At 40.6% G+C, this 255,886-nt stretch overlaps 8 protein-coding genes across 13 annotated transcripts; 4 read left to right on the top strand and 4 right to left on the bottom strand.

Moving 5' to 3' along the window:
* The first annotated feature begins 42,385 nt into the window (after positions 1-42,385).
* On the top strand, positions 42,386-118,370 carry phf14 (PHD finger protein 14). Of its 3 annotated transcripts, none has more exons than XM_028399193.1 (18): positions 42,386-42,483; positions 43,447-43,557; positions 43,661-44,418; positions 45,260-45,392; positions 55,275-55,434; positions 56,195-56,306; positions 56,436-56,573; positions 60,525-60,671; positions 60,797-61,067; positions 62,898-63,004; positions 65,799-65,894; positions 71,708-71,814; positions 72,015-72,146; positions 73,828-73,978; positions 86,651-86,716; positions 87,468-87,589; positions 100,690-100,807; positions 117,641-118,370. In XM_028399193.1, coding segments are annotated over exons 1-18 (2,805 nt in total). In that variant the 5' UTR covers positions 42,386-42,482; the 3' UTR covers positions 117,716-118,370. The 3 variants fall into 3 exon arrangements, with proteins under 3 accessions (XP_028254994.1, XP_028254993.1, XP_028254995.1); XM_028399192.1 differs by having other exon boundaries at positions 73,828-73,990; XM_028399194.1 differs by lacking the exons at positions 100,690-100,807; positions 117,641-118,370 and adding an exon at positions 88,702-90,487 and having other exon boundaries at positions 73,828-73,990.
* Positions 118,371-134,877: 16,507 nt separating this feature from the next.
* On the bottom strand, positions 134,878-149,703 carry glcci1a (glucocorticoid induced 1a). 2 transcript variants are annotated; one of them, XM_028399948.1, is made up of 8 exons: positions 149,037-149,703; positions 143,903-144,054; positions 142,089-142,178; positions 139,821-139,976; positions 139,558-139,710; positions 139,268-139,478; positions 137,796-137,916; positions 134,878-137,708 (listed from the first exon to the last, which is right to left on the bottom strand). In XM_028399948.1, exons 1-8 carry the CDS (start codon positions 149,410-149,412, stop codon positions 137,411-137,413), a joined length of 1,557 nt encoding a protein of 518 aa, XP_028255749.1. In that variant the 5' UTR covers positions 149,413-149,703; the 3' UTR covers positions 134,878-137,410. The 2 variants fall into 2 exon arrangements, with proteins under 2 accessions (XP_028255749.1, XP_028255750.1); XM_028399949.1 differs by having other exon boundaries at positions 139,558-139,707.
* Positions 149,704-150,677: 974 nt separating this feature from the next.
* Positions 150,678-160,104, bottom strand: umad1 (UBAP1-MVB12-associated (UMA) domain containing 1). Of its 2 annotated transcripts, none has more exons than XM_028399562.1 (4): positions 159,929-160,104; positions 159,451-159,539; positions 154,703-154,788; positions 150,678-151,469 (listed from the first exon to the last, which is right to left on the bottom strand). In XM_028399562.1, exons 2-4 carry the CDS (start codon positions 159,530-159,532, stop codon positions 151,200-151,202), a joined length of 438 nt encoding a protein of 145 aa, XP_028255363.1. In that variant the 5' UTR covers positions 159,533-159,539; positions 159,929-160,104; the 3' UTR covers positions 150,678-151,199. The 2 variants fall into 2 exon arrangements, with proteins under 2 accessions (XP_028255363.1, XP_028255362.1); XM_028399561.1 differs by having other exon boundaries at positions 159,822-160,088.
* Positions 160,105-160,296: 192 nt separating this feature from the next.
* rpa3 (replication protein A3) lies at positions 160,297-162,250 on the top strand. The gene is made up of 4 exons (XM_028399563.1): positions 160,297-160,469; positions 160,589-160,663; positions 161,864-161,975; positions 162,067-162,250. Exons 1-4 carry the CDS (start codon positions 160,371-160,373, stop codon positions 162,147-162,149), a joined length of 369 nt encoding a protein of 122 aa, XP_028255364.1. The 5' UTR covers positions 160,297-160,370; the 3' UTR covers positions 162,150-162,250.
* Positions 162,251-171,193: 8,943 nt separating this feature from the next.
* Positions 171,194-194,802, top strand: col28a1a (collagen, type XXVIII, alpha 1a). The gene is made up of 35 exons (XM_028400440.1): positions 171,194-171,214; positions 173,146-173,293; positions 173,779-174,344; positions 174,535-174,555; positions 174,651-174,710; positions 175,873-175,926; positions 176,024-176,068; positions 176,628-176,654; positions 176,942-176,986; positions 177,084-177,128; positions 180,069-180,122; positions 181,640-181,708; positions 181,817-181,885; positions 182,435-182,503; positions 182,627-182,695; positions 182,771-182,839; positions 182,924-182,992; positions 183,100-183,168; positions 183,866-183,937; positions 184,456-184,524; positions 184,802-184,873; positions 185,375-185,443; positions 186,157-186,225; positions 186,334-186,402; positions 186,474-186,542; positions 186,639-186,707; positions 186,810-186,878; positions 187,058-187,126; positions 187,213-187,293; positions 188,946-188,981; positions 189,066-189,102; positions 189,186-189,740; positions 190,622-190,764; positions 191,280-191,565; positions 194,339-194,802. The coding sequence occupies exons 1-35, from the start codon at positions 171,194-171,196 to the stop codon at positions 194,509-194,511; spliced, it is 3,576 nt and encodes a 1,191-aa protein (XP_028256241.1). The 3' UTR covers positions 194,512-194,802.
* Positions 194,803-194,881: 79 nt separating this feature from the next.
* Positions 194,882-201,414, bottom strand: c1galt1a (core 1 synthase, glycoprotein-N-acetylgalactosamine 3-beta-galactosyltransferase 1a). Its single transcript, XM_028396361.1, has 3 exons — positions 200,960-201,414; positions 196,666-197,324; positions 194,882-196,100 (listed from the first exon to the last, which is right to left on the bottom strand). Exons 1-3 carry the CDS (start codon positions 201,111-201,113, stop codon positions 195,906-195,908), a joined length of 1,008 nt encoding a protein of 335 aa, XP_028252162.1. The 5' UTR covers positions 201,114-201,414; the 3' UTR covers positions 194,882-195,905.
* Positions 197,526-200,953, bottom strand: LOC114428051 (piggyBac transposable element-derived protein 2-like). 2 transcript variants are annotated; one of them, XM_028396373.1, is made up of 3 exons: positions 199,225-200,953; positions 198,764-199,016; positions 197,526-198,681 (listed from the first exon to the last, which is right to left on the bottom strand). In XM_028396373.1, the coding sequence occupies exons 1-3, from the start codon at positions 199,265-199,267 to the stop codon at positions 198,087-198,089; spliced, it is 891 nt and encodes a 296-aa protein (XP_028252174.1). In that variant the 5' UTR covers positions 199,268-200,953; the 3' UTR covers positions 197,526-198,086. The 2 variants fall into 2 exon arrangements, with proteins under 2 accessions (XP_028252174.1, XP_028252182.1); XM_028396381.1 differs by having other exon boundaries at positions 198,779-199,016.
* A 1,778-nt stretch (positions 201,415-203,192) lies between the features above and the next one.
* Positions 203,193-212,558, top strand: sdhaf3 (succinate dehydrogenase complex assembly factor 3). Its single transcript, XM_028400926.1, has 2 exons — positions 203,193-203,544; positions 212,216-212,558. Exons 1-2 carry the CDS (start codon positions 203,368-203,370, stop codon positions 212,408-212,410), a joined length of 372 nt encoding a protein of 123 aa, XP_028256727.1. The 5' UTR covers positions 203,193-203,367; the 3' UTR covers positions 212,411-212,558.
* The last annotated feature ends 43,328 nt before the right edge of the window (positions 212,559-255,886 follow it).

Raw genomic sequence — 255,886 nt, 5'->3', positions numbered from 1 at the left:
CCCTGATACTTGCGACCAAGCATGCTTGATGACGACGGCGTCTCTTTTGTGTAGTGCAGAGGAAAGTAATTCGGGTGTTTTATTGATTAGCATTGCAACTGTATGGAAGCTAAGGAACCAGACCCTCATTTTCAGTGCTGCTTATATGCATATTTCTGCATAAATATGACCTAAAATGGCTAACTTAATTTTAATTTACTAAATAAAAGTATGTGGCAACAACTAATAATATTATTATGATATGACATGATAGTCTCAGTCAGCCCAATGAATGATGGTACATATTGCTATCGTAGTGACCATTGGTTATACGATGCATTGTGGGATACAGTGAATGCACTATATAGGGTCTAAAAAAATCTCATTACACATCCGGACAGCACTACAAAATGGTGAAGACATCATAGGCCTATAGGACCATCTATAGTAAGTAGGGGGCATACGCAGAGGGAACCTACAGGAACACATACCAAGAAACATGGCTGCCTTTAGTAGGGAAACTGAAGTAAAACAGACCACTATCTGTTTAAATGAAAGGCAGTTGGACTCAACAGTGATCCTCAAACATACCAAAGAAGCAGTAGTCCATGAACACAACTGACATGTGGCTGGAATTTGTGTTATATGTACCTGAAGGCCAAAAAAGCCTTGAAACTAAATCACTGGAATGAAGAGCGGATAAAATAAAGAGGGGAGCCATAACATGATAGAAATTTAAGCCTGAACCCATCAGCTCTACTATATGGATCGACTCACTTTTGGAGCCATGGCCAAGAGGCCATGGGTAGAACTGCAATTTTTGTCATCTAGCATTGGCTTTATTTGTCAGCTTCAGAGATTGCTGCTACGTTAGCACCACATCTTGTCAAATTGCCAGAAAGAAACAAAGAAAGAAAGCATGCACAAACCAAACTTTGTGGATGTGATGTGACTGGAGTTCCTTACAGATCTTGGAGACTGCTTTGACCTCATTAGAAGAAGGACTTGCTGTGTGATTTTTTTTTTACCTCATGTCTGTGTGCTGCTGATTTTTCCTTTGAAGTCGAATTAGTGAAGTGTCTGATTATGTCTCAATCAAACGCATCCATTGTCCTGCAATCAATGCCCTGATTGCGGCAGAGACTGAAAATGTGCTTGGTAGTTTTAATAATGGAGTACTATTCATCAGACGTGAAAGTTGGCAAACCCTGCAATCCCTCCACGCCACAATCTCACACTGATCACAACTGCAGTGTTTGGACTGCCAGTGTCAGCGGCTGCTGTTGTTTTATTTGGCAAAAAATAAAAACAGATGAAATAAGCACAAGGAGGAGGTTTATCAGAGAAAGGGCATGATTCTGTCAGACCTATCTGGATTATATATATATACAGTATATATATATATATATATATATATATATATATATATATATATATATATATATATATATATTAAATAAAAAAACAAGAATAGGAATAAGACATCCAACTTATCCATATGCATTTGAAATCATCTGTTGCTCTCAGACCTCTGTGCAATGTGTTCCTGTAGTATATGTACTGCCATATTCTCTGAAACGCCTTTGGAGACGGCTTATGGTGGAGAAATGAACATTCAATGCACGAGCAACAGATCTGGTTGACATTCCTGCTGTCAGCATGCCAATTGCACGCTCCCTCAATGCTTGTGGCATCTGTGGCATTTTGCTGTGAGACAAAACTGCACATTTCAGGGTGGCCTTTTATTGTGGGCAGTTTGAGGTACACCTGTGCACTAATCATGATGTCAGATCAGCATCTTGATGTGGCACACCTGTGAGGTGGGATGATTATCTCAGCAAAGCAGAAGTGCTCACTATCACACATTTAGACAGATTTGTGAACAATGTTTGAGAGGAATGGTAATATTGTGTATCTGGAATGAAGTTTAGATCTTCAAGTCCATCTCATGAAACATGGGAGCAAAAACAAAAGTGTTGCGTTTATATTTTTGTTGAGTGTAGTTACTGTGGTTTAGTGTACAAATTATGATAAGAAATTACGATTATGATATTGGAAGGCTTGCAAAAATGGTACATGATGTATGCGGTTTGCATCCATCTTATATTCTTATGCTTTCCTTATACAATAAGTTGGACCATGTTATAGCAGTATGCATGGTGGGAGAAAGTACTGCATCTTTAATATTCTGAGATGAGGCTTAACTAACTTAATAATAATAATGGTGAAGTTTAAAATTATTTAAGTATTTGTAGACCCATCACATCCCATCACCCATCACATCACCACAACTCAACACAAGGCTCTTCTCCTCCAACAAATACATCCATCTTATCAAGTGGATCCTTTGAGGCCTAACATATCCCATGATTCACTGAATGCTTGCAATGACTGGATTATCCTTATGGGCAATAAGCAGGAAGTCTTTCACAAACTAGATCTTCCCCTTCAACAACCTTTGTTGTGACCCTTTAAAGGTAACACTTGTGGTCTTTGTGAAGCAACAACCTCTGTAGGCCAGGTGTGTTATTTGCCATCAACCATAATGTCATAAGTCTTACAGTGAATAAAATATATTATATCCATCCATCCATCCATCCATTATCTGAACCTGCTTCGTCCTGCAGTGCAGGGTCACAAGGGGGCTGGAGCCTATCCCAGCTATTGATGGGTGAGAGACGGGGTAAAACCTGGACAGGTCATTTCATCGCAGGGCTAAAATACATTATATCTCCTTTGATATTCCTCTATACGTTTTCCATACAGTCTGACTGTGATGTAAGCAGGCAAAAAGTGGGGCATAAACCCAGATTGATAATTAATTCACTGGGTGTTCGGGGTGATTATTCTGGCCTGGATAGCATAAATGAAATCTGAGGTTTTTTTTCTTCTGTTTATCAGGAGCCTGATGATAAAATAATCCGGATTGTAGAAAATTGCTGGATTACACGTCAAACCGTGACAATGGCGAATGAGTAGGACTTTGCAAAACGTCGCTCTGTCGGGCAGAAAGTTGACGCAAATACAGATCATCACATGAGATATCCATGTGAGGAGAGGAGGAAAAGAAAAAAAGTAATTTAGGCTTTTGTGAGTTTTAACAGTTATTCCATGCTAAGGGCTGTAACAAAGGTTTGGTAATCCCTCCCCCCTTCCTCATTCAACATACATGATTGAAAAGATTATGGTTGGAAGTTATTTGATGAAAACTGCTGGCATATGTCTAGCAAGTTGCAGCAGAGTGGGATGCTCTTTTTTTATTTCCTGGAACTTTGAATGATGAACAGAAATCATCTCCATTATCAGCACTCCTTTTATCTGTCCGCACCAACAGAATCCATTCCATCTCATGCTCATCAACTCATTTGTGAAACGCTGGAAATTAATTTCAGTCTGGTCCTGCTGACAGCACATTCGCTAATTATATTGTTACCATAGTGACAGAATGAGACAAAGAAGAGTGCCGTGCTTTTTTTTCATTATTATTTCTAAAGAACCATTTTTACTTTTCAATAAAATCGTTAATATCTGATTCATCCAACATGTAAAAGTATTGACTTCGATCAGCTTCCACATCCAGGTTCTAGCATTGTTCTGAATGCATGACATCTTTCTTTGTGCATTAAAAAAACATGAAAGTGAATTTTCCCAACCTAACTTTATTTCTTCGTGCATCCTGAGTCAGCACCACGCCACTTTCCAGAGTTCATGTTAAGTTTCCAGAGTGAGTAGTAACAGCCATTGTTGTGTGATAAGCCTTTAAACAAATTAATCATTGTTAACATATAATAATTGTAAACAATACACTCCTACTAACACAGCCCCCCACCCCTGGTGCTGTTTTATCACAGGGCTGTTTTCAGCCTTAATCCCTCCTCTGCTAAGAGTCTACAAGGTTGTTCAAGGTGAATGTGAATATCACAATGTAAACATGCTGACAATGAAATAGCATGTGGGTGTTTGGGAACAGTAAGGGAACAGTTAATGCTTCTGATGCACTATAGTTTGTTGTTCCAACATCGCTACTTAGATACCAATAGAACCAGAGCCAGAAACTCATCTGGTCCCATTGTGGAACAAATAAAGCTTTTCTGAATCTTAATCCTAATTTGATGACTTTCTAGTAGATGTTAGCATAGCTATACTAAACTAACTCATACTCTGATATTATACAGGCCAAGTTATCATCTTAAACTCATTGTTGCTTATTATATTTCACTGTGTCAGGTACTTTGGTGATCAGTGTTGTTCACTTCACCTGTTACTGCTCGTGGTGCCATGGATGATTGGTGTTATCTGCCTATACAACAAAGATCCAAAACACCTAGATTGACCTCCAAGTGTTCCTTTTTGTGTCTTATTTCTTTTCCCCCGTCCGCCTTGGTTTCTCCGTCTGTCTCCTCTGTGTGTGTGTGTGTGTGTGTTGTCAGCGGTGTAGCATTGCTACCATGACACCTGAGGCTCATCATTAATTAACACCTAGAGAACTGATATACAGGAGTGCTGAGTTCTTTGCCAGATCAGGAGACACACAGAAGATACTGTGAGATTAGCCAGCACATAATAAAACAGTCCCAAAGACAATATAATTACTTCACATATAATCTGAACCCAAATGTTTTAACATAATGCTTTTATTTTTCATAGAGATTTTAAACTATACATTTACATTTGAAATGGCAAATGGCACTTTGAGACCTCTGGTCTACCCATCCATTTTCTAAACCTGCTTTGTCTTGTACTACAGGGTCATGTGGGGGGCTGGAGCCTATCAATTATCAGTAGGCAAGTACCACCTGGACAGGTTTGCCAGTCCATTGCAGGGCTAACACAGACCGACAAACAACCAGTAAAACTTACAATGACCAATTCAGAGCTCCCAGGTGATAAGGTACACTTAGCCCCTTTTCACACTGGGGAAATCTATCGGGCTAGAGCAGGATTCGGGCCGTATCTGGAGATATCCGGACAGTTTTCAATCCACCTCTCGGAGGTGGTAGTTAGCCAGATTGGCTTACATCTGGCTCAGGTCTGAATGCAAATGCGGCTACCAAATCCTGCTATCAATGTCATACTTCCGGGTTCACACGGACGATGTCTATCAGGGTTTAATGCTACTCTACCTGGATTGACTTTGTCCAGTGTGAACAGGCCCTTTGAGGTATAATGTAGTGGGAGCATAGTCAAGAATACTTGTGCTGAGTTTAAAAGTCCCGAAACCCCAGTGTAACACCCATGGGAATCTGTGAAACTGATGTAAAACTCCCCCCAAAAATCTAGGGGGTATGGAGGAATTGTGAAGTCCACATAGGGCCCCAGTAATTACAGGCGTATCAGGGCTGTCCCAACGGATTCTAGTTACACCTTTCTGAGGTCTCTGAGGTCTCTGTCTACACTAAATGAGAAGGAGAGGGGAAAAAGCTGCACTATGACCCCACACGTGGATGAGAGGGATATATCTTATTACATAGATTCATGAATACGACACAGAGGGTGTAGTAGGAGTGAAAACATTAATTGAAAGTGGGTTTTAGGGCTTACTGTTGAGGAGGTAGCCTTCTTGGATGGCGTGTGTATGTGTTGGATGGTGGAGGGGTGGTGGTGGTGGTGGTGGGGGCAGATAAACAGAGCAGCCCAGGGCATGTTGGGAAAGAAGAAGAAGAAGAAAAAAAAAGCTTTGTAATAGCAGAGCATATCCTCCTGTCCTCAAGTGCAGCTTACCATATTTGCATCTCAGCTGCATGTGCTTTGAAGAGTCAAGGATTTCTGTGGGGCTGGACATGTAGCAGGATCTCCGTTTCCTCACTGTCAAGACAGTCTATAGCGTGAACATATTTACCTGTTCTCTGTGTTTTGCATAATCATCTTTTTTAGCTCATGTGTTACTGTACACACATTCGTACCGCATGCTTACTTAATAATAATAATAGCCGCACTGTGGCTGTTTATTTGCTGTATCTGTGCATGGGATTGAGCCATTGAGTAATTAGAATGATTAAGTGCTGAAAGGCTCATCGTGTTGCCATTACAATGACAAATCTCTAAACTTGAGGAAAAAGCAAAAGAACATTTTTTAAGTACCTTCATGAATAGTGTGTATAAAAAAAAATCAAAGCAGTAAAATGAGGAATGTTACCACCATGCAGAAAATGTGCACATTTCATGTGCGCAAGTTAATTATGCCACTTCAGAGGAGCTTGTGAAAGGATAAGGAAAGCTGCATAAATTTAGCTGTAATCCAGGCAGGCAGAACTCATTTGCAGGGATGGTCTTATCTGGGCACTGCAGCTTTCTCACAAAATTAACCTTGGATATTTGGGCCCAATTCAGCCAGCGTTTGATTCTCTCTCTCTCTTTTTCTCTCTCTTTCTCTCCCCTTCACTCACATCCTCTGCATACAGCCCCTCCCCCTTTAAACCACTACACCCCCCACCCCTTCAATCTCCCTCTGTTTGTCTATCTCTGAGTATTACAATGTGGTGAGTGGTGAGTTTATCATTGCAGTGGATGCACGGATGGAACAAATACAACAGGATAGATAGATAGATAGATAGATAGATAGATAGATAGATAGATAGATAGATAGATAGATAGATAGATAGATAGATAGATAGATAGATAGATAGACAGACAGACAGACAGACAGACAGACAGACAGATAGTGTATGACCAGGTCTGTCGTCTGTCAGGTCTGTCACCTTTGCCTTGTGTGGATTACCTTTCTGATCTTTTTGGTCTAGCCTAGCCATTCTGGAACTGTTGCCTATTGGACTGACTACCTGTTACCGACCACTTTTCTGTATTAACCCCTTTCTGACCTTTTCTACTCTAAATCTGTGTCGTGCGTTTGAGTCCACACACCCAAGTCACATTCTGACAGCAATGGTCCCTTGTTGTAGTCCCCTCAGGGAAAAAAAGTCACAGTAAGATAATTTATACAATAAAATAGTGCAATGATCCCCAGTTTGTTTAGCTCCATGATTTTCTTAGTATAAGATCTCTGGTCTTTTTAGAATGGTTTTGTATTTCCTGTTTTACTTTGAAAATACTGTTTCCTTGTGTCTCTCTGTGTGTTTCCCTCCTTGTTGATTCGATGCCCCATCCTGATTGTGTCTTGTTAACTCTTCTTTGCGTAATTAAGTCCTGTGCTCCACTTCATCTATCTCTGTCCACAGTATATATATAGTATATTAGTATATATATATATATATATATATATATATATATATATATATATATATATATATATATATATATACACACACACACACTACTGTTCAAAAGTGTGGGGTCACCAGGCCAGTTCTATAGCTTCTCTGATCAGCATAATATATATATACATATATATAGCATATATATACTAATAAAGGCTACAAAATTACACAAGAGCATCTGGCCCTCATAGTGTCTTGGCCCTTGGATGTAGTTGATGACCTCTGCTCTACAGCTCTACACCTCCCAACTTTTAGCAGTTCACATCTCTTCAACTTGGCTGAGCAGTGCTGCTTGGATGTCTCATTTCTTTGTTTTATGGTTTTACTTGTGCTTACATATCCATGTTCCTGAAGTGTTTAAACCTGAAGGGACAGGCAGAGCTCCAAGAGGTCTTTCTGTGTCTTTTTTTTAGTGATTTGTGAATCATTTGTTACATCCTCTTGCTGACAGGAATAGTTTCCCCTTTGGAATATATCTGCCTTGATCTTTCAAATCTGTCCTTTCACACAGTACTGTGCTGTATGGTGTCAACTGTATTTAGTGCCAAAGTGATAGCAATCATAAAGTATAATAGGCCATGAATAAGTCATAAGCTCCCATGATGCAATAAATCTTGTCAGCATCTGGGCATGTACCCAGTGAACTTATATTAGTTGCCTTTATCACTGTAATTGAGTTCTGCAAGAGAGAGACACTTTCAAGGCATTCAAAATTATTGAATTGTCATTTGTCTTACTGCAGAAGTGTTTTCTTCCTCTGATGCTGACAAGTTAATCTTCCACTAGGTGCTTCGAATGCGAGCGGCGAGGTTGCACAAGGTGTTTTTTTTAAACTCTGACGTTACCCATAATCCTCGCTGCCTGGTCCTCCTTTCACATCATTTTGGCAGTGCGTCAACTGGAGACTGATGGTCCTGACAACGTCACCTGTCCCCATCTGTAACGCTAATGTCCCTGTCAGGTGATGCCAAGAGAAAACATAAATCAGCCCCTTCTGCCTGGGTTGCTAATGGGACAACTCCTAATGTATGTATACCCCCCAAAGTTCATTCTATATGCTGGAAACATATGCTAATCATGCTTCTGTGTCTGTGAGGCATGAGTCTTCAAAGTCAGCCAGAAATCTAAAATTACTTAAAACTCTTCTCATTTCATCTACAATTTTTTTAATGTATCTACAGTATCCATGGAGCTAACTATGACAATATGACCTAGCTACCTTCAGCCGGGATGGAGAGGAGCGAAAATATTTTTTGACAAGATGTAAGATGTATTTCTTTTGAAATTTTAGAAATGTCACACATCATTTTTTTCCCCAAACAAGCCAGGATTACTGAGGCCCAAAAAGTAAACTTGCTTTGATGACATAATGATTCACCAGATCTGTACAGTATGAAAATAGTCACAGTTATTGTCAACATCATTGGGAACAGTATTCCAATGAAAGTGTCTTCACGTCCAAAGGATTTTTGGCACAGTCTAAATATGAATAGTCCAATGTGATCTGACATCTGAGGTCACATCAAATGTGTTCATTATATTAAGTAATTGTACTTTATTCATGCATTGTGTATTTTTACTATATATTTTAACAAAGCTGCTAAAAATATATCAAAATCTGAACTTTTTTTTTTCTACACCCATACCGTAATACCTTGTATAGACGTGCATGCGAAATCCTTGCGTCAGCTGGTTTGACTGAACTTTCACAGATGACGGCTCACTTTAGTGCACTGATTGAGTTAACCCTTTACACCCCAAGCCTATTTTTTAAGGTCCTCAGCTAGCTTGAGGTAGCCAGCTTAGCTCAGTTATTATTACTACCAAGTGGTTGAAAGACAGTTCAAAAGGAGTTCAATAAACCCCTATAATAATAATATTGAACCCTTATCATGGGATGGACATGGGTGGAATTGAAATAAATGAGCAGGCACTCTGGCAGCGCAGTGCAGTCTGGGGTTTCTTGACTTTTTCTTATTGTTTTTGCTCAGGTTATTTTTTCCCTTTTTGGTCTGATCAGCCAGTATTAGCCATAGCCCTGATGACTCAGCTGACCAATGAGCAGGGGGGTTCTGTTCAAGGTTTCTTCCTGTTAAGGGGGATTTTTTCTCGCAACTGTCATTTCTGTAATTATTTTGCTTGTAGATTGATCTGGGTCCTTTGAGTCAATGTTTGACACAGACAGCCAAAAACCTGGGGGTAAGACTGGACAGTGATCCTAACCTTGAAGTGCAGATTGAATCAGTGTTTAAGTCTAGCTTTTATCAGTTAAGACAACTAAGCCAAAGTCAAGCCATTGCTTTCTAGACTTTGAGATTTTAATCCAAGCTTTTATCACATCTCGACTAGACTATTGCACTGCACATGATGAGCTGAGCTTTACAAGTTCGGATCGACCTTTATATAGTTTAGCCTCAAATCATTGGCTCCCGGTGCATTTTTGCATTGATTTTAAATGTCTCCATGGCCTCGCTCCACAGTGTCTGTTCGATGCTATTATATTATATTACTGATTTGCGTCATATTTGAATTATAATTATTTCATGCATATTTATAGAAAATCTCAATACCTCTTCACCAAAGAGTATCAGTGTGTATGCGTAGTAATAAACTCTTCAGACAATCAGACTTACTTGACCCTTTGGTGACCCTTAATCAGCTTTCAAGTCCATTGTTCATCACCAAGAAGTAATTTTAGGCACAATACGTCTTTGATTTTTACTTAAAAACTACCGGTAAACAGAAGTAGGTTCTAATTTTAAGACAAGACCTTTGATTTCAACTCATGGATACATTTGGGTGGAAAGTAAATAACCTTAATCTTCCCCTGTATCAGCATTAATATTTTTTTTATTTTTACTTAAATTTAAATAACATGGCATTTTACAGGAAAACAGCATGCCAATCTTTAGTTACATACATATACAACACCAGTCTTGATTGACATCTGTTCCCCCAGAGGGACTTCCTTCTGTTATTACAGCCCAGCCATATCATCATCTCTTCAGTCTAACTCGCCACAGCTATTCCTCGCTTCAGGCCAGGAGGTTGGTCCGGTGAGATACAGCAGCTATGTATCAGAGAAGCAGGGATACGTTCTCTGTCACTCTATGGAATATAGCAGTGATTCTCAACCAGTCGCCACCCAAAGTTTGTGTTGATAAACAGAAAATGTCAAAGTACCATATGAAGTTATGTATAGTGATGATAGAAATGCAGAGCATACCACAAAAACAGAAGTCAAACATGCTACTATAGCAAGTCCAGCGAATCCAAAGTTAGTTTTTTTCTATATATACACTGAACGTGCGTTTCCCCGTCAGTTACAAACAATTTGAATCTCATGCAGCACTTCTCATTGTCACAGCTTCAACAAATTGACACTGTTGAGTGATGTGAATTCCGCTAACAAGACAGAGCCACCACATCCAGCCAGATAAAGCGGGATTTTTAAGAGACTGATGGTCAGGTATGTTGTGAAAAACATGCTGCCGTTATCAAAAGTTCTAAAACATCTTCTTGTATTTGAGTGTAGTGAGGCTTGTCATGGTCTTCTTTAATAATGCACTCTGAAATCCACTTTGTACATAAAAATTTGAATTTTTTGGCATCTTCAAAATAAGAGATGATGTATGTTTTTAATGTCTGTTTTTGATGATGTTATCATGGGATGGACCCAATGCATTGTGGGCCTCTTAGCTATAGATGTTGTTTTTGGCACCTTAATGAAAAGTCCATTTATGTTTATTTAAACATTAGCATCCTTATCTTTATGTAACCACACGTCATTCGTCATTTTGTTACTGATCTGTAACCATAACATCAGATAATTATTCATGACTATATGAGCTCACATTAAACATATTTGATGACATGTTTTTTTAATTAGTTCTGTCGCTTGCCGCTGTATACTATATATTTTTTTTGATTTGATGATTAGAATTTGTATTTTTATTTAATTTTATTTTTCATGCAGTACCTTTTTCCTTACAATAAAAAATAAAAATACCATGTATTTATATTCACAGCGTTAAAAATATAATTTGCTTACAATCCATGCAGAACACTCACAGGTCAGTTGTTCACCTCTAAGTGCTTTGACATTTCAATTTTACCTGTTACCTGAAAATGGGGGTCTCTCCTTCTGATCCTCACCCACCACCACCACCACCATGTGCTCATTTATTATTAGTCAGCAAGTGAGCTGTGAACTTCATCTGGACCATGAGAAACTCAAAGGAAACCAGAGAAACATCACTGCCGAGCATGACAAAATGAGAGCCTGTCTAAAGAAAGATCCACCCATTAAAGTTATTTTCTGTATTTCGGTATTGTGGCAATGAAAGGAAGAAGACAGTTCCTCTTTTTTTTTACTCTAATTGGACTGAAATTAAGTGGAAGAAATTGCAAGACAATTAACTGCTCTTTTTTTTTTTTTTAATCAGGGTTGCACAGTCTGAAGGAGGTTCAGTGGTGGCCCGCTAACGCTGCCAGCCACAATCTTTTCCTCTGCTTTTTCACACACACAGCCTTTGTTTATCTCATTTTTCAATTAACCTCCACGATTTAACTCCCTTCATAAAGCCGGGTGCATGTTTGCTCCAAAGAACAAATAAAATGGTCCCTTTCTCTCTGCCTTCTCTCTCAAGCACAGGCGCTATCTTTTCTTTCTTTTCCTCTGTTTCTCCGTCTCTCTCTCTCTCTCTCTCTCTCTTTCTCCATCTCTCTCTCTCTCTCTCTCTCTCTCACTCTCTCTCTCTTGGCTGCGGTGTTCTTTCAGCCCAGGATGCTGAGCTTCACAGCGCCTTGCAGGGGTTTTAGCAGGCATGAGGCTGTATGTGTCAGATTAAAGAGGGGGGAATCTGTGGCGTGCAGGGAGAGCTTTGTAGATATGGCAATTTGGTGATAACTTCCTCTTCTCTGCACCGTCCCCCTCCCCTCCCTTACCCCTACCCCCTTGCCTTCCATTTGGAAGAGACCACTGGAAGGAAAGGAGGAGGAGGAGGAGGATGGGGAGGAAGAGAGCTGCTGCTGAAAAAGTCTGGACAATCTTTTTCCTAGATCTGGTCCGCCTTGGTAGTTATCAGAGGAATTGGAGTGCATGTTTATTTTATGACTTCTTGTCTGTTCTTTTTTATTATTTTAAATTAAAATTCCCAGGTAAATTAGAATATTCACACCTGAGGACTTTGTCAATGTCTTTAATCTCACACAGCTAAAAACCGCCTTTAATCCAGAAGAGAGAGAGCAAAAGAGTGGAGAGTGAAGCTGGTTAAAAAGAAAGAGCTCCGAACCCCAAGACGCAGGAAGGTTACTCCGTGATTAATCATTACTAATGAGGAAGGAGGCTGAGGAAATACACAGCAAATCAAAATGAATTAACTGCCTGAAGAAAGTGAAGTAATTGCATTACTTGTTTTCAGTGTCACATGGGTGCCATTCATTTTTTTCTTTCCCCTATCAAAGGCCAGTTTGAAAAGTACAAATACAAAAAAGTATCTTGAGGAGCACCTCCGCTTCTGACAAGGCTTATTGAATAAATGTATTACCCAGTGCCCAAAGAAATACACATCGTTTGCCAAAGCGACCTCCTTCTCTTCCTCCTCCTCCACCACTGTAGAGAGAAGGGAGAATGTTTATCAGTGCTGCAGTTCCATGGTTATGGATGATCCAGGCACAACGCAGTGAAGGTTGTCCCACCCCGAAGGAGCCAGAGCAGCTGCTTATATCAGCAGAAAGCTTCAGGGAAGAGCGGGCGTTTAGCAAGCATAAGCACATGGACATGGTGGATGCGGTGTCAACAGAGGGCCCCTAATAGATCAATCTGACCCGAGCAGATAAATCTGGGGTTTTATGATCTTGAACAGGGCACAGAGGGTCCCCTCCACCACTCAGCAAATTCTCAGATCCTAATGGGAATTACTTCAAGAGTTAAATAAGAAGCGACTCCCAGTGCTGTTATATGAAGCATTATTCAGTCTCTTACAACCCTTTAACCATTAGATTTCCTTGTTATACATAATGTCACATTATATATATTTTATGATTGAGCTTGTGGTCTGTATTACCAACAGCTATAAAGCATCAATGGTTACAAATTTCATTTTCATATGGAAACAGCGTGGCTGAAAATGTGCAGCTTACTATTTTGATATAATGAATGCCAACATGAGCAATCCAAAATGGAAGGAATTAATCCTCTGATGGGCACGAGTGTCGACAGGGATTAAAACGTGCTGGATAGTGCTGGAACATGTTTCAGCACCTTACACAGGAACCTCTTTAATTCACTCGACCCACCAAAAAAAAATATGTAAATAAATGTATATCTGATAAATTAAGATCTAGGTCTAATATTTCTATAAAATTTAGTCCTAAATCCCAATGTCAATAATTGCAATAATGACTAAACTATTCCCACCAATTATTATGAGCAGTAGTGTCCAAAAGTACATAGTCTAGTGGAAGTATAGATAGCTACAGGAGTTTAACAGTAGTCTGGTAAAAGTTGACACAAAATTTTACTAATTTACTAAAATGAAGTACAGTATGTATGTAAGTATAAAATACTTACATACTAATAACGTATAAAAGTACAAAGTAACTACATAAAAGTAGTTAGGGCAAAACTAAGTGAAAGTCACATCACTATAGCGACTGTCTGTGAGTGTTTTACTTCCTCCTGTGTTTCCCTCCTTGTTGATTACCTATGTCTTGTTAACGATGCATATTTAAAGACCTTGTTTACACATACAAGGGTATTTTTTAAAACTGAGAGTTTTCCCTTCGTTTGTGCCTTTCATTTACACGTAAACGTTTTTTGATGGTGGTGCATGAGTTTTCGCCTCTGACAACGAATCTTTCTAAAAACGTTTTGAAAAAAGTGTTCGCGTTTGAATGTGAACTGACAACAACGGAGAAAAACAGAGTTTGCGGGAGTCTGTGCTTCAGTTCGTTCGACCTTCGTGCGTGGCTGCCAGAGCAGGCTGTAGTCTAGTAATGGAAGTATTCCAGGTAGCGTTTGCATTTCTGTTGGTGTAAGCACTTTTTACATTTGCATTTGATACAGCTCCTCTTACTATGTAGAGGAGCAGAGACATGTTAGGTCTCCAGGTTCAGCAATTTTGGAACAACTTCTGACACAACGAGCCAGACTGCGATGAGGCTTCTGATTGGCTTGCACCGTTTTCTCCTTCTTCCTACACTGCCACCCACAGTCCTGGCCTAGTTATGACGGTACTTGGGAACATATTTATGCGGGTTAATGTAAACGGAAACTTTTCTGAAAACAAGGATGTGTGCTCGATGTTATTTTGGAAAACGGAGGGAAGGAAATATTTGTTTTTTCCCAGATATGTGTAAACGGGGTCTTAGCCTTGTGTCTGTTTTGATACCGGTGATGTCTCTGTGTTGTCATGTTCTCTTATCACAATGCTTCCCTGTCTTTTGTTTGATATTGGTTCCTCTCTACTTAAATCAGAATGTACAAAATATCTTAGCTGTCCCATTTAAGCAATTATTCAATCACAACAAAGTGTGCATCCTGACTGATCAGAGCGCAGATAATGAAGTTCAAAACATATACACCAACATGGGTATACATGCTACCTTGGTTTGAGGGAGGTGAAGGTTTTACACTTTAGGCCACAACAGACTCTGATTATATTAGGATTATACACAAGCCTATGTAGGAGCACTAGGTGATGACATTCATGAGATCCTAGAAGGCCATCTGCTTACTTCATCCAGTGATTTTCCTGGTGATGATAGAATGTAGCTACCACACTCATCTAGCATGGCTTCAGGCTGTGTGAGAGCACCTGTTAGACATTTATGAGGATAAACTAAACAGTACTAATTATTTTGTCTGTAAATACTACAAATAACACACTGCAATTTAAAAATTGATGAGAGAGAGAGAAAGAGAGAGAGGGGAAAAAAGATGGACACAGAGAAAGGAATTATTCAAATAAAGCAGCTCAGTGGAAGCCTGTTTTGTATCTGCAGGCGTTTGGAGGGATGCAGGGAGATAAATTAGAAGAAAAGTAGTGAAATGTCCTCCAAGGTTTCTTTCCCTGATATTTTCCCCATTGCTTCCTTCTTTTCCTCCTATAGCCTTTCAGTCGTCTGACAACTTGGCTACTTGGCTCATATCCTAGCTAAGCCTGATAATTGACTCCGGGCTGTTTTTGGGCTGATCTCTTATAAATCAGAGACCTTCAGCCTCCTGAGCTCACACCGCAGTTTTGAAGTAATAACTGGTAGGTGGCTGATAGTCAGTCAGCGAGGTTAGCATTCATTTGTAGGAGCATCACACCAACATCAACATGGTTCAGGACTCAGGCTTGTCAACAAAGATAAGAAGCTGCTGATAAATATGCAGGTATGTGTATTGTACACATACAATACTGCCCAGGAGGGGACAGCAGATAGAACCCTGATCCACACTTCCTGGGCTCCAGTATTACTGTAAACTTGCATACATAATTTAGTTCAATCTTTTAAAAGCATGTGGGAAATGTATACTACATGCAAAAGATTTGCCCACCCTCTACTATTTCTGAACATTTCAGGACTTGGTATAAGCCCATGATCAGACTTTATTTGTCCACTGAGGTCTTTAAAAGAAATTAGGTGCATCATTAACATAATTAACTGAAAAATGAAAAAATTAATTTTTTTTTTTATTTCATTAAAATTCCAGGTTTTATATTTTTTATTTGATTTTCTCGTTTTTGGTTCTGCTTCCTGTTTTATTTTGAAAGTCTTGTTTTCCTTGTCTGTTTTACTAGTGTTTTACCTCCTTTTGTGACAAGACACATGGCTGAAGACATTAGGGCGAGGAAGGCAATCACAGGCCAATCCAGGTTTTATATTATTTATTTTATTTTGTTTTGTTTTGGTTCTGCGTCCTGTTTTATTTTGAAAGTCTTGTTTTTTTCCTTGCGTATCCTTGTCTGTTTTACGTCCTAGTGTTTTTCCTCCTTTTGTGATTGCCTTCCCCCACCCTAATGTGTTCAGCCTGTGTCTCATTAACCCGTCCTTGTGTGTTTAACTCTTTCCACCCCAAGCCTGTTTTCTATAGGTATGAACAAATGCAGATAATATGTAGGATCTAAACAAAAACAAGAGAAAAAAAATATTATGGTTGTATAATATTATGGTAACCCTTCTAGGGACCCAATGCTCTTAATGGTTTTAGGAAACCTGCCATGCTGCTACTTGAGTAATGGTATGAGCAGACAGGTACAGTGATTGTACAACAGGAGGGTTCTGTCCTGTGTAATCCCCCCGTGTGTAAAGCCTCGCCGCCAGCAACTCATTTTGAATCTGTTGGTATCAGTTTGTGCTCCAACCTCCTTCTGCAAATCACAAACTGTCCCCTCCAAAGCTGTTTATGAAGCCAGCGACAACACAACCAAGGAGCTTCTGGATTAATGCAATTTAGCTGACAGCAAAAAATATGGTATGACATATGAACTGATTGTGTTTTGTGATGTGTAACCAGAGACTGGTAACTTTTGTCAGAAGTTTGAAAAAATTCTTTACATCATAAACAACCTATAATCTTCTATGCTATAATGTCAGACACCTCTTCCTGTTTTATTTTGTAGTACCCACTTGGTTTCAGACACCCCCTGCCCCCCTGTGTCTCCACCTGCTGTTGATTACCTGCACCACCCTATGTGCTGCACCTGTGTCTCATTGTCTCTCCCTCCACCTCATGTATTCAGATTCAATTTCCCTCTGTTTTCCAAAATACCTTCGTGCACACATCATTGTTTTCAAAAAACGTAGTCATGACTATGTCACGCCTGGCTCGCAGAAGGCGGACAAACAAAACACCGGGAGGGATGCCAATCAAAGTGCAATTTATTAACATAAAATAAAGTATAACAAAATGAAACAACCCAAACAAGTGCCTAAACAAAAGAAAAGGTGGCCGCTGGCGAGCAGGCCAACACAACCAATGCAGAGCAGGGCTGGCCAAGCTGAGCAGAGAGAGCCATCAGTGCTGGAAACTGGCTTTTAAACCTAGCCGGCCACGCCCCCGCCAGGTGGCACCGTAATCAGGAACACCTGAGAATAGGGAGAGAAACAAGGGGAGAGGAGGAGGCAGAGCTGGGAGCAAAGTTAAAGGCCCCAGACACAGACGAGATCCAGCCCACTCAGGGGCCGTCACACCCCTCCCCTTAAGCTGTGGACCACTAAGGTTCACAGTAAATGACCAGCGGTTACATCTAGAGTCACCCACCAACTTCTGCCCAGTACTCACCTCTCCGCCACCAGGTACCTTGGAGCATATTTAAGAGAGACTGAGAAACAGAGATTAAGTCAGCAGAGACAACAGCAAACAACCACAGACCAGGACAATAAACCCTATTCACTCAGTGTCCATGTTAACGAACCCTAATCAAGGGAGGCCAATGGGGCCCGGGACAGAGCATCTGCCAAGATATTATCATGCCCTTTAATATGTCGAATGTCCAAATCGTAGCCCTGTAAGAATAGGGACCACCTAATCAACCTCTGATTAGGAGATTTTAAACTCTTCAGAAAAGTCAGGGGGTTGTGATCGGTGTAGACCACTAGAGGCGCCACACTGCCCACATAGACTTCAAAGTGCTGCAGCGCCCAGACTAATGCGAGCGCCTCCTTTTCAATAACAGAGTAATTGCCCTGGTAGCGATTAAACTTTTTAGAGAAGAAGCATACTGGTCTCATTACCCCACCAGCCCCAACCTGGCTGGCGTCCACCTGGAGCTCAAAAGGCCTGTCACACCGAGGGGCCGCTAGAACAGGGCGAGAGCACAGAAGTGTTCTAACATTTTCAAAGGCTTGTTGGCAATCTGACGACCAGATAAATTTTACTCGAGCTTTTAACAGCTCTGTCAGAGGGAATACTACCGTCGAGAAATTTCTGCAGAAGCTCCTATAATAACCCACAAGAACTAGAAACCGTTGAAGTTCTTTTTTAGTGGTGGGCTGGGGAAATTCAGCCACTGCCGCTACCTTGGCATCAACAGGCGCAACCTTACCTTGGCCAACCACGTGTCCAAGGAATGTCACAGTCGCTTGGGCAAATTCACACTTTGCCAAATTTACTGTTAACTGTGCCTCCGACAGCCGCTCAAACAACGCTTTAATCCTCTGCAGATGAGAATGCCACGTGTCACTAAACACCACCACGTCATCCAGGTAGACCGAACATCCATCCAACCCTGCTGTAACTCGATTCATCAGACGCTGAAACGTCGCTGGAGCATTTTTTAAGCCAAAAGGCATCACAGTATATGAATACAGGCCAGAGGGAGTGACAAAAGAAGCGATCTCCTGGGCCCGTGGCGACAGCGCCACCTGCCAATAACCTTTAAGCAAATCAAACTTTGAGACAAATTTAGCTGAGCCAACCCGATCTATACAATCATCCATCCTAGGCAAAGGGAATGAGTCAGTTTTTGTGACTGAATTAACCCTCCTCATATCTGTACAAAAACGAAGTGTCTTATCAGCCTTTGGCACCAGAATGCAAGGGGAAGCCCAACTAGAGAAGGATGGAACTGCAACATTATTTTGCAACATATACTCAATCTCCGTATCCAAACACTCCAGCTTCGCTGGTGGCATGCGGTAAAACCTCTGTTTAATGGGCTGCGCCTCTCCCACATCAATGTCATGCACAATCCAACTGGTGCGGGACGGCACGTTGCCAAAAAGCCCTGGAAACTTTTTAATAATCTCAGTCAATTTGGCACGTTGTGACATGGACAAATGGGATAACAGCAAATCAAGATTTTTAAGTGACTCAGAATTTTTCAACCGGCCACACAACACACCATCATCAGGGTCCGAAACCCCGTCTCCCTCCTGTGCAATAATGCACGTATCAACCGCGAGGGCTGGACAGACTGTGTCCTCTACGCTGCTGCCCTCTGCGGAGCGTTGATAGTAAGGCTTTAAGAGGTTGACGTGACAGAGTTGTGTTCTCTTTCTAAGACCAGGAGTAGTTATTAGATAATTTAAATCTGTCACTTTCTCCTTCACAGTGAAAGGACCTGAATATTTTGCCTGAAAGGGGGAACAAACCAGAGGAGTCAGCACAAGGACCTGGTCCCCAGGACTAAATTCTTGACGCTTTGCATGGCGATCATATTTCACTTTCATCTTCCTCTGGGCTAACTGCAGTTTCTCTTTAGCCAGACACCCTGCTGTATACAAGCGGTGACGAAAACCATTTACAAAGTCAATCAAATTCTTTGGCGCTTCAGTAGAAACTAAATTATCTTTCAAAGTCGCCAAAGGGCCACGCACTGTGTGTCCAAAAACGAGCTCGTTCGGGCTGAAACCCACACTATCCTGCACAGCCTCACAAGCCGCCAACATCAACCATGGAATCCCCTCTTCCCAGTCTCTATCCAGCTCAGTACAATACGCGCGTAAAAGCGATTTCAAAGTCTGGTGGAAGCGCTCCAGTGCTCCCTGGCTCTGTGCATGATACGCTGTAGACTGATTGTGCTTAACACCAAGAATTTTCAAAACGTGAGCAAACATGTGTGAAGAAAAATTTGACCCACGGTCACTTTGTACAATCTTAGGAATACCAAATACCGAAATAAACTGAGAGTGCTTTGACAACAGCCTTTGTGGTGATTGAACGCAGAGGATAAGCGGCAGGATACCGCGTACTTTGGCACATCACTGTCAATAAATATTTACAACCTGATTTTGATGCAGGCAATGGCCCCACGCAGTCAATAACAAGATATTCAAGATAACGGCTCATTCACTTCTGGGACTGGCTGTAACGGTGCTGGTTTAATGCTCTGGTTCAGTTTGCCGGTCAGCTGGCACACGTGACAAGATTTAATATAGGACGCCACATCTTTCTTGACACAAGGCCAGAAAAAGTGCTTTAGAATGTGCATGTATGTTTTACGCACCCCAAAATGACCATTTTGATCATGTGCAGCTTTCAATACATCCGTCCTAAACACTTCAGGTACCACAACCTGAAACACAGGGTCGCCTACCATTTCACTGCCAACCGGAACCCATTTACGCATTAACAAATCATCCTGTGCAAAGTAACCCTGTGCAGCATCCACAATTTGATCAGCTGACAACATCTGATCCCACAACGATGACAAGGTATGATCCGCTTTCTGCGCTTTAACCCACTCATCCCGGGACATGGCCACAGGCAGACTAGACCACAACGCAGGCCCAACTGCAGGTTTAACAGAGGGTGACTCCACCAAATCGCCCTTCTTTTTACTCTGTGCGCGTGTCACAGCACAAACCGGAAAAATCTGGCTGTCACAAGACTCTTCAGGTAGCAAAGGCTCCGAGGAAACCACGGGAGGCGGAGGACCACTCGCCCACACGGCACTCCCACAGATGTCATTACCCAAAATCATAGCCACATCTCCTAAGGGCAAGGCAGGACGCACACCCACAGGAAACACACCTTTGACTAAATCACAGTCCAAAACAACATGATGTCGAGGGACTGGGACAAAACCAAGCTCCATGCCATGCATCACAATGGAATCACCAGTTAGTGTGTCATTGGAGAACGGCAACACAGAGTCAACGATAAATGAGTGCTTGGCTCCTGTGTCACGAAGCACTTTAATGTTTACGCCCTCATCACTACCGGTTAGAGACACCCTTGCACTTGTAATAAACGGATCAAAGCCTGAGCTATCACTGGACTCTGGCATTACTGTCTCTTCACTGCACGGCACAGGGCACAGCATAGCTGGTGCCAGGGAAGGCGCACCACCTCTTTTTAACAGAGGGCATCGATCTTTCCAATGGCCTTCTCCGCGACAGTAATTGCACACATTTGCATTACCAGATCTCACAGGACGCCCCATTTGAACAGACCTGCGAGAGGAGCCCCGTTTAACAGACGCAACGTGCGCATCAACAAAATCATCGGATTTATTCGCAGACCCTGAACGCAATCCAGCAAAATTGGTGCCACCTTGGTGCGTCAAGACAAAATCATCAGCCAACTGAGCAGCTTTGAACACACCGTCTGGCTCACGCTCGTTCAAATAATTAACAACACGACCTGGTAAGGTATTCTTAAATTGCTCCGAAACAATAAGCTCACTAAGCCCGTCAAAGGTATTAACCCCCACAGCCGAACACCAGCGCTGAAAATGGGACTTTAATTCCCCCACAAACTCCACATGTGTTTGTTTCTCCCGTTTAACCCACTGCCTAAACCTCTGCCTATAAGCCTCTGCAGTCAGCTGATATGCTTTTAACACCGTAGTCTTTACCGTTTCATACGTCAAACCCTCCTGCGCGCACACAGCAGAGTACGCCTCCTGCGCCTTACCCGTAAGCACGCATTGAAGCAGAAGAATTTTTTCAACGTCTGGCCACTGTCTGGCCTCAGACACACGTTCAAACAGAGCGAAAAACGTGTCAGGATCTCGCTCATTAAACTTAGGAACAAGACGGAGATTAGCAGTCATATCCCCGCCTTCATGAGTACGCACAGACCCAGACCTGTCTGCCGCCCCTGCGGTGGACAACCTAGACTGACCGTCCAAAATTCTGAGCTTAGTCTGCTCCAATTCCAGCTGCATCTGACACAGCCGCTGCTGGTGCTCAAGGAGCCGCTCCTGCTGCTCAAATGTGAGCGCCTCCATGCGCATCACTGATGCCCCTGGCGGCACCGGCTTCACAGCCGCTGCACCTCCCGGCTCTTTCTGCAGCACACCTCTTTCAAATAATGACAACAAAATAAATGTTTTGATTTCATCCTTAAGCATCCCATCCCTCAGATCAATATTATAATGCCCTGCTACCTCTAATAATTGATCCTTTTTACAAGTTTCTAAAAACGCAGCGCTAGGCGCTTCACAAAAATCAGCCAAGTCCATGTTAAACACGCCAATTCACCTCAGAGTAAACTTCGTACTGGACAGACATCCAGGCAAACATGGAAACAGGAAAATTCCCTCTAACTGCCTAACCACCAGTCTAGCTACAGCTGGACCCTAGTCTTCATGCAGTTCTGTGGCGGGTTGATTAAGCACAAACCCAGCGGGAGGTACGGCACTCTCCAATAGACCACCGCACACAAACCCCCTGGACTGCCCCCGAGATGGTTGCCGAAACAACCAACACTAACCACTCCCCGCAACACTAACAAACAAACAAAACAAAATGACACACCCCCAAAGGAGAATGTGTCCTGTGCCTAACAGGGAACTCCCGACCCATGCATGTCTGACCAGTACTTACCCTAACTCTGTCTGGTGACCACAAACTGCAACAATCAGAGACTCAAACAGGCAATCAGAGAATCGGATGAGCCCCCATTTGTCACGCCTGGCTCGCAGAAGGCGGACAAACAAAACACCAAACGGGAGGGATGCCAATCAAAGTGCAATTTATTAACATAAAATAAAGTATAACAAAATGAAACAACCCAAACAAGTGCCTAAACAAAAGAAAAGGTGGCCGCTGGCGAGCAGGCCAACACAACCAATGCAGAGCAGGGCTGGCAAAGCTGAGCAGAGAGAGCCATCAGTGCTGGAAACTGGCTTTTAAACCTAGCCGGCCACGCCCCCGTCAGGTGGCACCGTAATCAGGAACACCTGAGAATAGGGAGAGAAACAAGGGGAGAGGAGGAGGCAGAGCTGGGAGCAAAGTTAAAGGCCCCAGACACAGACTAGATCCAGCCCACTCAGGGGCCGTCACAACTACGCCGGTGGGTGGCAGTGTAGGAAGAAGGAGAAAGCCGAGGAAGCCAATCAGAAGCCTCATCGATGCAGTCTGGCTCTCTGTGTCAGAAGTTGTTCCAAAATTGCTGAACCTGGAGACCTAACGTGTCTCTGCTCCTCTACATAGTAAGAGGAGCTGTATCAAATGAAATCACATAAAAAGTGCTTACACCAACAGAAATGCAAATGCTACCCGGAATGCTTCCATTATTAGACTACAGCCGCAAACTCTTTTTTTCTCCGTCTTTGTCAGTTCATATTCAAACGTGAATACGGCGTTTTCTTTTTAGAAAGATTAGTTTTCAGAGGCGAAAAATATGTGTAAATGAAAGGCACAAACGAAGGGAAAAGTCTCAGATTTTCAAAATACCCGTGTATGTGTAAATGGGGTCTAAGTCTTTGTCTTTCCTGTCACTACTTGTTGTCTATTGTGCTTTAGGGGAGACTGGGCTTGTTGTCACACTTTTTACACTCTGTTATATATCTTAAAATTAGTTCAACAAAGTCTTGGGCACAAACTTTGTATTCATTTCATTTTGATATTTCTGCTCTGTGCAGACTTATCAGCATTTAAATAGGGGGTGCACACATGTGACATGCTGCCCCATTAGCGGGTAAGTTGTCACACCATGTGAAGTAATAGTTGGCATAAATAAAACAAGAACACTTCAGTTTAATTAATATTCCAAAAATAAATTTAGCTAGAAAAAGTTCGATTAATCAATGAACTTGAATAAAAATGAACCAACTTCACCTCCCTCAAACACGTCAGGTGCTGTGCTGCCATTTCTTGTTTTTCTTTTGTAATTCCTGACAATTTCTTCTCCTGTCAGTTTTTTCTTTGTTCTTTCAAAAAACAATCACAAATTGAACAACCATTAACCAGCAGATTTTCTGTGTCTATTATTGCATATACTCACAGTGTGACAAGTTGCCCCAAATTGGCTGAGACAATTTGCCCCAAACAGCCATATTTGCTAATATTAGCCATATTTTAAAGTTAGTTTGAAGCAGCACTGTAACTAAAGTCTGGCAAAACACTTCTAACCTCTCTTTTAACAGGTTCAAATGTTAAATAATTGACATTTGTGTCTCTAAACAGACAATTCCAACAAATATTTAGTCGGTGCTTGGCTTTTCCCAGACAGTATGTGACATCACATTATTTTAAAGCACAAAACTGGTATTCCACTTGAGTTCATGATTGTTTTTTTTTTCCATCTTTCTTTCATGTTTGACCCATGTTTGCTTTGACCTAGAGTATTGCCTAATCCCGTCTGGTTTGTGTTTTGATTAAAGACTCTTGAACTTTGCCATTGACTAAGTTGCGCATTAGGGGTCAGCCTGTTGTGCTTATGATTTCTATGATTAAATAAATATATATATATAACTTTAAATTGTCAAACAGGAAAAGTATGTGCACCTAACAAATGTAATGTTTCATTATTGTGCATTTGTCCAATTTATACAATGGTATAGTCTGTCATAATAAGTTGATATTACTATCCTTGATTTCACTTGCTTGAGATTTGATTTCAAATGCAATTTTTACACCAGCTTTTCTATCAAACTACCGTATCTCAACCCCAGATAACTGCTCATTCAGCAAGCTAATTACACTGGTTATTAATAACACTGCCAGGCAGTATCTGGAGCTGTGTTGTGAGTGGCAGATGTTCCCATCTCTACCTTTCATCCCATCTGACACACATAAAGCACAATGTTACCTTAACATTTTTTGTTTCACCTGGAGGAGGGCTGCTCAGATCCCATAACAAAAAAAATGGCTTCAACTTGTAGATTTTTATTTATTTTTCTTTATATATTTCATCCATGTTCATCATGTCAAAGTGAACTAAGAAGCATGGATGGTGGCTTCCTGGGCATTACGCCTGATGTAATGCCAGGGCTAAGAACGCAACTTCCTTTTGGACAAGCTGTCTAGCAGACAACAACAAATAAAGAGAGAATACAAAGCTGAGGCTGGACCTGCTCCCAGCCCCCAGCTTTACTCAACCTGCCAATTAACTGATTGTGGGCATTAAGCAGCGGCTGGCAACAGGATCACTTTCCACCTCTTCCATCCACTTCAATCTGTTGTTTTCTCTGAAAATGCATAAAACAATGAATTTCAAAGAGACCTTAAAAGAGTCAAACTTGTAATTGTGGCATTATTTTAAGACACACGCTTTACTGGAGGAACCAGAAGTGGGAAAAAAACTTTATGGGTGGATGAGATCAAAATGTGTTAAATTGGATCCTTGTATTAAAAATATGCTCAAATCAACCACTTTATTGGGTCCACCTGTTCAACTGCTAGTTAGTCTAATTAGCCAATCAGATGGCAGCAGCTCAGTGCGTATATTCCTCTAAGTCTAATCTCAGTGATTTTGAATGTGGATTTTCACACACAACCATCTCTAGTGTTTACAGAGAATGGTCCCAAAAACAGAGAATATCCAGTGAGCAGCAGCTCTCTGTTGAGGTCAGAGGTCAGAATGATCAGACTGGTTGGAGCTGATAGCAAGACAACGGGAACTCTAATAATCACTGGTTCCAACCAAGGTCTGCAGAACAACATCTCTGAACACACAACAAGCCTTGAAGCAGATGGACTACAGCAGAAGAAGAAGAAGAAGAAGAGCACACCGGGTGTCACTTTGTCAGCTAAGGACAGCAAACCGAGGCTACAATTCACACAGACTCACCAACATCGGACAAAGACTTTAAAAACTCCACATTCCTGCTGACACATTCAGATAGTCGGCTCAGATTCTTAAAAGCATTCATCCTGATTTGTATCAGCGGTTCAGGCTGCTGCTGTAATAGTGTGGGGGGAGATTTTCTTAGCACACTTTGGGCCTCTTGGTTACTAACTGAGCCTGCTTTAAAGACCACAGCCTACCTGAGTATTGTTACTGACCATGTCCATCCCTGAGCACAGTGTACCATCTTTATGATGGATACGTCCAGCAACACGTTACAAAGAACAGGCAAGGCATCTGTATTTGTGTAGCGCCATCCATACTCTGGGCATTTTAAAGTGCCTTACATAATCAAAATACATCATTTAAAAAGACAGAACACAAAGGTGCTAAATTAAACCCCAAAAAATCTGAGGCAATATGCCATTAGCGTTAGCAGTGGTGCGCCGGTAAGGAAACGGTGTCACAAGAGGTGTTAAATATATGGAGCGACAGAACTGCATGCTGCATTTTGTTTGTGCTTGTCGGACTTCATGCTTCTTTGATGTGATTGTCCCCATTCTTACTCCAGCCATCATTTCAACCAATCAGCAGCAACCCCATTATTTTTGAATCTTCCAAGTCTATGCAATGGTTTAATTCCCATAATCCTTTACTCTGTGTACACGAAGAATAACACGTACACACACACCAACACAAATCAGGCTTACTTTCAACCACATCCTAAGTCAAATATTGCAAACTCCTGATTGGTCCATGGGTTTACCTGAGCCCCGCCTCCTTAAAAACCAAAGAAAAATGTCAATAAAGTATTTAAATATGCTAATAAGAGAATCCCAACACTTCCAGTTCCAGTAAACTAAGTTTTTTGAAGCTTTTAAGTATGTGTGTGTGTGGGCCAAATGAACACTGTTTAGAACACAGAAGCATGAACACTGTGTTTTGTATATATATATATATATATATGAGAGGGGGGAAAAGCAATTTGGACCACAGATCACAGAGAGAGAGAATAACACAGTGTGTGTACTTTATGAGATTACATGCTCTGTTTGCATGTTTTTACATGTGTTAAAATATGAGTTGCTTTTTGTTTGCTCTGCCTTACATCAGCTTGTGTGTTGTTACTGTTTTACTGCCCTCTGCAGGGCACATACACACACACACACACACACACACACACACACACACACACACACATCTCTGCTGGAAGCTGTACATTAGATGCACATCCATCTAATGATGGATTAAATACAATGAAAACACCTGCTATGTAACATCTGATGGATTAAAAATAAATATATAATAATAATGCATATTACTCATCACACACACATGCAATATATTCACCCCTCTCTCTTATTTAGGTTTCATTTAGAGCTCTGCACAGAGCCATGACAATTAATCACACAATGAATCATAACACACCCGGCGTGCCATTCCTTTTGGACCTCTAAATGGGGTAAATAACCCCAGCGCCTCACTATGCAGGAAGACATTTCGTGAAAACAAATATGATCAAAACAAAAACTAATGACGTGTAAATTGTTTATGATGTATTCCGAAAATGAACGAGGCCCCAGCTTCCCTGTCTGGGAGTAATCACAGACACGAGAAAGACATAATCAGTAGGAAATGAATATGAACATAGCCGGAGCCACTTTGACACTCACTGTGCCAAAGTGTGTTTGAAGGTGTGTGTCGAGTCTGACAGCAGTGGGGGTATAAAAAAAATGTGGTCCCTGCCATTTGTGCTTGCTGAGAGATAGGCTGTTTGAAGAGTAAAATGACTGACACTGATATGAAAAGTGTACCGCTATTTCATAAAAAGAGCAATCACAATACTGAGTGAAGCGTTATTTGTAAGAGAGAGGGGAGCTGTATTGAATTTCCCTGAACCGACTGCTATTGTGCAGTGATTCAATAAATGAACTCCAAGGGCATCATTACAATATACTTTAATTAACCAACAGACAAAAAAATGGTACCATGTATGAACTGTACGGTCAGAAACAACTCATATTGTATACATCAAATCAAATGTGCCATATCATTTGAAAGAGAGAGAGCGCGTATACCTCTGGAAACGATCCAACAGCAAGTGGTTGTAAACAAACCAACCACACAAAGCTGCGTTTTACGTTCATGCTAAATGAGCTGGTTGAGACGAACGGCAGCATCTGTTACCCTGTTGCTAAGCCACGTCTCTGTAAATATACACAAACCTTCTGTGACATCAGCTTTAAACGTCTAAAGAGAGATTAGTGTATGAGAGCTCCAGCTGTTCCTGCCAAAGGTCCCATCCACCCATCACCCGCCACCTCTAACTATAGTGCTCTTGCTTATGTGGTCTTAGTATAAGTTTGCCATTTTAACCCTGATATCTATTGCCTCAAGTGGCTGCATAAGGAACTGCAGATTAGTTTGGATTAATTGGAGCATAGGCGGATTCAGGTGATGACAAGATGAGCTTCAAAATCACATGCTGCACACACACGCACACACACACACCTCTCACTCTCAATCCATGTATCTGTTTCTTCCTGTTTTCAAATTTGTTCATATTTCACATTTTCTGTTGTGTTTTCTTTTGTTGTTGAAGGTTTCAAAGTTGTTACATTTTTGAAAATTAAATGTTCGCTGATTTTAAAATTATGTAAATATAAACACAGACAAACAAATTACTCTTGGGCCCCCTGACGATCACACAGAGCCATAATATAACTGGCAATACAAACATTTCAACGACCTACATTAGAAAAACAGTTGAATCTCTTAAAAAATAAAAAAATGTTAATATTACAGATTGTCTGGTTTTATAGTGTTATGGCAGTAGGATTCAAAAATGTGGTTTTAATGGAAGTCAATGGGGCATTTTTGGCTACTAAGGTGTCCATAGGGACTAAATAAACAAATACAATTAAATCAATATTGTTGCTAATCTTTGACATATCATATACCCTAATTACCATGAAAGACCCCTAAACCTACTATGTATTATATATAAAATAAAAATGTTTTGTGTTGTTTTTTATGTAATAAAAAAAATCATCATTGAAGGAATCCAACTGGCATTAAAGTGGATTAATGTTTAGTAGTTTTGAGAAAGGTTGAAGTTGTTTAAGTGATTTATGAGGAAAAAATGCAGTAAAAAGTTTTGATGTATGATAATTTTTAATGTGTGTATAGGCTATTTTTGGCCACAAAGGTGTCCAGAGAGGAGTAAAATGGACGAGGGCACAAGGGTTAAGTGACACAAGTGCTCAGATTGTGAGCTTTTATCTTCCCTGAATTTAGATGCTGTCAACACGGCAATGGTCAGAGGTCATAGAGGGTTCCTCCATATGTTACATTGCTACATGCTGCTAGACTGTTGTGCCATTAAGACATATACATAGACATTAGATCACCCTAATCTAACACTGTTGTGGTAATAAATAGCAGCTATAATAAAATGTCAATTCAAAATATTTTTGGATTGAAATGGAATTAGGATTAGGATTAAAACAATCCTCATTGTTTGTCATAGTGTGTACATTCCATATCAGGTCAATTAAAATCTCTGAAACATTACAGCCATGTCCCTGACAGCCACTGTAGTTTTTGTTTTGTTTTGTTTCTAAATGGCGGTGTGATCGCCAAAAAAACCTGTCCAGCCTTCACCTCCACCACAGGCCCCTTGCCACAACCAATGCAGTGTAGCCCATGTAAAGCTAGCTGCCAAGACAGTGAATTATCAGTGCTAATCCCACAGGCTGAGACTGAGGATCTTACATTGTTGAACAAAAGCTCTATTTCCACAGTCTGATGGAGGAGCAGACGCAGCACAGGTTCAGAACGGTCTTCTGGGTTTTAGAACTGGATCAAGGTCCAGGCTGGCAGTGTTTTTTGGGAGTGATAATAAGAAAAAAAGGAAAAAGAGAAAAAGAATTTAGAGATGAAATGTGTGAAAAAAAATCCAGCTTGGAAACAAATATATCATTTTATATGTATAATTTTGCATAATTAACAGTGTGAGCACTTTGAGTGACAGGTGGGTGTTGGCACAGACTCCAATCTTTGTGCAATCTTTAACTGATGACTAACTTTAGCTTGACGACTGGGATATAGGCTCCAGTCACCAGGGTTAAAGGTAGGGTAGGAGATTTCATTCTGATGCACTTTTTTTTAATTAGTGTAACTTCTCTTTACAATCCGATAGCATAATAATAATAATGCATTGGTCTTATATTGCGCTTTTCTGCTCTGTTGAACGCCAAGTTAAACACCGGATCGGCGCATGATGGCAGATGGCAGAGTGGGAAAAGAAACACTGTTTTTGGAAACGCCACCACCAGAAAACGGCTTGATGCAGAAAGATGTGAGACAAGAGTGGTTATCGACACGACTTTGCAGCGCTGGCTACGACTGAGAGAGCAGAAGCACTACAGAGTGCTGCTGGGCACGGTTCTTCTGTAGAGGTAGGCAGCTTTCACAAGGCTACGTTTGCTAACCTGATGCTAACATCATGCTAACAGGCTCTGATCGGCAGATTTCTGCGTTTCAAAGCAGGCTTTATTCCATTTACCGGTTTTTCTGAGCTTCTCTCTGATGATCAGACAAACTTGATGTGGATACAAAGACTTTGTTCTTTTCGATGGTCATTATCATGGTCACGTCAGGGCTGCTAATCTTGCTACGTTGTCTCTGTGTTGTTGTAGCTGCTCTGTAGAGCAGAGCAGCGTCTTCTGTCATAGACCTGCTGCTGTTATCATTGTTCAGTTTACTGCTGCACTCTTTATGTCTTGCTGTAATTACTGTACATTGTGTAATTGTGATATTCTCTCCACAGCTCTGTGGCTTTTCTGTAATAGACAACAACACAGTTACAGTTTTTCAGTGAACAGATATTTCTTCTCATGTATGATCAACAAAAAAAGAACAGAAGCACCAAACATGTTAGAACCTGAAAAAATAACAGGCACCTCCCTGCTATACAAGCCTGTGTGTGTCAGCATGGCACCAGTCACCAGGTTTTCCACAGCATTATCTGAGCCTGCAGCTCCCTCAGAAACAACAGCTGGCTACACCTGCTGCAGGAGGATCATGTTGAGGAGGTCAGATGTCAGACTTGGTTCAGACGGAGCTCCAGCAGCTGATGGGACTGCTCCAGGCTCAGGATTTGAATTCTGACCTGTCAATCGGTAAACAATAAACATTTATATATTGTCAATAAACAGACTTTTACTGTCCTTGAACAGGTCTTGCATATCATTGGTGTTCAGACTAAGGTAGAGCAGGTAGGTGTCTGGTGATGTGAGCTAGCTGAATATCTGTAGGAAGCAGACTGCTCTGTAAACAACATAAACACCAGAGGAAATGCACTGAAGATTCATACATCCAATGCTAACTGGCTGTGTAGCATCACCACCCTTGTTGATTAGCTTTACAGGAGTTCATCCATAACATAAAATGACTGCGTAGGAACACACTGTGCTGAGCATTCAAAGCAAAGGCGGTGTAGCATCATAGCTAACATGGTGACTAGCTTTACATGACTGCTGTGGCTGCAACACCGCGCTCATTATTATATAAATAGTATTACGCACTGTTTTCATACACTAAAATTTTCGCTTGGCAGATCTAGCTTGCAATAACTGCCACATATGTTGTTTATATTTGTTATGATGATGTTACATGTTTTTTACCTGTGAATGAGATCTGGCTGATGCAGGTTGCGGTGCTCGACCACAGTCGTCTTCTGTGAACACATACTGCGCGTCCCTGTGATTAGGAGGCGTGGCTTCAGGTTGGGCTCAGAGAGAAGGAGGCGGGAGTGTATTTTCAAAATCTGGCTGTTACTCACTGAGTTTTCAAGATCTCCTACACTATCTTTAAGAGGATGGGTGGATAGATGAATGGATGGATGGATGGATCGATCGATCGAGGGACGGGTGGGTGGATGGATGGATGGATGGATAGAGGGATGGGTCGGTGGATGGATCAAGAGACGGATGGATGGATGGATGGATGGATGGATTGGTGGGTGGGTGGATGGATGGATGGATGGAACAATCTTTCACACAAACATTGCTGCTGTGACCACTTCCTTTGCTTGCATGATGGCACAACAACAATAAGACATAGAATAAAGGTCTTGTGTACAGTGTCTGCTATCTGTATCGATTCTCAGAAAATCACAACAATTTTTGGAGGCATTTTTTTTTCTTAGAAAGCTTAGTCTTCCTAACTCCGAGAAAAACTCAACATGTTTCTATTAGACTATATTTGTAGGAAGAGTTCAATGTTTCCTTTTTTCATAACAGAACATCCCCCTTACTGTATTTCACAGTAAATGTATCACATGCCACACTGCCAGGAGTTAATTTACCGTAGCGCAGATATCCTGCACTGCTGTACCTGTTTTGATATCGATGTTAAAATGGTTGTGTTTGAGAGGCTGGAGGAAACATGATTTCTCCATACAATCTCTGGGTGCAACAGATGGATTTTCCCCTCCAGGAGCTGAATAAAGCAAGAGAACATTCAATATGTAATTACCTTCCTCAGACATCGTCACGGTGTTGTCGGGAAATTCAATATGCACCCATGACACGGGAGCCGTAGCGCAAAAGGAAATAAATGTTTGTTTGGCTTTTGTGGATGAGGGCGAGAACCACCTCGGCTGTTCATCACTAGAAGCTGTTGGAACTCCCGCCTGATACCGGGAGATGTCTCCTCGCCACGACGACGAGTTCCTGCCCACACACTGCCCCCACCAGTCTCTCTTTTTTTATTATTATTAAATATGTGTTATTTGTAATGGCTGTGTGAGACTTTGTCGCAATATATTTTTTTTTTATTCTTATTAACTGCATGGGTGCAATTTATTTTCCTCTCAGGCGATGGAGGTGGTTGTGAGTGAGGGCAACTCTGGCTGGAGCTGATAAGCTGCTGCTCACACGCAGGTCTGCTGGAGGGACCAGATTTACCAGGAAGACAATGTCCACTAGGTCAGACGCGAGCGCAGACACACACACTTATGAGTATATCTAGACTTGTGAGGACGACAGGTTTCCAGCCGCTGTTTTAAAGGAACATTTCTTTGTTTCTTTAACTGCTGCGGGACAGAGATTTTGAACTTTTGACAGCTTGTCTCCTTTAAGAAGAAAACTAAGGAAAAAAGACAAACAGCAAAGGTATATCTTTCTGAAGATTAAGTGGCCCTAATAAAACATTTTAGTTAGGCTGATAGGCTTATGGTTATAAAGTGCTAAAAGTACTGTACTTATATTCCATCCATCCATCCATCAATCTTCTAAACCCGCTTCGTCCTGCAGTGCAGGGTCATGGGGAGCTGAAGCCTTTCCCAGCTATCCACGGGTGAGAGGCAGGGTACACCCTGGACAGGTCACCAGTCCATCGCAAGGCAACATACACAGACAAACCATACACACTCACACCTACAGGCAATTTAGAGTGACCAATTAAACTAACAAGCACGTCTTTAGAATGTGGGAGGAAGAAACCCAGACCCAGAGCCTGAACCACAGAGCAAGCAGACAATGGCAAGAAAAACTCGACCAGGACCCGGCTCATAAGGAGAACCTTCCTGCTGACGGTTGGCTGGGTAGAGAAGGAGAAGAAGAGGTAGACAGGACAGAGAGGATGAACTTAATTATACTAGTACATGAAAAATGATATAGGCAGGTGTTGACACTAGAAATTGGATTTGGCAGAAGGCCAGATGCAGTTCAGCATGCTAGAGGGAGAGAGACCTGCAGAAAGATACGTGTGTGTGTGTGTGTCTATGGAAAAGCTGCAGTTTCTCTAATGGCCACTTGATGGCGGCTCCAAAAGTCAGTCAAAAACCTGAAACCTACTAAGTTATTTTAATACCTAAACATTACTAGCTAATTTAAATGATCTATCCAAATAGTTAATAAGTCCTATGTTGCAGTGACAGATGTAGTTGCCTAAACCCAACTAAATATATTAAATGATCAAACCAACTAGTTAAATAAAAGATTTAACATGACCACCTAAGACTAAACTGACTAGTATTAATAACTAAACCCAGCCGAGTAGATTTAAATATACATGTGTATATTGTAGGGTGAAAGAATTTATTCTGCATGTGTTAACATGCAGTGTGTTCAGATATATACGTATTCATGTTTATATATGTTTATCGCTTAATAATGTGATTTTCATAAGTGTGTTAGGAAGTTTTATAGAAAATCAAAGTAATTTGAGGAATGTATTAAGAAGTAATTTCATAGTGTGTCATATAACTTTGTTTTCTGCAGTTCAGGCTGTGGCAGATGAGATCAGTTGTTTTTCTGCTCTCTGGAGAGCTCCGGTTGGTACAAGATGGTCATAAATTCAGACTAAGGACAGCAGCACCTCTGACCTGATAAAAGTCAGATTCTAAAGGAATGTGTTTTTGCCCCATGTTATGGTCATCCCTAGATCGGACTCACAACCTATGAGATTTAAGGAATTGGAGCTTTACCTTATTAGGGAATAAACACTAATATTCTATTCGCTGTATGACCCAGGGTCTGCAGGGGCGACAGTAGATGCCCCTGTGGGCCGGCAGGCAGGAACGCCCATGTGGTATATCAATGTGTGAATTCCATGTCCAGGGGTTGTTGCGTTGTTGCTGTGTGGTTGTTTGTTTTTGTTGGTTGTTCTGTTCTTGTGTTGTTCTTGTTTGGTTCTTTGTGTGCAACAACCCAGAGCTCACTCAGACTCAGAATTTGCCTCATTGTTTAATAAATTATAATTTTGAGACCAGAATTTATCCGCTCCTTCCTTACAAACTAATTCAGGGGGTGATCAGAAGGAAACAAGGGGATTTTCACCCCGACAATATATAATTATTATTTTATTTTTTAATAGTTCTTTTTTTGATTACAGTGTGAACATGTTCTGCTAATAACTACTGAAGTAAAGCATATATTTTCTGTGGATAATTGCTCATAAACATACAGCCTACAGTATGTGGGCATGCACTGTGGGAGCAGTATGAACATGGAGCTAATTAACATTTTTTGACAAGGTTAATGAGTAATGTTGATTAACCTACGCGGATTGCAATGCACCATCGACCAGTGTAAATCCTCTCAGAGTCACGATTATTCGGTCGCCCCAGCATGTTTGTTTATACGAGTATAGGCCGGAAGCCGCAGTGTTAACGACAAAGGAGAGAAAAAAAAGTCTAGAGCTCTTTCGTGGTTGCACAGGCAGGAGCACGGAGAGGTGTCTGTAAAGTGAAAGAAGCACTGCACTGTCGGTATATGACAGCCAATCCATCAGAGAAATGGAGGAATGTGTCTAAAGCGCCAAGGAGAAAAGTGGCCTGGAAGTTTTATAAATAGTTGCGCCTTTTAAAAGGAAATTGGAAGTTGTCAGACACATGCCATCTGCATTTTTTTTGCAAGCGTATCTCCGACAGAGGCGGTCTTTGAACATGACTGAAACATCATAATATACAAAGTGGCAGAGCTGAGAGACTATCTGGGAACGATTGGATTTCCTGCCGCTGCACTTTTCCACCCCAGTCACAGTGTCAAGGTGTCAGCACTAATGAATAGAGCTTCTGTGACATCTATTAACCTTGCTTATACTTATGCTGTTTATTTGTGTCTGTGTGTGAATAAATGAGTGTGTGTCACTGTGCTTTGTGCAACATCTGTCTTTGTGAGGACATGTTTAACCATAAATTCTCCTAAATTTACCATTTAATGCTGTCTGACTATTCTTAAGTTTTTGCTTGTATATATTTTATTTATTGTTCTTTGATATGCTGCTACTACAATGCAATTTCCCCGTGGGGATTAATAAATTAAATCTTACTCTTAATCTTAGATGTCTTTGTCAATCTGTCAAATGTGATAATCTGTTTGGTTATCACCTTTTTTATAGTTTTTTATAGTTGCACAATGAGATTGAATATTATAAAAGTTTATTAATACATATACAGTTTTCGGAGACATCACCTGATCTCCTCCTATTTTACCATCAGGCTGATAAAGATGATAAGATGATAAATAATGGTGCCCCCGTCAGGTCAGCAACTCTGTTCTAGCACAATGTGCTATGGACAGATGGGACCAAAGTAGAGTTGTTTGGTCTTAAAGCTACAAAAAAAATCCACATCCTTAAAAGGTAAAAGTGCATGAATCACTCAGGAGGCATCAGATGTGATGTAGCAGATTGGTAAATTCATATTAATAAATTACAGTAATTTACCTGGGTTTAACCCTGCAGTAATTTGTAGGAAGCAGGACAGTCAAACCTGTTGAGTCTGAGAGTGGTGCTATTTAGCATTAGCATCCTCTATGTTAATCTACATTAAAGCACATGCAAATGACATCAGGCGGATGTAAGCGAAGCCCAGTCAACAGTGTGTACATTATACTAATCTGTTGTTGATGTATATAATTTGAAAATGTCTTGCATTAATCATTCTTTTATTTTGTGATTAACATTATAATTATCTCCTTTCTGTCTGGGTTTGCGCAGGCTGTTCACCGACTGCATTCAAACTTATATGACAGCCAATATTGTTGTGTGTGTTCATTATGCCTCCAGCAGTGAGTGCAACCGGCACAGATTTATTCTATCAATTTCATTGTCTTGAACGTGTCGGCAACACTTCAAGGAAATTTCTTCCGATTTAGCACAAATGTTGATTCAGATTCCAGGGTGGCTTGATTACATTTGTAAGGTCAAAGGTCACCAATAGGGTAAAATGTTGACACTTTATATTGTGCTTACAATGTGTATCTTGTATAGAAGGTGGCCCGTGGATAAAAAAAGTTGTCAAATCAAACTTCCCAAGTTCAAGTTTTTTTCTTTTTATGACTCAATTTTGGTCTTTATTTACGGTCTACTAAGTTAACTGCGGTATAAAATTAGAATCAACAGGACTCATATTTTGATAGAAAGTAGGAGGCACTCTCCTTCCGGTGTGGCAGGGTGTGACTGGCGATTGGTACACCTGGGTCTAATCTCCTATCGGCTGCCTTTATATTCCCTCTACATATCATAACAACTTAACTTGCCGACACGTTTTACAACCAGTGGTGGTATTTGTACTCCATTTTTGTACTTAAGTAATTCTTATGTATTTCTGCTTTACTTAAGTAAAAATAACATTACATTTTGCAGCTGTTATCTGTACTTTCTACTCCACTACATTTCTACAATGTTTGTAGTTACTTTTATGACATTTTATGAACACAGTGCTGGACTGATGTGAGGTCAGACTCTGCATGGAGGTGGTGTCACGCTGCCAGCTGTGTTTCTGTAATGAGCCTCAGTCATGATGCCGGTGCTCTGGCTCAGTTAGCTAACTAGTTAACTACTGACTGCTAACATAAATCCATCCATTAATGTCTGATTAACATTAATCATAACATTAATCTACAGCAGGAATACTTACACAGTAAAAATGGTGAATGCTTATTTTTTATCACCAGCCTCTCGGTTCACTTGATGCCCACAGACGGCCTCATGACACACAGACCTGTCCATAGCTGCTTCTGGGTACATTTCAAAGATGCCTGTACTGAAAATCTAAATTAACTACACATTGTCAATAGAAATCAATAATATATATTCGGTGCTTGAGTACTTTTACTTTTAATACTTTAAGTACATTTAAAAGTACCTAAGACTTTTACTTAAGTAGGATTGTTGATGTAGCACTTCTACTTTAACTTGAGTATATATTTTGCTGGGCAATTGTACTTTTACTTAAGTACCAAACTTCAGTACTTCCTCCACCACTGCAAACAACAACAATTTACCTTGAGGACATCATCAGCTGTGATACATGTGGTTCTCAAACTGTATGCCTGTAGCATCTTTTCCTGCTAGGCTGATATTGGCTTATAAATATCAGCCCACAGGCTCTAATTTACTTTTACCCACCTGTTTCTGTCAATGCTGATTTTTATGATTTTCCTTCTGGATGAATATAATTATAATAAATAATAAACTGTAATACATGAACTTTAACCAATTTTAAAATATAAAATAAATCTACAATAATAATAGTGATAATTTAAATAAAGCATCTGTCTGTGACACAAGCAGCAAAAGCATTTGATGTTCATAAAACTACATTATCAGATTTATTTAAGTGGGAGATGAAATGACATTTCCTTAAATACAATTTGTTCTGCATGTCTGTGAAGTAATTGGTTACCGCTGAACATTTTTATTGCATTAAGTCATAGTCAAGACACCGCGGGTGGGGTAGTAACACAATCCACTTTCTCCTCCAGATCTAAAATGAAATGTAAACGCAACCTCGTGGAAGATAAATGCAGAACACAGTGTCACATGATTTACACCATAGGAATGGATAAATATTCCAATTTAAATGCAAAATCCTGAGGTGGAAGGAGGCTGTAGATCATGCCGACATTTTTTTTCTATGTTTTACCTCCAGATTCATAAATAAATAATATCCAACGCAATTACTCCTCTTCAAATGAGGTTTTAAACCTCACTTGTCGTATAGTGCATCCTTACAGTAATGTTTTTATTTCCTAAAACACTGTGTTATTCTTGCTCTCCGTGTAATTGCTTCTGTCCTCCGGCTCATCAAGCTGACTGATATCTGTGGTAGGACGCTTTCTCAAGATCCCAGCTCTCTGCTGTATAGGGCCCGAATAACCCTCTATACTTACACTCCTCCTTAAATCAAACTTAAGTCTGTCTACCATCTACCTTTTTATCATCAGCCGCAATTCATTCATTCTGCCCGCCCCGCAGAGCGATGTTGCTGGGCTGTAATTGTCGCTGCATGCAGAATGTTTGTGAACCCTGTTAAATAACTCAAGCACTTTCCCAAGTGTTCACCTGTTCACCAAGCTGATGAGAGGAAGTGTAATATTCGACAAGAAGATCAATGTCACAGATATGACTTGGAGGCTGTTCAGTAGTAGTAGTGTGACCCTTAGAAACCATGAGCCCTATGTTCTATTCCAATGTCTTAGGTTTGTGCTACAATTCTTACATAAAGGGTTAAGATTAGCAAGACACATCATTGTTAGGGTCATGGTTACCATGGTTACTCAGCTCAAGCTCATTTTACAATATGACTCACACAGTCTGCATCCTAGGACACAGACCTACCTTTAGGAAAGCAAAGGCCGGTGAAATGAGGCAGAGACATAATGAGCCTCAGTATGAACCTTTAATAAAAGGAAATCCAACCATCACTGGTACATATTGGATTTTGGCATAAGGGTTGGGTCATAAGGGTTTATTTATTTTATTTTATTTTATTTATTTTAGTTTATTGCTACGAGGGAAAGAAGATCACATTTCTGTACTATGTTTGAAGGACAATTTGAATAGGACAAACACTCAACCCCAATGTGATTCTGCTGAAAACCCTTGCCCTATTTTAAGTTGAACTGTAATTAAATTAAGTCACAAAGACACCTCAAGTTGAAAATGAGCTGTGACAGGGACAAACTGCAGATTTTATTTACACACACAAAAAAAAATTATTAAAGAGATGAAGTGCCATGAGCAGGTGTACCAAATTCAAACCCGACAGTGATGTAGCGCTGCAGTATAACATCTATTGCATCATATGTCATGATTCCCAGTTTTGCTTTGTTATATGACTTGGGTTTCCTGTGTCAGTTCACTTTCTGCTTTACTTCGAAATTCTACTTTCCTTGTGTGTCCTCCGTCCGTTTCCCTCTGTGACAGCCCTGGGTCCAGATTGGCTCCTCCTACCTCATTGAGGGATTGATGTCACCTGGTTGAAGTCTTTATAAGCAGGTCTCTCTCAGGATGGCTCTCTCTCTCTCTGGCCTGCTGCTGGTGTGACCTGGTGTAACACTGATCTGGAGGGCTCCTGCCTTCCAGACACCCACAGTTTTTTGGGTTGAATATTTCGTTTAAGCCTACCTGGGTTTCTTAGTTTGTATGAGTTATATGTTGTTGAAAATTCTCAGTCATCCAGGTTATATTTGTTTAGAAGATTGAACCAAGGTGTCTTGTAAAGGTTTCTTGAAGATGTTTCTATGCTCCTCCAAACAGCTTCATCGGTTCTAACTGTTTGGTGGGGAAACATGGTTTATATGTGGTGGAGGACCTCAGTGCATGGATCTGGGTGAAACTCGCAAACAATAACTCTAAATGTCTCCATACTTACCTGTGTTGGTCTGACTGGGCCTTCCTGATATGGTCCTTCTTCTTCCCCTCTGAGCTGGTGGGTACAGTTTGTGCTCTGTGCTGCAGGGTCCTGATGACTCCCAGCTCATGTTCCAGAGGGTTGTGTGAATCAAACAGCAGGTACTGGAGTTATTTGCATGAGTTATTGTGTCCTTGTGGCCATGTCTTGCTTCTCTGTGTTTTTTTTTTTGTTTTGTTTTTCTGCATCCATGATCTGGTTTGTATCGGTTTATTTTCCTCTATTCCTCATTTCGGTTGGTTTTAGTTCAGTTTTTGGATCTTTTGTTGTATTTGTCAATTTTGCTTTTGTTTTTTTTGTTTTATTTTTAATTTGACATTTTATTTCTAATAAAGTTGCCTTTCTGTTAAGCAAGATTGTTTTGTGTCTGAATTTGGGTCCTGCTTCCATGGCAATAATTTATTACATAAATAGTGCACGGCAAGAGCGATCAGTTGCGTAATACTAATTAAATAATAAAAAATAATAATGGAACAGAGGAAATGCATACAAAATATTGGCAGTAGAGCCATTGCATGTTTATACGAGGAACCTTAATTTACAGACAGATTCTCTTGTGTGAAACAGACTATTGCAAATCACACTTGCTTTACATAATCGTTCTTGAATTTCTTCCAGGCCCGAAACACATTGCTAGCAAATCAATTGTGTGCAGCCTTCTCATGATTCCTCCTTATCCATTTGTACTTCTTGTTCAGCTTGGTATCTGAACTTGTATTTACACCAAGTCTGACTGTCATTATCTTATCTCATCCGACGTCAGACCCTACTACTCATCATCATATTCCCCCCCACACATACACACTATCTGGCTGCTGCGTTGATCAAAGCAGGGCAGGAAGGGAAAATGATGAAAAATGCTGATAGTGATGATGACAATGATGGCTACTGTGATATCCCTAAAGTGTTTTGATGCAGGCTGATTTAAAAAAAAACTACCTCTTCACAGCACAATGCAGGGCCATTTGTCATCAAGTATAAGGACAGTTGTAATCATCCCTTTTGCTTGCCTGCCCCATCAGTCTTCCCCCCTCACCATGTATCACGATCAATCTAGGCTCATTTGTTTTAATCATCTCTTATTTGCTAAACTGGCAAAGTCAAAGGAGGACGATACAAAACAACGCTTGTTTTTTTTTTTTCAAATTAATGCAACTACTTCAAGGAGTTTTACCATCTCTTGAACCTTGAATGTGGCAAAAATGACATTTTTACATTTAAAAAGAACAGTTTCTATTCATATTTGAACAACACTGTTTCTGTCAATAGCTTACAAGTGATAACAGTTGTTTCACTTCAGGTTCTGTTGTGTTGTTACACTCCCTGTCATCTTAGCATGTTGTGATGAATGTTGTGTATCAAACATAGACTGTGTTTATCTCACGATGTTGGCTGCCTAAACTCCAAATACAGGCAAAGAGGTGCTATATTGGAGGGAGGAAGTGCCTGTCACACTGCCGTGAATGTTGACCATTTTAACATGGAGGTCAATAGGGACTGACCACTGACAGTAAAAACTATGGATAGAGCTTCCGTGACGTCACCGTTTGTTTCTGGAGGGCCGTTTTGAGGCTCGGTGGGAGGCTCTGTGACGCTTCGACTGCCGCCATGTTGGCAGCGTCACAGTCTGCCAAAACTCCAAATACAGACAAAGAGGGGGAGCACGAGCGGAGTTTGGGGGGGCGGGTGATTGTGGAAGCAGGAAACGTGCTGTGATACGGCAACCGTCTGTCACTCAAAGCGGCAACACCCATAATAATTAACTGTGTATAATTTTAATTCTGAACATAATTAAAACAAGTGTGGTATAAAAAACATTCACCCACAGTACAATTGACACTAGAAGAGAACTTATCATTTGAGTGGTGTTTTGTACCAGGCTGTAAACATGTTAATTTCTGCCTAGTTGGCCATTCAAACATGGGAGTCTATGGGAAATGACTCGCTTCTGGAGCCAGCTCCCAGTGGGGTTGGGGCCCCCAGAAAATGAGGGGGTGACAATGTTGCAAGGATCACTCTGATGTCTTAAAGCGTCTAAGCAGCAGGAATAGACAGCATGAGTTGACAGTTGTTCTTTTAGGGTTCTATGCCTAAAACCTAACTTTTATATAGCAATATTAAAGCAAACATAGGTGCCTGTTCTGCTACCACCTAAACACTGACTTAGTACAGTACCAGAGTCAAAGACATATGTAAAGCTGACCATGTGTGCAATAGGTAATGAGATTGGTGTGAAAGTGTCTCAGCATCTAGACATTCTAAAATAACTTGAAAAAAAATTTGAATTTATAAATGAAATATCTATATAGTACAAATATGAAATATACATCCTGTAATATACTGTGTAGCTGGCATGAAGGATCAGGGAGCAGCTGTCAGTATACAGTATATGTATGAGTGGTAAAGTGTACAACTATTAATCAACATATTAATGCAGTGATGTGTATTCAGAAATCAATAATATTTTGAACATTACATCCAAATAAGACCATCAAGTACCGTCCGTCCCCATGGCAACAACATCCAGTCGTTACTACGTCACCACCGTGTTCTCCATTGTCTACACACAGTAGCATGCTGCTGCAAGGAGACCTGCCTTGATCCATGTAGTACATACAAACGAAAAAGTGAGTTTTCTGTTTTCTTTATAGGCTATAGCAGAATATTGCTTCGTTGTATTTACCGCCACGTCTGTTTATCTACGATAGAAACAAGCTAGACTGCAGCTAGTTAGCAGCCAAGCGGCTAAGCTATCCCTGCTATGCTTTGTGGCTAGCACTAATAATGCTAATGTTCATCTGTTTTAGGCAGCGTGTTGCGTTTACAGCTTTATCTTGGTGTCCCTAGAACCGACACACTGCCCTTGGGTGAACGCTTGTATCCACGTAAGGCGGATTTGAAGATTAATATGAAAATGGCGTAATTTGGCGTGGGTGATTAGCTAATGCTAACCCCAATTAGCTACCTTGTTTTGCAGACGAGGGTACAAGGTATCGACACACAACTGCTGTAAATGGGTTACTGGATTTGTCAACGCTAAGTCCTGCTTGGTGAAAGCAAATTATAGCAATTATAGGTTTGGTAAGTGAGCAACATGTGTAGTTTTTGACAGCTGCAACAGCGCAGCGGGGCTCTTTGTTTGCTAACAGTTAGCTAGCCAAGCAAGCGGCAGCTTGTATTTTAGCGGCGTTACAGGTCCGAATTCCAGCTTCATACAAGCTCTTTTGGTTAACTAATGACACGTGTGTTGCACCTGTCTGCACAAGTTAGCCACAATCCAATATGTAAGGAGTCTTTAGTGTGTTGGGGCCTTTTATCCATAAGCAAACCACTCATTATTTTGAAACTAGGACTAATGGATGGGCAGCAGCTATTAAACGTTTTGCTCCTCAGAGCTCTTCTGCTACTTGAAGTTTACGTTTGTAATCTATTTAACCCCAGAGTTTAAAGTCAAGACTGTTCAGAAGTTGGATGGTGGTTGACAGTTGATATGGATGGATTAGTAGCTGTAATTGCAGTGTATCTGTAGAGTACAGTGCACCTATGCAGCTTTTATGACTGATATGATTTCTGCAACTTTTTTTTGTTAGTGGACCGGAGTTTAAAGCGACGGCAAGTGAAGCCACTTGCTGCATCTCTCTTAGATGCCTTGGATTATGACAGTTCAGATGACAGTGACTTCGAAGTGGGAGATGCCACAGGTAAGCATGGCACAAAAGATGATTTTTGTTGTTGTTGTTTTCAATTTTTGAGGCCATACAGGTTATGTATTAAGTGTTTACTCTTTGCTCTGTGTTTTGCTAGGGTCTGATGGCACAGGGAATGGCAGTGATGAAGAAGAGTCTAAAGCCAGCGCTGCAGGCTCTGAAAGTGACTCGGACAACGCTGCTTCGGCAGACGATGCCGTAGATGATGAGGAGGCCAAAGACTTGGCAGTTGAGGATAACTTAACTGAGGATGAGGAGAAGAGCAAACAGCAGCCATCCTCAGATAGCTCCACCAAAGATGCCCCTGCCACCACCCCACCGAAAGGCAAACGCAAGAGCAAAAAGACGTCGGAATTGGAGCCTGCCGCAGGCACTACGACAGGATCTATCTCCACGTCTGGGTCAGGGTCTGGGTCTGGATCTGGGTCTGGCAACGCAAATGCTGAAGAGTCCCATGCCGAGCCCAAGAAATGGAATTTTCGTAGGAACCGCCCCCTGCTGGACTTCACCACCATGGAGGAGCTGAATGAAATGGATGACTACGACAGTGAGGATGATAACGACTGGAGGCCTACTGCAGGAAAGAAGAAGGGCAAAGCAGCCTCTCAGAAAGGAGGCACGGAGGGAGAGGAGGGCGGCAGTGCCAGTGATGACGATGACGACGATGACGATAACGACGACGATGATGACGATGACGACGACGAAGAGGATGATGACAACGAAGATGGCGATGACAACAACAGCAGCAGTGAAAGTGACAAAGAGGTGAAGAAACCCAAGAAGAAGGCGAAGAGCAGCAGTGCTTTTGATGAAGAGCTGACCAATGACAGCATGTCCCAGGGAAAGGGCAATGAGGTGAGTGCAGCATACTTCCCTTTTGTGTAGTAAAACCCACATCAAACCACATTGGTACTGAATATTTAAATACTTATTCTATTCTATATTTATTCTAGTTGGATAACAGTACATAATTAGAACATTTAGTGCATTAATTCCTTGTTTTGCAACATTAAAGTCACCACAACTGGTGCTGAATCCTAGTGAGGGTGAAATTTATGCGCATTCACATGATTCTACTAAAGTGATGTCACAAATTTTTAAACAGGAAGTAGCCCTTGTAACACCCACAAAAGCAACGTTAACATTACATGAGTTGTTTTTACCTTGCAAACATGTTTCGTAATAATGATTTAATCACGTTTGTGACGTATTTGTGTTTCAAATGTTGCCATAATGGTAACTATCCATCCAACCATTATGAAGTAACCCACTTATATAAGTGTTACATGTGTATTTAGTCAGTGTTTTTCTGGGTCAGATTTTATAATTCTAGAACTTTCACTTCAATCGGTTACTGATCACTGCAGTAAAGTTTTCTCCAGCATCTAGTTATCTAAAACACTGCACTGATAAACGAGGCAACAGCTGTCCACATTGGCCGTGTTGTATGGTAGCTCTATAATACCAAAACACAATGTGAGTCACAAAGTCAACATACAGTATAATCCAATGAGAGGTTTAGATGTTATCGAAACGATTCCAGGAGAATGCTTCTGCATCTGCTGTAATCGACTTAGCACAGTATCTGTGGGCATTGAATGCAGTATTCAGTGCCAGTTACCAGATCTGTGGTCAGAACAGAGGAATGATGCGTTGATAAGTGGCTTTATTGTGACTCTGCTCCCTGATTCCCCAGGATGCTTTGCTGGATCGGTCCCAAACCTGGAGCACACAGCACATCCTCATTTGCTGCGTGTGTCTCGGAGACAACAGCGAGGATGCAGATGAGATCATCCAGTGCGACAACTGCGGGGTGACTGTGCACGAAGGTAAGCTGTGGACTGGTGGTGGAGAAGTATATGCAGAGCAAGATTCTGCATCAGTCAGGCAGCAGTCACCTAAAAAAACTGTACTATTCACAGTTACAGCTGGTGCCTATACTTCACTAGTTATATGCACAAATATTGCAATCAGCATCTTAAAGTCCCTGTTTCAGTGACTAAGTAAACACAAACAAATGCTGTGTTAATGAGTGATTTTTACTCACACATTACCAAAAAAAGGGGATAAACAGATAAGTAAAATATTCACATCCCTTTAATGGACGTTCGGATCCCTGCATTCTTCATGGATTTTCTAATTTGACTTTTTTTTTGCAGTCATATCCCCCTCAGCCTTCTCTGACTTGTCATGTTTGATGTTTTATTAAAAAAACTCTTTGTCTGTTAAGATAAGTCAGGAGTTTGGGTTTAAATTAAAAGTTGAGCACATTCATACTGACATTTTAAAAATGTCAGTGTGGATTTATGTTAACTATAAATAAGCAAATAAATAAATGACATCCCACTAGGGGAATTTTGTGTGTATGAGCATACTGGAATCGGGAGACCTAATTGGACTCCCTTGCTTTTTCATGTCTGCTTAAATTATCCCACAATAGAAAATTATTAGGCATCTTTACATGGTGCACTTTCATTCAACTACTCATTTTTATGGTTAGTGGCAGAGATGTTCAGTGGACAACAGGCAGAAAGAACTAAGATTAAGATTAACTAACTAGCCAGCCTTACATCATAGAATTATCAAATGCAAAATTACTCTGGTGTTACCTCCACTGAGGTAATTTCTGGAGGGACATTGAGCTCAGTGCACCCATCGAAATCCCTTTATGTTGACACTGTGTTGCCATGACAATGCACTGGATTTGCCATAAGCTTGTAGAGCCCTCCAAAGAAACACTGAACAGTAGTGACTTGGAAAAAAGTTATTTTAGAGAGTCATATCAAATTATAGTTGTTATCATATGACTCATGAGAACGATGTAAGTCTTCACTCTTACTGCAGTGTCAAAAAGTATGATTAAAAATAACATACAGTAGGGTATTTGATGGTGGTTTGGCTAAAGACAGTTATTTATGTTGCTTTGAAAATTGTCGGAAAATTTCTCATGGTTTGTTTGAGCGACAGCAAGAAGGAAATTAATAATGTATATTTGATTACATAAAAAGACAAATTGATTTCTTTTTCCTTTATAATCTCGTGTTGTTGCATTATTGAAACTGTCCAACAGAGGTGGAGGAGGGAGTGGACTTCCTGTTTATCAGCTGAGCGAGTCTGACTGCTTAGAAGCAAAATCAATGACATTGCGAGTCATCTTTTTTTTTTTTTGGTTGGAGCGCTCCTCAGGCATCCATAGTTAAGGCTGACCATGCACGGTGGATCAATGTGACACAACCAATTTTCACTCACTTTATCTGTGCTGTGATTTCTCCTCTCGTACTAATTTAAAGGCAGCAAACAGAGGAGAGGCTTCTTTTAAAGGAGTTTCGAACCTGTAATGATGCTGTGGACCAGTTTGTTTGTGCATTTGCTTAAAAAAAAAAAAAAAAGGTAATCCAGCTAAAGTATCTCATTTTTAAATGCAGAACGTGAATCTAGCAACACTGGTGAGAATGATACATGTGGTGCAGATGGTGGAGCTAGTCTAGCTGATAACATTATGGCTGCACCAGAGGACAAGCTTTGACCTGTCTTGGCTTTCAGAGAGGTCAGAGAGGAAATACTACTGCTGGCTGTAAAAGATAAATATTAAAGTTAGATGAAAAACTGAATGACAGTATCAAACTTGTAGCCCACTCATATCACACTTCTTACAAATAGGGTAAGGCAGTTAATATGCAGCCTCATGGTTTTGCAGATTTTTTTTTGGTGTAATTTTTGTGTAATTGTGTTCTGTGTCCCGATTGGCTGTAGACAATTGTCAATCAATCTCCGTGCTGTGTCTTCTGTACAGTACAGAATGTGTACTGAAAACAGGTTTTGATCTTTGGATAGTGGAGAGTGTTTAACCCCCTTCACTACTTTATAACAGTATAATATATATATTACACATATATATAACAGTTCGCCTTCTTTTTTTAATGATTCTGTCAGAAAATGTTCTTTGTATTAATTATTTTACCTGTTTTTCTTGACAGATGAAATATAACTTTCAAAAGCTGGCACATATTTGTTATTGTGTTATAAATGCTCAGAACAGTGTGTAATAACAAGAAAAGTAAAAAACGGATTTGAATTTTCATCAAATTTCTACTAAACTTAACTATAAATGTACAGCGACAAGACAACAAGAGATTACAAAATTAAACTATTTTGCATCAACTCTCCTATGCTTAACAAATCTCCCACCCCTGGCAAACACACAATGTGGTTGTTACCACAATGAATGTAATAGCGAATGAAAGAGCTGTTTCTCAGCTTTTTTCAATAGTGCAAACACAACCAGAGCTACGTTTGTCAATTTCTGTCGCCGGCAACAGCTCCGTGTAAAAAGTGTGTAGTGAGGGGGTTTGCAGCCTTAAAACATCTATAATAATTGTAAAAAATAAAAAAATAAAACCGACTTCTTAGAATGTAACTCCAGAAATAAAGTGAGTGATATTAAATAAGACCTTCATTAGTTTAGAAGAGAACTTCTTACTGTTAATATGGGCAATAAGGAGTATATATAGTACACACAGACTAATTGCACAAAAAACAAAGCGCTGATTTCCAGGTTTACTAAGTGCCTACTACCTTAATATTGGTATTATAATATTAAGCAGCAAAAGTTACTCTCAACACAACCAAATATCAAACTGAAAGCACTAACAACAGCAGACATGTTTCCAGGGGAGCCCCAAAAGTGATGGACTTACCTGTGACTTTTGATGTTACAGAAGTCTGCTACTCATCAGTTTTTTTTTGTCACATTAAAAGCTTGCATTTGCTAATTATTAGCCTGCCATTTAAAAAAGAAAATCCCAACAGAAAAATTTTCTGGGATACATTTTAATGTTGTTGAAGTTCAGTGTAATTTTCCTAATTTCTTTGTAAATGGAATGAGCCACTGGATTTTAGCCACTGTACCAAGCAGCAAAGGGCCGTCACTTTTTGTGAAATATCAAGAGTTTGGTGCTACTATTCCAGTTAGCAGATTACAGGCCATAATCATTCTAGCCAAAGAAAATCAAAATACAGTATGCAAATAAAACTGAGATAAATACATTTAAATGTATTTAATGATTACACCATGCCACCTAGTGTTAGTTAACTAAAATATGTGCAGTCAAATTTTATGGCATTAATCAATTAGAATCATTTAAAAAATTTCAACAATGACATAATTTGCGTTTCTTTTTGCATAAATTAGAGTCAGTCATTTAAATTGTATGATGAAATTATTATCATCACACTTGTGACATGTAGAAAACATGATTTGATAGCCTAAAATGTAAAGTAAAGGTGGGACCCCACCAGTTCTCTATAGGCCAATGCAAAGATATTGGAAGCTAAAGTTAAATTTATCTTGTTCATTTGGTTAGTTGATATTTTCTTCCTCTGAGACACATTTAATCTCCCTGAAAAGACGCAGATGGGAGACCAAGTGGTTTGCAGTGGAGACGAGAGCGAGAGAGCAACGACGGCGCTTGCGGCCAGTTCTTATCTTTACCTTGGCTTTTAGTTAATTAAGTTATATTCATAACTTTTCTTTTTTTTCTTCCTTTCTTTTATACTAAGTGTTAGTATTGTCATTTTAACTAAATATTCACATGTCCTTTAACTTCTTTTTTTTTAACTTCTGGAAAGCACTTTGTGTTTGTCACAAAAAGTGATCATAAACTATGATTGATCGATTGATTGATTACCATCCTCTCCAACGACATGAATGGTGTAAAATATTGAACTTAATTCTAGCAATAAGTTTGGTACTTCTATGTATTTGTGCTCACAATGGAGGGATGTACTGTACTCTTAGGGTTAATACAATTGCCAGATCGCAGCATAGCGCTTGGATGTATGTCTCAGGTCACTTTCCTCAGTTTAGACATGAACTGAATGGGTGATCTACCATCTAGCATACTGACCACATACCTCTGTTTTCTACATTTCTTTCCCAACAGTGAGTGATATTGTTTGAGGGAGTTTTTTAAGTGCTGCACTGTGATGTTGATCGTTCAGGCCTTTCCTGCATTTATACTGAGCATAGCCGAGCTGGAATCCTGCCACCTTGAGATCTAGCCGGTTGATTATGGAAAAACTGCTATGCTGAGGCAGGCTATTCTGACCTGAAAGTTGGCACTGGGAATGCGTCCTTTTCTCCAGTAAGCACAATTGTTGAGGATTTGTACGAAATTAATGTCATTTTGTAGTTTTTGCAGCATGCATTTCATTCTGTATAATCACAGCTGAAGTACTGGGGTAAAGAGATACATAGAGGATGCGTGCTGGTAGTGGTAAAATGAATAGGTTTGTTTGATTCACAAATTAGGGCTGACTCGTCAGTTCATTAATGGAGGAATATTTTTGTGAAAGTCTGGCCAGTGGGATTTGTAGGGGGCTGTACGATTGGATGCAGAATAAGCTCCCAATGGAAGCGTTTGGATAGACGCCCTCAACCAATCACCTTCTAGACTAGACATATTTTCTTGAATGAGGCAAAGAGTAAGTCGTTGTGTAACAAATGCTATTTATTAGTTATTTGAGAATGCCTGAGCCAGTCTGATTACAACTACCTGCCCCTTTTGTAGGACACATAACATGCAAGCTCATTCTAGGATCACAGACGGCTTCGTCTGAGGTGAAAGCTAGGTGAAATAAGCAAGGACTTCATGCCAGCAATGAGAGATGAGCTGTCAGTTTCTGGAGCTCATACTAGTCAGTCTTGCTCCACAACTTCAGCACATCCCTTTGTTCTTGTGTTCTGGTGTACTGTCCGGACACCATTACTCCCTCTCAGACGAGAAGAGAGACTGACATGAAAGGTGGTCGAACAAGACCTGGGTGAGAGATCAAAAGCTGGAATGAGCAAAGCGTCTACACAGAGCCATGCAGAAGAGTCCTTGTTCTTACCAGCCCGCTTTTTGATTATCTGACTCTCAACAGTCGTACAGGCAGACATCATTAGCATAGCACAGGTTCTTCACAGGTTGCATTTGTCTGTGAATGCCAAATGTTTCTTTTTGTCACACATTCGTGTGTTGATAAAGTTACCTTGTGCTGTGTTCAGCCTTACTTACACAAGCAGTAGACTTTAATATTTCAGGCAGCACTTGTACATGGGATGGACTTTCTTCTTCCTCTAGGTAGACATTTTATGAATGAGTTGTCTCTCTATGTATGTGTATTGCAAAACTGTGTTTCCACAGTGACCTTTTCATCTATTGTATCTTTACTGTGCTATAAAATGGAAGCTGACACATGTTTTTTTCAGGGTTTTTGCCTATTTAAAAGAAAATAAGCAAACATGTAGCAAGGCACTTCTAATAAACAGTTAAGGTGAAAAAAGTGGGTTTGATCTTAAAACTCTATTTAAGGTTGGAGAAAATACACTAAGGCAAACTAGTCAGGAGTTATCAATAATGAATTATCTGCTTTGTCTAGAGACCTGTGATAACCTCCTGTTATGCTAATAACTTGGGCAAATGTGTTTCCTACTGCTTCACGACTGCTTGTGCCTATTCGCACAGTGTAAGTTTGGAAAAAAATCATGTCACGATCATTTTCTTTATAGTAGTCAATATTGAAATATCAATAAAAATCTGAATTGATTCCAGGGGTTACTGCATTGACTTTTTCATTGTGTCATTTGCAGTCATTTATTGTCACTTCTCTGTCCCATCTTCTCCCCTCGTGTGTGTTTGCCTCCCTATTGTATATTAGCCACATACAGCCTTAGGCACTATGTCTAGAAATCGGCTCTGCTATCAAGTTTTTCAAAGTCTTCTTTTCAGCAGCCCGTTTTGTCTTTTAAACCTTTGGTTATGTCTGTTGGATTGTCTCTTTTGCTTTAGTTTTTAACATATGCTGTCATCATTTTTTTCTTTTATCTCTTCTTTGCTTCTGACAAAATTGTGCGCATGGCTGCAGCAGGCCAAACATTAGCACAAATGCTGCTGCTGGCTGAACTATATTTTATGGTTCTATCAAGGAAAAGTTATTTCTTTATCTTTTTATCACCTAGGGAGTTTAGATACAATTCTAACTACAGTATAGCCATGTCCCTGATGACTACATGGCAAGTTTGTTATCCAGATATACTGTCACTATATTTTACATATATTCATGATACCAGCCTTTTTTCTACCAAAACATTGGTGTTGATTCCAAAACTCTGATGTTATTTGGGCTATAATGTTTTCTTTGTTGAGCTTTTCACTGTTGTTTTCATTGTACACTGTATCAACATTAGGGTGACACTGCGCATCATACCAGGGGTCTTCCTGTCAACTGGACACGATCCTCTCTAGTGATTAGAATAGGGTCTGTACCCTATGCTCAATTTTGGCTAGCAGCAGTCTGTTCTTTAGAAATCAATGACTGCCAAATATAACGATTAACCAAATATTTAACAGGGTTGTGTAATAAAGAGCAGTAGTTGCTTTAAAAAACATATTGGCATTGTCTTGAAATTACCTTTGATTGACATATACTGTGACATTGACTGCTAGTATCTGACAGCAGAGCCGCTTTTTGCAGAGATTGTCCAGAGATGTCAACACTGCAAATTAATTACACATATTAATACAGTAATGCCACTTCAAGAAAGACTTGATATGAAGAAATTGAAAATATTCACTGTTGACAAAAATGTGGATATTTGATATTGCAATAAAAAAATTATCATTAAAATAGATGGAAATATGGCATAAGTCTTTATATTTATTGCATAAAAATGCTAAAAAAATGGCTACAGAGCTATGTACCATAGCTTAAACATGTTTATTTGTTGATAATAATGTAAATTTATTTTAAATTAGTAACAGCCTATCACACAGGAAAGCAGCAACTGATAAGGTTTTGAAGCACTACGATTTTTTGTATTTTATTTTTTAAAGCACTTGGAACAATCAGTCAACAGAATTGTTGCTGATAACCTACATAGACATTCACAAGGTCACTACTGACTAAAATCTCATTATTTGCATCCCAGTCTTACTACTTAAATCTTGCTGCTTGTAGGCCCGTATGGAAACATTTGCGTTAAATGCGAGTCTCCGCTCTGCTTTCATATTTGTGTGATTGGTGTGCACTGTGCATAGCTACAAGTTGATGATTTGTAGGCAATTATGAGGTATCAATATGCTGTTTGAGTAACAGTTGGTGGGTTTGTGTGAGGTTTTCAACTCCCTTACATCATTTTATATTCTCACTTTTTTATTCTTTTTTCGAAGGGAAGCAAACATTTTTTTTTATTATTCAATCTCAATACAGTTAAAAGTACTTCTCTTGGTTCAGTCAACTCTACCTTCTTTTTTTTCCTGCCAAGCTCGTCATTTCTGACAAGGATAATCTTTTCCTTCAGGGATTATGAAGCTATCCTGTAGTCATCACTTTTTTGTCAGCTTAGCTCATATTAGCCAGCAACCCGTGGCTTAACGGTCTGAGCTTTGTATCTCAGTTCAAAAGGAACACCGAAGATTTGTGCCACGGTTTAGCCGTAAGTCGGTTAAACCAGCAAGGTGGTCATTCACAACCCCCCAGTTCCTCAGTTCAAAGCCCAATCAGTGAAGATGAAGCGGCCCAACTGTTGCCAGAGGTTTTTCAGTAATACCTTTCTTTAAGAAAATAAATGTTGAGTGGTGCTAGCAGGAGTTAGCCTCCTGCCCTTCCCACATACAGTAGGTGGAAGAAATTGAGGGGTGGTTGCGTTCAAGTCTTAGATTCTAAATACATCTTCCATTTTGAAGGTCAGGACAGGCGTCAGCTGTCACTTAATTGCCCCTAAAAAACCTGAAACCTATAAAAAAGTAAAGATTCAGCACCCACAGGCTGCGAAGAGCAGGGTTCAAAATTAAGGATTCACCATAACACACCAGCAAATGGTCTCTCAATCAAAAAAAAGGACATGCAGCCACCAAACAAAAGTGTAGAGCTGAATAAACAAACTCTGTCTACTGCAGTGTTTGCTTTTGATGGGCTGCTCGACTCCCCAGCGTGGCGCGGCATCCTGTGACAGGCCTGCAGAACATTGAGCTTTTTGATTTGCGAGTCTTTCCCATTGCTAAAAAAAAAAAAAAAAGCCTGAAGGCTGCTTGACTGAATTAGAAGTTGGGAGTGTTATCTCCCCCCAACGAAAGGCAGAGTGCTGATTGCTGCCCTCATTGGTAGTGAAGAGCACGTTTGCCTAGTGTAATAGCTGCCATAGAAACCGCATCAGCCAAGTAATTGTTTAGGCAACCTCAGAAAATTAAGAAGGACAACATTAAAATGCATTTCCTGGAATTCTTCTTGCTTATCTGGGCTGCATATATATATATATATATATATATATATAAATATATATATATATATATATATATATATATATATATATATATATATATATATATATATATATATATTTATATATATATATATATATATTTATATATATATATATATTTATATATATATATATATATATATATATATATATATATTTATATATATATATATATATATATATATATATATATATATATATATAAATAAATGTACAATTTGTGGTGCTGCAGTGCCAAAACAGATTGACAGCTTGGAGGGAGTACTTGGCTATGTTTTCTACTTTCTTTTCTGTTTTTGTTCATGGTTCAGATTTTACTCTTTGTTACAAATCAGTGACTGCAGGTAAATGTGTGCTGGTCTCCTTCCATTGCTTTTATTAGTACCGTAAATATTATCTGCTACTATCTGTACTTTAAAGAAATACACATTAGAAGTAAAAAAAAATTTGTTCATGCAAATGAATCAGGTAGTTCTGGCTTCATACTATTGTATTATAGAAATTCCTTTGCCTTCAAGATCTGCGGCTAACCCACAGGTTGTGCTCTAGCTAACTTAAAAAGGTAATTATACCTCAGACTCATTCTTCTTTATTATAATCTGGGTAATTTCTTACAATGTATTGTATTTGCAGCCTTTTAATTGGAAATAGAGTGTGTATTTATAACTACAGCATAAAAATCCTCTTTAAAATGAAACCTGGCTAATGTCAAACAGTCAGACAGAATGTTTTTTTAGTGTGGGAAGCTCCAACAGTCCCTGTGCTAGTCTGCCCCTAACTCCCAAGGTAGTCCAACTACAGGTAAAGGAGGTGGAGAGCAGGTGAAACTAAGGTGCCAGAAGTAGGAAGTGTGTAGTTTGAGTTGGCACCCGTCTACCACTCTTCTAAGTGGCTACACCCTTAATCATCATCAATGACATTAAGGCCATAATTCAAATAAAAACGTAACAAATATTCACACCTCTTACAGTTGTCATAAATAAGTTCACTATCAATAGAGACCAAAAGGCTTTAAACCCGTTTATTTCTGCTGTAAAGCTGGACATTTCACATGGAGGTCTAATGGGAGCTTTTGACACTTAGTGCTGGCTTCATTTCACAGCCTGTAGTTTGACGTTTACAGGAACCCTGCAACTGTGCACTCAAAACATGTTGTTTCATGTTTGTGTTTTTGGAACTCAAAACTGACACACACACACACACACACACACACACACACACCTGAGTACACTATCCTCATGGGAGCAGCTTTGATAGCATGCCACTTAGTCTTCTGAGGGTAGTGACATTCCTTGATGTTCGTGTTATTGCCCTTTTATGAAGGCAGTGACACGGAAAACAGGATGACTGATGTTATCTTTAATGAACACTGTAATTCATATCTCCCCGCCGGTCTGCGTTTTTTCAGGGTGTTACGGCGTGGATGGCGAGAGCGACTCCATTATGAGCTCAGCCTCGGAGAATTCGACAGAGCCTTGGTTCTGCGACGCCTGCAAGAACGGCGTGACTCCCAGCTGCGAGCTTTGCCCCAACCAGGATGGCATCTTCAAAGAGACAGACGCCGGGAGGTGGGATACACTAGCGCAGTTGACCCCGGCGGTCAGTCATCATTTAAGAGAGGCAGCGAGTGGAACGTGTTCAGAAACAAATAATGCCTAATGACCTGAGCTGGTCAAAAAAATGCTGCTCTAAATTGCACGTATATTCAGTGCCGGGCTAGAGAAGAGGGAAGTTGGATTAAGGAGAAGAGAGAGAGAGAGAGAGAAGTGGTGGAGGAAAGGGGGTTGGAGGGAAGAGAAGAGATAGAGGAAGAAAAGGAGTGAGAGAAAAGAGTGTGTTATGTGAAGCGTGGAGACTTCAGCCACGTTATCGCTGATAGTGCTCCTCAGCCAGCCTGCACCCGAATTTACTACTTCACTAGAGCATGAAAAACACAGCAAATTAAACTGTGAAGCGGTTGCTTGCTAGAGATGGATATCTTTATATTGGACTTCGGATTCTCTTTCCCTAAAGTCCGCATTTGAAATTGTCTCACACCAAACTGTAGGCAGAGTGTGGGGCTACATAAATCTATGAGTCCCATTTTTATAGTATCTGCAGCCAATTTCAAGATATTAAGTTTCTCATTGTCTGCAGTAACTCTGCACTAAATGCAAAAAATAAACTACAGCCATAGATTTTAATCAGTTTTTATGCCATTAGAATCGATACGTTTTTTTTTAAATGCCACCTTTTCTTCATGTAACATTTTCAGCTCAGGATTTTTTATACTAATGTCTTGTTGTACTGCAGTTTCTCTTTAACAGACCTATTTCATTGGATTTTCAGATGGGTGCACGTGGTGTGTGCACTTTACGTTCCTGGAGTAGCGTTTGGAGACATCGATAAACTGCGACCGGTGACGCTCACAGAGATGAATTATTCAAAATATGGGGCCAAGGTAAGTTCTTTCATCTTGATGCAAAGATGGGACGGATTATGATTTACTGACGTCCTGCTAGGGTTTAGATTTTAGAATGCGGTTGGAGCTGGTGGCGACTTGAACCTTTGACGCTGTTTGACTCCGTAGGAGTGCAGTTTCTGCGAGGACGCTCGATTCGCAAGGACCGGCGTGTGTATCAGCTGTGACGCAGGAATGTGTCGATCCTACTTTCACGTCACCTGTGCACAGAGGGAGGGGCTCCTGTCTGAGGCTGCAGCAGAGGAGGTAAGGGGGGTTTAAGGGCACATTATTAGACAGTGGTTTGATGCTGCTAACCCTCTGGGCTACGAGCACTTACTGTTTTCACTGTAACATTTAGGTCAGTTTGAATTCAGTTTTCATTGCAGCATAGGGCACAATTGGCAGCACAATACACTACCATTCAAAAGGCTGATATAATATACAAAGAATATGAATATATACAAAGGTATACAGACGCACTTTTTCAGCAACCATCACTCCTATGTTCTAATGGTACATTGTGTTAGCTAATCGTGGTAAAAAGGCTAATTGATGATTAGAAAACTCCTGTGACATTATGTTAGCACAGCTGAACTGTTCTGCTGATCAGAGAAGCTATAGAACTGGCCTGGTGACTAGGGTTGGGCGGTATTAAGGTATACCGGCGGGGCACACAGGCAGTGACGGTATCATTTTTAATACCGTCAATAAAAAAAATGCAATGTACTTATATAGAAGATAAGGATCAAATATTAAACATATTTTATTTGATGTCTTGTGTGGTTGAATCTTCAGTTTCACTTCAGTAGTATAATATATTTTACTTTTGGAGACCTTTGGGTGCACGGCACGGTATTCACGTACACCGGGGTAAAATGTGGAGGCTGTTTGACGGTGTCAAAATTTGGATACCACCCAACCCTACTTGTGACCCCAAACTTTGGAACGGTAGTGTAACTACACACAGTGCACAGTAATAAAGACAAAAATTACATTAAATTGAAAAGTGTCATGAAAAATGTGAGCTCCACATGCTTAGATATTTTTTTAGAAACTATTTGCATTTTGACACTGACACCCGTTTTTGTACTTTACTGTGCACACTAACTATTATTATAATTATGGCTCCCTAGTTCCGCCAGGAAAGTTTTCCCCTTTTTTAGAATCTTGTGAAAATGGTTTATGTAGTGACACTCCTGTGCAAATTCTTCTGTACCACTTTTGCCAAAAAAAAGACAGAATAAAAAAAATAGTTTACTGAAAAAACACAAAAAATACAGTACATTACACTCGGTTTAGCTCGGTCAAAAACTGTGTTGCTTTCTACATCTCTAGTTGCAATCTGACTGTAACGTACAAACTTTGTAAGTTCTTTTAAAATATTTTCATTACTAAATTATGCATTCTAGCAATACCATCTTTATGAATTCTTGATAAATTATTTCCACCATGTTAACTAAATTATTATTACAAATGAATTAACCCATAACTGGCTCTTACTTATATTTTTGAATAATGTATTATTAAAAATGGGATAAAGTCATAAAATGTCACAATACTAACCTTAGATATGGTCTTGTTCTCTTCACAAAACTGCATCTTACATGTGGTGCATTCAAGTACCTTTTTTTTTTTTTTTTTTTTTTAAATAGTGAGATTTAAATGACACAACCCCCACTCAAGATACCACACATTCTGGGTTGTCAGGCTTTGCAGCAACATTATGAAACATTTTGTGATTGGATTTACTGTTTAAGGACTGTCAGAAAGATATTTTTGTATCATGACTCAGATAAATGTTCACAGATGTATAAATTACTCTGATAACTAAATTCACTGAATAAGAATGAGTTTCTGAATAAATGGGATTTCTTTTTTTTATTTCTTCTATAAAAAGCTTTAATTACCTGCTTTGAAAGTGTTAAAATGACATGTGCGTCTCCTCCCTCAATGTACAAAATCCAGAAACCGTGAATATGCAAATATTTTCAATTTCAAAAGTTACTGCAGGATACAAGATACCAAGTTTTCACATCACTCTTGCAGGGTTTCACCCAGAAAAGTCAAGCCTATGCTTGGGTCCTTTTCACTCACCACACAATTTTTTTTTGACTGCTGTGCCACAGGGGGATTCCTAGTGACCACCACCCCTATCCACTGCAGGCATGTACTGTCTGTTGTGCTTGAGCTGGCTAGTGCAGCATGTGGAAAGGGTCCAAAATAGGCTAATAGGCTGATTTTGAATTTGGATACAACTCACATGATTACTAACAAACCTAATAAACATTATAACAATACCAGATTTTTTAATTGCAGATAGCAATTAAAAAGATATATTAACAGTAGTATAATGCCATCAGATGCTAGCTTTACAACTTCAGATTATCAGGATCTGTTGATCTTCTGATGTCTAAACCTTTGAACCTCTCCAAGTGTATTTAAAGTAAAGGCTTCATTGCCTTCTATTACATGACCATCAGAATAAACCGCAGGGGGAGGGCCTCATGAGTAATGTTGCAAGAAATGGATCAAAGAAGGCAATGAAATGCTTGTTAAAACAACCAAGCATTTCTGCCTTATCAGTGATTTTGTGTAACAATGAATCAAGGAAGCTCTATGATGTTTTATCTCTAGCTATGGACTTATTAGTCCTCCAAAATTTCAGGCGATCCTTTTGTTTGAAGTGTTTTTTTATGTAGGAAGTGATCGGCTTGTGCGTTTTTGATCATACTGTATTGCACAGAGGTTTCAAATGCTCACACTACCTATATGTACAAGGTAGTATAAGTTGTATAATTCCTTAGTAATAACACGTTGTTAACATGATTTCCAGGCATTTCCAGCAGCATTAGTTTTTATCCTGTAAGCTAGGCAGCATGATACAAACAGACACTACTGTGCCCTCTATGTCGTATTTTGTACTTTATATTAAGTATCAATTTTTTTCAAATTTATTTATTTTTTAAGAACTGATAATAGTTAAACTGGTGTGCCAGTGGTCACATTTATATTTATAGTGTTCATTTTCATTTTGTTGGCTGCTATATTTCAGTACAAAACTCTATATCAGCTCACAGTTTCGCAAGACAACAATTCAGCAAAATATTTGGAAGATCTACAGAATGAACACAACACAACTCTGTGTTATCTGATTACAATTTTTAAAGCTACAAGAAGCATTTTCTATGGATTCAATGGTTCAGTCTTAATTCTTTCAGTTATTTCTGAGTGATAAGACAAATTCATTTTTTACTGGAGCCCTGCCTGGGTCTTCCCCCACCTCAACTCCATACATTACAGGCCAGTAGAATTAGTTTACTCATACAAATACCTGCACTTTATATTGGAGGACGACGTATCTTTTAAATACTCAAATTCAAATTAAAGTTGAATTTGGGCTTACTTTAGTTCTAATCTTTAGATTCTGTCATTCAAGGAATGGATTACAAAAACAGCTGAAGCCGAAGGTTTTTATTTTACACTATGAACTCAACACTGGCCTCAGTCAAGGCAACTAACTCGAATAAGAAAACAGCTGTTAGTGTTATTATTCTATAGGCATGTACCGTAGTTGATCTCAACTGTAACCGCGCTTCACCTTAAATCGCCTAATGGTTTTCTGTGTTACCAGCTCTGCCTACACTGAATCAGGCTGCGTGACGTTCCAATATCAATACCGCTGACCGTCTTCTCTGTGCAAATATCTGCTGATTCGGGTTTTCCTTCAATAGTCTATAGGTGTCAGACATTGCGCATGGAGAGGAGGAGCGGACGAATCAGCTGTCAGTGTGTGTGCAGGCATGTATGCTTGTGTGTGTGCGTGAATAAAGAGGGAGAGAGAGAGTCGAGCGGAGTTGAATGAACAGTAGGATAGCTATATTTTAAAATCACATGAAATCAATTTGTGGCAGCGGGTGTTGATTGTGTAACGGCCCACCACGATTTGGTCTATGTATGGGAAACCCTGATGTGCTAATGCTAATAAGTTTCATCATTCATTCATTAAAGTATGGTGGAGCTATTTATCAATCTACCATATAGGTTTCAGCTTGTATTAATAAAAGTGCCTGCCCACTGCAGTAGTTAACACTTAAATAACTCTAGTACAAACCTCTAAATGAAGTTCAATTTCCTGCTGTGACGGAAGGTCAGCATTGTAAGCGCTGGTTGAAATAATGTTTCTTCCTATACTAATTACTGTCTTTATCCCCTTAGGATATTGCAGATCCTTTTTTCGCATACTGCAAGCAGCACGCAGACCGCTTCGACAGGAAGTGGAAAAGGAAGAATTACCTTGCCTTACAGTCTTATTGTAAGGTCTCTCTGCAGGAGAGAGAAAAACAGCTTACTCCTGAGGCGCAGGTAAGTTCAACTCATCGCACATCTGTCTGCGTTTGCCCCGTATGACTTCACACACACACACACACACACACACACACACACACACACACGAGATAAGCTACAAATTCATGTGTCAAAACACGTAGGCTCGAATCACCACCCGCCTGCAGCAGTACAGGGCGAAAGCGGAACTGTCCAGAAACACGCGGCCACAGGCGTGGGTGCCGCGGGAGAAGCTGCCGCGACCTCTGACCTCCAGTGCCTCAGCCATCAGAAAACTCATGAGGAAGGCAGAACTGATGGGCATCAGCACCGACATCTTTCCCGTTGACACATCCGACACCAACGCAAGCATGGACGGACGCAGGAAACACAAGCAGCCTGCTCTTACAGCAGACTTCGTCAACTACTACCTGGGTGAGGAAAATCATAGTCATCTTAGAGTCATCTGTGTTTTGTGTTGTGTTGCACTGAGTCACTGTGGGAAGAAAAATAAACTTAGAAACTACAGACAGAAATTCAGCTGAGAACCTGACAATTATTGTCATTGGCGAGAAGTTGTTTTTTTTCCCCCCACACTGTAAAGTGATGTTTTAGATGTCTGTAGATAAAGAAAGGATTAAGAACTGAAGCCTTTAAAGCCTTCCACTGGTACTGGTACTTTAGGGTCAATTTTGAAGATTCATGATATTAATCTGGCATTTAGAATAAAAAATGGTTCCAATAGTTTCCAAGTAAAATAATCCAGGTTTTAAATGTCATCACAGCTTAATCAAAATACAGTATAATAACTGGTGTCAGACTGTAGGACCAGTTTCACTGTGACATCATAATGATGTTAGTGGATACCAAGAGACATACGACCTACTCTGCTGCTGCAAGTTTGCTTATCGGGCAGCTGATTAGCACAGGTGCATTTTTTTAAGATAAGTAAAAGTATTATGCTGTGTGACTATTATTGAGAAACGGCAGGGTTTTAGTTACTACTGTTGGCAAAGTCTTCTTTTGGTTAACCCTTTCACTACTAAAATTATAACAGCTTGCCTTCTTTTTTTTTAATGATTCTGTCAGAAAATGTTCTTTGTATTATTTTACCTGTTTTTCTTGACAGATAAAATATAACTTTAAAAATCTGGCACATATGTTATAAATGCTCAGAACAGTGTGTATTACCATGAAAAGTAAAAAAAAAAATTTTTCATCAAATTTCTCTTTATAAACAACTATAAATGTACAGCAACAAGACTAGACAAGACAACAAGAGATTACAAAAAATGTAACTATTTTACATCAACTCTCCTCCCACCCCTGGAACACAAGCAATTTGGTCATTACTGTAATGAATGTATTTTTTAATAACCTATTAAATAACCTATTTAATACCTATATACTAATGTAAAATTAGTATATTATATATAGTATTAAATAGGTTTTATACATAATTGAGAGTTTATGTTGTGACTGCCACTAAGTTTGGTTATATTATACTTGCCTGTGATTGGCTTATGTTGGCTGATATATCATATAATCCCTGTAGGATTAAGTAGCTGATTTGTTTCGTTTGTTTGTTCGATTCGCTGCGAAGGTCAGAAGATTAGTTTTGTCCAACCAATGACACAATTTTTACAAGTAATATTAAGGATTATGAACTGATTTTGACCCTCAAAAACTACAAAATGTCTATGTAGTGATTTAAATAGGAAACCCGTTTGTCGCATGCGATGTAGTGGCTTCCCTTTGACTGTTTTAGATTGGCCTATAATTAAAAATGAAGCCACAACAAGGAAGACGCTTTTGTTCTCCTTCCAGAGCTGCCTAAAGAAGAGCTTTCACTGAGCTACATTTGCTCACAGCATCGCAAATGGTTGCCTTCTGCTTCTTGCACTTACTGATTGATAAGCACCTAAAGCATCAGTGAATGTTTTTCTACTAATAAGCTTACATTTTTATTTGTTAGATCCAAAGTCCAGGGGTTATACTGGGAAACATAATGATAAGTTTGTGAGGAAGCTAAACAGCATGCAAACATGTATTTCTGTTCTGCTCAGTGGTTATTTTGTAAATGCAAAGGCAGTTTCCCCTCAAATAAATGGCACCATGTCAATAACCTTGAGAGCATACTCCATTAGCCTGCAGCACATCGCCTATCTGCCATCAGTACACTCTCTCATGTGCTTTTTTTTTTTTTTTTTTTAAATGTATATAGATTGTGATCGTGCTATTGATTTTTGTCCCATTGATATTCAGAGCGGAACATGCGAATGATCCAGATCCAGGACAACATCTCTGAGCAGAAGAACTTAAAAGACAAGATGGAGAGCGAGCAAGAAAAACTGCATGTTGAGTACAACAAGGTGAGCCACACAGTCCAAACACACAGATCATCATTATTTCAGAGGGCAGGCTGATTGTAGTGAAAGTCAAGTGCTCAAACAGAACAAAGCAGGTGATCAATCTAATATTTTTTTGTGCTAATATAATTGTTAGGATTAGTTGCGCCAGCGTTAATCACTACGTTTTTAGCGCAACGTTGCCTCTTGAATTCCTCTTAACTTAAATGGTGCGGCTGCAGGGCATTGAGAGTGAGACACGCATTTCAACAAGTTCTCACGTGGAGAAATGATTAGCTTCACCGCACAGAAATACCTATAAACATCCCGTAAATGAGTAAAAGGCAGACTATTGTGCGTTCATATACCTGTTTTGAATTAGCGACCTATCGGCCAATCAGAAAATAGAATTCCTTGTTGCCAGGTGAGGTCTGAGGCTCAGCTGCAAGCACACGTTCCATGAACGTGCGCGTCACCTATGCTTCAAATGCAAAGGGTGGACAAGCTGGAGGTGGAAGAGAACCATCAAGAGAGGGACAGAACAGCTGCCATTATATTTGTAATGAGACGTCAGGACACAAGGCTAACGAATTATATATTTAATATATAAGTCTCACCTGAGTATAAGTTGCATACCCAGCCAAAAAGGGTGACAAAAAGTGTGACTTATAGTCCAGAAAATACAGTAATCATCATAATGAAAAATGAGTATCTCTCTCCCCGTGACCCTGCACTGCAGGATGAAGCGGGTTCAGATATTGGATGGATGGATGGAGTATCTCTCTCCCCCACTAGCACAGGCTAGTGATAATCCTATTGTGGTGAGCATGGACCACAATAGCCACATAGACGTGAGAGGAAGTGGCATTTCTCTTTGTGGGTTAATCTAATCCATGTCCTTCTCTTCCCAATCTCTGTCCAATGTCTGCTTTTAAATATTACCTTGAGCTACAAGTAGGGGTGGGCGATATGGCAAAAATTTTATATCACGATTCTTTAATGATAAAATCACGATCTCGATTTTATCACGATTTGTTTTTACATTGACACTAATTTGCATGTTTCTGTGTAAATGACTTCAGGTAGCCTACTGTCACCTCTATCTATCAGTAGATTTTAAAGGCAAACGACAACTCGTGCACTCAGTATTAGTTTTCAATACACATGAAAATAACAATTACAGAACAGGTTTTATTTCAAATAGGTTAAAAGAAGACTAATGTAGTTCTGTAAAGTATTATTCAACAGTCATTTAAACAGACTGAAGTGTGCCTCCTAAGGTTAAACAATAAATACAGTATTGAGACTTAAGTAACTCCTAAAGTTCAATGTGATTTAGAACACATGATCAAACTTTAATGGGAATCATATCTAAGGACAAACGGAGCTGCTGCTGTCAGCTCTGTCCACCGTTTACTAGAGTCCTCATATGGAGCCTCTTCATCAAATGCCTGTGTTATTGTTTCGGTGACGTCATTAGCTGTTGCCTCTGTCTGCATCTGATGTACACACACACACACACACACACAGAAACACACACACACAGGTTTAGAAGAGCTGCTGAGGACAGAAACAGCAGCGAACCTGAATATAACGAGCTGCTAATGTTCAGAGAGGTGGGCTACGTGCTCGTAGCATTTAATACATTCATACACGTGGCCCTTCCACTGCGACACATGTCGCGCGCACACACCCACACGGGCTTAGAAGAAACAGAACCAGTACCGAACATAAAGGTGGAGTTCGTTTTAGGGACCAGTTGCTCCGTTCTCTTTTCGTTTTCAGCCGTAGCTTCCGAACAGGGAGGCTGTCATTGGTTGGTCGTGTTCACATTAAGCGCACTGAGAGTTGGCCGAGGGAAAAAACTCATGCGTCTGCGCGAACATAGAACTACAATTAATAGAACGTGCTCTATGGACGATAAAACGATCTGTCCGTTCTGGTAGATCGCTGATACGTTCAAATCCTTCACGATCATTTATCGTCAAATCACACAGCCCTAGCTACAAGGCTTCACGACACACAACCTCTGTAACATTACCTACATTATGAAGGGTGGATTGTGTTTTATGGCATCGTTCAAAATAATCCCTTATGTGCAATCTGAATTTCAGCTGAGATTTGGGGATATTGAGTGACAATATGTTCATTGCCATATTAAGATATAATGTTAACCGTTTCACCACATTAGATGAATTTGCTATGCTTTACGGTTGAATTGGCTTCAGGAATCCTGCGCGTGCCTTCCTCTCTTCCAACATGCGACCTCTGCGAAGAGGCTGCCGCTCCATCTGTCAACATGAGGAACGGAATACAACGGCAGAGTAAAAGTCACAAGAGTTAATGTTGCGTTCAGTCTGCTGCCGCGCATGTTAAGCATTATTAATGGAGTGTGTGTTGCTAATTGTGCTGCCCGAGTTGCTCCTACATGTCTTTGGCCTTGGAGGAAATGCTGGCGGAGGAGTCATTACAGGTCTTACTGTGACTGATATGTAGTCGTAGAGACCAGTGCAAGGTTTCAGCCATGACACAAAGCTCATCACAACACTGACTACCAAAATGATTGAAGGGGTTAACCTTCTACATTAGCACTGCAACTTTCTATCACTTATAAAGCTATGTTTTATAGTCAGTTTCAGTCCACCTGTGATGTGACGCCTGTGCTGCAATTTGGCACCTGCCTTTCTCTCAAAGCGGCATCATTTTCTTTTTTTGGTATTATAAGTGTAAATGGAGTACACCGGAAGGGACTAGACTTAGACCTGGTGTGCTAACAGGTGGTGTCCTTGTGTCATGTTGTCTTTTCTCACTCCTGTAGCTCTGCGAGTGCCTGGAGGAGTTGCTGAATATGAACGGAGAGCTTCGGAGTGAAGGCCAGGCCATGTGGACTCTGCTGGGGAGCATCCTCGGTCAGGTACCATCACTGCTTCATCGAAATAATCTCTTCCATCCCTCCCTCCACACAGAAGCTCCTTTCACACATAAATGACACTGCAAATGTTCAACAAAGAATGGTTATGGTGGGAAAAAAAGGTGCATCAATCCCACATTGTAAGGCAGCGTGAAAACCCTGCTGTTTATAAAATCCTTTCATTTTCCACTAACTGATTGACCTGTCATTTGCCATGAAGTCAGAGCTGACTGTGGAGGTACAAGCTGTCTCCTGCTTCTTGTTTCTATGGCAATCACCTGCCAACATGTTCCATTGTGGCTGATTGGTTATTTAATGAAGGTGGATTGCAATGTACAACACATTAGATTCTATTGTTGTTGTGGATCAAATAATAAACCTGAATATACACAGTAGAAACATGCTGGCATGTACTGTATGTGTGTATGGTGATACAACCACAGGAAGCGCTACTTCCTTAAACCTGAAACACAAAAAAGAGAAAGAGAGAGATGGGTTAAATATGGTTTAGAGCTACTTTTTTGGATTTGGACCTTTGGAATTTTCTTTCTGGAAATTGTCCTTTCTCAGAAATGTTATTTTTTTATTCATTCCTTAATTTTTAGACCTTTTCTTAGAATTTGTTTATTAGCATAATTATTTTTCAAAAATTTAGACTTTTTTAGTTTTTAGTTTAGTTTTAGTATTTAGTTTTTTCTTAGAATTCTGATTTTGTTTTCTCAATTTTTATTTTTTCTCATAACCTGGCCTATATTGAGGGGGAAAAATTAAATAACCTCAGAATTCTGACCTTAATGTTAGAACTTTTTCACACATTTTTACAGTGGTTCTTTTCAGTCAGTATTTTAATTGTATTTAATAGAACAGTACAGTAATAATTATTATATTCCAAAATGGACAAAGGTACACTAGTCCCTTGTTTATTGCGGAAAATACGTTCTAAAAATAACCCGCAATAGGCGAAATTCGCAAACTAGTCAGTTTTATTTTTTGCAATTAATATAGATGATATAATGCTGTAAAACCCCTCACTACACACTTAAAGGTAGGGTAGGAGATTTCATTCTGATGCACTTTTTGTTAAATTAGTGTAACTTCTCTTTACAATCTGATAGCAACCAATTAGTTCGGCAGTTTCACATTAAAAAGAAGAATATTAATCATCTGTGGAAGCTATAAAACGCTAAAAACATCAGCCAATCCTACGAGGTGCCCCTGTGTGGAGTATTGGCTGGTTGTCACTTTCTTCCTGCTCTGCGCACACCAGAGAGGTACGAGCATGATGGCCAAAGTCACAGACCGCAGCTCGTCTTCAGGTAATTCGCGTCCATGTGATTGGGAGGCGTAGCTTCGGGGTGAGTTCGGGGTGAATTTTCAAAATCTCCTAGCCTACCTTTAAGACACTTTTCTCAGACAGGCAGGAACATTCTCACACTTTTCTCTCTTGTTTAAACACTCTCAAAGTTTAAACCTTCGTAGAAAAATAAGTCCAGTATTATAGAATTAAACCTAAGATCAACCAAGATTCAGTACGCATTCTGCACTGTACAGGAGAGTCGGCAAGGAAGAGATTGATTGACAATTGTCTATAGCCAATCAGGAGGCAGAACACAATGCACTAAAAAAAAAAAAAAAACATGAAAAATTGCACAAAAAAAATCTGCGAGGTCACGAAAGGTGAACCTCATTATAGTGAGGGACCAGTGTATATTAATCACTTCATCACTTCACTTGTATTGTACACATATTACCAATCTACTTTTACATAAGAATGCTGACATAAATGAGTAAAACACCCACTGCGGTAGCTGCTACAGTGCAAGCACTCAGTTTTATGTATCCAGTATAAGTGGCAGATAAATCCACCAAACACTCTCCTGTAGGTGTGGTCGTTGAGAGATAAATGGTCAGATGATATTGTGGCGAGGTAGCAGAATGGACAGGAACTTGGAGGACTGTCAGTGAATCTGCAATGACCACCATAAATCACCTAATTATGAACGTGCACGGCTTAAATAGCAACATCAGTCACAGCACCGCATGCTTTGTGTGTCATCTATCTAGCACATTTTCATCTCCTATTTGTCATCCTGCCTGTGCATTTGCAAAAAAAAAATTATTGATGTCCCCAACTGGGACTCTCATCATTCTTCCAGTATATACAGACTGTGCTTTTGTTCCTGTTGCAGTGAAAGTTTTAACACTCCTGGCAACTTTACAAGAAAACACTCAAGAAGATATTTTCACACCTGCTGCTGTAAAACACTGTGTTGGCTACTAGCTACCAGGCTGTAGATATTAGGGATAAGTGTTACAGTGTAATCCTCCCTGAACTAAAAGCATTGTGAGGACAAGGTGCCAGTCTCTGTTGCCTTGGATACAGTCCAAACATGAGGAATGCAGCACTCACAGGCAAAGAAGGTCTGTCTCTGTAATTGTTTTATACAAGAGTCATATTGGTACTAAAGTCTTTTTGGGACAGACAGTTACCGTATTTTCTGGACTAAAAAGTAGGTTGCACCAGCCAAAAAAGGACACAAGCTCCCCTCACTTTGAGACCTTTAGGGGGAGCTCTGAAATATTGTCAGTTTTGGTTCACAGGTTACAGACTTTGGATTTTCTGTACAGTCAGGTTCCTGAAATAAATATAGTAACATGCCTGTGCGTGTTTATTCGTACCAGTGGCCAGTACCACACGTGCCAGTGTGTATTTGTTCGCTGTCGGTAATAAACACAATGCGCTGTCTATTCTGTTGTGGACCATGAGAGGCGGGCCTACGTAAATCACTACTCTTTCTCTTAAGTAGTGTGGCTGCAGGTCTCTCAAGTCTCATGCATTGAAAGTGAGACACACGCATTTAACAAGTCCTCACGCAGAGACATGATTAGCTTCACCACACAGAAATTCCTATAAATATTCTGTAAATGAGTAAAAGGCAGACTACGGCGCTGTCATATAGCTGTCTGGAATTAGCAACCTAGCACCATTTGTTAGTCTAAAAATAAAATGTTGGTGTCAGAATGTGTGAGGATGTGTGCCTTGTGGCAAATGGGTCCAATATTTGGTGGTTACTGGTGGACAGAATTGTCTTTAGTTCAGGACACGCTGCTAGTCTGCTAATGGAAAAAGACCAGGAATTTTTAAACCATCTTTTAGCTTACAGTTATTGAATACACACATAATAAACAAATTTGTTGTTCATTTTAAGTCTTTTCAAAATAAAAGCTTAGCAAGAAAAAAGGAAAAATCACACTTCACTACAGTCCTGTAGTCGATCATCAGCATACAGATTTTGTTGAGACTCTTGCTGCCAGACATATATGTCCTCAGAAAGCCAGAGAGAGATTTTTGTATCTGGTATTAGATCAGAGTGCTTCAGATAACAGAGGCTTTAGAGCCCCTGGATGGCAGCATCGCTGGATTAGTCTTAAAGCGCACAAACTGTAGAGATAGTTCTAAATGAGTCTGACTTCTGCCACTTGTTGTACAATATCTTGTTTTTTTCTGTGTAGAATGTGATGCAATTTGCTGCCACAGGAAATGTCCACTTTGCTCCTACACTGTAACGTCAGTTAAAAGCCCATCTGTTTACCCAACTGTTCCAACTCACTATTTATAATCTGAACCTTTAAACTTTTTCATCTGTCTGATAAAGCATGTTAACAATGTTGAACTGTTCCGTATCAGCAGTGGAGGCACTTTTTCTCCTGGTCGGACTGCAAGTCCAGCTTGAGAAGATAGCCTCAGCAGGCCCTTTTTGCTTTGGTCACCTGTCTCCCTTCCCCATCTATCAGGCCTCCTTGGGGGGGGATGCCACAGGCGGTGTGAACGTGCTCAGATTAGAGCTTCCTCAGGGAGAACCTTGTCTGTTTAGTGACAGACTCAGTCCCCTACGAGATAAGTTTTCTAATTAACCCGCGTGGCAGCGCTGCACCTAAGATGCAGGCAAGAATAAACTGGCTATCTGCCGCTGCTGCTTTTCACCTGCCACATAACAACAGGTTCCCTTCCTACCTTTTCCTCACAACTCTGTGCTGTGAGGGAACTTTTATATAGTTGTGCTTTATTTAGACGGACCAAACTTTCAGACAACACAAAGCAGGCATTCAGTAAACTGTCACTTGACTCTTTGTTGATTTCTTAATCCTACCTTAAGTCAGTACCTGTCTCTTTCTCACCTTTCTTTCAGCTACAATCCAATCCCTCATAAATTTAAGTGCACCTTATGATGCATTTAAAACCGCAGAGTAGACTGTTTATGCTACTTTACTCATAGGAATTTGCAATAATTAAAACACTAGTTTCAGTGTGCTTCTCTGAACAGTTTGTTTCTCACTTCTGTCACTAAGGTGGGGAATCATGCACTGTTATTGAAACAGAACTCAAACATAACTTTGTGCACTACATTTTTGCACTTCTTTTTCACTACTATATTTCGCACCTACATTGTTGAATATTTTGATAAATCTGTCGATTATTAACAATTAGGGATGTCCCGATCAGGTTTTTTTGGGGTTAGGGTTAGTCATTTGATTTTTAGTATCTGCCGATACCGAGTCCCGATCCGATACTTTCCGGACTCTCTATAAAGGCACTCATTGCAGCAAAACCTGTCTGTGTGTCGCGCTACCGCCACACTGGGAGATTTCACACACGCATCGAAGTCTTGAACCTAGGACCTCTCGCGCCAAAAGCAGCTGTCATACCCCTACACTACAAGACACAGAGCTACCCTGCATAGAAGGCATTAACTTTGACAGCCCTGATAAATATATATCCGAGTCCTGATCGGGAGGTAATGTCCGATTCCGATCGAGTCTGAAATCACGTAATCAGGCCCGATTTCCGATCACGTGATCGGATCGTGACATCCCCATTAACAATCAATCAGCTTGTTGGGATATAGGTCACGCTTAATCAATGGCTCGTATTAAGATATCAGCCTTTTTTAGCTTCAGTACGTTTTAGACATGCTCTAACTAAAAACAGAGATGAATATTTGGACTGTTATTAACAGTTAAATATAATTGTGTACATGGCATTCTAATGGTTAAGTCTAACTTTCTCAGGTGTGATTGTGTTGTTGTGTTGAAATGTTTTGTTGTTACTACCTGATCGCTTTGCTAGATGGTTTACTTCTTAGCTACTTCCAATGCTAAGTCAGTGTGAAAAATACACATGACGATGTAACCGAATTATCATACACAATTACATTTATTGGCAGCTATTTTTTGTGCACATCAGCCTGCAGTTCAGCCAAATATTTGCACATTGTTTTTTTTTGTCACATGACTGCTGGCTATCATTCATAGTGCATACCTAAGTGCAGAAATCTTGAAATGGAAAAATTAAGGTAAGGCCCTTAATTTTTCCATTCGTGAATATAATTTTCGGGATTTTTAGTGGCGCCCTGATGCCCAGATAGCTCACCTCATTGAACGGGCATTCCCTTATCTGACACTATAGTTCTCATCTGCAACCTCTCTCTCCACTCTCTGCTATATTAATGGCAAAAATGACTGTGAATTTGAGGCTTTTGAGGATCACATTGATACATTCCTTAATGCTTAAACAATAAGTCTTCTAGCATCCATTTCTGCAGCTTTCCACGTGAACCGGATTGACCACATATTGTCTGGCTTTAATTCAATTGTGTGGTGCCATATTAGGAAATGACATTTAGAGCATCTTGTACTTATTACTCGTCTACCATAGAGCTGCTTCAATAAGAGAAATTGTTGTAGTAAACAACAGACTGTGATGTCTACATTAGCAACAGTAACATTTTCCATTTGTTTTTTAACATTTTCTTTAGAAATTAAACACCCCAGCCATTCTGAAAGCGCCAAAAGAAAGAAAGCCCAGTAAGAAGGAGGGAGGATCCCCTGGGAAGTCTACCAACCTGCCAGCTATCCTCTACAGGTGAACACACACTGTGTCTTCAGAGATATGCTTGGACATGAAATGATAATGTAATGATAACAAAGTGTGCTTGCTTCAAATATCATCAATTGCCAGAGGCAGAAACAGCATGACCCACTGCACACATCCATCACCTTTTTTTAGACCAATTTGAAATGATTCACTGTTTCCTCACTTGATTTCCTAATGTGAATCTGCAGCTGTGGGATCTGTAAGAAAAACCAGGACCAACATCTACTAGTGCTCTGTGACACATGCAAGCTCTACTATCACCTGGGCTGCCTGGAGCCACCACTGACAAGGATGCCCAAGAAGACCAAGAACAGCTACTGGTAAGTCAACAGGCAGGATGGGCTTGTGTATAAGGAAGCTGTTAGTTTTATTATTCCTTTAGGGAGGAAAACGTTAGAACCCGGAGTTTGTTTATTCATATTAGTCCTGACATTTGAGGCCAGTTGGTGGCAGCAGGATTATCAGATGATGGATGTAGAGATGGTGTAAATGTCACAGTCTCTTCTCTCAACTTCTGCGGTTCCTTATATAGAGAGGGGATTTTAATGCATCTGTTTTCCTCACATATGATAGTTCCAATATAATCTTTGGTTAGTGAAGGGGGAAAAGAGAGAAGTGCTTTCTCCACTACATTAAAGAAATAAAGGATGCAGCTGGTGTTACAATACAGGAGGTGTTTTTGTTTGTGTAGTGCAATCTGTTCAGTGTAATTCATTTAAAGTCTGAATACAGTGAGCATGGAGCTCTTGTGGTGTATTGGCTTAAAATTAGAAGCCATTTGAATGTGGATGCAGAGACTTTTAACAGTGGAGGCTGAAGCTTGTCACAGCACCATACACTCCCTCTGCTAACTTTGATGTTATGTAATATATGTGCGCATTATGTAATAAAGTCGAGGTACAAACTTTTAAAATAACTTTTTAGTAGCTTTGTAAATGGATGTGCTTCTTACATATGAACCTGAGTGAGTGCTGTTTTTTTTATTTAGATAAGTGGCCATGTATGACATCAGTTTTATGATTTGTATGTTTGTCTAATAGACTAAGAGTTTAAAATCATGGCAACTGGACAGTTCGTCCATTATTTCTGTCTGTACAGTTCATTCTAGCCACAATGATATAGTGTGTCTAAATGTATAAATACATATACTAATACTACATTATGATAGATGTGTCTATCAGAATGTGTTTTACAGTCAAAACAGAACCGGCAGAATGATACTTGAATGCACCATTTGACCAAAACATCCTTTAACATAGCCCTGCTACATATGGAGACCATCACATTTAAAGAAACAGTTGAAAAATGTATGTATGTACGTGAAAAAAAGCAGTACTTCTCAACATATGTAGAAATCCACAAATGATATATCCTTTAAGCTGGATACGTTCAGACCTATTTTCAAATCTGACTATCACATACGCATGTCCACACTCAATTCTGCCTAACCCGACTTTTTTGTTGTCCTCGAAACCGCTAGGTGGCGCCTCGTAATGTACAGAGTCCGTTCAGGCCGCGGTGGGACTGGGGTCTAAGTGAAACTGCTGAGAGACTATTGACTTTCCACTATTTGTTACAACCTGTGGGCTCTTGAAAAAGTGCTGTACATACATACTGTTTTTATACTGTTGAAAAAAATTACATTTGTACATTTGTAATTTTAAAAAAATGAATTAATATAAAATAAAATGACAGAAATATTAAAAGACCTACTTGGTGTTTCGATGCCAGATGCGAAAGAATTAAGAGCTGAGTATTTCATGTTTGTGTCTGAAGGCACTGAATTAGCCTTGCTTAGCATAAACCCTGAAGCAGTGACAAAATTGGAAACATGGCTAAGTCAAAATCTTGTTCAGACTATAGTAAACGTATCAGTATATAGACTTTACCATTTTGATCAGAACACGGTGTGAAAGCCAGTTTTTTTGTTTTTTACAGTAAAGTGTGATAATAAAATCAATACAGTTCAGTGAAAGGAACTCTCTTTCCTTCTCCTCAAAGGCAATGCTCCGAGTGCGACCAGGCCAGCAGTGATGAAGCTGATATCGCCATGGAGACGTTACCCGACGGCACCAAGAGGTCTAGGAGGCAGATCAAAGGACCAATCAAATTCATCCCTCAGGAGATGTCGCCGGAGCCCAAGAAACATCAAGTGAGAGGCACGGTGTGTAGTGACACACTGGAAACGTAGAATGTAGAACGTGATCACGTTTAACAGTTAAAACGAATGAAAGCCTCCACTCTAATTAGAGTGGGAGTGATGTCACTGCTGGCTAATTGATAGATCTTCATCATTGATTACAAATAATTAACTTGGGTTCCCATTAGTCTCACACTCTTCTTAAGGTTATCACAAAGTTGCACAAGGTGATAGCGTTTCCCCTTGAGCGACAAAATCAACATGGAAATGCAGTGTGACTGCATGCCAAAGGAAATCGCAAATTAGCTGTCGGTGAATTGGAAGTATGAAGCAGAGAGGCAAACTGAGACAAAAAAATGTTAATTAAGGAAAAAAAATCATCCATTGTTTATCACCGTATTTGTGTCTAATGGTAAAGGAAAAGGCTTCCTGCAGGAATGTGGAAATCAGTGTGTCACACACTTCCAAGAGCAGTGCAAGAGTTCTAAAGTGATTAAAAAAATGGGTCACACTAAAAAATTTGAGTCCCAGTCAGGAAAATCCACAGGTTTGATCAGTGTAGATTGCCTAAGACTAATTTAAGACCTGTTTAATTAAAATAAGAATGAAGTGAGAAACAGGCAAAAAAAACAAAGTAGGGAAAAATCCACACAGATGGCCAATTATCGCATGAATTGGTTGTGAATGTTAGGTTGACAGTTTTTTTTAATCAGCACCCTGGCAGCCAAAACACTTGAACTGAATTTAACCAATCACCAAAATTAATGGTTTTATTAAGTGAAGTACGACAGGAAGTGTCCATGCAAACTCGTACAGATTTGTGTAGATGATATACAGGACTATAAATAAAATGCTATTATTGTTATGTCATGCCCTAAATTTAGAATTAGAAATAGATGGCATTTCTTTCCAAATGTTGACTAGAACTCATGTCTGTTTGCTTAACCCTTTCACTACTATAATTCGACTTCACAGAACAGTTCCACTTCTTTTTTTTAATGATTCTGTCAGAAAATGTTATTTGTATGAATTATTTTACCTGTTTTTCTTGACAGATGAAATTATGAAAAGATGGGAGACTGCATAATTTATTCACCAACATGCTAACAGAGATGCTAACCTTTAACCTTTTCTGCACTTCCTTGATGTGATTGGTTGCCAAGGTTCCACTGCCCAGTTTCTGTGTAAATATTGTGTTGCTGATACCACTCTTGTGACTACTTTACTGTAACTCAGGGGTCTCAAACTCAACTGGGGTAGAGGGGGCGCTGGGGGTAGAGTCTGGGTGAGGCTGGGCCGCATTAAGGCCGCATTAAAAAAAAGGGTTTCAAATATTCCAAAAAGGTACAACTGGTCCAATCGTCTCAATCTTTATTAATCACAGGTCAGAATAGGGATGCAAATTATTGATTAATTCAATAATCGTTAGTTGAATGACCTTAGCGATCGATTAACGATTAATTGATAAGTGGCGATTTTCCTGGGCCTGAATTTCCCTCAGTTTCACTAAGACTAAAATCTAAACATTGTCATATTCCTTAATGAGTGATTTGCTTTACCTTTGGAGATACAGTACAGACAATGACATTTATGTAAGCTAGTATAACAAAATCTATTGTGAATAGAAATTAAATAAAATATGTCCTGCTGCTTTAACATGAAAAAAGGTTGTTCACTGGCTCCTCACACAGACACATGTCAGGAGTCAGGCGTGTGCGCAGCTTGTTTACAGTGAGGGCAGCTACTGAGAACATGTGTTCTATTCAACTAGCATCCTGATTAAAAAGAAAGAAAGAAATTCCAAGTACTTCATGTGACCTGCGTATTCACAGTGAGCACAAATGGAAATGCTGATTAACATGCAGCAGTCTCCTAGTTTGATCCATTCTGGGACTATATTCTGACGGAGCACTGCTACATGCGAACAGAGATTACGCCGCACCTAAAAACAAACACAGTCAACATACCAGCATGGCTAGGCTGCTGAGAACTTTCCAACAGACAGCGCGTCGCTTGACACAGTTTTCAATGCACGCTCTCATTCCGCTGGTGGAGTACGCTCACATGTGTGTGCGCGTGTGTGTGTGTCAAAAAAATATTCAAACTAAATATCAGAGAAATACTGACGGGGCAATTAATAATAAAAATAAAATGCACAGGGCAAGCCTCAGCAAATAAGTGTGTGTGAGAAAAATGTGCGGGCCGCACTAACACTAAACTTTGATGTCAAGTGGGGGGGCCACAAAATATCGGCTCGCGGGCCGCTACTTTGAGACCCCTGCTGTAACTAGTCAGAGGTGGTGGTGTAACATTTTGTGTCAGCTGAGAGCTGGAGCTGAACCGTCTCTTCTCCCCTTGCTGGGACCAACTTATCTGAGCCGGCCATGCTCTGATCCTGCGATACAGAGCTGCCTCTCCTTTTCTTGAAGAATCACTCTAGATTGATATCTGACAGCTCAGTGTTGGCTGAGGAGGCGGCACAGTGTGCCTTTCACTTCCCTTTTGTTTTTCTGTTGTCAATATGTGACCCAGTGGCTCCCACCTGGGACTCCAGGGAGTTTTCCTCTGCTCACAGCAGAGCGAGTACCACCAACTGCAGCGTCTGTTACAAACAAAGATAGGAAGAGCCACTTCTACGCATTCTGTCTGTCTGGGAAATAGCAGAATATTGGAGCACAGTGGCAGCCTGGGTTAATGTGTTTTTCTGTAGAGGTTTGGAAACCCTGGGCCCAGACATGTGCCGAGGACCCTGCTGGAGCTCTCGGGGATTAAGCAGCCTTCTGATTTTTCTCACAGCCACAGCCACTCGGGCGAAGCACTTCAGTGCAGCATTTATCTTCAAATGCAAGGCGTGCAATGGCAGCCGCTAAAAGGGCCCTGCTTTGCATTTTTAATGCTTTTACCAGGGCACCCAAGCGCTGGCACTTCTCTAAAGCCATGTTTCAATTTATCAAGACTGGCTAATCGACCTCCTGCTGGCCTCAGAGGCTGCAAGCACGTGTATGTGTCTGGGAGTTCGTATGTCAGGAAGAAATGTGTGTGTGCATGTGCGTACCACGTGTACTTTTGGCCAAAAGGCCTAAGACAGCCCTGTGTTACCTTGATGAAGGCGTGACTCTCATGGCTGTTATTCATGGTTTGTGGAGGTTAGTGTCTACTGGAGGGAAACCTTTTAAAGTCAACTTGGTTTTATTTAGCATGTGCGTAATGTCGCAGCTGTAAAATTAATGCTCCATAGCACAGTTTGTCTGATTTAACACAGCCCTGCCACAGATGGAGACCATCTCAAACAATTCGTGAACGCACACTGACTGTTCAGTGGACGGGGACGGGGAGTGTTAATGGAACAATCAGAATGTTAAATACATTCTGATTAGTCATTGGTCACCTAGTTAAAATGAGTGCCATTACTGTTTGCATGGTCTATGGTCAGTGAATGTAGGTCAAAGCTATATAGTCTAGATGGAAATAGGGGTCCACGCACACCCCCGGCTTTTTTTATGCCACCTGATGCCAACTATCTTTCTATTTTCTCAAGCGTTGGTTGCTTTTTCCAACCACCTGTTATTTCTTTATCATTTAAGTGTCTATTTTAAGATCATATTGGGTACCAAGCTGAAATAATGTCTAAAATGCTTTATTTTTAACCCTTTACTGCACCAAACCCGAAATACAAAAATTGAAAAATGATAAAAAGTGTTAATCACACGTTATGCCACTTTCTGTATCATTTTCCATTTTTTTTGGCTTGGGTGCAGTAAAGGGTTGAAAATGAAGTCATTGGGACATTATTTCAGCTTGGTACTTGAAAATAGACACTTTAAGGATTACAAAAAAATCAGGTGGCATAAAAAAAACAGGGGGGGGGATCTTCCCCACATAGACCCCTACGTGGACCCCTATTTCCGTCTAGACTAATAAGTACAAAAATTGTTGACGGCACTCTTTGCCACCTTCAAACATTGCCTTCACCTTATCAAAGACACAACTGGACTCATAGCAGTTTCCCTTACCATTATGTTAGAGCATCAAGTATTTTGTATTTTTCATATAGCAACAGAAGTCATTTAAGGTTACCTTTCCTATAGAACAGGTCTATACCTTGTTCTTTTATTAAAGAAACTGAATAGCCCCATGTTATTGATCTTATTCACACATGTCTTTTTAGTTACACCCTGATCCTCACACACAGGTCAGCTTCTGAGGGGTCAACCTTGGATGTGCTAATGTAATAATATACTCATATTAGATATGGGCATTGTTACTAACATATCTGGAAATAAGTCTTTCTTCAGATTAGGATTATATCAGATAATCCTGTTTAGGCTATTTAAGTCTAACATTGAAAATTACTACCTGTGTTTAACCCTCGGAACCTCAGTGCATGCTGGTTTTTAAATCGACAAAATTACACCACATGCAGGTCGGAGAATAAACATTGTCTGACGGCCATGACTGTGCATTTCCAGGGTTTTATATTTCAGTGAACATTGCTTAAATAGAGTGCACAACACCCTGACACTGCTGTTCTGCTGTATACAACCCACCACTTGCTAATTATCACTGTAATTTCAACATACTACCACCTTAATTGGTAAGAACATTGACATTCTGCCAATGTTGCATCTTCCTTATTGTGCCTGTTTAACAGTGCCTGTAGTTACAAGTCCATTTGGAAGCTGATTATAATAATTAATTCTGTTTAATGCTGTAACCCTAACCCAAAGGAAAGCTAACTGTTGTTGGTGATAAATTATTCCTCACCAACTCAACGCAGTGCTAACATTAAAACCTCCTACATAAACATATGCCATTAAGCGGCCGAAAATTATGAGAAGTTAATATATCTAGTTAGTGGCAGTTCCTATGCTCTGTTAATCTCTCTAATCCGGTGTGAAATAATTCATGCTTGTTAAAGATGCACTGATGTACTTAATTAAAAGATTGATTTTGCCTAGGACTTATAAACTGCCTGCAGTTTTTTAATTTCCTCACCTGAGCAGAGCCTGAGATATTAGCAGCGCTGAGCGTTTTTTTTTTTTTTTTTTTTTTTTTCAGCTGATTCAGCTGCGGAGTCGCACTCTGTTCTCCTTATAGATTACTTTTAACAGACACTACTTTAATGCGGAAATGATTAAATAATGTCAGGCCTTTTGTTTTGGTGCTGCAGTCACGGGAGTAACGGAGGAGGCCTGAAGGAGCCAATTGGCAGCGTTCTTGCAGTTAGCATTCTTAATGATAAGTGCTCCATCTGGTGAATGGTGGCGAGCCAAAGGCGACAGATGGAATTGTTTTCACAATCTGTTTAAATATGTTGTTGATTTTTCTTCTCCTTTTTAAAGCATCCCCAGCAGCTCTGTCTCCACACTCGCTAGCAACAAGGAAGTGATGTTTGATTTGCATTTCCCCTTATGCTGTGTTCAGGCTGTGTGTATAAACAGTGAGAGAAGAAGGCCTGCCTCTGTGTGTGGATCATGTCGTATTTAGTATGACGAGGATACGTTGTTAGGCAATATCATGGCACTGTTGTAGTTTTGCTGTTTTTAAATCACTTTCTAAAAGTTCTCTGAGATACTCCGCAGCTCAGCTGTACCCATAAACCTCACGTGTTTTCCGCCTCGTCATGTACTGTAATCCCAGACTTACTCCATGACATTGAGATCTAACCCTAACCCTAACACTGGCCATATTTGTAGTTTGTTTGATTCTCTTTGTTACAGCATGGCTTCAAAACTGTGAATATACATTATTTCAAGTTAAAAAAAAAAAAAAGTGTTCAATTAAAAGCTCCAGTTCATATGTTGCAGTAGGGCTGCTCGATTATGACAAAAATCATAATCACGATTATTACGATTCAAATTGAAATGAATTATTCAAACGATTATTCATGGATTTCAAAATCGGCTTTTATTGAACTTGAAACAAGTTTTTCTTTTTCACACATCGACTAATGTTTAATTGCAGCTAAACTGACAAAAATAAATTACAACAAAGTGAAACATGTAAATAACGGAGGGTTACTTGCGCAATCCCTGGTTCTTTGATAACAGAGTGAGGTGTTTCACTATGGGAAAACGCCTTGGGCGTGATCAACTACGGAAGCTCCAATGACATCACGTCTGTCTGTGACAGACCGGTCGAGCCGTACTCGGGGCCCCGCCCCCCTCTATTAACACGGCCGACCAACCCCTCCTACTCATTCTAAGCAGATTTCTTCCCGTGTCCTGCAAGGAGGGAAGTGTTGGTGTTGGTTCTTTTTCTAACTTCGTTCGGTGTTTCACTATGGGAGATATAGCCCACTCCCGAATTGCATCTGCTCCCTGACGCCGTGACCCTTGACGACTAAAGAGAGACCTTCACTGCAGATCAGTAACACCTGCCTCCAGCACAGCCTGAGACAGTGACTGATGCACAACATTAAGCCTATAAAACCGCACAAACGTGTGAGGCGTTGCCCAACTTACCACTGTGCAAATATCCTGAACCGACACTCCCCTGAATAGGGCCCATGATGAGGCCATGCTTCTGGTAGAGTGGGCTCGCACTCCCAGAGGCTGAGAGCCCTTACACCTGTAAGCAACCGAAATGGCCTCTACAATCCAGTGTGACAGCCTTTGACGGGACAATGGCTTACCCTTATGAGGAGTGGCCCAGGAAACAAACAACTGATTGGTTCTCCTAAACCCAGCTGTTCTGTCAACATACACCCCCAGAGCCCGTACGGGGCACAGGGTGTGAAGTCGCTTGTCCTCCTCGGAAGAGAATGGAGGAGGATGAAAAGCCAATAATTCCAAAGTTGGACATCTGTAAGAAGACTCCATTACTTTAGGCACAAAAGCCGGGTTAGGCCGTAGGCAAGCCTTAGCCCGCCCCGGGGCCAATTGCAGACAAGAGGGATGGACTGACAAAGCCTGTAAGTCACTCACTCTCTTTGCAGTGGTCAGTGCCAGAAGCAACGCAGTTTTAATTGAAAGAAATTTCAATCCCACCACCTCAATAGGCTCAAAAGGGTGGTTTGAAAGGGCATCCAGTACCAGCAACAAATCCCATAAAGCAGCGGTCCCCAACCTTTTTTGCACCACGGACCGGTATCATGTAAAACAATACTTTCACGGACCGGCACAGAAAAAAAAAAACAAAAAAACAAAGTGCATAAACAGACAACTTACTCTTATGCTTAATTAGTGGGAGCCTTTGAGCTTTCTCAGCAATGAGGCGGTCCCATCTAGGGATAATGGGAGACATGACACCCGAAGTGTGTTTCTTATGTCCAGTCCACTCCGTAATTCTGTTTTGGCCGTCATTAATTGCTTCAGTCGTTCTTGTTCATGTTTTCTTCCATGGCTCGTCTTTTAATGCAGGGTGCTCGGTCTCGCAGTTTTGAAGGCTTCGTTGCCTCATTTGCGAGTCTGTCGCCACACATCACTCAGAGCGGACTTGGTGTGTGAGAATCACCTGTTCCAATAAATCCGTATTTTAAATAGGACTCCTGATATAGTCTTTTAAATGCGGGTTTCTTTTTCTTTGAAGGGGTAGGCTCCTCTTCTTCTGTCTCCTCGTTAGGCCTTTTCCCCTTTCCGAAGAAGCTCTCCAAAGACGTTTGTTTTTTATTTATTTTTGCTGCTTGTGGGCTTAATTTTGGGGCCGTATCCCGTGACCGAGACAAGCGTCTGGGCAGGTGCTTAAAGGCACAGGCGGATGAATCTGATCGATTTATAAATGAAACAGCTTTCAGACTCAGATAATGAATAATATATGTTTTGCTCAGTCTTTCTGTGCGGCCCGGTACCAAATGACCCACGGACCGGTACCGGTCCCCGGCCCGGTGGTTGGGGACCACTGCCATAAAGGCACCAGTGGCCTGGACACTGGGAGTTTGCGGCGGGCCCCCTTCATAAACCGACACACCAAAGGGTGTTGCCCTGCTGACTTATCACCAAACCCCACATGACAAGCTGAAATACCTGCCAAATAAACCTTAATTGTGGAGAAAGCTTTTCCTTTATCCAACAATTCCTGCCCCTATCCTGGCACCATTTTTCAAAAATCTGCCACTTGCCACTGTAAAGTGCGCGGGCGGAGGAGGCTCTAGCATTCTGAATAGTGTCAATGACCTCAGGAGGCAGACCTGCCGCATTCAAGTTCCACCTCTCACTGGCCAGGCCCACAGAGACACATGTTCTGGATTTTTTTTTTTTTATTTTAGAGGGAAATTCTTTACCAATTCTCTGCCAAGCAGTGTCATACAATGACTAGCAAGGCGCGCCACAGGCTAGGGTGAAGTGTCTTGCCCAAGAACACACAACAGTGACTAGGGAGGAGTTGGGATCGAACCACCAACCTTCCGGTTACTAGACAACCCTGCTATACCACTGCGCTTGCGTCTGACAGGGAGAAGAACAGCCGGCACTGAGTGTTTTCCTGAGAGGTGAATATTGGGAATAAAAACCCTGATGCATTTCCTCGTTTGGAACTCGTGCGATTGCGTGTTTGTTTAACAAAGACACAATCTCTCCTTCCAGGACCTGAGCTGACGCTCCGCCCGCCCCAGGCTAACACGCCGTTGAATTTGGGTGGTTTCACAGCAAACTGTAGCCTGTAACCCCTGGCAACTGTTGACAACACCCAAGGGTGAACTGCGCATGCACGCCACCGGTCCACCCGCCATGCCAGTGGACCCTGTTGTCGTCCCTTGGATGACGTCATCTCTCCGTGTCGGAGAGCGCTGCTCCCAGCCAGAGGAGTTTGAGCTCCCCCTACTGGGAACGGCGGGCCAAGGCAACGTTCCATTTTGATTATTTTTGTGTTTTTTATTTTGTGGGGGCATTCTGTCCTCGGCACCTTGCCTGGATACAGAAATGCATTCTTTATTTTTTCTTTTCCCCTTAAAAAAGAAACAAGGTGCTGAGAAGTGTTTGGTGGCACTACCAGAGACCTTGGAAACATGCAGCCTTGTGTGAGTGCTTGGTGACACTGTGCAGGCTGCGCCCAAGTCTTCTCTCCCTGGAACTGTGAGGAGAGAGACTGAGGGAGGGCTCCTGGAGAACAGGGAACCGGAGCCTCCAAACTTGGAACCAAAGGGCTGCCTCCCTCCCTGCGAGTGCTCGTCTCTCTCATCTTCTCCAGAGCTGGGCCAAAGAAACCCTTGGTGGGGTCGTATGCTGCATCCATGATCTCAGCTTTCTGAGAATCACTCAAGCCAGACAAATTCAGCCACAGGGCTCTCTCACCTGTGACTGCTAGCCCCATGACACGGCCACATCCCTGCACGTAGGGAGCGTAGGAGAAGATCATTCACCACACATATCTCATCCCAGAGGAGAGGGTTGGGAGCCTGTGAATCCAGCTGACGGCCCATCTCCTCCAGTATCTCAGCCTGATAAGCTGACAGCAGTGTGACAGCGTTGAGGGAGCACACTGACTGAGCTGCATATTTGTACATCCTCTGGTAAATAGATGCGGTTAGGCGATCTGATTTACTAGGCAGAGAGATACTGGAAGAAGCTGAGACTGATCGGCGATTGGGATGCAGCCCCAGCTCACCCATCCCATGGATCTCCAGCTTAGAACAACCCCTGGTTGGGAGTTTGCTCCTGAAGGGACTGGGCCAGTAACGCTTCATCCCCTTCATACAGGCAGGCACTGCTGGTGAGAGCTGTTTGGGTGAGGGCTGGGCTGGCGGGAGCCTCTTACCATCGTACAGGTCCCGCTCCGTTCCCTCAGCACCCTGGGCTGCAGGCCATGGAATTCCCAGCTTGGCTGCAGCTCGTTTGCAAAAGAAGAGTCCTCCTCCTCTTCTTCCTCCATGTCCCACATGTCGAGGAGGTCAGAGTTAGCGTCACACTCTGCGTCCTCATCTCCCAGCTCCCCGTGATCAAAATCCTCGAACAGCGGGGGCATAACTGGGGATTCGGTGTCCATCAAGTCCGCCCAGATCTTAGAAGCTCGCGCCTGATGGACGTTGGGCGTGGGAGTGGCTGCTGCCAGGCAGGGATCCTGACTGTTAGCTACAGCTACTCTTAATCTCCTTTCCAAAATTTTCTCCGGCAATGAAGCACAATGGGAGCAAGATTGCGGGTCACCTAGCGCAGCCTGGGCGTGTTTAGGGCCCATGCATGCTATGCACATCGGGTGAGGGTCCCTGCCCGAGATGGTTGCACCGCATGATGCGGGACACGGGCGGGATGCAGCCTCTTTAGCCTTCAGCTCCGACCCTTTGGCGGGGGTGATGGCCGTAGACATTCTAGTGGAAAGGGAGATAGGCGACGACAAGTTATCGGACTAGACTCGTCACAACACGTTAGTCTTGAACCACACCAATGCTAGCAGCAAGGCTAAACCCTGCTATTAGCAGATGTAAGAGCTAGCTCGTCGTGACACGTTAGCTTCACTCGGGTAACCAGTACAGGTAACAACCTAATGCTACCCAACTAGCATCAATTAAGCTCGCCTTGACGCGTTAGCTTTAGCTACACAGAACAAGCTAGAACAACCTAGCAATTACACTGGTCAACCACGGGAACAGCTCACCCTGACGCGGACACTGTTCCTACTGTGCAGCTATCCGAAATACTTCTCACGAAGTACTTACTCAGCACAATCCGGACTAGGTTGGAAACTGCGTTCGGCAACGTACTCCTTGACGGGACGCCTGTGAACTGTTAAGCAGCTAGCCCCTAGCCTGGAACGCGCTGAGGGAGCAAGTAGTTTCTCACGTGGAAGAAAGCGAGAATGAGTAGGAGGGGTTGGTCGGCCGTGTTAATAGAGGGGGGCGGGGCCCCGAGTACGGCTCAACCGGTCTGTCACAGACAGACGTGATGTCATTGGAGCTTCCGTAGTTGATCACGCCCAAGGCGTTTTCCCATAGTGAAACACCGAACGAAGTTAGAAAAAGAACTGCAAATATATGCAAATAATACATAAAAATAAATATCAAAAACTATGTGGTAGAGTACTCAATGCCACAATGAACTCCAGAGCAATTTAAACAAACATATAGTACGGTTAGTATATTAACATTCAACTTAAATATGTTTGAATATTATTGTTTTGTTGTTAAGGAGTAACACACTTTGTAACAAAAGCTGGATTAATGAAAACAGCATGCAATAACCTTTCCCCTTTCAACTACAAAACTTTTTAAAATACTAAATGTAGGGTGAAGTCCATGTTGATATAATGTAGCATGAGTCTTATATACGCCTCCATGGTGCGGCTTGACCATAGGTTCTGCTGTATGAACATCTTGTGCAACTTTCTCACAGCATTCATCAAAAACGGTGCTGATTGGGCACATCTTTGCTAGCATGAATGTGACGGCCTCTGTGATTTCTTGGTGTCTCCGGTAGGGTTGGGCGGTATAAAGGTATTAAGGTATACCCGCGGGGCACAGAGGTAGCGATGGTATCATTTATAATACCGTCAATGCAATGTACTTATATAAGAAATAAGGATCAAATATATTTTATTTGATGCCTTGTGTGGTTGAATCTTCAGTTTCACGTCAGTAGTATAATATATTTTACTTTTGGAGACCTTTGATAAAGTTTATGAACATGACGTGACAGCGCGGAGGAGAGAGAGAGAGAGAGAGAGAGAGAGAGCGCGCGCTATAGTCGCACCTGTGACCGGGTCCCTTAGAAGAACACTGCTGAGATGGTATTTAGTTTTTGAACAGTGTAGGCACAAGCCAACAGTTTGGTGCCGCTGTCTGAGCCTACATTTATCATTTTAATTGTTTCCATTATAAAAACTTGGCAGCGGAAAACGTGACCGGCAGGTTTTCAGTTTACCGGACACGGCACGGTATTCACGTACACCGGGGTAAAATGTGGAGGCAGTTTGACGGTGTCAAAATTTGGATACCGCCCAACACTAGTCTCCGGGTGGATAGTCTGTTGCATTATAAAGAGTGCGCTCGATGGATGCCTGACTCCTTTATCGCTTGGTCATAAACAACTTCCCCCAGGTAGCTTAAGTAGCTGCTATAAAACAAAAAACACAATTGACACTAAGAGAACCTATCATTTGAGACCAGAATGGTTTTTTGTACCAGGCTGGCTGTAAACATGTTAATTTTTGCTGTGAAGTTGGACCTTTTAACATGGGAGTATATGGGAAATGACTAATTTCTGGAGCCAGCCCCCAGTAGTTGCAGCATGAACTACAAGTTCTGACACTTTCGCATGGGCTTCAAGTTTGAGCCCCGGTTGCTGCTTGGTTGAAGCTATACTACAAAACCCATCAGCTCTTGTGAAACACATGCTTTAAAAAAGAATGCCATATTAACACTATTCATCATTTAAAGAAACGGGTTGGACTGAAGTTTAGACTTTGTGATGGTTTCATACAAACATAAAACTGTTCTTTGACCTAACAAGCAATATTAAAATTGCTTTTAACAGTCATTGATGCTGTGTCCTGAGGTGTAATTGTAGAGAGGAACTAGAAAAACTTCATATATATTTGTTATTATATCAAGCAAAAATGGAAATCATTTGACTGTCTTAAAAACTTGGAGTGCTGATAAAAAAAGCGCTGATGTAAGACAGTGGCAACAAGCTGTAAGAAAAGCTCGTTTTTAGTCACTGTTTTCAGGAGTCCTGTTGAGATAAGATTTAGAGCCAGTCAGAAAGTATAAAAGAGTGTGCTGCTACTTTAAAGTGAAATGTTTGTGTTCCACAGAGAACCAGAGGGCAGAAAAGGAAGAGAGTGCCCATCTGTGAAGACAGAGGAGAAGAGAAGATGGAGGTTTGTCACTTTACTTACTGTCACTGTTGCTGTGTAGCTGTGTTGCAAAATGGCAGCCATCCTGTTGGGTTTGGAGGGAAGGATCCAAGAGACTTTTTTTTTGCAACATGCTTGTTAGGTCAATTGGTCACTCTAAATTGCCTGTTTGTGTGTGAGTGTGAATGGTTGTCTGTCTGTATGTTGCCCTGTGATGGACTGGTGGCCTGTCCAGGGTATACCCTGCCTCTCACCTGTAGATAGCTGGGATATAGGCTCCAGCCACCTGTGACCCTGCACTGCAGGACTGCAGATGATGAATGGACGGATAATAAATGGTACAGAACAAGCTCACATCATGTTTTTAATATTAAAAAATACTAATTCAGTATAATCATTTTACTAATAATTTTTTTTATGTTTTTTCAAAAGCTGATAAATAAATACAGAAATTTACAAATGTGCAGCAAAAATCCCTGTGGTCCAAACCTTAGGGTAATCAATGGTGGCCATGGACTTACTTCTCATGCATGCATATGTAAATACACTGCACATTTATGTACAGTGTATATACATATTATACAGAGGTCAATGTATTGACAACTCAATACCCCCCAAAAAGAAATAAATAAATACAATATGTGTGTAATAGTAGTTGGGCTATAGATCAACTAGCAACACCACTCTAATACTCATTCTCACTCCATAATATGCATTCTACTGCAGTCTCCATCAGCCATACAGCCCTCAGTTCTAATCAGCTGTGTTTCCATAGGAACCACTGCCACGGGAACGCCGACAACGCCAGTCTGCAATGCAGAAAAAACCCAAAACCGACGACACAAGAACTGAGTGTACAACCTGCAAAGGGCCGGGCGACAATGAAAACCTCGTGAGGTGAGTGCAGCATGACTGTGTGTGTGTCTCAGAGAAGGGAGCATGGGGTCATTACACATGCTTCGTGTGCATGTGTATGTGTGTCACGAGGCAGCCATATCCTCCTGATGATTAAAGTTCAGTCTTCATTAGGGCTCCGGCCGCCTGGGCTCTGCAGAATGAGGGGACTGAGGGTATCTCCTCCATAGGCCCTCTATATTGACCTGCCACATACATTTGCACAGTTCATTAAGGCATAATGAATAGCACAATTTATTCTACTCCTTTCTTGGGAATTCAGGTGTCAGGCATCTAATAAACAGGATTCTTCTTTGGCATTGGAATTCTATGGAAAAAAAAGTCTAGATTACAGCAGCCACCTCTTCAGCACATTGTCATGTGATGAACCCCTTACAGGGAAAAAATGTCAATTTTAATCAGGCTTCTAACTGAACTCCATACACTATATCAACTCATGGTTATAAGCTGATATTTCAAAAAGGTTTGTTTAAAAGGAGCAGTAATTAGTCCCTGCTACTACACTTTAGTTGCAGGTCTGTTTCTCTCTGGTAAAAATACATTCTGATCTCTTTTACTTAGTTATTTTTAAATCTTCTTGCAACAAGACTCAACACTTCCTGTAGAGATGTTTTACATCCCAGGATTTCAAAATCAGTAGATGATCACGTCATAAAGAATTGAAGCACAGTTTTTAATCATAGTGCGACTTAATGAAGTCATTTGCAAGCGTAACTGCAGAATATTTAATGGTATCAGCTTCTTTACTGTGAAGATTTTATGTTATTTTGTGTGGAATTATTATTAATATAATATTTCCATAGAGCAGTGAACATAGCCCACTCTGAGAGTGGAGAGAACAACTATCACCAAGGATTAACAAAAGGCATACCATCAAGATGAGTTGTGCAGATTGGAGTATCCAAACTTGACTTCATCCCAAAGTGGTTTCACTTTAAAAAAAAAATTACTTTTTGAACTCATTTAGAGGTCATGCATCAGTAAGATTTATCCACAAAAATAACATGTTACATGGGCACAAAGTGTCAGTGACGGGTGGCTGGTCGGGGTGTGAGGTGTGCTGCCCTGACTCTTTCTATCTTTGCATTGCACAGGTTGTGAGAGCCGGGGCAGCCACCTCACCTCCCCCCCATAAAAACTCGGGACAGACGACCATTGGCTTAGAGACAGAGAGAGAGGCTAATTGAGGCGTTTGAGGAACGAGACCGTCTCACCGATCCCCCCCCTTCCCCCCCGTCCCATGAAACCACCTCTGATTCAGACTGGACCAGGAATGAAAATTGAATCTTTAAAAAAAAAGACAAAAAAAACATGGAACTCTAAATGCTGAAGTGTGTTTGGAGCCAGTGTTTTTATTTAATTTTTAATTTTTTTTAGGGGGTTAATGTTGGACTTTTAATTTCTTATGTACATCAGCTGAACACCACACAACACCTATCTTGGGCTAAATAGGAACAAAAAAAAAAAAAGTCATATGAGTAGGGAATAGATCCCAAAAGTTTAACCCTTGGAACCCCAAGCTGTATGAGTTTCACTCATTTTTAGTGACTTTTTAGGCTCTTTTTTTCACTGCAGTATTATGAAGTCCTACACCTCAATGGGAACAGCACAAGTATTGTTAGCATAGAGAAAACCTTTAAGATGTCTTGATGTTTGTTGTAAGGAGTTCAGATGTTTTTGTCTCAACCAAATGTTAAGTTTTTCTTATTCTTTGAGGCATGCATGCGTTTCAAACTTTCTTGTTTTGTTTTTTGTTTTGCATTCAACTCTTCCTAACAGTGCAATAATTTCCTCCGGAATGACCACATGGCATCTGAGTATGCTTAAGAAAGCAAAAAATAAAATAAATAAGCTGGATTTTTAAACTGTTGCCCTTTTTTGTAACAGTTTTAGCATCTTCTCACCCAGATCAATCCTCTCTATGCCTCTAGGTGCTTACCTGCCACCCCCTATAAACTGTATGTGAACCTGTATGGACTTTCTTATGGTTTGATTCTTATCTGGTTCATTGGACTCATTTTTTTAAGTATGTGGAGGAAATGTCATTGGTGTGCATGGAAAAGCAGTAAAAGTACCATACAGCATCTGTAGTATAAACAACTAGTATAGTTAGCGCTTCAATTTTTTAGTCTAAACGTCTTTAGTGTCCAATAGGCATTTAGAAGTCTTCCTCCATTCTCATATTTGGAAGTGACAGTTAAACTGACAGAAAGACAACCCAGCTTTGTCTCTTGGGTGACCTTTAGTGCTGTCAAAACAGCAGCTGCTTGCAGTATCCGTCAGGGCTCATGTGACACGTGTCACATCCTGCCCTTATATGTCACTCTCTCTCCCATCCCGGGCCCTGCATGCATGCATCTGGGAGCAGTCAAATCCATGCAGCTCAATGCTCTCTGCCTCTGTAGAGGGAGTCCAAAAACTGCACCGCCGCTGGGGTTCGTCTTCAGAGATCAGTTCTTTGTAGAGACTGACTCGCTGACTTCTGACCGGTCTTTTTTTTCCATCACTCAGTCTCAGTCAGTTTTACTGTGCATGGCTAAATCCCCCCCCCCCACCCCCCATCTGTACAGTACTTACAAACTGATGTACGTGATGTGGTTGTGTAGAATGTTGAATGCAAGGTAGCTCTGTAGTGTATAGTATTTATTGAAGAGGCCAAACGTGTTTTATTTTGTGCCTATACATACTTGATCATATCATACGCTTGTGTAGTGAACAGAGTTGAACTCTGACTTTTTTTTGTATTTGCCAACATTTGTTTACAGACTTGCTTTTAAGGGAACAGTTCTGGTAATTGTGTACTGTATTACTGTGATTCTCTGTGAAGTAAGAATGTGGATTTTTTTTGCTGCTGTTGTGTATGTGAAGTGTCTCAGCCTCTGGAACCTACAGCTCCTGAAAAATTAAGCGGAGCTTTAATAAACTCTTGACTTTTTCACCTTATTGCCGCAGTGATAAATGAGTGTCAGACAGCTAATTAATTGTTCTAAAGGTGCGGCATCGGCGGTCCGTTTGTGCGTGTAATGCCCTCTGTCATCTGTGATTTATCACCTGGGAAGTGGCCTTCTTGTTGCAGGAGGGGAGGGTGGATCAGACGAAATGTTGCTTCTTAAGCCCTCATAGCCTCAAAACACGTTGGCTGCAATCCTGCTGCAATATAGTAAACACAATATCTTATTTCTTTTAATATTTCATGTAACAATGTTTGTGTTAACAACAGAATCAAATGGTTTTCAGGATAATCATTCAGAGCACACTGACAAAAACATACAATAAGAAATGGCAGATCCATCATTATTTGTCATGCTGGATACACAGGATGTAGATACACAGCCAATAGAAACAAGGTAACATGTTTCTATAGACTCAGCAGGCCGATTTTACAGCCAATAAGATTTTTTTTCAATAGCTTTCGTTAAACCTATGAAACCCACTTTTATGATGTTTAAAGTAAAAATGACAACAATTACAATAACAAGTGACATGGTCACATGACTGCATTGTCACCACCACTTTACACAGCTTAGTTTTAAACCTATTGGTATAATGACATCCAATTTGTAGCTTCCTTTAGTTATGTGTTAGATACCGCCATATTTAAGACTCATAAAGCATCAATATTTGTTAACCACAGACCTTATGTGACATTTTCATCATTGCCATAGTATCCCTATAAAGAGCATCACAGTAAAGTCAATACATTAGCAATGTGAGGTAGCCAGGGTGTAACATGATGTAAACACATATTAATGTACTTGGTATCCAAATCCTCACATTTTATAGCAATTGTAGAACCAAAAACTATAGAACAGTAAACAAACAAGTAAATGGGTTAGTGTTGGCCAGCCACAAACTAACTTAAATTGCATTTAATTGCAAATGAGACAATATCAATAAAAATACAAAACAAAAAATGTGACTATTTTAATTTAATTTATTTATTTTTTTATTTTATATATAAAGTAAGGTGTAGCTGTTGGTAGATTTGCCTTTTTAACAAATTTCAAGGAAGTTCCCCAGATTCTATATAGCTGCACAGAGAACGGCAAGACCAAAGTGTATGGATAAGGTTTGCTATTCGACACATTCGATTGCTGTTTTATTATTTGTTGTGTCTAAGGTGTGTTTAGGGATTTAAATTACTCCATTAAATTTAGTAAAATATTCTGTGTAGAGTCTTCATCGCCGCAGTTAACGATTCCTGACTGAAAGGAAGCACCCATCAACTTATCATGCTGTCTGTGTATGCAGCTTGTAGTCTATGGGATGACCATATTTGTCCAACCATTGCAAGCATCCAATGGATCGTGGGATAGGTTGGGTCATGGAGGAGCCACCCTGTAAAAGGTCACTTAAGAGCATTATTCACAACAAAGGTTTAGTATTGACCTCATAAATGGGAAAAATATTCTTAACATAAGCTGGGCTTGTTGGAAATGTTGCTGAACTCTGGCAGCAATTGTGACCTTCAGGTAATGAATTTATTGACAGATAAAATCTATGATTATCAAAACATATTGTAACAACTGACACCGTGTCATCAGGTGGATTGGTTTTGTGTGGTGAACTGCTGCTGCCCCAGCCCTTCATTTTCAACCGCAGGGTCTTTGAGGGCATAAAGAACAGCTTACGTTACCACAGATCAGCTTCGTTACAGCTGCTTTTGGCGATGAAACTGAGACTCCGAGAGTAAGGTGGCCGCTGAGGGATGAATGAAGAGAGAGAAAAGCTAGCCTGGGAGGTTCTGGAAAGCAGTAACCTTTCGGATGATGAGTGCATTTCCCATTACTGCTCTGACACCAGATCCGGGGAAGATGATTTAATGGCGGCATTTTGTTTTTGCTGACTTCACCCTTTTTTTTCCTCCCCCCTATTAAAACAGAAAACACAAGAGCTGGAACTGGGTGGGGGGGGGGGCTGTGTGTGTGGGAAGTGTGGCCAAGCAGCTAAAATCTATTACTCCCTATACCTTCTTCTTCTTCTCCTCCTGTCTCTTTATCCTACCGATTCAGCCACTGTGGGTGTGTGTGTGTGTGTCCGCTCCAGTGTCTTCCTCTGAGGTACAGGCTCTCCTGTAGCCGGACTGTTTCCTCTTACACCTAAAACACCAAAAGTCCTGTGACATCTTAATTGATAACCTCATCTTAGACTTGTTTGAAAAGAAGTTGCAATGTTTAGGGTGGTTTGTATTCCTGTATTCCTAGTCAGATGCTAAGAGTTTACTCTGCCAAGGTTAGAGTGCAGTATGAGTTCTTTCCCACTTTGCTACCCTAGTTTACTGAGGCCCCCTGCTGGAAAACATGAGATATGTCACTTTCATTCCTCCACTCACTGTGAATGAGTTGTGTCCAGATAAGCTAATAAAGGCAGCAGCTCTGACTTGGCTCTTTCCATAGGTGCGACTTCAGCAGTCCATTCATTTACTCCCCCCACTCTCACCCCTCCCCCACCCCATCTTGTAAAACAATGGCTCTTTTATAATGTTTCAGCGACCCAACAGTAGATCAAAAAGTAGGCTCACAAAGTCCAATAATCCACTCTTTTCTATGGGGGAAGACAGCGGCACACTTTGTCATGGATGAGAGTCAATGGCTGGAGTGCTTTGTGTCATATTGATTTCTGTCATGTGGCCACTCCCAAGGTAATTGCATTGGCCCACTTGTGATAAATTCACTGCCTTGTTTCAACTACTTGGGCTCTCAGACACCAGGGCAAGAGAAAAGAAGTTTTTTTTAGGCTAAAAAATACCGACAAAAATCAGGTGGGGTACAGCGATACCACTATGGGATTGTAGGTCAGTACGCTCAATCCGTCATCCTTGAAGTCATTTTGACTTTTGTCGTTTTTGTTCGGTCATCTATCTGGAGTTTAGCCACAATGAAGCAGAAGGCAGAAGTGATCTCCCACAAAGTAGACTAATCCATAGAGATGCAATTAAACCTGGCCACATAAGAGGAGGGGGGGCAATTCATCACTCTCCGTTTTATATATATTTATATTTATATAAAAAATATAGATAATAGCTGCCAGATAGATAGATAGATAGATAGATAGATAGATAGATAGATAGATAGATAGATAGATAGATAGATAGATAGATAGATAGATAGATAGATAGATAGATAGATGTGCATTCAGTCACTGAGTATTTAATGTAATGTAAATTAAGCTGAATGATTTTTAGCAGTGCCTACCCGCTTACTATTAATGCCACAATTGGCTGCAATATATAGACCTATAGAGGGCATTCATATGTTAGTCTTCAATAAATTATAGTAAATTGAGCTAAACCACTTAATGTCTGTTATAATGACGATCATGTATCACAACTAATTTCAATTATATGCTTTGGTTTTTCTTAAAAGGAAGATGATTTTATTTTCCTACAAGCTAATGGAAGCTACAAAATCTGTTGCAGAATTGCTTTGTAGGAATGAATAAGTCACATCTTGTTGAAGGCTGAAAGGAGGCTGTGTTAACACATTTAAAGCTGCAGAGAGCTTAACATCTTTAAACAACAGAGCCCAGAAGAAGCACCTAGTTATTAGTTCCTACAAGTCATTTTTAATATCCACCTTTGCTGATATATTTAACTAAAATTGTGTTGTTCGTTTATAAGTCTGAGGAGCTCATATTTTATACACATAATGTAATTTCTGTCCAACTCATTCACTCTGGTATTATCATCTCTGTCTCATCGGTGTGATTTAATTCCGTCCTGGTGATACATCAGTGAATGTTTCTGCAGGCTGTGTGAATGAATGGAATTACGGCAATGTGGATTCCTCTTTATGACAACAATTTTAAAGAAGGGATCAGACGAAGACCGCTTCGCCACTAGCACAGCCCACAATGACCCAGTCCCTGGGTGACAGACAGCAGAGGGAGTGGATGTTAGAACTTCACAGAGAGATTAAACACCAGATGAAAGTAGGCCCAAAACGCCAAGCGAGCACCAACACATGTAGCAGACAAAAGCAATCAATCGCGCCCCCTCCCCCCCCCCCCCCTCCGCCACCACCACCTCACCCTCCAATAAGATTACATCAATCAATAACCTCTCTTATGAGTGATTGGATTTTGTCTGCTTCCAAAGTACAAGGGAGAGGAGGGGCTGCTCAATTTTCCCAATGATTAAAGCAAGGCCAAATTGCTTTGATAAGATCAAGGACCTTGCTGTGGCTGGGTGTGTAAGGGCAGTGTTGGGAGCAGATAAAGGCGCCCGGTTAGCAGGCGACTGTGACAGCGTGGAGACTGGCTACATTACGTAGATCGGACAGGAAGGGTGCCAACTGACCATCCCCCCGTCCTGACACCACATTGTGTAAAAAACATAGATGCCGTGTCTGTGTTATCGCACTTACATTTGAAGATCACAGCTGCCTGTGTTAGGATTAGGTGCTTTTCTGCTAAAGGAACTCTGGCGTCATGTCCAAGAACTGCCCCCTGCTTAGCTAGTTGACCTCATAACGTACCCAGAAAAGAGATGTGACACTCATCACACTCAGTTACTATCAAGCCCCACGTTGCTTGGGTTTCAGTGTAGTTTCAGTGTATGGTTCCTACATAGGAGGTCTAAAAGTTAGTAAATCCCCTCATCTACAGCCTATTGAGACAGCTGTTCATTGGGTGCATTGGGTTCAACCTGCTGGCTCTCCTGTCTGGGTGATATACAAAATATAAGTCCAGTGTATTCACAGGGAGTAGCTGTGACCTTAATTAGAATGAAATGAAACTTGGCAGAGATAACGTCCACAGGCTTAGCTACAGCTTGATATAACTTGGGTGCTTCAACTGCATCATTTTATGAAGATATTCATATATACATTCTTGGGGCGGGCCGTGGAAGGGGTTATGTTAAGCGGTTTTGTTCATTCTCTGCTGGCCTCTATTTTGCGCTCCACTTTTTAAAAATGTTTTTGATAATATTGCTGATACATTCAATTTCCTGTCAATATCAACTGAAAAAAACATCTTTATGGTTGTTTTAAGTCCTCTTGCTGGAGGCTCTACTGATGTGCCTCTTGGAGAGACGCAGTCATGCTCTCTGCACTGTGCGACTACTCTGAAATGTACTGTAAAGCGAGCGGAAACTCTGCGATGCATTCAGATGTTACAGCGGTGCTGCAGTTGTCATCTCTCTTAAAAAAAGCAGTTCTTGCCCGACTTTCAGAACTTTGGGATTTGATACTTTTAAAAAATTAGTTTTAATCCTCTGTGCTGCTGTGCACTGAGTGTGTGGGGTATAGGCAGAGGAGAGGACAGAGGAGTAACCAGTAAATGACAGCAAAGGACTCTTACAATGATAAAAATGTAACAAGAGTATATTTATAAAGGTAGATACTGTACTGATGGGTATTATTATTTATGGAAAAAAAAATGTGTCCCTTTGCATTTCTTATGGAAATGTGTCTGCATCAGCAAGCGGTGCTTTAATTCAAAGATGTCACATACCAAACATTGCAAATAGTTCACATTAGGGTACAAGTATTAGAGAAGCTTGTTTACAGCTGTCACAGTCAATCAAAATAGCATAAAAAGAGCCGTCCTGTGAATTTGAAAGGTCTTCAAATGTCTCCAGCATTGAAACGGCAGACTTTGCTGCTTCCTTTTTTTTTGCCTTAGTTTTTGAGATTCATGTGAAATCAATTGGCAGTTTGTGAGCAACAATAGGAGCGTGCTCATTAGCCGAGAGCGCACATTTCGGTCATTTGTCTTCTATTCACTAGGTGGCCGGAGGGAACTTCTAAATTCTCATCGTTTTTCCAAGATATGCCTGCTCAGCCCTGTGTGTGTGTGTGTGTGTGTGTGTGTGTGTGTGCGAGAGAGAGAGAGAGAGAGAGAGAGAGAGAGCTCCACCTGCCTCAACATATTTGTGCTAATTTGCAGCAGCTGTTAGCGTATGCCCCTACAACTCATAAGATGCCAATTATCCATGCCAATTAAATTTCTACTCTGCTTTTTTTTTTAACTAAATCTGCACGGCTTAATGTGTAAACACAACACTGTATTATTGCACCTTTTTCACAGGTTTCCTCAGTGCCAGAAGGGCAGCATTCCATAACTTATTATTAAGAGTTTGGCTCACCTCTAGTTTTAAACAGATGCCCCCTGCTGTGTGCTATTGTTTAGCTTACTCTGGTTTATTGCAACTTGGAGCATCATTTCAAGTAATGCTATGGCCACCAAGTTAATCGGTGAGGTCTGGGATTGTAATCGCCTACTTCTCACTATTTAGCGAATTCAGTGTGTACATCACAGTGTAGTGTAGTGGACCGCCAATGACCTGGCATAGTCTCTGTGGGTTTGAGTTCCAATGGGGCTGTACTATTGAACGTTTGGACCATTGTCGAGTTTGGCCAAGTCATGGTGTGTAGAACCTTGCATCGTCTTCGCTTTTCCCTGTAGGCTGCTGCTTAATGCTCAAAAATCCTGTGACTTCTTCTCCTGATGTTCAAGAATCATTCAATGTGGAACAGTGTTTCTAATTCCCAACTTTCTTTTCCAGTGTTTTAATCATTTGTGGGTTAGGGTTTGGATGAATTTGGGACAAGATCATGGTTCTGGTGTTTGATACGGCGGTAATAGTTTTCACCCCATTGTGAAGTAGGAGTCGCTGCCTGACAAGGATTGATGGTGATGATACAGTAGAGTTTTGTTATGGCCTCATGGTGATACTTAAGCTGGGGACAGTCGCCATGTGTCATGTCGGCACCAAATTCTGTTAGTGTGTGAGGGGAACAGATCCGACCCGACCTCAGTTGTAGTGTTTTAAACATGTTTGATTTTCTCGGGGCGAGTCTGAACTGAACTGATCACCGACCCAACTGCAGACACGTGTTGTCAACAGCCAAAATGAGAAAGAGATGGGACACAGGAGACATTGTCAGAAGACGCCGGGAAGTAGCAGGACTAAAAAAAACGTTTCTTTTTCTCTGAGCAGATACCACAGACAACAGCAGCAGCAAGTCGACTGTCATCAGTGTTTCTCTTCCTTCTTCTTCTTCTTTGAATTTGTTGGTGGTTAGCAAACAGCAAATTGATGCATTACCGCCACCAGCTGGTATGTTGGTTTGTAAACTGTCACCATTGTGACAGTTTGCTGTGTTCAGTTGGCTTTAGTTGGTTTTGGGAATCCTGTAGTCTGTGATCCCTTATCAGGAGCAGCTGTTAAGTGTGTGACCTCCATCGTCATACAAAAATCTACTGAAACCAGTCTGTTAGTGTGTCCTCCTAGTCTAAATATGTTAAGAATGGGAAAGTCATGTAGTGTGTCCACATCTTTAGGGACTGTTGAAGTGTGTTGGACTACACTGGCTGTGGTAAAAAGGGATGCTTGAGGAACCTGAAGGTGACACCGACGTGAGAATTGAGGAGATAGTGGACATTTGAATTGTCTATTTTTTTGTTGTCATATTGTCTAGTATTTGACTTTGAATAGAGGAACAAACGGATGATCTCTGTTTCTGTATTCATCGTGTTTCTATCAAAGCTTGAGGCACCATCACCATATGTATGTTTTTGTGTGTGTGTGTCTGTGTGTGTGTGTGTGTGTGTGGAGCCATCATATCTGATACCAACCTGCCTAATTCCACTCAGTGCACACATCCAAACACAAAACTGGCTCCACCACAGAACACCAGTAATTGCTATCCGGCTACTATAAATCATGGACAGACAGCTTCTTGGATAAAGCATTATAATGTGATTTCATAGTATTTGTATGGAATCCACAAAACCGAGCAACATTATGAAACAGACTCAGTGAGAAGGACTATTCTCTATAAAAGTCTTTTCTTTTTATTGACTGAGGTGAGGAGAGAGGCTCAGCAGCTCCCTGTACAAATGACATTGTCTGCTAAAGAGAACACATAATCTGTGTGATATTAAAGGCACACTGTAGTCCTTGCAATAACTATATATATATATATATATATGTGTGTGTGTGTGTGTGTGTGTGTATGTACATATATAAATGTATGTTTTAAAAACATGCATTTTTACTATCATTTCAATTCCAAGATGGGGTACTCACAGTAAAGCCGGGCATACACTGTGCGGTTTTGGGTCCAATTTTGAGTCGTACGATTCTTTCGGGTTGGGCCGAATTTTAGCTTCGTCTTGCTTCTTTGATCGCGCAGTGTACACAGGCTCATGAGAGGCGATTAACATAATGATCCTCATGAGAGTATCGCACAGTTTAAGCAGAGATACGGCCCAAACGGCACATTATCCATTACTACACTACGCAGTTTGGCCAATGCTGATATCTTCACATATTTTATTCTACCAAAATTGTACCAAAAGTTCATTAAATAAATTGTCTAACCAAACTTACAGTGTTAATGCTAATGCAGTGCTATTTGATACTTGTCCCTTTTACAAGCTAAAAGGCTTATTGTGATGACATTTGTGATGTGTCCAATGGGGAAGCAGTATTGATTTTAAGCATATCTGCTTATATATTACTATCTTATTGGCCTTTGATATTTCATTTTAAAGGCCAGTATCAGACAGAATGAATGTCATGCATTGTGCATCCCTGTTTAAAATGAAATAAATGTAACATCTTCAGCAGTTTGGGCGGGGTCAGTGGTCAAACTTGCATCCATAGAAACAGTCTGTTCCACTACTAGCCTATTGAAGACATCAGTAGAATCACACTAACAGCAACAGGAAGTGGCAAAGGATGCCAATATTTTATTGACAGACAATAAAACACATTAAAAGAGAGCTGAGACTTTTCTTTTAATCATTTACAAGGCTGACCGCCCTTCAACAGGCTGCTGGTAAACACACACACACACACATTCCACAATTAGAGCCAATTATGTCCTAATCAATGAAGGAGATTCACATTCTCCAATGAAAATCTGATAACAGCGGTAACAGCCGGGGAGGTCAACCTGAACACGCTCTATTCATCTCCATTAACTGAGGAAGGAAGGACAGCAGAGAGGGATTTGAAGGCAGTGGGTGAAACACGAGACGACACGAGACGACACGAGATGACACGGTCTGCATGGTTCACTGACTTTTTATTTTAAGCCTGAGGTAATCTGTAGCAGTAGTACAGTTTAGGATCCATTTCAGGAAGAAGAAATCTTACCTTATGCTAAATTAGGCTAATCCTAGCCACGGTGTGAGGGAAAGAGTGTTGATTGGTTCTGCAGGGGTTTTTCGAAGTAGCATGCTAGTCATGCAAGTTAATTCAGTGTTATTATATAATAGCAATAACTTTTTTAGTATAGCACAGGGGTCAGCAACCTGTGGCTTCGGAGCCGCATGAGGCTCTTTCATCCCTCTGTTGTGGCTCCCAGGCAGTGAGCTCATTTTTAGAAAAAATTAATAATAATGTGAATAAATAATGGCCATTTAATTTAAATGAAAATAGGTGTAGATTAATAGTTAGGGGTTTGTGGCTCCGAGTGTGCTCTATTCAGTGGGAAACCGAATGCTCAAGGTTGCTGACCCCTGGTATAGCACAAAGTTTCACAAAGTGCTTTACAATTAAAAAATGTGCAAACTGAAATTATATCAAATACAGTAAAATTTGTTCACAGCTTTAAAACCAACAGTAAAATTCTAAAACTCACAGGAAGTGAGCCAGTGAAGGACAGCTGTTGCTGCTGTAATGTGGTCACTTCTCCTGGATCGGCTGTAATCTGTGCTTACTGATACCTGAGTAATGGGCGTTGCAGTAGTCAAAGTCTGGAGGAAATGAGGGCATGTATAAGAGAGGATGACATGACCTTTTTGGTATTTTTTTCCACCTCCTAGCCTTAGAAGGCCTGACAGACATCTATCTGACACTAACAAGGCCTGTATTTATCTGGACACTGATACGACCCATTGGACAGTCAATTACTGTGTAAGGTCAGGGGAGTTAAAGAGATTAAGACGGGCCCCGGGGGAATACATTAACAAAGTTCCCATCACTTGACAGCTATAGCTGCCTTTTGTCATCATCCATCATCGGCCCTGCGCTGGCCTCATCGTCATGATCGCAGGGAAGACGGCGGCTTTATTTATGCGAGACATATATAACACATGCCCTTTTTCCTTGTCTGTCTGTGACTCAGGTGCGACGAGTGCCGGCTCTGCTATCACTTCGGGTGTCTGGACCCCCCGCTGAAGAAATCTCCCAAGCAGACAGGTTACGGCTGGATCTGCCAGGAGTGTGACACATCCTCATCCAAGGTGAGCATGTACAGTTTGGATTAGAAAAGCAGCAGTAGAGGGGAGAGGGATAAGAGCTCACATACACACACACTCTGTGCTATTAAATTTCTTTTAATTGCTGATTTTACAAAAAAAAGTAAATAAATGTGTTGTGCTCACAGGTGTTAGCGATCTACCGCCATGTGTTTTAGATATTTAATTATTAAAAAGTTACACAGGCTACAGATCGGCCTTTTTTTCACTTGTGCTGGTCACGGATGAGTTGATCATTGTTGCCCCCGTCAGCTGAGATGTGCAGAATTTTTTTATTTATTCAAAAATCTTACTAGTGCATATGTTTTATTTTTAGAGATTTTTTTTCTTTTTTATTCTTTTCACCTAAAACGTGTTAGAAGTTCTACGTCTAATGTTCTCAACTGACTTAATTTAATTATGTTTTACTACATACTGACATACTTATTTCACAACTAAAGCAGTATTCATGGAAGGAAAAAAAATGTCAAAAAATCTATATAAAATGATGTACTAACGGCACTATTAAGATTGATCTTATTATCCTTTGACAAGGTTAAAGTTAGCTTGACCATCAGTTTTAACAGTAAAATTCAGATTTCTTCATATATAGGCTACACAGAGCTTAGCTTTACAAGTGGCCTATGCCGTTGTGAGCATTCACACAGATCTACTGGTGCTACAATTTGTTCTAATAGTGTAGCATATTCAGTAAGGGCTGACATGTACACAACATGTTTTAGCAGTTGATCATTGCTTATGTAAGGGACACCTGTTGGAGGGGTCCCAACTGACTCTAAGAGACGCCTCAGTAAACACACCAAAATGACTGCATTACTGCATTCCGTTTTTGTTTAGTTGTTTATTGTGTTTTATTTCAATAAATGTAATTGACATATGCGTCCTTATTTCCTACTAGCAAAATATAAAGGTTGTAGCTCCCCCTAAATGTTAAGTTGTCTTCATTTAAAGATCTATCCAAGTCAAATAGAAATGTATTCACATCCACTTTATGCCATTCAGTACTGTACTACAGCTACCCACAATACAGAAATATTTGGTGATAATAAGCACGATACGATACAATAAGATATGATACAATATGATAAAATAAGATACGATATAATATATGATACAATGTAATATGATACAATACGATATAATACAATGTGATACAATACGATATGATTCACTACAATATGATATGATACATATAATGCAATGCGATACAATACAATATGATATAATACAATATGATATGATACAATGCAAAGCGATACAATGCGATTCAATACAATACAATATGATATGATACAATGCGATACGATACAATATGATGAGATACTATAAGACAATCCTTTATTAGACCCCAACAGAGAAATTCAGTGTTACAGCAGCCAGGAAAGGTAGAAACTATACATATACATAGAGAAAAAAAAATGAATATAAAAGAATGAATGTTTGTGATGATAAGAGTCTGCTAAGCTGATGCTGTTTGGTTAGCATGTTCCTTTATCTATAATGTCTACTTAGAGCACTATAGCAAATGCTAATGCTAGTTATTTTATTGCACATCAACAGCTGAGCTTAGCCAAGATATTTTACTACCTTAAGGATGATTTATACTTCTGCGTCGAATTGACGGACCCTCCGCCTAGCCCAGCATTAACGGACTTCCATCATAACCATTTAAGGAGTTCATGTTCGAGGGGTTAACAACGGCGTTGATATTTGATATTTGTTGTTGAAACATACCACTCAGCAAAATATCAGTATGTCGTTTTATGTCGTTTTTCATACAGTGCTAAGTATATATGTATATATATATATATATATATATATATATATATATATATATATATATATATATATATATATATAGTTGTTGTGCTAGTGAAAGTTGTGCTGTAGAAATGGTAAAATAAAGGCAGCTATAACAGAAGAACAAAAAGCTTTTTTACAGCAGTAGCTGAAGGAGGAGGGATTAAACAAGATGGTCTGTAAATGTGCTTTACTGGCAGCCTGCAGACTGTAGAGACTCCCAGAGGGCCATTAAGAGTCAGCCCTGGACGGAACATGCTCAAACGTGATGAATGTTTGCATTTTTAAACAGAACATAAAATACACAGATGAGCAAAAATATAACGACAAGCTTCGCCTAACACTGCTGCTACCCACTGAGGCACGGACTCTGCCAGACTTCTATGCCCGCTGCCCTGTGGAGTCAGAGAACACATCTTTAAAGTCCTGACTGGCAGATGTTGGTCACACTGTTTCTGAGATTTAAACAGACTTTATCAGGGTAAATGATGGTTGTCAATATAAAACTCAGAATCATTTTTGAATTAAATACTGGCTCCTCAACTTAAACTAGTAGCACCCCTGGTTCAAAATACCTACCCTCATTAGAAAGCTAAGATAATTAGCTATACTGCTAAATCAGTGGCTTATACATAGCCAATAGCCACTAGTTTTACTCGGCTGGAAATCTCACGAGAGAAGCTGGTAATTCTCGTCCGGATTGGGATTGCTTGTTGGGTTTCAGGGGGTGTCCTGAAGTCAAATCTGAACAGAAAACATTGCAAACACTTTTGTTGTGGAGGTAACAAAGTAGAGAAAACGAGCACGCCCAACACCGACTAAAACATACACAGGAAATGACCGCTACATGCTTTTTTTCTCAAGCCTCCAAAAGTCCTGGCCGATCATCAACTATCTGTAACAGTGATGGAACAAGCCACAAAATCATCTTTCAGGACCAGCCGGATGACCTCGGTCACTTAGGTTGTAGATCCCATGTTGTAGCTAGCAGCCACGCTGCTCTGAGCTGCTCCCAGGTGCTAATATTCAGTGTGACCAGCTAATATCTCCTGGATAGAGATCGGCATACTGTGTTTGTGGGTGCATGCTGAATGAACAGTGTGATCCTACGGACAAGGTCGTCAAAACTACAGAGCGACGTCCTTAAAATAACTGGCGTGCCTCTCATTGTCCATCTGAACTATGACATGTACTCACCCCCTGCTGAACTCTTTACTCTTTACTCTTTTTTTTCTTCCATCTCCAGGAATAGTAACAACAAATCTTCTTCCTCCTCCGTTATAAACTTAAAAACTACTATTCAGAAAAATAAAAACAAGGATGAGAGAATGTCTGCGTGAATGGCTGTGTTGTTGTTGTTTGCTCCTGCTTTTGCCACCCCGAGAAGACCAACAAATCTCTCTCTTCTCATTAGAGAACAAAGAACTTTCTTCGCTTGTTCTTGTGACAAGAACAAGAACATCGTTTCGGCACAGAGTTTTCACACTCCATGAGAAGCATGCGTGCATACGGCCCTCGCACTGCAGTGCACGTTGCACACAACAACGCACACAGCCCACTCGCTTTTGTGACAGACACTCTCCTCGATGCACAATGTTGTTGTGATCTCCTTCCAGGAGTTGTTTGCCATCTGCGTGTCCTTTTAGGTCCTCATGGACGTGTTGTAGAGATGTCCGTACCTCCTCACTGCCAAAGATGTCCATCGTTGTAGAATCAAGTCCAATACCGTTGCGTCTACAGTGTCGCACCTGAAGAAGCCCTTGCGCTTCACCACATTCATCACGCCCACTAAAGTCCGACCAATCAACACAATTGTTTTCGCACACCACCAAGAAAAAAGTTCTTGTGGCATATGGAACATCATTTAATGATATGTATTGTGTATGACCAAGCTGTAAATGTCTTTATTTCTGCTGTAAAGTTTGAACATGGAGATTCTATGAGGATTGACTATAAAACCAGCCCCACCTAGAGGCTGTGGGAGGAACTGCGCTTCCATTATCTTCGTTTCTCAGCCCTCAGAGGTCGCCACTGTAGTGCTATATTACACCGCATAAAGTATAAACTTGTATATAGATATATATAGATATATATAGATACATATATACACCGCTAAGCCGCTTTCCTCTTTGTTCAGCTTTCCTCTTTGTTCCTCACCTCCCTCCTCTTCCTCCTCATGTTTACATCAAACGGTAGAACCTCCAAAGCTTCAGTGTCAGTCTGCCCCTAGAGCACAGCGACATTTCAGTGCTGGCAGGAGAAAACCGTTAGACAAATTAACCCCCCCCCCCAACACCACCACCACCGAGCAGGCAAAGGATGCTGGTGTTCTTTGTGTTTAATTATGAAAATCCCTTTATTTTTTACTTCGGAAAGTAGCTCGTAAAGGAGCCATTATCAAGGACTTTTTTTTTTACAATTGACTGTGAGTTCATCCGGCACCTTGAAGAGAGGCATGTTTAAGCAACAAACGGATGAAAGAAGGCAACACGTGCGTGCGCGTCATTTTCTTAAACATTGCGGGGGTCTACATTTTTGTCGAAAGGCGGTTAAGACATGTGACATTTTTTGAGAAAGCGGCGGCGCAGACCTTTTTAAAGACGCGAGGTGCTCAAGAGTGTCTCGGTAATAGCAAGTGTGGGGAGATAATTGACTCCACTAAGGGCATCTTAAAAAGCACTCTGAGATGAGAGCTGTATTTAAGGAAAGTTTTATTATCTGCTTTTAAATGCCAAGACCATGCACCGGTTTCTTTGCCTGTGGGGGGGTGGGGGGACTGTTTCTTAAATGCCAGCATTAAGTGCAGAATATTACCTGATCGGAGCGTTTTGTGATTTGTCAGAGCTCCCTGCAGTCACTGCACTTATCTAAAGAGGAAGATATACGCCAAAGGGGGGGCAGGAGTCTTATACAGTATGTGATGCTGACCGCTTGTCTGCTTTGAAAGCCAACCGTTTGTATGTTAACTGAAGGTGAGGAAGGCTGTTTCCAAGTGTAGCGGTTTCAAACATTAAAGGTGCAGGTGTTCATATAGTATCTCACTGATGCTGATACTCACGTAAAGTGGGGGGGGGTATAATAGATATAATCCCTGGTATTTTACAGTAATCTGTGAAATGGAGTTCATTTCATGGATTATAGGAATTCACCATGTCGATAGTCTAAGGCCCCGTTCACACTGGAGACAGTTATTCTAGCTACAGTAGGATTGTATCTGAATAGCCTCTAAGTTGGATACGTTGAGACCTATTTTTAAATCTGGCTGTCACATGCATGTCCACGCTTAATCCAGTTTAATCCAGCTTGTTGTCCTCCAAACCGCTAGATGGTGCCTCATAAAATTTAGAGTCTGTTCAGGCCGTGGTAGGACGGTGTGCACATGTGTTGTGCTTTTTTTTGTCCCATGTCGAGTTGTTTACATACGGTTTTTGTACGCGACCCGGACACTGTCCCTGTGAACCCGGAAGTATGACATTGCTAGCCGGATTCACTAGCCGCATTTGTGTTCAGACCTGAGCCAGACTTAAGCCAATCCAGCTAGATCCACCTCCGAGAGGTGGATTGAAATCAATCCAGATATCTGAATTTACGTTGTTCAGACTCAGAAAAAAAACTATCTGGATACATCCAGATACGACTGAATCCCCAGTGTGATCGGGGTCTTATACTTGTTTGATCATTTGCTTTAAAGGGTTTACAAAGTTGTGCAAAAAAAGCAGAGAAAATGTGATTTTAGGATTAGTAGATTGTGTGAAATGTGTTAGCCTCTGACAGATTTTTTTTAAAATGAGAATCAGCACCTCCAAGTCTGAGGCCATGGTTCTCGACTGGAAAAAGAGGGAGGAGAGCTCCTGCCCCAAGTTGGAGGATTTTCTGTATCTCGGGGTCTCGGTGCAGCTTCTGCAGTAATGCGGTCACTGTACCAGTCTGTCGTGGTCTCGATTTACGGGTCAATCTACGTTCCAAGCCTCACCTATGGTCATGAGCTCTTGGTAGTGGATGAGATCGCAAATACAAGCAGCCGAAATGAGTTTCCTTCGAAGGGTGGCTGGGCGCTCCTTTAGAGATAGGGTGGGGAGCTCGGTCACCTGAGAGGAGCTTGCTGCTCCACATCGAGAAGAGCCAGCTGAGATGGCTCAGGCATCTGTTTCAGATTCCTCCTGGACGCCTCCCTGGGGAAGTGTTCTATAAAAAAATGGGTTTATTATAAACATCTTGGATCCAAAGCTTTTCTTTGCTACATGAGTTTTCTTATATAACAACATTTCAACAACAAAACAAGCATGACAATGTGAGCTAAAGAAAACCAACCCTCTGATGAGTCTTTGTGTCACTGTGGGTGCTTCCTCCTCCTAAAGGTCACAGTGAACGGTTTCTCCTGTCTGTGGAGCCCTGATGAATAACTGAATATCTTTTTGATGACGACGACATCTGTTTACATTGTTTCATGTTATTTTACTGCAAGTTAGCTTGTCCTGTTCCTGTTGTGCAAAGAAAAGTGTGGCAGGGGGGTAAGAAGCTTTATCAGACACCCCTCCAGTTCATTATGGAAGCTGTGTTTTCCCCTCTCTGCCCTGCGTGGCTAAGATAAACCACGATCTGACCAAGGCCACACATACCCACCCCCCTCCCCTCCCCTTCACCAAATTGATTTCAGTCATAAAGTGACATGTCTTGCCATAATATATGGATGGCCTTTAATTCAGGACTGTTACTGTGCCAAGAGGGGGGAGGAGGATAGGGAGGGGGGGCGCTTGTTTAAGGCTTTATTTACACACACCCTCTCTGGCGCCCCCGGCTCGGCTTCCCGTGGTCAAATCAGAAGCCCCGAAGATTTGGATAAAAGGTGTGAAATGGTGAAAAGCTCTTAAAGTCCGTCTTAAAGTGCTCAGCTGTTGGAGCGTTGGTGTGGGATGTGCTGCACTCAGGCTTGTTGTCATCAAAAGGATTGCTGCTGCTGTTTTGAAATGACTGTCCGTAAAAGCTTCACTTCCTCCCCCCGAGCCACAGGGCCTAACTGCCTAACTGCCTACTCCTACTCAGCAAAACAATCTGTTTGAAGTTCTGGTATTACCTGAGTGCAGCAGCTCCTGCTGTACTCTACGGAAGCTGCTGGAGGATTTTACTTTGTGATGCAGCTAGTTAGGGCTGAGCAATTAACTGAAAGTATATATCGAAACTGACATGTAGACCCTCTAACCGACGTAATCTTACTTGTTATCATCCCACGTCCTCTCTCCCCTCTGGTACCAGCATGAGCTGTGGTCTGCAGGGCAGAGGAGAACACCAAAACACACATATACAAAAGACAGGTCCTCCAGCCAGTAGGTGGCGCAGTGACTGTAGCTTATGAGCATGTCAAGAGTCAGATGCTCAGCATGACTGTAAAGTTTCATTCACATAGGATGAAGTATGTGGGAGATACAGCCACAAAAACTATTTCCTGTGCATTGGCGAAGGGTCAACTTCTTCCAGACCATATGACAAAGTGCTGCATTTTTGATAACTTTTGGTCCCTAATGCTTCCTCTAGGAGGAGTTCGTAAAAGTGCGGAGAGTGAAAAATGCAAAATGGTGCATTTTTTTCAAAATGGCAGACTTCCTGTACGTTTTAGAGGATACCTTCCAGAGACTTTTTTCTCAGCAAGAGGTGATACATGTGTGTACCGAGATTCATGTCTGTAGGTCAAACGGTGACTCAGATCTTATTCCAGGGGGCGCTGCTGAGCCAACTGGGCGAAAAGGGTGACCTGTAGTCCGGAATATACGGTAATATCACCCCAGCCCTAGCAGCTAGTGTGTATCTGATTATTTATTTATGTTTTTATTTTTTTATTTATTTGGGAGGGGGTAAAATTACCTTCACAAGCCGTGCCATCAATCTAGAAGCGCAGCGCTTGACCTGTGAAAGACTGTAATGAAGTTAGTCTAATTACCCTAATGAAGCGTCACACTCTGCTGCTTTCACCGTACACGCTGAACTGAAAGGAAAGCAGGCGCCATCACTCATCAGCTGCAGGGAGAGAGAGGGGGAGAGAGAGGAGGAGAGAGACAGAGAGAGAGAAGAGGGAAGCTAACCTTTAGCCTGTTTTTTAGCCTTTTTTCATTAGCGGTCTTTTTGATTGGCAAATATTGCTGCATACACATAAATTCTATTGGCCTCTTATCTCTGTTCTTAATGCAGAGAGGGGGAGAGTGTAATCGATAACCCCCCTGCCCCCCCACCACCACATGATAACCTCATCGATGCTGGTCGTCTGGTCGCAGACGTGGCCTAAGTTTAACCACAGTTTAATGTGATTTAAAAGCCTAACTAGCCTGCAGGGAAGTGGGGGTGGGGGGCAGCGTGGTCAACAAGGGTGGCCCCAAGATGAAGTGTATGTGTGTGTGTGTGTGTGGTAGTAGGTGGATCAATGGTTCAGGAGTCACCTCAATCACTTTAACTAGGTGCTTACAGACACCAAGTGTCCCTCTCAGGGGCCAATTTGTGGAGTAAACATAAGAGTGTCTATGTCTGTGTGTGTGTGTGTGTGTGTGTGTGAGTGTGAGATCCCCCCCAGTGGGGCCCGGGTAGTCCATTTTTACAGGACCTGGCTGCGTTCTAATAACCGCAGAGTGTACACTGAGGCAACTTTTCAGAGCCCTCAGTGGTTTTATGACACTGAGCATCCTTCGTTAGGATCCCCGGCCTCTGTTCTAATGGCTGTCTAAACAACACTTTCCCCCCATAAATATACATAATAAACTTTAGCCAACGTTTGATTTTTTTGCTAGTCTGTCACTGTAATTGTATTTTATTATTGGTTTCTTCATAGCAGAGCTAAAAAAGAATCAAATTATTGGCTGCACAATTTAGCTAGCTCACTTTGCTACATCAACTTTAGCAGTAGAGCTAATTTTTTTATTTTTTATTTTAGATACTTTAGTAATCCCAGAGGGAAATTGTTTTAGGCTGCTGCCAAGCAGTGTCATACAATGACTAGCAAGGTGCGCCACACAGGCAAAAGGACAACACAACAATGACTTAGGGACTTAGGGAACCACCAACCTTCCGGTTATTGGACAGCCCTGCTATACCACTGCACCACTGCTGCCCCTAATGCTAACAGAGCTAATCGTTCAAGTTAAAATTAGTGAAGTCGTGAAGGGAAACTAGCCCGCTAGTTAGCGTGCTAACTATAGCTACAGAAACAGTTTCGGTGTGTATTACTCCAAGTATCACGCTAATAAGTCGTTACTTTACGTTACATACTCATAGGAGTGCACTTTAAGTTGTCTTATCTCTAAAAAAAACTTGGATAAAAGTAAGATGCTAACAGTGCTAGCGTCCCTTTGAGTTTTTCTAGTGTAAATTAACATCATGCTAATTGCTAGCTGTTTACGTATTTTATTCTGTTGTAGATTAGCTCAAATGGATACATTTGCATATATTCCACTATATGTGATGCGTGTTAATAGGGGTTACAACTTTGATTGTAATATGAATTTATTTTTGTTATGTTATAGTTTTACAAGATGCTTCCTGGTGTTTATTGGAGCAACTGTTAGTTAGCTGTTAAGCTAATTTCATGTGTGTGTCGCTGTAGCTCTATGGCACGGCCACTGCTGTGTTGATGTTGCGTGATGGTTTAGGGCAATAGCAACATTTAGCTTGTGCTTGTTATGAATTATGCACAAGCAAGATGTGTCAGTGTGTATTTGTGGAAGAATACACAAGTTTGTGTATAGAGGTTTAGTCTATAGCCTCTATGCTAACATAGAAGTAAAGCAGAGCCTGAGCACTCAGACTCCTAACTGTATATCCTCTGCTAGCATTAGCGATATCTAGCAAGGCCATAAAAAGAAAAAAGAAAAAACCTGCTTGTGCATTTTTACCTCTAATTAAATTAGCCGTCTCCTGGTTAAGTTTATCTCAGTATCAGTCACGCCTCACTAAAATGGAAAATTCACTTCTTGGATGAAGGAGAGGGAAAGAAACATTAAACAATGCCCTTTGTAATAAATGAAATGGGAATTGCAAATATGCGCAGTCATGAAATTAATTGTGCTCTCTGGTGACTGTTTTTTTTTTTTTGTGGGTGATGAGGAGCCAGAGTTGCAGGAGAAGCGTGAGGGGGCCAGAGGTGGTTAAATGTAGCGAGTAACGCACTGCCTGAACAGACTAATGAAGCTGCTGTTTATGACCCGCTGCAATTGTGTCATCTCTTGAATGGCAACAAGATGCCAGTACACACACACACACACACACACACACACACACATAGAGAGAGATGCAATGGGGAAGAGGCACATAAAGCTAAACACACACACTCTGTCTCTCTCCGTGGTGCTAAATTTAATCCTATATTTGCAAAAGTAAATTTTCAAATGAGACAAGCAGGAGGGCTGAATTATTAAAAAGGCTGGAAGAGGCCGCATGTCTGCAGCAGGATGCAATATAACACAATTTGTATTACAAAAGCACACTTACAATTTGGCATTAAAAGGGTTGGTTAAATAGAATTTAAATTAATGTATCAATTTTTTATTGCCAGTGTGTAAACAGACTGTAGCCTAATGTTATATTCACCCAAGTTGTCTAAGTGGTGCTAGTGTGAATGATTTGGCTAGCATTTTGTTGCAAATTACTAATTACAGTGTTTGCTATGAAGTCTTCAGCATTAGATAACTGTAGTGTAGTTAATTTGTTGTGTTCCTATGTGTAGCATAGCTTAGCTTGCCTGTCATCAGTAGTAAAATGCTATAAAGTGAGGTTGGTGGCAAGCTAGCTAGCATTTTGTTGCAAATTAGTAACTACAATGTTTGCTATGAGGTCTTCAACAATAGGTAACTGTAGTGTAGTTAAATTGATGTGTTGCTATGTGTAGCATAGCTTAGCTTGCCTGTCATCGCTACACAAATGCTAGAAAGTGGATATGATGGCTAGCTAGATAGCATTTTTTACAGTGTTTGCTATGAAGTACGTGTTACATAGTGCAAACTCTTGAAAATTTGATTCACACAGTGTGGCTATTAAAAAAAACATGTTAGGCGCACATGTTGTAGCATAGCTTAGCTTCCTTGTCATCACAAGAAAACAAATTGATAGAAGATGGATATGATAGCTAGCATGTTAAATTATTTCACCAGTTCACCTGAGCAACAGTGCAGACGTACAGTATGCATTACTGTTTGTCCAACAGTGTGGGATTTATTTAGTCTACTAAGTAACTTACTAGCTAGCTAGCTAGCTAGCTGTAAATTTCAAGGAAATTGTTGCAATTGCTTTCAAAAGCATAGAGAGATAAAACAAATTGTAGTCAGTAAAAACACTTTAAAACTCAGTTAACTTAACAATAAATAATGTATACTGTAAACATATGGTTCATTAGTGATCTGAGAAAAATATGTATTACAATATAAAAATGTAGACCTCCATCTAATAGATACAGAAGTCCATAGAAGGCATACGTTAATTTCCCATTGAAGGTGAGAGGCTACAGTAAAGTGTAGCTAGCCTCTTCTGCGTGCACGCATTGTGCAGTGTCAGACACTCTCATAGCTAAATACAGCGAAAGCACAAAGCACGATAAGAAAATCAATCACGCTAATTAACTGCTAATTCTTTTGAGGACTGTGTAGGCTTGATAAAAGACCGCAGAGCTTAGTGCACGGTGTGTTGCACGGTGTGTTGTACATTGTGATTTCTTTTTACAGTGCAATTTTTTAATCCAAGTTTATGAGGTTGATGTTTGCGGCATGCCTTGATCTCTTTGTGGGACGGGAGGCCCGTAGGAGCGTAAGGAGCTGGATGGATCGGTCTTTGTTGCCACCTAGGGCTCAGTCTGAGCGTCGGCGACGGGTCCGCTCCTGCCCTTTAAAAAACGCAGACCTCCTCTCAGACATGGCATTTCATTATCATATATGTACACGTTGGTGCCAGAGGGGCTAGCCAGGCCTATAGGAAAAGCGAGCCGAGCTCCACAAACAACCCCCTGTCCCTCCTTCCTTTTTTTTTTTTCTTTGTCTCCCCCGGGGGAGAAGCAGATATATCCCACAAGAGCCAGAGCCCCATCAGCTCCTGCAGGCCTGTTTCAAAAGGGGTGGGATGTGTGTGTGTGTGTGGGCCGTAGCTCGGCTAGAGAGAGAGAACCCCCTCTGTCCTGTTTCTTAGGATCAGCGGCTGTAAATGTGCAACAAATTATAACACATCAAGAAGAAGAACACACACACAGATAATATCAGGTTTAGACCAGTAATTATGCTAACAGCATCTTGGATATGTTCCTCACAGCTGATGGGATGACAGTCTGACTGATTACAAATTACAAGGAAGGAGACTGTAAACAATGCTATGGCTAATTCCTCCAGGTTCTTATATAATAATTCTAATTGTACATCCATTCCATTACCGAATCGTCATGTCACTTTATTTTTTTAGGAAGGTACCTTCCTTTTAGGAAGCTAATGTACAGTAGCTGATTGCTAGCTGTGCTACAGCCAGCTGGCTAACCTTGGCTAGCATAAAGTTTAGAAACCCATCCAAACCCCGGGGTTCGCAGATCAGGTAGTCTGCTTTTAGACCTATCAGTCATATTAGCACAAAGTATCAAGCTAGCCAACTATCATAACCACTCATAGAGTACTTACTAGTAATAGATTTAGTAAGCTAGCTAGCTGTAATGTAGAGTCACAGCAGCGGTTTGGTCATTGTTTTTGCAGACTATAACTGTACAACAAGTGCTTAGATAACATTTTGCTACCAAGCAAATCAGTAGCTTATCTTGCTAACTGTATGAAAGCCATTTTTAGTAATGCTGAGCATGTAGCAAAGTCATTTGACAAGCTAGCCAACCTAGCAGCCTGTTTGCCTTACTGTTTCCATTCTAACACTGAGGAATCAAGGTTAGCTTAGCAAGTGTGCTATTATCTGCTCAGTGTTTTTGCTTGAGCGGGTGATGGTTTGCATTAGCTGTTAGCTTGCAACAGAGATGTGGCTCCTATGGCCACCATACGCATTCATACACCAGCACGTAGGCTTGTGCAAAATCGTATCGTGTGCAATTAATCGTCAGAAAAACTGTCACCGATTAATATTCTCCACTTATCGATTACGGCGATTAGTCGCGTTTCGTCATGATCACGCATTTTTGTGTGAGACGTACACTCACCATCACCGTCAAGCGCGCACATGTGAGCCCACAATAACAATAATGGCGGAAGACAGCGGTGAGTTAAATCATGCGGAGCAGCACGTTCCTAACAGAGGTTCAACGTCTGTCACCATAAGCCGGAGCACGAAGAAAGCCGAAGAAAGCACAACGAGGACACAACGCCGGCTACAGCTGTATATAGTGTCGCCACACGCATTAGGTGAAGCGTGGAGCGTTGGGTGTTGTCATAGTAACTGGACTTTTGCTCGGATCAAAGGAATGAACTCCGATCTTTATTTACGGAATCCACAGCAAGATAGGAAACATTACAACAGCGAAGTCTTCTCCAGCAGATATTGAAAGAATTCCACTCAGCCGAGAATCCGCAATACGTTAGTCATCGTGCTCCCTACAACCAAACTAAGCGCTGAAAGAACATAAGGCAGCTTGATTTGCACAGACACACATTTAAATGTGGAATTGTCCGGTTTGTTTGTCATGTTTTTTCTGCTGCTATTCTACAGTCTGACTGAAAACATGCACTAGTGTGGGACATATTCAGTCACAGGTTAATTTGCACAGACACATTTTTTAACTTTAATAATCTGATGATGTGACTTTTCTGAACTTATTTGTCCGGTTTACTTTTAATGCTGACATGCACTGCTCTGTGACCTGAAGATAAGAACATTTGAAGGACAAAGTTACTTTAAACATTTGCTTCATTATTACTTTGAAGCAGTTTGTGCATCTGTTATCAACACATATTTCCATGGCTGGTTTGTGCCTAATCACTACTCACCAGCTTAATGAAGTAGTTCACTTGACCTAATGATTTGTCAGTATCAATTCAGAACAATGTGGCGATTTAGAGTCAAAAACATGTAAGTGCAATTGTCATCAATTAATTGTCAAATTAATCATTATCGGCTAAATGCCACAATTAATCGTGATTAATTTTTTTGCCAATATCGCCCAACCCTACCAGCACGGCAATGCGACTAGGGAGGAGTTGGGGTCAAACCGCCGACCTTCCGGTTATTGGACCACTTAGCCACTGCTGCCCGTGTGCTGTCATAGGCAACTGAAGAAGTGCTAGTTAGCTATGTGAAAAAGGGTGTTTGTGTGTCAACTTTGAAAAGACTCTTGAGACTATGAGCCATTCATACGTTCATACATTTCTCTCTCAAAACTTTAAATTGTACACCGCGCAGGCAGTTTCTGTAGACTCACCCCATAAGTGCAAATAAATGCTCCATTCAAAGGTGATCTTCAGATGTAGTGTCACTTCTACTTTAAAATGCGAAGGATTTCCATGAAGGATTCGGGTGCCGATGCCCTTTTTTTGTGTAGACCAGAGTGGGTCTGCAGACAGACAGCCTGCTTTACCTCCACCCTCAGGACAGGAGACAGGAGGACTGATAGGCGGCGGAGAGGTTGAGATATGAAATCCTTCATGAGCCCCCATCCACCCACCCACCCCACCCTACCACTGAGGGACCCAAGTGTCGCTCCCTCCCTCCAGGGACACGCACTAAATCAGTCCACATCTCTGGCTTTATAAGATAGTTAGCATGCGCTCGTGGCCCGCTCCCTCTTCCTCCTCTTGTTTCCACCATTTAAAGAGCTGACCGGCCCCCCCTCCGATAACAGATGGTGCCACAGGTAATTGGAAAATTGGCAGGCTTGTCAGGGAGATTTGGTGGATGGCACCTACACCATGGTGGAGTTCATGAAGTGTCATCCTACAGCTGTAGATTTATACACAAAGGATCCAGAGTTCAGGAAAAAAAGGGGGGGGGGCTGCATATCAAGACACCCCCTCCACACACACACACACACACACACGTACACACACAGAGGCAGCGACAAGGTTCCTGTTAGTAAAGAGATGATTTATGGGCTATATACTCTTTGCATTAACCCTTACCTTTAATTTACTGTTACTACTACACAATGGCTGCAAATAGCCCGGCACCTCCATCACCGAGGAAACAAGAGAATACACCAAGTTCAGCTTATCACTGTCCAAGGCTGTGTTACTGTTAGAGGTCAGTCTTATTATGCTGCTGTGTGGATATGATGAAGTTGTATCTTTACAAATATATTTCTATTAATATAATACATATGTTGTTCCTGTGATGAACTGGTGACCTGTCCAGGGTGCTGAACTTAAATGGGGCAGGGTCATGTGATGACTTGCCTAGCCTGGTTGTTGGTCTGCCTGTGTTTACATGCTTCGATTGTCTGTTCGGATTTATGTCTATCCAGATGCATTAAGAGGCAGTTTATTCTGCATCCTAAGTTCTGCGTCACACTGGAGAAAGTCAATCCAGCTAGAGTAGGATTGTGTCTGGATAGCCTTTAAGCTGGATACGTTCAAATCTGGCTATCACTCACACGTGTCTGCGCTCAATCCAGCTTCTTTGTTGTCCTCCAAACCGCTAGGTGGCGCCTTGTAATATACAGAGTCCGCAGTCCAGGCTGCGGTAGGACCACGTGTGCGCATGTGTTGTGGGTTTTTTGTTTATTTGTCCCATGTTGCTCATTCCTTTCGGTTTAAAAAGCAGTTTATTCCTTTGTAGCCCTGTCTAAAATAAACTCGGGGCAAAGCTGTCGTAGTTTGATGGTTGTTTACATATGGCTTTTGTATGCGACCTTCAGTCTGATGAAACTCCTGGAACATCTTGAAACGTGTGTGCTTTTCTACACATAACTAAGGCTAACAAAGAAGAAGAGTTAGCCTTTGTCTTAAAAAAGGAAAGTGTGAGCAGCCATGTGCCCATGAGCTCTAATATTAAATGAGTCTGCCGGTCAAATTCCCCCATCACAATGTATTGTTAGAAGATGAATCTGCTCTTTTTAAAAAACTCAATTTTTAATTAGTGAGCGCACAGTGGAAACACTCTGCTGTATTATAAAAGAAACAACACTTCCCCACTGATGGGCTTTATTCCACACAGTGTGTGTAAGTTTCTCTCTGTGGTGGGGAGGGGGGGTCCCATCATGAGAAAGTTTACAGTATTTAAGAAATGTTAATATGTATAATATGTGTTGGATGGGACGACATACCCTTTCCTGACCGGATCTGTTGTCTGCTGCTCAGCTTGCTGGAGGCATCCATGAGGTGCTGTGGGGCTGCACATCCTAACCTGCTGTAGATGTGTTTATTAACCTCTGGAGGAGGTGGGGGAAAGGGGGGGTAATTGTATGTGTCAGAGCTGTTTAATCACCGCTGTAGCTCTCACCACTGTCACTTTCACTTTGTCTGCTTTGCTAAATCGGTCACCTGTGTGTGTGTGAGTGTGTGTTACTGAATTGAACTATTACCTAACTGACAACAGCCAGCTAACACCATGTTGGCCTCCATGTTGCTATAAGTGTTAGCTTGTTTAGTCATTTCATGGCCACAAATTAGTATTATTTTGAGTATTATTAGTAGTATTTTTATTAGTAGTAGTATAATTAGTAGTGTTAGTAGCATTAACTATCAGTATTACTATCAGTAGCAGTATTATTATCAGTAGTATTGTTAGTAGTAGTAGTAGTAGTATTAGGAGTATTATTATTATTATTATTATTAGTAGTAGTAGTAGTAGTAGTAGTAGTAGTAGTATTATTAGTAGTATTATTACACTAGTATTATTGCACTGGGAAACTGCAGGGGTGGCCCTGGGGGGCGCACAGGAGCAGGCTTCCCAGCCTCGGGGCATCCTCCCTGTGCAGCAGAGAGCAACGAGCGCCCCTCTCCCTGTCCATTGTGTCGCTATATCTGAAAATGTTTCTTCTGACTTTGGGGGCTCCTTTAAAGTTCCCTGTGCTTACTCAGTATATCCACATGTTTGCCTGTGTAAACTCTCACAGTGTGATGTGTGTTGTCTTGGCAGGAGGAAGAGGAGGAGCAGGCGTCACAGGATGACTCCATCAAAGAGGAAACAGCTGAGCAGGAGATTCCACACTGAAACAAACATGGCTGCTCCGTGGCTTCACCTCCACATCTTAGCATTTTCCTTTCACACTATGTGTATATATATATATATATATATATATATATATATATATATATATATACACATACACACACACACACAAGTGACTTTTTTACTAGCCTCCCAAAGTTTATTGACCTCCAGCTTCAACCTCCAGATTTCCAGATTAGCTTTAGCAACCAGAGGTGTATTTTAGAAAACAGTATTAAAATGAAGAAACCTTTAGTTTGAGGGGGATGGGGGTAGAGTTTGTACTTTTTAATGAATGGACAAGCAGCACACACACACAGCAGAGACACGTCCGTCACCTGATGACGACGCTCACTGTACAAAGGTATTTTCACACACACACACACTAAAGATGATGGGATGGAGCGTCCTCACAAAGATCATCCTCAGTGTCCTGTTTACAAGCCGGGGTTCAAAGGTCACCGGCCTTCAGCCTTCAGCCGCTGGAGGATTTTTATTTTTATATATTCTGCATATCTTCTTACTTCCTGCATTGGAAATATATATATGGACTTATTTTCTCACTTTGAAGTATGGATGTTTGATTTGAAGTGCTACATACCTATATCTATTTTGTCATTGGATGATTTGTAATAAATAAAGAAATCAATAAAAAGCCTCCATGTTGTAACTGTTGTATTTACATACATACTCAGTAGTAGTTTGGAACCTTTTTTTCTCATTTTTTTATTCTTTTTTCTCTTTTTTTCCTTTTTCTCAGTTTGTTTTTTGTTTTTTTTGTCTTTTTTTTCTTTCTTTTTTCTTTTTTTTTTCTCTTTTCTCTTTTTTCTTTTTTCGTATTTTTCTTTTTTTCTCTTTTTTTCTGGGGTCTTTCTTTCTATCCCAATGGTTATTTGACCTGCCTGAAGTCTCTTCAGGTCAGACTAAGCTCTCTGGGAATCATCACTCGCTTCTTAGAAAACTTTAAAATATTTTTTTAAATATTATAACTTGAAGCCAAAGAGGCAGCAAAAAAATCCATCATCTAATTAGAAATGAAAGTGCTCTGACCACAGCCTTCTGTCAGGCTAAAGAACTGTCAGTACTTTCACAGTAAATGATTGCTATCCCTTAAAGTGCCAAAATAATAATTATAATAAAAAATAAATAGCTTCTTGTTACCGTGCACATTTAAATGTCTCTTGGTTGGTTTGGTTTTTGACACAAAAGGCTTTAAGGTCCATGCTACTTTACTTTTATCAGTGATGCCAACCATTTATTATTGTATTATTTATTATAACATTAATGCAATTGATACCTAGGCTCAGTCACTGTTCACCAGACAGTTACAGTGGTTCCTAAACGCCATAATTTGACCATATTTTTGCATAAATATAACCTCCCTAATTGGGGTTATTGTAATGCTGCACTTTCTTGTCAGATACACACATATGAATCAAAGATGGCAGCCATACATCTGGCACAGATACACCATGATACCACCGCCTTTGTGCTTCATAGAGGGAAAGCTGAAATTGTTTTTCTTTCACCAAAAGCAGCGTGTTTTGTTTTGGTTTTTTGTTTTTGTCATTCATTTTTTTCCCAGCAGCCCTTTGTCCACAGGTTTTCAACTGAAGATTGGATGTTAGTCTTCTCTCAGAGGAGCTTTTCTTCTCTGAGCTGACATTGGATTCATGAAGGTTAGCATTGTGAGAGGTACCTTTAGCTGCTACCACACTTGTTTTATTATTTTACACTAGGAGGTGACACTTTAGAATAATAATAATAATCAGTCATAAGGCATTTATAATCTGATGATGCTTTGTTATTAGATATTTCTTAATGATAAATATGGTTCAGCTTAGATTAAGGGTCATAACATCTGCAAATGATTCAAATATGGTTCATGAATGTCTTGTAACTTAAGTAATAAATGACTTCATAATCTTTTATAAGTACTTTGTTCATGATTAGTTCACTATTACCTAACAAATACTTACAGCTTATAAATGCCTTATAATGGATCATTATTCCAAAGTGTTACCCACCAGGAAGTAGTTCATGTAGCACTTGTGCTAAAAGTGTGAAGTCAGCTATCTCCCCCTTATGATATCATGTTTTTTTCCTAAATCTTCAAAAAACACAAATGCATTATGGGTATATTGTGATATTTTTTTAAGCCTATGTATGTCTAATAGGCATAAAACGAATTTAAAGATTACATTCCATCGAGGGAATTGTCAGCATACTCTATTATACTATACTATATAATCTCTTCATTTTGGGCATGAAGGGGTTTAATGATGTTCATCAAAAGAGCGTGTTTGTCGGCATGTAAACAGCTGCGTGTCTCACTCTTTGCCCCCACAGGGACAGGGAGGATTTCCCTCTTAGTGCTGAAGATGAAACACTTCCAGCCTTTCAACCCATGACTGTACTGGTCCATGCTGAGCAGTCAGGGAGGGGTGTGTGTGTGTGTCGCATCACACCATCCCCTGCACTTCTATTGTGCTCCTTTCGATCTTCATATTCCATCAGCGTTCAGACCTGGGACGTCAAAAACGCGACTCTGGCGTCCTGACATTAAGGCATCGAGGGGTGTAATTCCAATTTGTTTCAAAAGGAACTATTAATTTGCCCATTTCAAGGCCAGGCAGGAGGGAAAACCCCCCCGTAAGACCGCTGAACCGTGAAAGACATTATCTGGAGGCTTCAGATTTTTGCTTTGGAGAGAGAGAGAGACGTGTGGAATTGATGACAGGAAGGCGTTCGTCGCCTGCAGACTGTTTTTGAGCCGGGCTCCCCTGCGGTCCAATCTCCCAGCATGCCGTCTGAGAGCGATGTCATTAGGCGTATGATAACAGCGCCGGGCACATTAATGACAGAGTGGCCCGCTCTGCCACCCAGTGCCCCCGCCAATCTCCCCCCATTTCTTTTACACCCGCAGAATACTAAACAGCTCCTGATGATGGGAATGATGCTCAGTGCTTAATGACCAGAGACAAAGGAAACCAGAGATTTATAAGAATAAAACCATTAAAATAAGTTATATCTCATTATTCACATAAATATATCTGTTGTCGTTTGTGTTCCACATTGTGTCTCATATAATCCAGGGACCATAGACTGTAAATAAGTATGGATGACACTTCTATGACATCACCCGTAGGCTTCTAGAGAGCCTCTCTAAGGCCCTGTTCACACTGGAGAAAGTCAATCCAACTAGAGTGGGGTTGAATCCGGATAGCCTTTAAGCTGGATATGTTCAGACCTATCTTCAAATCTGGCATCACACACACTTGTGTGTGCTCAATCTGGCTCCTTTGTTGTCCTCCAAAATGCTAGGCGGTGCCTTGTAATATATAGAATCTGTGCAGGCCGCGGTATGACCGCGTGTGTGCATGCTTCGTGTCACTTGTTCCTTCGTTTGTTCCTTTGTAGCCCTGTGGAAAATAAACTCGGGGCAAAGCTGTCGTAGTTCGATGGTTGTTTACATACGGCTTTTGTACGTGACCTGGACACTGTCCCCGTGAACCTGGAAGTATGATGTTGCTAGCCACATTTGCGTTCAGACCTCATATTTGAGCCAATCCAGCTAGATCCACCTACAGATTGAAATCAATCCGGATATATCCAGATACAGGCCGAATCCCGCTCTAGCCGGATTGATTTCCCCAGTGTAAACAGGGCCTTATAAGAGGCACAGACCATCGTTACGTTGGCAGCATCTGAGTCCACCTGAACACTCTGTTAATCCAAATACAATCCAAATACATGTGGTTACTTTTATTAAACTTTATTACCGTTTTGTTGTTGTTCCTACATGTAGCACAGTCCCACCCATAGGGGGCACTTTTGTCATAGTCCAGACAACATCCTATAACAAGTCAGAAAATGTAAAGTTAATGGAGTTATTGACAGTAATTTTCATCATTTTTTGTCTTTGTTAAATGTTAAATATGACTATAACTATAGTAACATCATGCACCATATAGTGGCATCATGCACCATGAGGCACCATGTTGCATCCACTGATAGGACCGCCCCACCACCACAGTCAGTCAGTCCCAATCTGAACTAACCAATCAGCATTAGCAGAATGAGCTAGTGTGATATGATCACAGTTACCTTTATTATTAATACTATATTAGCCAAAAATGACCTTCTAGGCTCCTTTCGGTACTCTGACATGAAAAAGAGGTAGCATGACTCTTCCAAAAACAAACAGGTCCTCGACTGTGTCCAAAGTCACCCCCCCATTCACTATATAGGGCCCTATAGAGTCTTCACCATTTTGTAGTCATATCCAAATATGTAGTGAGTGAGTGAGTGATTATGAAACAGCCTGTGTGTGTGTCATTCTCCCTCCTCTGTGATTGGCTGCTCTGGCCTCATTGATTTCACCTGTGTCGTTAGACTCACGTGTTTTCTTTGTATGTGGTATAGGACTGTTTAGGTTAGTGTTCAGTATGTTTATGCTGCATTTGGATCCTACATCGCACATTATCAACAGATTTTGTAGTTGAAATACCTTTTCTGTCAACACCCTAAAGCTGCCACATAAGTTTTATCCATTTTCATTAACAGTCTATACATCTTTGACTACCTGTTTGTCACTGCATAATCATCATCATCTTGTGAGTGGAGTTGTTATGGCCCTCAGTCATATTTTGTTGTGTATTTGTTTATGTATTTGCATTATAGTGGTGTGTGTGTGTATGAGAGAGTGTGAGTAACGAGGAACAGGTGCTGCTCAATGATTGGTCCAATCCTCTGATTTGGTGCCACAGGATTGGATCCCAGGAGAAGTGGCGCTTTTTTAAACAGCAGACGAAGCCCCGCCTCCCCTCTCTGCATTTGTTTGAACCACGTTGTTTGTTTCCTTCGCGTTAGCTTGTGGCCTTTTGTATAGTTGGGATGGTTCTTTTATTTTAAGTAACTTAGAAGTGTTATGTTTTGGGGGTTTTTAAGATATTTTTTCTCTTCTCTCTTCTTTCTTCTTCCACACACTGGGTTTTTTCTTTCTTTTTTTCTTGAGTGGAGACAAGTAGAGTGCACCACATGTTGTGTCCAGGGTCCTTGCTAAACTTTGGGAGATGAGGCTGAATGGAACTTGGAGTGTTTTTTGCCTGATAGATGAAAAGCAAAGCAAAGCAGCAAAACATTTCACCTATAAAGACCTAGAACTATATATATATATATATAAACATGAACCTTAAATTGAAGCCTTGTTGCACCTGACACAGTGTTTTCTTCATCATGCGTAACCCTGAGTGACCCGCACCTTTTGTGTGTTTGTACTGTAAGAGCAGCAACACAATGGGAAAGACATCTGCTTGAGAGAGAGAGAGGCTTGTCCTTGGCACATGTCAAATTTACACCCACATAAAAAGGTAAATACCCTGCAAGGCTGCACAGATACAAGCTGCTGATTGTCCTTCCTATTACAGCTTTTTATGGAAGGCGTAATTCATACAGACATCACCCGGCACTGAGCCCTTAACCGAGGAATCGTCCTCCCCTTCTGTAAATGATCCGCTCAAATACCTCAGCCGGTAACGAAGCAGTGTAAAGGATGATGGAGAGTCATAGGCTGCTGTGTTATCTGCAGCTTTCTTCTTTTTCTGGTTACAAAAACATTCTATGGTCTCATAACACCTTTAAATTCTATCTATAATTTCTGATAGCGTAACACACTGTTAGTGTGGGGGGGGGGTCACATAAAACATCCGCCCTGAGCACAGCTGATTCTTCTCAATCCTCCAAGGACACGCACATCACTCAGTGATGCGTGTGTGCATGATATACTGCTGTGGAATAAACCTATATATCAGTGAGGCCCAATGAGCCCACCATTTAAATTAATTAATAATGTTCTTCTACAGAAATTATGATATTATATTATGATTTTTTTAACATAAATAAATGTAAAAACGTATAAAAGACATGCATACAATTTCATTTAAAGACAAGATTTCTACGAAAATAAGGACACGTTAGGTAAGGTTAAAATAATCACATGTCACAGGGTTGCTTCGAGTCCAACGATTATTGGCTATTAGCATTAGCTAATATTAGCAATTAGCCTAACCAGCAGCAACAGCTTTGACACTGCTTACTGAGCTCAAAGGGAATACAAGGGGGGAGGTCATGCTGGCACTGACACTAAATGTAGCTGTTAGCATTTAGCAGAGGGGGTAAGTAGGCAGGCAATGGGTAAACTATTATTTATTTATTTTTATTTATATATTTGACCCATAACAATACTATATATATTTATATTTTCATGTTGTGACATTTATTCTGCGATTTACACATTGTAAATTTAGTATTTATTTATTTATAAACAATAAAAGATGGTACTTTAAAGTACCATAAGTATCCCACCTGCAATATCTGCAGTGCTTATAGGAAGCCATCTTTGAGACTTTTATTTCCCTATTGTGGCACAAATAAAGGTTTTCTTAATCTTAATTTTTGAAAAAACTTAAATGTTGCTTAGAGATATTTTTTTTTATTTTAAATTTACTGTTTAAAATTTGTATTTTAATTAGGACAATTAATTAACTTAATTAACTTACTACAGCTGAACAATTATATTTTAAAAGAAACATATACTTGTTTACACCTAGAGGAGCTTTTTTTTTTATTATTATTTTATTTTTTGCTTTGTGTGTAGCCTCTAAAGGCTGCAATAGTTAAACTACACTGAAGTCCTGTACAGGGATTTCTTTTATTCCAAACAAGTAAATGTCCCGTCCATACATCAGCTTTCCATTCCCTGACATCTCTGCCCTTTGAAAAATACAACAGGCTGTAGTGCTTTTCCAAAGTGAATCAAAAAGCTGCAGATTTCCCAGAGTAAACAAGCCCGGTGGCTCCTGTGAGTCATGCTGAGGTTACTCTGTCTCACTTAAGTCTCTTCCTGCCAGAGTTAGTTTGAGCACTCTTATTAAATTGCCGTACTCTTGTAGCTCTCGCCATGACCTGCCAAGGATAAAAAATCTGTTTACTGTAAATTGCACTCCACTCCTTCTCAAATACCATCTGCTGCCCAGAACCGCGCCGCACTTGCAGCGGCTAAAAATAGACCTGCTGATTGGCTCCTGTGAGGAGACGGGGGGTCCACATCAGCTCTAACCCCCCTTCCCCCCTCCCCTCAACACTTGTTCATGAGTTTGATTTTGACTTATGGCTGTTTTCATCTCTGCTAGCCCCCAGCACAGTGCAACACAGGGCACTTGAGCAGCCTGCTTAATAGGCCGTGGAGCAGCCATGTTTGCACCCTGTGCTGTGATGGGTCTATCCTGCTTCTCTCATATTGGATTACATACATGTATGACGAAGCAAATATATGCTCATCAGTCATGCAGATTCTCACCATATGAACCATATTGTCAGGATTATAGAAGGCTAACACCTATACCCATTCAGCCTTATGGTGATGGTACGTAACCATGGTTACTTTCAAACTGTCTTTAAGCTCATGACCTATGTTAGAGTCATTAAGGATTCGTTAAGGCAGAACAATAGTTGAGTTCATTCATTGCTGTAACTTTTATATCACTGTGCCTGCACTATAACTAGTAGACTGTCTAAAAGTGAGGACGCAGGTAGGGCCCGGATGATAAAGTCCATGACCCTGACCAAGATTGTGACCTGTAAGGCTTGCATTGTCTAGTAATGCCTGTTGTCTGGAGCTATATACTTCTAATAGGATCTCCCAAGACCACACAAAGAAGCACCAAATATAATAATACCAGTTATTTTTGTGTAAATAAAGTCTCAATTTTTTATGCCAAAATCCCAAAATCTAAAATTGAGGAAGAGAATTCCATGCCTACTGGACAGACCATAGATAAACAAACCTCAAGTCCCTCACCCAGGATAGGGCACCCATGGCCCTACCTTGGAGCCACGGGAGGGGCTCACCAGTGGCCAAGCCTTGCTTCATGTGAACCCACACCACCCACAGTGGGAGTCTTAGGGGCCAGGTACAGTGTGATTTGTATGGTTGCCAAAGCTCTCACAACATGGAATTGACTTTAGAGTGTTAAATAATAAAAGGACTCAGTATGGGGGGAGGGGACCGTTCTCAGGTGTGGGTTACGTCGATATGGTTGAGTTTTCTCTTTTAATAAATATTTTTTTCCATCATAACTTCTTTCATTCTCAGCAGCATCAAGCCTCCATCCCATCATCTGATAAGTGGATTTGTTTATGTGACTGGCCTTAACCTCCTCTCTGTTCACAGTGTAGGTAGGTGCAGTGTTAAAAAACGGCACTACACTACAAAATGGCCTCTTAAGTGCACACAACTTTTCCAGCTCTGCAGATAAAGCAGCTCATATAGTATAAAGCAGAGGAATCTATAATAACCGTGCCGAGGCAGAGCTCCGTATCTCCAGCTCTGCACATATTTAAAGGTCACCGGTGGTTTTACAAGATGGAGGTAATGACATTCCTACATTTCCATGAATTGGCTGATCTGTCACTGAAGGCTTGTTTATGAGCCGTTTGTTCCTCTCCCCGCGCTCTCCTCTTCAACCGCGCTGCCCGTTTCCGCTGCCATAAAAATACACAATTGCTTCGATTCATCGCTGAATTAGTGCAGGGACGCTAACGGCGTCCTCCGAGCTGCTGCCTGATCCAGGAGCTGCCACCAGCTATCATTGTATTATTACATGATTAGCAGACATGGCTATATATATATTTAGTTAATTGTTTAAAAGATGTAGGTTATTTAAAAAATCCTCATGTTTATATTTTAGTTAGTATGGGGCTATTTTTATTATTATTACATAAAATAATAGATTTTAGAAAATGGTATAGACAGTATTTAACTATTATTGAAGCTTCTGTGATGTCACTTGTTTCCAAAGAGCTCATTTTGTGTCAGGGTTTGTGTAAGGAGGTGAGGACACAGTTGCAGGACGCAGAGCGGTTAAAATCCAAAAGAGTCTTTTATTTAAAGGCCAGGAGGGCAAAACAATACAAAACTAAAAATCACACTAGCGTGGTCAAAAAGGAGAGTCCAAAGTAACTAACCAAAAATCACACTTAGCGTGGCAAAACTAGATTCAGAAAAAAAGGCACATGGCATAAAAGGCAAGAGCAAAAACAAGGCATGAACGAGGCTTCTACCTGGAGCCTGGTGGGGTCAGGCAGAAGTACATGGAGTAGGCGAGGATCTAGGCATGGCATGGCATGGACGAAACATGGAACAAAACAAACCCTACACCAGACGAGACGAACTAGCAAGGACAAAGGGGAAGACACAGACTATATACAAAGGGACCAGGGAAGACAACGAGGCACAGGTGACACACATGAGGGCAGGGCTGGTAATCAACAAGGAGGGAAAACACAGGAAGCAAAACTCAAGACAATACACAGGGAGGACAGGACTACCAAAGTAAAACAGGAAACACAAGACAAGACTAGACAACTAAACACAAACCCAGGAAAACAAAACACCAGAACTACAGGAAAATAACAATAACTAAGCACAGATTAAACTAAAAACCCAAAACAAGGACATCAAAAACCATAAATAACACCAAGTCGTGACATTTTGGCACCCACCTGTCACTCAAAGTGGTCACATCCATAATTATGTGTAATTGTAAGTCTTCATATAATGAAAATATATAATAATAATAATAATAAATCCGGCTGTAAACATGTTTATTTCCACTGTAAACTTGGGCATTGTAACATGGGAGTCTATTGGGATTTACTCAGTTTTGGAAGCAGCCCCTAGTGGCTGCAGGGTGCACTGCATCAGGGGTGTTTTTGTTTTCTTTTAATATATATATTATAATTTCTGCTATCTTGTTTCACCAGACTAATAATAAGACTGGACTATGTGAAAAATAAACAATTCATAACGTTATTATGAGTTTTTATTATGAGTTTTCAGGCAACATTTCGAGCCCTTCCTGTTTTGAGTGAATAGAGTGTGTGTTCAATAACGCTATATATACACAGTGACAAAAGAAAATGTATTATTACCATTATTACATGCTTTCAGGAGGTTGGACAGTACAATACTGTTACAGTCCACACAGACAGGATAAAGATGTACAAGTGATTCTTAGCAGCTCTGTAATCCACAGTAGCTGCTGAAGGTCACATGTACTCTGCTGAGGCTCTTTACAGCCATATCTGCTCCATCAGACTCTAATGTGAGTGACGCCACGCTCGCTTCGACAACTGCAAAGACACCGTCAAACACATGTTACACACAAATGTGTCATTCTGATTAAAGGTCTGTGTTTCTACTGTAAATCAACAGGTGTGACAGGTACCACACACCGCCTCTCTGCTAATAACTCATGGAACAGAAGGGTTGACAAAACAGCAACACAACAATCTGTGTTTTCAATAGTAAAATTTGTTTTTTATGTGAAGGTTAATGGACTAAACGGCAGATGACTGATACAAGAGTGAGAAAGGAAAAATATAACATTTTTAAAAATAATTTCACGTATATGTGAAGTAATATAAACAAAATAAAATGGGAATAAAAACATAAAATAATAAGATATTTACTTATAAAATTTAAAAAACTTATAAAATACTTATTTACTTCTACGAATTTTCTTATAAATAAAAATAAATACATACAATTCGATTTATTTTTACTTTTTTATCAGCATTAAATAAGAACTGAACATGAAAGTCTGTTTTTCTGATTTTTGGCCACTAGAGGTCAGAACTACCAAAAATAAAATAAATTATATTGCTAACATGTTAGCATTAGCTTTTAGCCTTTGCGAGCTCTAGCTTGATTTTGTTTTTTTAAAAAGAACAATAGACAAGCATTACTCACACCTTGAGGCAGCCTCAAGTGGTCACTTGGGGAACTGCAGTTTTTGGTGCATCCAACTTCGCTTCACCTCATCCTACTTAAGTCATATTTATCTCTGTCTTTCATAAATGTCAAGTATTTACTTTTCTTAAAGGCCCTATTATATACTGAAAATGTGATGTGTGGGATTATTGAAATTAGGTTAATAACATGGAAGTGAGCATGCTCAATTGCTCTCTATTGAGCATTGTTTTGGTCTCTATTAACATCCAAATAGATCCAAGATATGAAAATATACATTTGACGATGACCCTATGTCATTTAGACTTCTTACGTTTGCTGCAAATATATATGTATTATATCATTAAAAGCGTTAACTGGTAACACATCTGTACACCAGCAGTAAATCTTATTTTTACCACAAATATTGTGCATCGTGTCATTTAAAGGAGTTGTGGGCTGTACCATCTTGTAATATTAGCCAAATTTACAACAACTTAAAACAGATTAGTTAGTAAAATAGTTGTGAAATTGCTTGGAAAAAGTCATTTTTCTCTCCATTCAATTCAATTTTACAGTGAGAATGTTTGGATCATACCACTTTTTGTGAATTTTCTCCCACAGTGGATTGGTTTGTAATAAAAAAGAGAGATGTTTAATGCTGTTCATGCTGTGTTGCGCTCCCTCAGGGCCATAGGAGAAAGCAGAAATCTCCATCTCCACTATACATGACATGTTTTAATAATATTCAAGGTAAAGCAAAGCTGAAGCAGATTTCTGTTTCCATGGTGTCGTTACAAAGTGAGACTCGGCGAGCTGACACTGAAGAAAAACAGCCATTTAAAAGCTGAGTGCGGTGCAGAGGACAGATACTGATGCTCAGGCTGCTGCCTTGTGTATAATGTTGTGAAAGGTCGTTCTTCTTATTTTTTATTTTTTTTTCTTCAGTACAGTTCTATCGCTCACCTCCAGCTCTGTGGAGGGGTGATAGCGGCAAAAAGGTGCTGCTGTAATTTTCCAACGTTTTCTCATCTTTATCTTCCGGGTTGCTTGTTTGGCTATCATTTGAGCAGAGCGTGTCCACACACACACAGCCTGTGGTGTAATCTCACATTGTGTTACCAGCTTCATTTAAATAAGGCCTTTTTCTCAGAGGTTGTCACCTTGCTCTCTCTCTATGTTCAGGATTGACTCGGGGGTTCAACTGACCATTACGCCTGCTAGCACACGGGTAGATGAGGGAGAATAAGAAGTGAGTTCGGATTTAAACGTGTCATCCTGTGGCATTTGATAAAGATGATGCACGGGTTCAAACACTTACCGAGGCTTCTTTCATTTACTTCCTGTCACAGACTGAAGTGGGACACGTGTTTCAAGTGTTTTATTTTACAATATTTTTACACTTAAAAAAAAAATTAAAATAATAGTTGGCGCAGAACATTGTTGGTACTTTTCATGGTGTCGGTGTTTCCTGCAGTCTTTTGTTTTTTTTATTATTTTGGCTAACTTCCTGTTTCCTGTCACATGGGCTTCCGCCACTCAGGTAGGGGTGTGGCTTAGTTTTTTGTTTTTGTTTTTTGCGGGGTAATTTTGATTTTTGATTTGATTTTTAATTACATTTTTATTTCTGTTTTTCAACTCAGCAGGTTTTTCATACCTTTCATTATTTTCACTGTTCCTGTTTTATTTTGAAATTTAGCCTCTTGCTATGTCGGTATAGCATCTTCCTCCCTTTGTTTAGTTTCCCGCCATGTTCAATCAGCCAATCACTGACTCCTGCCTGTTTCCTGACCCTGAGCTGTAGGCTGTCTCTTTATGTTTTGACCTTTGGGCTGACATCTTGCAGGCTATATATGTGCTTGTGCTTGTTATAATAAAACCTTTGGACTTTGGAATTATAATTTTACATCATACATCCTGGTATTTTTGGATACTGTCCAGATCATTATGTACTGCTAGTGGTGTATTAGCTGGTTTCACATAAAGCCTGTGTTGACTTATGCAGTTACTCATTTTGTACTTTTTTAGTGTTTTATTGTGAAAAGATCACATCCTGTCTCCTGGGTCGTTCTTCTTTTACTTCCTGTGTGTGTGTGTGTGTGTTTCTCATCTGTTTTCTGTGTCACCATCAGTTCATTAGTCATCTGTGTATGTATAGCTGTTGACTTTGCTCACATGCTAATTGACAACAGGACTTATTTTATTTATTTTTATGTTATTTTTTGTTTTATTTTCCTGTTTTATTTTGTAGTATAGCACTTCCTTGTGTGTCTCATCTCTTTGATGATGATCAAAACTAAAGGCAGGCCATTACCATTCATCTGTATGTGATGCAATGGGAGCAAGAAAGCAGTGCATGTGTGACTTGGACTTCCTGTTTCTGGACTTGAGTTTACTTTCACTTTTACAATGTAATACTGTACTGTATGTATTATTGCTGGTTATTAGCGGTAGGGAGGAGTTGTGTGGGGGGGGGGCATTAGAATGTGCTGGAGCCCCGTCAGCTGGCTGCAAGCCTCAGCTCGCAACAGCAGGGGGCAGGGAGGAGGGGAGTGGGTGGGGGGTGGTCCTCGGCTGGACGGCTCCACGCCACTGGAAGGCAAATCACATCACACACACCCCCGGGCATCTGAACAGCACACGATAAGGCCTTATTACCATAAGTTTATTTTTTCTCCTGTTTGAAACGGCTGCTAAAACAAAAGGGCAGTTGATTATTTTTCCTTGATCAGTGTAGCATTCAAGGCGTCTGATTTGAAAAGGGGGGGAAGAGGAGGAGGAGGAGGAAGAGGAGGACAGGACAATGAAATCCCTCACAGAGACAGGAGGAGGGGGATGGAGGATTGGGGGGAGGCTGACATGCATACAAGGCAGGGAGGACAGGCTGGATTCCCGAGGTGGGATCAGCCTGTCCAGCCTCCACAATGGACCCGTGAGGACAAGACGGACACACAAAAGAGCTGAATCTGACAGTCCGTCCACTCGGCCGCGGCCACCGCCGTCTCCTGAGATGAGGAGTTTGGCTGGCGGCCTCCTCCACCTTCACAAAAGGCCTCCTTCAGCATTGTGCTGAATATTTGACAGATTTGACACATTAGACTCAGTTCACAGAGCTATATGGCCACGCTGGGAATAAACTCATTTTAATAGGAACTCTGCTGTATGTTGCTGTCTGTCTGTATGCTCTCATTAGCTTCTACAAGTATTGAGTTCCCACAATGCATCTCACTTTTTCATCAGGTGATGATGTAATGCAGCCCTCATCACACCATCTCACTAGAATAAAAAATGCTGTATTCTGTGTCTAAGTATTATAATAATAGTAATTCAACAGCGACACCTGTGGCCATCACATGAACTGCAACTCTGTGCATCACACTCCATATGCAGTGATTGTTAGCAGCAGGAGCTAAAAGGCTAACTACCTCACTCGTACACTACAAAGTGACTACAACAATACATAACCGTGGCTCATGTGAGCTAGCATAGACTAGCACTGTGCTAAAGTTGGCATTAAAGGCTAAAGTTAGCCAGCTAGCAAAATGCACAACTAAGGCAATGCAAAGATTGCATGTGCAAAGACACAGCTTACACCCTCTGATGTCACACACTAACATTATGATTTTGTATATTGTAAAATAGCATTTTTTATATACTGAAGATGAGTCAAGAAGGTTTATATATTTAATTAGTATTATTATTATTAGTGTTGTATTATTTGGGGGCAACAGTGGTCGTTCGATCCCAACTCCTCCCTAGTCACTGTTGTGTGTTCTTGGGCAAGACACTTCACCCTAGCCTGTGGCGCGCCTTGCTAGTCATTGTATGACACTGCTTGTGCAGCAGCCGTAACAAATTTCCCTCTGGGATTAATACAGTATATAAAATAAAAAAAAATTAAAAAAAATTTACTGTTTTCCTATATTAAATTCTAACCATACGTGTACATGGGTAATTATTTCATAATTACAGGTGCTGTTGTTTATTTTTTGATAATTGTTTATTCACTTTTCCATTCTTGTAAACACAGAAATATTAAATCCATTATAAATAAAATGATTATTGTTAAGTCAGTCACATTCTGATTTGGGGCCCATTTTTGTGGCCCCTGCAACATATTCATGTACATGAAGTATGTCACAATAACTAATAATAAACAAATGTTTTAAAGTGTAATTTTTTTGTATGAAAATAACAGACTGTCTGTGCTGTGGTGTGTGTGTGTGTTGGGTTTAGAATTTTGTGGAAGTGCGAGTTTAACCTCTGAGCTCTGCCTCGGTGTCGGCTGGGACTGATTGGCTCGGATGAGAGGGCTCTGATTGGGGACAACTCTCTGCTAACTAGCTGCTAATTTAAAGCCCTGATTGATCAGAGTGTGAATTGAGAGTGAAGGGCAAACCAACCTGCAGCAGCAGCAGCAGCGTGTGTGTGTGTGTGTGTGTCCATTTGATGTATTTCATTATCTTTCCTCTTTGATAAACAGGGATTAGCATTTTTGGAGAAACAGCAGCGTTGCTAAGAAGGCTAGGAAACAGAGGATTACAAGAGGCTTTTTTTTTTGTTGTTGTGTTTTTTACATCGTAATTTGATTTTAAAAGAGTCTTACCTTTTGTTCTATGTGCCCAGTTAGGATGGTGCTGGGAGGTTGAGATTAGCACAGAGAATTGAGTTTGTGACAAAGCCGATTAGCAGTTGAAATTGTTCCAATAATGCTTTTTTTTTCCTTCTGAGACAATCTGAAAATATTTTTTCCATTTCCTGTTCCATCATCATCATCATCATCAGCATGGCACGGTGTGAATTTTAAAGGTGCTGCACCTGTAATGTGTGACAGGTAGTGCTCTGAACTATGACATAAACACACCTGTTTTATCCATTTATACATTCTTTCTTCTTTTTATTATTTAACAAAAACTGTGAGGACATCTTACTTTGATCAGGAGCCCAGCTTCAGCATACAGATGTATTGTGGTGTTCTATTGCCATCTGCTGGATGAAAACCTGCATGACAATTTTTTTTACCTTCACTGGAGGTTATTGTCACTATTTTTTGTAATATAAAATAAAAAGCTAATGTTGGCACTAACTCAGCAGTTTTTGTGCTTTTTACAAGCTTCTTACCCATGATGCTTTGCACAGAGCTTGCCAAATATTTTACTGACTGTGCAATTTATTCACTGTATTTAAATGATGTGTTTATAGGAAGCTCTGTTGAATATTAGTGCATGTACAAGTGTGGACATTGTAACACAGTATGTACCACTGTACCAGGACGTAACTACTACAGCCACTTTCACTTTGCCGTATGCAAACACAATGTTTTGCCTACTTTACACCCACAACCACCACACAACAGAGAAAGCTGTGCCACATGACTGAGCTGCAGTCAGGTCTGGTCTCTGGTCTCATTGGTGTTCATGTAAATTGCATCCTTACCTATTAAAACAGATGCTGTGTGAGAAGCTTCCTCCTGATTAGCTTCGTGTCCCCTCCCTGCAAAGTGTCTGATTATAAGCGGAGGGGAACTCAGGTTTGACTTCATGGCAGTGGTATCATGTGGGATCTAGCATTTAGCTCAACACTTAGCATACACTACAAAGTCTATACATTCCTGGTAGGGTGAGGATTGAAGGTAGCAACATAACCCACAATACCTAATTTTGGCATAGTCCAAATAAATAATACAAAAAACAAATAAATAATGTTTTTTTTTAATTTATTAAAAAAATAAATAGTTATTTAAAAAAAAAAATAATAATAGTAAATAATAATAATCATATTAAATAAAGATTAAAGTTTTTATTAAATAAAAAAATGAAAAACACTAAAATGAATTGGACTTATGCATCACAACAAAATATTTATTATTATATTATTATTATTTATTATATTTGTAAAATAAAGAATAAATAGAACGATTTATTAAAAATAAAATCTATTTTGTTTTAAAATATGTTTAAAAAATGAAATATTTAATTTTTGAATAAATTAAAAAAATGAAAAACACTATATTTGTTTATTATTTGTAAAATAAAGAATAGAAATATTTTTCCTATTTTTAAATTTAGTTGAATGTGTTTGTATTTTTGTTGTAACTTGCAATTTGTAGATGAGTTCTAGTGTGTTTGCAATAGATATAATAATATAATATATATATTATATAATATAATAATATATAATAATATATAATTTGTTTAGCACAGCATAAAAAATATAAAAACTAAAATAAAATAAAATATTAAAATATTATTTTAAGTAAATTATTATTATTACAGTGTTTATTGCCACAGACAAGGACTCGGTTAGAACCTGCTGTGGGATCAGTAGTAGTAGTAGTAGTAGAGGCGCTCACTCATGTACATACACTAAAAAGTGGACAAAACAACCAAGATTTGTTTTTATTGCCATTGTGCATGAACTTTGACACTGCAGGTTTACACGGGGAGTTTCATGTGTGTGTGTGAGTTGACGAACACTCTGACCTGCCAGTGATGTGCTCTGGTCACTCTCAGTGCTGGTTTTGTTATCGGTTGATGGCTTTAGCAACAACAAACTACTTTTGCTGATCCAGCCTCCATGCTCAAAACCAAAGGAATGCAAGATGAGATGCTCGTGTCAAAGAACGGGGCAACATCTGGGAGGACAACACCTTTTTTTTTTTTCTTAGTTTTTTTTTGTTTTTCCTATTATTGCACACATCTAGTTTACCAATGCCAAGTATATGCGGGACATTGGGAAAGCTATAACTCTTGGTAAGGTGCTTGAAACGTCTTTAGAAACCACAACATTGCAATTGAGCCTCATTTAAAAGCCACATATATACAAAATTCTGAATCAATGCAGGGATCTCACAAGCACACCAGATATCAAAATAAAAGTGGATTATGTTTCACTCTTCCCGATGAAAATGCATTTACACTTGGGTACATGTTTGATGCGGGTAACGAGCCTGTAAGAGGGTAATACATGTAATACATGAGATGTTGGGAATGTTTAGCGGTATTAGCCTACCACAGAGGAGTGAGAGGGAGGCGGGCCAGCATGATCCTTTTTAAATAACAAAAAATAAAAAATCTGCAGCCATAAATCTCTCAGCACTGACGAATCAAAAGGCTTGAGAGACATTTCAGGAATGATTCATCAGGGGGGCCCTCGCGTATGTCACGATGCTAACATCTCATGGAATGCTTTAATGGAATAAGATCTGGAATATCAGGACAGGTCTGAAGCTGGATAATCCACCGGATGCAGACTGGAGATGAAGACTGTACAAACATTAATCATGTTTATATTTCTGATACGATTTAAAGCAGCTTTTGCTAATTTATGGTGGCTAATTAGTAAGATGTTTTCATTCTTAAAATATCAAACTTTTCCTTGACCTATAATTATGACTTCTTTAACCCTTCACAGTATTATTACATAAAATGTTAGCAATATACCAAAATTACAGAGCAAATCAAGCCTTTAATACAGTGAAATTAAACGAAAGAGTTGGCTGATTGAACTTGTAGTGTTGAAGGAATGCTAATGCAGAGCTGTTTATCTATTTGATACTGGTTCATTTCTCATATTATAATTATTATTTATGCAAAATATACAATCTCTTACTGTGAGACTGCATTCCAGTTATGAACAATTGGTGTCCGTCAGCACAAATTGTACAACTTTTTGATAGCTTGGCCCATACAGACATAGAATAATGTCACGCGGCCCATGATTTGTTGTGAAAATATACATTATAAATAGATGTATGGCTGCCCTGAACAGACGTGGACATGTAAATCGTGGAGATTAGGAGATCATTCCAGTATGATGTCAGGATTCAAACATTTGTACAACTACACCTCCAGTCTGCCTCTGTGAAACAACCCCCCCACCCCCAAAAAAAGCCTGATTGCACTGCACTCAACCACTTCTGGTTCTGCTGACCATTATCACAGGAGCTTAAACAACAAGAAAACCACTGTACGCCATCATCAGATTACACACGGACGCCATCAGTCACAGTGTGCATGTGGTCTTTCACCCCCCCCCCCCCGACCCTTTTACCCTCTGCGACCACTATCACAGGTCTAGTCTCAGTGATGAGGTAAAAAAAACAAAAAACCTAGGAATAATAAATGACAAGTGAATCTGTATCTGCAGATATTTTTGTATATGGACATACATTCCAAATTACCTGAGAATATAGACTCTTGATTGTGAAGTACCTGAAGTAAGGCCATATTCTTTTACCTCCTTTTTCTTTGCCCAAATTTTTGCAGGGTTTTTTTTTTAACTGTAAATGTGACCTGGATAGTGTAAACATAATCCTGAATAAGTACAGCTGTTCCTCCTCTTTTGGTACATTAACACAGCAATACACAGTTTTGGATTTGTTTTTTTTTTTGTTTTTTAAAATGAGCATTTTCTTTCTTTTTCATATAGAGCTATATGTGTATATGTATTTTTATATATATATATATATATTTATATGTATGTTTAGAGAGCTTATTCATACTGTGAATGTTGAAACAGAACACAACACATAATTTAATCAAATATACTACCAGTTTAAAATGCATGCCCCCCCCCCCTTCCATTCATCCCCTGTGATGCCTGCATATGATACCTTTAACCATCAGGGTCTTTCCCTTGCCAACAACAGGACAGAACGTTAAGGTGGCGAGTCTTTTGTGGCGGCGGCGGTGGTGGATATTTGGGACATTGTTGCTACGTCATGCAAAGATAGAAGGTGGAGGGGTGGGTCGAAGGGTTCAGCACAGAGAGACGGAGGCTCCCGCCCTGGCAGAGCAGAGAGGAGGTGTCGGTAGGGCAAGTCAGTGGTGGTGGGGCGGCGGTGGTGGTGGTTGGTGGTGGTCGCTAGCGTGGATCCCGGAGCCAGAGGCCAGCTCTGCTCAGGTCTAGCTGGTGGCCAGGCTGTCTGTCTGAGGCTCTGCAGTCTCTGAGGTTGAGCCGGGTTCCTCTGGAGGGTCGTCTGTGCTGGTGCTCGTGGAGACCTGAGTGGGGGCGCCGTAGAATGCTGCGGCCCCCTGGGGCTCCGCGCCGTCCTCGTCCTCTTCGGGCTCCGACGCCGGGGTGAGGTGAAGCGAGCCGGGGAGTTTGACGGGACAGAATGCCGAGCCTGTCGGGATGAAGTTGACCTTGTTTTTGTCGGGGCAGGAGAAGAGGGGGACGGACGCGGACGTGGACTGCCTGGAGCTGCGGAGAAACAGTGAGAGGCAAAGTGAGGGGTGCACATTCCAGAGGCGGCAGACAGGTGTGGAAATAGTACCAAACGGTCTATACCTCATCTCCTCGAAGGCTTTTATCTTCTCACAGCCCTCTGGCGGCTCGCGCTTGAACATGTAGCTGTTGTTGGGTTTGGGCGAGGAGGCGAACTTCGGCAGTGGTGAGCTGCTTCCACTGTCTGAACACAGAGATACAGACACACATTACACCTTATGTTGTGGTGCAGAGTCCATTTTTCTCTTTAGCACTTACTGAAATACTGTTTCCAGAAGCAGCTTTATAATTTTTTCAATAATTGAACACACTTGGTGTGCAGATCTGTGGGTGGTCGAATGAATTACTTACTAATCAGAGACATTGCTGATTAAATGAAAGACTATTTGTCCTCTAGCTATTCTGACAAAGAAAGTGTCACAGAGGTCAGAATGGAGTGGCAGCTAATAACATCTTAGATTTCATAAACAATCTTGAAACTGAAAATGTCTAATTTTAAATAATATTATCCACAGCATCAACAGCTATGACATTTTCATATATGATGAATTTAACATGCTAACCGGCTAGGTGTGCATAGGACAAGATGGTCTGGTGAACTAATGTGCTATCTAATCTAACAAGAGAAGAAAGTATCCAACAACAACTACATGATCTGCTGTTAGAGACAAATCTACTAAAGTTAGCATGCTAACAACATGTATTGTGTATTTCTTCTTCTGTGACTTCTGTGTTGTCAGTCTGTGTTTGAGGTCTTTGTTTCTCTTCTATTTTTGGATCTTTTTGTTTAAACTTTGATCTTTTTGTTTTTGGATTGCATTTTCATAAAGCTCCCCCTTTTGTTTCATATATCTTAGTCTGTCTTAACTACTTTAAGTTTTTTTTATCTACTAGAAGAGATTTATGTTCTAGATAGGAGTTTCTCCTTCGTGTGTTCATGCACCTAGTAGTCAAGATGCAGTTTACATGATTGTCTGTCATGATTGTGGTAACACTCTCTGTATGTGGTTATCTTCAGTCATGCTGACAGAGATAAGTGTGAAATGTTGACACAATTCCAGTAGGAGTTCTTTCATTAGAGCTACAAGTGACCATCATATTTTAATCAAGTGAACTTTTATTTATCTATTTATTTGTTTGTTTGTTTTTTCCACAAAGTGAAGGAAATGAATAGGACTGATGGACACATAAAGTAGCTGGTCACCACCTACAAACTAGGATTTATGTGGTCTGTCTACGGATTTGGTGCACTCTTGGTGCCACATTGCTTCTTGTAATAGCAAGGCACAGCCCATGGAAGCATGCTGGTTCAATGCAGTCACAAGCTCACATTCTTCTTCAGGGTTGAAACATAGCTAACCTCCTTTATAGAGTGAAGGCTATAAAATGAACTCTGTTGTGGGATTTTAAATTTCATTTGTGGCATTCCTTTCTAAAACTGCAGTCTTTTCCATGATTCACCAGAATTCTGCGGTCAGGATTGGACTTGAACCCTGTGACCTCCTAGCGACTAGCAAGAATTTGACATTCCTTACCTTTATCTCGGTCGTACAGTAGATCCTCTGTGGAGTAAGGGCTGCCGTCATGTGACCCTGGCGGGCAGGCTGGCGAGGGGCACGGCGACAGGCTGGAACAGCTGCTGGACCGGCCGGGGGCCGATGGAGTCTGGGTGTCCACGCTGCGGGTGCTGCTGCTACGCTGCTGTGGAGGGAAGGGTGCCCGTCGTCCATCTGGAACCTCCAGGGACTGCAAATAGGACAGGATACAATCAAAGCTGAGACATACAGAGCTGAGACACACACACACACAGGTGTGACTTGCAGACCTTCAGCTCCTCCTTCTCTCCATTGTCTTTGATGAAGACCTTCTCCAGCTCGTGGTTGATGCCTTCCATGCTGCTGGGCACCCTGGAGATGGAGGGCTTTGGCACTGTGATGTTGGACAGCGGCATCTGAGCCGACTTCGACATGGAAAACTGCTGCGGTACACACACACATACCAAAAGGTGTCAAACACATGATTATTGTTTATATCTTTTGGGTGCATTTAAAACGTGCATGCAGGTTTTCAGGGTGTTGAAAAGGATACCTGAACGTGGCTGGCCGCAGTGGAAGTGTGGTTGGTGCTGCTGGTTGGGGCTGTGCAGGTGATGCTGTTGTACTGAAGGGGAGAGAGTCCTTCTTTGTCCTTATTGTGGCGTCCTCCCTGTTTGCCACGCACGAGCTGCTGCCGGAGCTTCGTTATCTGATGGGGTCAAACAAAAAAAAGTCTTTTAAACTATCAGAAAGTTATAAAGTTATATAAAAGTATTACATTATATTTATTTAAATAATTGAATAAATCTTCCTCCACTGTCTCTGCAGTGCCAACAAAAGCCCACTAGATGTCAGTGTTCCTGGTAGAGCTGCCAGCTCTGGGGAATAACGCCAGCGTCACCTCCTGTATAAGCGAATGCTATTTATACTGTGATGCTGCCAATTCTAGTGGGGGGAAACACAAACAATGGAGGTGCTGCTTTTGTTTAACTGTGTATCCGTATGAACCTTGCTGGCGTCTGTGTATCTGGCAGAGAGGTGAAGGAATTTATATCGCCCCAGAACATGTCCATACATGTTCCCCTGACACTGGCTTGGCCTGGTCTTTGCTATAGAAACACAACAATCAATGTTTATCAATGCAGGCTCTGTGTGAGAAGGCTATTATGTGATCCCTCATATTTGGGCCACACTGCTGGTGTTGTCATCCCTCATAAGAAATACTGCAGTGTTCATCTTTCTTGAAACTATCTGTATTACTTTAATTATTTTTTATTTTGTTATTTAATATTCTCCTCTTTTATTGTGCTTATAAATACTGTGCCAAGGGACACAAGTGTGTGTGTATGTGTGTGTGTGTGGACCTCAGTCCAACAGGTCCAGCCAATTGCTGCTAGTAGTCTGTTAATTAGTAAAAGGAGGAACAGCTGAGTGCAGTGACTGTCTCGGTGATAGTAGCATAAATACAGCTGTGTCTCTGAAGGTTCAGTCACTTGCTATGATCTTTCATGCTCACAGTTACTCCATAAGGATAGAACAAAAATGTTTTTTAAGAACTCAGTTAAGTCCAGTATGAAGCTTTATTGGAGAACAGCAAATGAGCTTTCTTAGCTCATACTGAATCAAAGGCATGTGTGCTCTCAGCAGCACAAAGTAGACAGTGTCACACAAGTTGCTGTGATTTTTTTAAACAAATAAAATCCTCATTGTTTCTTCACTGTGTTTAGTACTTCTTAATTGGGATAGCCTATGAAGTACCTCTACTGAATCAATGTTTTTTAATGCAGACTCTGTGTAAAAAGGCTATATTTGGGCCATTTCAGAGCTACAAGGAAGTGCAGTATTTCAGATTTTTTTATTTTTTTCATTGACAACATATTGATTTAGACAGCAGTCTATTTTTAAACCCACTTGTTTTGCTGAGATTTTAGCCCCATCTGTAGGTGTGTAGCTCAGTTTTTCCTCTCATCACGCTGCCACTTGAACACATTCTCTGTGCTTTGTTTACTAATGGTGCTTGGTTTAAGATGATGACTTTTTCTTTGCCCATCAGGCAGGTAGCACTTCCACTGAAACACTAGTAGCAGTGTCCATCTTTCTTGATATTGTCTGTGTTCACAGCAGCTAGAGGCCATATTGTGCACGTTGCAGTAATTTCATTCACCAAAAAGAAAAGCCCAAGCAAAGAAATGTGCAATTTATCACCCCATCTTATGCAGACTTGAAAATAAAAATATTGTTTTTTATGTTATTCAATATTCTTTCCTTGTGTTTGTAAATAGTGTGCATGCCAAAATAATTTGGATTTGATGGGTTTTTTTTATGACTCAAACACTTAAATTAACAAGTGTGTGTGTGTGTTGACCTCAGTCCAACAGAGGTCCAGCCAATTGCTGCTAGTAGTCTGACAATTAGTGAAAGGAGGAACAGCTGAGTGAAGTGACTGTGTCTCAGTGATAGTAGCATAAAGAAAGCTGTGTCTTAAAAGGTTCAGTCACTTGCTTTTACACCGTAAGGATAAAGCTGAGCATAAATACAAAAACATTTCCCAGACGTTAGAGTTCAGTTAAATCCATTATTAAGCTTTATGGGAGAATTAGCTTTCTGAGCTAAACTCATACTGAATCAAAGGCATGTGGTAGACTGTGAGCAACACAAAATAGACAAGTGTAGGCTCATTAACTAAGTTAATTTAATTCTATGAAACAAGTAAATTCCTTATTATCTCTTCACTGTGTTTACTATTTCTGATTAGCATAGCCTATGAAGCATCTGTGCATTTATATGCTGAGTGTGTTTGTGTGGGATGTTGCTGTCATGCCTCTTTGAGCTGGTCGGCGCCGCCCCAGGACACAGAGCGCTGGTGGGTGCTCCCCTTTTCTCCTGTTTCGTCACTCCAACATCCAGGAGTCTGAAAAGACACATTACTGTCAGCGCACCTACTATGCTCACATATTATTTTCTTCACTTTGGCCTTGTTTATAATGTCAAAGAAAAAAAAAGGTCCCACAATAGGACCCTAAGGAACACCTTAGCTGGGTACATGTGATTCAGCATCACCGAAAACATTGAGTCATTGATCAAAAAAATATGTATCTTTAAAGAAATCTCTTTCTCTCTTTCTTCCTCTTCTCTCACTAGTTTGCACCTGTTTCTCTTCCTGTTGTGTGTCAGTCGTGTTCTGTTTGACTCTCTTTGAACTTCTTCATAAAAATCTCTTTGAAGCTCTTTCATAAACTTGTATGAACTTATTTCTTTCACTTTTGCCATGATGCTTTCACAAGTGTTAAAACAAAATATTACTTGTTATACTGGGTACTTGTGCTGTAAGATACCAATCCTCACTTTTCAGTGCAAATCAGATGCCTACACAGTCACTAAGTTAAAGCTTGAACTACATAATATCATTGATAACATTGATTTGTACTATGGCTAAACAGAGGAAAGATCTTAAAGGGGATAAAAATATTGATCCTGGTAGTATTTGGTGTTAGTGGGGGAATAAAAAAAATTAAAAGAAAGAAAGCCCTAAAATGTTCATAGTCTCTTAACTGTCTATGAAAAATGTTGAACTCTATATCAGTCCAGAAAAATCTGTCAGGTACTGTGCCACCAGACTTCCACAATCACACCTTTATGCACACCCCATCAGTTTAATAATCAACTGTACACTAAGAGCAAAGAGGTCATCTGGCTTTTGAAGCTCTGTAGATGTGTAGGTGGTAAATGTCACACAGGCTGAGAAAAAAAAATGAATGAATGTATGGAGCGTGATTTGCGGGGGTGGGTATGTGTGATTGAACAGCATGACGACAATATCACAGGACAGGAAAATGTGGGCACAACATAAGGTCAATGATACCACAAAATTGTGTGCATATATTTCATAGAATTCAATGTTGCTGCCCTACTCGGATATATTTAGCTTCAAAAACATTCATAGATATGTGACCCATAAAGATGAAATCAAAAAATTTGAGATCAGAGTCTCGTCAACTGTGAATTAAACATCAGAGACTGCACTCCTCTGTCATGAGGTATGGCCACCGAAGTCATAACAACAGCAAAGAAAGTTCTTCTATTTTTTTCTATCTTCCATTTCCTCAGTCATTTTAAGCAGTCATCTTTCTTATATTTATTATTATTATTACTATTAGTTCCAACATGCCTAAAACAAGCTAGATAAAGTGAATAGCTGATAGCTAAATTAGAGCCATTGATTAACTGTGATTTATATGCCAATTAGTCAATTAAATTGTTTCTTAAAATTACAGAATTACCATCAATAACAATGGCGGTTAACTGCAGTCCTAATTCCAATTTACTGCACTGTTTCATTGTAGCCATTCACTGTGTTGACGGACACAACAACTCTTACAGTTAAAATACTCAATAAGCAAAAGTCCTAATTTACAAAAAGGTTTTACTGTTTATTTGTATTCTGTTCCACCCTATTAGTAACAATGGAGCCATTGTTAGCGCAGCCCTAAATCCTCCTTTTGTTTAGTACATACGGTTATCCCACCAACATCCCACCCTAAAACCTGCCTTCTCTTCCCAATGTCAACAAAATGCCACATGGTTTTATCCCTGCAGGGGACTGGACAAAAAAAGGCGTGTGTGGGCTTTGCTCACCTGTGTAGACTTATCTTTCATACAAGATGAGTGGTGCACATTGAGGTCACGAGGCCAATGCCCACTGAGGTAGGGCCCGGTGATTGTGCCCAGGGAGGAAGTCCGCCGAATGAACCCTGAGCCCTGCACCTGCTGTGACTTTGTCCTTTCAACTGCACAGATTAAAGACAAGAAAGAGAGCAGCATTAAGTCAGTGGACTATCACCTAAATGTGCAATTCTTTTGTTTTTGTCATATGTTTTACTTAAACAAATCATCGGCTGGTGAGGCGCTTCTCTGTTAGCCTTGGCCTGATTGCAGCTCATATAAATATCTCCCTTAACACACCGACCTCGGGAAGACACTGAGGAACTGGGACACAGCACGTGTTACGCCTGACAGTACATCTTTCTGATCAGACCAGTAGTGTGTTGTCACATCAGACACACTTGTGTTTACACCCAGCTTGCCTTCAAGCCTTACAAAGACTGTGTTCAACTTTATTAAGCCCACATCTCTGTCTAGAGTACACATCAGGAAATGAAAAACAGAAACACGGGAAGACAAATGGGCTCTATGAAGATGACCTGACAGACGGGTTTAAGAAATGCATTCCATAATTTATCTAGTGAGATATCAGATTCTCTGTAACTGTCTAATTGAGGTTAATGTATCCTCTGTGTGTGTGTGTGTGTGTGTGTGTGTGTGTGTGTGTGCACGTTAGAGGTAGTCAGTCCAAATTCCTTTGCAAACTAATACATGAACTTCACTTTAACCGATGACAGCTTAACCTTGACCTACAGTGGTAACATATTGACCAACCCTATGCGTGTTCATATGTGATGCTTTTCGCTCACTGTTCCTGTTTTAATCGGATTTTTTGGCCTCTGCTCCAACAATAGCAAATCCTATTAAAAAAGGAAGAGAGCCCGGCCACTTTCAATAAATCCACGGGATTACAGGTACACTCAAAGGACCAGATTAAGACTTGGCTGTGTTCTTGCAACTATGTTAAGTAGCTCAGCAACGTGGTAGAAAGAAGGGAATCAAAATGTACAGTGTACACAGGATTTGACACAGTGAACCAAGAGAGATCAATGGAGTTGGATCTAGCAGGGGGCTCGGTATCTTTCAGAGTTGCTGCTACTATGCTGTAATATGGTCATCAAACAAAGCATTTCTGTACAGATGGGTTTTCAAATTATTTGAAACGATAGTCTGTGAAAATGAAAATGAAATGAAATAAAAATCTTTACCTAGAAGGAGCAAAATAGCAGTGACATTTCGGCAACATCCACAATAATCAATGCTCTGTCTGTTGGGGATTTTTATTATTATTATTATTAAAGCCGGACATGTATGCGTTCCAACAAAACATATTGAACAATATTGAACCAAGATAATGGACTAAGAGTCATTGACAGAAGAGATAGAACAGATTGCCACAGTCACAGAAGTGCCACAGTCTGCCTAAAATCTCAGTTAATCCACATATAGGCAAAGAGGTGGAGCATGAATGGAGCTGAGGCTTAAGTGACACTTGGACCAAAACTGCTTTTTGTACCAAGCAGGTTGTAAACCTGTGTATTTGTCTGGTTCAGTTGGATATTTTAGATTGTCTATACAGTTTGACATTCTGATGCAGTGAGTATTATTTAATCTAAATGTTAAAAAGACAGACACCGATAGCTTTGGCTTGACATTACTCATAATTGATAAACCGACTCTCACAGTCAACCTCATTGTTTTCAAGTTTACTGGCATATAGAGCTTGAGCAAGAAGTTCAACCGTTCATAAACCCATTTGGGTTACAGCTCAACCTACAATAGGCCTACTACTTCCTGTTGATGTGAGCTTACATGACACAGAGAGAGTGCAATATGGAGCTATTGCCACACTGCTTTAAAAGCTAACAAATAAAGTTTGGATTATTGTGCAGGGTGTTGGTTAGCATGCTTCCAAGATATGTGTGGGATTTTACCCTGAAGGGCAACAGGTCTCCACTATAACATCTGCTTGCCTATAACAAACATTAGAACAAAGTGGGCCATTCTGTGCAGACCGCTTTCCATGAATAAAGCTGTGAGCAACCACAGTGTGTGTGTGTGTGTGTGTGTGTATGTATTGCCGTGTAAGTTACAGTTGTGTTCGGTTAATTCTTACATTTGGTTAAAAGCCTCTGCAGGATAACAAGGTCATCCAGCAAGTGTTTGAATCATGTGACCGCCTCAAACCGCAGGGAAAACTCTCTCTCCGGAGGCTCATGCATTATTCAGAAGGATCAATTTAAAATTTTTTTCAGGTTTTACATCTCATTTCTTTTTGACACCTATGTAGTGATTGCTGAGAAACAAAGTACTGTTAGGTACAGTCAATTAGATTGAGGTTTACACATCTGCAGCATGCACAAAATGGGTCATGACAGACATACTTCTGTATCTAATGCACTGGGAAATCACCATAAAACTATGGAACTACAGGCATGCCATTGGTAAACTCCCAACAAGCCAACCAATCACAACATGCTAAAATTATTTCCTAAAGCTATACACGCTACTGAAAAGAAGGCATAGTTATTGCATCTGATGACCTAGGCTCTTCTACTTCTAGAAGCTTGAAGTGGGGAGAATGTGTTCCACTTTCAGTTTGCATTGCATCCACTGGATTCTGTTTTTCTACGCATTTTCCTCCTTTTCAGAGTTAATACTCCTGTGTTTGTATAGTGGTTAATATCTATGTAGCAGAAGAACCCAACGTATTGATAAATATGTCAGTATTCTAAATTACTAGCATGCTAGGCAGCTGTCAGGGACAGATTTATGATAAAGTTATACTGAAAAGGGACTAATCTCTAGAAATGTACTTCATAATCTACTACAACCAACTTCCCATGAAGACATTGTTTGACTCACTGCACCACCATCTGCTCAGCTGTGATGCTAACACTGTGCTGCAGACACTGATGAGATTATTGTGAATGATGAAGCAGGTCAAACTATGTCATATAGCATCTTTTTCTGAATTATATTTAATAAAACTATACATTGATATGTATAAAAGGCCAATACAATACAAACACATATATCTATATATTAGGCTTTGCCCTGTAGAGTACAGTAGCTTTACCTTAAAAATAATTATCATTTGTAGGACAGAAATCCAAAATAATGAGTAAAATAGGCTAAAAGGCGGATTAAAGTTGGGGGAAAGACTTGTTATAATAACCTGCATTGCTGTTGTGACACAGTGTTAAGCTTGTGTTAGCGCCGATTACCTTTTCTTGTGTAGTTTTTCGGTTAGGCTGTTCTACATGGTCGGGATGTGAAGCCTATAGGAACATAGCTGCTGTTTTTTTTCTGAAGGGAAATGTTTGGAACTGTTTATATATCAACTATTAATTTAATGTAAAAACCGAGTAAGGTTGTAAACATAAAGCGCGAGAAGCATGATGGTTGTCAAGGACAAAGTTATGTATGCAAATGATACTCTGAGCATGTCACCTAAGTGAAGACTTTCTGCAAAAATAGATATCCCGATATATATCTGTAATAAGCAAATATAAATATATATAATATTGGTATACTGATACCAGTCGGGCTCTTAAAGGCTGGCCTCCTGGCTAATTCACTGTCATTGGTTAGCAAAGATCATCAATAAAAGAGCCCAAGCTATGTTTGTGTTAGTTAGTTAGTTGCTGCCAGGGCACCAAAATGCCATGCTAATTGCCACTTAGGCTGCACAATGGATGCATACATCCCACCCCCACCACCCCTTCATTGGCATCATTTTCCAAATGTCCTGAACACACCCCTGCTACCAGCAATGATATCTCAGGGAAAAAAAAGATGCTAATAGCCTGTAATATACTGACCCAGAGCAGAGCAGTAATGGCTCCTCACATGAATACCATGACACATGCTGTACAGTATACTGGCTGGACTGCAATAACAAATAGTCATCAATAATAATAAAGGCCTTCATATTATTCAATGCACATCAAGACAGTATTTTTCTTTCTTTTTTCTGTGTGTGCATGTAGTTTCAGAGGTTGGCCTGCTTACCTAGAGGGCTCTGTTTATGTCTCAGTGTCTGCTAGGCCCAAATGTTGCTATAGGAGCCACAGACCTACCAGCTGACGACGTGTTTTTTTCCACCTCCCCCAGTCACAATTGAGCATAAATGTAGCAAATTAATAATAACGTGTCTAGTGTTCATAGCAGCTAACGAAAAATCTGGCTAATCATCCGTATCATGTAGATCAGTGAGTCATGTTTATCTTCGACAAGAGTAGCTGCATCATCACTAAACAGACATCCACAGACTGGCATGTTTACCTCATCACAGCACGGGTAATGCCCGTAATAACAAGTGCATTAGCTTAATAGTCATATTGTTCCGTTTAAATAGCCGTCGTAACAAGCTCGAATATAGCATTATTAAGCTGTGGTGTGCTAATATATTTATGATTTGGTGGTTGAAGTTAGAACGTGGTTACGGAAAATATGGCGATTGTTGGTATATCCTCTCGATGTTTTTAGCATCAAGCATCAGATGTATTATGACCCAAATAGAACGCTAGCTAACTAGCCTGGTACAGCTCTCTACACTCGCTAAAGACAGGATTGATTCTAGCAGCCGTTCTGCAATTTTACATTTTATGTGTTACTGAGGGTGTTACATAGGCGTTAAGCCATTTTTATAGCCTTTTTATAAATGACGACTGTCCCTGTTACAATTCGGCGCCACTGTTATTAATATAACTATTACCATTTGAATAAAAATGTTATATTTTGAGCTGCTTCGCTTGTTATTTTCATTCGCTTGGCTCTCCAAAACACTACGTGGCGCTTGATGGCGAACTGAGGCACACGTCGATAAAGTTAAAAATGTATCTATGTTTAATATTTGACGGCGGAATATACCTACGCCGAATATAAGGTTCGCATTTGACTATTTGGACACACAATAATTTTTGTTGTTTAATTTAAAAATTGCCCTAATTGCTCATTGAAACCTTTAAATTGCCGGATTTGTTAAGCTAGCTTGGTGCGGCGGTCGCTTTAAAGGAAACAGGTCTACACTTAGCATATAGCATCAAGCTATCTGATACGTTCATTTAAGACGAACTTAATTTATATTATGTAACGAAGTTACCTATAGAAGCAGGCTGATGGGGAGAGTGTTCCGGTGAGTTCTTGTCGTCCGGCGGTGAAAGCCTCTGCCTGGGGACCAGCCTGCCGTCCAAGCCGCTTCCACCCGGGTTGGCGGGACTGGAGCAACGGGACGACGTCGGTCCTGTGTTGCTCCCGGCTACTGAGGAAAAGAAGGAGGAGGAGGAGAAGGAGGAGGAAGCGGAGCGGGTTGGGCTGTACCGATTTCCACGCAAAAGCTGGTACGGCACCGTGGCGAGGATAGGGTGCAACCGGACCGTGGTGGCGTTGCTGCTACAGGAAGAGCATGAAGCTGGAGGGGAGCCGCTGCGTTGAACCCGCTGCTGGGATGAGTTGGCTGCCGCCGTGGATGCTGACATGACAGCCACGATCAGTCATAAAGTATAATGTGTGGTAAAAGTACAAAGTCCTGTTAAATAGCCCACAATCTAACTTGATAGTTTACTTTGCTTACGACCTTTATGCTATCCATGATAACAAACTAAGTTGCCAAAGTTTCCCAATTTCCCGGCGTCCGGTACAGTGTTCACCTTTCCACAACACCTACACGTTTAAACAGAGGACTACACAAATAGAACACTTGCACTGTTAGGTAACTTAGTCTTAAATCGTAGTGAACGCGTTGCTAAGCCAATCTTATCCTTGTCTTTCTCGCAACTCCCAACAACACAGTTACAACTATTTACATTAGGGGCTGGGGCATGGGTGGAGCCAAATCACTACAACTTCTTTTCTCATTGGTGGCGGAATACTTCCTGGATATGTCAAGTTTTGTTTAAGTTTGGATCTATTGAAACTGTAACCTAAACTAAAAACATCTAAACAATCAAAGACAATAATGCGCGTGCCACAGAGACAGGTGCGCGCATTTACGCACATGGCACAGAGACAGGTGCGCTCATTTACGCACATGGCACAATGACAGATGCGCGCATTTACGTACCTGGCACAACAGCATTAACAAGATTAATCAGATGACTGTTGACTACATCGACCATAATCAGATTTAATCCGACTATTGAATCTAAAGGTAATATGTAAACTCTCCTCATTACCTTAATAACAAGAAGTCATTTGTAGACTGTTACAAGTTAATTGCTTTTTTACATTTCACTTCTATACAATAATCAGTTACATGTTGATGTCATAATCAAAATTTTGTTTAGATCAAAACGTCACATTAACTGATTATTATTATGCCCATGTTATTGATAACAGCTCTCCCATGATTAGCCAATTTACTAAAATAAAGCTATCTTGCCAAATTATTACTTCTACATTAATCCAATAAATACATGTATGGCACAAAAGCATGATACGTGTCGTCCTCTAAACCTGTTGGGGCAGACTTGTCGGATAGAAGTGTGAAAGGTCGCCCAAGGTGAGGCTCTTTAATTAACTCATGCCAAACAGCAAATCCAATACCCAGTGAGGATCTTTAAAAGCTGGCAAGAAACAGTAAGCATGTTGGTAGAGTGAAGCATGGCATGGTGACATGTCTGAGTGCTTGATCTCATGAAGCCTAAACCTTGTTTACATGGTACGATATGATGATATTTTGACATCTTACTACCACAGAACCAAAATGATTTTAAATGACTGTAAGTGAGGATTGAACATTTCCTTTACGGTTAAACAGCACTCTTCAAATTTATTTGTAAAGTAAGTTGTCGTCCACAGTCCAACTAAAACACACACTTAACATCAGCACATAACTCAGGCAGTAGGATCTGTTGGAGATAAGGTTTTAGTGGGAGCTAATATATAAAAGGCACAGCAGGTTAAGGTTTCCAAATGACATGATGTCATGTACAAACATCAATAATACAAATACAGTTTCTTATAATATTCTGGGCAAAATTAATGACTAGGTACAAATGTAATTCTTTTTTATGAGCAAAACCTTTAAAGTCTGTATTTACAAAATAACTAAGAGATTACAGGAACATTGAACACACCACCAGTCAAGAAGAAGTCGATGAATAGGAAAGAAAAACCTTCATATTATTACAGTGTTTATCAGCAATAAATCATACACGCATAGAGTCAGGTAACATGAAAGATTTGATTAGTCCATATTGTGAGTTACTCCTGTACCCCAGAACCAGTTGAAGTCAGGTTCCCCCACTCGTGATAGTATTCAAATTTAAACAGATGATGCATTATGAAGCACAGACTTCTCTAAAGTAAAGTCATACTGAAAATTGGCTAAGTTATAGTTTATGTCCCGGGACAGCAGGACATCAGGGATGAGAGTAAATCCAGTCTGCATGGCTAGGACATGAGGAGCCAAAGTGAAGGGGATGTCGCCGAGGAGATCCGGAAGGGTCGAAGCAGATTCCGCTGCTGGTGGGCCCACTACCGGCTCCAAGTTAGGTGAAGCTGAAGCAACAGGCTGAGCTGGATAGGAGCACGACTGTAAGGAAAACAAGAGTATTACTTGTATATACATACACAGATTTAAATGCATAAATAAGAATTTAATCTAATAAATAATGGACTGGTGACCTCTCCAGGTTGTACCCCGCCCCTCACCCATAGTTAGCTAGGATAGTCTCCAGCCCCCTGTGACCCTGCACTGCAGGACGAGTGCAGGGACTGCAGGTTAATAGATAATAGATAGATGGATGGATGTTAGCCTATATTGATTCTTGAAAAACTCACCTAAACTCAATGGGCTGATCTTTCCACAAAACAAAATGGCTAAGTTGCAGCTAGCTGGTTAAGCTTGATTTTAGTATTCTCTTATTCTAGTAAGAAGCTTTAATTTGTCTGATATTTTCCCTTCAATCCACACTTGTTATGCGAAAGTGAAATCCCAATGTTAAAAATATCTGTAACAGTTGAAGCCTGTTTGGCAGGTATTTTCTTTCTGTTTCCTCTCTACAGGCTTGGCACACCTGGATTAGGCCAGTTTATCATGTTTATTTTGACATTGTGCAACATGTGACCTGTTGATTTAACAAACAGCTAACAGTACATGCTGCATTCTGTGAGGCCAAATTAATTTTTGTACCTGAATTAGCTGAAAGTTGCAATTGCTATTGGCCCATTTTGCAGACAAGCATTATCATCTTTATCACGGTTATTTTAGATTCAATACAGTGAGAGCAGTGCTTGGGGAAAAAACAAAATACCAAGTAGTGAAAACGTCAATGTTGCAAAAACCAAAAATACTTTTGGTATCTTGTTTTTTTGAGGAGAATGAACACACAAATGTAAGCCCATGTGCCTTTTTGATGTAACAAAGAGAACAACAATGCAAAAAGTGATTAGTTATTTTCTGTGTCCCTTCATGGGCCCACTAATACTTGAGTTAACTGTAGGTTAACCGGAGTAAACAGTAAGCAAGAGAGATATGATCTTCATAATGGTTTTCACTGAGTGCATCTGAGCCTTTAATTACATGCTAAAGCACAAAACACAGACAATGTGAAGCTAAATGCAGAGCTGTAACTGGTTAGTCCTCTGCAATTGGGACAGAGGTTTTCTTTGAGATCAGCAAGCAGGAAGAATGTTCTAACAATATCTTATTTACTGTTGTGCTTCTCTGGCAAAACCAAAAAGATCCCACACCTGGAACTGACTCCCACATATAGCAAAATCATAATACGATATTTTAGAAGAAAAAAAATAAAGCTTTCAGTAATTTTCAAACTGTATTCAGCTTACAATGTAAGCCACCAAGGAAAGCAGAAGGTGTGAAACATAACAGGTGTGAAGCTGTTCATTCCTGTTGTGCTTGTAGTGAAAATGGGAGACTTTGGAGTACAGTTTCCATGTTGCTGTTCGCTGCTTCTTGTTGCATCATGTGAATAAAACTGGAGGGATGAGGCTTACAACTGTTTGTGACATGTGGTCACTCTAGGATGCTTCATATGGACCAAATGTGTACGCCAACACAGACACAGTAGAGTATTTGTGCAACGAAAAAAAAAAATCGGAAGTTGCTTGGAATAATTTACTGACTACTCTAGCCAAGAAAACTGTGAGTAAGGGAAGATGGGAACGTGAAGGCTGGGTGCAGTCTGTAACCAAAATATATTGTCATGATATCTTATGACCAGGCAGGGTGGCAGGGTTCTGTTTTGCTGGAGGTAGACCAATTAAACAGGTAGATTTCTGGCCAGTATTTAATAATGGGTATTAGCAAACACCTGTGCATACACTGGTTGACATAAGGCTTGTCCCCAATGTGCATTCTGTTGTGGTTTGGTGTGTGGAAACCATGATTTTCCCTCCCCCAAACTTGACTGTCTTCTGCAATATTTGCAGCAATTGGGATGCTGTTCAATTGATGATTCATCAGAAAATTAAACTTTTCCACTGTCCATCCTTTATGCAAGCTGTGGGCTGTGGCAAATACAACACGCCTTTTTTGTTGTCTCATCTGTCATGCTGGTTTTCTAGCAGTAATTCTTCTATGGAGACCACTGTGTGAAAGAATTCGACTAAATGTTCTTGTGTATATGTGATTTTCTGGTGTCCCGGCCTTATATAGCTCTACTGCAGTTAAAAAAGGATTGGCCTTGGAGAGTCGAACCAACAAGCGGTGATCTCAAGCAGCTGTCTTACAGGGTCTTCCTGACCTGGGCTTGTCATCAACATCACCAGTTTCTTCAAATTTTTTTCGTATCCTTTTCACTTGCTTAGATACATTAAAGATTTCTGCCTTCTCAGCAGCAGACTTGGTCTTCAGGCTCTTGATGATCAGCAATTTATTCTGTGATTGAATCTTTGGCATGTTGTCAGATGTCTTTTGCACTTCATATGAAGGTCTAGTATTCTAGTGGTCCTTTTAAACACACCTGAGAATGTGTTCATTACATCATTTGTCACAGGTGAAGCTCTAACATGTGATTCAAGACTTTTGTCCATGCAAAAACACAGGTCATGGGCTTTACTAAGCTTCTAACATCATGGCACTTTTTGATGGTTTCATTTTGCACCCTGTTATTAATGTGAAGTCTATTGGCATTAAAATGAACCATTAATTATAACAAATAAGTGGTTAGAAATAATTAACAGATGAAGTTACTATGTGTGTATGGGACAAGACTTATGTCAGCCAGTGTATTAAGCCAATTAACAGGCGGGCGGATCTGCAGGCAGCCAATTGCTGTTGCCATGATGGCCCTATACTCTGGTTTCTTAGTTAAAAATATATTGCACTGCAGGGCCAATCAATGTTTTTTGTTATTTCTAAATTTCTAAAGATCTGTCATAGAAAACTGGTTTTGGTCCCTTGAAGGTTCAGCAGGCACAAATGAAGGCCTTGAGGAGGAAGAGGAGGAGGAACTTGCTGGAAAGACCAAATCTCCTAGCCTAGGTGTACTTGGGGATCTCACATGTTGAGGGAGGGATGTAAACTTTGCAGCAACAATTGCAGTAACCCACTTTGGGTCAGCTAGCAGCCACTCTCAGTATGCTTAGTCGAAGGGAGTGGTGTGTTTATTTGGCCATTGGATACAAATATCATCGCTATTTCTCTAACATGTCTTATGGTACTTCTAATTAGACACAAAATAATTAGCACTACCGTAGTATTGATCATAAAGCAAATGCACTGACATCAGATGGCCAGCAGTGCTAACGTGGACCTTATTATCCCCTGGTGAATGTACATAATGAAATGTCATCAAAGCTCACATTTGATGGCTGCACAATGACATTTGTTGAGGGCTGCGTGATGTTCATAGTCTGCATCTTCTTCCTCTGTTCTTCAAACGTCTCCCCTGCGAAGACAACCAGCAAAGAAATGAAGCTGTATCGATTAGCACTTACTGTAACAAGGTGTATATTGTGCTTAAAATCGATTTACAGTATTTTTCCCTTAGCGCAAACAAGGTCAGTGAGAGGGATTATCTGATCACATTCATGGATTACACAGCATTAGGACTAATGGGAATGAGCAAACACAATTTCACTGTATTAAGTATCCAGTGCTGAGCCTTATGCCTCCAAATCTGAGCAGCTCTATTTTGTTGTTGGTGATAAAGTCCAGTTGTTGTTGTTAAATTGCAGCCCTGCTAAATTCAAAATGTATATAACAAAACCATAGCTGCTGATTGGGCATATTGTTCATGCTGGTTTTATACAATAAACAATAAACTGTAAGGTGGAAATAAAATCTTCTGGAATGTCATTCATTCTCTGTCCCGACCTATTTTAAGGTGAAGCTGGGTGCCTGGCAGCAGACTGCTGCTGAGCCAATTAATTCGATCTCCCTCGTCAAGTGGCTGCCGCACTGAGCGAGAGGAGTCACTGGTGGGAGGGGGAGTGGAATGAAAAGGTAATGCTGTTATCTTTCTCTTCCTCTCCAGGGCCAAACTGACTTCAGAATGAAATCGTTCACACTGACGTCACACTGACTCTGATCTCAGCTCCATCTGTCTCCAAAGCAGCTCTCCTCCCAGTGGAGGAGGAGGAGGAGGTCCGGTCCCCCCTCTGGGAGTCAACAAGGCCCAAAACTCTGCTTGTGCGCGTCTTGATCGTATCTACAATCATATGATCCACAATCAGCTTTAATGATGTTTTTCACTATTTGCCTGCCATGTTTACTTTTGGTGATGTTATATAAGGTTTTTTTTTGCCTTAACAACTATTTACTTGCAGCAGGTGTACAGACCTCTATAAAGGCAGGCGTGCAATGAGGAATACATAAATAAATCTGAGCAGATCATGTTGGCGTAATAATAAATGCTAAACAGCAGTTACTTTTACTGAACTTATTGCAGCACAGGTTAGAGAGACATTGGAGGAGATGTGAAGGATCATTTTTAAGCAAGAAACACAGATGATGAAATCCTAAGATGACAGCAATGTGTCAATTTTTCTCCTCCGTCTGCGTCACAAGCAGTGTTTCATAGGTGATGGCAATATATTGCCAATTATTTCATATACGTCCACTCGGGAGTTGGTTAGTTTGCTTGATCCTGTTCTTTGTTGCAGATACCCAATCATCAAGGACCTTCACCTGATCAGTTGCACCTGATCATCTGATTAGGCTATAAGGAAGCCCTTCCTCCACTGTTCACTCTCTCTCTCTCAGCCAGCAGGAGCAGAGCCACATCACACCATATTGCTTAATTCCTTTAGTTCTGTTGTAGATTAATTTGTAAAAAATGTTTTTCCCCCACTTGCTGTTTGTCATGTTGCTACCCCCCTTGAAGCCAGGAGTAACAGTGTAGCATAGATTTGACACAGAAGCATTGCAGAGTGTTCCTGACTAATGACTAGTCCAATTGTATTGTGGGACCTAAATCACAAGTGTGTGTCTTTTAAAACTTTTGTCTAAAAATAGTGTGCCACCAAGGGGCTCAAGTTTTTTAGCCACATGAGACACTTGTATATCTTTCAGGTGAAGGGATTATGTTATGTTATTTTAATGAAATATATGTCATTGTGAAGGTTTGTAGATTGATAGGGAAGAGGTCACTTTTGTTTGTTTTTCAACTGATAACAGAGTGGGCAAATACAACAGTATAGCTTTACTTTTTCTAACACGTCACAAAGAGCCAAGACAGAACACAAAGGGCTTCTGGTGTCACGACAGAGACTGTCATCAGACGTCTGCCTTTGTCCTTATTTATGTCACCACATAACAATAACCTGAGACCAGAGATGCCTCCCTTTCATTGGGTTTTGTAAGATCCTCAAAAATGCTTTCAATACCTGTCCTGACACCATAGAGTTACTGTAACCATGACTAACTGAACCCAATGCCCTTTGTATCCTTTACTGTACGTGACGTGCATTTTAAGTCACTCAAACTACACAAGCATTTGGATTTAGAATTTCAAAATAAAAGCTCTCTGAAGTGTCATATTTTAACTTTTTTTCTATATTTTTTAGGAATCCCAAGAAAATGTCTGTTTTTTCTGCCACTTATTTTACTGTAGATTAATTACAACCCAACACTTAATATTACTTAATATTACTTAAAAATTTGACAGTACAAGGGGTCATTGCCATGGTTGAACTGACCAGCAGCTGCACCCGGCCAGGGCTTCCCACAGCCTCAGCCTGGTCTGGCCAGTTTGACACAATGAAGAGCCCTACATCTATTATTTATCCATAGCTAGTGACTACCAGCTAAGATTTGGCATCAGCTACCCAAAGCTACAGAAGTGAGGAAGAGAAAACTCCAGTTTAGTTATATATATATATATGGCCGATATTGGCAAAACGATTAATCGTGGCATTTAGCTGATAACGATTAATTGATGACTATTGTTTACATGTTTTTGACTCTAAATCGCCACATTGTTCTAAAATTATACTGACAAATCATCAGTCAAGTTACCTACTTCATTCTAACAGGTTAAGCTGGTAAGTAGTGATTAGGCACAAACCAGCCATGTTTGAAATACTTATTGATAACAGATGCACAAACTGCTTCAAAATAATAAAGAAGCAAACATTTAAAGTAACTTTGTCCTTCAAATGTTCACATCTTAAGGTCACAAAGCAGTGCATATCAACATTAAAATTAAACATGACAAATAAGTTCAGAAAAGTCACATCAGTGATTATTCAAGTTAAAAAAATGTGTCTGTGCAAATTAAACTATGACTGGAATATGTCTCACACTAGTGCATGTTTTCACTCATACTGTAGAACAGCAGCAGAAAAAACAAACAACCAAACTGGACAATTACACATTTAAATGTATGTCTGTGCAAATCAACCTGTTACATTCTTCCAGCACTTAGTTTGGTTGTAAGGAGCACAATGACTAAACGTATCGCGGATTCTCGGCTGAGTGGAATTCTTTCCAATATCTGCTGGAGGAGACTTCGTTGTTGTAATGTTTTCTTGCTGTGGAGTCTATAAATAAAGATCAGGGGGCAGCTTCTCCAGTTGGAGTTTATGCACGGCACTATATACTACAGCTGTAGCCGGCGTTGTGTCCTCATTGTGCTTTCTTCGGCTTTCTTCATAAACCGGCTTATGGTGACAGACGTTGAACCTCTGTTAGGAACATGCTGCTCCGCATCATTTAACTGAATACCACTGCCTTCCACCATTATTGTTATTTTGGGCTCACATGTGAGCGCTTGCGGGTGATGGTGAGAGGATGTCGCACACAAAAATGCGTCATCATGACGAGGAACTAATCGCCGTAATCGATAAGGCAAATATTAATCGGTGACAGTTTTTCTGATGATAAATTGCACACATACGATTTTGCACAAGCCTATAAGAGAACATGTCTGGAAAAGAAAGCGGAGAGTTTACACTGAACGTCTGTGGGCTCAGTTAGTTGCCTAATTCTGAAAGAAAAAAAGCCTGGCACTGACACTTGTCTTGCTCTGCCAAAAATAACATGCAGCTCCAGACCATCTGTGTCTGAGCTCCTCCAGCTCCTCCAATTAAATCCACTACAAGGATTAATAACAAACAATTCTGTTCAAAATAAAGTTTGATTGAAAATGAACTCTGATCCATGAGGATTTTATAGTTTGAGCAAAAGCAAATAAAGTGGCTGAGTCACAGCAATGTGGGAGGATGTACCGTACATTAGTGACACCAATAATGCAAACTTGTGAGGAAATAAACTCATCATGCTGTTACCACAGGGTTATTTGGGGTTATTCGACAGAGCCATAGGAAATTTGGATCATTTTTATCAACAGGGTTTTCATTTACACACAATATACATTTGTATTTATAAAAGTAAATAAATGCACAGATTTTAACACAGACCTATTTTCTTTTCTATATATGAAGATAATATGTCAGAAAACATAATATGTTTTTATGTTCAACAGCATAGCCTGACTGCCAAAGTGTGCCTGTAATAGTAGAGTCTTGGCATTATTATAAGAGAGATATCACATGACCAGAATATGGCCCTTGATGGCAGGTGTTATGTAGGTACCCTTAAGATCTCCCTTGAGAAGCATGGCATAATAAAAATACAAAGTAGGATCACAAGGTCAACAAAGAACTGGATTCACTCAGTAGATACACAGCTGTCACACACTGAGGAAATTGTGAAATGTTAGATGATCATGAGATTAGGAGCCAGGCTTCCTGTTCTAGGATTTCCTTTTGTGTTGAATAGAATAGAATAGAATAGAAGTGTTCACAAGTTATTATAATACTATTATTATTATTATTATTATTATAACTTGTGTATTATAAATGCACTCTTTTTCCCAAAGTCACTAGGCTACACTAGGCTTCAATTAATGTGTTGTATGCATCACTATTAAAAGTGACTTCCTAATGGAGTATGTGTTAGATACTGCAAAGAAGAATCAAGGGGAAATCCCACAAAGTTTTAACTTTCCATCCGTTTACTTTGCCCTTACTTTCATTAACAAGTATGTACAAACCATTTATGACGGAAACTTTTATATTTTCGCAAATCAAACAACTTAAATTCTTACCAATTATAACAAAGCCTCCATCCGCTTCCTTCTCTGATGTTGACTTCTTTGAGTCTTTACGGAGTCCAAGGAAACTAAACATGATTATTCTGTGTCAAAACAAAAACAAATAGTCTGGCTGTAATGAGTTTTAGAACAAGTTCGTTACTATTCAAAGTCAGCAGTATTGTCCTCAAATGGCGTGAGGCTTGCTGTCAAAGCTAACAACAAATTTAGCAGCTGTTGCTAGACGTGGAAAGAACAGCTGCGATAACCTGTTCCTATTTTATCCTAAGAAGACACTATTCATCTCTGGCCTTTGGTTGTCGCTTCAAGCGTCTTTCACTATCGATTCAACAGCATTTATTATTACGTGATAATAGCGTTCTTACTGTTGTGTCTTCTCACGTTCGGAATGCGGTCATAAATCAATTCATTGCTCCTCCTTGTTTTTTGTTTGTTGCAGTTCGCTTGTTTTAGGTCGGTGTGTAAATATTACCTTCGCTCGCCAACTGTACAACACTGAATTTAACCTAATTATTCTTCCGTCAGCGCCATATCCCTGTGCAATATCATCCGTGTTATTCTGTTGTGTTATGACGGGACGTCACTTGTCCCACCTCAGTGCGTGTCCGTGTACAAAACTAGTTATAACGCATATAGTTCTGTTTTCCGTTATCGTAGACGTCTGCCGGAACCCTTTATACGTTTTCCGGGGAAGAAGATGTTGTAGCACAGCGGATATGTCGTACTAAGCGTTGGAGCGTTCGTTTTGTTTAAAGCTTTTTGCCGCACAAACAAAACCTCGTGCTTTTCAATGACAGTGCAGTTACCCCGCCCGCGCGGACGAGCATGTGAACAGGAAACAAAAAACCCAAACATTTCCCGCGCTCTGTTGCATTGTACCCTGTTTAGTAACGCCATATCAGCAAACTATCAAGATGGCAGGTATTTTGGATGTCCCGAAACCAAGAATAAACTGCTCTATGCTGTCTCAGTATCTCAACAAAGCGGTCTGCTTTGTTGGGTGCGTTGAAAAGGTAAGCGTCGTGTGCAGTTAGCATGTATTACACTGTCGCTTTAGCAGTGTAAACATGGCCAATTATCATACACAGTGGATGTCAGTAACATGAAGCGTTGTCTTTGTGCTTTTTTACAGGTTCATCCGACTGGGAAAACGTTCAGTGTTTCAGACGGAGAAGGAAAAAGTGCGACAGTGGAGCTAAACGAACCTGTAAGTACAAACAGTGCATAGATTTAGCTTAGTTGAGCCTGTCTTAACAGATTTTCCAATCAGTAAAGCATTAATCATACGCATTTATGTGGCTGTTAAATTATTATGTGACTCCACTAAGATTGTAGTCAAACTAACTTAATGGGTGTTGATGCACTCTTTTGTACAAATGTCAACATTGTGCTTATATATACAAAATGTTTATATTTTCCACGACCCTCCATGTTTTGTATTCACTCAGCCATAAACATGACTGTTTATGTACAGTCTGATAGTAGTGATTATGAAGAGTTTACTCAGTGTCTTATGCCACTTTGACATCAGCCCTGCTTTATTTCCACCTATATCTAGTGCTCATAATCCTGTCCTCAGCTGCTACAGCATTGCAAAAGACAAGACAAACCTACATCAATATGATTTTACTCATTTTGCCACCATGTTGTTCCAAATGTCGAACATGTGCAACACTCAGTCCTCACACAAGATGGCAGTGCTGCAGTGGAAACAAAATCAGGGCTGACTTTAACAGCCCTGGCAGTGTTAGTGAACCCTGATCTTAGATTCACTCTGGCAGTCAAATTGCAAGACACACGACGTAGCTGCCTATTCTAGTGGCCTACTGTCCTTTTTCCACAGTTGTCCTTTTTCCAATATTCATCAGCGCTTTGGGCGCACTGCGGCGGTCCAAAGCAGGTATTCACCTGCTGCTAGAGGCAGCCATATCTACGGAAAAACTACTTACGCGTGATCTGAGTACTCGAGTAATCGCAAAAATAATCGGCGAGTATCAAAATACTTGTTTGTTGCAGCTCTAGTCTAATTTCATACCTGTGGCATTACTAGATATCATCATTAGTATAGCTCATCTCTTTGGCTGACATATAGGCTATTTCCCTGCCCATTATATGGAATCAAATGGTCTTACAGGCTATTCTAAGACACTAAGCATGCATATGTCCGTCTGCTTGTATATATACAATCACACTGCGATATGATTTGTTGTTCAACTAATTTACCATTTTTTTTGAACAGACAGTGAGAGCTGCTTCAATGCAAAATGAATTCATACTGCAGTCTATTTAATGTGCATGTGTGTTTAGGTTCTGATTTAACTCTGTCAAACTAGAAAAACCTCATCTTTTACTCATTACACATCATATTGCGTGTTTGTTGCACAAGATGATCCATTTGTTTTCCCAGCTTGAAGAAGAACTGAGTGGCATCGTGGAGGTCATCGGCATGGTGTCCAATAGAGGAGCGATAATGGCCACAACCTACAACATGCTACGAGATGAAAAGGGCATCCCCTTTGGTACGTCTCATTTTATTAAGAAATAAAACAGCTGTGTTTTATTCCTGCTTCCTCTGTGACTTACAGTCTGCTCTGTTTATCTGACCAATAGATATGGAACTGTACAACGAAGCCCTGAAGGTCATCCATGATTTCCCCCAGCACTACCCTTTTGAGGTCGCCGCAAGTGGATAAAGGTCACGTTCAAATTGATTGTGTCGATTGTGTTCAGTGTTTGTTTGCGTGTACTACAAGTTTGTACAAAGGTTTTGCAATAAAATAAGCGTTTCAATAAATGCATGTAGTAGAAGTGATTTTTAGACATGACAGGTCCTGTAGTGTAAAATTATGGCAACATGGATAGATATGGATGTCAAAACAGCAAATTTGTTGTTTTAACACAGGATTTGAAAAAAAAAAAACAATGCCAGTAAGTACTAGTGAATGTTTCGTGACTGTTTGTGAACCAGAATGGACAGCAGAGGGCAGTATAACCAGAGAAACAGCCCTAAAGCCTGCAGAGAAATGGGAGAAAAATGTCCTGCCCTTTAAATCAATGTAATGCTTTAATTAAATTATATATTGATTTACAACCTATTGCTGTACGGTATCAAGAAAAAACACGTTTTACATACCGAGAGTAATAAATGATGACTAGAACGTGCACTGATGGTTTATAGGAAACATGTCTGAGGTATTTTTATTGCAAATATTTGGACACACGGTTGAAATCATAGCTTAATAATTGCAATGTATTTTTTTAATGTTCTGTCTTTCATAATTCATAGCATGATTCCCAAAATGACGAGTATGATGTACAATTAGTAAGCACATTTATTGCAACTTTGAAGAAATGTACAACACACGTGTATGCATATAGCTCAGTCACTCTCGCTTCCATTACCAGCTTTGATTTTATTGATTGTCTTGAACAAATAAGCAGTGAACTAATCAGCTAGATTAAAATATAGATGAATAAAAAATTGCGCTCAGATGCTAAATATCAAAAAAGGGAGCATTTGAAAAACTCAGTGCAACACATTTACAATCTCCTCAGACTTGACCTTGTGTGTGTCCCTCTGTAGGTCAAAATCCAAAGATGTTTCATTTACTATCACATAAAAGATGATAGACCTTGGAGTTACACATTTTATGGCATTTTTTGTTTAGCCAAAAACAAACAACTGATTGGTGGTTGATTTGATTAAATTTTAAAGACTGTTATTTAAGAATTTGGGTGTATCCAGAGGTCTTTGCAAACAGAGGCTGAAAACTATTCAGGCCCTACATTTTGAAAAAGTATTAATATTACACTGTTAAAATAAACAGACCTCTCTTGACATCACAGTTTCACTGGTTGCCGCCATCTTGTCTTCCTAGCCAGCCACTGAGAGGATTTTTGGATACCCCAGCTTTCTTGATTTTTGACAGCAGCGCAAAATCTTCCTGGCCCATATGATTGGACGAATAAGAGCTATTAATTTAATAAATTTAATTATTGCATTTTTTCAGTTTTAAGAGACATGCTGGAAGTCTTTTTACATGAATTAAAAAAAGCAATGCTATGCTCCCAAAATGCTATGCACTACTCTTACACATTAACAATGTGCAAGGAATGTGTAAATAATGGATCTTTTGGTCCTCCTAATTCCTGGTGAATCCAAATACGGGCATGTAAACAGGAACCTTGTGATCTGAAAAAGCATTTTGGACATTTTAACATGGAGGTATATGGGGATCACTTTTTGAGACCCCGTCAAGTGGCCATTAGAATTAATTCACCACTTTCTCCTTGCTAACTGCTTTATCCTTAGGTATATACATTGATCTCTTGTGTGTTTTATTGCCTTTACAGGCACTCACAGATCCGTTTTCATAGCTTCATGTAAGGAATCGGTGTGTATGGTTTTCCCAGAGCCCCTGAGGCTGTCAACACACAGTCAGTGTGTTGACAGGGTTTTAAATTTGTAAGTCTCATCCTTCAGAAGAGTGATAAATGCCAGCCGTGGTGACATAAAATGTGATCAAGGTGGAAAACGATGGCTGTAAAATACAGCTTTATGACAAAACAATATATGTGGATGGCTTATATATCATTAGCACAGAAGGAGGGGTGATAATGTCAACTGCCGTAAAAGTATGTCCCTGCTGCTCTCTCTCTCTGCAATGGGAGGGAGAGGACTAGCCTGGAGGAAAGCAGCTGCCGTGTTCTGGCAAGTCTAGGCACATTGCCGTTTGTATTGCAGCATCTGCTCCATCTGCTTCCATCCACAGACGCTATCGCTGCCATCTCCCACACTCTGTCACAGATACATCTTCATTCATTCTTTTTGCTGTTTACTTTGGCTCAAAAAAGTATCCATCATTTCAGTCACACAGAGTTTGAACTCATTTCCTTAGACAGTTGTTGAAATATTTATTTGTTTTGATGTGCCATTTACAAAAGTGACTGACAAATTAGGACACCGCTTTAAATCATATGTCAAGAAAATGACGAAGGTCTGTTTTGTGCTGCAGCCACTTAATAATATTATATATATATTACAGCGTGTATAAATGTATTAATTTTTTATCTTTTATTGTTTTTATTATTACTTAGAAAATATATAAAAGTGATTTAAATTGTCTTTTGTGTGGCTGACCGTGCCTCCAATTGTTTTAACAAATAAAAGGCTCATTATCATGTGTTTTTTTTTAATTGAATTAAATTCATATTCATATGATAGACGCTAAATATGAAGCTTTTTGCCACACTGTGGGTGTAACTGCAGTGACTTCCTGACAGACCCTCTAGATTCAAAGCATTTATTGTCATTTTATGGTAAATATATATATATAGAGAATATATATATATATACTTTTCACTTATATATATATATATATATATATATATATATATATAGCCAAAGTGTAAATACATATATAATCCCTTTTCAATTATCAATTACATTTTAAATTTATGATGGGTGAGGCCATTATTGCTGTAGGCCATCCCCAAGGCTAGCCCTATTGAGCATTATTAAAGCCAAAAAGCCAGCTTATTATCTCCATGACTACCAGTGAAAACTACACTAGGAGTAGGTCATCTTGCCTTTTTCACTAAAAACTGTTATCTGTCACTTCTCTTAGTGCTTAGATATAAGGACAAAAATCTACTGGATCTAACAGGTGGAGACTGCATACTGTGGAGGGGCTGTGGCTGAAAGGGAAGTATACACTGGATATCAATATTGTATATATTGTTCCTTTAATGCTATTAAAACATTTACATTGCTATTTTTTTAATAGTATTTTTGTGTTATTTTAAACACTAAATATTATATTACATTACACAAAAACAGAATTTAAGTTCAGGCTGATTACTGATTGGAACAGGTGGACCTCACGCAGCAGCCCCTTTATTAGGTCCACCTATTGACTGCTCATTCAGCTAATTAGCCAATCAGATGGCAGCATGCTCTGCATGAAGACATGGTGAAGATGGCCTGCGGAAGTTCAAAGCAGTATCAGAATGGGGAAAGAAAGGTGATCTCAGTGACTTTAAAACATGGCATGGTTGTTGGTTTGAAAAACTACTGCTACTCTGCATGGAATTTCACCCACATCCATCTCTAGTATTTACAGAGTGGTTCCAAAAAGAGAGAATATCCAGTGAGCAGCAGTTGGAGCTGATAGAAAGACAACAGGAACTCTAATAATCACTGGTTCCAACCAAGGTCTGCAGAAGAACATCTCTGAACACACATCAGCCTTGAAGCAGATGGATTACAGCAAAAGAAAATGAAGAAGAAGAAGGGCACACCGGGTGTCAGTGAGTGCCTACTGTGTCTCTATAGGGTTATTGTCAAATACATCTACTTGGCAAGTTTGTCAATATTACCAGAACGATTAGCCAAAAGCACCTACACGTGCCTGTATGTGACACATTTATTGCTATATATGATCACTACCCACTTAATACAAAAATATATATTTTGAAAAATGAGATATCGTTTCAGGTTGTAATTCTTATCCGTAGGTCTTAATGTGAAACAAAATTTATTAGGGTAAAATTCTTTAAGCGAGTTAATAGCTCTGTGGGCAGAATGAGGCATGTTTCACTGCAGGTTTTACAGACTGAGAGCCTTGAAACTGTCAAACATAATGATCCTCTTCATCTATCCGGTGGGTCCAAACTGACCGGCATTTTATTTTGAAAAGCAATTATCTACCCACTGATAATCATGCATTAGTTTACGCCAGTGTCTGTTGGCCCTTTTGTAAAGTGGTTTTTCTTTTTTTAAAATGTTTATGATGTCAGTCTGCTTTCCTTGTTAACCCCAAAATGACCACAGTAACTACCAGCTGAGCTGTGGATCTCTCCAATTATCATACCTCCGAAGGTTATTAGTTCATATTCTACATACCAAGGTGGACACTCAGGGCCCGGCTGTGAATAAGCAGTTCTTCATGATGTAATAGGAACCAACATGTCCTCTGCATATTTATCACATGCCTATCAGGGCTCCCCTGAGCAGAGCGCTTAGTATGTGAAGCTGTCAGGTCTGAAGTGCCACGGGGAGCTTTAACAAATGATCTAAAGTGTGGCAAGTTCAAAACACCTCATACCTGCAAGCGCCTCATGTAAGCATCCACAGGCTCTAAAACTGTCTCTCCGGCCTGGTACTGCAGTAGAGATAGCGGCATGTTGCACTTTGAAGTTACATTTGAACAATGCTGCTTTTTTTTCTTTTCTTTTTTTTATGTGAACCTTGAGTTCAGGCTACTTGATTTAATGGCTTCAGAAAGGAACAAATAGTTTTGACATGCAAAATGACCACTAGCTCCTCCATCCATTCACATTCTCCCAAATGTTGCTACATTTCCACGGGTTTATAGCTCCATCTGAGTTCCAGGTAAAGTTTTTTTTATTAACCTAACTTCATGGAAGTCATGGAAAACCCAGGGATGTCTCACTCCTAACTTGTTATATTTGGAGGTTTTTCTGAGGTTTCCTGTCTCAGTTCCAGCCATCAACATAAGCTGAAACAATGTGTTAATGTTAATGTACTATTTACCCCGTTTTAATACATAACTCAAAAAAACCTTTCACAATTTATTTATGTGCCATCTTTGGTCATGACTTGTCATGGAAGAATGGACTAAAAAAAAGGCAAAAGCAAAACGGTTAGCTTAACCCTCAGGCGTCATTTTGGACTTTTCTGTCCATTTGGGTAATTTTTGCCTCTCTAAATGGCACAAAACAAAGACTCTTTATAGACAAATTTATTTATAGTTTATAGTTTATACTGGATTAATATATTTTTTCTGCTTTTTTTCTTCATAAATATGTTAAACAACTTCAGCTGTGCTCAAAACTACCAAACATTAAATCATTTTGAGGACTTTAACCTTTTAAGTTCCAGTTAGATTGCGTGATGCAAAAATTTCTTTTGCAATTTTTAAAAATTAAATTTTAGCTGTTTAACTTTTATGAAGAAAAAAAGCAGAAAAAAATATTAATCGGTTAGGTTTTTATAGCAGTTTTTTGGAAGCGGACATTTTTGTCCCTAATGACACAAAAGGGTAGTAATTTAAAGTGACGGCTAAAAAGCTTCTTATAGCTGATGGTAGAGGTTACATTGATAATATGGTTGGATGGGTACAACAGGGATATTGTCATAGTGGTTCCCTTGACAAAAATACATTAGATTATAGCAAAAATTAGGTTTGTGACCTAAAAAATAAATTAAAAAATGCTTACTTACGGCCTAAACACATTAGCCAAAAGTGTAAAGTAGCTGATTTTTCTCATTCATATCAGGCTTGCCCGTCCACATGGCCTTGCTTGTGTCCAGAGAGTGTCTTTGCGTGCAGCCGTGTGCTGTTGGCCTTATCAAAATATGTTGAACTGCGGCAGGAAGCGCCCTCTAAACTCCCAGTCTGGTATTGGTGTTGTTGCCGCCCGGCTTTGTTGTCTTAACACAGAGCTGTCTGCAGACAGTGCCACCGGCAGCTTTACCACCAGTCTCTTCCCATACACCCAGCAGAGCCAGGTCTGGTCCCCCCTACCCCACCAACCCTCAACACACACATACTGACCACTGCCTCTCAGCTGAATCTTTTACACACATATAGAGTGTATATGGTTACACATATGGTTAATAAAATTATATAAAAAAGTTTAGATATGTAGGAATCTGAATGACTAAATGTATTTCTTTTTATACTGATGTCTGAATTGTCTTTTCCTAATTGTAGAAGGAATTGTATCGACTTCCTTAGTGCCCTGAGTACTGTTAGCTTTTTGGCTAAGTGAGCGGATTTCTGAAATGAAATAGAGACATTTCCAGTTTGGCTTACATATGTCTTTCAAATAATAAGACTAAGGAGCTGCTAACCCCATCTGTTGGCTAAAACATAATATTGTTAATTAGGATTTCAATTAGCTCTTCTGACCACACTATTACTTCCTCTATTTATGGCCAACAATAACTTATCATCATGTTTTTTGACACCATCAGGCCGGCTCCGTTGGCTGAGAAGCTGACAGCAATGCAGGTGGATGCCCCACTGGTGTCCTGGATCTGACTGGCAGACAACAGTATGTACGCCTACAGAGCTGTATGTCAGACAGACTGATCAGCACCACCGGGGCTCCACAGGGGACCGTCCTCTCTCCCTTCCTCTTCACTCTCTACACCACAGATTTTACTGCACAGAGACCTACCACCTCCAGAAATTCTCTGATGACTCTGCAGTGGTCGGATGTATTACTGGTGGTGATGAGAGGGAGCACAGGTCCGTGGTTGATAACTTTGTCACCTGGAGCGAGAGCAACCACCTACTGCTCAATGTGACGAAGACAAAGGAACAAGTGGTGGATCTGAGGAGGACAAAGGCTCCAGTGACCCCTACCAGCATCAAAGGGGTCAGTGTGGAGGTGGTGGAGGAGTACAAATACCTGGGAATGTACGTACGTAATGAACGTAGACACTGTTTACAGGAAGGGCCAGAGTCCCCTCTACTTTTTGAGGCATCTGAGGTCCTTCAACATCTGCAGGACGATACTGAGGATGGTTTATAAGTCTGTGGTGGCCAGTGCCATCATGTATGCTGTTGTCTGCTGGGGCAGCAGTCTGAGGGTGAGGGACATCAACAGACTCAACAGACTCAACGGACTATAAGGAAGGCTGGCCATGTTGTGGTAGAGAAACTGGACTCTCTGACAGAGGTGTGTCAGAGGAGGATGTTGTCCAAAATAAAAACCATACTGGACTTTCCCTCTCCCCCTATCTGCACTGTGCTGACCAGGAGACAGGAGCTTGTTCAGCAACAGACTCCGACTCCCACAATGCACCGCTGAGAGACACAGGAAGTCATTCCTGCCTGTCTCAATCAAACTACTGAACTCTGAACTGTAACAGTCCCTCAGACACTGTACATTGTAGTCAATACATGGTTGCACAAATAACCAATAATTTCTAATATTCCTTAGTGTTTGGAACTTTATAAGACATGTCCATGTTTACATGTTTGTTTTGCTAAGACCTAGTAATTAATGTTAAGGCACTAAAAAAACTTTGTGAGCATATACACTCAACAAAAATATAAACGCAACACTTTTGTTTTTGCTCCCATGTTTCATGAGATGGACTTGAAGATCTAAACTTCATTCCAGATACACAATATTACCATTCCTCTCAAACATTGTTCACAAATCTGTCTAAATGTGTGATAGTGAGCACTTCTGCTTTGCCGAGATAATCCATCCCACCTCACAGGTGTGCCACATCAAGATGCTGATCTGACATCATGATTAGTGCACAGGTGTACCTCAAACTGCCCACAATAAAAGGCCACCCTGAAATGTGCAGTTTTGTCTCACAGCAAAATGCCACAGATGCCACAAGCATTGAGGGAGCGTGCAATTGGCATGCTGACAGCAGGAATGTCAACCAGATCTGTTGCTCGTGCATTGAATGTTCATTTCTCCACCATAAGCCGTCTCCAAAGGCGTTTCAGAGAATATGGCAGTACATCCAACCGGCCTCACAACCGCAGACCACGAGTAACCACACCAGCCCAGGACCTCCACATCCAGCAGGTTCACCTCCGAGATCGTCTGAGACCAGCCACTCAGACAGCTGCTGAAACAATTGGTTTGCATAACCAAACAATTTCTGCACAAACTGTCAGAAACCGTCTCAGGGAAGCTCAACTGCATGCTCATCGTCCTCATCAGGGTCTTAACCTGACTCCAGATCGTCGCCGTAACAGACTTGAGTGGGCAAATGCTCACATTCGATGGCGTCTAGCACGTTGGAGAGGTGTTCTCTTCACGGATGAATCTCGGTTTACATTGTTCAGGGCAGATGGCAGACAGCGTGTGTGGCATCGTGTGGGTGAGCGCTTTGCTGATGTCAATGTTGTGGATCGAGTGGCCCATGGTGGTGGTGGGGTCATGGTATGGGCAGGCATCTGTTATGGACGAAGAACACAGGTGCATTTTATTGATGGCATTTTGAATGCACAGAGATACCGTGATGAGATCCTGAGGCCCATTGTTGTGCCATACATCCATGAACATCACCTCATGTTTCAGCAAGATAATGCACGGCCCCATGTTGCAAGGATCTGTACACAATTCTTGGAAGCTGAAAATGTCCCAGTTCTTGCATGGCCAGCATACTCACCGGACATGTCACCCATTGAACATGTTTGGGATGTGCTTGACCGGCGTATACGACAGCGTGCACCAGTTCCCACTAATATCCAGCAACTTCGCACAGCCATTGAAGAGGAGTGGACCAACATTCCACAGGCCACAATAGACAATCTGATAAACTCTATGCGAAGAAGATGTGTTGCACTGCATGAGGCAAATGGTGGTCACACCAGATACTGACTGGTTCTGAGTCCCCAGACCGCCAATAAAGCAGAAACAAAATGCACATTTCAGGGTGGCCTTTTATTGTGGGCAGTTTGAGGTACACCTGTGCACTAATCATGATGTCAGATCAGCATCTTGATGTGGCACACCTGTGAGGTGGGATGGATTATCTCAGCAAAGCAGAAGTGCTCACTATCACACATTTAGACAGATTTGTGAACAATGTTTGAGAGGAATGGTAATATTGTATATCTGGAATGAAGTTTAGATCTTCAAGTCCATCTCATGAAACATGGGAGCAAAAACAAAAGTGTTGCGTTTATATTTTTGTTGAGTGTATATTTATAAAGGTGAGGTCTTTGAAAGAATGTCTCCTCCAGTCTTCCAGGTAATACTTATTGAATGATTGCTAACTTTTTGCAGTGGCAGCTTTTAGACATATTAATGATTTATGTCAGGAATCAGGCATGAGACCTTATCTGTGCCTGTCTGTGTGAATTATGGGAGCAGCTAATAGAAGTTTTTCATACCAACATCCTCCAGGTACAGTTTCTCACAGCCGCTCAACATTCTAAGGTTGCCACTCAAGAGCAGGTCTCCATAAAGATTAGGTGTGAAACATCCCAAAGAGACCCTGAATTAACCATATTTCAGTCCGGACACTATACCCTACTTTTACCTCCGTGTTCTGTCTTCCCTTTTACCTATAAGTCATTGTAATTGAAGGTTTAGTTTGGACTGAATGGCTCTTAAGGTCACTGGGGGGGGGGGCTGCAAGAAGCATTTACATTTATCATGTTTTACAGTGGGATGGTGAAGGCATTTTTGCAGTACTTGTCCATGTTTTCAGATAATCAACTAATTGTTGGTTCATAATTATATTAATTATCCGATCACAAAACCTACATATGATGCATATATAAAATAACCAATCCAATAAGAGACAATTTGAAATGACACGGTATTCCCAGTATCATGTTGATGTGAATAGATTGGAATATATATATATATGTGTATTTATAGGTGTATGTGTGTGTCTATATATATCGTTTTAATATTTTGACAGTTCCTTGTAGCTCCACTAAGGTCCTGCTTGAAGTTGAAAACATCCTGCCTAGTTACAATTGTTTATATAAAATAAATACATTTAAATAAAATGATTACATCTAAATGAATTAAATAAAATATGTAACACTATAATAACATACTACTTTTTGACTTCGGGAATTGGTGGCAACTGGCAGCAACTTCGACAGCTTAACAAATGATTTTTCTACCAAAATAAAAGCAGAGATTTGTATAGTATAAATATAGTATAGTTTTGTAGAATTTCGACATGTTTAAAGATAGACATAATAACAGCAGGAGGTTAAATATGAACTGCAATTTTATTTGTGAAATGCATGGACAAGCTATCAAATGTTACACTTTGTGCTTTTTGTAAGGTTTTATTGTGTAAATGGGAACAGGAAGTCGCCTCAGTGCTTTTGGCTTATCGCCTGTGAGCAGCTGCTGCTGCTGCAGAGCTTCTTTTCTCTCAGGCTCTACAGTGGGAACACTGCAACCAGAGGTGCATGTTGATCTGACTTGATGGATTAACCTGGAACTGTTATTTTATTCATTTTTTCAGGTATGTAACTTAACAATTTACATCTCATCTATCAAAATAAATTCAAATGCAAATTGCATATCACTGTTTTTAATATACTATAGTCTATAAATGCAATTATATTTCATTGGGCACCACTTTTACGATTGCATTAGTAGTAGTTTGTAAAAAGTGACTTTGTTTATATAGCACATCATAAAAACCATGCAGGGGTATTAGAGATATAATTATATGCAAGTATGAATATATTGCATATATGTAGATATAGTTGCAATAGTAGAAGTAGGACCAGTGTTAAGTTTAGTATGTTATTTTACATTATATCAGTATATAGCACTATATATATATATATATATATATATATACACAATCAGAAATAATATGTAAGTGTATACTAAGGCTATATTTTGTATTCCTAATATCAACAGCTGCGATCAGAAGCACCTTCGGGTGGTGTTGATGTTGTAGTAAATTAATAAGAATCATACATAATGACAGCAGCAGCACAGCAGTAGTATTGGTGGTAGGTGTTGTTCCATCATCACAAGGCACTGATAGAATTCAGCTCTGTCTCAGTTATGTCTCCCTCTAGTGTTGATGTGAAATTACTACACTCATTTTGGCTACTCGCTGAGCATACCTGAAGTGGTGATTTAATACTGACAGAGGTGCAACTGGTGCTGCTCTACTATCCTCTTCTGTTTTTCCAGGCTGAGAAGCTGACCTCAACAATGACTCTGCTGTGGTTCGTGAAGGTCTTGATTCTCACTCTGGTGCTCTCAGGCCCGGCAACATGCCAAAAGAGAAGGAGGAAGGGACAAAGGGAAGCTAACCAGATCATCATTAATGATGGTAAAAGTAAGTGTTGTATAATAATAATATCAATGAGTTAACAAATAGGTGAAGCTTTTGTCGTATGGTGTAGCCACTGTACTGGGGCATGGTGGTAAACAGAAGTTAGAGTTGAGGGGGCCAAGGCATGACCATGAGGCCATGAACCCAGAACCCACTGGAAAGACAATGTCTCCCAGGGAGTGAGCACTCAGGAGGAGCTGGAATAAGTTGTTAGGAGACTGGTACATCTTTACTCCACCTGTAGCCATGTCAACCTTAATGGATGTAGTGATGTGAAGTAGGTTTCTCCAGAATGGGGATCACTATTGTTCTGTTAAAACCTCTGCCATATCCGCTTCCCCAAACCGCTCTATTTGTTATGTGCTTTATGGTAAACTGGTCAGGAGTTGCCAGGGTGTTCCATTCTGGACCAGAGTGGACTTCCTGGAGAAACAATCAAGCCAACTGTCTCCATCCTGTCTAATATCAGCCGGTTTCTCCCCGTCTAGCCCTGATCTGCCCGGTGGAGATCATGTTCATCGTGGACAGTTCGGAGAATGCCAAACCTCTGCTGTTCGAACAACAGAAGCGTTTCATCCTGCGCTTCAGCACCAAGCTAATGCAGCTCCACTCTGCAGGCTGGCGTCTACGCCTCCGTCTGGCTGCCATGCAGTACAGCAGCAAAGTGTTGCTGGAGCACAACTTCAAAGACTGGCAAGACCTGGACGTCTTCCAGAGCAGGGTGTCCTCCATGACCTTCATTGGCCATGGCACCTACTCAGCCTACGCCATCACCAACGCCACCAAGGTGTTTGACCGCGAGACTTCCCCTAGCAGCCTGAGGGTGGTGCTGTTGATGACGGACGGGGCGGACCACCCTCGCAGCCCGAGTGCTGTGACGGCTGCCGCTGAGGCCAAGCAGCACAATATTAGGGTTTTCACCATTAGGCTGTCCGGCCTGCCCAGAGAGGGCGCCTTGGGTACGAAGCTGCGATCTATTGCCAGTGCGCCCCCGCAGCAGCATGTCCTCAGCCTCACAGACAGCCAACTGGATGACAGGCTCTTTAATGAACTGGTCAGTGATGTTATATGACAAACATACACCCAATGAAGAAACAAAATTATTGAAGGAGAAGGTTATTAGCTTATTAGCCACTCTTAAAAATCTAATATTTCTAATAAAATATTTCTGTTAGAAATTCTACTAATTCTATTATATTAAAAGGTAATAATAATATATTTTTTCTTTGTTTTTATTCTTCCAGAACACAGTTGTTAAAACTGGGGTAAGAAAATGATCTATTCTCTTTTAAGGATTGTGTTATCATGTTCATAGTTGAATATGTATATATGTATTATCCCTCCTATGCTTCTATTTTAGTGCCCACAGCCGAAATCCTGTCTGTGTGAGAGGGGAGAGAGGGGTTACCCTGGAGGCCCGGTAAGTCTTATCATCGTAAAGTTTTATAATTTATATCAATGTTGCTAAACCAGACATTTATAATCTGTGTTGCCTGTATGAATCCTATCCTCCCTATACACAGATGATTGTATTTTCTACATTTAACAATTAGAGACATTGCCAGATTGTCTGTGATGCACAATCCACACACTGTACAATGTCAACCCAAACTGTTGTCATTTCCACCCCAAGCACTGCATCTTAAAGGGTCTGGATGAAAAGAAACCATAAATGTACAATTTGCTCATCTGCCAATGCCTCAAAATGATCCCAAATTTAATCCACCATGCTGTCATTTTGCAGCAAAAGATGAGGCAACACCAAATTATGGTCTGCCAACTAGCTTTTTTCTTGAGATGTCAATGGTATATCATCAGGAACTGTGTGTGTGTGTAATGCATTGCTAATCCCTGCCCATCCTCAACAAGAGAATAGAATAAAATAGACCAGTTAGGTTTGTAAATTCGGCCTTTTTATGTGTATAAATCAGTCCCATGGCCAGATTATGTCATCCGTGTGGATTTGGATCTGTATGGTATAATTTTAGATTCTCTTCACCACTGGTTGAGTTGACCAACAAGGGGTAAGCTAAAAGTATCACTATCTATGTAGCAGCATCCTGCCCAGCTACTGGCTTCAGGTTGGTCTGGTCACTTCCTCAACCACACAGACCCCAGTAAGCCTCACACAGTGGCTTGTTATCCCAGGAATTCTCTCAGCCTCAGCACCCAGCACTGCCAGCGGGCCTCTACCAGCAGGTGCACCTGGCCTGTTTCCAAAGCAGCAGACAGGGGGAAAGATTTGAAAGGAAAGAGGAAATGGGGTTGATGTGAAAGAGGAAATGTTTCTCACAATGCAAGTGTAGCAGGTGGCGAGAGGGCTGTTTTCACTAGCTAGCTAGACAGAAGAGAGGCCCTCGGACAAAGGCAAAGGTCAAGGATGAAGGATTAGACAAGAGCAAACACACAGGCTGTGATGATCTGAGAAACTGCTGCACTTTGTGTTGGACAGGGGTTACAGACAGGTCGCACTAAAAAAAATGCCCTAACTCACTTTTGGACTATACATACATCAGTCCAAACTCAAAAAGGGGGCCCCAATATTCTCGTTCTGCACAATCTATCCTTTTACTTTCATCTAGGGGAAATCAGGCGAGCCAGGTTCTGATGGAGCTCCAGGTCCAAAGGGATCCCGCGTAAGTCCGTATTGTTTCTATAATCCATCTGTGGTAACAGAAAGAATTGATGAAGTGGTGTTTAATGTGCTCTTTTGTCTGGGTTTGGTCACTGTAGGGGGAGCCTGGAATTAATGGACGTCCCGGAATGGAGGGCCTCGAGGTAATCGTCAAATATTTTGGAATTTTTTTGCTGGCTTGTGCAAGTTCAGAAAATGAATAGCAACAAACATCAACAATTTAATAGGCTGCAGCAGAAATTTAAATAGGTCAGCTTTAAAAGGCAAAGTAAACACAGAATAAGCATAGCTTAGCCCTATGACCTAAAGCTGCCAGAAAAGGCTACAACTATTTCATAGCCATTAGTTTAAACAACTTTTAAACTACTTACCATCTTTAAATACAAAGTTAAGGTAAGGCAAAATTAGCATAGCATAGTTTAATTGGTCAAAGCACACAACAACTAAAACTAATTAACGACTTCTAATACAGAGTTGAGACCAAATTAACATAGCTTAACATACTAGCTGAAAATTCAGTATAGGTTAGCCTGCTGACTAGCTATGGTTGCTCACCACTCACTGTTAGCCTAACAGTTAGCTGAAATGGTGGCTAAATAACAAATGTGGCACTTTCATGGGGCTCGCTGAGAAAATAACTCTATTCATACAAATTGTATGTATATGTAGTCTATTTTTAAACAAATGCATATCTTTCTACAGGGGCGGCCTGGCAGCAAAGGGGAAAAGGTATGTTTTTGTTGTTAATTATTTAAACTGCAGTGAAATATTTACTTAATATGAAAATGTGAGTATACTCTGCTTTTCTGACGCTTCTGTCATTTGGACATGTACAATCATGTACCTACACAACCCACAACAACCAACCACACATTGCCTGTTGTCATAGTTTTAGCACAGCAAAGTCAGCAGAGCTTCAGTGTCAGACAGTTTGACTTGGCCCGGTGCCCAGATCACAAAGATGTTTGCTCTGAACTTCTCTTACCTGTATCCTCACTGCTCATATTTTCCTATAGGGAGAGCAAGGTGAATGCGGCGCTGCTGGTAAAAAGGGAGAGCAAGTAGGTTTTCTTCATCTTTTGCTGTCTTTATTTATGTAATTTCACAATTAGGATGTGCTTTGTATAAATGTGTTGACACTATATTGATGATCCACAGGGTGCAGAGGGTCCTAGTGGTCCCAGAGGCACCAGAGGAGAGAAGGTTTGTAGTCTTTTCACAACAACTGTTTTATCTCAGTTAATATAGTAAATGAACTAAAATAAGCAGACTGGCACCTCCAGAAAGAACTGGTCTGGATACAAATTATCTGCCCAAACTCTGGGTTGGTTCTCTCGGTAAGAGAGCATACCAAACTAGCCTGGCCAGCCATTGCTATTCATTTTTTCTATTCTATGCAAGAATTTGTTCGGTTCTTGAGGATTTGAGTTTCACTGTAAATTCACAGAATAAATAGGTTTGACTGGCCGGGCTTAATACTGAACCAAACCAGGACCAAAACCTATGAATTGGTTGGTAGCCTATAGTGCAGAGGCCCTCTAATTCGTGGTCACATATAGTATAGCTACTATTAGTTGCAGTAATAGTACAGTATTATGGATAGAGGTGCACAGGAGTGGGTTGCCCGGCCAGGGAGCACCCTTCCCGGGCAGCAGGTACAATGAGCGTCCCTTTCTGGGGAAATGTACTGGAGCACTGGGGAGCTTTAATTCCTCTAATGGCTCTCGATTATTGCTCCCTGCTGCCCGGGGAGGGTGTGTCCTGTCTGGGCACCCCGCTCCTATGTGCTCTTGGAGCTCCCACATACTCCAGCCCATTCCCCAGAGAGGGACGCTTTACCTGCGGGGCGCAGGGGAGCGGGCTCCCCCGCCAGGAAGCACCCTTCCCAGGCAGCCCTCCTATGCGCCCCACCAATGATTTCTAATACTACTACTCCTACAACTAATAATAACAATATTAATTAATGGCCACAAATTTATACATATATTGTGGCCACGATTTATTTATTTTTTTGACCATGTCATCAAAAGGGGCTCTGTCGTATAGAGTGGGTGTCCACCAACTGGAAGGTCAGTGGTTCGATCCCCCGCCCTAATTGCAGGCCAATGTGTCCTTGGGTGCAAGCATTGATAGTAAAAACTATGGACAGAGCTTCCGTGACGTCACCCGTTTGTTTCTGAAGAGCCGTTCTGAGGCTCGGTGGGAGGTTCCAGGACGTTTATGACTGCCACCATGTTGGCAGCATCACGTCCGCCAAAACTTCAAATATGGACAAAAAGGGGGGACACGAGCGGGGTTTAGGGGGGCGGGCGATCGTGGAAGCAGGAAACTCACGTTGTGATACGTCAACTGTCTGTCACTCAAGTGGCAACGCCCATAATTATGCGTAATTTTAAGTCAGAATACCATTGAAACGAGTGAGTTGTAAAAAAATTCACCCCCCCACTACAATTGACACTAGAAGAGAACCTATCATCTGAGTTTTTTGTACCAGGCTGTAAACATGTTTTTTTCTGCTGTGAAGCATGCGGAAGTGCTGACACTTCCGCAGTATTTCGTGTGAACGTTATACCTAATTGCGGAAGTGCTGACACTTCCGCATGGGCTTCAACTTTGAGCCCCGAAGGTTGCCGCTTGGGTGCAAGACACTAGACCCTAACCGTAAGCTAAGTGGTTGCACCACTGATGTGTTCTCCCACCACACAACTCCACATCCCCAAACCATGATTTGGATGGAGGTCACACAAATAAAAAAAACACATAATATGCACCATATGATGATTTTAAATACCAAAAAAAACAACTAATGGTTATTTAAGAATTAAGATAAAATGACATTTAAAAGCCTGATACCACCATCATTTAGTACACCTATGAAACAGGCACGTTTTGGGTGTGTGGTCAAATTGAAAGATTCCTCTGTTCCCCCCACATCCGCACTAAAACAATCAGCGCTGCCAGCGAAAGCCACACACTCCGAGTCCATCTTCTGCTCTGCACTTGTGGAATGTGAGCTGTGGATTAGGTCTTATCCCTCCCCTAATGTAGCATTTCTAAAGCAGGGGAATCCAAGCTTGCAGTGTTTGGTTGTAGTCTTTGAGCAGACGTTGTCCCAAAGGATTAGGATTTGGGCACATATTATCCATTCCCTCACTCCTTAAATGCTTGATGCCCCCTTCAGCATCAGTAGAACAACAGCAGCCACCGTCAAAGTGCCATTAGGTTTCTCTCTATAGCAAAACCTCCAGTTCCCATGAAGTCTATCACCAAATGTTTAGACATGTAGGCTACCTGCAATGTAGATAAACAGATTATTTCACCACAGATTACTGAATACATATTCCTAAATGTAATTTCTAATCCGTTGTATTATTAAAGTGACTAGCAAGTTGTATTTGAACTAAAAATGCTGAAAATAGCAGTGCTCGTGCAAAGTGTTTGCAAGAAAATAATTACAGAAAGTATAATAAACATTATAACACATTGCTCCATTCAGTGATCTGTTTGTTAGCTACACTTGTTTAGCATGCTATACTGACAATGCTAACAAATCTGCAGACCCTGTCTTTTGCTAGATATTTAAACATACAACAGCTGTTTACTTCAACCTTATTAACATACATAAATTATTAAATAAAATAGGGGTACTAACAGTTACAATACACACTTTACTGTCAGAAACTTACTTGTCAGAAAATAAAGTGGCAGAAGAAACGTTCATTTACATCCTCTGTTTTCCTATAAATAGAAGAAAAGGGTGATCAAAATGTTTGTACTCATACATGTTATGGGGAATTTGGGGAAAAATAACACATTGAGCTTGACCATTGGCTGCATTCAGTGGCTGATTTTTTTAACTACATCTGCTTAGCAGGGACAATAACAGGGAGATCTGCCCTATGCATTGTTTGTGTATGTGTTGACTTATCTTCTTTGGCTAGATATTTATCTAACATCTAGCATTAGTATTTAAAAATGAATATTGTCTATACATGTCTTGTAAATCTGTTCTTGGAGCCCACTTACCAGGATTCCAGCAGAGGGCAGTCACAGCTCTGTAGTTAACCAGCTTTTTACACTTTGCTGCTTTTTTATTACTATGATTAAAATCAAGTGTGTTCCTCTTCTGCCTTACTGTGTCAGGGAGCCAAAGGTGGACAAGGAGACCAGGGTCCAGAGGGGTCATCTGGAGTAAAAGTAAGAACTCAAGTGTTAATATTAAAGCTCTGAGCTTGTTTGTAAGTTTCTGTTATTAGGGCCCGAGCACCAAATGGTGCAAGAGCCCTTGAAACCTTAGGAATTATTATTTTTCATTTCCACCCCCTAAGATCGCATTTTTGGGGGCCTTAACATGCCCCAAAACTCACCAAACTTGGTGGAAAAATTCTGTTGCCCGACAAATTTTGAAATTCGCTGACTTTTTAAACGCACTTGGAAAAATGGCTCTGTAGCGCCCCCTAAAGTGTAGCCCCTCTGGCCGGTTTGACACAGGATCACGACATTTGGCACACATATGTATCACCCCAAGACGCACAAAAAAGCCTCTTGGACCCCCCCCCCCCACTCCAAACCCAAAAGGAAGTCTGCCATTTTGACTTTTACAGCCATTTTTGGCGATTTGTGACCCCGCTTTTCACGCCTCACATACTTCATCCAATTAAGCTGAAATTCACTGTGTTCACTCAGGACACATAGGGAATAGACACATTCCAAAACTCTTTCAAAAGTCTTACAGTGTGGCCGGGGTGTGGCCTCAAAATTTGGTGATTTTACAGGAAACAGGAAGTCGCTATAACTTCTGTGTTTACTGTCCGATCTGTACCAAATGTTACATGTATGATCAGAGTCTGACCCTAAACGCATCTATAAAACAATATTGAGGTTTTGACAGAGCACCACCTACTGGCTACACAAAATGTTGTATTTTCATAGGTTTTTCTGCCTGCCCCTCTAGCCTGTTTTGAGTAGGATCATGAAAATTGGCACACATATATATCACCATAAGACGCACAAAAAAGTCCCTTGGACCCCCTCTCACAAAAGTCTTACGGTGTGGTGGGGGCGTGGCCTCAAAGTTGACCATTCGCCATTACAAAGGAACTCCCTGTATGTTTTGCCCTAACGCGTAGCCCCTCTGGCCAGTTTGACACAGGATCATATAAATTGGCACACATATGTATCACCTCCAGACGCACAAAAAGTCTCTTGGACCCCCCCCCCCCCCCAAACCCAACAGGAAGTCCACCATTTTGACTTTTGCTGCCATTTTTTGGTAGTTTGTGACTGTGTCCACTCAGGACACCGTAGGGAAAAGACGCATTCCAAAACTCTTTCAACGGTGTTATGGTGTGGCGGTGGCCTCAAAGTTGACCATTTGCCATTACAAAGGGAACTCACTCTATTTTCTGCAGTACTACCCAAATACTTTATGCAATGTGGACAAAATCTTACAGTATTGCTATGGACCCGAGTCTGAACAGTCTGAACAGTATATGCTAATAAGATTATACGGTCATAGCGCCACCTACTGGTAGCAGGAAAGTTCTGTTGTAAACATGTGTTTGTTGTACGTCTCTGTAAATGAGAGGAAAGGAGAGTATAGGAGACAAGAGAATAGAATAGGAGAGGAGACAGCGATGGCCCCGCGGATCGCAAGGCGTGTGAGGGCCCCCAATGCTGCTTACAGCTTTAATTATTTTATTTTTTTCTAAAAGGGTGAGCGTGGACCGAGGGGAGCATCTGGGCCTCCTGGAGATAATGGCATTGGGTTCCCGGGTCCTAAGGTGAATTTAAATTTGTTTTGGTACTTGATTAAACAAGGAACTTTGTTTTCATTATGACTCATATCTTGTGTATTCCTCTGTTTATCTCCAATCTGTCAACTTTTTTAGGGTGACAAGGGGAACCAGGGGAGACCAGGTCCACCAGGACCCATGGGTATAGGCGAACCAGGGATGCCGGTCAGTTAACACAGTGTAACAATAAAAAAGCTTCTCTCGTTGTATGGGTTTGTAACTTACCGTGTCGTGTTTGTCATCATGTCATGGTGATGGTATGTCTGCGGGCAAGATGAGATGCATTTCATAAGCAGCCTGAGGTGACCAATTACATAGCTGTACAAAGCTTTGGCCTGGCACAAACACAAACAGCCACCCTGCAGCCTAAATTACTGCTTGTGAACCAGGTTGTTTATGTGTGTGAAGCAGCAGATAGCTTTGAAGTTAGTGTGCTAGCAACTCAAGGTTTATAGCAAATGAGATCTATTTCTGTTCCAGAAATTTAGCCCTCATGCACAGTTGTCATTCAATTTTACATAAATAGAGGTGGAGACTGCAAGGATAGCATGAACCAATGAGCCACACTAGGCTACACTTACTAGGACACTATAAATATATGATATTGAGATATTGCTGAAATTCAATGTCCAAATACCTTTTAGGTTCAGTGCCCATACTGATATATATATATACATATATATTTAAGCTTAAACCTTGTGGTAATGTATTCAGGGTCCAGCAGGACCTTCAGGGGTTCAAGGGTCTCCGGGGTTACCAGGTGAGGGCCTTCCAGGACCCAAGGTAAGTTCCGCCCCACACAGTTTCAATATTATTGACTATAATAACTCTGATTTAATAAAGAGTAAGAGTATCATTAATATTATGGTTGATGGTTATTGATCCTTACCTGTGTGTGTCTTACAGGGTGAAAGGGGGTACGAGGGACCCAAGGGTAGTCGTGGGCCCCCCGGACTTGGATACAAAGGTGAAAAGGTATGGGTAGTGGTTATAATTGCAGACACATGTAGTCTTGTAAAAGTCTGACTTCTCGCCTGTCTGACCCCTCAGGGAGACCCAGGAGCCCCTGGGATGCCCGGATTGGTAGGGTTTCCAGGGGCAGGCATACAAGGAGAAAAGGCAAGGCCAATGAAAATGTCAGAAATGTTCTTTTTCTGCATTTATATAACTAAAGTTTACAGTCTGATTTCTCACTGACCTTAGGGGGACCAAGGACCTGCTGGACCCTCTGGTCCTAGAGGACCTCCAGGCCTTGGCATAGTTGGTCCAAAGGTTAGTAGCAGAGTGTCTACAGGGAAGTTTCTCTTATGCTATCAAAAGATAATTTTTTTGCAACTGTTGTTTATTTGGTGTGACTGTTAGTCTTTACTGCTTCCCAGGGTGACCAGGGGTTCCCTGGAGAGCCTGGCCCTCAAGGAGAGAGGGGTGCTGGTGAGCCAGGACCAAAGGTAAGAAGAACGTACAGTAGCTTCTTTGGAAATTCAAATTTAAACCTGACCAAATAATTAAGTTGTTCAATGGTTTCCAAACTATACATGCTTTTACCTATACCACCCAAAATTAGTTGTGATAATGAAAGCTAAGCAGGATTGGGTATGGTAAGTACCTGGATGCAAGACCACCTACTGATACCAGGTGCTGACAGCTTGCTTCCTGTAAAAAATGGTATACAGAAGTGGTTGGGATAAGAATAAAAAAATAAGGCTGTGGTTCTCAACCTAAAAAATGAGCTGCACCAAGTGTAGGAGTACCTCAAGGGTCTTGATCTCAAGAGAGGGAAGAATGCAGCGGGAGACGGATAGGTGGATTCATCTATTGCCACGAGCTGTGGGTAGTGAAAGTTTTCATTGCGGAGTGGCCGGACTCTCCCTGTGAGATAGGATCAGGAGCTCAGTCATCCTGTAAGAGCTTGGAGTATAGCTGCTGCTCCTCCATAGTGAGAGGAGGAGCTTGAGGAGGTTTGGGTTTCTGGTCTCCCCAGTAAGGTGTTCCAGGACAGGCCTGACAGACATACCACAGGGATTATACATCTCACCCAACCTGGGAACACCTCAATGTATTCATTCATTCTTAAATGTTTTAAACTTTTATCTCTTTGATGCTCAAACCAAACCAAGTAATTTTATTATTTTTTTTTTTTTTTAGGGGGAGCAAGGACCTGATGGGGCTGCTGGGATACCTGGCATTCCTGGTGAAGATGGCGCCGTTGGGGCTAAGGTGAGTTTGGACATCTACAGGTGGGACAGTGGTGGTCAAAAGTCAGAGTTTACAAACACAGCAATTTGGATTCAGTTAATCATAAAAAGTTGGAATGACATCATGAAACAACACTTTATGGAAAAGAGGAAATGGACATTCAATATACGCATGCTCCAACTAATTGTTTGTCTTATATAGTATATCTCAACTGACCATGTTTTTATTATTATTATTTTATTATTTTCTTCCTTTTGCTATTGTTGTTTGGAGCCAGTCTCAAGTGGGCACTTCCACATTGGTTTCCTTAGCAAAAAGGCCAATTGATTTGTGTCTGAGCTGCTTGTACATGTTGCTTCCTGTTGTGTAAATTTAACAAAATCTGACCTAGTTGATTTGTAGATGGTTCTAACCTACGCTTGTCATATACTGTAAACTTACCCCACTATAAATTAAGAAACTTGAACCAGCATCATTCATTCTTGTAATTCCTTTATGTTTAATACTGCTGATAAAATCCAATCTGTTATTTCATTCAGGGAGAAATGGGGTTGCCAGGTCAGCGAGGCCTAGAAGGAGCACCGGGCAAAGGCATAGCTGGCGAAAAGGTAATATTTAATCTCACTTGATGCAGCTGCTGCCAGAGTAATATGTTAACATTCCTCTGGAGAACATTCTGAATGCTAGACAATATTATCAAACATGGCTTTGTTTTAAAGGGGCCATTTAGATTAGGTACATATTAACTAACCTGTGCTGACAATGATGTCACTAACCTGCAAATGACTCACTGAATTACACAAGGAAGTGGTACTTACTTTTGTAAAGCCTCTCATGTCACCAGCAGAGGTACCAACTGGTGTGATGTCATATGTTCCTTGGCAGGGAGATCGAGGTGACCGAGGTCCAAGGGGACTTCCAGGGTCTCCAGGTCCAGTGGGACCATCTGGAGCTAAGGTAATTTTTGATAAATGAGTAAATAGTTTATATTCTGTAGGGTCTTGGTTGAAGTAATTATAGGGCAAAAGAATAAGCTGAAAAGGGCTAAAATGGTTCTTTGTATATATATATGACTGAAAAAAGAACACTCAGAACACTCCAGAAAGAGACTTGTTTAAACAAGATACCCAAGTCATGTTAAACTTGGGTATCTTGAGCATACAATCCTGGCACATTCAAACATGGTTGCATACAAGCAAACATCAAAATGTTTGCACAGCCAAGACAAACACAATTTATCACAAAGGCAGTGGCACATTTAACCCCAGTTTGCATAGCTGACAAACGTATGCCTGTACCCGCATTTCCTTAATGTAGCTGCTATGTAGACATAGTTTCTGGTGTCTTTCTGCGACATCTCTAAATGTTGGCCTGACCGCCAATCATAAAACAATAATGATTATTATTAATATTGCATCATTTTAGATGTGCTGTTGTCTAATGAGGATTTTTTTTCAGGGAGAGCCTGGCAGCCCTGGGATGCCAGGCCTACCAGGACCTGTTGGGCGTGGCTTACCAGGAACAAAGGTGAAGTAATGCACACTAACACATACACACATGCCTTCGGTGTGGTCCAACTTCCTCATTGTGGAACAAATAAAGGTTTTCCTAATCTTATTTTTTCTTGGGAGTGATGTCCTATAAATTGGCCCCTGTTGACAGCTTTTTCACTCTGATGGGGGCATACTACCAAAAGTCATCAGCCCATTTTTACACATATACACACATACATACAAGGTATGTGTTACTTATAATTTATTTTATGCCTGAGCATGTGACATTTTAACTTCCTAAAATTAAATAAACCTCACAACCTAAGTCATTATTTACATTGTTAAGATACAAGTTGTCATTACAAATTGGTGTGTAAATTCCTCTGTCAAATCTATTCTGCTTCATGCCCCCTTCCAAGTATATACAGATATATACAGTTGGTTGACTGACGAGGATGGACAAGGTCTGGAATGAGTTCATATTGTGTTTTGGGGACTGATATGGTTTGCACATGTGCAGAGGAGGGATAGTGGTTATATTGGATGAAGGATGTTGCAAATAGAGCTGCCAGGCAAGAAGTCAAGAGGAAAGTCAAAGAGGAGATAAAGAGAAAAAAGAGGGTGTCGAGGATAGAGTTAGGTGGAAACAGATGATTCGCTGTGGCAACCCCTGACAGGAACAGCCAAGAGTAGATGATCTCTGGTCAATGTCAGTAAATTTCTATTGTTAATTTTCCAAAATCACAGGGAGATCCTGGACCTATGGGACCAGTTGGCCCTGTTGGAGAACCTGGAATAGGAATCGTCGGGCCAAAGGTAACATATTAATACATCCCACATAGGCACCCTTTTCGAGTCAAGTTCGTCATGTCTGTGTTGCCATCACACTGACAAATAACAAAATCTCCTTCCTTTCGTCTTCAGGGAAACAAAGGCAATATTGGACCTATAGGTCCACCGGGGATCAAAGGGGATGGATTACCTGGACCACAGGTGTGAGGAGTATTAATGTGTGTTTAGAGCAACAACAAAAGAATAATTTATAAATAAGCATTTTTGTCTAGGGTTTGCCTGGTTTACCAGGAGTACAAGGAGAGATGGGACTTGAAGGAAAGGGACTGCCAGGACCTAAGGTGTGTGTTATTTTCTGAATCCATTGGTAAAGCTAAAGGTGAAAGATGGAAATGAGTGACATTACATTTTTGTGTTTCGTGTGTTGCATATGTTAGGGTGATAGAGGCTTGCCAGGTGTCCCAGGACCCTCAGGTCCACCTGGAATTGGGCTTTATGGGCCAAAGGTCAGTCTGAATTCATACACAATGAGGACAATTCATGATTTCACTATAATCCATTTCCTCTAGGTGTTAATTGTGACAGTACATAATGTATTTCGCTCCCAGGGCTCAGCAGGACAACCAGGTCCATCCGGCCTGCCAGGGGTTCCAGGAGAGGGTGTCCCTGGGCCAAAGGTAGGCAATATCAAAGATCCACATTTTCCAGCCCCTGTATATTTGTGTAGTCTCCTTGTTGAGGCATTGTCCCATCTGTCAGTCTGTGGTGTTTAGCTCCATGTGCAGCCCTTAAAGATTACTGTATATGCTGATGACACCCTTGTTACTCTCACCAATATATTAACTTTTATTACCAGGGAGAGCCTGGGTTTCAAGGACCTATGGGCCCAAGAGGGGCAACAGGGGATGGTCTTCCAGGAGAAAAGGTACAAACATTTATGTGAAAAATTATGCATAAGCTGTCACATTTTGCATTTAGTCATAAAGAGTACAAATGTTCACACATGCACAGGGTGACCGAGGTATTACTGGAGAAAGGGGAAAGAAAGGAGACAAAGGAGACTATGGAGAGCCTGGATCTGTTGGACCAATGGTAATGTAGTGTGTTCTCTAATCATACTGTAGCCTATATAACATTTGATTTTCAGCTATGATTTGTCACACATTAACAAGAGTATTGATTCAGGCTACAAAAAGGACATAAGTTGAGGGTAATATTTTGAGAAAACGGAGGGTTACTTGCACAATCCCTGGTTCTTTGATAGTTTTGCTTGGTCTTTCACTATGGGAGATATAGCCCACTCCCGAATTGCATCAGCTCCATGACACCGTGAACCTTGACGACTAACAAGAGCTTTACCTCAGAACAGTAACAACTGCCTCCAGCACAGCATGAGACAGAGACGTGTAAGGCGTTGCCCAACTTGCCACTGTGCAAATGTCCTGAACCGACATTTCCTTGAATTACTTTAGGCACAAATGCAGGGTTAGGCCGTAAGCAAACTATAGTCCGCCCAGGGGCCAACTGTACACAAAAAGGTTGGCCTGACAAAGCCTGTAAATCCCTCACTCGCTTTTTAGTGGTCAGCACCAGAAGCAGTCTTAATTAAAAGAAATTTCAACCCCACCACCTCAATAGACGGTGTAGCCGGGAGCTATATCAGCATTCTTTATCAAAATGGCTCTACCTAAATATTGTAAGACAACTCCCTGTATATACTTTTACTTTTGTTATTAATAAATTTAAATGTACTTACACTTGCATAAGATTGTTGATGTAGCACTTATGTACTTAAGTACGAAGCTTCAGCACTTCCTCCACCACTACCTGTTTTCTTACTGTGCTTATGAAAATCACTGTGTCTGTTATGACAGACACCTCAACTGGTCTGCCAAAGACAGATGTCATGTCATTGGAGCTTCCGTAGTTGGTTATGCCCTCTGTTGTGGCTCCCAGGCAGCGAGCTCATTTTTTGGAAAAAAAAAATAATAATGTGAATAAATTATGACTGATGATTTAATTTAAATGTATTTTATTTTATTCATTTAGTTTTTTCACAGTAATAGTTATTTCTTTGGAGATTGAGATGCTCTTGTGATATTAAAATAAAACTTTTAATGTTTTGTCAAAATATATACAACACTTAAACAAGCTATTATTTTGAAAACATATATATCAGACCCTGAACTAATGTGTTTCATATTCAGGTTGACTACTGTAGCCTATGACATGAAGGAAATGTTTCTATATTATATATATATATATAGATTAATATTACATTCAATTTAGTGGTCAAATAGGTGTAGATTAGTAGTTAGGGGTTGGTGGCTTCAAGTGTGTTGTATTCAGTGGAAAACCGGCCCAAATGGCTCTTTTAATGCTGAAGGTTGCCGACCCCTGGCCCAGATGGATGTGGATGACTAATTAAAACTAGACTTGGCCTAGAATCACCATATAATCAACATATTATCATAAACATCTGTAGTGTTGCAGCTCCTTATTAATACATGCAAAACATCTAAAGCAGTTTTCCATGGGTTGCCAACCCCTGCTCCAACTGTATGACCCTTATAATCTCAGAAAAAATCTTTACAAAAGTTTGTTTTAGTATTATAGTACATATGACCCTTATTAGTCATGATAGAGAACTATACCTTTAAGGGTCTACAAGTGAGGTCTAGAAGGTACAATGGTAAGGTAATCTCACAAAGATGAGATTGATTCAAAACTATTTGTTCTTACAGGGAAGACCTGGAGAAAAGGGGGAACCAGGACTGACAGTAAGTATCTGACTGACACAAATAAATCCATAACAATAAAACTATAGATCTATTTTGAGCTTGTCTTTTTTTCCCCATACACAGAGAGATGAGGTCATCAGGATAATAAGAGAAATCTGTGGTAAATAGCATATTTGACTATGATTTGAAACAGTTTCTTTTTTTTTATTTCCTAATGTGTTCTATTTATTGCCTGTATTATAGGCTGTGGTTTAAAGTGCAGAGAGAGCCCTCTGGAGCTGGTGTTTGTGATAGACAGCTCAGAGAGCGTGGGGCCAGAAAACTTTGAGCTGGTTAAGGACTTTGTAAACGCTCTTATTGACCGGGTGACGGTGAGCAGAGAGGCCAGCCGGATCGGTGTGGTGCTCTACAGCCACGTAGACATGGTGGTGGTTAGTCTGCAGCAGCAGTCCAGCCAGGAAGACATTAAGGCCGCCATCAGGAAGATGCCCTACCTGGGCGAGGGCACCTTCACGGGCAGTGCCATCCATCGAGCCAACTTGCTGTTTCAGGCCTCTCGCCCCAGTGTGAGGAAGGTGGCGGTGGTTTTAACGGACGGACAGGCCGACCCACGTGACGTCATGCAGTTTGAAGAAACGGCCACCGAGGCTCATGCAGAGGGAATTGAAATGTTTGTCATAGGAGTGGTAAACAAAACCGACCTCCTGTATGACAAGTTCCTGGCAGAGATGAATGTTATTGCCTCTGATCCTGATGAAGAGCACGTCTATCTCATAGATGACTTCAGGACACTTCCCAGTAAGCAAAAAAGGGATCAGTATTACAAGATGCTGTGCACCCTTCAAACTGAAGTATTTCATTTTTAGTTTTAAATGACTGTTTCGAAGAGGTAAGAGCAAGAAATTAGCCCATCCTGCTTCCATAGAATTTAATTAGGTGAGCTGCAGCAGATGCTGCTGATCATCAGTCCTTGATGAATTGATTAGCAGCAGGTGTACAGACCTCTATAAAAACAGACATTTTGACAGTTTGCTGCTCTGGAACATCCAGGTGTGTGTTAACACAATGACAAGAGGGAAAGACATAAACAATGGTGTTAGAGAAGCAACTGTTGCTGCATGCTGTCTTTCCCAAGAGCTACATGTCAGAGCTTACAGACCTCACTGAGCATGCTCAGTGGTAATGTGACAGCACAATTAGAAGACGACTAAACAAGGACAGTTTGTTTGAAGGGTTACCAGGAGAAAGACTCTTCTGAACAAAGCACAACACTTGTGGGTTCAGGGTTTTTGAAATAGAAGAAAGTCCAGATATTAGATATTTACTCAGATAAAACATTTTTCTACCCAAGATGACAAAAGTTTGTGTTGGACATAAATGGTATTACTACCCCACAGTGTTGTGTTGAACAATCTGCTGTGAGTGTGAGGGAAGTTACATCCAAGGTTATGCTATTTATATATTTTGTAAGCCACTTTAACAAACAGCAAGCACAAAAGAAACTAAATATTTAAGTTCACCTTAAATTTGATCAGAATTTCATTAGCTTGACTGCTAATGCTTAGCATTTCTAGCACAGACATGGTTTTTCATATAACCATCAAGCTGTTTCAAGACAGTTTTGTTTTTTTCTTTAACTAGTATGACTCAATGCTACCTTTTTGTTTGCTTGGGTACAGCACTGGAAGGCAACATCCTGAGTCGCATTTGTGAGCCAATAGCATTTCTGCCCACTGCTGTCTTTGCACCTGAAGAACTCTACCCAGAGGCTCCAGATGACGGACGTTTCGAACTTCCTGACATCACAGATAAGGAAAACATTGTAAGACATTTCTTTTTTACCACCAATTGATTTTATCATCAATTTTTAATTTGTCCAGTTCTTGGTTTTTCATAAGGGGTTAGTGCTAAGGTAGTCTTGTGGCTGGATGTTAAATTCCAAATGTTCTTCAATCATATGGAACCAAAGTAAAATAGGGTTTTGGATGATCCTTCAAGATACATTGGATGTGCAGTAAATATAAGTCGAGTCACCAACCATATGTTTACTAAGAGCGGCGGCCATCTTGACAATCAGCCTTAATCCAGACTAATCCAGATATGGGCAAAGAAGTGGAACACAAGTAGAGCTGAGGTGGGTGGGCACATAAACAGGCTTATCAAGATACGGCACAATTGTAGAACTAAGTTATCACTTTCACTATCTAAGTAGTCTAAATTAGTTCTTGCATACCTAGTTATGTCAATCATCTTTTATATATTTAGTGGCTCTACAATGAAAAGCATGCATTAAACCTTTGAAGGTGGCCGCTAATCTGAGCACAACCTCCTTTTCAGCTTGATCTCCCCTTGGAGACGGTGACAACCCTGCCACCAAAGACTCCCCAGTCAGCACAACTCAGTGAAAACCGTGTGGATTCCGAATTGCTGGAACAATTGGACCCTGGAAAGGACCTGTCAGACATCATGTCTCCTGGCAGCAGGGGGAATCATGGCCCGGGGGTGACGTCGGTGGTGGGCCCTCAGAGTCCAACCAATTGGCTCTACGAGGCAGAGACCACACAGGCTCCCTCCAGTCCACCTTCTCCTCCTCCACCACCTCCAACAGACTCACAACCATCAGGTAACCCAACACAACATATGACTGACTCACCCATCCTTTGGCACTATTATAATTTGGTTTGAAAATAAGTGATAAGAATTCAGTAATACAAAACCAAAAGAGAGACAAACATTTTCCAGGAAGGGCTACGTGAATGTTTGAATATGAGTGGAACGAGTAATGCAAAAAGTCTGGGCTGTAGGCCAGCATCTGGGAGCATGTAAGTCCCTTCTGAGTCCATGATGACATGTAGCCTTACATATTACCAATCACCTTGCTCTGCTACCTTGGCCATAGCTGTACTGCTCTTTACTCACCATTATTGGCTGTGGTTCAGGTGGTAGAGCGGTTGGCCACTGACCATGAGGTTGGTGGTTTGATCCCCTGCCCTGTCTGCATGCCGATGTATCCTTGGGCAATACGCCTAACCCCAGATTGCTCCAAGTGGTTGCACCATTAGTGTGCACACAAGGGTAAATAGGAGGTAGTGTAAAGCACTTTAAGTACACTTGAGTATAGAAATACAGACCATTAGGGATGTCCCGATCAGGTTTTTTTGCCTTTGAGTCCGAGTCAGTCATTTGATTTTGAGTATCTGCCGATACCGAGTCCCGATCCGATACTTTCTATAAAGGCACTCATTGCGGCAAAACCTGTGTGTGTGTGTGTGTGTAGGCCTGTCACAATAACGATTGGCGATTAATTGCCAAGAGAAATTATTGCGATAAGCGATAATATTGTCAACTAACATAATGATAACGACATATAATGCAAGTACACCCTTTAAAGATCAATAAACTTCAATTTCTAAAGAACATTTAACACTGGAAAGGCCCCCAATTATCAACACTATTATTATTATTATTGTTATTATTAATGATATTAATATTATTATTATGAGTAGTGGTAGGCCTATTACCATGGCTTATCTGAGCATAGTCAATGGAGTTAAGTCAAACCAACTAGCACGTCATGAGCAACAGAGAGTCGAACAACACGCACTCTACCTGCTGCTGGGAGTGGGCTCACCTGTGCGCACATGTGTTTGTGTGCGCACGCGTTTGCGTGTGTCTGCGCATCAGTGAATTTTAAAAACGCCACCATGTAGACAGAAACACATAAAATAGCAGAGATGGCACAAGAGGACTGGGCAAGAGAACTAGACTGGGTGGCGCTGCAGCGAGTGCCGCCAGTGAGAAGGCAGAGAACTTCACTCGTACAACGCGGACTCTCTCTGATGGCACGTTGTATTCATAAGCATGTTTAAGCTGGATCCATACTCCGCGAGACAAAGAGCGGAGAACGCGCTCCACGGGTGGTAAGAGATACAAAAAAAAGGTCTTTTCCGCACTGAGGTACCATACTCCGCGAGACGCGTGTGTGCAGAACTCCTCATACGGCCCGCCCACTAAACTATAAGGAAAGACTGTACTGAGTGTTTTTACACACCACAAGGACATGTGCCATGGCAAGAGGGCATTATACAGAGAGGGTGCCTGCAACAGCATGAGATGTCCGGCGATGAGTTGTGAAAATGCGACATTAAAAGTAACAATAGCAAAGATTCAGTGTTTGTGCCTTTATGACCACATTTGCACATCTACTGTGTTCCAATGTGCCTGCGATACTTCAAACTGTCCGGTGATGAGCTGTGAAGATGCGACATTAAAAGTAACAATAGCAAAGATATACAGACATTGTTAACGAGCCTATTATGCCCGGGTATGTAGGAGTATATAGAATGGTAATAACAGTCACCATCTGGTATGTGTGAATGGCTGTCTGGAGTTATTGGTGACAAATCACCCTGACTTGCCTTTCTTTCTTTCTTTCTTTTATTGCTCATCATGCAAAACCAGTATGGTCTTATCTAAATCTGTTGAATCAGTGCTGTTTATACACCTACCTATATACCTGGAGAGGCTCTTGCGCTTCTCCACTTTCATCACGCCCACAATAAATTCCGACCAATCACAGCATGGTTGCCGCACAGCCTTGAAAGACAAAGTTCGGCCCGGACCCTGTGCACAGGAGTGCGGATCAGCGGGCGGTCAGAGACAAAAAATGACGTCATTTTGTGGGCGTAACGTCTGCAGGGGGGGAAAAATGTCTTTGTCTCGCGGAGTATGGATCCAGCTTTAGTCTTGTGGTGAATTGTGTCGAAGTGTTGAACCAGTGTTGTGCAGCTTCACAGCTCTCTGTGTTGCTGTAACGTCCAAGCCCTGCAGCACTGTGACGCACCGTGGCGACGCAGACAGCGAACATCACGTAAACGTCACACAATGAGTTCAAAAAATAAGAACTACCTGTTGGTTTGACACATTTTAAGACAGAAGCCGCGGGCCATATTAAATCTGACGGCCGGACTTTGCACACTTTATACGCTACGACGCACCGGAGTGACGCCTTTTGTCATCCAGCCTCTTTGGCAGCAAGAGGGAGAGAGAGAGAGAAAGAGAGGAAAACAAACCAGCATGCAAATGTAATTTAACGTGGCCGAAAAACTTATTGAGCCCATTTAAAGTTATCGTGCAATTAATTGATTTATTGTTTATCGCGACAGGCCTGTGTGTGTGTGTGCCGTGGCGGCGTTAACTTTGAGAGCCCTAGTATATATCCGAGTCCTGATCGGGAGGTAATGTCCGATTCCGATCGAGTCTGAAATCACGTAATCGGGCCCGATTTCCGATCATGTGATCGGATCGGGACATCCCTACAGACCATAGTTACTGTCACTGCCTAATCCATTATTAAACAAAGCCAAGTCACACAGTACATCCCAATTTCCTTTCAGGCAAGGCGTGCATCCAGCCTCTGGACCCCGGGCCTTGTCGGCAGTATGTGGTCAGGTGGTACTACGACCCAGAAGCCAACGCCTGTGCCCAGTTCTGGTACGGAGGATGCGAGGGCAATGCAAACAACTTTGAGATCGAAGCCATCTGCAGGAATATATGCGTCTACACGTAACAGATCATGTTCAGAGAAAAGGGTGCGTGTGTGCTAAGCTAACATGCTCCATCAGCGTCAGCGAGGATCAGAGTGGACCGGTTGGCACAGGCTTTAACTGTTTAACCAGAGCTCAAGCCAGCAGCTGATGCTACTGCTGCTGGTATGCTCTGTGGACTGTTGAAAGTGTATAGAGCAGAAATGGACCTCTACGCTAACGTTCACACTGCAGGTGCTCCTGCTCAATTCTGACCTGCGGCACAAAAACACAAGATATATATAATTTTCATTTTAAGTTAAAGTTCTCTCTGTTGTTGGCATACCAGTACTAATTGTACTTTCACCTTGTATAGCACAAACCCCAAGATTTATGCTAGTGTCTGACTTTTACTTATATTTACGTATTTTTATTTTCTGCAAAGCCCACACAAAAATATTACACACATACTGTCTGTGTTTTTACTCAGTTACTGATAATCACAGGGGATTTTTTTGTGAAAACTAGCTATACAAAAAAAAATAAGACTGAACTGATTTTAGACATTCTCTATTTCCTTTCATTTGCCTGACACAAACACACCCTGATACTGTATGGTGCCATTGGGTAAGCACAAACCTGTTGTGCCTCTCCCAACACATACAGCATTTATTGGGTTGGATGAGTGTGCTCGTGTCTAAATCTTTAAAGCAATCTCAACTTCCTGGTGTCAGAATTGAGGTGCTTCCACTTGCAATGTGAATGTAGTCCTATATGTATATATACGGTTATGACAGATGTAGAACCAACAGTGTATATTTTATTTTAGGTACCCTGGGATATGTCATATGTTATATATTTGTAGCCGTCTCTGTAATAGGTGTACAGAATAGACTGAACTTTCTTATTATGTTATGCAACTATGTTTAGCTTGGTTCATCATCACTAATCCTACTACAATGAATGTTGTATAAAAAGAGGCACACTTGAAAAATATATATTGTTTAACATTGTACCAGAAGGAGTAGTAAGTAGATAAAATAAACTTTTTTTTCACTAAATACATTTGAACATTTTTACATGTTTTTAGACAGCTGCATTTCAATAGCCCTTAGCCTTGGCACTATATAGCGAAATCTTGTACAAAGAACATGCCACTGTACCTTTTATTAGAACATATGTGGGGGGAAAACAGTTTAGTGCATCTTGGTGTTCTGTAAACAAACTGCAGCACAGCATTTTATTATTATTATTATTATGGTATTAGTATTAAAACATCCCTCTTCCTTTATCCTTAATTTTTTTTCAACATTTCACTAGCCTAGCCAGTGTGTGTGTGTGTGTGTGTATTTATAGAGAGAGAGAGAGAGAGAGAGACCAGTTTTGGTTTCAAGGAACACTGTGCAGAAAAGGTTTGTACACAAACAGTAAAGGTGAACTAGGTTCTGGGAAGCTTGGCATCTCCTCTAGCAGCACGTACCGACGTTGTGTTCAGTTCAATGCTCTTATGGGGACTAAACCTGTATTTGTATCCGTAAGCCCGCAGGTGATATGTCAAGTACTCCAACACGTAGAGCTGGTCGCCATAAATGTAGTGAAAAGACACAGAAAAATCAGAGCAGCAGTTTGGTCCCTGGAGAGAAAAAAAAAGATGGAGAGGATACACAAACGTCAGCACAGTAAGAACCAAGAATCTAGTCCCATCGTGACCTTCCGGTTTAATCCTTTCCTGACGTTTAGTCTTTTATTTTTGACTAATGCATGTTTGGTTTGTGCAACAGGTGTGGGTACCTTCTGTTTGTAGTGTTGAATGAATGAAACTGTTGTAACATTTCTATCAAAATGAAAGTTAAGATTGAAGGCGTGGAACCGAGTCGCCCACTATTCAAACTGTAGTTTAGTATCACTGTCAACTGTCAAGACCAGTTTAACAGACAGAACATAGCATAGGTAATAATCCCCTGAGCCAACCACGTCACATCGCATCACTTGTTGCACAATAATCACATCATATACACAGTGTATGATGCATAGTCAGGGTCTGAATGAAACACATATAAGGCTAAATGTGGCTTCCTCAAAGTTGTAACCTTGGTAACCATCCATTCTAGAGGATGCAACTTAACAAAAAAGTGACTATTTCATTGGTTATCCTCAGGCTAAGGTATCTCAGACTTAGATTGTGTGTGTGTGCTTACCAGAAATGGAGTGTAGTACTCGTACAGCATATACCAAGGTAGTGGTCCTGGGGGCTGTCTAACCAGGTAATAATCTGGACTGTAAGGGTGAAATGTTTGCCTTCCCTTCATGTCTCTTGAGTCTGCTGGTTCCACCTTCATTGTCTCCATGCATTTCCCCATAGCCATATCTTCTATGGAGGATATGTGCGTACATTCCCCTGTATCAAAACCTTTGATGAACCTCCTCAGTGCCTCCTTGCTGAGGACGTAACCCGCCCCTCCGCTCATGTAGCCCTGGCTGATGAAAGGGGTAAACCTGCGACCCATGTACACCGGCTCCTCCGGATCATACCGTGACAAGGTGTAACGTAGGTTCTCTACAACCATGAATGTGTCGTCGTCCGCTTTCAGAAACCATTCGGCTTCATCCAGGTAGTTTTGGTAGATGTACTGGAAGGCTCGGATGGTCTTCCAGTACAGGTTGTCCCTGCCCTCGCTCACATTTAACCCCACTGTGGGGAAGCCCGTCTTCTCAGAGCTCATGTACAGCATTTTGTCACAGCGCTTGGCCCACGTATTCCTGATGTGCCTTGCCCGGGATTCAAGATTCTTGGGTCCAGTCATGATCCAGCACAGGATTCGTGATCTGTGAGCCACTAGGGAACTGTTGCTCTCGCCTGGTGGTACAAAAACAAAACATCAGAACCTCACCGCACATACTATCCTCCTGACTACCAGGGGAAAAAAAATTGTCTGATTACTTTTTTTTAAAATCTGGAGTCTTTGTAAGGTAATTAAAATACTGAAAACATTTTTTTGTTTTTATAAGTTTTTATTTTTAAGATATCATGTGTCCACTACAGCGGACATCGGAACGCTGTATATTTGAAACAGAGCCTTGATGGCAACTTGTCAGTCTCAATGAAAATAGCAAAAAGTCAACATGAGATAGAGTTTAACATCCATATAACTGTCCATTGTCACTTTTGTTTTGTTTTGTTTTGTTTTGTTGTGCTCATTTGGCGTGATATTTCAAAAAGCAATTCCCCTTCTTGGAAACACAAAGGAAAACCTTGCACTGTGTGCACATCACATATGTTTTGCTCGTGCAGCCGGATCTGCGACACCTTGATGCATGTGTTTCATCCATCATCTCTGGAAGGTGGATGGCACCGTAGTGTCTCAGAGATGCATTTGGCTGTGGTTTCCACTTTTGACGTGGGGGAGTGTAGTCATCTTCGCTGTCACTTTTGACTCCTGATTGGGCCCGAGTTATCAAGTCTTCACCGAGGTACAGTTTGAAGTCAAGGAACTTCAGTGGTTTCTTCCCCAGAGACTCACAGTCATTCTTGTACTGAAGCCATGAGTTGCCAGGTCAAAAAAGTGGAAAACTGCACGCACTGTCCATTTCCGAGTGCGCGAGGCCATCCTGTAAAAACTCAACATTCGTCAACCAAGTCCACACCACCCATGTTGGTGTTGTACTCAGCAACTGCCTGTGGCCTTGACACCTGGACAAACCTTTTGTCCTTCTTTGACCATCTTCTATGTGTGTCCTGAGGTTCAATGCCATAGGCAGAGGATGCCAAGGCAACTGGCTTGTTGTCCAACCACTTTATGACAGCAAGTTCAGGAGGTTTCCGTCTGACAACCATCTCTGATGCCCCTCTTTCTTTCTTTTTGAAGGGTTTGTCCCCTATGATCTTGCACTCCTTTGGAATTCTGTTTTTCATGAGGGTTCCAGTCCCTGTCATCCCTTTTGCCATCAGGGTGTCGAGAAGGTTGATTGTTGTAAAGAACCTGTCAAAGAACAGGTGGGCTCCTTGGGGAACAGATTCTGTCAAATGAAGAACAGCTTGCTCTCCAATGCCCTTTCCTTCTGTAACTCTGAAGGTAGTCTTGCCTTGGTAGACCACAAAGTCTAAGACCAGACCAGTGGGTGAGGCTAAGACAAACACCTTCAATCCAGTTGAGTTTTGGCGTGTCATGGCATCATTGCTCTGAATAATGGGAGGATTGTGTTGGAATTCAAATCTAAAGAAAACCAATAAAGGGGGGAAACAGAATTAAAATGAGTCTTAATTGTTAGAGAAAATAAGTCATTCTTTTTTAATACAATGTCAAGGTGTACTTGGAATTCTTGCTCCACAGTGGACGCCGATTAGACATAGATGTAGACTGTTCTGCCTCATCTGACTCCTCTGCATCTGCTTGCCCTGCTTGAGATTCATCCTCAGAGTTCTCTAAATCATCTTCCTCTGCTTCTGGCTCAAACACTGCATCTTGATCTTCATCAGACAACTCAATATCTGAGTTTCCAGCAACAATTTGCAGTAAAATTCTCTCCGCTTCTGAGAATGACTCCCTCTCTTTCATTTGGAAAAAAACATATCAAAATGGAAGAAATAACTACAAATGTCCACTATGGAGGACAATTCTTAAACACTTAAATACTATAGTTAAATAGACCTAAAATAATTCAGAAAATGCTTTAGTATGTTCTTAAGAGACTTATCTAAAATATGCCTACAACATTTTAAGCTAAAATTTGCTCAATAAATAGTATTATGCACTTACTTTTCAACTGCCCGTAAAATCTGCTTGCAGGGATGGATGCCATTTTCCTGAATGAGGAAGTAAAGGGTACCAAAGCCCCACCCCTTTACATTTGGTATCATTGAAAAGCCCTAAATGTCCTCTGTAGATTACAAAAGGAGCTAATGCAGTAGTATGCAGTGGGTGAGAGATATTGAGGTTTAAAAATGTCCTCCACAGAGGACAAATTTGAACTACTGGTAGTCAGGAGGCTATGCAAATACACATAAGCAAATATAGAAACACAATACAGCAGTGTGCAACAGAGTTGCAACTTGTTATACAATACAGACACTGAAATGATTCAGAAAGGGATGGTGTTGAATTTTGGACAGGATGTGTGGGAAAGATGTTTGCCTAATCTCTAGTTTCAATGCGATAAAATAAAAAAAAACTTCCTTCCTGCACCATGACCGCCTTGAGTCTGTGAGCAATGAATGACATTCTTGCCAGTTTTAATTATCCACTGATGCTCTTTGTAACCTCGGTTATCACACCTGATGTTAGTGTTATAAAAGTGAATCTGTTATGTCAATGTCACTTCTTTGAAGTGTTTGGCAACAGGTGTTGTGATTCCCTGGAAGTGCCTTGCAAATTTTTAAAAGGCACTTGATAAGGCTGATAAGTAGCATTCCATTGAAGTGAGTGCCACAAAATAAACCTTTTGTTGTTGTGTGATCAGTCTGGTTCAAGTTACCGTACAACATTCCAGAAGCTATCACTATTATCTGTGTTGCCATCTTAAACTAAAACTGTAAAAGAATTGAGGTCTAGATGCTCAGACGTGCAGCTATGTCGGGTATGGTTGTGTAATGACTTTGCGATTTGATAAACATTTTTTGCATAAATCACAAAATTAAATTGCTGAAGCGACTTAGAAAAGTTTGTTCTCCTTCTTCCGGACAAACTTTCAATGTGTAACTTGTCCAGCAGCTTTAACGTGAGCGACCAGACGTGCGACTGTTTCGGGAATGGTAACCGAATAAAAAACGATGGCTGAACGACTTGAATATAAAGGAGAGAGAAAAAAAAACTAAAAAAGCATGAACACCCTGTAGCTTCACCACCCTATCCCCTACAGACTTAATTAAAAGTTCAAACGGGTCTGCAGGGATAGCCCTAAATACATTTGAGTTTCAATTTTGAAATTGAGCTAGAGCAGGTTAGGTTTTAGAGTGCGGTGATGTCACCCATTGTCTTCGCTCTCTCTCTCTCTCTCTCTCTCATGGATTTTCATAATAAAATGTGGCAAAATCCAGCTAACTTGTTTTTTTTTTTGTGGCATCCAAACAAGATGGCGGTCATCATTTTTTCTTGTGTTAGTATATACTTGTGTCTGAAATAAACAAAAAAAAAAAAATTGGCACAGTGGGCATTACGCGCGATCATTACGCACGGTTTATGCCATTTAAAATTCAAAGAAGTATTTATATAGAGACATTTTTAATGCGTCCTCTACACATATTTACACAATAGAAGTTAAAGAAGAGGAAAACAAAGTAAAGAATGTACAGCTTCTTTCTGAAACGCATACCCAATCGTATCCACAACAATAACGCAACAAACTGGATAACTCTCTGGCTTCCATTAGAAGAAAATGTGTATAAGATTAAAGAGTATTTATTTGTAAAGTAGGATCACTATCTAAGCATATTATTTTATAAACAGTTTAAAGTGCTGCGTTTTAACGCATAACCAAGCGCACATCCGTCCTTACCTGAGTCTTTTCTCTCTTCATTTTTCACAGCTCTCATTAAATATGTGACCTGTGCTGTAAATGCTTTCGCATCCAGCATAAAGCGAATGGACAGAAATCCCACCATCAGTCCGGTGGCGAAGATTAAATTAGACTTAGTCTCCCTCACCCTCATCCTTTACCCGCAAAGCACACGCGTGGTCAGACCGTAAAGTTGGCACATTAATTCCGTTTGCATATGAAGATATTTCAGCAGTCACGTGGACAGTGACTGGGCAAAATAATAATAATAACAATAACATACAATTATCTATTAAAGAATGCGCCTGTAAATAAATGCGCACTGTGCGCACTGGATTTTATTTCTCCAAGCATATGCGTGGTTTTCCCTAAGGCGGAGTTAAAGTCAAATCCTAACGTCACTAAAGTTAAGGCTGTTCCATACTCCGCGAGACAAAGAGCGGAGAACGCACTCCACGGGTGGTAAGAGATACAAAAAAAGGTCTTTTCCGCACTGAGGTACCATACTCCGCGAGACGCGTGTGTGCAGAACTCCTCATACGGCCCGCCCACTAAACTATAAGGAAAGACTTTACTGAGTTTTTTAACACACCACAAGGACTTGTGCCATGGCAAGAGGGCATTATACAGAGAGGGTGCCTGCAACAGCATGAGATGTCCGGCGATGAGTTGTGAAAATGCGACATTAAAAGTAACAATAGCAAAGATTCAGTGTTTGTGCCTTTATGACCACATTTGCACATCTACTGTGTTCCAATGTGCCTGCGATACTTCAAACTGTCCGGTGATGAGCTGTGAAGATGCGACATTAAAAGTAACAATAGCAAAGATATACTGTTAACGAGCCTATTATGCCCGGGTATGTAGGAGTATATAGAATGGTAACAGTCACCATCTGGTATGTGTGAATGGCTGTCTGGAGTTATTGGTGACAAATCACCCTGACTTGCCTTTCTTTTATTGCTCATCATGCAAAACCGGTATGGTCTTAAGTAAATAGAGAGCAAGGTTAACTCCAACAATATGGTTATGGTTCAGGAAATGGGGACTTCAAAGACTTGAGAGACAGAAACAGATTTACTAGTAGCGTGAGCTCAAAATGTTTAATCTGTGTCCAACTGGCGTGAATCCCATTATATTAAATACATACATGTTGCACTATAAAGTTTTGGTTTGATTTGTTTCACCAAATGAAATAAAAACACCAACTGTGCAAGCCAAAGAAAACTAACCAATAAGATGTGCGCTGCACCCTTGTCTCATCTCTTATCTTTTTTTGGAACAGAGTGAGTGACTGAAAAAACAACCAACACCAGGCAGGTAAAGTTTCAGAAAGTATTGTTGCTCTTGTGTTTACATTTTTCCAGACTTCTCTTAGTTTCTTGATAATCATTCCTTTAAAAGTCATCTGACAGACTGATGACCTCTTTGTTGCAAAAAAAACCTGTTTATGAGCCGGAAAGAGTAGATGATCGTGAATTTGATTAAGCTCTGTTAAGCTGTTTCTACTCAAATGCAGAGTGTGGAAAACAAACGTTATCGATATCTGTGCATGGCATCACACAAATGTTATATTAAGTCACAGAGCACAGACAGCAAGGCGTCATTTTATATGCAAAAATAAATTCTAGTATTGTTTTGGATAAAATACTTTGCAATGGCCCTAACCCTAACCCACATTTGGGCATATAGCCTGGGTTTATAGCTGCCACTAGCACGTCCGAACGATGCTGTGACAGGTCATTTGCCTGAAGTTATAACATCTGCATTAAGCTTTTCTCCACGTCAGGAAACCTTAGTGACGTTGTCCCATGAGCACAACTGCAAATATTTCTCCCCCTAATAGCATACACATGAATACACGTCACCTCCCCTTTGTTATATGTGCCTAAATGAATACAAATCTTTCTGTGCCATGTGCGTAAATTCCGTTTGCCCTAAAGTGCTAAAATGCGCGCTATATTTTCCCTTTGTGCAATGTGTGCAATCGAATGCCATTCTGTCTGTGCCGTGGCTACCCGTGCAGTGCTCTATCCGTGCCGTGTCCACTTGGAGAGATTCTATGAATTCCGCTGCTGCCTAACGCTGCAAATAGGAACAGTGTCACCATAACCTTAAGGAGAAAATTTTAAGGTACCATGTTTGCATACATTTATTTGTCCTTAAAGCTCTAATATGTTTCTCTTCTGCGCTCTTGTCTGCACCGCTCCAGTAGGTGGCGGTAAATCAAGCAGCAGGTTTATGGACCGGAAGAAGACAAGTAAGAAGATGTGTTCCTGTGCTAAGCAGGAGGACATGAGTTGAGTAACTATCCTTGGAAATATTAGCGTTATACATCGTTATGTCTGTCACTGTGTAGAGGACAGAAGTGTCAGAAGTTTAGAAGCTGTTAGTAGAAGCGTTACTTCATGGCGGCTCCCGCTCATGTCTCCAGAGTCCTCTCATTGTACAAGAGGATTCTGGTCCTGCACCGGTTCCTGCCCATAGACCTAAGAGCCCTGGGTGACCAGTATGTGAAAGACGAGTTCAGAAGACACAAGGCAGCAACATCAGAGGAGGTGAAGAGCTTCATGACAGAGTGGGAGGTAAACCGTTCTACCCTAACCAAAGTCCATTAAAAAATGATCGATTTAAGTGCCTTTATTCAGATGCAGATATTAAATTAAAAGTCAGTATAAAGATACCTGATCAGAGATACTGCTGATCACTGACCTGGTCAAATAAGTTCAATTAGTTTGTATTATGTTAAAAATTATATTTTAAATAGTGAAAATATGACGTAAATTTAGACTCTGACTGACTGAGACCCAAACCCCCCAGTATAAGGAATAATCATATATTCTGTCAGTTTTCTGTTATAGTGAAATATGCCAGCCTTTTAAAAGAGATTCTATTAATTTTGTTTTTGGCCTATACATCTCCAATTTATTAGGGCTAAGGGCACCAACAAGGCCCTATTGTAATTTTCTTTTATTATTATCAACCCCTTACATATTCCCAGAATCCTTTGCTTTAAAAAAAAAAATACAACACTATAGCAGATAAATCAAGAGAAAGGCACCAAATATTATATATTTTTATCATTTAAACTAAAAAACAACCTAGTGTCAAATCCACCAGGGAAAATCCATAAAGACACATGTTCACTGTAGATCCAACCAAACAGGGGCTGCAAATCATGATCACCTCTCCCTTCTACATTAAAATTTTAAATAAATAAGTAAATCCTCAAAAATAAACGATTTGCTCAAATAAGATTCTGTAAAACAACAAAACATTCTACAGACCGTAGTCCAACTAGGAAACTGAATTACCCACTTGTAACTCGAAGTCACATGCAAAAAATTAATTGAATTTTTAGCTGATATATACATTTTTTATGCAGTTGAATGTGAGAACTGGTTTTCGCTTTATGACTTTACGGCTGTGTGTTATACTGTACAAAGATTTTAAGTGCTTTAAAATTTTATTCATGATTGTGATGTTTCCGTAAAAGGTGCTGGACTTTATGCTGCTGTGAAACACAAGCTCACACAGAGTGCAAATGTGACACACCGAGTATAGATATTGTGTTATGTCAGTGCATTGCCACATGATGGCAGAGCAGCTTCAGTTAACACTGATGGAAGTAGGTGTACTTATTGAAGCAAGTACTTGTACTGTGTGTGTGTGTGTCAGAGCAATTTTAAATGTGATAGGGACTCACACACACAGCAATTAGAGAGTCTCCGCCACGGTGCCTGCATCAGAACCAAAAGATGAATTCCTGTATTCATTTATTGCAGTGAAGCGGTGAAGTGTTGTGCACTTTATGTCAGGTGTCTTTAGCCTTAAAAAAGAAGTAACTGCAGGGCTGAAAAAAGTAGTTTACTAATTGCAGGGCTGGTGGTTTCCTGCAGTCCTCCAGACAAAGCATCATTCCCAAGTTGATCCTGATGGGCAGGAGAGGGCCTTGCATGGGCAGCCCCACCTCTGCCTGACACCATGGTCTTCTCCGCCTCCTCTTCCGGTGTTACATCACTTTATTGATCTACAGGGAAAAAACTTGTCATATATATTGTCTATGTAATATTTTAAAGGAACAGCAGTGAAATCTGCCTTTTTTCTGCCACCATCAGGCCTACCCAGATCCATGTGGTGATCAGTGTCTTCCTCTAGCTCCCAAAATAATCGTATCCATGACACCATGCCAGGTATTGTTTTCAATGCAATTATGGGGCCAAGCCAATGTTTTCTGGCACAATTACACACTGCTAGGTGATGCTAAATCACCCATCTGTAGGTAATTTCTTTAATGAAGTTGATAGTGATTGCAGCTGGAATCCTGAGAGGTCTCCTTTGTCATTGGGGGTGGGCAGTCTCTTTCATTTATGCCCGTCAGTGTGCATTGTTTTCCAGCCCCAAGTCCATTTGAATTGTTGCTATAACCAGGAGACGAGTGGCTTTTTTGTGTTGGCCATATTTCAGATGGAGATTAGTTCCACCAAAAACCACAGGGGAGGCAGCCATATCAGGACTGGTGTGTCTTTAGTCTCTGAATGGAGACTTGCTGGCCCGTTGCGGACAGACTGCATGATAGCTGAGGCTTTTAATAGTGCTCTGTTTTAATAGACTGTGGTCCCAGGCCAAGATGAAACATTTCTCTTTTTAATCCAAGCTGCAATAATTTTATGGGCTGCAGAGCCTGGAGATCTTATTACATAAGAACTCATGTAGAGTTAGCAGTTTAACTAGCAAATACATGATTTAGTTTAGAAAAGTTTTTGAGAAAATTAGGCAGTTTCTCATAGGTTTTTCCACTTTTTCAGACTCAAAAAGACAGATATAAAAAATGTAGAAAAAAAAACAAATAAAAAACTTTATGCTTTTTTGTCATGTGACTGCTGCTTCCACTTTAGTCATTTCTGGCTTCCTAGTTGTATTGTGAAGTGCAGAATTTTACAGTATTTAATTTTGTTGAGACATTAAGAAGTGTTACAATTGGAGACTTCGATTTGGTTGTATTTCCAATGGAATAGTATGTAAAATACACTGCTCACTGCGGTGGTGGATGGAACGAGACATGATGTCTCAGATGTGCTCGATTGGATTCAGGTCTGGGGAACGGGCAGGCCAGTCCATAGCATCAATGCTTTCATCATGCAGAAACTGCTGACACACTTCAGCTGCATGAGGCCTAGCATTGTCATGCATCAGAAGGGCCATCAGGGCCCACTGCACCAGCATATGGTCTCACAATGGATCTGAGGGTCTTATCCTGGTACCTAATGGCAGTCAGGGTACCTCTTGCTAGCACATGGAGAGCTGTGCGGCCTTCCAAAGAAATGCCTCCTCACACCATTACTGACCCACTACCAAACTCTCATCCATAAGGAGCACAGGGTGCCAATGGTCTGCCAATCTTGGTCTTCTCTGGCAAATGCCAATCACCCTGCGCAGTGTTGGGCTGTAGGTACAAGGCCCACTTGTGGACGTCGGGCCCTCATACCACCCTCATGGAGTTTCTGACCATTTAAGCAGAAACATGCATATTAGTGACCTGCTGGAGGTCATGTTGCAGGGCTCTGGCAGTGTTCCTCCTGTTCCTCCTTGCACAAAGGAGGAGGTAGTGGTCCTGCTGCTGGGTTGTTGCCCTCCTACGGCCCCCTCCACGTCTCCTGGTGTACTGACCTGTCTCCTGGTATCTCCTCCATGCTCTGGACACTGTGCTGACAGACACAGCAAACTTCTTGCCACAGCTCTCATTGATGTGCCATCCTGGATGAGCTGCACCACCAGAGCAACTTCTGTGGTTGTAGACATCGCGTCATGCTACCTCTAGGGGTGAGAGCACTGACAAAATGCAAAAGTGTGCAAAACATCAGGCAGAAAGGATGAGAGCAGAGAAATGGTCTGTGGTCAGCACCTGCAGAACCTCTCCTTTTATAGGGCTTGTCTTGATAATTGCCTCTCATTTCCACCTGTTGTCTGTTCCATTTGCACAACAGCAGCTGAAATTGATTCACAATCAGTGTTGATCCTAACTGGACAGGCTGATTTCATAGAAGTGTGACTGACATAGGCTCAAGAGAGTTAGATGGAATATACAAAATTCATTTTAACACTCATGTATGTTTATACTGTTTCATGCTTATCCCACTGACACAGTCTGCTAGTCAGTTGGAAGCCAATAGGGAGTGATCTGCTAGTTTTGTTTTGCATTTACTTGTATCACAAATCCTAATTATAATTCACACCTCCAGTGTGAAGGGCCTCTGCAGCTTTTAAAGTCTCCTCAAAGCTGACGTTATATCTGACATCTGTTGAGATCACACCAAATTCTCTCCATTTCTACTTCCTCAGAAATAGTAGGAGGACGGGGAACAGGCGAGGAGCGGGACTCAAAATGAGATTACAAGGCTTGAGTGTTCGGTGCGTAATCCATTTATTTCAGAGGTACCCATGGGACTTCTCTGCTCCAAGTAAATCAGCTCCAGTGGGCCAAACAGGCTCTCCCAAAAGAGGCGACAGCAAAAGTGTAAAAAAGGGAAGAAAAAAAGATGAATGAACGGATGTTCGTGACTGCAGAAAAACACATTCAAGTGGTGCTTAGTGCTTGAAAATGGTTTAATAAAATATAAAAAATATGAAACTTGTAATGACAAAATATAAAATGACACAAAACTGTGAAACGAAAATTAGCCCACAAATGCAAGAAAGTGTAAGATATATAGGTTTTAAAATGTAAAAATAAAAAGGATTAAGCTTCGAGTTTTCCAATGGCCCTTAAATACATCATGGGTGAGGCACATTCTGAACCCAATGTAACCCAATGTTTCCAAATGGTCCTCGACTGCATCAAGTGCGATGTACAGTTCCTGTCTAAAGCTTCATTTATATTTTATTTTATAGTATTTTTTTCTTAAGTAAACAAAATAAACCGACGGTCTATTGGAGCAAGTCTGTTAATTTAAACTGGACGTGGTTTTTTTGTAAGATTTACCTGCTTTACAAAGCTTTTGTAAAGTCCACCTCTTATTCTACCAGTCTCAGTTTAAAAATTAGCCAAAAATAAAATATCTTATCTAATATCTTTATTGATCTGCGAGGGGAAATTCAGGATGCAAACATTTTTCCGTTGTCTGTTTCCGTGAAACGCTGCCACACTGCAGATTTCTCTGACATGGTAGAGGAAGACTTTGACACGGTCAAAAGTAAATAAATATTCTGCATTCCGTAGTGAAAACAAGAGAGGTGTTCAAAGATCGACTGTTACCTGTGAAACGGGTGCGCCAAAAACACCCCCATTAGCACTTGGTACATTCCTCCTGATAAAATTAACGATACAAAAAGTCGACCAATGAGAATTTTGGTTGAGCCATAACGTATCGACTAATAAATCGACCAGTCGACCGGGAGATTACAGCCCACAGATAATTAATATTCTTCGTTTTAATGCGAAACTGCCTAATTGGTTGCTATCGGATTGAGATTGAGAAAAGTTACACTAATTTGACAAAAAGTGCATCAGAATGAAATCTCCTACTCTACCTTTAAAGCCCAATTAGGATTTTTTGGTGAAATCCAATTTTTTGGTGTGCTTGGTCACATTACAAAATAATATGCGACTGCTACCACTCTCCTGTGTGAATGGACTGTGGCCCTGAAGTGACCTGCATGCGCAGAAGAGGACGACGTTGTGCGCTTGTGTGGCTTTGTTTATGTTAATGTCTGATTGTAGCCAACATAATTACAACCAAATAATACTAAGAAGAATGCTGAGAAGGAAGCGAGCAGTAGCTGCAACGTCTGTAAAGAGGTGTGTGTGGGTGCAGAGTGGTGGGATAGTGATGTGACTGCTTTTAGCGACACTGACTTCATTCATAATTTCAGAATGACGAGGACCTTTGAATTAGTCTGGAAGCGCTTTTCTGTATCACTTTCACGGCAAGAGAGTCGACATCTCCCTCATCTGTGAGCAAGCGCTTTTGAGTTGGGCTCTACTTCCTGGCAACAGGCGATTGTTGCTAACACCACTTGTCTGCCCTGCTCATGTGTTGCAGAATTGTGATGTCTGTTGCCTTTCACTGATGCAAAAGTCGGATATATGCCGCATAGCCGTTCAGACTGAGGTCGCATTGCAAAAAGTCGGATACATATCTGATTTAGGACCACATATGAAAGTGGCCTGGGTCGGATATAAAAAATCGGAATTGAGCTGTTCATGAAAATATTAGATAAAGGTCACATATGGGCAAAAAATTTGGATTTGGGTCAGTTTAGTCTGAACATAGCTTTGGAGTTCCCTTTTTTTTAGCAAGTACACTGTAAGCACTTGAAAATTGACAACCTTGGTTTTATACAAAGCTGCTACAGTAATAGATTCAGAACCACCAAGAGTATTAGACATTGCCTGAGTGTTCCTTTAAAGCTCTAACCCTCCAGCCTCAAGGAGGACATTTCCCTCTTGGCAAATATTCAACATAATTACATTATGTGCAGGAAGAAGCCTCTTAGATAAATGGCATGTTATTGCTTACAGTGAGAGCATTCCAAAAAAGACAAGCTGCTTTGTGAATGGGCAAACAGCAGACACTGACTGTGCACTCTTGGTCCAGACGATGGATGGCTTTTCAGAACCCGTGGAACCCCTCGTGGGCAGTGTTAATTTTGTTGACGAATCATTTTCGTCATAGTTTTCGTTAACGACCTTTTTTTGCTGATAAAAATGAGACGATAACGAAATAAAAACAAACGCACGGTGCCAAAAACGAAGACGAAATGTATTGACACTTTCGTCAACGAATAAAAACAAGACGAAATTATTGATGGAGACGAGATCCAATCAGAGCAAATTTTGTTTGTGGAAGGGAGGGACGAATCAGGGGATGGCGGCAGAGAGCCAATCAGAAGTGATCTCTCTGCGTGAGGACGTTGCCCCGCGATGCTGGAAGAAGGCGTACTCATGCGTGGTAACACAAAACAGGAGAAGAACAGACACACGGACACGTCTGATGTCAAGACAAACAAGACGGTTTGCAAACCGTGTGGAGCGACTATCAGCGGTAAAAACACAATAAACCTGAAGCGACATTTGCAGACGAGTCGTCTTAATTTCCGTTCAAAGATACGCGTGACAAAATCTATAAATGAAGACACCGTTGCTGATGGTTTTACAGCATGCGCACTGTTTCTAAGTTGTCACTGAAGTGTTTTGCTGTAGTTATGGAGTATTCATGAAGAAAGTCATGACTGAACAGTGTATTCAGGGAGAGCAACTCACTGTTCACTGGTTCTTTTGTGAAAAGGTCATAGCAATTAAATAAAGAGGTGTTCGTTTCAAATAACACAAGTTAAAGCTGTGCCTGTTTTTATTGCACTTCAAACCTTAATTATTTCATGAAAAAATATATATCAGAATTCTTTGATATTTAGTCGACTAAAACTAGACTAAAAGTTAAAAAATGTTGATGACTAAAACGTGACTAAAATCAAATGACATTTTAGTCACAAGACTAAAATAAAAACTAAATCAGAAATTGCTGCCAAAATTAACACTGCTCGTGGGATGACTCATATACAGTGCTGGCAGCTTTGACTCACAGCACATGGACTGTGGTTAACTGGACAGTTCATTCTGCGGCGACAACAGTGCTGTAAATCACAGCATATCACCTTGACTTTACTGTACATTAAACATGAACACTTTTTCAGTTGCCACTCAAGGGCTGTCTGTGCTAGAATGAGAAATGGCTGCATTCTTTTGGGCATACGGCTCTCCCACTGCAGCATGCAGCGCATATCATGCACATACAGGCGCATACAGGTTGTGAAGATGTTTCGTTGCTGAACATCAGCAGAAGCAGCAGTTTAGGTGAACGTTTGAAGCAGAGATATTTGGGAAAACAAGCAAAACCGAGAAATCCCGTCCAAATTCAAAACAACCCAAAACAATATTTGCATCAAATTGAGGTGTCTTGTACAGTGAGAGATGAGTCTAAAGAGCCGAGAATGCCTGCAGAGACACTAGTGAATGATTTAACCAAGTCTGGATCTGAAGAGTCAGAGAAGACAGCCACTAGAGTCCTGCACAGGAATGGACTGCCAGACTGCAGACCAAGAATAACTCCACATCTGCAGAAAGGACACCTCCAAGACAGACTGAAGTCTGCTAGAGACAACCTGGAGACAGATTACACAGACTGGAAGTGCTGGAAATGTTGAGTTTGTTTAGAGAGAAAGAAGAGATGTATAGATCACAGTTCCCACAGTGAAACACGATGGTGGCAGTATGATGCTGTGAGGATGCTTCAGTGCACCTGGAACTGAAAGTCTGGTCAGGGTAGAAGGAATCATAAAAAAGAACTATCAGAGTATGTTGAAAGAAAACCTGAAGCAGTCTGCAGTAAAACTGGGTCTGGGTCGTGGTTTCCTCTTCCACCATGACAACCACCAGAAGCATACGTCTCTATTTGTGAAGAACTACCTCCAGGAGAGCAAAGTGAGTGTTACTGACTGGTCTTCACAAAGACCTGACTTAAATTTGATCAAAATCTGTGGTGTGGACTAAAGACCGGGGTCCATGCCAGGAGACCATCAAATCTGGAGAATTCACCAAAGAAGATATGGCTAGGATTCCTAAGGAGACATGATTCAAATGTGTTGAAAACTACACCAAGTCCAGACTGTTATGAGACAAGAAAGATACACAGCTGGCTGTTAGCCAGGTAAAATAAGCTTCCTGAATCAAATTAGTATGTTTGGAAATGTTGCGTTAACATTTCTTCAGTATAACTTGTCAAATATTATCAGCCTAACAATCCAAGCTGTCGCCATTGTCAGTGCTCAACTGGAGGATGCAGCCCTCCTCTGTAGGGGATCCCTTTGATGTCATTCCCCTCTCTCCACATCTAATTCTTCATTTCTCTATCAATTAAAGGCTAAAATGCTTTAAAAAACAGCATTTCAAATGGATCTTCTGCGTACATGAGCTGGAGACGAACCATTCCAGCATCCTGTGATGTTATCAGCCTGACATTAGAACACCAGGTGATTTCAGAAGATTATTTTCTTAACTGGTGTGTAGGATATGTTTAGTGTCAGCTTGGCTTGGCAGCCTTTTCCTGTAATAAGTGATTTCATGTGAATCTTCAACCATATGTTGTGTATGATATGTTTAATGACTGGGGTGGGAGAGAGCAGGTGCCGATGCTAATCCTGTCCTGTTTTTGTTGTGGGTTTTTTTTTTTTTTTTTTTTTTTTTTTTTTTTTTTGCAGAACTACAAAGACGTCCTGCAGACCCAGGTACTGGAATCAGCGAGGGATCAGATCGATGCGATGAAGTTTGGGGCCGACCTGCCAGAAGGAAAACTCAGAGACTTCCAGGATGAACAGATAGGACAGTTGTACGAACTCATGCTGGAATCTACCAAACCCAACAGACAGTTTGACATCCAGGAGGACAACAAGTGAGGCAGCAGGGATCGAACAATGAAAAACTGAAGGTCATGTGATGGAGTTTTTAGAAGAATCTGGTAAAATGCTGTGTAATGTCTCTGTGTTCCTTTTACTGTGACAATAAAAAGAGGTTCCTTACGCAGGCACATTAAGGTGGCAGTAATTTGTTTCCTTTGTCTACTCTTTATTTTTTGCTTTGTGATTGTGAAGGACAAAAGCAGATGCTTTCCCCTCTCACCCCCCCATATCAATCTGGATTTAACCGGATTTGCACTGTTCAGACAAAGGAAAAAAAAAATCAGTCCTCTTTATTTAAACAGGCTTTTGACAAAGAAAATAACATCTATGGTCTTAAATATTTTGTTTTTGTTTGATCATATTTACAAAAGGTGGTTGCTAACCATTAGCTTAATGAAACTACAAACTTCTTAAGGTTTTGTGAGAACATGATCTGTGATGGACGGTGCAGCAGATCATTTAAAGGTTATACATGAGCTTTGACAATTATTTTGTGTTGCTGAACAAAATAACATTTGTTTATTCCAGAGCTTATTTTTTAAGTAAACCAAAGGCCAATAGAAACGCCCCATTGGCCTGTTGTTGTAGGATGGTACAAAAATATTGCATTTCTACTGCGGTATTGGAAATAAGTTTTGTAGTTTCTTGAGAATGAGATGTACATACATTGGTTGACAGAAGAAGGTTGCAATCAGACTGCTCATACCCTTTTTTTGGAGGTTTCTGGCACAGTATAGTTTTGTTAAATTGTCTCCTAAGGTTATCACAGCTTTAATCTTGTTCAGCTATGACTAACACGGCTAATCTATTAGACTTATTTAGTTTGTATGTATATGTTTTTTATTTTATTCTCATGACAGTTTTTCTTGTAAATTTACAATTATTCTCATAATGTTTTCCTTTTTTTTTTGCACCTCTATTCTTAAAATATTTGATTTTTTTTTCTCAAAAAATTACAATTCTAGTATTCTAGTAAGGTTTTCCTTAAAAAAAGTACATTTCTTTTTTTCTTTTGCCCTCACAAAATTAATTTCACTAATAATTATTAAAATAATATTTCTTCATTGTTGTGGCGATAATACCCCCCACAATATGTGTACATTTGCCCAAGAGCGGACTTTTAGTTTGACACACAACGTGTAATATAAAACAACTTAAAGCTGCCCATTCATTTAAGCATCTCTCAATATATTATCTTTTTTTCGGCAAATGTATTAACCTTATCCTGATCAAGTCCATTTTTATTGTGATTCTAATTTTGACTGCAAAGCTGATAATACTAAATGTCAGATATATGAGTATTATTCTATAATATCTGTCTAAAAGAGTATGATTTCTGAAGTCTCCCAGCGAGCATAGAGGAAGAATTCACACACATTGCCATGCACCCTGCTGTAACTTTTAATTAGTATGTGTGACATACTATATTTAATGGTATGGTGTGCTTAATTTATGTCTAGCAATCACTGATTAATATCAGCTGTTAAAGGCCTAAGCTATAATTAATTAAATAGGGATAATAAGCAAGGCGATGCCTTCAGTAATTGTTTAACGTGACCTCCATCACTCCCTCATCATGGCACTTAATGCAGAAAGCAGAGAGGGGGGGGGCACCACATGGACAGTATGAGAGTGATAAAATCTAACAGTCACTCTATGGGGGCTTCAGTGGTCCTCTACAGTCAGGGATGGAAAAAAAGGACAGTTTAAGCAGTACTCCCATTATTCTGACTTTGGGTACTACTCCAAGCTTTGTGGGGCTGGCACTTCTGCAAATACTGCCTCTACAGTGAAGCACGGTGGTGGTAGCATCATGCTATAAAGTTTCAGTAAGAGAGAACTCATCAAACTGGATCTTTAGAAAATGCATGCAAATAGACAAAACTAATTGCTACTGGCTTGTTTTTTAAATATCTTCAGTGGTTTCTTTTGGTCATGATAGATAGAATTGTCAATTGACAAGTACATAGGTACAGTGTTTGACCAGGAGTTGATTCTGATTCTGATTCTGAAGTTTGATAAAAATGCCGAATGTATTGTTAAACAAGGTCAGCAGAGAGTGCATCAACTGAGGAAGCTGAACTCCTTTATGGTCTGTAACAGAACTCTATGTATCTTTTATCAGTCTTTTATTGAGAGCATTTTAACTTTCTCTTTTGTTTGCCCGTTTGGTGGTCTGTCTGAAAAGAACAAAAACCGCCTTTGAAGTATATTGTAAAGGTCTGCTATAAAATCATTGGTGTACAGCAGAGGGATCTGAATTCTTTGTGGGAGATGCAGGTGGTGGTGGCAGAAGTGGTCTCTAAAGCAAAAGGAATAATGTCTCAACATGGCCACATCCTGTCCTCTGAGTTTATGGTGATGCCCTCAGGTCGCCATTTTAAAGCACCTATCCGAAAGGCAAATAGGTATGCTAAATCTTTTATTCCATCTGCTATTAAGCTTTTAAACATGTACAGTCATTCTGGAGTGTAACCACACTCATGTTCATGTAACTTAACATGTTAGCCTCACACAGGTCTTTGGTTTCCTGAAGTAACCACCAGTTTGTAGCTATGTTGGCGGTACTGTGGGTAAGCCTAACAGTGATCTGTGTTTTGTCAGCCATACTGTGTTGGGTTTATTGGATTTCACACCATTGTCTCCAGAGCCCTAACCTACACTGTATATGTCTTTATGTGCAGCAGGGAGTCATCCTATGATTTCACCTGTTTGTACGATGTGACAGCTCGGTCAGCGCACACTGTCCACATGACGCACAACAGCGTACCATTACTCCACCTTCACCGTAAAACAGGGCTGTGTCTAACAGTGTGTGTAACACTATAGGAAGAGAAATCAATACCACACAACAGCTTCATTTGCAGACTTATATGAGCTGAATACACTTGGAGAAATAATCCCAGAGGTGCTCACATGCTAATCAACTAGAATCAATTTGGTGAGCAAACAGTGGTGAGACCAGGTCGGCATTAAGTGAAGAGTAAACCGTCTCATGACTCAATACTGTGTGTGGCTGTGGAAATAAGTGACACTTTGAAGGAGAAAGGTAGCTAACATCTTTTATTTAAAAAAAAAACTAAGGATATCCGAGGAGAATTTTAACTTTAGACTGCTGAACATGTAAGATACCGAATTGTCAATTTAACCATACATGTACCACATACAGAAGAATTGAAGTACTGTTTCTCTCTCACCGTAGTGTGATGTTTTTAAATCTGGTAGGGGGAAAACAATGGACAATTCATGTATGTGAGCACCAAAAAAAGTGACGATTTCATGGAATTTTAATTTTTTTAATTTTAACAAAGTGTAAAAATGTTAAGGTTAAAATGTAGCCCTCATGTTGTTCATGTTGTCGCAAAGTTTCTGTTGTCATTTTTAGTAATTTCCTGTTTTTTCTTTTTAAAATGACCTTTGGTCTTTCAGATCATTTCACTTCCTGTCCTGACATTTCCCACCTGTGTGATTACATGCTTTGCCCTGATGTGATTCACCTGTGTCTTGTTATCTCTCTCCTGTTTGTGCTTAGCTTTGGCATTTCACCTTACTTCACTCTTTGTCACATATTCCAGCTACTACCTTGTAGAATCTTTATGGTCTTTCCAGCTTGTCACCTCTGCCAATGTTATATATTTCTCATTGGATTTTTGATGTTGTACACTTTTTATAGTGTATATAAGATAGTAGGTAGTGTGCAGAGATATGCTTATGGGTCCTGCTGATTGGTATACTGACATTAATTTTGTACTTACTCATGTTACAATGAGAAACTTCCCTATATTTTTTCCCATAGAAAATTAAAACTATAATTTGATACCTATGTTTTAACAAATTATGAAGGAAATAAAACAAATTAATCTCTTTTGGGAGAGATAACTGTTTTAAAGATGTCTGAATAAAAATAATGCACACGTCAGCGGAAAAGCCGCTACAGCTGCCACTAAAAGAACCCCAAGTAGAAGTTAGCATTCAGTCAGTTGATGGAATTTGCTGCATTTGTAGGGAAAATATGTGCTAATAACAGTTCCTGCTCTAGTTGCTATAGGCCATCCTCACATCTAATACATGCATTCATTTTCATGCATTGTAAATGTAAAATATACACTGCTCAAGGGGGGGATGTCATCCTGAGAGATCTTCTCCCAGACCTGGATTAAAGCGTCAGTCAACTCCTGGACAGTCTGTGGTGCAACATGGCGATGGTGGATGGAACGAGACATGATGTCCCAGATGTGCTCGATTGGATTCAGGTCTGGGGAACGGGCAGGCCAGTCCATAGCATCAATGCCTTCATCATGTAGGAACTGCTGACACACACTTCAGCCACATGGTGCCTAGCATTGTCATGCACCAGAAGGAACCCAGGGCCCACTACACCAGCATATAGTCTCACAATGGGTCTGAGGATCTCATCCTGGTACCCTAATGGCAGTCAGGGTACCTCTTGGCCCTCCAAAGAAATGCCTCCTCACACCGTTACTGACCCACCACCAAACCGGTCATGCTGGAGGATGTTGCAGGTAGCAGAACGTTCTCCACAGCATCTCCAGGCTCTGTCACGTCTGTCACATGTGCTCAGTGTGAACCTGCTCTCATCCCTGAAAAGCACAGGGTGCCAATCACCCTGCACGGTGTTGGACTGTAACCACAAACCCCACTTATGGACATCAGGCCCTCATACCACCCTCAAAAGTGATCAAACATCAGGCAGAAAGGATGAGAACAGAGAAATGGTCTGTGGTCAGCACCTGCAGAACCTCTCCTTTATAGGGGTTGCCTTGATAATTGCCTCTCATTTCCACCTGTTGTCTGTTCCATTTGCACAACAGCAGCTGAAACTGATTCACAATCAGTGTTGATCCTAACTGGACAGGTTGGTTTGACAGAAGTGTGACTGACTTGGAGTTACACTGTGTTGTTTAAGTGTTCCCTTTATTTTTTCAAGCAGTATATAACATTATCAGATGTTCTACATATGAGTCATACAAACTCAAAATGACAATATGGCCCTTTTATGCAGTGATATGGGTGCTGGCAGGAGTCCAGTGGGGTTATCTAAACAGGACCAGATCCCTGTCTGAGAGTCACAGATTAATCAAATATTATTGGCAAACAGTGTGTGTTATTAGTGTGAAATTAAAGTGTTGGAGAGAACAAACACTGTTGAGGACAGTTAATAAGGAGGCGGGAAAAAAAAGAAATGATTGAATTAAGCGTAACGGCAATCAAAGCTCTGCGCAGCTGTCCTTCATACAGTTCATTTAACATTTGTATGAACAATTTCTACACAGTTATTAAAACGGACTGCCATGGAAGTGTATAGCAACTCCTTTGGAATTTGGATTCACTACTTCCAAGAGGTCCACTTGTGTGTGCATGGTCGGCGGCAACATGTGGAAAGAATAACTTAAATAGGAACATTTATTTGTAGCATGTTTATACGCGTGACAACACAATAGAAGTTATTTTTAGAGATTGTAAAAGGTGACGGACAGCTGGCGTAAACAAACAAATAGCAAGAAAAAGCTAATAAATCAAACACTCAGAGGATGTTTAATAAGATAGATAGCAGACTTTATTAACTTTACTTGACATTAATAACAAATGTGTCCCAGCAGCTGCATCACGATTTAGTGTCTCCTGTTGTGATGTGACTATATATATATATATATATATATATATATATATATATATATATATATAATTTTAAATAAATTATTGAATACATTATATATATACACTCAACAAAAATATAAACGCAACACTTTTGTTTTTGCTCCCATGTTTCATGAGATGGACTTGAAGATCTAAACTTCATTCCAGATACACAATATTACCATTCCTCTCAAACATTGTTCACAAATCTGTCTAAATGTGTGATAGTGAGCACTTCTGCTTTGCTGAGATAATCCATCCCACCTCACAGGTGTGCCACATCAAGATGCTGATCTGACATCATGATTAGTGCACAGGTGTACCTTAAACTGCCCACAGTAAAAGGCCACCCTGAAATGTGCATTTTGTTTCTGCTTTATTGGCGGTCTGGGGACTCAGAACCAGTCAGTATCTGGTGTGACCACCATTTGCCTCATGCAGTGCAACACATCTTCTTTGCATAGAGTTTATCAGATTGTCTATTGTGGCCTGTGGAATGTTGGTCCACTCCTCTTCAATGGCTGTGCGAAGTTGCTGGATATTAGTGGGAACTGGTGCACGCTGTCGTATACGCCGGTCAAGCACATCCCAAACATGTTCAATGGGTGACATGTCCGGTGAGTATGCTGGCCATGCAAGAACTGGGACATTTTCAGCTTCCAAGAATTGTGTACAGATCCTTGCAACATGGGGCCGTGCATTATCTTACTGAAACATGAGGTGATGTTCATGGATGTATGGCACAACAATGGGCCTCAGGATCTCATCACGGTATCTCTGTGCATTCAACATGCCATCAATAAAATGCACCTTTGTTCTTCGTCCATAACAGATGCCTGCCCATACCATGACCCCACCACCACCATGGGCCACTCGATCCACAACATTGACATCAGCAAAGCGCTCACCCACACGACGCCACACACGCTGTCTGCCATCTGCCCTGAACAATGTAAACCGAGATTCATCCGTGAAGAGAACACCTCTCCAACGTGCTAGACGCCATCGAATGTGAGCATTTGCCCACTCAAGTCTGTTACGGCGACGATCTGGGGTCAGGTTAAGACCCCGATGAGGACGACGAGCATGCAGTTGAGCTTCCCTGAGACGGTTTCTGACAGTTTGTGCAGAAATTGTTTGGTTATGCAAACCAATTGTTTCAGCAGCTGTCTGAGTGGCTGGTCTCAGACGATCTCGGAGGTGAACCTGCTGGATGTGGAGGTCCTGGGCTGGTGTGGTTACTCGTGGTCTGCGGTTGTGAGGCCGGTTGGATGTACTGCCATATTCTCTGAAATGCCTTTGGAGACGGCTTATGGTGGAGAAATGAACATTCAATGCACGAGCAACAGATCTGGTTGACATTCCTGCTGTCAGCATGCCAATTGCACGCTCCCTCAATGCTTGTGGCATCTGTGGCATTTCACTGTGAGACAAAACTGCACATTTCAGGGTGGCCTTTTATTGTGGGCAGTTTGAGGTACACCTGTGCACTAATCATGATGTCAGATCAGCATCTTGATGTGGCACACCTGTGAGGTGGGATGGATTATCTCAGCAAAGCAGAAGTGCTCACTATCACACATTTAGACAGATTTGTGAACAATTTTTGAGAGGAATGGTAATATTGTGTATCTGGAATGAAGTTTAGATCTTCAAGTCCATCTCATGAAACATGGGAGCAAAAACAAAAGTGTTGCGTTTATATTTTTGTTGAGTGTATATATATATATATATATATATATATATATATATATATATATATATATATATATATATATTTATATATATATATATATATATATATATATATATATATTTATATATATATATATATATATATATATATATATATATATATATATTTATATATATAATGTATTCAATAATTTATTTAAATTATATATATATATATATATATATATATATATATATATATATATATATATATATATATATATATATATATATTTATATATATATATATAATGTATTCAATAATTTATTTAAAATAGTAATCCTGCTAATAAATGATGCATGTTCTTATAATGATAATATCCATAAAGTATGAAATGTAAATGTATTGAAGTCTGCCGACTCATCACATCCAGTATGCACACACTACAGATTACATGCGCATTTGAATATACTGGATACTGTTAAATCAATTGATAATTAGAATAACATGTAGAATGGAATGATAAATTTTATAGTTAATGGAGAGTAAGTGTCTGATGGAGCAGGCTGATGCAGACTCCACTCTTAACATCACTTTGAAAAAAAAAAAAGCCAGCCTTCATTAAATGAAGTGTTCCAATTACCCGCAGTCACACGCCCAACCTGCAGCAGCACCGACCGGCACTCTTTGTGATGCACTCCATGTTGACCTGCAGGATCACAGGTCCATGTGGTCAGCTGTGACTCAGCGCAGAAAAACAAAAGTGATGGAGGCTCTGTGTGTGTATGTGTGTGTCACCTCCCCCTCAACAACGCTACGCTTCAGTTACACCAAGTACAGCGTTGTTAATGCTGCTTTTTTTTTTTTACTTCTGTCTGGAATGAGGATGCCACCCTCATCAGCATTTCTGAGAAGCGTTTTTGTCTTATTTGTTTGATGCATCTGCGTAGTCCTTTATTTAATTATCATAGATTATTTGTGATGATGGACGAAGCATCCAGGAGGAGCTAAGGTGCATAGACACTCACACCCTGTCCTGTCGCCTGATCAAAATCTGAGGTCTTAATGTCATTCAAAAGAGTAAAGTATAAGTTATATACTTTTCACTAAAGACATTTTTCACTTCAACATGGAGGTCTACAACATGCACTTTTAGAGCCACCCCCTACAAGCCATAAAGGGAACTGCAGTCTATCTAGTTATCTAAGATAGGGCAGGCCTTGCTCTGAAATATTTGCACAATTGCTAATAACACCTTGGATTTTCAAGTTTTTACAACCCAAGTATCAGGTCTCCTGATTAGGTCATGTTGATTTAGTTTGTTTTTCCTACTTCCTTATTTATTTTGTATTACTCACCTTGGTTTCAGGCATCTCCACCCTAATGTGTTGCAGCTGTGTCTCATTGTCTCTCCCTCCACCTCATGTGTCTTTGTCTTCCCCTCACTCACGCGGTTTATCTCCATGATGAGTTGTGTCTAAGTTGCATTCAGAGACAGTTTGTTCTGCCTCTGTTGGTACTGCTTTTCATTATTAGCATGCAATCACTTTAAGTGTGTCCTTGTGGCTACACTGCGTATTGATTGTAGTGTGTGTGTGTGTGTGTGTGTGTGTGTGTAATTGTCTGTGATTACTATTCAGGGGGTCATTTGCTAAGCCATACCTCGTCTGCAGTCAGTTGCAGTACCTCAAAGGTGTGTTGACATACATTTATGTTTACTGTATCAGCATTATTGTAGCATATTTATTTACCTGTGGATGTGTAATGAGCCACAGTGCACACCTTGTTATTTAAAGCAATGTAAAACCACATTGCATTACAACATTCAGACCTAAACTGAGGAAACTGCGGATGCTTTAGACCACTGGTCAGCCATCATGATGTATTATGATACATAATAACACATAATAAATAACGTGGAGTTTTCATGGCTGCTGAAAATGAGATAGTGTTGTGACACTACATGCATCTAAACAAAGCAACCTTGCTGCATTTCAAGATAGGCAAAGCTTGAAATAGCTATACATAACAGCTATGTGTTCTCTTTGTGTCACACCCGGCTCACAAAGTGTGACAAATTGGGGAGGCCAAACACAACGTCAACCAATTTTATTGAAGAAACAAAAGTAATTGAACACAAACAATTAACAAACAATGTAATGTGCAGGCAAAATACAACCTGACAAACTAACAGGCCCCCCTTTTATGACCCCTGAGACATGGATTCTACCAGACCTCTGAAGGTGTGGTGTGTTTTTGGCACATTAGCAGCAGATTCCAGGAAGGTGGGGGAGGGGGGGCTCCTTAATTCGACTTGTTTGTCCTGCACATCCTACAGATGCTTGTTTGTAATCTTCGTGAATCTGGAGCCTAAGTCAACTAAGTCAAATCTTGAACTCCTCCACACCTTAAATACCTGGGACTGTAGACAGTTGGTTTGCATGTTAGAAATATGCTAAGTTGTAATTTTATTTTATAACCTTATTTGGAAAGGGAAACTCCACACCCAATAGCCCACACAACACAAAGTGCAGTTATTGTTACATGATAATGTTTTTAAATCAGCATTTATTATTTCAGCCTCCTGTATCATGGACATCCATAATTCTTCACTGTCATATATTGCATAATAATTGTTTGCATATTGCTCATCATACACACAGTAAATTCTGTCTGTGGTGTGTTTACTGCAGAGCGAGCCCACACATGACTGAAATAAGATTTTATAACTGTCTAGACAACATCATTAACTCAGGCCTAAGACAAACACGAGGATATGATATGTATGACAAAAGATGTCATCATCAGTTTATTGTGAAGTGTTTGTGCTGGACTGTAGTGTACGTCGTAGAGATGCTGATCGGAGTCTGTTATTGACTGGCTGCTAATTACTTCCTTCCTTGGGTTGTGCTTCACATGCAGCTTTTGTTTGCTAACATTTTTATAAGGGTACACCTATTTCTAATATGGAAAACACTGCAGTTTGACTTCATGCAGTTTAGATTCACTGTGAATGCTCACTGGTTGAGTCATGGTTTCATTTCTCCTTTCCTTTCAGGTTCCTGTTTTATTTTGAAAGTCTTGTTTCTTTGTGTTTCTCTGTCTGTTTCACTTCCTCTTGTGTTTCCCTCCTTTGTTGATCACCTGCCTCACCCCTGACTCCTCTCACCTGTGTCTTGTTAACCCTTGAGTATTTAAGTCCTGTGCTCGCCTTGGTCATTGTTTGTTTGTCCACATTTAATTCTGTGTTTGCTTCCTGTGTTTGTTTCTGTTACTGTTTGTTTAGTACTTTGTTAATGTTGGTATGCTTATGGCTTTTGTTAGTTTATTTTTTGGTCTTGGACATTTAGTGAGCTTTTTCAGCTTTATTTTTCAATAAAGCTTGCTTTGTGTTTTAATATTTTTTGGCTTGCCCGTCATGATCTTTAGTCATTTTGTTATATTCTTGGCATATTGTGTGGTTGTGTTTTGAAGGTCTTCTTTCCCAGAGTCTGTTTTAATTCCTCTTGTGTTACCCTGCATTTTTGATTACCTGCTCTTCCCCGATTGTTCTCACCCGTGTCTTCTTCAGTCTTCATTGTTTTGGTTTGGTCCTGTTTTGTTTTATATATTTATATTGGCAGTAACTCCATGATTTATTTTTATTCAATGAATTAAGTCATTGCAGCAATGAGGAAACACAACATATACTAAAGCCCTAACCACTAATTAAAAACAAGTCTCATCCAGCTGGTGTTTATGACAGACTCAGAGACTCCTTTGTCCCCCGATCCATCAAACTTTACAACTCTTCTCCCCCTCCAGCTTTTGGCAGGAGGGGGAGAAGGAGGGAGGAGTACAGCCCGCCTGCCGATCTTTTATTTTTATCTTTTATTTTTTTTACTGCACTATATTCTATTTTGTTCTATTTTATTCTATTTAACTCTTGCTCTGACTGTTGGCGTTATAGTGCTGCTGGTACCCGATTGACCTTCCCAAAGGGATTAATAAAGTATATTCTATTCTATTCTATGCTGCAATGATTTTTAACCTAGAAGTCTGACACCATGTGAACCTCCTGACCACAGATACAACCAACAAATGATCCCTCACACACCTTTGCCCCCTGTTCAAGAGGTTTATTGATTTTAACTGTAATAATAAGCCTTCTGTCATCCTGTGCTGAAGAATCCTCTACATTTTCACTCTTATGATCACAAGCGTAAGCATAATCTATCCTCAGACTGAACACACAGACTTCATAAAAATGAATAGGGAGCTGAGAAGAGCATCAATAATTCAATGTCAATTACTGAGCAGTAATTTTTCTATTCAACACTGTATATTTTTTGCAGCTTGCTTCAGAAGTATTTTTTAGGATTTTATTATACATACATACATACATACATATATATCTATATCTATCTATCTATATATATATCTATCTATATCTATAGATAGATATATAGATCTATCTATAGATATAGATAGATCTATATCTATAGATAGATATATAGATCTATCTATATATATATATATCTTACTGTTGACCGGTGACTTTCTGACAGTCTCTGACAGGAAGAACAGATCTCCCCTTTGATATCTGGTGCCCTAAGGACTGGCCCTTTGTATATCACAGATGCCTTCTTTTCAGTATGAAAAAAAACACATTTTTAAACTAACATTTTTATTATTTTGACACATCTTGAAATGTCCCTTTTGGCAAGTATTAGATGTCTGAATTCCGGTGGAAAATGCTCCTCAAAAATAACTCACAAACATGTGAAATATGCTGTGCTTCCTTGTAATTTAAAAATACATGCTGAAAAATCTATAACGGTACAAAATGTGAAAGGCTTTAGTTGATCAAAAAGCATAGGTAATAGTGAGGTGTTTTTAACCAAATACACTAACATCAGTTTTTCATAATTACAGCTCTATAAGTCATGCAGGCTTTATATCTATAAGACTTAGTTTGACAGTTTTGCTTCATCTGGATTCATAGCTGGGCTGACTCATCACTTTACTGCTCAGAGCTACAGAGCTATTTACTGATTAATTGGGGGGGTGGGCTAATTCAGATAATATCTGACAGGTAATTGGATGAACCAACTATCTGTCACACACAATGCATTCTTAGCCAATTAGTCTCCTAACAAGTTTGACAAGATAGTATTGGATGATATTGGCCTATCACATACATCGGTATAGTGTATATTGGAGATATTATTTTACATAATAAACATAAAGCAGAAACTTCTTTTAGTAAGTATGTTTAATACTCTTAACACTCAGCTGATGCAAATGGTGGTGCAGTAAAAGAATGTCTTAACGCTAAGTAGTTTTGTAGTACAAAATTCTGTCCTTGGCAACTACCTAGCAAGCTAGCTAAGCTAACCAGCAAGCAGGTCCTAGTATAGAAGGACTGTGGGACTCCGTGACTTATTTATGAGTGATCCCTGATATGAACAAATCTATCTTATAGGTGTGACTTGAACCAACCTGTGGTTCCTTTAACCCATATCTGCCAATATTTTGATGATCAGTAATGTCAAATACTGTGCTAACACAAGTATAGAAAGTAAAGATATTAAGCAACAGAATTATGATTTCATGTGTGTGGGTTTATCATGAATATTTTGCAGACTGCTGAGTAATCACCCCCTGTGACACACTGACATCCAGCAGTCTCTTTGCCATCTCTCATTCTGAACAGAATGTGCAGACTGAGAAGAGGTAGTACCATTCATGTATCAAACACAAAAGTAGCACAAAAGTATGTATTTCTAAAAAAATGATCCTGAATGGATCATTGGTTTCTGGAAAAGTGATCTGTTGAGTGGGAAAAGTTCTTAGCATTACATATACTCCTGTTTTAGGGCCAGTGTATGTGATCATCCCACTGACCAAAACAATACCTGATTGTGAGTGTCATTCAACTATAAAGTCTCTACAGGCACAATAGAAAGATTCCAGTGGTCAACATTCCAATCATTTTAAATATTTATGTTGAGTCATGTGACCAGAAGCAAACCGCTTCATCTAAAACTAATATCAAAAAGCCAGTTGTCACATCACATATGACTGTAAATATTGTTATATCTACTGTATGGTTGGCCATTCTAAGATGGAGTTTTATGGGGAAGGACCAAAGACAAAGCTGGTGACAATGGGATAGAGTTCCTGGAGGCAGGCATCCACATTACACAGAAATAGTTTTTTCGCAATGGTGATTGGATAATTCACTGATTGTGTGTTTGTGTGTAAATGTATGGTGTCTTTAACAAATGCTTTTTTAGCAAGACTCAAATGGTCACTTGAGGATAATTCTCATTTTCTATTCAATCACAAGGTCCACTTGCAAAAATTGAGAAGCATTTGGACAAACCAGATTTTAGATTTGAACGTATTGTAATCTCAACAACGCAGAGATGAAGCTTTGATGCCTATAGGCTACCCTGCCCATAGAGATGAATGTTTGCCGCCAGATTACTGAGTCAGCAACCATCTGTTCTGCCATCAACCCAGAGGCCTTAGTCAGATTTTTATGAAGGGGACGACGATATTGATCAGGTGGTACGATTGTAAAGATCCACCGCTGGCTATGGAGGTTTCATTGCTATTGATCTGGGAAGGGAGCTCTTGGGATGCGATGTCTTATTTGCACAGGGATCAACTTCTACAACAAGAAGGGTCAATCAGTATAAACGTAATCGGGAGCCTAATGCGAAGAGGCAGCGGGGAGAATAGAGTGAGTCCTCTTGATTGACACCTTCATGAAAAAAGCATGACATTTCATCTGGGCATGTTTCCACTAGTTTAACTGCAGCAACATGCAGCAGCAGCAGAGCTCCCAGCAGGCACACACGCAGTACCAGCTCACATACTCACACACACACAGCACATCACTCCGTTTTCAATCTTCAGAGCCATACAATTATGTGACATAACTTGTTAGCTTTGTTGTTATTTCTTTGTTTTTCCTCCCTCCAGTTAGAATGATTGTGTGATCACACATCTCTTACTCACTCACACCATTGGTCAGAGCTGAGTGTGGAGATTTTCATGACAAATTATCACCAGAAGGTCAGTGGAACAGATCTGGACAAAGGAAATCTAAGGTTTTACATTAGGATGACAGCAGTTGTAAGGACAGTGTAGTCTGTGGAAAAGTACCACAACAGTTAGGACTCTGCAAAATGCAACAAAACCTAAATGGAATCAATCATTAAAAGGCTAAAAAAAGAATTTTTTGTTTCGTGGATGCAATGTGTTCACTGACACTGATTGTTTTTAGAAGGGTTCCTATGCAGTCATTACCTCTTGGGATGCTCAGATTTAATATCTGTTAGCCCAGTATTGAGTAGTTGGATAGATCAGGTAACAGCTGATCCATAGGGCTGATCTATTTCCTCCAATTCTATGTTTGAGAGAGTCAGAATGCTGGCTGGCCTGACTTACAACAAACATACAGAGCAACAACATGGAAACGAATCTGCAAAAGAAATGGTATCAGATCCAATGTGGGTGTATAGCCTAGATATAGGTATCATTTTGGGGGTTGAAAAAGTAAGGCCAACCTATCCCTACTTTCCTGTATAGAATCCTATGCTCTCTGTTAACTGCCAGTAGTTTCTCAGCGGATGATACATGCATAATGAGACATGAAGAGAAGGTCCAAGCCCACTTTCTCTTCAAGTTGTCTCAGGTCATGGTGGTTAAGGAGGAGTTGAGACATCCGGGAGAAAAAAAAATCAGAGTGGCACCTCTGTTCTGTCATGTTGAACAGGGCCAATCGTCAGGATCTATTCTGAGCAGACGACCAACCAGGGATAGACACGAACCATACTGGAGGGACTTTCTATCTCACTGATCTGGGAATACCTCTGGATCTTCAGGAAGCAAGAAAGCAAGTGTTCGGATGGCCGATGTACCAAAACAACAACCTTCACTGTCAAAAATACTGACTTTCCATCACATACACATACACGGAGTTATCAGCCATGTAAACATATTTGTCACTTTGTATCTATTTGATGAAAACCAATCTCTAATTTGTCACTTTTTTAGTGAGAAAACATCCAGGTCTGCCATGATGAATTCCTGCCCTGTGAAGGCAAAGGTAATTACTTCCTGATTAAAAAATACCACACTCATCCACAGCTAATGTCCTTGGCAATTCTCAATATAACACAGAGAGTTGTTCAGACCACTGTTGGAGGAGGTACACATGGATTACAGGTATATGTAATTCTTCCATACTCCTGTCATTAATATGATGATTGAGACCACCACACTGGTGGTCATTTAACCTGCTATCAGAATGTCAATAGTAGCAGATATACACTCTGAAATATAGAAGAAATAGAGAAAGAACTCTAAGGTGCAGTGTTGGGTCAGTACATTCTGTCCTTTTCTTTGTGTTCCTGTGTGCTGTCATTCAGTTGGTGCTTGACCCCTCGTTTCTCATCAGCCCCAGAATGTAGTCTAGTCCACACAGTCTAGTCTAGTCTAATCCTGCTCCTTAGTAACAACCTCAGTCCCCCCTCACTGCAGCAACACCAGAATCCTCTAACGCCATCAGGCACTGGGGCATTTATGGATTATTTTTTAAAATGTGTTGTTTTACCTCCAGTATTATCCACAGATCCGCGTCCATAAAATTATAATAAAAAATAAACATGTTTAATCTGGTATTAGAGTAGCTTCTTAACCAGTTCTTGATTGAGCCTATATTACGAAGTAGCTAATCTATAAATAGAAATATATTCATGATCCTCAGAGGCGGAATCCTAATCATGTGATGTATGCATGTGAAAACTGTTATAATAATTTTATTTTATGAAGAAAATAAACAAACTCCTCGCTATGAGGTCAAAATGTAATTTTAGAAAACATTCTTATCATTGCAGTGCAATCAATGTAATGCTAGCATGCTAACATGTTCAATTAACTCCCATAACACCCCTGTTAATATGACATCTGCCCACCTTTTTCAGCTGTAACAGCTTCAGCTCTTCTGGGAAGGTTTTTCACAAGGTTTAGGAGTGTGTTTATGGGAATTTTTGACCATTCTTCCAGAAGTGCATTTGTGAGGTCACACGCTTTGCATTGCATTTGGTGATGTATGGCTTGGATGCAGCTGCTCGGCCATTTAACCCATTCCATAGAGCTAATCTGAAGGCCACATGAAGTTTGGAGGTCTGTAGTGATTGACTCTGCATAAAGTTGGTGACCTCTGTGCCTCAGCATCAGCTGACCCCGTTCTGCCATTTTACGTGACCTACCACGTTATTGCTGAGTTGCTGTCATTCCCAATAGCTTCCATTTTGTTACGGATCAGTGAATACTTCTGATGATGAATTTCAGATGAACTTCAGATGAATAATTTTAACATTCCTTGTTGAATTGTGAATTTCTTTATTTCAGTTTTACAGCTAACCCTGCAATATTTCCATATCATCCATACATATTTGCACTTTAACGGTACAATCTCATTTAATCTGGTTTTCCATGAAAATGGAACAGCTAATCACTACTTATACACCCGGAAATTGAATTGGTAAAAAGATCTATTATTCCTCTCATGAAGAAACAATGACAGAGGAAACAAAATGGCAGAGCTCTGAAGACTAATTGAACCACCTAGTGGCAGACTTGAAGCTAAGTCAAAGGTCAGGTCTCAGTAGTAGCTGAGCCCATCAAAGAGGGCTCATCCTGGTTATCTGAGCAGCCACTGAAAACCCACGAAGACTAATTAACTCATAGACACCAGGCAGCTTTTCTGATCCCTCTGTAGTTTTACAAATGCCACGGGGAGTATCCCATTCAAGAGCACCTGGTGTCCACGCTGCAACCCTGAGACACCATCTTACATAACAAATGGTAAATCATGCACGCGGGTCATCATTCACAGAACTCAGAATAGACTTCCAATAAATAACTGCTGTGCCATTATTCTGTAAAGATGTACTGATTGTCATCAGGGAGGCTTTTCTTTCAGTTCATGTTCAATCTGGTTGATTCGTGATGAGCTCAGAGAATGGAGTATAGAGGGAGGGAGTGGGTGGGGGGGTTGAGTGGGGGGTGGGCTCCAGACATAAGCAGCACCCACTCATGTGCAGACTGGCACAAACGTTCCCCCGGCAGGCTTTCAGTCAAGTTGACAGGCAGCGTGTCAAACGGCAGACACAACACAAAGCTCCGCGCCACGATCGGAAGGTTTGATTGAAAAATTAAAGAGACTGAATGAAAGTGTGATGGAAGAATAAACCGAAGAAGAAGCGCTTGGCTGTTGTCTGATGTCTGTCAAAAGAAGGGGGTTAGCAGTGGGTTAATTGGTGGGATGGCTGCAGAAAGCGGCAATCCCGGTGTCTTTTTGTTTTTAGACCACCATTTGTGTCATTATATAGTTTAATGTCTCAGTTATCTAACTGCAGTGTTTTAAAGTCAAGACAACATACAATAAAATACAACTTTCTCCAAGAATAGCATAGTCTAGGTTGTGATACAAGAGACTACTGCTTTATGTCTGAAACAATAAACACAACAAAAAAATACTATAATGTCTATGTTTATGAGGAAAAACTAATACATTTATTGTTTCATTCATTCATATAGTTTAAAGACAGGCTGCAGCAGCTAGCTAAGCAACTGTAGTAGCAGGCAACAGCTGCAGCTCCACAGCTGTTTCCCTACAAATTGCAGTCTAGTTGTTAATTAGGTTATAAGCAATTAATACCACCTTATATATGTTGTATGAATGTTTACTCTTTTTTTTAAAAAAAATCCTGTTTTGTTTTGTTGTGTTGTTTTTGGAAATTTTAATTTTAATTTTTAACAGCACACAAACCTCCATTGTGATTTTTTTGGTTTTCCTTATGCCACCTCTCTTTCTCTTTCCTTATGCCAGGCAGTGGTGATTCAAGAGTCTCATGGGGCCCTGGTGTTGTGGTTCTGTCATCTAGTGTTCTGTTCTCTCAGTTTATTTTGACATTGGGGTTTTTGTTATTGATTTTTCAGTCCTGTCTGTCCCTCCCGTGCTTGTCTGTAGCTGTCTCGTGTCCTTCCTGTTTTATTTTGAAAGTCCTGTCCTCTTTGTGTTTTACTTCCTGTGGTTTCCCGCCATTTGTGATAACATGCTTCGCCCTGATTCAGTTCACCTGCGTTTTGTCACTGTGCTCTCCTTTGTCCTCCTTTGTCCTTGTCAGATCGTCTCCTTACCTTGGTGTTGTGTCCTCTACATTTCCTCCGTGTTCCTGATTCCTCTTTTGTCCTTCCGTCCTCCTGTCCTTCCCCCTGGATTACCTCTTATTGTTTGGTTAGTTTTTCAACAAAGCCTTTAAAAGGCTTTGTTGTTGTTGTTGCACTTTTGAATGATCTTCAGCATGGTATTATTTACAATTTATATTTCATTATATAAGGGCAGTATCATTTACAATGGTTCCGATACAGAGGATTCAACTAAATGTTTTAAAGCCTGCGTTATGGCTCTTAAGCATTACACTTACAGAATAAATCAAAGATACATTTCTCAGTATCATAAAACTGTCAAGAGAATTTCCACTATGGAGGACTAATTAATGAAGGATGGTCTGATCATACACTGCCTGCAGACAGCACACAATCATCATCCATCAGTGCATCTTAGCAGTGCAGTTATTTTCAGCCTGCTAGCTAGCAAACAAGTCATTGCAGACTCGAACCCTGTGTTGATTATTTGGTGATTATTTTTTGCACAAGCAGTGATCAGATGAATTTGTGTTGTTTTAAATTTTTGTCACCCCTCATGAGGTTGTCGCACAGTTTCAAGCACAGATACGGCCCGATCACAGCCCATCGTCTGTATTTTCCACCACAATGTGTTTGCTGAACATCCTCAATGCATAGACTGTATATAAAAGGCTCATCATCACTGGGAATATGGGGACTTGTTAGAGGCGATAACAAACATGGCAGCGACCACACAGTGTTGGACAAAGGTGATAGAAGCTAGGTTTGTCGAGCTGCACACAACACAGTCTCTGACCTACTCGGACTTTTTCTTTGAAGCAGCCACAGTTTCAGGTCCAATGTTTCATCACGGTTCAGTGTGCTATGTGAGCACCTGAAGTCGTGTGTAGTGTCAGCAGTGATGTCGCAGCTGACCCTTGAACTTTACAGTGTGAGCATGTAAATGGTGAGCTTTGACTTGAAATCGCATGTCTTACTTGTACTGTGTAAGCTGCACAGTGTACGCCCGGCTTTACCAAGTATCAAAGACAAGCTGCAGCAGTCAGCTCTCATGGGCTGCAGGCTGTAATTTAAATAGTATAAAATAAAATAGTGTTGAATGAGGGCCACCTAAGGGTAATATGTTTTATAATCATCCCGTAAAAGCCTCATGTGGTCACACTGGCTGTTGTTCAGCACAAATGACTCTGGGATTTCTGACCTCTAACAACTGTATAGTGCAATGCTCTGACGATTGGGGGGGCAGGTTTTGTATTCTGCAAGAATGCACATTGTTTTGTTTTTCATGTGGGAAAAAAAAAATATATTCTTATGTGAAAAAAAAACAATTTAGAAAGTCTACCTTTCTCTGTTGAACCTGAAATGAATGCACATACAGCATTCACAGCAGCATGCCTTCATTGATGTGCTGTGTGCTCACATTAAGATCTGTGACAGGAAGAAGACCCCTTTGCCGCTGCTCTGATAATTGCTCAATTCCCACAGGCGCTGTGGGGTCCGCACAGTGGATTAACACGGGATGGGAATCATTCAAAGGTCGCATTCAATACTCAATCCCACCTGACACCAACAAAGGCTTGACTTGTAAACAAAAAGGACTATTAACTGTTATGGATTTCACAGGAAGATCTGTTGTTGAGGTGTGTGTGCCTGGGTGGAGACTGGAAAGGAAGAGGTGGATGGTGTACACAAACAACACTTCAGTGCTCCAGAAAGAGCAGAAAAATACAAACATTGGCAGCTGGATGAAAACAACTTGGCAAAAGTCAGTCTGCATATAACCAGGATATTGGGTTAGAACTTTGATGTGATTGTTGCAGAATTAAAACTTTGTTCTTCTTTAACCATTCTTTTGTAAAAACAATGACTTGTGTGGTTGTTGGTGTCTTGCTACATGACCCACTTTGTTTTTAGTGATATCATTCAGAATTTTGTTACAGTTCCATCAATCCTGGTATAGATACAGCAAAACAGGCCCAATCCATGATACTACCACCACCGTGTTTTAACAGATGATATGATGAGGTTCGTATACTACTGGAATATACAGTGTCATTCTTTCTCCATACATCAGGCTTTGCATTTAGGCCAAATATTCTGGTCTCAGCAAGTGACAAAACATTTTCCCAGCAGCCCTCTGGTTTGTCCACATGCTCTTTATCAAACTGCAGATGTGCAGCGACTGTCTCCTTGCAGCTCTGCCATACACACCATGGTTGTTCAGTGTTCTCCTGATGGTGCATTTATAATTCATGAACATTAACATCAGTCAATGTGATAGAGGGGCCTTTAGCTGCCTAGAGGTTACCCAGGGTTCCATTGCAACCTTGTGGTTGTACTTGAGCAGATCCATGGAGGAGGAGAGCAAAGGCCACAAATTACACAAAAGCAACATGGGTGGAATTTGTTGCCAATAAGTTGCCAGGTATGTTTAAGCTTCTCTTTTCATGAATTCAATCTTAAACCAGCCCACACACCTAAATAAATAATTAAAAAAACTTTACTAAATTTCCCATCTGCCTCCATATTTTTCGTTACTATGGTGACAAGTTCCAACCCCAGCAAACACACATAAGGCATGTGGCAAACAGTTTCTAAGATCCACAGCCACCGAATGATCTGACTTGGCTGAGAGACGAGGCTGTGAGTGACAGATGGTTCGTCCAGTCATTCACCTGGTGTTCCCATTTTACAAACAGTTTCCTGGGGTGACATCACAGATGGCTCTGTACAACGAACCATCTGCCGCCACATCAGGTAAACCAACTCCTGCAGCCTCCTGGGAGCAAGTCTGGAGGAATGAACTCTAAGCCTCCACTTATCCTTCAACTTATAGATTTTTTTGTATTTATTTGTTCTTTGGCTCATTTCAGGCTCTCTCGACAGAAGTTGAGGGGATGGGGGTGGGGGGATAAAAAGTATTTCCAGCATCAAAACAGGAGGTCAGGGTACAGCAGTATGGTGTTCACAGCATCTCTCAGCGGCTCCGCTTCATTTCTTGCATGCACAGCGTCGCAAGTATAGGGGAGCCGGGCAGGAGGCTAAATGCACTCTTTGACACAGAAGAAAAGAAGAAGAAAAAACTTTCTAAGCATTTGCCCACTCGGTGTCATGTAGCTGTAATTATCCCGTCACCTTCTCAGCGTGATACAATGTGACTAAAAACAGAGTGAGCATCCTGTGAATGGAGGAGTCTGATGCCTGAAGATGCTCCGACTGTTTGAAGTAAAGCTGTTTTTTTTTTTTTTTTACAGGAGAAGATCATTAAATAACATTAATCATGTCCTTTGCTCCAGTTTTGGTTTCCACCATGACAGAGACAGATTTTTTTTTTTAGCAAAATTTAATTTTAAGATATTCATTTGGGCATTCGACATTCCTTTTATACAGTTACACTGACATAAGAGCAAAAATTACAGTGCTGCTGGGCGACGAGTCAATCAACAAGGAAGGATTTTGCATAGTTCTTGCATCTTCATCTATTCTCATGTAATTATTTGTTGTTTAGTCATCCTCTTAAATTTTAAAATGTACAAATGTACAATTTAACCCACAGAACCCCTGAGAGTTACCACTCTTGTCTGAAGAAGAAGAAGAAGAAGAATGTGAAACAAACTAAACTTCTGGGTTAAACACATGCTTGTTGTGCTGAGGAATGTAGAATAAATGACTTGATTAATTTTTCTGATTTCTTTTTTAATTCAATTTTGCTTTAACTTCCAGGAAAATGTCTGTTTTCTTGCATTTTTTATGCTTCTTGTTTTTTGTTGGTTTGTTTGTTTTATATACTGTGGATGTTCTCATTCATCCAGGTCATAGTCATTTCCAAGAGTTTAAATCAAGGTACGGTAACTGGACTCGAGGATTGTTTTTTGAAGACGTTTTGCCACTCCCCCAAGTTGCTTCTTCAGTTCTGCTACTTTTCTGGTTGGGAATCTGAGTTTTATGTGTTCAGGACCTCTGTGGGTGGATCTTGTAGGAGCTCACATGACTAAGATCCCTATAGTTGGTTAATGGTCAGTTAACGACCCGAAACTGTGTCTGGGCCATGTGCAGGACTAGTTGATGGCCCATCGTTAGAGTTTGAATGTGAGTAAAGTCTGCTAGGAAGGGATGAAGGGACAGAGTTGTGAACAGGTGAGAGCTGATGCCTCAGCCCTCCTCCTCTGTTTAGAGAGGGTTTTTCACATACCAAGTAGATATTGGTCTGTGTGGGTTGGTTTCCTGTAGACCTCAATGCCTAGGCCCCTGTCTGATTCACTGTGAACAAGGCATTTAAGAAATGCCAGACTGTTGTCGTGAATTGGATGTTTTTGTCCACTGCATTTATGTGTTTGGTGAAGTGCTCCACTTCACTAGTTCGGACAGTTGCAGACAGGGGCCTAAGCATTGAGGTTTACAGGAAACCAACCCACACAGACCAATATCTACTTTTTGACTCACACCACCCACTGGAGCATAAGGTCATCAGGACCCTACAACACTGGGCACAAACAATACCCACTAAGACAGAAAGTAGAACTAAGGAGCAAAAACAAGTAAACACAGCTCTCAGAACTTGTGGCTACTCAAACTGGGCCCTGGTGGAAGCTGGCAAAAGGAAAAAACAGCAGACAGCCCAACCAGAACAGGACCAGTCACATCGGAAAAACATAGTCATCCTATAATCATCATAAGGATTTTCAATGCACATCAGATCCCAGTACACTTTAAAGCCAGCTCTACACTGAGACAAACTGATGACTGACTGACTCCCAGAGATAGACAGATCAATGTAATCTATGCAGTTCAGTGCAGTGAGGAATGCTCTGATCTCTATATTGGTGAAACCAAACAACCACTACACAAACGGATGGCACAGCACAGGAGAGCCACCTCCTCAGAACAAGACTCAGCAGTTCACCTTCACCTCAAAGACAGTGGTCATTCCTTTGAGGATAACAATGTCCAAATTCTAGACAGGGAGGACAGATGGTATGAAAGAGGAGTCAAAGAAGCCATCTATGTGAAATTGGAAAAACCCTCTCTAAACAGAGGAGGGCTGAGGCATCAGCTCTCACCCGTTTACAGCTCTGTCCTTTCATCCCTTCCTAGCAGGCTTCACTCCCATTCAAACTCTAACGATGGGCCATCAACTAGTCCTGCACATGGCCCAGACACAGTTTGTTTTGGTTTTTGTTTTTCCACCTGTGTTTCATGTGTGTGTGTGTGGAATCTTTGTGCTTTCCCACCAGGAGATTGAACTAGAAGTGTGCAGATTAAAGACCCAAATTCTGTATGCAACAGTATGATAAGCAAAATTAATACAACTTGCAATAATTAAAAAACAAACAATGCAGCCTGAATGGCCTGTCAGCTGGTCAGTGCTCTTTTTACATCAACAGTTTAGTTCTAATTTATTAGTTTTTGTTTCTTCTGATTTTGTATTAATTTGAAAGTCTAGGTTCCTTGTGTATCTCTGTCTGGGTTTCTTCCTCTTGTTTATTCCTTCACAGTGATTACAGGGCCCGCCCTAATTGTTTCCACCTGTGCCTCGTCACCCACTCCCTGTGGATTTAAACCGTGTGCTTCACCTTTTGTTTTGTTTTGGCTTTCTGAAATTTTGTATTTTGTATTTTTTGGCTTTATGTTTATTACTTTATCATTGAGCACCGTAGTGCCCAGGGAAGTTGGCGCAGGGCGTCATATGGCCTTTAGTATTTTCTTTCTGCTGAAAGGTAAGCAACGCTGTAGCCGCTCTGCAGGATTTTATAAAACCAGAACCACCCATGTTGCCTAAGTAGTTAGTTTTTATCATGTACAAGCTCCGGTTCAATTCAGTTTTTTGGCATTGGCACTTTATTTTGTTCATTTGTTCGTTTGTAGTGTGGTTTAGTTTTGTTTGAGTTTGGTGATTGCGGACGGCTATTGAGAGCTCCACATGGAGTAAACGAACGTACCGTATATTTATATGTTCTAGTTTTGTACCTGACAGTATTTTCTTTCTTCTGAAAGGACTGTGTGGAGATCTATTAAAGTGCAGCAAAAAGTCTCAGCCGCAATCCAGAACTCCGCTGTCTCTTATCCTCCCATACCCGCACGACACATCAAGACTAACACAATGCAGAGTAGCGGGATTAGGGACGGTGTTGGCTGGCAGCAAACCTGAAGAAGAGGGTTACACTTACGTTTTGTTTTTGTTCCCTTCCGTTGCCACGACATGTCAGTGCAAATCAGTGGAGACTAGAGTGGCTTTAAATGAAAAATGAAAGGGAAAAAATGCTTAATAAAAACACACAAAAGGACCATTTGTTGATACCAGGACTCCCTCCCTTCAGGCTGACTCCTGCAGTTACAATCCAGTATTTCACGTTCAAAAGATGCATGGGCAGGGTCCTGCTCAAAGGTTTCTTCCAGTGTTTCCTTGCTACTAGCACTTAGAAAGATGTTATACAAATATACAGTCGGTGATGCAGGTCACCTTGTGAGGCTGGTCTGTTGGTGCATGTTGTAGGTAGCTCAGCAGCCTTTGGTTGTACTTCAGTTTGTTTACTTGGTCCTTGACCGTACGTCCAGTCTGAAAGGTTCTATACACCAGGTGAGATTTCTCATGTTCTCTTCTCATCTTAGCATCTGCTGCAGGTTTTAAGCTTTCAAGGACAATTAGAGACACTTAAGGTGTAATAGTGTCTGATGGGTTCAGTTTTTTTTAACCTTTCTTTTCTGTGTTACTCATGCATGCATTTACAGCCGATAATAACTTTCGTATAAAAGGTTGACTCTTTAAACTTTGCTTATTCAGATTTAACTTGTCAGTCGTCAAGAAGAAAATATTAAAGGGCAGGACCTACATTATTCATCACGTGTCATGAGTTTCTTATTCTTTAGGGCATAAAAGAACTGTCCGCTGAAATGATTTAAGCTCGACAGGGACTGCTCTCCTTTGCCTTTAATATATTAAAACTGAGCTGCAAAATAATGGGAACGTTGTGCCCCCCCCCCCCACCCAGAAGCTGCTCAGTACCCCCGAACGTGCATTATTTAATGTGGAGTTGTTTTTGGATAAGCATAATACGTCATTACTGAACTCATCAAATTCTCCCTGGAGACAATCAGCATTTATTAGTTGCCAAGCGTACACAAAGCAACGCAAAACTTTGGTATGATGTCCTAGGTACTTGGACAATATCTTTGCAAGGCTATGGCACATTTAGGTTCAGCATCTATACTTGTTCATGGGGGCAAGGATTCATTGCAATGATAGCTGAAATGGTGGTGCTTTTCCTTTTCCAATATGTTTTATGTTATGGGTTTTTGTGTTTTAAGACAAACCATGATCTCTTCCCTTACACTGTTTTAAAATGTCCAGCAATTGAAAATAAAACATCTCATGGTGTCAGTGGGACTTAATCACCAACTATAAAAAAAAAAGACTGTCTTCTGGAGCTGCAGCTTTACTGTTTTACCACCAAAATTTACTGTCATGACCCTGTGTTTTGTTTTCCTTGTTTTGGGTTTTTTTTGTTAATCCTATGTTCAGTTATTGCTATTCTTGTAGGGCTGGTGTGTTGTTCTCTGGGGTTTTGTTTAGTTCGTTCTTGTTGATTGTCTGATCCTTTGAGGCTGAATTGGTAAGGTAGGACTTTTATGTTATGCTAGCTGTCTAGCTTAAGGGACACTGCCTGCAATGGCACCATTAAGTGAGGACAGCATACATATCAATAACTTTTTATTAGACACAGCAGCCTCCGAAATCCCACAAACAATACCATCGACTGTAGATGTGAAGTTACAAGTGTGTGTGCGGGTTGCAACAGTATGGACGAGACCAAACAGCCGTAGCACGTAGACAATCACTTTCATGATTGGGGAGCATCATAGGCACGCAATGCTTCACTCTTCATCCTCATCCTCATTTTCAGACTCTGAACTTCCATCAGTCAGCCGGGACTGATGTCAGAGTCTGAAAGCACTGTCCTCTCTGTTGTCTTCAGCATGCAGTTTTCTACAGGCACATGCGCCCACACGTGACAAATCATCAGTTAAGTATTAGCTAGTGTATTTACTGCTGTAGGATAAAATGTGATCATTTTGTGATCTTGAGGTGTCCAACCAAAAACAGGAAATGCTTATATGCTAACACTTTCTCAGTTTCACATGATCTGCTGAGCTTTTCTTTCTCTTCTTCCTCCAGTATTACTCTGGTCCTCTCCCTCATCAGTGTGCCACTCTTGCGTGCCCAGCACTTAACTGATTGTTAATCAGCCCATCATCTCAAGGACTCACCGTATTAGTAATTTAGATACATAAATTAATTTTCACAAAACATTCAGACATCTCTGTTCTATTCAACAGCAAGAGGGAGTGAAAAATATTAGAACCTTGAACCTTACCTGCAGTAGCAGAATGGAATGATTCTTTTTTTTTATCTGCAGCTGTGCTTTTCCTCACCTTGACTCCTACAAATGATGTTCCTGAACTACTAAATGGCAACAGCAAATACATTTATGAGCCATAATATGAATAAATCCCTCACTTTGAATAATAACAGTATTGTAAACCTTTGGCATCTATATTTATTTAATTTTCAGTGAGTTAATAGCGTGAATCAAACAGACTGCTGTTGACCAGCTTCAGTGGAAGACATATTTATAGTCATGATAGGTCATAGACAAATAGTATGTAATGATATTTCATTTATTAATTCTTCTTTGATACAAATGTCTCACTACTCACTTATGCAGTCCACTATGTAATGTATATTGTAGTGCTGTCTAAATATGTAGTGAGAATAATTACATGCTGTTGACTCATTCTATCCCACAATGCATCGGTGAAGAAAGAAGCTTGCACTAGGCGGCCGTGCCTATAATAATGCACTTTTTTTTAAATAGATATTTTTTACCAGGTTGAAAACATGTTAAAGTTAGACATTTTTAACATGGAGGTCTATTGAGATTGACTCAGGTTACCCCTAGTGGCCTCATAGGGGAACTGCAATTTTTGACACTTCTGCATCGGCTTCATATTTGAACTTGCTGTTTGATCACTACACAACAAATATTGTACTGTTATGGTAAAGTGATTTGTATGTTTTTTCATCCCTCTTATTCAAGGCAGGTGACAGATTTGTGTTTAAATACACATACTCAAAATTCATATTTATTGTAGCCGGTAATGATCTGGCATGTTTACATTCTGTGACAGCAATTAATTGTGCAGAAATATAAATAAGATACTGAGCAGGAAGTAGTAAACAAGGGACTGATTTCATACACAGCTGGTATGAAATGTAGGCAGTAGGGTCGCCGGTTAGCATTACCAGCCCCAGTAGATATCCCTGCAACACAACACACCTTATGACCTAGCTATAGCTTACATGCTGTAGATGTAGTCTTTGTATCAGACTAGACGTAGAACAAACTGGATCCAAAATTCAAGATGGTGATGATGTCATAGTGGTCACGCGCCCTTCTTTCATACATCCATCTATGTTCATGTTGGATATGAATTTGGCACCTGCATTAAATTTTGCTTGCATTTTAATGTATTGTGTGTGCACATATCAGCATAAGGCAGAGCACTAAGAAGTGGGCTGATATTCCATCTGAATGGTCGTGTGAATGCAGCACATAGTGGCAACGACTTCCATCATTTTAAATGCCAGGCAGTGCAAGTGGGTGACCGCTGACACGGTGGCAATGGAAATGAAACGTAACTTCGTGACTTTAGTAGCTTTTTCTCCTGGCACTCTGGCTCCATTTTAGATTGAATAGCTCAGTACCACGTATCCAAGGCTGTGCCCATTCCATCATTGTAACCTTCAAGTGTAACAGTACTAGTAACTCCCACACACTTGCTGAATAAAACCCTCCCACTCAGTGTTGATCCCTGCTCTCAGGAACAAAAAGGTTGTATCAGGAACAAAATGTATTCAAAATGTATTCATCCAGACGTGCTTCTCAGAGTTGGCCACATGTTTTCAAACTAAAATAAATTAAACTCTATTGAAGGTGCAGGCATTTTGGCAGTGTAACAAACAAACCATTTGGGGAGGAAAAGAAAAATAAATTGGCAAATATATAAATGAAAAATGAATGAAATACAAAATAATCTAACTCAGGGCCAAACACAAATTCTTTTTTTTTCATATAATGCAAAGTTATTAGCTGCACAAATCACCAAAATGACATAAATACTCCTCAACGAGCTGTGACGCACACACACACACACATTGCCGATCAGTCCACACGGGCAAGTGTGTGTTCTGCTCTGTCACGAGTCTGCACGGTTAATGTCTCCACGAGGGCCGAATTGTTTGATTTCTACAAAACAAGACCCGACAACCAAGTGAAAAATCTGTCATCGTTTGAGTGCTCGTCTTTAATGGTCTTCACTGCAAGTTAGAAAGCATGCCTCTAAATAGCTGTGTTAAATATGGACATACGCTCACTCTAAAGCCAATAAATGACATGATCCAAATAGCACTTCTTTTTCCTTATTAAACATATAAATACAAATATTGACTCCAAATGTGCGGTACCAGCCCAGATTGAAATAATTAGATCCCACTTGGCAAGGACACAGCTATTACAAACAAAAAAAGGACAAGACAAATAACTACACACCCACAGATGCTTTTTAGAAAGGCAGAATTAACAGAGAGGGCCCACAATGATTCATATTTGAGATAGAGGCAGGATTATATGACAATGATTTGATAATTGAGGGATGTTTAGTATTGCCAAAGTGATGGATAAAAATCATCTGTGACATCACAAGAGACCTGCATGACAGAGTCCTTTTATTGTCTGAACATGTGCTATGGGTAAACGATAATATATAAACAAAAAACATATGTATAATGAAAAATAATAATTTGGGCTGCTAAAAAGCCGAACCGAATAGTTCTAATATCTAAACTTATAACTTGAGGGCATTAAGTGCGCTCCTATAGGAACGTCTGTGAGGCATACTCCTGCACCAGGAGGAACCCAGGGCCCAATGACAGCAGAAGGTTTACCAGTGAGTCTGACGATTACCTACTAGCAGTAAAGCCATTGGCTATGACATGGAGGTCCATGCGATCTACTAGGGATATGCCTCTCCTAGACCATTACTTGATACCCTGATCCTTTCCAGGTTTTCGGAGCCTTGCACAAAGAGGCAGGATGCAGCTAGTTTTAGTGACAAGGTCACAATCCAGAGGGCGCGGAGCAGGTGTATTTGATTTACAATCCCTCATATGTCCTATGGACAGATGGAATCCCTGAAGTTGTCTTACTGTGATGATTAAGTGCTCCCTTAATTTTTGAGCAGTGTAGTTAACTCAACCTCCAACCTACTGGGTGAAAGACTGGAGCAAAGTTATGTGTCCTCTTGGCCATCTGGCAAACAAGCATTACTATCTGTCATTTCTGTGCTTGGATGAATATTGAGCGAATTTCAGATTCATGTGTAAGTTTGTGTTAGGATATGACAATGAAAACTACAACAAATTTATATGCCTCGTTCAAATATATTTGCAGAATTGCAAATATTGGACCATTGGACATTCGATGGTGTACCAACTGCACTGCATGCAATTTTCGTCGATACCAGTCTGGCTGTCTCTCTGCCTACGTCTGCATGTGTTGGTACTGCCTCATGGAAATCCACAGAAACCAGATTTATCTGTTGTGTAAAGTAGAAGAAAATAAAAGAATTAGTGATGGCTAGTTGGTCTGTTTATCGGTGTATCCTTTTAAGTGAAACATTTTCATTCAGACGTACAGGTTGGTAAAGGGATTAGGTTCAATTAGATCATCCTATAATCATCTTTAAAGGGAAAGTGAGTCACTGGAGCAGCAAAACAGTAACTGGATTAAGGAGGGATTATATCATGAATATGAATAACTTGTAGAAACTGGAAAGGTTTTAGGTTTTAATTAAAATTATCTAAGATTTTTTCTTTCATTCTCCATAAATCCTCAGTGTTCTAACGTGTGTTTTTTGTAGGAAAAAATAGGCCAAATATAGCAGGGGACTCCCGTATGTTGTCTTGACACGGTAATTATCCTGTTGTTGAGAGAGCGGCCTCTTAACAGCTCTTTTACTGTCAGTACACAATGTACCACTCTATAAGGGCTGTAATTGTAATGAAGTTGGTGTAGCTAAGCGGCAGAAATTACAGTATCTACGGTCTGAATCTGACCTCTAAGACAAGAACACAATGGTGCAAATGATCTGTTTGTTTTAGTGAAAGCGTGTGTTCGGAGATCTTTTTTTTTTGTCTGTAACAAGAATTTCATATTTTTTATGTGGGACCACATTATAAGTTTTTGCATGTAATAAGCCTCTCGGTGTGTGATTTATAACAGAGACAAAGGTGCACTTCAGAGACCGGTGAGTCATTTGGCTTTTTGTGTGTGGCGGAGGGTCGGAGGAAGCACAGTGTGCATTAAGTAATGGCTGGGATTATGGGTATCCTGCAGGGCGGTGGTGATAAACACGGTCCGAATTCATTTCAGATATAATGCGTGGGAAGGGGGGGTGCCGAACGCAAATGGAAAATATTTTCAAAGTTAAGATTGTTAATGGAAAACGGGTCACAAACACAAACTGTCAGAATCTGTTTTAAAGTTGATCCAAGGTGAAGGTCTTTGTCAGGGACTGGGGCTGTTTGGTATAAAAACACAAATCCCACTCCATGCCATGTTGAGCTATTGTGGCTAAAATATAATTTGCTCAATCAAACTTGAAAAAGTAGGACATTTTCAATAACACCGGTGTCACTCATTTATCATGATATGGCTGTTAACAAGATGGTTGGTGGCTGCTGACTTTTCCCCGGGAGTCCGCAATGCATGTCCCCTTAACACCGTTTAGGAGAAATGGGGTTACTAATGGTTGGGGTAAGGCATTAAATACTCCTGGTTAAAGCAAGGGGTTAAACAAGGTTAGGCTCAGGTAAAATTGTGGTTTGGCTAAAAACTATACTGTGAGTATCTGTGGGAGGTTCCAGGAGGCTCCCACCATCACCACGTTGGCAATGTCACAGTCCACCAAAACTCCAAATATGGCTGACGGGGATGAGCGTGAGTGGAGCTGAGGTATAGGCAGAGGCAAAGGCAGGAAGCACCTGTCACTCGAAATCGTCATGCCCAAAATTATGCGAATCAGTTGACACCAAATCGCACCGATCACCAGAATAATTTTTTTGGTTAATTTCTGCTGTAAAGTTGGTCTAAGAGGATTGACTTACTTTTGCCTCCAGCCCCTAGTGGATACAGTGTGAACTGCAATTTTTAACACATTCACATTGGATTCATGTCTGAGCCCTGAAGGTTGCCGCTTGCTTAAAACACACCCCTTGCTAACATTAAACACATTTTGAAAGGAACCATTTTCCCTTCCGCTGCTGCCACAAGTCCCATTCCATATAACACACATATGACATGCAGGCATACACAATCATTACTATCAAGGCTTGGAAGTATCAACGTCATACCATTTTAGTTATGGCTTTATTTCTGTTGTGTCTTTAGCTTCCTGTTTTATTTTAAAGGTATTGTTTCCTCTGTGTGCTTGTATTACTTCCCTCTTTCCCTCCTTGTTGATTACCTGTTCTGCCCTGATTGTTCTCACCTGTGTTAACCCTTTGTATTTAAGTCCTGCCCTAACATTTGTCTTCCTCGTTTATCTGTTTTGCTCCTGGCTTTGCCTCTGTATCTCTTGTGTTCACAGTGTTTTTGGCTCTTTGTACACTTTTTATTCCCTATTTTCTATGTTAGTATTTTGGGGTGTGGATTTTTGGGACTTTGTTTTTTTTTGTTGTTGTTGGTCCTTGTTGCTTTAGCTATGGACTGTCTTTCCTAATATCGCAAATATAGTTCATACATTGTTTTGAAGCTACAATTCACAGGTTTTTATAATCTAAAACTTTTTGGTTTGATTTTTTTTAACATTTTTTCTTGCAATTGAGCTCCACACCCTATCTCTTGAAAGGCATTGGACAGCTACCAAAACTGAATGGTAAACATGTGAATGACAGATCCTCTTGGCACTTACCTTTCTTACAAGGCTCCATTGTCCACTGCTCTCTTGACATCATATTATTTGGTTGTTGGATGATTTCTTTATTAGATCAGTTACTGATACTTCTCTTTTTTTTGACTGGATGCTACTTTGACTAATGTTACATGGCTAGCTGGTTAGCATGCTAACTTCATTCAATATTTCTCTAATACATCAGTAAGGAGGTTTAAAAAAAATAATTTCAGTCAGTGTATATGTTATGAAAGTGGGTGGAATGAGGGTGACATTTGGAACCTACAAGTGTTTTTTTTCTCAGTTGATTCCAGCCCTGCTGACATTACCTATTATGACAGTAATCTCCCCTTGCCTGCTGCTGCTGCTATTTTTTCATACTTATGTCCTATGAGCAGAGCCAAATTATAAGATAATGTACACGCCGCATGATGTGATTTTTGTTTAATACATAAACAGGGTGTAAAAAAAAAAAAAAAAAAAAAAAAGGCAAATCCGTGTGAATTCAAGTCCTGTAGGAGGGATGGATATTTCAGGAGCCTTTTCATACTCCAATCTTACCAGAACACAGCGTAAAGGTGATCATTCAGAGAAGAGCAATCCAACACAAGCCTTTCCTTAATGAAAAAGAAGAGCCCACGCTGAGATCACCATCAACATCATTTGCATTAAACTGCACAAACCTGCTGTTATCATGCATATATATATATAAACATGTGCTGTGGCCTGATTAGGTCATACCTCGCAAAAGGTCACAATATCAATTGTGTAATTGGGGTATTATTTCACTCGCTGTCAACTTTATTTTCTGATGTAAATTACTTTAATTTAAGCTCAGCGGGAGGGAAACATGAGCACTTCTCATGACACTGTAAACATAAAGTCAGTTGGTAGATATATTCAATAATTAAAATAAACAAAAGTGGGGCTTTTAGTGTCCCTTCTAGGGATGAACATGATCGATGGCCGTTTCGTATGGGACACGTATTGATCCCAGCTCATGTTTAAAAGATGATCATTCAGTAATTCATTTTTATTTATTTATTTATTTTGTCTTGATGTCCACCTTCTGTAAACACGTACAGTATGTTTCTCTGCTAACGTACTATAATTGGCGAAGGTGAATGGATCCAACGTCCACCGTAATGACCCCACTAAATACACAACTAACAAGGCCACCAATTTCCTGTGTTAAGTGATAAACTTTTCTTTTATATGGGTATCGTAATAAAATTCCTTATTATAATCAAAAGTCAACATTTTCCCCCCCTGCATCGCTCTCACATTTCATCCTTACAGGTTCCAGTCTTAACAATAAACCGAGCCTGTATTTGATCAGCAGACCAGTGTCCAGGAAATGAACTTTTTTATGTCAATATACATTAGGAAATGCTGCAGGAGCCAACAGGAGCCAGCAGCACTGTATATAATAACAGTATGTCTAGAGGGGGGTAGGGTGGAGTGGAGTGGGAGCTTCCACTGAAGTGCCACTGTTTGTTCCACTCAGGACAATCAGTTTACAGAACCTACTGAACATTTCCTATTGATAAATACAAGGTCATCTTTTCTTATTGTTATTGTGAAAATCATTCCAACTAATATTACAGATATTAACAAAATGCATTCACATTTAGATTCATTTAAAAGAAACCTGTCCATTTATATAGGGTTGTATTACAGCTGCAGGGGTGGAGAGACACCCAGACCTTCCTAGTTTTCATCCGTCTTGCACGTTGCCAACATGGTGGCGGGCAGAGCGTCCCAGAGCCTCCCACTGAGCCTCAAAACGGCTCTTCTGAAACAAACAGGTGATGTCACGGAAGCTTTGTCCATAGTTTTTACTGTCAATGGACATGTGAGGATTGGGTCCCACTGGGCAAGTTCACATTGTGTGCTAGCTATGCCTTGTGTTTTCTTCTGTCCTTAGCACGACTTCAGGTCCAACCACTTTCTGTACATATGTACAGTATATTTAATTATAATGTAGCTGAAGCCCTAATGGAGCTTTTCTCATTAATATATCATTCTGTATGTGTAGTTAGACAACAGAGTGAGGAAGGCAAAGCTAGCCTTTCCTTTTCGTCTCCTTTGTACCATCATGTGTTATTCCTGCTGCTTCCTTTTAATATATTTGAACTTTAACTGGACATAAAGTTTAATCATTTAGCATGTAGAACCACTCTATGCTCAGACCTTCCCCACAGTGGGCACTTTTTTTCTCTCCAGAAACAGCTATGAAAGGACTCCTACAGGAGTTCCTGCTGATGTGAGCCACACTAATAGGCTTAGCTCCTGCTGGGGAAAAAGACAATGTGATTGACCTTTGAAGATACCTGTGGATCAAAAAGGGAGCTCCTGTTAAGGGTGCGAGCTGAGGTCGAAACTGACCAAGATCAGAAGTCCTCCAGAAACCATCTGGGAGGATAACCATGTCAACGCACACTCCATTTAATCAAAGGTCTTTATGGCTGATTGGTGGTTGGTCTTGACTCAGCCTTGGGATAGCACCTCTGAAGCTAACAGCCATGACGTGGCCTTTTGCAAATGGTCTCTTTTCATTAAACGTGAACATAAGGCCTTGACAGAAAACATGAAGACAGAATTGTTTTTGAAATGGAGACTGTCGACATCTTTAATCAGGTATTGACAAAAAAATCTCAGAGGGGAGAACCTTTTGGTCTCTGAACGCGTAAAGAAAAGGGCATGTTTTTAAATGGCGCCTGTCCTTTGTGTCAAAAGAAGAAACTGTAGAACTTGTAGTGAAGAGTATGGTGGGTGTCCTTTAAGTGCAAGGGCAGCAGACCTTGATGGGTTTAATGTGTGTAATGCTTGTAATTAATGAATTAATTACTTCTTTCAAATTGATCAGAAATGAGAAAATATTTATTAATTGATCAATAATTGATCGAAGCAGAGAGATCTGATTAACACCATAGAAAAAGGATTAATTCCTAAAATTAGATGATAACATCTAAATATTGCGATCTTCAGACATGGCAGCTAATTTAGCAACTTTCAGCTACATTTTTTTAGTTCCTTAATTTAGCAGATAAACAGCTTCTTGTCATTGGAATGTGCAGACAAATTCAGAGGACGAACACGAAATTGAAAAAAATTGAGGCAACTGGCCAAAGCCAAACCGTTCCTTTCTCGGCATCACTTTGAGATTTTAATTCATGCTTTTATTACGAAACAGTTAGATTATTGCAACGCACTTTATTATGGGCTCAGCCAGGCTTCACTTGCACGACTGCAGCTTGTACAGAATGCTGCTGCACGGCTTTTAACTGGGACTAAGAAACAAGAGCACATTACTCCGATTTTAAAGTCATTGCACTGGCTTCGTTTTCGCATTGATTTTAAAATTCTCTTATTTGTTTTTAAATCCCTTCATGGTCTCGCCCCTCAGTACATGTCTGACATGCTCCAGCCCCACTGCCCTACTCGCTCTCTAAGGTCAGCTGACCAGTCTCTCCTGGTCATCCCAAAAACGCAGAGAAAACTCAGGGGGGACCGCTCCTTCTCTGTCGCAGGTCCTAAACTGTGGAACAAACTGCCTTTGCACCTTAGACAGATTGATTCTTTTATGGTTTTTAAGTCATCAATTAAAACATATCTTTTTACTTTCGCTTTTAACTGACTTTTACTTGTTTTATTGTTCTTACTCCTGACTGGTGCTTTTATTGTATGGTTTTATATTCCTATGCTTTATCAAACTTATATTTATTTTATTTCATTTTATTCTATTTTATTAGTCTATTATTCCACACTCGATAGGCTGTGTACAGCACTTTGGCTGACCCTGTTGTCTTTTAAAAAGTGCTCTATAAATAAAGATGGATTGGATTGGATTGGAAATATTAGCTTCCGCCGCGGCCTCCATTAGCTTCCGGCGCGGCCAGGTAGCAGCCAGCCAGAGAAGCTCCGCACACTGCGGGTGTATTAAGTTGTTTTTCGTAATTTATTTCTACTCTAAACACTCTACTTCATAGTAAATCGTAGTATAAGCGGTCAGGCACTGCAATAATGTGTCTTTTTCGGACTTTCTTCGTGATCTTCATTGCTTTTGGAGCACTTTTATCATGCCCCATCTCGGTCGTGGCGGAAACACTCCAGGGCTCCATTGTTTACACTAGGGATCAGCTGATGAATCTCCAGCACAGCGGGATGTATGGCCAGCGACATGAAATCCCCAAAGAGCTAAGAAGGAAACAATGTGGAAGTAGAGGGGGCAAAAGAAGACAGCTGAGGAAAAAAAGATACAAGCCGTATCTTCCTTCTATAGTTATGGGTAATGTTAGATCACTGTGTAACAAGATGGAAGAGTTAACATCTCTCACAAAGAGCGAGTGTGTGTTTCGTGAGGCATCTGTAATGTGCTTTACAGAGACATGGCTGCACGAAAACATACCGGACTCTACCGTGAGTTTAGCCGGTTTTTCGTTGGTACGGGCGGACAGGACCTGCACCGAGAGCAGCAGGAAGAAAGGAGGGGGACTTGCGCTCTACGTGAACAACCGGTGGTGCAGCCCTGGACACATTACGGTAAAGGAGCGTGTGTTCTCCTTTACCGTACCAGCTACAAATACCTGGGTGTCCACATTGACCACAAACTGGACTGGTCCACAAACGCAGAGGCAATATACAAGAAGGGACAGAGTCGCCTGTATCTCCTAAGGAGACTCAGGTCCTTTAACGTCTGCCAGACCATGCTGCAGATGTTTTACCACTATATTTATGTATACTTAGCACCTTATATCTCCATATTTGTAATCCATGTATCATATATTGTGCTCATACTACGTACAGTACTCTGATTTGGATTTTAGTGACAGTTATACTCTTATACTCTGTACTTAACTGCATTAATGTAACTTGATACCTCTGGCACAAGAATTTCCTTCAGGATTAATAAAGTTTTATCTTATCTTATCTTATCCTATCTTATGTTTTAATTTTCATTATGAAATATGATTAAAGTAAATGTATTGAGCTTTGGCTTTTTAAAGTGCAAATCATCTGACTACCAACCAATCAAGTGATGCATCTGCAATGTTTTTCCAAGATATCTAAAAAATAACCTTACCACAAGCATCCATTTATTTATTTTTACTACAAGAGGCTGAAACACTGCAACAATGATCCTTCATAAGTCATCAGGCGTGCAGACATGCACGGTCCCCAGAGGATGCATCATACTTTGACTTAAAGTTATCCTCCTGTCTTCTAAATAATGAAGTTGACCTCCTTGTGGAACCATCTGTCCAGGCGTTTTAATGGATTACACACATTCATGTTCCTCACTAGGTGAATTGTGTAATTGTGACCCACAAAATGTTGCTTTGTTGTTTTATCAATACCTTTCAGTTTCTCCACAGATCCCAGTCCCCACCTTGCAAAGAGAAAATGAGTATTAATAATAATAATAATAATAATAATAATAAAAACAAGTGTCACATTCGGGAAGCACGAAAAAACAATTATGCCTCAAACAGTATGTGGATTGATTATATAAAACACAATTAGGGTATAATCAGAATCAGAATCAGAATCAGAAATACTTTATTGATCCCAGGGGGAAATTGCTTTTGTTCCAGGTGCTCCATGTATACTCAAAAAAGACAGAAATACAAATAAGGTAAAGTAGTGAGCGTAAAAATAAAAAATATAAAATAAAACCTAATAAATTCTAAACATTAATATACATTCAAGTCAAATCCTGGCAAGTGAAGACTAAAGTCATATATAATACAACTTGTACCATGTGCAGTAAAATCTTGTCTAAATAAATCCAATATGGATATGATTACAAGACAGTGTGTTCTGATCTCAGAGGGAGGTGTTGTACAGTTTGATGGCCACAGGAAGGAAGGACCTCCTGTGGCGCTCAGTGGTGCATTTAGGAGGGATCAGTCTGGCACTGAACGTACTCCTGCACTTCAGCAGCACGTGGTGTAGAGGATGGAAGCTGTTCTCCAGGATCCCCTGCAGCTTAGACAGCATCCTTCTGTCTGACATTGCTGTCAGGGAGTCCAGCTCCACCCCCACCACATCCCCGGCCCTTCGGATCAGTTTGTTGAGTCTGAGAATAATAGTAATAGGCTAATGGTCAGTGATCCAGATTCTTATTCCAGCACTGTTGACTCTCTAGGGGTGTCAAACTCAATTAATCTGGAACACAGAAAGACAGAACTTCGAGCAACATTTGATTTGATCAAAACAAACTGTTTTGCTGTTAACGAATAAGCGTGCCCTCTGCCATGTAAACTGTGCTGGGCCTCCAAATAACAGTTAATACAGTTTAGGACTTGGAGAATGAGCAACTATTCACAGGGCTTGGAAAAACCTCTACCCAGGAATATGAGGAAGTTATCATAACACACTGAGAACAATTATTGATTTTGATTGATTTTGACAGTAGTAGTGTTTCAGCACCTGATCCCATAGAAACCTGCTTCCAAAAAAACAGGATATGATGTTACAACTGCAGCCTTGAAATCATGTGAATTAAAGGTTGTCCCACAAGATTGGCTGATGTTTTTAGCATTTTACAGCTTCCACAGATGTTTAATATTCTTCATTTTAATGTGAAACTGCCAAACTAATTATTTGCTATCAGATTGTAAAGAGAAGTTACACTAATTTAACAAAAAGTGCATCAGAATTAAATCTCCTACCCTACCTTTAAACAACAGAAAGCACTGCATAGCCAGCACAAGTAGGTTAATTTGTTAATGAGCATATTACCATAATAATAACATTAATTCACAGTTTGTCATAAGAGCTGTTCGATCAGGATGTCATCTGAGAGATGCTGATGTCCCCTGTGGGTTTCTTAAAAGCTGTTTTGAGTCATAGTCCACCTACATTGCAAACAAAGGGGAAGTCCAAGTGGACATTATGTAGGCAGGCAGTAGCTTGTGATGTAAGTCACCATCCCTATCACTCAAAGGGTTCAAACCCAAAGTCTTAATATGAGTTGGACATGCATGTTTCCAAGATGGCGCTGAGTACGGACGCCCTGGTGTTTTGCTGCGCTCTTTTTTGGTTGTTTTTGTGCGTAAACTGTGCGTCAGCATGTTCTTACACGAGAGAAGAGCTCATGAACATCAGATATACCACACCTGTGGACTTATGTCCAGTTTTTTTAGCATCTTCTGCCGATTTACTACAAGTTTTAGTTAAAAAAGTGAGACTCCGTCACAGGGGGAAGAGAGCTGGTGCGCCTCCGCAGACGTGGGACGCGCACACCTGGGATTTTTGTCTCTAACGTACGCTCACTTAGCAACAAAATGGATGAGCTGACACTGTTGATGAGAAGGAACAGGGACTTTTCTTCTTGTGTTTTGTGCTTCACGGAGACCTGGCTATGTGGACAGATACCGGACTACGCGCTGCAGCTGGAGGGATTCCAACTCCTCTGAATGGATCGCCACAAGGAACGCTCCGGTAAAACAAAAGGTGGAGGTGTCTGTTTCTGTATCAGCAGTGGTTGGTGTACTTATGTGACTGTGATCTCCCAGCACTGCTCTCCTGCTCTGGAGTACTTATTCATTCACTGTAAGCCATTTTACTCTCCACGTGAGTTTGCGTCATTCATTCTGGCCGCTGTTTACATCTCGCCCGGTGCGAACGTACACAAGGCTCAGTGCGCACTTGCGGATCAGATACTGTGTTTGGAGCAAACATATCCGGACTCCTTAATTATTGTCCTTGGTGACTTTAATAAAGGAAATCTGAGCAAAGAACTCCCGAAGTACAAACAGCTGATCAAATGCCCGACCAGAGAGGAGAACACTTGGGATCACTGCTACACCACAGTAAGCAAGGCATATCGCGCAGTGCCCCGTGCTGCACTTGACCATGTGATGGTCCACCTGATTCCTGCATACAGACAGAGGCTAAAGCTCTCCAAACCTGTGGTGAGGACATCTAAAAAGTGGACCAGCCAGGCTGTGGAGGAGCTTTGATCCTGCTTACAGACAACAGAGTGGGAGGTGTTCAGGGCTGCTACTGATAGTCTTGATAAGTATACAGTCACTGTGACGTCATATATTCAGTACTGTGAGGACAGTATTGTGTCAACACCCACCAGGGTGAGTTTTAACAATGACAAACCCTGGTTCACAGCTAAACTCAGACAGCTGAGGCTAGAGAAGGAGGCTGCTTTCAGAAGTGGGGACCGAGACAGCTACAAACAGGCCAAGTACAGGTTTAGCAGGGAGGTGAGAAGTGCTAAATCACTGTATTCTTGAGGAAAACCAGCAGCAGTTCTATGCTAATGACTCTGGCTCTGTGTGGAAAGGACTGAGGCAGATCACCAACTACAAGCCCCAAGCCCCTGGCAATAAACAAGATTCTGATTCTGATTCTACACTGTGATTCTGTATCTCTAGCTTTTTTTAGAGAACAGCAAACATTGAACAGGCTGCGTAGAAGGGGCTGAAGCATCCTGTCAGAGGATGGTAAAAGAGGTGTCAAAGCTCGAGGGAGACAGACAGACAGAGAGAGCGCGACAGAGAGCGCAGGTGGACAGAGCGAACATCTGCCATGAGGTGTTTAAGTGGAGTAGCAGTTTGAAAAATGTGTGACGGGGGATGGGAATGCTGAAATTCCTGTTTAGTCTCAGGTTCTTTACACCTTTGCTATCAAAATTCTGTCTGAACTTGTAAACTCTGCTGGTAAAGTTAATTAAACACAGTGGCCTGTTTAACCATGACAAAGGGATCTGTGCTCAGTGTGTGTGTCCGTTTGAGTGCATTAAATCAAGGACATTTGGCTGGGCTTAGGGTTACTCTAAAGAAGTAGGTATATGTTCTTGGTTTGGTTTATGTACAGGTCTTTTGAGTTTAAGGATGTTTAAATCATCTTTTGGCCTAGATTGTCAGGGTTAGGCACTTAGTTGTGGGTATGGGGCTAGGAATGTATTATGCCAATGAATGTCATCACAAAGAGAGCTGTTGAAAGGTTAGGGATTTGTGTGTGTGTATTAGGTATGTTAATTATATGTGACATTAATCATATATGTTCCCAAGGAGCGATGTGGTAGCTCAGTGTGGTATGTTCCTAGCTGTCCACATGTTGAAATGCATCTGAGTCTACCTAAACTTCTTGTTAATCCACATACAAGCAAAGAGGCGGAATACAAGCAGAGGAGCTGAGTCTGGCATAAGCAAGGCAGCCCATGATCTTTACAATCAGAATTGTCTCAAAGCGCTTAAAGATCTGAGGACCAAGCCTCACAACCTGCCTTTCTCACCCATAATGTTGCCAATTTTTGACAGGGGATTGACTCACTCTTAGGAAGTTCACACTGGAGAAAGTCAAATCCAGCTGGAGTAGGCTGAATCTGGATAGCCTTTAAGCAGGATAAGTTCAGACCTATTTTCAAATCTGGCTATCATACATACGTGTCCGTGCTCAATCCGGCTTGTTTGCGGTCCTCCAAACCATTAGGTGGTGCTTCGTAATATACAGAGTCCATTCAGGCTGCGGTAGGACCACATGTGCACATGCGTTTTTTTGTCCCAATAAACTCGGGGCAAAGCTGTCGTAGTTCGACAGTTGTTTACATACAGCTTTTGTACATGACCCGGACACTGTCCCCATGAACCGGAAGTATCACATTGCTAGCCGGATTTGCTAGCTGAATTTGCATTCAGACCTGAGCCAGATTTGAGCCAATCCGACTAGATCCACCTCTAAGAGGTGGATTGAAATCAAGCTGGATATATCCGGATTCGCGTTGTTCAGAGTCAGAAAAAAAGTATCCGGATATATCCAGATACGGCTCGACTCCTGCTCTAGCCGGATTGATTTCCCCAGTGTGAACGGGACCTTTAAAATAAGGACTTTTGAGTCATGCTTGAACTGCAGGTTTTTATACTTCTGCTCTGGCTGCCTTTCTAAGATAGGTGCCAAATAAGGCTGCGGGGCTGGTAGAGCATTTTCAAGATGGGACGCTCTGATCCCCATCAAATACAGGGAAGCTGATACTGTCCAGTATTTGTTTTCGAGTCCCCAGGAGGATAAAAAACACTTTGCAAAAGGCATATTCTCCGTTTATTTGAGAGAAAACAATTAGTGATCAAGTGACACAGTCCTGTACACGACTGGAGCAGCCGGCCTCAATTCCACCTGTGCTCCACCTCTTTGCCCAAATTTGGAGTTTAATCTTTCAGATTCTCCGGGGGAATCTCTTCATAAACCAATCGCAGTGATGTCACTGAGGATGCATCCATCTTTATTCACAGTCTGGTGAATGTATGGTCATTTTTCAGCAGTGTCATAATGCTGTTGTTGGTGCATAAAGAGGCTGCTCAGACAGTGACGTGATAGCTTCGCTTCTAGTACCAATATCAGTCACTTAGGTGATCCATGATGGTCTTATTGACCGTGTCTGTCCCTCCCTGCCCTCCTTCATTCTTGCCTTCGTGTCTATGCTCTGTACATTTAGATTAAATCAGGGTTTTATAGGCTGGAATCCAGCCAACGATGAGTCATCAATCGTCTTCTTTTGCATTCTTTATTTTCCTGCTGTGTCCACTAGGGAGCAGCTTCTCTAGGGTATGGAATGAATGAATGGATGTAATGTGAGAAAGCGCACCTATTCAAACCCTACTGTAAATGACAATTTAGGAAATGCATTGGCATCATAGAGGATAAGCTATTCATCCTGAGAGCCAACAGCAGCAGCAGCTGCAGCAGTAGCCCTATTATTGAATTCATTACCCTGATTGGTCTTCTTATTATGCAGCCTGTATTTCATCCTGACCTGAGAGGGTTCAATACTGAGCATCAACAGGTTAAAACTGGCTTTTGTACTGCAGGATAAAGAGAGGAAGAGTTTGGTGGTGAATGAGGACCACCCCCTCCCTCCCTCTCCTCACTCTGCTGGTATAGTAGCGGTGGGGGAGCTCCTA

The sequence above is a fragment of the Parambassis ranga genome, chromosome 2, assembly GCF_900634625.1.
Source record: "Parambassis ranga chromosome 2, fParRan2.1, whole genome shotgun sequence".
In the NCBI taxonomy this organism is placed as follows: domain Eukaryota; kingdom Metazoa; phylum Chordata; class Actinopteri; family Ambassidae; genus Parambassis; species Parambassis ranga.
This window is presented reverse-complemented; position numbering and strand designations above follow the sequence as displayed.

What these genes read in the sequence shown, in the direction of transcription:
- phf14 (XM_028399192.1), top strand. An exon ending in CTGCCAGCTATCCTCTACAG is followed by an intron (nt 71,815 to 72,014) that starts GTGAACACACAC and finishes GTGAATCTGCAG; the next exon opens with CTGTGGGATCTGTAAGAAAA. An exon ending in AACATCAAGTGAGAGGCACG is followed by an intron (nt 73,991 to 86,650) that starts GTGTGTAGTGAC and finishes TGTGTTCCACAG; the next exon opens with AGAACCAGAGGGCAGAAAAG.
- glcci1a (XM_028399948.1), bottom strand. Translation starts at nt 149,412, where the DNA reads ATGTCAGCATCCACGGCGGCAGCCAACTCATCCCAGCAGCGGGTTCAA. An exon ending in CCATCAGCCTGCTTCTATAG is followed by an intron (nt 144,055 to 149,036) that starts GTAACTTCGTTA and finishes TAATCTGTGCAG; the next exon opens with TTGAAAGGACAAAGTCACAG. An exon ending in AAAGCCTTCGAGGAGATGAG is followed by an intron (nt 137,709 to 137,795) that starts GTATAGACCGTT and finishes GTTTCTCCGCAG; the next exon opens with CTCCAGGCAGTCCACGTCCG.
- umad1 (XM_028399562.1), bottom strand. Translation starts at nt 159,532, where the DNA reads ATGTTTAGTTTCCTTGGACTCCGTAAAGACTCAAAGAAGTCAACATCA. An exon ending in TGGAGGCTTTGTTATAATTG is followed by an intron (nt 154,789 to 159,450) that starts GTAAGAATTTAA and finishes TTGTCTTCGCAG; the next exon opens with GGGAGACGTTTGAAGAACAG. An exon ending in TCATTGTGCAGCCATCAAAT is followed by an intron (nt 151,470 to 154,702) that starts GTGAGCTTTGAT and finishes TTTTCCTTACAG; the next exon opens with TCGTGCTCCTATCCAGCTCA.
- rpa3 (XM_028399563.1), top strand. Translation starts at nt 160,371, where the DNA reads ATGGCAGGTATTTTGGATGTCCCGAAACCAAGAATAAACTGCTCTATG. An exon ending in TTGTTGGGTGCGTTGAAAAG is followed by an intron (nt 160,470 to 160,588) that starts GTAAGCGTCGTG and finishes GCTTTTTTACAG; the next exon opens with GTTCATCCGACTGGGAAAAC. An exon ending in CAGTGGAGCTAAACGAACCT is followed by an intron (nt 160,664 to 161,863) that starts GTAAGTACAAAC and finishes TTGTTTTCCCAG; the next exon opens with CTTGAAGAAGAACTGAGTGG.
- col28a1a (XM_028400440.1), top strand. Translation starts at nt 171,194, where the DNA reads ATGTCTCCTCCAGTCTTCCAG. An exon ending in CAGGTCCAAAGGGATCCCGC is followed by an intron (nt 175,927 to 176,023) that starts GTAAGTCCGTAT and finishes TGGTCACTGTAG; the next exon opens with GGGGAGCCTGGAATTAATGG. An exon ending in AGGGGGAACCAGGACTGACA is followed by an intron (nt 188,982 to 189,065) that starts GTAAGTATCTGA and finishes CCCCATACACAG; the next exon opens with AGAGATGAGGTCATCAGGAT.
- LOC114428051 (XM_028396373.1), bottom strand. Translation starts at nt 199,267, where the DNA reads ATGGCATCCATCCCTGCAAGCAGATTTTACGGGCAGTTGAAAA. An exon ending in ATTTTACGGGCAGTTGAAAA is followed by an intron (nt 199,017 to 199,224) that starts GTAAGTGCATAA and finishes TCCAAATGAAAG; the next exon opens with AGAGGGAGTCATTCTCAGAA. An exon ending in TCCAAGTACACCTTGACATT is followed by an intron (nt 198,682 to 198,763) that starts GTATTAAAAAAG and finishes GGTTTTCTTTAG; the next exon opens with ATTTGAATTCCAACACAATC.
- c1galt1a (XM_028396361.1), bottom strand. Translation starts at nt 201,113, where the DNA reads ATGAGGGTGAGGGAGACTAAGTCTAATTTAATCTTCGCCACCGGACTG. An exon ending in TGAAGAGAGAAAAGACTCAG is followed by an intron (nt 197,325 to 200,959) that starts GTAAGGACGGAT and finishes TTGTACCACCAG; the next exon opens with GCGAGAGCAACAGTTCCCTA. An exon ending in AGTACTACACTCCATTTCTG is followed by an intron (nt 196,101 to 196,665) that starts GTAAGCACACAC and finishes TTTTCTCTCCAG; the next exon opens with GGACCAAACTGCTGCTCTGA.
- sdhaf3 (XM_028400926.1), top strand. Translation starts at nt 203,368, where the DNA reads ATGGCGGCTCCCGCTCATGTCTCCAGAGTCCTCTCATTGTACAAGAGG. An exon ending in GCTTCATGACAGAGTGGGAG is followed by an intron (nt 203,545 to 212,215) that starts GTAAACCGTTCT and finishes TTTTTTTTGCAG; the next exon opens with AACTACAAAGACGTCCTGCA.